Here is a 288,358-nt window from a genome sequence, read left to right on the forward strand (position 1 = left end):
CCATTTTACTTGCTAAGTCACATATTCATTTTACTTCAAAATAACCTTAAAGTTCTTCAAGAAATAAAAACAGCCCTGACGGATATTTGTAACTTAATTAGCGACGCTTGTTAGACTGACAGCTTAAGAGGTCACAAATCTACCAAAACCGCCTGAGCTCCAACAACAAATGGAAAATCAGCAGCTGTCAGACGAGAACCTTGGAAGCTAAAGTGTCGGGTTTATACTAGATGAGGATAATGCAGAATAAAAAAAAAAAAGAAGCTTCCAATGGCATCCATTATGGGCGGCACAGATGGATATCAGAACACCCGGGGAAAGTGTGCTGAGAACAACCTTGAATGGAGGATGTTGTGACAGATCGCTCCCTGTGTAAGCGGTCATCGCACTCTGTGAATGAGCATTAGAAGGATTAGGAGTGTGCCATTCCAGAAATGACTGCCGACACATTACCGACTCTCAGAGCTGGGATCAAAGCAGAGGCAGCAGGGTCGCATTGTTGACATTTAATATTTTTTGCAATGCGACACCGTTGAGAAAGAGAACACAACCTTGTGTTGCTTTACGCAGGACGGAGAAGTCAGAAGTGCCGCGTCACCTGGCCACGAGCAGCCGAGAAGAATAATCACATCCAGGCTTTCAAACTAGAAAGATGTTGATTCAGGCCGTCACACTGATGCTGCATAAACTGTCGCTGCACTAAGAAGAAAGTTCAAATAACCTCAGATCTCTTCTTATTCTCAGGCGTCACAGAACCTGACATCACTCCTTCTGGATATCCTGTTTCCTCCGTTAACTTTCCCTGTCTTGGCATTATTTGTAAACTTCCTTTTGTCCCTGTCAGGATTCCACAGAATGATGAAGGGGGCTTTCGAGGGATCTGATTGGTCGGTAGCTGGGCTCCAGGCAGGGTTCTATCTGTTATCTAGAACTGCTCAGGAACAGATTAGCTCATCAGGATCACTACTCTATGACAATCACACAAAACTTGTGTAACTATGACACATGGACTGTATCCCAAACTCATGCTAATGTGAGCTAAGCTGTTTTGTTACTTTCAGAACTCAACAAGACGGCAAAACACGGAAAAACTATAAAACTGAGGGCCAATTTACGGTGTTTCCTTAAATGGTGGCTGATGTCTTTATTTACCTCCACTGCAGAAGCTAATGGGCGTTTATCAGAGGCAGGCACACAGCTCTAATTCCCCCTGTTTGATAAGTGTACTGGTCATATATTACTCTGAAGGCTTGATCCCTTCCCACTGACCCTTTTCCTGTCGACCACACCCCCTGGATTTATTGGAGACTCTGGAGAACCGGCTTTTAATTAACAGCTGTTTTTATACAGTGTGTTAAATTTCTGACAAATAAATACCCCGTAATGTTTGAGTGTTCTTTTAATAATCCGGGCAAATGTAATTGGGCAATTGTCTTTAGACTGTGTAATTGGATGCATAGATCTGAAAGCAATAAACTGTAAGAGCGAGTGTCGCCAGGGAGAGCAACCAACAGCTGATCGTCTACATGGGAGTGATAATTATTTGCTGCAGTGTTTCCCCGTTGGGCTCTCCACTGCAGCGAGTGGCACGAGCAACAGATGGAAGAGGAACCAGACAACAGGGGGGTGATTAAACCTAATAATATTTCATGCAATAGACTCATAGGAGAGAAAAGGACCTTGATAATTATACATCACAGACGATGTCCACTGACATTCAGATTATGTCTCCTGCAGGTGAATCAACAGTTTGGCCGTCGTTTGTCTGTTTTTGAATCAAAAACAACGCAAACTTCCGATTTCTTTGCCGTATCGCACATCATCAGATTCGGTGGGTATTCACACAGCTCAGGTCGGGCTGCTGCTCTGTCACGTCAGCATTTGTATAATTTTCCATTTGACACTGATGTGATTTAACCCCCGGCAGCAGTTAGAATATAGTGAGCGAGGGCGAATGTTATTACTTTAAATCAAACCGTGTACCGGCAGAGTCATGTCGTAGCCTGACTGTCACACAGTCTCTGGATATTAGATATGAAGTCAAGCAGCGAGCGCCAGAGGGAACATGCTCCCTCACTCACACGAACACCTACGCAACACGCGCTGGCTCAAATAGAAACCTCCCACTCAGACGAGCAGAGCTTCACACAGAAGAAGAAGAGCTTCTATTAGAAATAAACTGAAGCTTCACATATATACAGTAAACACAAACGTTGCACTGGGAAGCCAGAGAATAATTTTATCATCCAAAACGATGAGGGAAAGCATTTGTTTTTAAGATGACACAACAGACTTAAACTGAATATGACATAACCTTTGCAAACTTGAACTATGACATTATATTATTCTTTAAAAAAATACAATAATAATAGTTGAAAGATTGACAAATGGACGTGTTTTAAGCCCAAAAGTCCCTTTAACTCATAAAGCTGCACACACTCATAGACACCAGTCCTCTAAATGTGCCAGATTTCCTTACGTCAAGATGAATTATTCCCTGATATATACTGTAAGTAAAAATCTTCTCACAATGTCAAAGAACATTTCCTGGATCCGCCTCTGGTCTGCATCTGCCCCAAAAAATAATAAAAACAATTGGGCTCCTTCCTGAACTACACAGCATCTTTCCACAAAACCTCCCTGATGAAGTTAAGTGAAGCCTCCTTGGCAGAAGTTTTTTTTAGAAAAGCAAAGTTTGAAGAAGTAAAATCATCTACAATCCTCTGAGAGTTGGACCAGCCAGACAGCTGAGAAGCTGTGAAAACCTGCGGACAGTGCACTGACATTTATGAAAAAATAATGTACCCATCAAGTTCTCTGGATTTGGAGGAAACACTATTTTTAGTTGGTCGTCTTAAAAGCAGCTGTCAGGAGGAGTGATTCAGTTCTGGGATGTGAGTTGGCAGATCATCTAAATTGTCTTCCAGAGGGCAAAACAAATTATTAAACGAATTAAACATAGAAAATTAAGAATATGTTATTGAACGAGTCGACTCTAGTGAACGGCACATGAGTCTGTGGTAATGCTGTCATCAGGAACAACTGTTCTGTTTGAGAATTTAAAAATACTAAGTGGATTTTGCGAGATAAGCCTGAAGAGCAGGGTCACATCGACACAAAGATAGTGAAGTCGGTTCTCTCTCAATCCGCCGATGATATAAAAGAATAAACGTGTTCAAATGAAATTGAGACAAAGAGAAACTAGCATAAAAACGACCAATGAAACGACTTAAATTATATTAAAACCAATAAAGACTAAAACCTAAAATAAAGCCCAGTTGCTAAAGTTAACACTGTATGAAAGAAACTAAGCCGTCCTACCTGAGGCATGAAATGAGGCTGTGAATTAATACAGAACGTAATGAGGAGGATGAAGCAGGACTCTGAGTGATGTCAAATGAAGTCAGGAGCCGAGCTAATATGCTTCAGACGTTCGGGAGCTCATTTCAGTTCTCGGCCTCGTGCAGACGTGTAGATACTTTGTCAGGGAGGGAGCTGTGGTCACACTAATATTGGGTTTCAGTGGATATTAAACCAAACCTCCTGTTCAGCTCCTCCCGTCTGTCCATGTTTACACTGGTCCGCAGACACAGAAAACCCTGTTTAAGCAGAGGACTAGTTTTTGCGGTTACATCATTGTCATGAGCTAACATTGCTAAGCAAGCAAAAGCCAATTAGGTGACGATGTGCTGCAGTCGACGTGTTTCTGTCCAGGCTGCAGTCGGTGGATTTTACCGAGTGAACACGACAGCGTCTCTGAAAAGAAACACAGCTGTAACGATTAAGCTTCATTTCTTTGAGTCCTCTGACAGACGTCGACATGTTTTAATTGTATTTAAGTAAAGGCACAGATATATAATGTGTTCTTTGTCTGTGATGGTGTCATTTTTAAGCAGTTAATTTGTATCAAGGTGATAGTCTATGGTTCAATAAACACAACAGATGATGAGAATAACTGATTCCAACTTATCAAATACGAGTGCTGAGGATCTCAGTGTCCATCAACACGTTCTCCATTTTGCTGTTCGCTATGAAAACTATTTTCCCTGGAATAAACGACTCCAGGGAAACAATGGAGCTGTTAATAGTCGAATGGCTGTTTGACAGGAAAAATATTCGTCCGTGGCCAACTTGTCTTGGCCTGAACTTTTTATGAGCAAACTTTCCCCTGCACAACTACAGGAAATGTATTATTACCAGGGTGCATTATTGGTGCTGTTGTTTGCAATGTGAATGCATTTCTTTATGGTTCATTCGTCAGGATACAGTTTTAACATTGACGAACTGGAACAGCTGTTCGATGTGATTATCGTTCGAGTGGCTGCAATTTCCCGACACCTGTTACGAGAAGGGCTTTTATAAAAGAATACAGATAAACCACAGGAATAAAAAGGTGACACATGCAAAAAGGCATTTCCTGTTACATCTGATGCTTTCAGCTAAAATGTCAGACTCAGCATGCGTGTGAGTCAACCCGAGTTAAGCACTTTGTTCGAAACAAAGTGCCTTCCCTTTACCACAGGATCCAACTGCACAATCGCACGCCGCAGCTCTCCAGCCCATGTTTTATGAAATGCGCTTTAAACCGACGCGTTCTGTGATCTGACGCGAGGACGAGGAGCCTCGCCGACATGCTGTGGACAATGCATGGATCCAACAACACCGTGAGCAGCCGTCCTGAATGCCAAAATGGCCTTGCATATTTATAGCGCCTTTCAAAGTCGCACTTATACAGAGCTTTGCTATTATCCACCACTCCAATGGCTTTGCACCACAACACTAAATATGCCAGAGCAATTTCCAAGAGCCGGTGTTTGTTGTGTTGATTTGCAGGATTTCATTTGCAGGCTTTTTTCTTCTTGAGGATCATCATTGTCCCGGCGAATCAGAAGCACTGGTTTCTCCCTCTGCTGTTTTAGTGATGTGAATTAATTATTAACGTGACTCCAGGTCGGTAACGTTGATTTAAGTCAAAGATCCCCCCCGTTATTGCGCATTCATTTTGCAATGCAACCTTGTGTTGAATGAAAAATTATGCATGAGTGTAAAGTGATTCATGCAGATAGCACAGAGGCTGTACTCTGATATAAGTGCTTACACGTTATAGGGCCGTACATCCCCCCCCCCCCCCCCCGTAATAAGAACGCAGTTGAACATTCTCTCTGACCTTCAGTAACACACTGACAATGACAAATGCCCGACTACACAACACTGCACTGTTACAAAAGGCCAACGCAATCAACCAACCAACTGATAACATCTATTTCATACGGTGGCAAACTCCACATTATAGGACACGTCCATCACATTACCTTTTATTTACCCTCCTCTTGGAGCTTTGAGTGAGTTGAAGAAGGAACCTTTAACAATTTGTGTAGATACAGGTCGACGCAGCCCTGGACGTGCATATGTCAGAGAGACAGAGGTGCCGTGTGAAATCAAAACGAACCGACACATGAAGCTTGGTTCGGACAGTGGAGACCATTAAACCAAGTGAAAAGAGAGGGAATATTCTTCATGTTCCGGGATTATTACCAAACACATGACTCTGTACCTCCTGGATCTTTCACTTTGAGTCGAAAGCAGGGGCTTGAATAAACTGGAAAGACATCAAGGGTTCAGGCCTTCCTTCAGGAGGACGACTCCCTTTTGATCAGACATGTAACAGTCGCCTGTGTCTGCACACGGTGTCAAAGTAATCCACTGTACACTTCCAATGTAAAGCGCCCGCTGATGAAAGCACAAGCTCAAACTTGAATTAGTGTGTGCACGGACATGACAGGTTCCTGGAAGACTCGGATGCAAATAGAAAAAAAAAAAAACGTACTCGCAGGTGTCAGAGCAGCGAAGGGATAAAAGTTGCAATTAGAAAGGTGTCGAAACACGGGACTCGTCTCACACTGACTCATGAGTGCAAAGGGCAGCGTTGTAATGCTAAACACTAACAACGGTTTTCAGATTGTAGAACAATTCACACCAAGTGTTTGCACAAAGTAAGTTTATGCACTGGAGAAATAGGAGATGAGGAAATCGGATCATGATGAAAGTTTTCAGACTGAGAACAGCAGGAGAACTGAAAACCTACTTTTTATCCAAAAGAGGAAAAACACTGCAGACAAGAGACTTTTCAGTAACACTGCATTCTAACCCTAGAACAATAACGTGAAAATTGGTTAGGGTTAGGGTTAAAATATATTAATGTACATCAATACATGGCAATTTGAAGTACTCTTCTTTTATTTTCCCAGATACAACATCTCATAAAACGATTATTTTTATTTAACCTATACAAAGGCTCTAAAATTTGTGAAAAAAGAAAAATTCCACCCCCAAAAATCATAGAGCTAGGAACCTTTACTCGGTCCAGCAGTTCCTTGGACATGTCCGGTGAAGGCCAAGTCTCCCTGCATCATTTACAATTATATATATTATATTAAAATGTTACCCTCTAACAATAACATCGGGTGAAAATTACCCGAACAGACTGTGAGCAGACTGAAGCTACCCAAGATCCCACACACCTCAGACAGCATCAACACAATGAAAATCCCATGACCAAACTCGCTCAGGTACAAAACACCCGACGTTAGTGTTCTAGGGTTTAAAGTCGACCAAGTTGTCTCCCTATGCTGGAACTTATTTATACCTTCACGTCAGGAGACATAATGTTTTTTGTCTGTTCGTCCATTACATCCGTGTCAGCACCGTTGCATCAGGCGTTCAGGAGAATCTTTTCCAACAGTTGCACCAACATTAACCAAGTTGGGTTTAAGGATGAAGTGATTTAGATGTTGACGGTTAAAGGGTCACGGTCACTCCGCTGTTGCGTGTAAGCTTCTCCATTACTGAATAATGACTCCATTAGCTGTGACAACTTTTCTTATTAACGTGTAATAGGGTCAAAATAATGAGGTGAAAACATTTAATATCCAGAAGGTCAGAAGGTCGAGCTAACTTCGAGCGAATACACTTTATCACCTTATCTCAGGCATAGACGGGGGCATTGAACCATAATTCCTGCAACCTGAACCAAACAACCATGAGGCTGTAAGTCTTCTTTGACCACGTTCGTAAAAGACAGATTTCTAAAAAGCAACTCCAACAGCCAAATTCTTTCTTTTATGTATTTGAGTCCAGAAACGTCTGAATGGTTGTAAAACCGTCAACAACTGGCAGATCCGTGTGCGCTGGTAATAGAAGAGGTCTGAGAAAAAAGGTGGAGGTGTTTTCAGTGTAAACTGAAAGAGGAGTGCAGCCTTGCAGTGTTGACAGAGTCTGAAATGTCACCCGAGAGCTGGAAGCCGTGAGAGGAGTCTCTGGCACGTTCGGTGATTACAGGTTCCCGCACGCAGGGATGTGACAAATGCTCGGCTGCAGTGAACCGCAGGTCACAACGGCACGGATAGAGGCGGCTCAGGGTTTTTTAGATTTCTATCCCTTTGTCCTGGTCGACTGGAATCCTGGAAAGTTTTGTCAATGAAGTCGGTCAGCCACGTCCACAACTGATACTTTGGGCAGTTTGCCAACACCAGCAAGGTGAATGGGTTTGTGTTTACGCTGCTTAAAGGTCCAGTGTGTGAGGTTCAGGTGAAAGGATCTTTTGGCAGAATGTTTCATCTAAATCGTATGAATTCATGTTTGTCTATACCCTAGACAAACATGAATAAAAGACTCCAATATAAATGAGTCTTTTATATTTAAATACTTTATATTTATATCTGGAGTGAGTCCTCACTACGGACAGGCTGTCATGTTTTTTAGAGTAGCCCCAACTGGACAATCTAAACACCTTTCTAGTTTTTATGACAAACTGAAGGCTGCCACTGGTTCTCTGTCATGTTGGGGAGGGTGACGTGAGGGCTATTCAGCTGCAACATGCAACTCCACCACTAGATGTCACTAGATTCTACACACTGACCCTTTAAAGCATCTGAAAATAAGCAACATGCCCTTCCTGAAGACATTGTGAAAAAGTTGTCCTTGTTTTTCACACTTTCACCAAGTTCCACCATTCTCACATGACCTTGTTATATTGTAGGAGATTTATTTCTATATTTAAAATATTTTAGACTTTCGTCTTGTTGAATACCACGATTGTAGTTTATTTGACCTCAGATGTGAAGAATGGGATAAAACTTTTTTTCTGTGTATGGTTGACGTTGATTCTCGATTCTGGATTATGTTTATAATATACAGTCTATAGCTTTTTAAACCTTTGAGAAATGGCTGATATTTTTGAAAAGACGTGTGGAGAATATCTGTGAAGGAGAAATCACATTTCCTCCAGCTGAGTTTGGAATGTGTTTGAGTTTCTTTCCATTTGGTGCTGTTGTCTGCGGAGCTCCTGCTGGCTCTGCCACGCTGCCTGCACGCCAACTTCACTATAACGTCTCAGGTTGTGACTGAGATGCAATTTTTGACATGGTGACGTTTCCATTTCCAGCTCAAACACAAGCTGCATGTGGGTCATATGCGTCTGATCAGTTTTTCACCTATAGATAGTGGATTGAATATACAACAGTGTAGTTTATGTGGTTGTTTGCCAGAGCCTCCAATATGAGGGTACTACTAAGTTAAGGGCAGCACATTTTGGGGGTTGACAATCAGCGGTGACATTGTTATTGCTGGCTCTTAAAGAAAAGGGAAAATGCTTGACTAATTCAAATGAATCAGGATTGGCTGACTGGTAAATGGACAACCTGACAAACTGTGAGGTTGTGCGTTTAACTGGACGATTGGGCAGCCTATCAGAATGTCACTTGCAGGTTTTTAGGATTGCCACACTGGCAGGGTCGTTATGGAGCTTATGCAAGTGTAAGATGGTTTCTGCACCACAGTTAAGCTGCTGGAAGTGTTTCTAGATTATTAAATATCGATACGGAACTGTTGCTGGCAGTTGTTGTTGTGTGAAAAAGACAATTTGTCACTTGAGCAGCTTCTTTCAGACATGCACTGATTTTTCAGAAATTTTCCTGAAGGGGCTTTGGATGCAAATGTCTCAGCCAGCCTCACATTTTCTAGAACTTTTCTCGCCAGCAGTGTAGTAAAATGTCCAAGTGACGCCATGTGAGAAGACGGCAGGAAAGTGTACAGAGATGCCAGAACTGAAAGAATAAAAATGTCACGAGAGGCAAAAGACAAACACGCAGAAGACACCGGCAACTTGGAAAAATAATCAAAAGCTCTTTGGCGACGCTGTCAATGTCCTGTAAACAAAAACACTCAACTTCATCCTGAATGCTGTGGACGTTTACTTTTTGGGTAATTTTCTGGAATTGACGTCTGACAATGAGATAGAGTTGGATAATGCGACCTGCGTTGGATTTATTATCTCTTGTCAGACTTGTGAAAATGTCTATTTGTAAAAGAGACACTTATTCTTTAGTGGGCGAAAAGTAACGGCATAAATGAGATGTTTTCTGATTTAGAGAAAACAAATATAAGTGAAGTCAAAGTGTCAGTTTTTGCTTAAGAAGAACCGAAGATATACAAATCTAACCATCTGCGCCTCATTGAACTGCATAGAATCGTAAAATGCAATGAATGTCATTGGACTGAATCAAATCATGCCAGAGCGCACTTCACTGCAACGGGGGGGGGGGGAATCGGGTTGTATCTCATCAACAGAAGCGTACATGTATTGGATTGTTGCCGATGGATCATGATGAGTATCACATCAGCCTCAGTGATGAAGCTGCACATCCCCCTGTGAGACCAGAGTCCCCCCCCCCCCCCCCCCCCACGCACTCTGTGCTTTATAATACTCAGAATTTATTGAACATGTCACTTTCTATTTCACGTAACTACCACAGGATACGTTAATATATATAGCACAGCCACTACATTCGGTCTAGAGATAGTCGGGATGTCCCTGAATGCACCCGCTGACTGAAGGTTGAATTGTAGAATGATTTGAATGCATCTCCCTGACATAAATCCTACACGTGTTAAACAACGCGAGAGGTCTCACTCCTCTCGTTACATGAACTCTCTCTCGCTCCGTGTTAATGCAGAAATATACTGCGAGTTATTCCTGTCCAAATGGCAGCGTTAGAAATGTTGAAGGCATGAGTTGTATTAGTTTGCAGGATCACACAAAAAGCTACTTATCATGGAACTTGGTGGAAAGATGTGACGGGTCTGGGAAGAACATGTTAAATTGCATTGTTCCTCATGAGGGGGTCGGGCCGTTCTCATTTTCAGAATATTTTTAGAAAGGGAATAATTCAAGAATCTTGATGAAAGAATCCGACACATTCATAACGCAATTATGCACACATTCATAATTGCGTTATGAATGTGTGCAATTTGCTGCTGAGCCCCAAAAAATCTGGTTCTAGTGCATTTAAATGGGATTTCAGGAGTGGGCTGTTGGGGCTTTGCAGAGATATGAGATCTGAGATTCAAATACTTAATTAGTTAGTATTTTCAATGTACCTCTGCTAAGGAGGATGTTTTTAGCTGTGATTGTTTGTGTTTGTTTTTGTTGGGTGGTTTTTTTGTTTCTTCGTCCGATTACACAAAACATCTGTGAAACTTTGTTGTGGATCTGGACAAACGGGAAGATCCAGGATTTTTTTAAATCTCTTAATCCAACATTATGAGACGGGGCTTTTGTTGACATTTTCTTATTGATTTCTCAGAGAGTAATTAAATAATGTTGTATAAATAACATCTGGCATATTAATCCTAGAACACTAACGTACAATTAGTAGCACCATCACTAACGTCGGGTACATTTTACCCGATATAATATACCTGATCAAAAATACTTCTCATCAAAATATATTAACAATAAATGCCAATTTAAAGTACTCTTCTTTTATATTCCCCGATACAACATATCTTAAAACGAAAAAAAGGTTTCATTGGGGCGACGCTATAAAAAGGCTCTAAAATTATTCCCCAAAAAATTATAATAAAGCTGGGAACTTGTTCTTCGGTCCAGCCGTTTCTGCATAATTTACAATTTATATTATATTCAACAAATATTTTACCCTCTAACACTTGTGTCGGGTGAAAATTACCCAGAACACGTGCCTATTGAAAAAACAGGGATGGGAGCAGGGAAACTCCCCGACCTTCTATGACGTCAGGGAGCAGACTGAAGCTTCCCAAGGACCCACACCACTTACACAGCAGCAACACAATGAAAATCCCATTGTGTTGCTGCACAACGTCAGTGTTCTAGGGTTAAGGGAACTGATATCTTCTGAGTCTTGTGGCTGTGTGGTTTCATAGCTGGACTGTCGTGCCTCGGCCGAGGGACACGCTCTATTGATGCCATTAGAGCTCCACGCTGGAAATTACCTTTCATGGGTCCATCAGATAAAAAAAGTTTTTACCTCTTAACTCTTTTTATTTGTATGATGATTTTTAGTAACTCTTTAAAGACTGTGACAGTCGCCTTAATGGGGCACATTATAAGAGCGTACTAACTCCACTTCACCGCCGGCGGAGTTATTACCCTGCTGACAGTTCAGGATATCAAAAAATAATTTTGGCGTCAGGGTCACATGGCCGCTCTCCGCTGGCACCTCCGTGGATAATCTTTGCATTTGGCAGCTCATAACTTCACTTTAACAGTTCACTGACCATTCCAGGGAACTTTTGGATTATGAGGTGAATAAAGCCACAGATTAATTTACTCCTGCTGCCCAGCTGTGAAGTCATCACTCCATTATTACAAATGGGACTTTATAGTGTCTATTATTAACATTCAACACAGTGAGCTGCAAGCACACCCACCCCCGCTCGGTGGAATACTGTGGTTTTGAATACCTCAAATTCTGCTGTCAAATATATTTTTGGACACGTCCTTTTTTTTAACGGTTAAGGCCTTGAATGTTTCCCGGCTTCCTGGATCCTTCACCCGGCTGTTCCTCGGCTGATGGAGGAGGGTGTGTTGCTGAGATCAGCCTCTTTATCGGTAACGGGTCAGGATAAAACTACATGTAACATTAGCAGCAACAAGGTCACAGCCACGGGTATAGAGGGCGACTCGCTCATCATCCATCATATACAGTACACACACACACACACACACACACACACACACACACACACACATCGCGGCTGTTGGATCATTTCCTGCCATGCTGTCACACTCACTCCTAACAGGCGTTGGAGGGGAGATGCTGTGAGGAGAGAAACACATAAAGGTCGTGACCTTGTCCTTCTTTTTTTTATTTATCACTCTCATGTTCTTATTCCAAGGTAGAGTGGGACGAAAAGGAAAAGTGAGTGAACCCGTCGGAAATTCCAGGTTTTCTCTGCATTTAATGCTCATAAACTCTGATCTGTTCTCCATCTTAGTCACAAGAGAAGAAAAACACAGTGTAAGGACTCGGAAGAAAATCACAATCTTTGATCTGATCTTTATTGAACGCACCTATGAAAACATTCACAGCGCTGGAGGGAAAAGAAAGTCGACCCCTCTGTCAAATCTCCTCTGGCAGAAAACAACCTGGATCAGTTCTGTGAGTTCAGGAGGAAGTTTGGAGTTCGACTCTTCCTGCAGAAAAACCTCAGCTCGCTCAAACTGCTCTCATGAGGTCATTGCTCTGCACCTCGAGTGTTTCAAGGTCTGACTGGGATCCTCCAGCAGGGGGCTTTACTTTGTTTGACCTTGTCCTGTGGAACATTCACTGTCCTGCAGCGACACAGACATTATCTCTCTAGATGCTGAGCTGTTCAGGCCCCAGTCATGAAGCTCTGTTAGTATATAGAGTCCTTTGTGCACCACAGGTCGTTGCTGCATATTCTTCACAAACAATTGGCTCCAGGCTTGTGTGCGATTTTTAACAATTCATTCGCAATGCACAAATTATTTGTGAGGCTGTTTGTTATTGATCAGGTTGGTTCTGTGCACCAGAGGTTGTTTGCCAGGTCCAGCTTCAGGACGCCTTGTGCTCTTCAAGCATGTTGACCTGCTGGAGCGCTGCAGCTCCAACAACGTGATGCTGGCGGAGGCGTTGCTGGAAAGTCCACGACCATCTTTGCTCCTTGTATTGTTTGTTAAAATAGATGGTTTGATCGTTCTTAGAGTGAGATCAATTTGTTCTATTTTCATTTGGCGTAGTCACTTCACATCCACATGGGTTTCCAGCCCAAAAACTGTAGCGGCATTTGTTAGAAGAAATGAAATCTATATTTCATATTTAGCCAAACTGGCCAGTTTTATACGTAAAACAGAAGAAGTCACAAAGAGCAAAGATATCACTGACAAGGGATCGAAGGTTCAAGTTCTGTTGCTCATCATTGCTCAAATAGAAAAACTACTTTACAATCTAGTCAATAAACTTTTTTATTAAGATTCAGCTGTGTGAGAAAGATCACAATCGCAAACCCAATTTTTTAAATAACACAAATCTAAATTCTATGGAATTTTGTGTTTTTAAATACGATGAATTTCATATAGGTCGTCCAGGGGGGGAAAAAACAACATGTGGTTTACTTATCTGTGCACGGTGAACCTCAGACGGATCCAATTTGCTCTTTCTTTTCAAATCTGCCCTCGTGTTTGTGTAAGAAAAGGCACAGAGACGTTTGCTACGGTATTCAGGCCGACACATGACATTAGAGCCTGTGATCTCACAGAAGTTTCTGCTAACCTGTGAAATGAGATATTTTGCTCTCGGCAGATTCCAGTTCCTCAAACACGTCTGGTGTGAACACGCAGCACGAGCGCGGCAAACTGACCTTTTTGTGTTTAGTCACTGAAGCAAAGCATCAGGCCGCCCCGGCTCCTCGAATGTCAGCCACCGCATCTGCATTCGAAGGTGCCAGGAAAAATACATATATTTTTTCTCAGACTCGCTGTAGTCAAAAGTTTACCTCGGTGCACCGTTGTGAAATACAACACCGCACATGGTTTTGTGTCAGTGGATATGCTCATGGAAGTAATTACACGGTAATCATCACTCACGGGGAGACCATAGGCAGGGACGCAGAAAACAATTCCTCTGGTTTTATGTTTCCCTGCCCGGTAGAGCCCTCTTTGTAGGTCACATGAACGGAGCCAATAGCCACATACACTGTCGCAGAGTAATTCATCCTGAAGTTATCAGTGATCTGCGTTATCTGCGGAGAGGAATATGAGAATCTATGAATAAACATCTCCACGGCAGACCCATTGGCTTGGGGAACGATTATTGATTAACAGCTCAAAAAAATACTCCTCATTATGAAAGAGAGAATAACATCATACGGGCTGTTTTTAATCTTTAATACAGCAAATGTAAAGCGATAAAATAAGAAACCAGTCGGTTACAATTTGAATCCCGGCTTGTTTTGGTTCTGAAGCACCAATGCTACTGGCTCAGGCTGCTGAGAAGCGGTGACACATGTACCGTGTGTTACTGATGGCGACAACATTTAATGCTGAGCCGTGGCTTCAGGGAGGCCTCGTGATATCAAGGGTAAACACTGTTTTTTCTGCTTTAATAATTCATGAGCCTAACTGTAAACACATTTCTGCAGGCAAAGTGGCGATGCATGTGTAAAAAAATCCCACACCGAGTCATTCCTTTACTTGCATCGTGCACAGCGGCTGAAAGCGAGGACCGCTGGCACAATACATGTTTTTTCATTACCAGGGAGATGGAATATTTATTGACTCATCTGCGAGGTTGAATTGTCTTTAAGGTGTAGAGGAGTGGAGGAGATATTGTTTCGTGTCCCCACTCCCTGTCTGACACTGCGTAAACGCTGCTGCAAAATTAAACGCCTCACCAGCCGAGTCCGACCGGGCCCGCTCTCCCGTTTTTTTCGTTTTTTTGCCCAAAAGAACCAGCTCCAGTAATGAGATTAGACACCTCGGCTTGGGGAGAAAGCTTGAGTTTCATTTTTATTTATCAATCATGCATGAGGTCGCACTGATAAGAGCAAGGTCAGCGCCGCTGCCTGGCAGAGGGACTCACCAGTAATACAACCACACTGATCTGCATTTCACGCCGGCGCTGCAACACTTCATTGTCAGTGTGTGGCTGAGAGTCGCCACACTGAGGCATGTGTGTAGCAGCTTCCATTAAGGCTGGGTGTGTTTAATTTATCAAGAGTTTTTCCAGCATCTTCTTTTTCTTTAAACACCCATTGAACACACAGGATCCACGACCCCCCCAATGCAAACAGGGCTTAAAGGTTTTAAACTAGAGATTGGGACCATAGTCTCCTGAGGAAAATGTTAACTGATATTAATAAAGTGAGAATGAGAGTAATCTTCATATAAACTTGAAAAGAGACATTCAACAGAATACAGATTTTAGACACTTGTGCATTGGCTTCACTTCAAGTCACACTTGTTTCAGTTGTTCAACCACTGAACTATTTGCCACCAATAAAAATATATCTCACTGTTTACCCATTTTTTCAAGGTGGCCCAGTAATCAAGGATAGTTGGTCAATATGAACTATGAACTCTGTGATTTTCTTAATATACGGGAGTGTGACAAAGCTTTTCACTTCCTAAAGCTAATGTTAATAGAGCAGACAAAAGAAGGACTCGCAGAGCCGATCAGTTTAGACTGATGGGGACAGTTGCTGTGGCCCTGAACCTTTGACAGGGTTTAACCTCCTAAGCTCCACTCTCCACCAGACACACACTGTCTGAGCCGACGTGTGCGTATACGTTTAAAATTACTTTGCGGATTAATCTCAAAGAAGAGTGGTGGCGAAACAATTTTAAAATGTAAAAATGAACTGTGGAGGTTTTTCCTCTCAGTGAGTTTGGCCTCGGAACAAAAGCAGTGAGATCACCTGCCTGTGGAGTTGAAACCCGCCACACGCACAGACGCTAAATGACTCTGACTATTCATGCAAAACAAGATACGCTCAGGGCAACGGCGTCTGCATGAAGAAGTGGGACAGCCTGGGCTCTGGAGCTCGGTATTAGTAAGAACATTGAAAAATTATCTGATAAATCTCAGTATACGTAGATCCATACAGTCATTTTAAACTTTAGGCAAAGTGTAAGGAATGATTTGTTGAAGTATTTCTATTATAATAGTGAGGTTTTGTCAGTGGAGGTTTCAGAGGTGAGGGATCTCGTTTGTTTCACCTCCCAGCTGAAGAAGCCTCCTCGTTTCTTCCTGACGGCTGGAGGATTTTATTCTATTTCCAGTCTTCTGACACTGTCACCATCTCTAAGAGTCCTCCTCCCCCTCTTTCTCCTCATCCTCCTCCTCCTCCCTCCCTCCCTCCCTTTTTGTGTTTGTGCATAAACCACTGCAAGCAGAGGATGGATTTTTGTTTCACATACGATTAATCTGTAAATGGACTCGGGCCTGGGAACATCTGACTCAGTAGCCAGTGGTTATACATCGCAGCAAACCGTCCCTCAGATGCACACAGTTACAATGGACTATAATAATATGCTAATGCTTCCCTGTTGTTGCTGCTTGAATAAAAACCCAACACAACAAGCAGGGAGAGAGGATGGTAAACACACACCAGTTTATAATGTAGTTTTACTCAAGTGGAAATGTAGTTTTTGATACGTGGGTCTGATTCATTCTGAGGACATCTGATCTCTGGCGTAACACTCTGGCTATGTGGCTACACCATATTACTACATTTCAATTTGAAGACACATAAACTCTCCTACAGATATGGGTGGTGTCCAAACTACTCAAGAGTTTCAAGGCCGCTGATGAAAAGCAGTTTGCAGTTTTCAAACTAAAACGGGGCGGTCAGCATTTTAGTCTGGATGGGGCAGAAACGAAGATGTTTGGAAACGTAGACGCTCACAACCGCTTGCTGATTGGGTGTTGTCTGTCATACTGTAGCCTTCGCTGATTCGTCAGGCTCCTATCACATGACCCCCCCCTGCTCTCTGGCTATAACGTAAAGGGCAACATGGATAATGGCTGACAAGCGTTTCTGACCCTGTAGTCTTAGCTTACGGCTGTTTTGCAGTTAAACTCTGAATTTTACAACTGTTCAGAGCAACTAAGCTATAATTCGAGCAATCTTAAAAAATCCCCTCTTCCAGCAGAATGCACGTTTACACTGGCACGAGCCTGTCCAGTGTCCAGTATACTACTATGTTTTAAAAACGTAGTAGTATGGATGTTGCCTTGTCCCTCGTGATCCAGATCTGACATTCAGTCACGTCCTTTAATGGGCAACCCGTTTTCCACCGGCCCCTTTATGGTTTGCCTGTTCGGCAAACAGTAGATCATCAAGACAAAGGTTAAAAAATCCATTTTCTTTTCCCATAATTACATTTTGACTCCACTATCGTGTATTTATTCCTCCTCTTGTGTGCTGTGGGTGTCTGTTTGGTCAGTTTAATAAACCATGGACTCCTCCTGACCTACAAGAACACCAAACACTGAATAAAGTCCCAATTATCTGTTTTGCATAAAAAATCATTTTAAAACCACGGCTCTCTACTCTTTTCTCTCCACATTTAATTTGCCTTTGAACTCTCTGAAGAGTTGTGTAATGCACTTGCCAAAAAGAGCACTTAATTCCGTGATTTTCACAGACAAGTGCGTTCTGTAGTAGTTTTTTGTCCTCTCCGCTGATCAGAGGAGAGTTAACAGGTTTGCCGCACTCGCTTTGAAACATCATGATGAAGATGAATTCCATAATGCTAATGCGGCCACTGACGGCCAAATAGACCACTGACACCTGATCAGATTGGAGAACATGCAAATGGATGATATGGAAAAAGGCAATTGTGCGTGATGCCTCCCAGATAGAAGTGAGTTTAATCAGACAAGTATTAACACCAGAGGCTTATTTGGTGATTTACATATAACGCCTCATTTTATACCTCGTTACAAACAATTCTAATTCCACCATCGCTCATGTTTCAGAACTTTGTGGTTGTTTAGCAGGATGACGCCAAAATTACTCAAGTGATTTCCATTTAATTTTGTGGAGAGGCTGGGCATGACCCAAGGAAGAACCCATTAAAGCTAAGGTTGGTAATCCTAGAAAAGTTAGCAAGAGCAGGCTACGCTAACATGCAAAAGAAACATCCCACCCCTCCCAAAAATCTGCCTTCTCGTCAAAGCTAAATAATTGGTTTTGTTTATTAGAGTTTAATAGACGGCCACAGATATTTGTTGGATTTTGGGATGTAAAGACGATTTCTATAAATAAGGTGAAGTGTTTACCAACCCTACTATTTGGTGTGGATCAGGATTAGGGGACGTACCCAGGAATCTTCCATCTGAAACACGGCAAGATAGATTTTAATAATAATTCATGGATCTATAGAATGAAGGATAATCTGCCATGTTTAGGGGACTGTGTAATTTGATGCAGAGCCCAAAAATACAAATCTGCATTCTAGTTCGACATTTTAATCGTAAAAAACTGTTGGAAACCTCTTGGCTTCTGATCTGATGAATTTGGATTCCATCTGAATGTGTCGTGGGAGGGTGGAAAGATAGTGATTAACGGGGGGGGGGGGGGGGGGGGTATTGTCCTTGATTGTATTTCATTTAAATTAAAAAAGTCCCCCCTGACCCAGTGTAGGTTCAACAAAACACTGTCGGGAGACTCCTGCACTCACAAACAAGTTCCTGACATGTTTTCTTGGAACCAGATGAAAGTAGTAGTAGTACTTTAAGAGGTGTGGGGAGGGGGGGGGGGGGGGGGGGGGTGATCTCACATTCAGTTTCCCCGTAAAAGAAATAAAACATTTAAATATCGTGCACCCTGTAAAAAAAATAAAAAATAAATCCCCCCGCTTGTGTGTGCTTTCTGACAGCTGCTTGCTTTTCTTGTCCTGAATAAATACAGGCATGAATACAGAACAGCGAAGTTAACATGAGATGTGATGGCACCCGCTGCTGAAAGGAAAACAGAGACGGCAACTCCCCCCCCCCCGCCCCTGCCCCACACACACACACACACACAAAAGCTAAAATTTCAGGACAAAATGTCAACATCAGTGACAATTTATCACCCAAAATGTGGCCAAAACTACAAAAGCAGTGTTTTACTTATTCCCTCTTCAGGTCACGATGCTTTTTTTCTCTTTGACTTTTATTATCGGTTCTGATATCGCGTGATTTAAGGAGCTAATACATTACCCAGGCGTCACTGGACGTGGTCTTGAGATTATTTGTGTTGCACAGAGGTACACTCAACCCATCTTAAATCAGGACATTTATTATTCCAGCTGTTGGGTGAAGCGGCAGGTTGGGACTGTCTGTCTCCAGTGAAATGTTTTCTCAGCTGCTCTCGCTGCGTTACACTCACCTCCCCCGGCAGCAGACATGAAGCAGGACCTTCATACCCCCCCCCCACCCCCCCAACTCCCCTCCCGCTCTCTCTCTCTCGCTGTGTATCAGGACGAGCCCCCAGCTTCCACACCCGCGGGAACTGCTTGAGTTTAGGCGGCTTATTAGGCCGGTTTAGAGGATGTTGTGTTTTCTGTCTGAGTCCAAAATAGTCCTGTACTCCACTTGTGTGTTACCAGCCCGACGACTGACACAGTTTGTCGGGCACAGCTTTGCCCTTATGAGTTTTTTTGGGGGGGGAAATGTATTTAGCACGGTGGTATTAGTGGTTTGTCCTTATTCTGGAATGTGAAGGTTTAAACATTTCCCATCTGTGTTAATACTGTGTTAGTGCAAGAAACACACTTTCAGTAGGTGTCCGATGGAAGAGATAGATTTGGATTACTGTAAATGAAAAAATCCATTTCTGGTAATAGTGCTGTTTTCTTCAGCTTTTAATTCACGGGCACGAGCTTGCATTATATATAGACATGATACCTAGCTACAGCTCTGCATCGGATTTTATGGAAATGTAATTTACACCCGTAAGAAACGTGTGACTTTCTTTCTAAGAGGCAGTTAGCATATTTTTCTATTTGTGATCCATAATTGCCTTTTTTATCATCAACGGTTCTGGAGTCTCATTGTCTTCACACGTTGTTCTGCATCTTCTACATGTACGTCACCTCTTGTTCATCCGGAGATATTTATATTCTTCCAGTTTCGAGTCGGTCGCACGTTGAGAAATGTCGTTACTCCCTCGGACATTCTCCAGACATTTTTACGAGGGGGGGGGGGACAGACAAAGTTCCTGAGAATGTCTGGAGCAACTGTGTTGGACATTTGTTTTTCTCACTCAGGAGAATCTCTGGAGTTCAGTGCACGACTGAAAAGCAGCAATATGCACTTCTGTTTCTTTACTTGCACAGTTTCACACTCTCTCGTCATCCTGCGAGCGTAAAAAAAAAGAATCTAAATTTGTATTTGTTTGAGCAGCAGAACTATTCACCCGTTAACTTCAACTCGGAGTTGCACGGCTCCCTTTCCCCGTGTCTATCCACGGCTGTGAACGCACTTTTGAAAGGGGGGGGGGGAAGTAATGCAGTAGAGGTGAGACTTTAACATTGAGATCTGCTCAAGCATCTCCTTAACACGTACACACAATCCTATCTGCTTTTAAATCTGAATTTTAATCAGCTGACAGTGGCTGCCGGGGCCTGAAGTGATGTCCTCCCCTGTAACAAGTGTCTCAGCTGGAAGTGAGTCGCCTTCACCTTCTCTATTAGACTTGTAATGCAGGTCCCTTCAATGTGAGCAGCCTCACATTCAGACGTCAGTGATAGGAGCTGAATACAACAGAGAATCAGATTACAATGCTACTATGCACACTACTGTACTTATCGTGTTGCAGTCACTATGTATTTGGTTCACATTTCAATACAAACTCTGCTGCTCCCCATCAGATCCCCATCAATATGAGCCATTTTTCATAATGAGAGCAGAGGTCAGAGGCATTTCTTTTTTTTATTAGAGCAAGAAGTGAGGGAGGTGGAGCGGAGGATGTAATTTCAGTGCAGTTCAGAGAGCAGCCTATAACCCAGTGCCCAGGTTTATTGCTGTGGTGGTCACAGGACCCTAAGAGATCATTATCCTGCGTGTGTTATTCTGGAAGCGCTGGAAAATTATTTTTGTCTCCGTTTATAGAAGCTTGAGTCGCTTAAGATAGTAGAACGATCGGGAAGCATTTTCATTATGCCGTTGTTTGGCCTCTGCGTTCATGTTTCCAGCGTCTAGACGGAAAACAAAATGTAATCAGGTCCTTTTTTTTTACAAGGTCCCTGTGGTTTTATGCACAGGCCGCTGGAGGAGATCTCACCGGGCAAATTAATATCTCTCTTAAAGTCATTTTGTGTGTGTAGACTCAATTATTCTTGGTTGTTATTGGAGGGCCTTTGTTCTTTATCTCGTCGGGAGGGTCAGTGGAACATTTCATGCGCCGATTAAAAGCTAAACCAGCATTATTTGCACGAGACGAGTGATAGCGGTGGATGTGAATTTGCATTTATTCATTTGGGCGGATGCGTTTGTCCAAATGAGGAACAATCACCTCCACGGTGGCAGATCAAGGAAAAGTCTTTTTAGACAAACGATCTAGATTGGCTTCCATGTTTCACTTGACACCACGCGTGCACCACGAGTCCTTGGAGTAACATCCTTGTATTTGAAGTGACTCTCAACTACATAAAACACTCACAATAGAAGGAACAAGTACAGTAGCAGCAGCAGTCAGGGCTTTGGAAGATAGCAGCCACACGGTTCAATCATTTAAACAACGAATGAGAACGAATTGGACGGAAATTCCATTATTAACTGAAAAAATCCAATCTTAGCTTCTACATTCATTCTAGTTAACATCATAATAACATGGGCATTAATACTGAGGATGAACTGTGGCAGCGATATTTGTGCGTTTTTGCCATAGTGTGAACACAATGGACGACATGTCTCCTCTTCCTCCCATCATTCAAAAGTGAAGCCAAAATGTGCTGAGCATGGGAGCTGCCATCTTGTGCTTTTGATGTAATGTTAGGTGCCAGTGTGACAAATCGAAACCAAACTTACCAGTAAATAAACAGCTAAACTTCCTTAAATTATTAAAGAAAATATTCTATGTGTACTTTGAGGTTTAGTTTGGTCAATATCCAGTCCGATAACATGGAGGAGGCGCGATTTGTGACCTATACTGCAGCCAGCCACCAGGAGGCGATCCAAATGGCTTGGCTTGGAGCTGTCATGTCATCTGTCTTTGTATACAGTCGATAGTGTGTGTGTTTTGTTCGTGTGTGTGTGTAAAGTTGTCTGCAGTTTAATTTCCATCTCACTTCATTAAAACGTTTTTATCATCCTAAATCCGTCCCCCATATTAATTCACATGCCCCCCCCCCCCCTCTGTTCTATTTCTATCAGCTCCAGGACGACGGGAGGTCCTTAAGGTTCCGAGCCGTGCTCCGTCCAGGTTGCGTTACCCAGCTGTGACAGGTTGTGTTGTGATTGATCAGATGTGTGGCTCCATCGCGGAGGCAGCCTCTGTAACAAGGTGGTGTGTCGTGTAAGCACCCGGCCATTATCCTCCCAGCCAGTGCAGAGGACCTCGCTGGAACCCAAGTGGCTCTTCTGACCCGAGGCACTTGGCTCGCCAGTGCCCGGCTCCCACTTGGAAATTAGTCACTCTCTGACAGGTGGGGATGGATGTGTGTGTGATCCCGGCCAGATTCATGCGCTCGCTCGCCCCCCCCCAATCTATCAGCGCCCACGGCTCCTTTTGTCTTCAGCTCCCTCTTGCACCATTCCACTCCCGTTATGGGCTGTTTACTCTCTGGACGTTTGATCAACACTGGGCTTGGCACATGAGGTGATGAACGGCCGATTGTTCAAGTCCGTTGATGCTGTTCAATCTCTTGTGTTTACCCCCCCGGTTTCTTTGTTGTTGTTTTTTGGATTACTAAATAACTGTTAATACACTATTTTTTGAATTGACACAAATCTGTGCATTTGGTTTCAAGGTCAAATTCACCTCATTGTTTCAGATAATATTTTCCCGAAAATTCACAGTTTGTGGAACGAAAACGTGAAATTGATTGGCTTCCTCTCTGCAAAAATAAAATTAGAAATGTTGTTTAAACATTTGATTTGCAATGAAAATATATTTTAGACTCATGTATGATTTTCTCTTTTATAGTGATATGTAACCTTATTCCTTTTATCTTGCAAGAAGTGGCCATTTTTGACATTTTCACAAATTCCCCTAGGAATAATTCATGAATCTTGATGAATATAAAACAGGCATATATAGGTTATTGATATCTAGGAAGTATTCTTTGTACTGTGTGCCATTCTACCTGTGTCCAGCCCCAGCCACATATAGTATTACTATTACAACACTCACAAGAAATTACAGTGTCTAACTTTTTGCAGCCTCCAAACTGTTAAAACTCCCTGTTTCACCGAGTGCCACTCAGTTCCATGTGAAGCTTGTGTGGGAGAGAGTCTGTCAGAATATCAGGGAGCTGCCACAGTGCTGAGAAGCCAAGTGTGTTCTCAACTCCCCGGTACGACAACGACAGTCTGTTTTACTTTTTGATCACTGTTAACACGCTTATTCCGTGTGTGTGTGTCTGTTTGCAACTGTGAATCTGTGTGGGCGTAAAATGAATCGTGAGTAATCTGTTGTTTTTGCCTTTTTTTTAATTAATGATATGTGTTTTTTAAGTAGCTAAGATGGATCTGTCATTTTCTGGCTGAGCACTCGGCACAGTGTTCAGGCTGCGTTCTCACTCCCACCTATGGCAACATTGCTCTTTTGAGTGTGTGGGCTGATTGTAAAGCATTGAGCGCTTCACACTCTCTCAAATGACTTTTTCATCTCAAACCTAGTTGTTATCAATCTGCATCAAGTAGTAGTACACAGTGGACAGAGGTCAGCTGACTTTTTAAAGGCTGGTTATAATCACCATCAGTTATGAGTAGGGAAAAAGCAGATTGTGGTCAGGATATCAAAAGAATGCAAGAGGAAATCTGACATCGGACATGAACAAAGCATTCATTTATCCAGAAACCAGGTAAGTAAACATCATTATCAAAGTAATAATTACAAAAATAGGATCCTAAAGGGATTTATTTAGTGTTGGTAAAACAAAAACAACAAAATTGACAAAAGTAAAAATGGTTAAAGTACATTTTTCTTACCCAAGACTTAAATACGTGGATAAGATAGGGTTGCATCTTATTTGAGAGACCTCTACTGGGCAGAATTAAAGTGAAAATGCTGCTGTACAATCAGCTGTCCCTACATTTACCCTGAGGTTTATGGGCTCAAATTGGATTCTAAAAAGTTTTGGAGCACAGGAGATAGAGCAGGTCGTCAATTATATGTCGTTGGTTTGAGCCCCTGCTCTTCTGTGTCCTTGGGCAATGGCTTGTGATGGCTGTGCAAGATTCTCCTACATCTTCTACAAGTAGTGAACGTGTGTTTGAAAAGAATATTGCAGCATGTATGAATTTGTATGTAAATATGAATGTAAAGTACTTTGAGTTGTCAATAACACAAGAAAATGATATTATTCAGTCATTTATTTTAATGGCTGAACTCATTGTTCGGCCGCACTGAGCCTCTGAAGATGCTGCATGTGTCGGCAACACTTCAGCCGGTGAGTGTTTTCATTCTCCAAAGACATGTTTTGGGTAGAGTATCACTTTAAGGCATAAATATTACACATCTGAGGCAGGGGAGCCATGCTGCAGAAAAGCACAGCTTAAAATCACAGGCTAATGAACTGTGGCACCATTAAACAGAGAACAGATCGCATCTTTCTCACCAAAGGGCAAATAGGGAAAAAAAGCTTTTTTCTGTTAATTCGCTCGCAAGAGAAATTACTCAAATTCTCCCTTCGCTGCACAAAAAGAAAACCACAGGAGACGACTGGTTTTATTTCCTCACCTGATCTGTGTCAGGCACATGTGTGGCAGAAGGAGAAGCCAAATATTCTTCCTCCTCCTCCAACTCCTCCTCCTCCTCTGCCCTCTGTCCTTTGGGTGCCAGGTTTCCATTCCGACTTCGACCGATATTAACTTGATCAAAAGACAGTGGCCGGCCTCGGAGCGAACCCGATGTGCTGATTAGCATTGACGAGGCTGCCTGGGAGCGGCTCATGTGCATTAATGAAGCCCAACAATCCCACTGTAGCTGTGGAATGCGCAGGGAGCCACACGCAGGGCTCCCTAATGACCCGAGGATCTGAACTTGTGCAGAATTCAATAGGCCATTGTAACGTGGCTTTGTTCGACAGCTCTGTGCTGCTATCGTGGATCTAGCTCATGGTGCTTTTGTAAACGCTGTGAAAACTGCTCTGAGTTTTTCTTTTATTATATATAAATGCAAACAAATGAAAATGGAACGACCCCCCCCCCTCCCCCTACCGCTCCCCTAACTACTTGTTGTTCCACTTGCTATGCTGGAAAACACTGAAGGAAAGGAAACAAACAATTTCCCCCCCTGCATATTTAGATACGTTACCCCAGGGAAGTGTTTAATTTCCACGGATGAATTACCCTTCACATTTTCCCCCGTCCTGAAACTGACTCACCGGAGCAAATGAGTTTTCACTATTTTTCTCGGGAACGAGGGGTCATTTCATTACATTTTCTATCAGCTGTATGGCTAGGCCGTGCTTTATATTCCTCAGCGCCGATTATTTGAATTGACTGACCACTGACATTTTGCAGTTGTTCTCTGTGATGCAAATTCCCCAAAACTGCAGGCGTTTGCAAAGGGCATTGTCTTCAAAGGATTCACACCTGCCTCTTCCGATCTGGGCTGCGGGCTGGCCGGGGGGGCCACAGGTTGCCACATGACCATTTGAAAGATGACATTTTATCAGGACCATCTTCAGTTGCGAGCACGGGTGAGTGCAGACTGAGTTCGGGTCAATTGTCTCCTGTGTCCATATGTGCTGGGAGGTGTCGGCGCCGCCATACAAATTACACTCTCCCTCCCCTTTTCACCTCATCACTTCCTGTGTGTCTCTCTCTCTCTCTCTCTCTCTCGCTCAGTGTGGCTCTCCTGTGCTCACACATGATCACAAGGAAATCACCACCACAAAGATGACAAAATATCTTTGTGCAAATCCGTTTTTCTTCTCAAATTCGAGGCCCCATGATACTTGAAGCCTTCGTGATAAGTGCTTAATCCCTGTGGATGAAGTGGTGATAAAACTCAATGGGTGCCCGCATGTGAAAAAGTAATTTACTTGAAGAAAAAGCCATAAATGCTCTGCATGCTTCCAGCATCTACTGCTCCCAACCACCCTGCGGGGCCTTGTTAGTTAGTGGCTGCACCTGAGTGCAAGCAGCATGCACCCTAATTTGCCAGAGACACAGTTGCACTAAATTAAATTCCTCTATTTGTTTATATTACTTCCACCGAGGAAGTTGCGTGTGAACTCGGGCCGATGGAGAAGATAGAGTCCGAACCAAATGATGGATTTTTGGCTGCACCGGGCTGACCTTTGGCCGGGGTTATCAAGCTGTTGCAAAAGGTGGTGAGGGTCCAGATTGAAACGGGAGAGCAGGATGGAGCCTCCCCGACCGGCGTGACCTTTGCTATTCACTCCATCAGCTGCTCATCACCACAGACTCATTTATCAGGCCCGACGCTCGGTGAGCAAACTCACAGGTGCTGCCCTGAATGGGGTCACATGACAGAACGGGTCGTCTAACACAATCTTTTCTGCTGGAGGCTGTAAGCAAGTGGGCGGAAACACAGTCTGTGCTGGTCAATACTGGACAGGGCAGAGCTCTTCTGCATCGGTGCTAATTTGGTGTAAACGTGATATGGTGGTAGATGATGTCCTGTGTGGAGGAGAAGAGCCGGTTCTGCCAATATCTGCCTGCTGGTCAATACGAGGAAATTTAATTTGTTCAAGGACGAATGAAGCTGATTGAAAAGTTAAAAGTCGAGTGACTTTGTGAACATCTCACAGCCTCACTGGAAGGAGGACATCCTTTTTTGGTTTTCAAGTCAAATGTGAAATAACAATAAAACCACAGAATATATCAATGTTCTTACAAACCTGGTGAACGGCAAATAGTTTGACTTGAACTCAAATATATAAAATATGTATGTTTTTGCTCAATGTAGGTTTTCCTTACATTTATACATGTGAAAGAAATGCATGTATGTCAATCATACATTTTTAACATACATGTGTTTATGCATCTGTATATATAATATATGCGTGTATTGTAAAGCATTGTAAAACATATATGTAACATACATGTGCAGTATATCCATCCAAATCCCACCAACATATTAAAAGTATATTCAAATATAGAATATAGACATGTTTGTTTAAATTGAAAATAATAAGAACTTGTAAAAGAATGTATGATTTTTAAGCATGTGTTTATAATAAACTAACAAATACAAAATAAATGGAATTAACATATTGATGAATGTATTGATTAATAACATAAATTCTTACTATTGGTGATTCATAAGCTATATATCCAGGGTATGTATATATGTTATAACACTTCTGTATGGATGCAGTAAACAGTAAAATAACTCTACCTCTGCTCACGGAGGATTTTCTTATATTCTACTGAATTGTATTACAGAATATTTGTTATTCAGGTTTGTAGTAATGAGCCGGGCTGAGCATTGGATATCTGTACATACTGTCCACAGTATTGATCACATATTATATCTGCCCACATGCTGGAACAAGCTTCAACAGGGGAAGTCAAGCAGTCCTGAATAATTAAAGGTTAAACCATAGTATTTATGGAGGTTTCTGTCAATGAGGTATTGAGCGTTTTTCCTTATGTTACAAATGTAATATTTGCGATTTCACATTGATGCACAAGGAAGCCTGAAAACCACTTTAGAACTATTGATATCAGTATCACAACAATACAACATCAGATCCTTGAATAGCTGCAGTACAATGCTTTCTATAAAATGTAATCGGATATATATAACAAAAATGATTAGTCATGGGTTCAAGTTTTAAATGCTCTTTATTTCAAAATGCTTCAAACCCTCTGATGTTCAAATAACGTTTCAAGCATTTCCCCGTCGTTGTATCATCTCTAACTGAGACATCAATAGATTTCTTACATCACCCGCTAATGTCAAACTCCTTATTAATTTCAGATAATAATGAACCAGCAGGGAAACACAGGACCGGGCTCCTTAATGGGTATTTTTGGCTGTAATTTAAGAAAATTACTGACAGGAATGGCAATTAGCCGCGACCCCTCACAGTTTGAAAGTGGCAAGATGTGAAATACAAGGAGAGCTTTTAATCATATGAAGAAAATGATATTCAGGAGCATTTATATCTGGGCGCTGGCTGCTCTACTAATTCCGAGAGCTCATGCTTGCAGAGTTGCGAGGTTCGGGTTTATATTGGTGACGCCGTATATCACCTGATCCGCACACATGCAGCACCAGCGTCAAACACTCGCTGAGGCAATTTGTCTTGAGTGGAGCAAAGAGTCTCTCAGCCGAACCATTTGTGAAATAGCCTAATTTCTCCACTGAATGCTAACGGGGAACACGATGAGGAGAAGCTGAGACTCGGCTAAACCCCATCCCTCATGTTGCCTAATACTCAAATCAATATTGATGCTAAAAAAACTGGGTTAGTGCTAAATTAATGATCCAAGATATGGAGAAGCTCGCTCATTAAAGCTCGGTGAAGATAATAGACAGCGCTTGGTTTGAGGGCATTATCAAAGGCGGTGGAATCACTGAGCAGGTGACTGTTTCTAAATAATGAAAGATGATTCAGAACGTTAACAGAGATTCTTCTCGCATCCAGACTCCTCAAGCAATTCCCTGGGATGACTGAGCTGTTTTCAGACGGGCACTGAAGTCCAGGCAGTTTGCCAGACCCCAAAATGTAAGGGGTGGCTGTGGATCAGGAGATAGAGCGGGTCGTCCACTAACCAGAAGGCCGTTGGTTTGATAACTGGCTCCTTCAGTCCTTGGACAAGATACTCAACTCCCAAATGACCCTGACGCCTGTGTGCGATAGGAAAAATGTCACGTGACCTCTACTGAAAAGAGGTTTGAGTTGGTCAATAAGGTTAGAACCACTATGGATAAATATAGTCTGTTTACTATTTTCTGAAATGTCTCCTGCCAGCCCTCTAGAGTAAACTGTCTATGTGAGGTAAAAGCAGGTGAGCGAGTGGTTCGAGTTCTTGATGATTCTAACACTTGACGGACTCAAAAGTGAAAAAACAAATTCTCCCCAAAAAGAGCGCAAGTGTGTCAGGAGGAATTGAGATGCTCTACATGTAGAGGGCGCCGAACAAAGATGTCAACTTGGAATGAATTGCGAGATTCGAGAGCTTTTGGCTTCGGTGTCAATATGCTGCTAACAAAAACACTGTGCTGTCAGTTGTTGTGAACATGTCTGTTGTGACCCAGGAAGTGTCTGGGTCTGACGTCTGGTTTTTAAACTGGAAACCACACGGTCCCTGTTGGGAAATATGACGAAACAGGAAGTAGGAACTAGTCTATGAAGAATGACCAGTTCCTCCAGCACCTCAGGTAGTTACTCATGTGTTCAGAGACTTTTATCACAATGAAAAGCTCATAAATGTTCACATCAAGCGCCGAAACTCAGCATCTGCCGATTGAACCGGCTGAAGCTGCCAAGCTCAGGATGTTTGTCTGAGCTGAGACCTCATGAGAATAACTGAGCCTGCAGGACTTAGGCCAACTCCGCTGGGCTATGTTCAAGATTTATGCAAGAATTAAATGTAAATGCATCCTTGTCTTGCAACCCTAAGCCAGCAAGGTAGTATTGGATTAGAGCTAAGCATCCCGTCTCCACTTCCCGAGACAGATCTAAGCTACTTTGGATGCAATGCAGTGCAAATAGACCAGTTTTGGTGAGTTGTGTGTAGTGTGAAGTTCTGTGAGTCTCTGTTAAATAATGTATGATCGGTAAATGCCTTTGTCCTGCAGTGTTGGTGCTTTAGAGATGAAAGAGGGAAAGATGGTTGATGAAATTAGCCACGAGGCCGTACGCGACCTCAGTCACAAACATGGTTTTATGAATCAGACGTTGGGCCGATCAATAACCGGAGTTTGGACGTCGGTGTCTGTGGAGAGTTGATGTGTAGGTGGTCACAGTCAACTCTGGATTAACTGATCCTCAGGGTCATGCAACTTTAATGTGGGAAAACACCATCTGCATATTTATAGCGGATCCTGACATTAAAAAAAAATCAAAGCTGTTTGAAGACGTTTGCTTGAAAATGGCCATTTAATGAAAGTACTTCAAGCATTGACTTTACATCAAGGACGATTTCTGATTTAAATGTTAACACTGACTCACAAAAGGGAGACGGTCTGTTTTCTGTCAATAACCTGCAAAGTGTCCTGATGCTCATTGTCGGGCCACAGTGAATAATTCATGCAATCATTGTAATTTAAGCCCTGAGCAAAGAACCATTTCACAAAAGGTTACTTTTACTTTTAGTTGTGGATGATGAGATCTGTCAAAACAGTATTATTAAATTATATATTATTACAATAATATTTATTGTGCTGCTCCTCTAGATTAAAGTCAAGAGTTCCCAACTTCCACTCGAACACACGCTTCTTCACCTCATGCAGTCCTGTAGTTTCTTGATACATCTGTTTTTATAATACCCTCTGTGTACACGGCTGTGACGCATGTGTAACTCACATGTTGGGCCTGTGGCTCGAATCAAACCCTGTAAAGAGCAATGATGGGCGGATCGCGACACGCATGACGTCCCGGCTTCGCGCTGCGCTCGTTTACAGGCGAGCAGCCCGGCTCCGCACGACGCCGGTCATAACTCAGCCATTTTGTGAGGGACAGTTCAGCGGATGAGGTCAGACCACAGATGCCGTGCGGGCGCTGGCAGATAATAGCTGACGAACTCCGAGTGTTCTTCAGAGAGAGGCGTCTGAAAATCCTGATTACATTCACATTCAGAGGGAAACGCTGGGAGAGCTGATCAAAGGCTATTGTCCCTTTAAGTTGTGTCCATCAATTGCAGATGACTCAATAAGGATTTAATCTTTCTTCCAAAAAACATTATTGTTGTGCTACTTACAGTTTATGATTGTGTTAAGCCCTGTGTGTGTCTGTGTGTGTGTCTGCACGTTCACTGCAAGCTTAGCCCACATTATAATTTGCCTCGTTTGTATAGTATCAAATATATGTGGATGCATCAGTGCGTGAGCCGTGCTACTGTTCAACTCTCTCGCCTCTAAGTGTGTCCCTGGTGACATCTTACAGCTATTTTTCTGCTTAGGGCCACATATTAATAAATGTCACGAGCGGTGAGCCGGCCTAGGCGGTGACTTAATGCACTGCTGAATCTGTGAGTTGACCCCCGACCCCGACACCACACTTCAGCTCATATTAAGACAACACACAGGGCCAAGGCACCGAGCTGCGGCTTGATTTTGACGGACACGCAGTCGTTATCTCTGTTGGTTCGCCCGCTAGTCACAGGCACGACCGACTCTCAAGGGCACAGCTCACCCCGGTGCGTGGTGTTCGAGACCGAAAAGCCAGCTGGTGCGCTTCGCCATTACACTGCGACCACAGTGACACATGGTGCAATATTCTGCAGCTTTTATAAAGCCAATAAAAAGAAGCATTAATAAAGTGCTTGGATCAAATAAATCTGTCCAGCGGTAATGAGTGGATGACGATTCAAGGTGCAAAGTTATGTTAGGCCCCCGAATCGTTGCGTGACACAGCTACACCCTCCTCTAGAAATAATAAGCAGCTCATTTCATACGACTAGGGGGTTCTATATTTAGCTGAATGACCACTAATTACAGGGCTCCTATAGCTGCAGTGTGACGGGGATACCATGTGCCAGAGCCGAGCTGACAGTTCACCATATGAACCCTGCATAAATGATCTAGTACGGCAAATAGCGCGAACAATTCTTATCCAAATATAATATCTTTTATGTTTTAATGGCCTGATGTGCTAGAATGCTAACGTGGTTGACGTTGAAGACGGATCCCTGCGACGCTGCCGGATCTAAATCAAATGTACGAATGCGTGAAGGACAAAGCTCAGTTAACAAAGACAGATGACAACTGAGTTTGTGTGAGACCATTTGTCTTCTCTTAAGAAGCTGTCATGTGCACCCCCCCCCCCCCCAAGGCGTTAAACATGGACATGATCACCCAACGGTAGAAATCCACACTTATTATCACATACTGTAGACTCGCAATCTTCTTTCCGCTATTCGCACCTTTATATATTTCATTCCCCCAATCACCTCCTTGACCATAACTGACACAAGCCCCCCCCCCCCCCCCCGCACCAAGGAAACCGACTTGTCGCCTCGTCTCCGGGATTTTTCCCACATCCGTTTCATATCATCGGCATTCACGGCGGTGACCCTCTCATCTGCATGGTGGCGGTCCTCCTCGCCCGGCACAAGGACAAGAAATTGGACCTCAGCGGGAGCTAAATGCGCCTTCAGTCTCAACAATCCTTTTAATCTTTCATCAATCATGTGGAAGTGGCTCGGAGCCGTGATCCTATTACAGTTTGAGGGCAACCGCTCCAAATTGACAGGCATGAGAGCGGCAAGGGAAAGTTTGCCGTGCACCAAACTTGTGATGGAAGCTCGGGGGTTTGACTAGGAAATTTGAGTGAGAGAGAAGAAAAAAAAAAAAAAATCCTAAAGCTGGTTTGCTTAAAATTGAAAGCAAACAAACAAACTAGAAATTGTTTTTCCCCTTGTGTCGGCGGCGCGAGGTTCTTGGGAGAACGACGACGAGGAGGGTTCTAAAAATTGTTTTCCTCAGCAGCACCGAAAGTGGCAATCACCGAGGCAGCCGGGCCAAATGAGAAGCAGACCTAGATTACGTTTGAATTTACAAAGTCTGCTTTAGCCAAGTTGCTTTTAAGTGGAACACTTTGCAATAAAGCCAACGGATAATGGACAGTTCATTACAGCTCAAAGTCTCTCTGATTGTAATTTAACCAACGTTTTCGGTCCAAGTTTGCTCCCGAATCAAGACCAGCGAGCTGGAAAGGTGCTTCACAGTAAATAAGTGTGTCCTTATTAAAGAGACGCTGTAGCTGTACCACACTGAGGCACTATATCACAGACTTGTTACCCTCGGTTTGCTGTGCAGGAGAATGTAATTGAGATAATGGTGGTTTTTAGTGTCAACTGTGGAATTTCCATGAGCCCACAACCCAGGACCAGCTCTGAAAACGGCCTAAATTTGACATTAAAAACCAAACAGTAACGTGTTCAACGATTTGAAAGAACATTTTTGACACTTGAAGGGGTCTTCAGGGCGTAGAGCCTACAGGTGCTCAGTAGACACACAGCTTAAATCCAGTTAAGCCAGTCAGTCTTCACAATCAGTCTCTAAAGATGCCTGATTTAAATGTATCCATGGGAAATCTGGAAGAACTTCCTAATATGCCTCATTTTGAAGATTTAAAGAATATTACTTGATCTGACATTTTTTCCCAGAATATGTTGTGTCTTCTCTTGGCCCATACCCCCCCCCCCCCCCTCCACTTCCTGTTGGGGAAGGCTGTTCAGTTTTCGCGAAAATATCAGAAAATATCTTCACAAACAAACAACAAACAAATCAAAGTCTCTCAGACTCTGAATTCTAAAAGAGTTAAATTATAATTGGACTAAAAAACACAAGTGTACAGAACTTTGTCTCTTTAAAGTTGGCACCCAGTGTAATCATGATATCTATATAAACATGATAATTTGTAAAATGACGAAACACGTCTGTTAGATCCATATTAGACAAAACACTTCATATTATTAAATGCCTTCCATGGCTTCACAACATTCTCCACTGTGTGTTATACAGTTGTGCACGGAACAGGATATAAACTGTTAGTGGGAGCTCACAACCACGAGACCTTAATTCTCCTGGAGAAATCAAACGCAGCATCTTAAGCGTATCGGCCTCATCACCTCATTAATGTCCAGAAGACTCCAAGAAGTGTTGAGTTTCTCTTTTGATCATTGTGCTCTTTTTTAAACGTAAACTAAACCTGTGAACTGGAAAATGTTGGTTTTCAGTTCTGGAGGCTGAAACAACATGGCAGGGAAGAGGCCTGTTCATTTATTTATTTGAAGCATCTTCTCTGCTATATGACTTCGTACAGGGAGCCTCTTTAATATTGGATTTTCTGTGCACTTGTATTTCCCTGTTACTTTTCGGTTGCATAATAACATGTGATCTCCTCTTCTCACCTTATAACCACTAAGCTCAGCTGCGTTTAAACATGACACATCATTTTAGGGAATCCGTATAAGCGTCATCTAAAATTTATAATAAGAAATATCGCTGCAGAGTAAATTAAAAGATGTTATTGCAGATCTGTAGCAGGATCTGTACTCTGGTAATTGCTCGTTTATCTTTCATGATGGCAAACAGTTAAAGCAACGGCCCGATGTTTTGAAAGAGTTGCGCTTGAGTTTGACTCATAAAGACAAAACTTCAGAAGTGCTTTTGGTTTTATTCATCAGGCTGGAGAAGCCTACGCTGGCTAGGTTGGAAAAACTAGCATTTCATGTTTAGGTTATTTCTGCAGCTGCCACACTTCGCTGCTTAATTGGTTTGAGAACCAGACGACTTAAATCAGCTTTGAACCGAGCTGCTGTTTTCAGTTTATAATTTTGCTGCAGGTTAGTTTAGTCACTTGCGGTGGTGTATAAAAATGTCTAAATATGGTTGATAGCTAAGTTTTCTTTACACGCCCACATTTTTATTTAACTTGAGATTTTGGGGATTTGTTTCTTTTCGTGCATAGGCATTTATATATAAGCCCTGTAGTGGTACAGTTTGTGTGGGTAACACTTTGAAACCACAGTCACAAGTCTGTATAAACCATATCTCAGCCTCTTGCAGGGACATATTGAGCCTGAACAGAAAGACTCAGTGGACTTTAAAACAAAACCCAGTCTGTAGGATGGTGTGTTGTAAAAAAAAAAGGTCCAGTAAAAAAGATATGTATTAAAAACACTAATCTCCTGAAAAATAAGTCACATTTGCTTCACTGCTTTACAAATATCAAGCGGAGAGAACTTTCGCGCCACATACAATATGCTTATGTTTTCTAATGTTTGCTTTTGTTCGTTACCAAAGAAGTAGGAGAATGAAAGGGACCGGGGAAAAAAAACAGAAGACAGCGAGTGGGAGTAGAGCATTGCCAAGCATTCCCTAATTAGGAGTTTTATGGGGCATATAATTTGAGGCACAGCACTAAGCTTTGATTCAAAAGCAAACAGGCTTCTTCTTTTTTCTTTTTTTCTTCCTTTGGATATTAAAAGCAAACAAGAAGAGTGAAATCTCACAAGTTCACAGCGACTGAAAAATTGATTCGCCGAGAAAGATATTCACAACGGGCTGAACTCGGTGTGTTGTGTGTGTGAAACAGACACACTAATCAAATACTTCACACGCTACTCTGAATGTCACGGAGCTGATGTTTGATGATGAAGGACAAAGTCGAGAGATGTGGATCTTTTACAGCCACGGTTACATTTCCTGCCTCCTTTTCTTCATCCACATGCAGCGTGTTCTATTTTTTCAGAGTGATTATGATAGCAGTCAACCGCACACACGTCCACGTTACATAACCGTCACTTCCCGTGAACACTCACTGTATCTGCATCTGGAGTTGTGATGAGGAGACCAGCTCAACATCTGTGATATAAATACAGGTGTTGATTTACACGCAGCTCCTTGTCGAAGCCTAATTTACAAAGCGCCAGTTTATATATTCTTTGCATGTAAGACATACTGTATTTAAATCATCTCAGGTCTTGAGATTCCACCGCCTGAGGTGTTTTCACCTTGATTTGCTGATGCTTGTTTTGATGAACTGCCACCACTTCCTCTCATGCAGAACTAAAGATACAGAAATCTGAATGTTATAACTGCAGGTATATGATATTTTTCGTTGTATGGAACGTTTGCAATTACTGATTTAGTTCAAGAGCTGCTTTTGAACATCCAGCAGCAGGAACCAGCTCCATCAGTCATTGTTCGACCTGGTGGCTTTTAGTCCACTCTTCACCTTTTCTTAGCTCAATTTTTTGGTATCTACCAACTCACAGCTACAATACCACAATATTTATCAGCGAGCTCTGTCTGTCGGCTGGTTGGCAGTGAGCAGGGAGCGTGTGGTGGCTTCTCACAGCTTTTAACGCAGAGAGCAGCTGCTTGTCTGCAGCCAAAACAAAAACTGTGAGAGTGAACCGAAAAAACAGGAGCCCTGTTGGTTGGTCAGCTAAACCGTGACCTGCAGTGGTGTGTGGTGACTTTTAAAGGTAGGAACAGCTCTGCGGAAAGAGAAGGGAGGTCAGCTGGTCACTTCACTGCAGCTTTATTAAATGTTATATTGTAATTTAGTGTCTCATGATTGTGAAGTGGACCATAGCATCTGAGAGCAGTGTTCCTGGACGGGGACATGTCTGAAGTGAGGCAGACCAGTAGGTGACTGTGCTGGGGAATTTCATTTATTTCATCCACTGGGTTAAACAAAGCAGTGGAGTAAGTGAGTGAATCCAATAGAAACTTAAGAGCCGGTTGTCAGAACTATATTTGAACCATGTATAAAGATACTGGAGGGTGCAGGTAAGATGGTCGTAGCATTAATTTACTGCTTAATAGTTTAAATTACACGTGCATTTCACTTCAACCTCAAAGAAGCTGCTCTACTTGGAGAAATATGTCTTAAATTTCTATTTCTCACTTTTCCTGCAGATCCTAATCAATATAAATAGTTTGATACATTATGAAGAAAAGCTTATTGAAGTAATCCTCCACGATGCACAAGGTTACACCGCATGTTAGATTACACCGTGTGCAAGTTACCTGATCTCAGAACAGTGGAATCTGAGTCAAGGGCAGCGTGTCGAACACACTTGTCTGCAAAGCTAGCTTGTCTGTTTAGCTAAGCTAGCTAAATCCAGTCTGCCACCAGAGACTCCAGGTTTTATCCACCATGCACATGTGCAAACAGCCACAACATGCCGCTCTGCCCTCTGCTTGACGAGCAGCCGCAGCCTTTGTCAGTGGGCCACCAGCACTTCTCCACTTTCTTCACCCTGACTGGAACGCTACTGGTTTGAAAACGGCACAAACTGAGTCAGGTGATGATTCACTGTGAGGTCTTACTATCGTATCTTTCCAGCAGTAGCGTCTTGTCGAAGTCGGTGTTGAAGAAATTCTCAGAGGACCCAGTACTTACAAGTATAATGTTTATTACACAAGAGTATTACAGGTCAGGACGAGTTTCTAGAAAACTAGGAGATAACACAAAAGCGAATAAGTGAAAATCTGACTTGACTCTGCAAGGCAAGAACTTATATAGGTGAGTTGCTTATCAAAAACCTAGAGACAAAATGATGTCACACAACCGGGCCTTCTGCCTAAACTTGGGAATGGTTGGTACCTTAAGATTTAAGGGACCTGCTGAAAACCATCTATCCCCTTATTATTCCATAGGCAGTTCAAGGATAGTTCAGACAAGGAGAAACACACTGAACACATCTAGAGATAATACTTAAAGGTTTGAACATAAGATTCAAGGCACCTTAAGATATTAACATGTCATAATGATCTATACCTATGCTAGAGAAATTCATTAGCTCGATATTAACATACCATTTATGGTTTGAAACTGTGCTATGGATATCCATTGGCTACGGGAATATACTACAATACCTTCCAGAAACACATTTTTTTTCGTGGATGGATGATTGAATTTGCACAATTTGCAAAATTTCCACAAACAACACAAGGTTTTGATGAAACAAGAGAATTTAACAGAAGTTTGAAACTGGGAAACTTGGTGTTTCATGTTCGTCACCTTAAATAACACTATGTTGTGTACCTAGTAAAATATAACATCAGTTCTTGTTGATAGTTGAGTGATCCAGGGCGTAACCTGCACCGTATATTCTTCCCTGCACACAGGGCCACATTAAATCAGGGTGTAACCAATGGATTACAGGGAACCACCTGCGAACATGAGCCTGAATGTGGCTCCGCAAACACAAAATGGCCCCTTCCCTCCTGTTGCCCGGGTCAACGGCAAATCTCACATTCCCTCGGCGACACCAGCACAATACCGGGGCCGGTCTTGAGTTTTACATTTGAAAGCATATTTAACTTTTCACTCATCCATTCACAGGCCGCGAGCAGTAAGACTCTGAGTCTGGCCAAGATTAGCTTCTGGCAGACAATGCAGTGAATTAAAGGCCACACATGGCCCCTCTCTTGTTCTCTGGGTGACCAAACACACTTCCAGGGCCAGGAACTCTTGACCGGTCTTTTTAACCCACAAGGAGAGAACTAGGAATTGGAGATAAGTGTATGGTAATGGTTTAGGATCTCGCCAGACAAAAGTGTAGTCAGACGGAACCGGACAGATGGTCCTTTGCCTCGCTAGCCCACCAAACTGTAGCATCGGAGGTTTGTGCATAGCTCGAAGAAGGAAACACTTTGGAGCATTGTCTGGTCCTGAAATATTTAGTTGTGCTCTACTCTCGTGCATTTTACTTATTTATCGGGAGATGGGGAAGACCTTTAATATCAAATGCATGTTTATTTAGACTGGTTAACTAAATAAAAACCTTAAAGTTCAAATTGAAAAATTATTTGGCTGTAACAATTAATGTTAAAATGCTCCTCCTCATGAAATATTCACAAAGAATTCACAAACAAGTCAAACATTTACAGCTGATTATATATTTACCTCTAATCTTCAGTTAAATTATTGAAGAAGGGAAATCCTACTGAACAAGAAATAAATACAAGCACATCCCTGTCAGGTGGGAACTGGTGAGAAATGGAGGAATGCTTCAAACAACATTTTGAGAAACTTACCCAATATGTTTTAAAAGTTCAAAACGGAAATATCATGATTTTTTACTTACTGAATAGAATATGAGTTTTGACTCACAAATACATGGAGCCAGTTTTGTTTCTCTCAGTGTGGTTGTACGGTCTTGACCTGACTCTGTAAAGTGCCTTCAGATGAATTCTAAACTGTATTAATCAAATGTAGGAGTATTGATTTCTGTTTTTGAAGCTATATCAGGACTTTGTACGACCTTTGAATGCTGTAATGAGGATATGACTCTGCCCTATATAAACATGATACAGTCAGACGGCCACATTTAGCCCAAATTCTGACTCATTATGACACAATAATTACTGATATTATGCAACACAAGGTCAATAACAAGTCTTCTCTCATGCGTTGTTACTCCCTCTAATCACTTGGCTCAATATGTGAACCCGTGAACACATCATTGACAAAAACATCACAAAACCAACTGGATTATCCCAAATTTACTAATACGACCATATATTGTTTTATTGACTGATGATTATTTAATAGTAGGACACAGGTACATACACCGAGCCCTAATCTTGACTGGTTAGGACTTTTAATTAAAAACAGTTATATCATGTTATAAACACAATGTAATCCACATAAAAATAATTAAAATAACATTACAAAAACAACAGCTGATTTACCATCATTCATGATGGTCCATTAAGCGTTACATAAAAACAAAATTATGAAACCATTACACAAAAAGCAGCTTGATGGTTTATTGTTATATTGAGTTATTGTGGCTTAATGTTAGGACACATTTACAGCATGTAGCACTCCTCATTTTTATTGATTTTGACTTATTTATAAGTAATATTATGCAAAACATGAAATATGAAGTCAACAACATATTATTTATTGATTTTATTGATTGTAGATTCATGAGAAGACACAATTACAGCATGTCACACTTATTTAAATCGATTTTGACTTATTTATTAGTAATATTGTGCAAAGCATAAACTGAACACAACATAAAATATGAAGTCAAAGACAGATTATAGATTTTATAGATTGTATTGATTGTTATTTAGTGATAGGACACATTAACAATATTCAACACGCCTAATTTGATTTGATTATGAGTTATTACCCAGTAACATTGAGATCTGAAGTCAACAACATATTATTTATCGATTATATATTGATTGTGGATTCATGATAGGACACATTAACAATATGCAACACTCCTAGTTTGATTTGATTATGAGTTATTACCCAGTACAATTGAAATATGAAGTCAACAACATATTATTTATTGATTATATTGATTGTGAATTCATGATAGGACACAATTACAGCATGTCACACTTATTTAAATCGATTTTGACTTATTTATTAGTAATATTGTGCAAAGCATAAACTGAACACAACATAAACATGAAGTCAAAGACAGATTATAGATGTTATAGATTATATTGACTGTAGTTTAGTGATAGGACACATTAACCATATGCAACACGCCTAATTTGATTTGATTATGAGTTATTACCCAGTTTCATTGAAATATGAAGTCAACAACATATTATTTATTGATTATATTGATTGTGAATTCATGATAGGACACAATTACAGCATGTCACACTTATTTAAATCGATTTTGACTTATTTATTAGTAATATTGTGCAAAGCATAAACTGAACACAACATAAAATATGAAGTCAAAGACAGATTATAAATGTTATAAATTGTATTGATTGTGGTTTAATGACAGGACACATTTACAATATGCAACCCTGCTATGATTTTGAGTTATTACCCAGAAACATTGAAATATGAAGCCAAGACAGATTATTTATGAATTACATAGAGTGTGGGTTCATGAGAGGACACAATGACAGTATGCATATATTGTCGCTGTTTATTAAAAGTGATAAACATGTGAAATATACCTGATGATAATATGTGTCAATGTGTTTGCACCCAACCCATGTGAAACCCTGTCGGCAGCGGTGTGTTCAGTGCGCATGGGACTATACCCTGGTACCGAAGGGGGCGACCACGCACAGCCGCACGTCCCCTGCTCCACAGGCTCCACTGTACATCGTGAGGGGACGCACCAGCAGCAGCAGGAGGAGCAGGAGGAGCAGGAGGAGCACCACCAGCAGCAGCAGCCCGTCATTCAGCTCGCATCGGCCGGCGTGTCACCTCGTCCCTCTCCTGTAACACTTCTTCCCGGAGGATTTCCACGACGCTCAATTAGGCGTGTGCGTGTTAATGCGCACCTTTGGACGGCTGCCTCTCCGCTCCATGTGAGCCTCTCCTGACAGACACAGCACCTCGGAAGAAGAAGAGGAGGAGGAGGAGGAGGAAGAGGAGGAGGAGGATTTTTTTTGCTTCTTCCTCCCCGATCGCACCGCGTCGTGCGCGCTACTCCGGGTACTATCAGACCCGGGCGGAGGGAGGAAGAGGGAGGACGGAGGCGCAGGAGAAGCATAAGGGATTTTTGTGTTTAGTGGAGGCGGAGGCCACGTGAACATTGGTGAATTGCCATCGGGACAGGCCCCTGCTACATTGGATGTTTCTGCAGAATGGTGAGCTTAATTTTTATTCATCTTTATTGCGATTATTCTGTTTTGGCATGAGGGAGGGAGAAAACCCATCTTGCACGCCAGCATCATCTCGCAGCTGCAGCACGAGGAGCATAAACTCGTTCCCTTCCTCTGGTTGTATTTCTTTTATGCCTTTATAAAAGCTGCAGCGTGTTGTTCCTCCGGTGGGGATGTGCGCGCCGCTCCGTGCACGGAGGGGGGGCTCAGCCTACCTGCACCTCGGCTTCCCTGCAGCTTTTCAGGGGGAAGATTTGTTTGTTGTCTCACGTCGCAACCGAGGCTGTGAATAAAGTCACATCGTTGACCGCTGGTCCCCCCCCCCCTGCTCCTCAGCACGAGCAGGGACCGTCTGCAGCTTGTCCTCGACGAGGTGGGATAGGTGCATGAATAACGGATGAAGACTCGCTTCCTGAATTTTATAGGTGGGTTAAAGTGCCTCTGCTGCGAATGCATGCAACAAACCTTGTGTTTTCTCAGTGTGCGCTGCGAGTTGCACGACGACCCCCCCGTTGTTTGAATTTAAAGGGCTCTGCGAGGAAGTGTAGATTTGTTATGTTTGAGATTAAGTTCACCCCCCCCCCTGTTTTCTTTCTATCGCTTTAAAAAACATGAAAAGGAGAGAATCCATATTCAACTTTGTCCTGCAGCCCCTGTGTATTGCTGTGTGGTTGCAGCACCACAGAGGTTTGTGGCTTTTCTGCTGGTCGTGTTCAAAATGGATTGAGGCTCAGGGTAAGGTGTGCAGCTCATGTATTTACCCCCCAAAAATTATAATGCGAGGCAAAAACAAAAAAGAATCCAAGGAATTTAATTAAATACTAATAAAGTCCACATTATAAAACACATAACTAATGATTAACTCACTAAAGTTCTATTTTAAGTCACATCAAATTATTTTTTTAAATCATCACAATGGGATTTGGATTTTTTTTCCTTCCTTTTCTGTCCTTTTCTGAGCCAAAGCCTTAAAATAAAAAATAAAAAAAATGCGTCATCACATGGCCCCACCATCGAGCCAATGGAATTAATGAAGTAAATTAAGAGGCACTTTGTTTGAATGTTCAGCAGCTCAAAACATTTGAGACCCGGCAAGTAAAAAAAAAACGTGAGTAGGACCCCTGGGAGTCATTGTTGGGGCCCCTGCACACGGCTTATAGACCAGCTCCACACTCATTGGGGAAAGTTGTAAGACTACACACACACACACACACACACACACACACACACACACACACACACACTCTCTTCTGAGGATTGACATAGTGGAAGTACATTTTTAGCTTAAGCTTAATCACGCTAATTCAAATTATTAGCAGAGAATTTATCCGGTAATTAACTAAAGGCTGCTATGAGTCACAGGGAGGTCGAGGAGAACATGATACCTGTTTAAAGCCAAATCTCATAAAAGTCAACTTCTCTCTTAATTAACTGGGAGTTAATTTAGCAAGAATTGTTCTGGTACTCGAGATTAGGGTTTTGACACAAAGTAAAAAACAGTGATTATGAATTAAAGACAAAGAAAATGTATTTTGGAGTTTGTTCTATAGTGAGACTTGTTCCCAGGATGTGCTGCAGACATTCAGACCATCAAGAAACAACTGTGTGTGGGTGTGGGTGTGCATGTGTTTGAGGGGGGGTGGCATGGTAGGATCCGTGACCCCAGATATTAGAGGTTAAATCCAGGGGAATCCAGGGCCCCTCTGTCCTCTCATGGCAAGTGTTTGGCTGAGGCATCAAATGAGAAGTCTGGAGTTGTTAGGTCCCGTTGAGGTTAACCTTTGTGGAACAAGGCTGTGTTCTCCCGGCTCGTCTTTGTCGTGCTGATGAGCTCAGAGAAGCAGCCACGGCACAAGTTCCCTGCATGATAAGGGGAGAGGAGGGGGGGGGGTAACTAACCCTCCCTCCCTGGCCACACAAAATGAAAAATCTGTTGCTCGTCTTCTCGCCCTTTGTTTGTCGCCGTGTTTCAGGTGTGAGAATGAAAAACAGCTATTCCCCACGAAGGGGAGAGGAAGAGAGGTGACATGTGAGTCTCAGTCGGACCTCGTTACGTCCCGTAAGCGATCGTTGGGTTTGAACTCACGATGGGGGGGGGGGGGCAGAACGATGACAGATAGGAGAGCAATGAAATGCCTCCGTCCCCCTGGAGTTGTCCACGGGGAGATCACGTACTTCAAGTAATAATTGTTGTGAGAAACTGCACGGTCATCTAGGGGGGGGGGGGGGGGGGGGGGGGGGCACTGCATATGAGGGAAATGGATACTGTGGATGCTGGAGTATTTTCTTCACAACTGTAGAAACAACGGCGTTGATCATTGAAAAGAAAAATGACTTGTGCAGCATTAAACCTTGAAATCCAGTTGTTGGCCGTGTCAGGTTAATATTGACTCATGAATAATGCATCTCAGTTGTTCCTGGTAATCTGTGATCCATACCTATACCTCGCTTTTTCTCTTTTTGGTCCCCGATGCAGCGATAAGGTGGATTTTCTAGCCTGGAGCATTATGTTTAGTTGAAGCTGCAGTCTGTCATCTTGTGATTTATCACACACACAACTAATGGGTAGCTGTCACAATTACACCACTTTATTGGACATGAAAGCTGGGCACCACATTCCTTTCTCCCTCGCCCTCCCTTTGTCTCACCCCCTCTCTTACTCACTCTCTCACTCACTCTCTCACTCACACTCGCAGCCCCCTCGTTTTTTTTCTTCTTCTTCTAATGTTGACAGGACAGCTCCAGACTTTGTGTGATGAGTCGAGGACACTGCAGAATTCAGAAGCATGCGTTGTGTTACCAAGTGACCAACGGACAGAGCAGCTCTTCTTCAGAGCTCAGTTCTATGCGTACGGCTGCCGTAGACAGAAACACGTACACAAACCTCAAATTCACAAAATATATAAAAATCTGGAGGTGTTTAAACTTCTAATAAGGTGAAAGACCCTGAAATGTTGTTTTTTTTAATAGAGAAACAGTTTCAACAATGAGCAGGAAGCAGTGGAGAGGAATGTCTTATAAATGAGAAATACCAAAGGCTCAAATATCTGTGCCTGTATGAAAAGAGACACATCCGTTTATTAGTTGACATTTGTCCCTCATTTCTTGTGGTCGTGTCTCTTAAGTTATTGGCTCCAGTCAGTGCAGCGACGTCTGCCTCGACCGGTTTGGGTCAAGAGATATAGGGGTTGGGGGGGGAAGGGGGGAATTAGTGCTTTACATGCTGGATCGCTCTAATTGGACAAGCAGTGAAAGTTGCAGCCGTTTTTCAGAAGTGAACTGCCCGGTGAAATCTGGAGAATTGGATGTGCACAGTTAACCCGCAGTTCACCTTTCACACAGCAGGAGGTTTGTGCACAGACGTGTTCACGTGTGTGTGTGTGTGTGTGTGTATGTGTGCGTATGTGTTACTGCTTTCAGAAAGCTTCTCGGTTTCTTGTGAGTCTAAATCAAAAAAAGTTAAAGTGACAAGCATCTTGAAAACCTTTTAAAATAAAATCTATGGACGCACCGCAGCGGAGTCCCCAGTCAATTTTTTGGCCTTGATGTTTTTCAGCTCCAAACAAAACACAAAGCAGGAACTTGACTTTGCTGAATTAACGCTATAGCAGCGCCCGGGCTGACTTCTATGCATTTGGGCCCCATATCAGAAAGTAAACAAAGCCAAATTCCCTGGGAGAAGGAAACGTTTCATGTGTTTTTTGTTGTAGATTCACTTTAAAGATATGACGGGAAACGAAAACAACATTTGATCTCCGGCTGCGGTTCTGAGATCTGAAACCAACCTGATTAAAAGCCCTAATCACAACGTTGTGTGTCCGCACATTCTCTGTATGTGTGTTTGTTTTTTAGCTGTTTTTCCTTAAAACTATCCAATCCACTCTCCAAAGAACTGGAATCTTACACCTGTTTGGTGCTCTGCACGTCAGAATCAGTCAAACAAAGTACTGGAGGAACGAGGTGGGGGTTGAAATTATTCACTTGAGCCCCCCCCCCCCCAGACGCAGGCTAGTGTTTCTCCTCCAGGGACCGGGGCAACAGACTCCCCTTTGTGTCCCACGTTCCAGAGTACACATGTAGCAATTTTTTTGGATGACTCTCATTTCTACGGAAGCCAACGACAATCTGCAGGTGTGGTGCAAATTATCTTTACATCGTGCACTTTGATAAACCCTCGTCCGCCCTGTGCTGCAGCCTTGGCTCGGTTTTTATTAAAGTTCTTAAATAAATTCCAGAAAGATTTAGATGGTTTCCCTGAGCAGGAAAACCACCATCCTCGGAATAGTCTAGGGCCAAGTTGAGTTGAGAGCCCATCTACGGTGAAGGCCTTTGTTCAGAATCCCCACTTCATGCATTAATCCTGCATCTCTTACATTAATAATGAAAAACGTCCAACGTGTATGTAACAGAGGACCCAGTTTTTATTTTTCAAAGTAAAAGTGATCCCGACCTGCAAGACCCTTTCTTTTATTTCACAAGAATAAAAAGAAAATTCTCCAATTTAGTAAAGAGAAAGAAAACAACAATCAGAGGTTGTTAAAGAAATATATCTTTGTCATTAGCTGCAGCTCTGCCTGTGGCCGTCTGTTCCTCGCTCCTGCAGGCGACACACTCAGATCAGAAATTCACGACACAACACTTACTCGGGGAATGCACGTAATTATGACAGTTGGGTGTGTAAAATAATAATAATAAAAAAAGATATTCCCTCAGGTGCATGAATTAAAAAAAATCCCATTTCCTACATTTTCCAATGGGGAGGAAGGGCTTTCAGGTGGATGTGTCAGCATGTGAGGTCTCGCTGGCAAACACCAGATAACTAGCCGAGCTCCAAAGAAAGCAAATTAGTCGGAACACATGGGGCCGACTTTCCGATGTGAGCGGAGAGAGGGGCAGTTGTTAAAATGAAAAGTGAGCAGTGGTTAAAGAAGCTGTAGATGCACTTTGTAAGGTAGATGCTCTACACCGACTTAGAATTCCCCTAGAATCCCCCCACGGCCTTATAACAGAAAAAAGAAAACTTAATTTAGGAAATTCCTAAAGCTGGCACTTTCAGGTTAGGGCTGCAAAATAAAAGCACAGTGAGTTGCCTGGTGTGCAGCACATTTTACATTTTACATTTTATTATCTAATACAAGATTGTGTCACTCATCTTTTTCTTATATTGAAGGAGGTAAACATGGGAGCATGGGTAGGAGGCCTTCGACCGGTGGCAGCTCCTTCCTACTTTTAAACATGGTTCTGGACTAGAAACAGGATAAGCAGCCATCTCGAGAGGGTCATTAGAACTGATGGTTGCCTCGCATGGTTGTAATAATATGAGGCCACTTTATAGGACCAGGTGCACTTAGTGGTGCAAATGCTGTCTCTTGGCACATCCACATATTCTCAGATGCTCTCAGACGAGCCTGTTCAGGAGTGAACAACAGGAACCGATGCATCAGATGCTTTCCACGGAGGAAGGAGGGAAGGTTGAGAAGTGCAAGCAGCTCCATGGTGCCTGTTGTGCTGAAGCCCACAAGTGAACTCAGATCAGTACATTGCTATTTAAATATAAAGGCTACAGGTGAAGGGCACTGAGGGTGGAGGGCTGTTTCCAATTTAATACATTGGAAGCAGGGAACCTGAGATGTGTGTGGGGACGTGAGACCCTCAGAAAGGGGAAACCTAATGGGGGGGAGGGGGGGGGGGGAACCTTGTCCAGGAAAGCCACCTGGTTAATGGAAGGTTCAAGGCCGACTTTACGACGAGTGTTTGAAACTTTGACAATCTGCTCCTAATAGCTACGATTTTTTCCTCAGATAGTTTTTGCCTCTTTCTGCCGAGACGTGGAATGTTGACATTGAAAGTGAGCAAACGTTAGCCTAACAGAAACCATGACCTGCACGCTGCCACTTAACTGCAGCTTAAATGAATGAAAACAACTTACGCCGAAAATTTGAAGTGCTGCAGTAAAATTGCCTCCAGGCCTCCGGTTTCTCTGGTCAGTCACAAAACCCCAGCGCTGGATTCTCCTGCAGGATCACCGGGTCCAGTGTAGACTCACCTCTCAGTTCATCAGGCTGGACAATGGAGGGGGGGGGGGGGGCTTCTGCGAGAGGCTTGAAGAAATGAAATGATGAGTGTTGTGGGACTCTCACAAAGATGACTGTAGCTATATTTGCTGGTGTGGTGCACAAACACAACACGGATACTTCTCTTCTTGTTCCTCTAGACCTCTTAAGGGAGAATTCTGTTTTCCAGTTGCTACTGACTCATCGTCAGAGTCTGGATCCTCTGGTTATGTCGGTGGATTTACTCTAGAAATCCTCCTGCGTAGCGATGCTAGCTTGTGGTTTTGATGTTTTGCTCTCTCTCCCTCCTACATTACACAGAGCACATAGTTTCGTCCCACTCATGTTTACGTAATGTTGTTCCTGTGCATCCCCTTCACAAGTGTCCCAGGAAATACTGGAAATGCCCATAAGGGAAACTAGATTTTAATCCTGCCAGTGTGGCCAATGAAAACACTTTTATGGTGTCTGCAGGTTTTTTGCTAAAATCTCTCACCTGGAGCCTGAAATCCCAAACAACAAGGAATAGCTTGGAGTAAAAAATAAACGTGTGCCATCAAACCGTTTTCCAGTAATAGAGCAGATTTGGCTTTGCTGACCCAACAGATCTGGGTGCTTGATCGCCCATCACACAGTAAGAAACTCTCCAGTGATGGAGCGAAATTGAGGCTGACCATTTCAAACTGCTGCAAACTACTGTTCACAGACTCCCTCCGTCCAGCTGTCGGGTCAATGTGTGTGACACCACCACCAGAGTTCAACGCACTGCAGAAAATTGCCACACTCAAGTTGTTGTGTGTGTGTGTTTGTGTGTATATACTGCGGCCTGCTTCACTTATGAACAGCCGATTTCTAAAAAAGCCTCTAAATCAACGATGGAACTTCGACTTGTGTTGAACAATCAGACGTCTGAAGGTCCCAATACGATGGTGACAGGAATCACAGTCCATGCAGAGATCACACTAACAATAACCTATCTTATATTTTCTGCTTCTTCGAACACCCCCCCCTTCCACCATCAGCACAGCCTCCCTAGTGGCATTTCATCATGGCCACGATAATCTTATGCAAGATTGTGAAACGGCAGTTAATTTGCAGGTAATTACACCCCAGTGGTTTACAGTTGGAAAAAGCAGGCGCCTACTGTGCGGCCGTGGTCAATATAGCAGCGTGATGTTCTGAATGATGACATTGCCTGGGCGCTACCGGACCTTATTTATGTGTCACGCAGCGAGGGGACTTTTACAGGGGGAGTGTTGGCAGCTTATGAAACTGCTGATTTGATACAGAGCGGTGCCTTTGTTTACTGCACATCCTGGTGGCTCACAACATGAATATTAGATCTTATCACAGGATCTTTGAGGGAGCTGTTGCTGACATAGAGAAATCAAAGACCGGTTGGAGGTTTGATGGCTTGCACTTAAAACAAGAATGAAGGTTTAAGAACATGCACTCATTTTACAATTAAATATTAAATGCATGTTTTTTATTCACAATACTTTGAAAGGTCTCGGAAATACCGTTATGTTTAAAGTTTGTAGAAGAAACGGTATATATATTTATACAGTATATATATAAGAAAAATGATTCTGGCAATGATTCCTAAGATGTTGAAATGTAAGTGAGTCTTGATATTTTACTGTTTAATTATAAACTTTGTTATAGATAACGATAAATAATAAGAAAACACAAATACAGACAAATATATAGATCTTCAGTTAAAAGATTGAGGATTTTTTTCAAGAACAAAGATGAATCCATATCTTCAATGCAGCTTTTATTCTGTGAAACAAATGTTAACCTAAATGTAAAGGCTCATCTCGGCCAGTTTTTTAAATAGACTCTTATAGATTTCTTGCTTTTCTCATTACATTGATGCAACAGAAAAAGCAAGTAAATGTTTGTGATAATCATCACGTTATATATATTGACTATTTAAAACTGGGCCAGACGTTTCAGTTGATTTGTGTTGATTGTTTTACACTTGACTTTCGAAAACCTGTTTGAACAGGACAACGAGTTTTTCAGCAGGACAAAGGAGGCATCATGTAATTCATCCTCTGCCATTCATTCAGGCCTGACGCGGGGGGGGTTCTAGAATCTGACCCTGCACTATTACAGGTTTAACTTCACAGCGCTGCGCTCCTGTCAGAACCCGAGATAATTTACTGCTGTGAGTCATTGGCGTGACAGAGGCAGTTTTTTTTTTTAAAGGAGACAAATTAGGACGATGCAGCACATTTAGAAGCTCATCACACTTTAGACTTTAAAACATTCAGAGCAGAGTTGTGTTTTATTAAAGTTGGAATCAGCTCCCTGTCGGTATCTGTTAGTACTTGGTCTCATCATGCTTTCACATGCTTCTGAATAAGCAGGGCTAGTTTTTTGGGGGGGTTGATTTCTCGTTTTTTCCTTCTCTCCAAGTCAGACAGCCACAGATATTGTTTCCAGTGAGATTTGAATGAGCATTTTAAAGCTAATTCAATGGACGTGTCTAAGAGGAAATAACAGCTACTCTCACAAAGTTTAAAATTTGACTCGAGAAAAACATTTACGAGTTTAAGAGCTTAGACAAAAAAAGTAGTTTTAAAGCCAACAAGGCAAACAAGTTGAATTGACAACCAGAGTATTCTTTGAGGACACGCTCCACCAGCCATGACGTTATTGGATGAGTATAGTCTGCCCGCAGCCATCAGGACGCTTCTGGAAGCATTTAGTTTGCCGAAAGAGTGAAATAATTTTGCGGTCGGTAGTCCCTGTCTCACTAATCCAAGCAATCAGATCCTGTCACAGGAAGGACATTTCCCCCTCTTTGATTACGTCCATGTGCATGTCACTTTGCGTCAGGGGCCAGATTTAGAACTGTTTATGTTCCAAAAGGGGGACGAGAAGTTTCTGTCTGTGCAGCAGAAGTCTCGGGTCGAACCTTTGACTGAAAACTAGTGCTTAACACAGCTTCCTTGACGTGACATCATCATTATGCCTGTGAATGACATCAGGTTCCGTGCAGGTCGTTAAATAGAATGGGGGTCAAAGTTTCTCCCTTGTTCAAGCAGAAAGAACCGGCACCTTGTTTAAAAAACCCACTGCTGCTGCACACCTGCACACGGAGGGTGTCTGGGGGGGGGGAGCGGTGCTGAAAAGCAGTTGTCAATATATTTTGCAAGTGTTTGGCAGCGAAGCGGAGTGATGGCTCTCAAGGGGGCTGGCCTTAAGCTGCTATTCTATAAATATTAATAAAGCCCCAGCAGCCTGCCTGGGAGGAAGCTAACAGTTTGCTCGTGTCACAAACTGGGCTTCGCCGTGACAAGTCGTGAAAAGAATGATGAGATGACAAAGAGGCGGTAAGGTGACATTTAGTGACAGGCCTCATTTTTCAAATATGAAATGCCGTCAGTGAGAATGGAAGCTGAGGCTGCTGACCTCTTCCTTACAAAACTCTGACACGATAAACAATAACCCTGCTGAGGTTTATTTATTTAGTTTAACATCGCCACATAATGAAATACTTTCATATTAACACTCGGGAGAAAGTTGATAAAACGCACGTTGATCAAATTCATATATATTATGACAGGTCTCTTAAGAAATAATACACTTGCAAAATGGTTGTGTGCTTAATATGTATTTGTTTTGCTTTGCTGGCAGCAGGGTTGAGGATAGGTTCAGATGTTATCTGGATATTGAACACAGTGATTCACGTGTTTGTCACCGAACGTCCAAAATAAGAGAAGTTAGTTCAATATTTTTATAAACTTACCCTAGATTGATCTTTATTAATATTTGAATATTTAAATGTCTACGTATCAAACATATTTCCTCTATGTAACCACCAGTGAATGTACTTTGTGAGTGGTCGGTCAGCCTCTAAAAGTATTTATATATTTGTTATCCGAGCGTTTGACCTTGTTTCACCATGTTGGGATTGAAACGTTGGATCGATATGAACCAGCAATGAGAATCAGAATCAATAAAATTCAACCCAAACGCTTTCAGGCAGCCACACAGAGCTCTGTTGGTATTTATTTACAAACTGTGTAACATGCAGATATTGTTTACTTAGAACCACAAATACACAGACACATGAAGACTATTTAATAATTGTAAAGTACAGCATATACAATTTGGATATCGTTCTATTGAAGAACTTCAGCCTGTTGAGATGCAGTGTTAACTTTTGGATTTGGAGGTTTTCATTATCTCCCTGTGTATTAGTACATGCATTTAACATTTTCTTCAAATTGTGTGACAGTATTACACCAAGGGTGGTTTGAAGCCTATGCATTTTTTAGAGAAGTCAACCATTAAAGTATTCAGAAGAACACAACCTCAGTTTGTTTACTGTGGTCTGACTATGAGGAGAGTGGGTTTAGAATCTGTGGGATTATCCTTGGCAGAGGATTAAATTAATTTGTCTTCTGTTATTGTTTTGTTGCTTCTGGGTAGAAGTACGTCAACACCCGCTTTGTTCTGGAATGTGCAGTAATCATGTGATTGAGCCAAAGAAAAAAGTAGTGAAAGTAAATCAACTGAATACATTACGGTTTGGAATTAACGTTTTAATAATTAAAAGGCATTTTTGTCGATTCTCCAATATACAATTATCAGCTCATTAGGCCTCAGAGAGACACATTCTCAACATTCTCCAATCTTAAATCCATCTGTACAAACCACAACAGTTAGTTCCCCCAGAAGAAGAGATTTACCATCGCTAATGAAAACCTAAAGCCGATGAAATGCAATAATCTCTCTCACTTCACACGTATCTATACGTTCTTTCTACATTTCTTTCCCATCTTATTTAAATATTTATGCACCAATGGTCTTTAATGGTGTATGACGGCCTGATTATCCCCCCCCCCCCAGTGGCACCACTATACATTTTATGTGGACGCATGATTTTTTCTCTTATCCAAAGAATAAACAGTTGCATGACTACAGCCGGGGCAGCCATTGTGCAGGAGCCTTTCTCTAGCTTTTCTGTTTCTGAAGTATTCTGTATTAACGGCTCTTCACACCATGGAGGAGATAAGTCCTGTGTGGTAAGGTGTAAAATTGAGCAGCTTTGATGTGAAACCTTTTTTTTTATTTGAGATTCAAGATGAGGTTGAGGGTGTTAATTAGTTGACAAAAATCTTTTTGGGTTCTTGGATTTTTCTCCTGTAGTCCCTGTGGCCTGAGATTAGATGACTGCATTTTTGAGTTGAAAGGCAAAAGGTAAGATAACAACATGTAAAGCAGTGCACCTCCATGCATTTGTACTAATATTTGAATCCCAGGCATCATGTTTAGGTTCCATTATTGCCCTCCATTAATTTCCAGAAGCTTGTGTGCTAATGTGGTTTGCATGTAGTGGAAACCTGCTTATGTTGCTCTCTGTAGGTGACTCATTTCTGCATCATCTGCCAGAGCTGTCCCAGTGAGTGATAAAACTTGACCACAGCATCTATTTGCGATCCGTCTGCCGATGGACGTGAAGAGCCTCGGTGGATCGTGACAGCTGAATACACGGCGGGTCGAGCGGAGATATTAAAGGGCTCGGGGAGTATTGATGTTGTCAAGTTGTCGGGAAAAGCAAACGTTCTATTGAGGATTACACACAGAGCGTAACCACACCAAAAATACTGGGATAATTCAAAGTGTTCAATGTAATCAAACTGGATTTTTATATTGAATACTAAGGCTTGTGTGTCAAGTTGAGGAACATGTAATATTATCTTTATAATAACTGTATTTATAGAGTAGAAATGATCACAAATATTAAAAGACAATATTAATTTAAAAGAACTCCCAAAGACAAAATAATTCAAATTCATGTCTAATTAGGAAAGGATCTCAAATTAAATATGTTATAATATGTTTTAACAAGGGATTTAAAAGAGATACGGCTCATAAAATACTCAAAGTCATTAGAAGTCAATTCTAAAACATAGAGGGAGCCAGTGTAAAGAGCAGGAGGGATGTGGTCATGTGATATGTCCCATCCTCTGATACATGGTGCTGTTGGAGATGGACATGTTTGTTATAGTTTTTAGAAAGAATGTGAAAGCGTTGGATATCAGGACCTAGTGAACTCTGTCTCACCTCTATAATTACAGTGGATTCCCTAATGGTGGATATTCATCATGCTGAGGCCCTGGAACTGTGTCAGGCAGCGGGCGACTGTGATTTCAGTGCAGAGACAACACTGCAGTTGTTTCCACATAAAAAGGAGGCAGGAGGATGTCGAGTGGTGAAGTGTAGAATATCGTGCCCGTGGAAAAGGAACATTACGGTCGTATATATGATGAGTCGGTTCCCAAACCTCTGCTGCCAGGTTCTGATGTGAGACGTACATATATGCAGAGGGAGCAATAAAGACGAAGCAAAAGCAGAGGCCGGGCGGTAAAGAGTGAGTGAGTCACTGGATCGGTTCCTCCACTGCTCTGCTGGAACCCCAGGAAACTACTGAGGTGCCTGGAAGAACGTACATCTGCGTCACATGTGATGCAGAGCTGGAGGATTGTGACGGGGAAATGTAATGGAGGTTTGAGGATTTCCAGTTTAACCAAATAAATAATAAAATGTATATATAAGAACTAGAAATAGAGAGAAAACACAATAACAACCCATTCATTTAGATTTTGAACACAGAAAATCTACTTTTTACATAAAATTCAAATATAATTGCACATTTATTCCTTTTTTTATTCTCTAAATATTAAGAAAATACGTTTTTTCAGATCTGAGACATTGGCTGGATTTCATTTCTTATTTAACATTTTTTGTTGTACCTGCAGGAGTTTAAAAAACAAGAGCTACTCTTTTTTATCTTGTCAATTACTAAAATACATTTGTTAGGAACTAACAATCGTCCTGTCACTGTTTCCTGTTACTTTGATTTTATCACTTCGTTATCTGAAAACAAAGTCATCTCATGAACCAAGCTTGTTCTGTTCAATATAACAGCGCAGATGCACATTTTGAAATACAGCCAGCTGTTCACAAAGAGTCACAGTGCGTTGCTTTTTGTCTGTGTGTGTGTATATTTGTGTAACTGAGTAAAATAAAAGCGATGAAGACTCAGACACACAGAGAAAAGGCAGCTTTAAAACTGCTTGTGTCTAACTTCTACGTCTGTGTCGGAGCAGGAGACTCTTCAAACAGGCCGTTGGGTCTTTACAGGCATTTTGTTGTGTGTGTGTGTGTGTGTGTGTGTGTGTGTGAGAGATTTATTAAAAACACTGATACTGACAATCACTGCCCCCCCCATCATTTTGTCAGTGAATGCATCTAAATGGGCATTATCCCACTGCGTATTATTGAGTTCAACTCTTTAATAGAGGACACATCACGTAACAATAACGTTCTCTATTCGTGCACACGGCATATTGTGACAACCTAGTTGAAGATATAAAGCAAAGTGCTTCAGACTCAATGTTTCGTAAATAGAATAAAAATGAAGAACGTGACATTTTACACGTTATTTCTAACTTGTTTCTCACGGAGAGTTGTGACAGTGCACGAGGAGACATATTGTTTTAGCTTCCAATGGATTAGAAGCTTGTTTCCAAACTGGTTTCTCAACTTAACTTTACTTTACTTTAAACTCTCCTTCTTTGGTGGTGTAACAGTTCTCAAACCAAGATGAATAGTGTTGATAGTGAAATCAAATATATCAAATGTAAAATCACCTATTTATGGATGTGTCATGCAACTTTTGGTCCAGTTGTGATTGAGTGATCGTGCAGGAATGGTGAAAGTTCAACTAATCTGATTATCTCAAGCTGGATCATCTTGATGCCTGCAGGAGATTCCATCACATCCGGCCCCCCCGCCCATTAGGACTCAATGATGACTTAATTAGAACTCGGTGGTCAGAGGTGAAAGGTCATGGTCACTCAGGCCTCACAAGAACACACATTTAGAATTCATACGCTAATTATGAGAAAGTCCCATTCCAATATGTAACAGGTAGTAAAGATGAAGTGCCGACATTTTATGTGTAAAGGGTCAAAATGTCAACTTCATTGTGAAGTCACGATGTTCTGCAGGAAGTCTTTTCTGGCCATAACTCAAACAGGAGGAGAGAGAGAGAGAGAGAGAGAGAGAGAGAGACAGAGACAGAGAGAGAGAGAGAGAGAACATCTTTCACATTTGGTTCAGAAACCGAGTTGGTGACAAAGTTGAAATTGAAAAGTTCCCAGTACATATTTATGTCCTTTCAATTATTTGGCACAAAGCTCTGCGTTTGTGTCCATAAGTGATAAGTCACATTGTGAACGCTTTGATTCACTGAATGACCTTTTGACATAAAATATGAATAAGCTGAACTTTGCCAGTGAAGGAGGTTACTGAGCGTAGTAACCATTTAGTGGTTCTATAGGCTGTTGGACCTGTTACACATTAAAGCAGTGTAACCTTGGATCAGAGAGCATATTCTTAATTCCCCGGCTAGCTTGAATTTTCGTGCAGTACTTTGTTGCCGTTTGATATGTAGTACATGTGCGCTGTCGAATAAGTAATGGCCTTGGCACAGCGTGCGGTTCATGCATTAACCGCTGCCGATCCACAGAGATGCTCAATGAAGTTGGCATCCACCGACTTCCCTGTGTGCCCTTACGCCTCTTTTCGGTTCGAGGCATCTGCTTTAATGCTTCACCTAGGATTTATTTTATGTAAATATATATACGTGCAACCGATCAGAGGCACGGCAAAACAGACGAGCCCCCGGCCCCTGGAGGGATGGCAGACCAGGAGACTGTTAATTATGAGAGAGCTGTGTGTGGTTTATTGATGCCACTTTATTGTTTCCTATGCATCGAGTTGTGTTTTTGACCTTGAACGCACACAACATCAATTAGCTCAGCTTCTCTCAGCTTCTCAGATGATTCGTTCACTCCCGATGTCCCGGATCCTGGAGTGTACCTGGCTGCACGCGGTGGCGAGGCAGCCTCCTGCTCTCTCACTTGACTCCCGTGTTGCATAATTCTCATACAGAATCTATAAAGTTCAAGTCACCTCATGTTCAGCTGCTGCCACAGGTTTTCCAACGAGCGGCAGAATCCGACTGCTCCCGAAACACGTCTGATGAAAATCTGATTTGAGACGTGTTTTGTCAAAATGTCACTTTGCAGCCTGAACGTCACCCGGCGTTGAATCCAGGTTCTTCACTACCTGCTCTTCAGGTTGAGCTTTAAGGACGAGGGAAACTAGATCAACTTGTTTTTGTGTTTTTTTTTTATTTTAACAGTTTTAATCAGGAGGGAAAAAAAAGCTCTGGCACATCTCCGTCTGTCCCTCTTGCCCACTGTGCCACCCACACACCGCCTCATGTCTCCATTGCTTCACTTCTCATTGTTCAAATGCTGAGTTGTGTTAAAATGAACAACTTGCTGGAAATGCTTTCTTGCCTTTTGGGCTAAATTTCAGAGCAGATACATGTTTGCCTTCCTCTAATGCTCCTCTGGGTTGTTTGCTCTCGGAGAAGCAGAACACGTGAATGTGTTCGTTAATGTTCACGGACCAACTGGGCCCCGGTGTGAATCTGCTGTCCTTGCAAAAAAAAACAAAAAGTTTCTTATCGCAGTAATGATGGTAATTAATAGTGACGGCTCTGATGCATGGACATAATCATCAATGCACAAAAAAAGAAAGTGTCTGACTAATCATTTATGTTTGCGTGTGATGAATTATTCCAATTACATGACCTGTCAGACCTGCTTTAGATGTCATCAAGTTGCTCAGGTCAAGGCCCAAGATGCTTTTAATGCACATCATTTCCATATAGTTTTATTTACTCTTCAGGCTGTGACCTGAACCTGGCAGGTGTGACATCTATCAATCAAGGACTCCAGATGAGGGCACACGTAGTCCTGCATCTTAATGTGTAATTATGCCTCCGTGCCGACGACAGCTGAGCCCGCAGGCCTTGTCGTTTTACCGGTTGTCAGTTCTTCCCGTTCTCACGAACTCAGTCACATGTGGAGAGAATTACTACAAATTATGCTAAAAGTTCCACTTAAGTTGAAGGATGACCTGATTAGATTTTAGTGCACAAAGGTCGTGGGTCAAGGTCACTGGGCCCTAATTTGACCATTTATGGAAACTATGAGACATTTTAACTAGAGTCTCATAGAATGAAATAATGCTTTATATCCAAAAAGATAAAATGTCAGCATCACTGTGACATTATATTTTTCCATATTTAGTTGGAAACCACGACTTTTTTTATTAACACAGTTATTCATTGATTTTTTGCATCACTTTCTTTATTCTAATAAACTGAAGTCGCTACAGTATAAGAAAAAACTCAGAACCACGGCTCCCAGTCCAGAAACCAGATGGTTACACAACGTTTTTTTATTTTTCCCTCTCAAGTGCGTAAAAGTGAAAATGAGGGTGAAACGGGAGAAGACATGAAAAGTGCGAGTCCGTGCTGGTTTGACTCAAAGCCATCAGTTACCTGTATTTGCTTTCCAAGCCTTTAGTATTCCAGGCCAGTTCCTTTCCGAGCTGTAAGTGGAGCTCCGTCTGTGCCTGAGATGTTTTTCCTTTTTTCCTTTCCCCCGTCTGCGCCCGAACCACGAGCAGAAACAATGAAGGAGAGCTTATGTGATTTGGCTCACGACTGGGAAGGCTGCCGTTGTGCTGAGTTCGGAGAATATCATGGCAGAGGGAAACCGCTGCGCCGTGGTACACGACTTGACCCGCAGCTGGGATTATTTATTGCTCTCTGCTCGTAACTCCATTTCTCTGTGATTTATTTTGATTTGCTAACATCAGTTCAAGGACTGCTGCTGCTCCGTGGGGGCTGCTGGGGACAATCTGTGTCTCCCAACGTTTCCAGTGCCTCAGTAACTAACCTGAAAACAATGTGCACTGCAAAACAGTCTCTTTTTTTAGATCGGATATAAGGTACAGCTGAGTTTGTTCCTTAAGAAAAACATAATCTGCTCCTTGTTTGAATATGTATGTTTGTATCGAGTAGCAGTGGCACAAAGAGAGGCAGCTTCTTCAAATCCAATGAATCATAAATCGTTTTTAGAGATGAACTCTGCTTAATGTGCATTTATTTGCCTTTTAAATTGACAACGCAGCAGAACATTGTTGATTATTGTGTACACATTTTGCTGATTGGCTCTTTTTGGTCATTACATAGTCTTCGCTGACTCGTCCGGCTCTGGTCACATGACGTCTCCCGGGAGAAAAACAAAAGGCATTATCCTCGGACACCAGAGTCGAGCACAACATGGATAATCAATTCAAAGTGGTTCTGACCGAGTTGTCTTTGCAAACAGCTGTTGTGCAGTTAAATTCTCCATTTTTACGATGCTACAACTGCTTACACGGAGCAGCCATCTTGCTGTTGTTGCAACTCAGCTCATCCTGTTTACACCAGCACACGCTCAGTACATGCTCGCGCTCACGTGATATTAGTATAAACTGGGATTAAAATGAATACAAATCCAAAACGCTCGCTTGGACAGAGATCTTTAAGTTTGAAAATACTGTTTTCAAATGAAAACGTAGTTGTATGGATGTCACCAAAGTGTTTGTTGTCATGTTTTACGTGTATTCCACCTTTCTACATATTTAATACGTCATGAACTTGCCTACTCACTCACTGTTAACACTCCAGACATTTTCCCTCTCATATTTTTAGGGACATTTTACCAGGGGCAGGAAAAGTTCCATCTGGAGCAAGACGTCTGTGAAGTTCAGTGTATGTCTGTGAGCAGCAAAACACTGAGACAAAGATAATGAGATAAAAGAGGACAACGAAGAACAAACTGAAGAACAAACTGAAGAACAAACTGAAGAACAAACTGAAGAACAAAAAGACGACAGTCCAGTGGAGACAGTGATCCGGCCTGTTTCTGCCAGGAGACCACGTAGCTCTAATAGGCAAGAGACTATAAAATCCCCTGCTTATAAAGTCCTCTCACAGAGGTGGCTCATCTGCTTGTGAATTGTAAAATATTATACGCTATAAATCAATCATTAAAATAGCTCTAAAAAAAAAAAAAAAACTAAAAAAGCACGTTAAGTGCGGTTTCTCTTTGTCCTGGAAATGCCACAGTAAAGAGAAATGTGGATCACCTGAATCTTGTGGGTCTTGCGAATGAGTGCAGTTATATTCAGAGTTGGCAAGAAGGCAGACGCATTCAGAAAACTGCCGCCTCTCCAGGGACCAGGATAACCTGCATATCTGAATGTGAATGGGAGACTGTGATTCATAGAGAACATATATTTTTTATATTTTATATGAATCGGGGGCCGGAAAACCTACCGAGCTCGCACTTTACTTTAGAAAAAAAAAAAAGAAAGAATGAAAGAAAGTTAAGGAATGCTGAGTTGCAGGACCCATTTGTCCTTTTTCTTTCTTTCTGGGGTAGATGCAGTGTGTGTCCTTTGTTCGAGCACGGTTCCATTTAAGCAGGCTATTGATCTATGAAACCACGTTTTTTTTTACGTAAGAGCGATGATCCACCCTGAGAAGTTTTCCACGCCGGCGAACGACGCATCCACCTGGACTCGATAAACAAGTTTCCTCCCGTGTTAAAGGTCAAAAAGCAATAAAAACCCAGTGAGATAAAAGACACGTTACAGTGTTCCACATAATTATGACGTGGGAGATTATGATACAACTGTCCTGGGTAATTATTCCGAGACGAGTGTGTCTTCAGAGGACGTCTCTGTGTGCAGCACTGAAAGCACTTATGCTCATTTACATCTCTATTGCACCAAGAACACGCGGAGGATTTTGTTTGATCTTCTCTCTTCTTTTTTTAATCCTTGACACCTTAACTCCAGTTGCTTAAAAAAAAAAGAGGCATTTAATTTATTATCCTTCAGTTTGAGTGCATTTAATAGAACAGAGGTTTCATGGCTGAGTCGCAATCAAGGGATTTGGGAGCACGATGGGCCACTGGTCTGATGTGAAGGTGACTGGGGAGGAACTTCATACATATAATATAAGGAAGTTTATTTATTTAGGTGTTGACTCCAAGTTGATGTAATTGTCTTTTTTATTGGTCTAATCTAATCTCCACTCTTTTACATTTCTAAAGCTATGACCACAGGGGTTCTGGAGCCTATGTCCAGCCTGATTTCATAGGAAGTAAGAGGAAAAGGTTCATATTTTAAATGTAAATCAGAGTCTAATTCAATTGGATAGCAAATTTATAAGAAGGGAAAAACAATACAGGCCGTCCAGTGGAGCGAGTCATCCAAGATATTCTCCGATACTTGGACGAGGCCCAAAAATAACGTTACTGGAATTCTCAGCGGTGGCCTTGGCTCTGAAACGTGCTTTTACTTTAACACAGCAAAGAGAAACGCTCCGCATGAGTGGGAGGGTTTTAAATAGTCAGATCTGTGTGTTTCTTTTTCTTTCTTGGAGAAATTAGCATAAACTCTCAAAATCTCCTTCTTTTCCAAGTTGTTATCCTTGCTTGTGTATTTTTATTTGGTATGCTACTCGCAGTGAATCCTGCAGATTCTCTCCTGCTGTATTCTTGTATTCTCGCATGAGTTTACTTGATCTAGACTTTTACTCCGTGGAGGGACTCGCAGGAAGAACTCTTGACCGGAGCCTCTTACTCGGACATTTGCATTCTGGTGTTCAGCCCCAGGACGGTCACCGGAGTTCAGTGCCTGTCTGGGAGCAGCTTGAGAAGGATTCCAGTCTGTTTACCAGTGTTGCAGCACTGGGGGAGAAAAACAAACGTTCACTCCGGGATTGCTGTTGAGGAGCGGCAAGAACCAGCCTCCGATGGGGGGGCTGGAGGAAACCCCGGCTTGTTTCCTAACTTGTTAAACACAGAGATGGTGTTAACATGCTTTGTTCTAGCACCGCTGCACCACCCCCACCTACACACACACACACACACACACACACACACCCCTCCTCCAATCCCATATCCAAACACCCGCCCCTCCCCTCTCTCAAAGTTGAGTAAACCTGCAGAGTCGCGGCGGCAGGAGCTTGGCCCTGATTTCGGTGCAGTGGAGGAGCCAGGGGGCCCAGGGGACACTCAGGTTACCAGCATCGAATCCTGCAGCATTAGCAGGGCACAGTGAAATAACAGCCTGCCATCTGGAACCCATGCTAAAGCCATCCCAGCCTTGCAGCGTTCAATCACGCTGACCTCAATTAAGTGTTATTTGTGCAGTATTTTTATTCACTCCTTCCTTCGCCTGCAGATCTTTGTGTGTGGAGCAGACGGAAGCCTTAACGCACCGTGTCAGACCCAGAGTTTAGGTTTCCTCATCAGCTCCCCTGCTCTGAATGAGTGTTCCTGTTTAAGCAGGTCCACCTCCATAAGAGGGCTTCAAGAGAGCGCACCTTGAGTGCGGGGGGGGGGATAAAGCCTCTCTTTGTGTCGGGAGAGACACTGCACGGTATGCCGGGTTCAGAGCGGGTGTTCTTCGGCGAGGCTCCGTGCTCGAGACTCTATGTGGTCTTTCTTGACCCCACTTCAACAGGAGACAATGGACGCACTTGAGCAGGTCGTCCCCTATTTTCACCCTCGATGCTTCTGACTCTGTAAAACTCACTTTTTTCTTTGCCTCTCATTGTCGCCGTGCTGTGAGAAAGTTAGGGCTCAAAACATCCAGGAAATCGCCACGTTTGTAGATGTGGGAAATTATTATTAAGTTAAGTTATGACTTGTTCTAAATTTGAGAGATTGAGGTCAGAATCACACCAGACAGATTTTAACTTCTCTTCTGTGAACTTTTTAAATATGACACTGCAGCACGGCTCTGATGAAAATTATGAAAATGCTCCCGTCCTGTGTAATTCAAGTTTTTTGAATCGGTCTCCCTGGCTACATTAAGCCTGCAGTTATTACACTTATATATAAAAAGTCAATTTTAATGCAAGTTCCTTGCAATTTAACTCCTCACAAATTGGATGTGGTCTGAGTGGAGGTCTTTTTATTTTTCCTCCCAAGCCAGGCTGAAGTTTGCAGCATTTTAAGAGACGTGTGGATTGATGTGTCTGGAACCATGACAAGTTTCTGTCAATTCGATTACGGAGATCAGTAAAGATAAAAAAATATGATTTTTAACTTAAGGGCGCCGTTGGAACCCTTTTTTTAAATTACTGATGAAAAGTAAAGGAACCCACTTCCTTTACTCACAGTTCTTTACAACTTTCTCCATCTTAGCAGCAGAGGAAAACCTTTCTGAAACAATAATAATCTTTTAACGATGAGATAAGAGTCTTTTTACTATCCGATAATTTATCAGCATTCACACTGCAGTTATTCAAATCTATTGGTTTTAATGTTGCCGTTTGTTTAATGACGGCAAAAGGAAATGTAATGTTAACTGTCTGTTTAATGGAGCTGTGTATGTGCTGGATGTCTCTGTTGTTATCCAGAAGGTCCCTGACGCTATGTGGAAGGTTTTCGATGTCTCGGGCCTTTATGCATCTTCTGTGAATTCAATCAGGAGCAATCGAGTGTTTGATTTAAGGCTAATGAGGTTGTGTTAACCCAGTGTACGGGATTCAAGGCGTCAATTTACAAGCTTGTTGTTTGCTTCCAGGTTCTGGTGATTTTTGTGTGTGGTTACAAAATGGACTTGTGTCTTCAAGTGTCTCAACCTGGCAGATGCATATGAACTATCTCATATCTGTGCAGGATCTCTGTGCAGTGTAGAGAGAGATGTTTGCAGAATGAACAATAATTCTGTGAATAATTCTGGTTTATTTAAAATGTCTTGTATTCAGGGAGAATCAACAGGAATCGAATTAGCAGATGACACTGAGTGTGACTGCAGCCTTGGTTGAGAGGTGATTGATCTCTTCCACTTTGTGCATTGAGGGATATCATGAAAAAAAACTTTTTTGTTATTACATCGCAGCATCTACAAATATTATGCATGACTTTTCAGGAAAAGTTTTTATCATTCAGATTTATGATTTTTCTGCTTTTCAGGTTTTCTTCTTTCTCGCTTATTAAAATTTCATCGGTTGCTTCAGAGGCCTGGCAAAACATGGAAAAAGGAAAAGATGAAGAGTAGTGGGAATAAATAATGCTGCCCTCCTCACGGCAGAGGGGATCCGTCCAAACCAGCAAAGAGGAAATAAGCTTTTTAACCTGATATATAATCACTACTGCTTTTTACTTTTTAACGAATCAGTTAATTGCTTCCACGGAGTTATGTTTTGATTAGACAAACACCTGAATGGATTATCAGGTTATAAATTGGTGGAAGGACGCTGCATCCAGATTAGATGGCGGATCAAGAATTATATATAGATATAGAAAGGTATAAATAGATATAGGGTGTTTTCCCCATTTTCTCAGAGAATAATCAAATCTGCATATTTAGAGAACTGCTATTTAACAGTTTGTGAAATCTGGTCCAGCTTGACTGATTTGAAAGGGACCGTTGGGCCTCGGCGAAGTTGTGCGCTCTATTGAACGCGCTCGATCACCTGCGACGCAGTCACACACCGGCACACAGTGGGGTCCTGGAGAAAAGAGATGCTCCCCTCATATCTGTGTTTACCTCTTGTGATGAGCCAGCGCCGGTCAGAAACTTCCCGCTGCGCCGCGTTGTCACAGCGCTGGCAGGCTGCCAGAGATGCCGAGGAGATACGGGCTGCTCGACTGGCATTTTTGAATTCCTCTACTAAACATCCCCTGCTATCAGTGACAGGCATCAACAGTGGAGTGTACTCTTAATGGCTGCAGAGGCGCGTCTCAGAGGAATCCCCAAACAGGTGACAACAGAAAGCACCATTTCATAGTGCTGTCTGCTGGCAAGGATTTCATGTTTGAATTCACATCTACTCAGGTGATGTGTTCAAAACAGTCAGTGGAGCCAAAACCTCCATAATCAAATATTCTTATGGATACTAGAGTTGGATTTTTCCAGTCATGTATCAAAACCTAATTTTACATTGGTTTAAATCCAGATGGACGAGCACATTTCTCTCCGCCTCTGTTGTTAGCAAGTTCCAAACAAGAATTCCAGCCCTGAAAGCCCCCCCCCCCGTATCCATTTGGTTAATAGATCCATTAAGCAGCGTGGTGTGAGTGGAGTGCGGCTGCCGCGTGGATGCCCAGGATGACGTGTTAATTCTCTGTAATTTATTACCCCGGGTGCCGCTGGGCGAGCGGCCCCTGAAGGATCCCGTCTCCCTGGGATCGGCCTCGGGTTCCCGGCGCTCACGACTCCGGCGTGTGCACGGTCACATGCGCTGATGCAAGTGTGATGTAAAAGCCTCAGTGCGGGCAAACAACAGTGAGGCTGCACATGTTTAATGCCGGGTGGCAGTCTTTGAAGGTAGGTGGCTAAAAGCACACCTGTAGAGGGGGAAAGAGGGTAATAAACCCCCCCCCCCCCCACCCCACCCCACACCCCAGTGTTATGAGCCCTAGCTGGCTCTCATATGGTTTTTATTTATGGGAGTATCCTTTTCTGTCTAGGGCCGGGCCCTGATTAGATCACGGATGCTGATTGTGGCCTAGAGCTGTGGTGATCAATCCTAATTTACTTGGAGAATTAAATTTATATCTGGGAGGAGGCCGTGCCCTGCCCCCTGGTAGATGAAAGGGCATTTCCCTCGTATGCATCAACAATCCAGATACGGGTGAAAGAAACAAGATGGTTCTTCCATTTTGATTTGTTTTTTTTTTGTCGTGCTTTTTATTTTAATAACGTATAACACCGAGGCTTTCACCGAGCTGCATTAAAGGCTGGTGGTAGATCAGCTGCAAGAAGAAAAGAAAAGGAAACTGCACGAGAGTTGTTGCATGAGTTTTTGCCAACATCAGCACTGTCTGATGTTCAGCCAGTGGGATCAGAGAGTACAAACCTCTGGTGCCTCGGAGGCAGAGGAAGGAGCTCGTTCAGGTCAACACGGCACTGCCAAGCTGCCCGGTGGCCATTTCATGTCATAATCAGTTAGGGGGGAAATCAGCATACACCAGCTCCCAGTGCCCCGGGAAAGATCCTCTCTGGATTCTTGTCTGTGTCGTATGAAAGGATGGCAAAATGCATTTCATTCTTCCTGCTCCGTGACAGAGCACGGGCTGTTATTTATGTTTGTACTGCTTTATTTTCAGTCCTGTGTGTGTGTGTGTGTGTGTGTGTGTGTGTGTGTGTGTGTGTGTGTGCACAGTCGGCCACTGCAGCAGCCACGCCCTCCAGACGTTGCATCTTAACAGCCAGAGTTATCATCCAGTCGCTGATGAAGCTACTGAGTGATCAGCCCCACCCAGAGGCTGCTGCGATGGGAGAGGTGGGAGCTGTGTGGTTGTCAGAGCCGAGCTTGCAGAGATGACTCAGTCAGGCACTTAGAGGGAGATCATTACCATGCAGGAACCCTGCGTCTGGCTTTGCTGCGTCTGCTGTTTTTGTTCTTTCTTTTTTTTTATTGTTTATATCGAACAGCCGCTGGTTTTATTGTCTCGAACAAAACAGTCGCTCTTGCAGCTTGTTGTGCACGAGGTTGTCGTATGGTTCTCATGTTCCTCTGAAGTCTGCCCTGTGAGCCGATTCATTCTGAAAAGCCCGGCTAAGGTCTTTTCCTTTTTGCCGTTGTGAGACAATGTCATTTTGTGTGTGTATTTACTGTGCACGAGTCACTCGGATGGACAACGGCCTGACCATAACTAGCTTTCAGAGCTCACCGGTTATTTCAGGGCGGCTCAACAGCCAGGATGCTTCACGTGATGCAATATTTTACACAGAATTACCAGAAAAGCAAAGACTATATAAGAAAGAGAGAATGTGAAGGAAGTGGCTCGGTTCCCTCTGTGGAGGTCGACCCCCCGCTGAGGTCAGTGATGGGAGGACCTAACTCGGTCTGTGATCTTTGCGGGGCACTCCCTCACTCTGGGTCTACACAAGATATCGTGAGGAAAATCTCAGGACCCCCATTGTGAGTGGACTGTAAGTGGTATCCTGCAGGACGACAGCACTATCTCAGTCTCTTTCCGGGGGGGGAAAGCTCGACGGAGGGATCTGTGGAACTGTGTTTTGGCTGATTTGATAAGAAGCGTTCTGCTCTAAATACAAAAGTTAGACTGTAAATAAAGACTTCACATCCCACTGTACGGAAACTAAGGCCAAAACTTCCCCGATATGGAGGCTGCCATCTTGTTTTTGTGTTGAAATTTAGATCCAGAGTCTGCAGTGTAGTGATTTTATTTGGAGCGTCGGTATCATGGTCCCACTCATTCACAATGATTGAGCAAACACGTCATGTCAGTCTGAGCTGTCAATCATTACGTCTCTCCCTGTTCTTACAGCATCAGACAACAGATTTAAACAGAAGTCATTGACCTAAAGTAACACAATCTTTGGTATTATTTTATTAGGCGTGTTCTTTGACCACTCACATGGAGAGGGGGGGTTTAGAGACGCTTTCGGCTTCACTTCTGGGAGCCGCGTGTCGTCCATCTTTACATTCTTTGGACTGAACCAACGAGGGGTTTGAGAACATTTTAATATCCAATATCCCGGCGGCCCTTTGGAGGGATGGATTCAGGGAGGACGGGGCCGTACATCGTGTTCTGTGAACACTCAACATGCAGCTCTCGTCAGTTATTGCTGGCCGACACAATTGGAAATGATTTACATGGTGTTTTGCAGAGTGGGCAGGGAAGTGAGATCCAAACACAAGTGGTCACTCGAGACACACTTCAGACAAAAGTCCGACGCCACGAGTCGACTAAAACCTACTGAGGTCGATTTATTGCACCTGATTGACTTGACGAGGCTTCTAGTTGTTTTTAATTTGTTCTTCTTCTCCCGTCTTCACTGTGTCTCTGTGGGATCCTGGACAGACAGTGAAGGACACCACATGTGTTTGGATCGGGACGTGATTTATTTCCGTCCCTCTCTTTGAACAGAATCCCCGTTTATGAGTAAATGGGTATATTCTACATAATGAATGTGATTTACACTCTCATCAGTGTGTTGCACTGCCACATATGATTCCTGCTCTCTGATCACTCGGGCAGCTGCAGGATCATTACTGGCATTAAGGTGTGATAACATCGGTGACTCATTTAGTAAACACTGGATTTTCTAAGGAACTGCAGACGTTCAATTTTCACTATTTAAACACAAAGTCAAGTGGAGGGAAGTGATCTCAGAGGCCGCCTCAATGTATGAATACTAATGTGACTTAGATTAGTATTAATATATAATACTAATAATTGTGAGGCTAATGCAAAGCAGGTTTTTACAATGAGACCAAGCCAAATAGTATTTGATAAAGCCATTGGTGTATCACGTAGTTAAGAAGTAAAGAAAGAAGCAAGAGCACATGGTTCATGATGTCGTCAATCTTTTTGTTTTGATTGACAGGCCCCTAGCAGCTGAAGTTAGATGTTAATAAGTCATCATTATTTGTTAAACTTAGTTTTTATATATTATTTGTAGCTATTTTGATATTTATTATTATAGAGTGCAGGGTCAGATCTACTTAAACAAACTGAGACACTGTTTAATTTCCAATCTTTTTTCTGTGTTGTTATGAATACAGTGTTAAATTCATGTTAATTTACGTTCAGCTGATGTGTCATCAGAGGACAACATTAAGCTTGTATAAATATGTTTTTCTTCTTTTACCTCTTGCACTGACTCACATCACAGGTGGTTTTGTTTTCATGCACTTTAGACCGAGATGAATGTGACGTGCGTTTTTCTAATCTCGTCTCTGTGCTAATTGTTTTTGGACCTTTCTTCGCGAACGCCCTTGATGTCCACAGCTTCCTTTTATAGTCAAAGTCCAATTGACAGCAAGGCTCATCAACTATTCAGATTAATTGAGACGTTGCCTCATTAAAAGTAATTTTTCCATCCTGTATGAGCAGCATAAATAAAAAATAAAAGTCCATTCACCTCCAATGCACCGGGGGCAGATCTCTCAAAACCTTGCATAGGACTCTGACGTAATTTACCTGCAGGAAAACAAATGTGTTTTATCCGGTGAAGCGACCCCTGAGGCTTTTGAACAGCTCTTCAAATATTGTTTTCACAGCATCAATTATTTTCCTGCATGTTGGTCCTGGACCTTCCTGAGGCCACAGCGGCAAACCTTCAAATACTCGGAACAGCAAGTCTGACAGTTACAGATTCTCAGTAAGTTGATTATTACTCAGTGGGTATTAGGTTTGGTTTCACTGCAGGCGGTCTATAGTTTTTTTTTTTATACTGCAGTATAATGCATATTAATTGTATCCTACTGAGAGACAGGTCATTTACCAGGGCGACCTCTGCACTCACAGGCCAGGGCTTGAAAACAGAAACACGTCAACCTACCGTTCAGAAGATTAGTTCTTTTCCATTAAATGCTTTTAGAATTTGTTTTACTCTGGATCTGCTCTGGATCTGCTCTGGATCTGCTCTGGATCTGCTCTGGATCTGCAGCGGCAATCCAGCAGAACGTATCATCGTTTAGCAGCAACATTGATATCGGAAAAGTGGAAATCTCGGCCCGACGTGAGCACTGCTTACGTATTTTGCTGTATTTAGTGAAGGTCAGGGGCAAAACATCAGTGCAGAACGTGAATAGAGGGACTCGCTTCTCCTCTCTGTTATTTACCAGGCTGATTTAAAAGCATTATTCCATTGCCTGCTTCCCTCTGTCAGGACTAAACCTTGAACTGCTTGGAGTGATTAGTAGCAGGGAGCGTGCTGCAGCCGCGCTCCCAGGCTACTTTTGTTTACGCTCAGGCCTTTTTACTCATTCTGCTCCATGCTCTGTGCGGAGCTCGCTTTTGATCCCGCAAGGAGGTGGCTGCTGAAATACCCCACCGCTGTTCTCCCCCCCTCGTCCCCCTCCCCCTGCTCAGCCTCCAGTAGCACTGCCCAATTCAGTTTTGTTTGGCAAGCAATTCAGCCCCCCTCCACCCCACCCCCCCACCCGCCCCTTCTACCTAAGTCTCCATTGAAAACACACCTTTCTGTTGACCAAGGAGGCTTTTCTAAAGAGCCTCGGCATGTGAAAGATCTGCACAGAAGAAGTAAGTGGGGCCTGTGTGGAGTTCATCTTCCCTGTCAATGGACCTTGTAGACAATGTTCTTGATATCTGCCCAAATTCCCTCCACGCTGCTCTAAAGGCTGCTCGGCTGTGTGTGTGTGTGTGTGTGTGTGTGTGCAGTGTGAGAGCTAACTGCCAGCGAACCTTTCACTACCTCTATAAATATGTACCCACATAAAGTTATTTTAATACGGCGTCACGTGCTGATTAGCACTTTACGATTTGACGAAAATGTTGCTTTGTTCTCCGTGAACTGCGGAGCTGCAATCACGCAAAAAAGGAAAAGTATAAAAGCTCAAACACATAATATCAGCCATCGTCTGTCTGAAACCTGTCATCACTAATCAGCCACGCATTACGTCTCCATGTTAGTGATCAATCGCAATTAAGTGATTTCACAGACAAGTAATCAATTTATATTATACTCCCAGGGATTCGCTGAACCCCCCCCCCCCCCCCCACGTCACCCTCTGTGTTACACTGCTTTTTGTTGTTAGTTCACATTTTAGTTCTGCATGTTTGAAAAATCTACTACATGTATATAAAAAAGCAGCCAACGGCTAATTATCATGGAGAACAGGGCTTCTGCTCCGAGAGGGAGGGTTAGATTTATATGCAGCAGCACTGAATAGCAATTCTCAGCACACTGCTAATTGTCTGATGTATAGCACGGAGCCATTTGCATTTATATTGTAGCCCCAAACTCCTCCCACCTATTTAGATCCCGTATTTAACTAACTCCTGACACTGGGGCAAACGGTCACAACAGGCTGGCCGGCAGAAACCCCGGCGAGTGGGGCCCTGCAGCCCGCCGCTCACACTGTGTGGGGGGGGTGGGGGGGGTGGTTGTTTTATGGGCTCGTTTGATAGATTTTGTAGAAGCTGCAGTTGTATCGTCTGCGGCTGTAAAGTCAGAAGTCTATTTGCATTGAGCGTTTGGTGTTCCCTCGATTTTCAGGAGTCAAGATGTGCAAAATAAATTAAAACCAATTCAGAAAAGAACTAAACTCAAATCTCAAAATAATCCTTAGTTTTGTCAGAGGTACATTATCATAATATCTACATCAAGTACAAATGATACATGTAAAAACTGAATTTAGGTATTTAAGTCAGTAAGTTAAGTAATCAAACATTAATACATCTTGATTGATACTGAAAATACTCCTTATGGCACCTTCTTGTTCTTGTAAATTCTTTGAGTGTCTGTTTAACATCAGTCCAACCACTAAATTGGAGGTTTGCAAATATCTACAGTGATACAGATGACTTAACTTATTGTTCTCCATAACTTATTGTTTCTACATTATATATTGTTGTTTTATGTTCGATTGTTGTTTTGTGTATAGTGCACCAAGGGTTAGGGTCACACCAAGGCAATTTCCTGTATGTGCAAATATACTTGTCAGATAAAATATTTCTGATTCTGGGAAATAAAAGCCTCGGTTGGAAATTGTTAGGGTTTCTTTCTTTTTTGCCACTGGCACTGGCACCACTTTAAAAAAATGTTTTTCCACAAGAGAGTTTAAACTCTGCTTTCTGTCGGGTGTACTCTGGTTTAAATTGGTCTTAATCTATGATCACAAGCAGAGGAATCCTACACAAAGGATGAAAAATGATCTGTCAAGACCGGTCAAAGGAAACGCAGAGGGTGATGATGAAAAGCTGTCTGTACCAACTCCACTCCTTCATGCTACAGCTTGTGTAATGTTTGTCAGCTTCCCTGAACCAACAATTAAATCATTTCTGATGAAGCTTTTCTCATGAACTTATTTATCATGTAATGCAGATTTGCTGATTATCATAATGTTATAGCTTTTAAATGGTTTGACATGTCATGAATCTACACGTCATGAATCCCATTTCCACCATAGATTGATAATTATTAAATTATATATTAGCAATGGTATTGATATGCCACCTGATTTTTAGAAGCGTGCATGTTGTGGTGATGTTATCTAACTAGTGTGAATTGGTAAGTTAGCTTAGTCGATGTAGGTAGTTTTCATTGCTCTTATTTAACTCATAATTATGTTATTTATCACATTCGCTTAATCGCACGTGCAGGATAATGCCGTTATCTTACATTTCTGCTTCATCGACAAACCGTGTGCAATCGAAAAACTCTCGGTTGCGACCCTAAGTCTCCTCTGCCGCTGTCAGCTGGTGTTAACTCGGCACAACACCTGTTTCCTGCTGTAGCTGTGCACGCTCCCATGACAGGCCTGCAGGTTCTTAACAGACGGGTGGACCGCAGCAACTTATTTCTTGAAAAATCAACCCCCCCAACGTTTTCCTGCGAGCCCACTAGTGGTGTTGGTCTGTCACTCAGTCAATCACGGGTATTCCTGTTGGCCGAGGCGGGGGGGGGGCTGATGCTGTACTCCGGCCAAAATCAGTTGGCAAGTCCGGTGCTCCTGCAGGGAGAACAGGAAGAGACACACACACACACCGACCCTGCTGCCCCACATCCATGCGATAGGAAACAACCGGCACACACCAAAACACTTCATTAGTCAAATTACTTGTTGTGCTGTTTAATTGCAGGTAATTATGATTTTTAGCTGGCATCGGTATTCTGTGCAAGGCGAGTTCGCTAAAGCTGCCGAACTCTTTTCTTTGATCACATTATTAGTAAAAATCAATACTCGAGTCTACAGCCGCAACCTTCACACACGCATTCCAACACACACACACACACACACACACAACGATCTTACACAACCTCACTGCGTGTGATGACATTCAATCGACACAACTCATTGTTCATCGCTGCCGGCGACACACTCGCTCTGCAGAAGCACATTATTGGTCGGCTCACAGCTGCCGTACATTTGCTGTACACGCACAGACAAACCTGACTCCACCCGGGCCAGTTGTAGACAATGCAATTCAGAAATGTAGAGTCTGCAGTTGTTTTAACGGGCGGGGGGGGAAACAGACCATCCATCATTTCTTTTGTCTATCCAGAGAGACTTCAATTGATTTTGGATCATTGCATAGATAGGGCGGTCGGCTCCTCCTCGGCAGCGCTGGAGCTTTTTGCAGCTCGGGCTGTGAAATAACCGCATTTGATCGTTATCTTCATTTCAGAGATTTCGGTTCACGGAAGTCATTTTTCACTGGTCTTTGTAAATAACTTTTTCTGACTGAGCCTTTGTGAACGTGCCCTCATTAACCTTTTTCTTTCCGAGTTTCAAGCGACTTTTTCCTGACCCCTTACGTGTTAGCATGAGATGAGAATAACACTTTGAAAATAACCTCTCTTATTATTACTTACGAAGGCACGTAGAGACACCTCGGTTAAATACAACCTTCTGTTTATTATCCTCACGTACCAGTACAGTTAATACAATGCTGGCGTTTGGTCTGTTTGGCTCTTTCTCTCAGGATTTAGACATAGACCGATGAACAAAAACAACAGCTTTGCTGTCTGGCCCTGAATTGCAATAATAATGCCAGATGTTGCCGATTTACGACGAACAACGCTGTTTGGTTTTAACACAGTATTTTCGTGTGAAGGCTCTTACAGCTGCACATGAGGTGGACACGTTTCCAGAATCCTGCATTTGCATCGCATATCATCCGTCTTTGTGCACGGCCTGTTGCTTCATTGAAACACTTCTCTCGGTTTCCCAGGGCCTCAAAGGTACGTCTGGTTGCATACCAGCCGATTCATTATGAGGAGGAGCGGCAGCCTCGGTGGAGCGGAGATGGCCGGAGCCCTGGGCCCGGCTCTTTGGAAACAAAAACAAAAACACTTTACAGAACGTTCTTCAAAACCTTAGAAAGCTTCTTGCTCTCCGCTCGCTCACATTTGCATAGCATCAAGGATCTTGAGCAAAAGGCAAAAAAAAAAAAAAATTAGCAAACCCCTACAAGCCGCATCTGAAATCTTGAGAGCAGCTGAAGTGCTCTCGCGGCTGCAGAGTGGGAACACCCCCCCCACCCCACCCTCCCCACCCCCCATGTGGCAGAGGTCCTGCTATTGAGGCCCATTGAGCCCCCAAGTCATTAATCATTGGGATCTTTTCAGCTGTCAATACGAACCAAAAGAAACCCACAAACCCAACAATGGCGTCTTCAATACAAAGTTTTTTTTTTTGGGGGGGGGGGAATCTGGGGCAAATATAGTTCACTGGGGATTATTGTTTCCTGGTTTGTCCGGCGCACAATTCATAAAGAGCTTATCTTGAGGAGAATGAACAACACGGCCATACTGTCAGTAAGAACCTATTTTTAAACGAGCTGTGTTCTCTTTGTGTGTTGCCTCCTCGAGGGGGGGGGGGGGGGGGGGGAGCGAGTGGTGGAGGAGCAGATGAATTATACTTTGTGTCATTGCTTTTGGAAATATACAGTATATTTCTTGGATATGTGGCTCATTAATCCCTGGTGGTCAGTGAATGAGCTTCGGAGTAAACAGCGACCGAGCCTTTAATCAAGTTTACATCCGTATTGACATCTGTTAATCCAACTCGATAGACTTTAAACCATGTGGTCGCTGGGAATGAGCTGCTTCCTCGGCCTCGGCGGTCTACTACAATAATACATACTTCTCGTTTATCACACGTTTGTTATGTTGCACAGAGATGATAGAGTCTCTTTGTGGGACGTTTGTGTTAAATGAGAATATTTGTTTGTGTGTGTGTGTGTGTGTGTATAGATAAATACAGAGAGACCAAAACCAAGAACAATTATACTTGATTGTATTTAATCAAGTGTGTTCTTTTTTTTTCTGATTATTCAATATTGTGTCCTTCAAAACAAGAAAATCCAAAGCAGCTCAGTGCTAAGTGCTGAAATCCCCCCCCCTCTATTGATCTCGTGCTATTTGACATTTGTAGTTTTTATGTTTTGGATTATAATCATCTCTGCTGGTTTCAGTTTAGCCCTGGATTTGTTCGGCTTCTCCTTTTTTTTTTTTTTTTCCTGCCGGTGATGATTTCTAACATATAAACAACACATTTCATGGAGGGACACCTGCCGCTTCTACCGATTGCTGCCGGCCCCGGTAGTTCTGTGTGTGTCACATAAAATGGAATATTTGTGGGGGGACCTGTACCGTAAACTTTTATAGGAGCAAGATTTGTTGTGCCATGTCGTATTAAATCTAATCCTGGTGGATCCTCACGTGTGTGTGTGCTGTGGCGTGCGTGCACCACATGCACATGCACTTGCATTTTATTTATCTCCCTGATTGCCTTGTGTGTGTGTGTGTGTGTGTGTGTGTCTGTGTTGTGTGTTACGTGAACTAGTATGATGGTTGCAAGTGATTAAATGTTTGCCTTGGACATGTTGTTCACATCGTGTAATGGAAAAAACAACAACAATGCATTCCGAGATTCCATTTAAAAAAAATCAACACTTTTGTCCAAGCCTCTTTTTCTAACAGCAAAATGTTCTCCTGTGTTTCTCCTCTGCAGAATCCCTCAGAGTAGAAACGCTGTGGTGAACCCCTCGTTGGATGTTGAAGACAGTGCGGAGGAAGCCATGGAAGTGAAGGAACGCAGACCCTACCGCTCGCTCACCGCCCGGCAGGACACGGAGCGCCGCTACACCAGCTCCTCCGCCGACAGCGAGGACGGGAAACCCAACCCCAAGTCCTACAGCTCCAGCGAGACGCTCAAGGCCTTCGACCACGACTCGAGGATGGCCTACGGGAGCCGCGTCAAAGAGATGGTCCATCACGAGGTGGACGAGTTCAGCCGGCAAGGTCTGTGTTCCACAGAGTTGATCCACTGCTCTGGGGTCTAAATGGAAGGGATTGTCATTGATACTGGTTCTGTCCATCGATACGTTTATTAGTGGTGCACGGTGGCTTGAAAAGGCCAATTGCTCAATGTATGCATCAGTGCATTTCATTAAGGCGTCTCTGGGTAATTCACATTCAGCCCCTGTAGAGGTCACTCTGCATAGTTAAACTATTAACACAACTTTCCATGCCAGTGTTAAAATCTGCATGGGACTCATGAAGATGTCCACCTGCTCATTTACATAAATCATTGATCCTTCAGAAGTATTTCTCTGCAATTGTATGAAAAATATACTTCTTGATTATGACGGCATGAGAAACAATGGGGGACTTAGGCTGAGATATATATATATATATAAAGTTCATATTAATATTCAATTATATGCATCAGTGACCTTTTATGGAGGATAAACTCAAAACGAGCAAAGCTCTTCTTATTTAAATTGGACTGAATCTTCTGAGATTCTTAAATCACGAGGTTTGTGTCTCCTGCCTCGTGGAGATTATTCTTATTACTTTGATAGAGAGAAAATTAAAGTGGCAGATATCTCAATTTTCAACTATAGCACACAATCACTGAACGTTCTCACACGTAGGGACTTAAGAAAAACAACCTGCACCTGCATCTTCACAGCGTTTTGCTTTGTGAGACCTTGAAGTGATTGCTCCACGTCTCAAGGCCGGGACACTGCTGTCGTTTCATTCTGCTATGAATACAGTTCATTATGTTAAGTGATGCAGTTAGCGGCAGGTTTAATTACCAGAGCTCTTCCTGTTTATTGGCTGTAGGGGCCGACTTCTCCCTCCGAGACCTGGGCTTCGGGGAGGCCCTGCCGTCCCACGTGGCCACGTACCGGAGCGACCTGGGGATGCCGCACCGCGACTACTCGGTCAGCGTGGGCTCGGACGCCGACACGGAGACGGACGGCGTCATGTCCCCGGAGCACGCCGTCAGGTTATGGGGACGCAGCAACACCAAGTCGGGCCGCAGCTCGTGCCTCTCCAGCAGGGCCAACTCCAACCTAACCCTCACCGACACCGAACACGAGAACACCGAGAACGGTAGGGCCCTGCTCCTTTCCTCTGCCAGCCCTCATCAGGCTGCCTGACTTCACGCTGCACTGCTCCCTCCACGTGGATTGGATTTGGGAGTTGAAATGAAACGGATACGTGTGTGTTTTTTCCGACATGTTTTTCCGTTCATCGAGGCAGACAGAAAAAAAACACACAACACAGACTAGACCGCTGTGCGTGTCACTGAGACTGGAGGATGATTGTGTTGATTTGGATTGGTTTCCTATTTGACGATCACCACGTGAGCTGCAGCTTCTTTCCGTCTGTGTAAATTTCTGGATGTGTTTTCATCCTCTGGAATTCCTTCTGTCCGACTAAATTGAAGTTGACAGATTGATTAAGCTGTTTGTAAACCGTCTCTGAATTTGGCTCCTCACCAACATATTTAGGATTTTTGAATTCTTTGTGAAAAGACAACGTCTATTGTTTCAGCACGAGCACGACACTCATCACTCTCGGATCACTTTGTTCCCTCTATATTTACTTTTATGGAGCACGTGGGTATGTACGTTAACTTTGATAGAAATTGGTCTGACAGGTTCCTCTTGGTGACATCAGTGGCAGGAGAGTGTGCAGCCACATGCAGGGAGTTTATCTCCCCGTAGCTCCATATCTCTAATTTGCCCTGAGGGCCTGACGCAGCCTGTGTGCCTACTCAGGTCACATGAGATAATATGTAAATATGAGCCGTGTCAAGTGGCAGAATGAGCCAGAAGATACGTTCGGTTCTGCTGAAGACACAGGATTCAGTTTGGAGATTAGCATACGATGAAGTAATGATATTACCGAATTCTGTTTGGATTCTCGGCTCCGTCCCCCAGGCGCTTATTTGTGTTGCTTATTTGGCTCTTGGAGTGTTTTCAGTACATTTCGGAGGCAGCACCTGGCAGACAGGTTTGCTCGACTCACGCCTCTGATTTTCTTTTTCCTCCCTCGTTTTCCTGCCATAGTGTTGCTCCGTGGTGAAATTTAAGTTCTGCCCGACATTATGCATACATTACACTTCAGAGATAGTCGAACTCATCAAGGGGCCCGGCAGCAGAAAAATTCTAATTGCCCCTGCACAGCCTGGCAGAGAAACCTCGTGAATAGCTTTGCATTTCAGAGTGTGTCACATTATGTATTAGCTTCTTATTATAACTGACAGAAATGACTCTTGGAAGTGGAATCCATTTGCCCTGATGACTCAGGGAGAGAACGTGGCAGCATCCCCCCTGCTTGATCATCTCAGCTGCCAGGGGGACTTGGACTTTTTGGCTGCATTGTACATAATTAAAGAGAATCTCCTCGGATGGCTGTTCGGGGGGGGGGTATATGGATTCACTGCACACCAGTAGCTACGGCATCTCCCTGGATCTGCGAGACCCAATCGAGATTCTAAGTAGCTTTTCATTCCACTCACCCGAGCAGCAAGAGCACTTGTATTCAGCGTTTAATTCCGTAATGCCTGATAACATACAATTTATATATGGCAAGTTAATTAAAATCCATTGAGCGGACCTGCTTGTGTGTGCTTTAATCTCCGCGAATCAACAAACCATTTACTCTGCTGTAATGTGTTCAAGCCGCTGCCCCCCCCCCCCCCTCCGTCTTCACGTGTGACTCACTTGACCCTGGTTTTGATGCATGCAAATAGGCAGCAGCGAATACTCTTGGAGGGCTCATGTGACTCGGACGCGTCCCTTACTGTACACGCTGTGAGGTAACCCCCCCACCTCCACCTCCCCCCCGCTGAACACGACTTTCTCTTAACTCCAGATGTTTTCCAGCTGTGACAAGATGATAACATTAGCGTCTACGTTGATCGACAGAAAACATAAGTGATCCTCCTCCAATCGCTGGTGTTCAGGGGGGGTTCGAGCAATTATGTTCCCCACCTACTGTTCGAGCAGGGCACATGTGTGTGTTCTGTCAACACGTATGCATGACTTGCTGTATGTGTGTGTACGCGGGTTGGTTGGTATTAATAATGCAATATGTGGAGGTATGTGTGTGTGTGTATCCTGTAGCCATACTGCCTCTGGTCCATAGGGAGCTCCCTTAAGAACCCATTCTGCCTGTGACTGCTGAGTCACCGCTCATCCTACCGGCCCCACGACCTGCTTTGTTTGGTAGAGGGCTGCTGTTTCTGAGTTCGGGCCCATTAACGCTTATCCAGATGTGGGCTCTAATCTCAGCCCCCCCCCCCCCCCCCCCCCCCCCCACGCACACGCACTGTTCTGGCGAGACTATTACATTTCTGTAACCATGAGAACCAGCAGAGGAGAGGCAGCCACAGAAGCCTGCTGAGGGACTCTTGTTATTCATGGCTTCCATAACCTGTGGAGAGAAATAATGCGGCTGAGGCCTACGCAGTTTCTCTCTGATGGGAGAAACGCTCGTGTGACTGACACTGGTGTTTTTCCACGGACAAAATGTCATTAGTTCCAGTGGCTGGTAGGTTTGTGTACTGACTTTGCTTTCCTTCGCTCTCTCCTCCTGGGAATACACTCACACACACACACACACACACACACACACACACACAGGTACATGTACCCTATATATATGCCTACAGCAAACAGAAATTGAGTAATGAAAAATAATTAAAAATTACTGTAAAATGTAGCTCCAAGGGCTTTAGACCCCTAATAGTTCACCAGCCTGTTCCCAAGATGAACGAGAGAAACATGAGGAAATCCATACTGGTTCAAACAGTAAGAGGAGGGAGCACGAGAAGGTTCAGATGTACCAGGGGCTGAAAGAAAACCTGGAACAGATGTGAGAAGGAGAAATCTAAAGTGGGGCTTCGAGCATGTGGGGCTGTGACCCCCCCCCCCCCCCCAAACTGAAAGAGTGGAATCACCCAACATCTCAAATCTCCGTCCAGAAGAGCAGAGTCTGACGAGAGACGTCCAGGAAGACATCCACCCCCCCCCCCCTTATCTGTACCGCTTAATCTCTGAGGGTTGGTGGGGGGAGCTGGAGCCAATCCCAGCTGGCAATGGGCTAGAGGCACCAGTCCAACACACCTATGGTTCATTCAGAGTCCCCAATTTACCTATACCTCCAGAATATGTGGAGAAAACACGAGGAGAACATGCAAACATGCAAACTCTGTATGTTTTTGTAGTTTTATTTTGCCAATGTGAGACTCCACTGTGTAACATATTTTTTTTTTTTAGAGCTAATTAATTTTGATCATTTCTCACACCTCGACTCCTGCCAGCTGCACGGGCATCGCTTCGGGGCACCGCCTCCAGGAGTGCCGCTGAAATGTTTTATTGTGAAAGTCCGTCCACAACCTTTCAGTTTGAATAACTGCAACACTCGAGATCTTCACACTTGTCTCAAGTCTTCAGAATCGACTCCGATATTTGTCAAACTCATTCAAATTCCATCAGAGCCGCAGCCTTGACTGTTTCAGCACCGACGGAATCACAACACTCCCTCCGAGCAGCCTTCTACCAGTAGCAGTAATTATATTGATGATAATAATAACACTGAATGTGCCACAGAAACATCCACTAACACATGATTAGCAGCCCCGATGGCAAATGTCAAATTCACAAACATTCCACAAAAAACCCAAGTGTATCCACAGGAAGCAGGTTGAATGATGGAGGCCGGCTCCTTCTGCACTTTTAACAAGCGCTCAATAAATTCTTCAGCCCGATTTCAGAGATTCTCACAGGTATCCAGAGGGATGATGCAAGGATTGGTGCGATGTCTCCGTGTGTGCAGTGGCAGCTGAGTCTCCGGCCGGCTGCACGGAGGAGAAGGTTTATGACAACACAAAGGGAATCGCATTAAAGCCGACTGGACATAACGAACACACAAATGGTGTATTTCATGTTTTATTTCCGAGGAGGGGACCAGTTTGATTTTGAAACGCTGGAAGAAGGATGTTTTTATAGAAAGCATGATCAGTATCATTCAAAATGTTAGAGTATATATGTAGGGGCTTTTTGTTCATAGTTTTTAGAGCATTTAACATTTTTATCAAGAGGCTACAACGGACTTGAAGACAAATGATCCTCGTGTTTCTTTCTTAATTCAATTCTGCTTTTTTTGTTCTTCGTGATTAAACACGAGTCATCAATCTGCATTTTTACCTTCAAAGTAAATCACGGCTAATTTGCTGATTTAATCGTGCTTTTAGTTTGGAGAGGGGGGGGGGGGGGGGGGGGTAGAGCAACACTTATTGATGTTGAGTTGTCAGATGAAAAGTGTCCGGTCCTTTTCATCAGGATTCACCGTGCACGCCATATTTGTTTCTGTGTTGTTGTTTTTTTACACAGATTTGTTTACAGCTGTGGAGATTAGGATGTTTTCTTTCCTTCTCCCTTGCTGCTGATAACCTTAACCATTTCCAAACAGAGATGTAAACGCCAACTCCTTTTATTCAGATTGCGTTATGTTAATGAAAAGTATCTGCATTGTACATTATCACACAAAATTACCAATAGTGGCTGCGAATTAATACTTGATTACCTTTGTCTCTTCGAATCCTACTTATAGCTTCTCGTAAAAAATACAAGAAATATAATATTATAGCAATAATTAGAAGTACTTTTCCTCTCCATGTGTATCCCACTGTGACTGTGATTTATTCCCTCGCTGCTGAAAACTTTGAACCGCTGGAGGGGTGGAGGTTAAAAGCTCCGTGGCGGCGCTCAGTCACTAAATCTTTGAACATAGCGTGACTCCTGTTTGAGGGACAGGTGTTGGACGTCGCCGCGTGTCGCAGCCCTGAGAGGATGAAGGGCTCTGAAAAGGCAAATCTCTGGTGGATTTGAAGTTGAGCAGGGGGGGGCACGACGACACACACACACACACACACACACACACAGCCTGTCCCCCTGGCTGTGTTTGAGAGGGACGTATTGAAGGAACCTGTCCTCAGCTCTACTCGCTCCTGTTATTCTTGGCCCAAGACACATTTCCGTTGTGTAGCAAAACACCTTCTGAGCTCGGGGGTGATTGCTCAACGTGATTATTATTATTATTATAGGAAATTGAACCTTTTTAATGACCTAGTTTCTTCTGTTAAAGGCTCTCGCTCTGTTTGTTTTACCCGAAGTTGACCCAGGACGTGCTGCAACGTCTGATCCTTCGTCATCCAGAGGAGCATCAGCACGTTGCTTTGATGTTTATTCCACATTTAAGATGTGATTTCTATCTTTGAACTTTTTTTCCCCTGGAGCTTCAACACAACACACGGAGCTCTTGAGGTGAAGTGGAATCAGACTTCCAATTAGACGTTTCCTGTATAAGGTCGAGGGGGGGGGGGGGGGCTCTAACGCTGTGTGGTGGGACCACAGAGATCCACTCTTTTGATTGGGCCTAAACACAGGACAAGGTACATGACCACATCAATTTATGAATTACACTATTTATACAGGAAATTAAGGAGGGGGCGTAAACTTCAGTGTATCATTGTTAGTGAGCCTCATATGTTTTAGTCCATAAAGCCTTTCCGTCTTTTATTCTTATTTCTTTATACACAAGGATTTAGTGGTTATCATAATGTTTCTTTAGCAAAGTAAAAATAAATATAAGTATTATAGCATTTACATATCAGCACGTTTAAGTGACAGGTAACTTTGTGCACATTCAATTGTAATTATTCTTATATTACATAAAGATACATACATATAAATAACATATTTTGAATAGGATGTTTCACCTTGAATCTTTTCACAGACTCAAACAAATGTTTTAACTGACTATAGAGAGTGATTGTCTTTTTATATTTACCAAGCTATTGATTTTATTTCTCGGAATGCTGTAGATTATTCAGTAAGCGCAGAACCAGTAACTCATATTCCTGTACGTTGCTTTTATGAATCTATTTTTCTGAAACTAGCTTTTCCTAAGTATCGCCATATTCTCTAAGAAGACGCTTCCATGTCCAGGATTACACAGCGATCGTTCAAACCAATTTGAATCTCATTGTTAGAATCCATATCAAGTAAAACAGTGAGATTTGTGTTGGCTGAGTTATGACAGAAGTGACTCAACTTGTCTCATGAAGAATCCCAGAAACAATTAAGTCCTGTACACAGTCGGGATCGCTAATGAGCAGCCGTCCTGCCGAGTTGAATATAATCTCTTTTGTTAAAAACCAGTGGAGTCCTGATGCATCGTCGCCTTTTGGCGTCTGTGACAGAGTCTGTGATCATCTGCTGTCGGGGACACAGTTTCCTGTGATACCGGCTCCTGTAAGTTCCGTGCATCCAGATTGAGCGCGAAATGGAAGAGAACAGAACCATGGCGCTTCAAAGAAATCACTAGTGGTTCCCAAGATCCCGGCCGCGGTTCTTCCCACCCCCAGTATTTCTTGTGAAGTTATTTATTTGTTGACTTTCTTGGCAGAGTCGCGGCTCAGATCATGGATTAGTGGAGATATTCTCCGGCTCATTTGCAGGCTAATTTGCTGGGTTTTAGAGGCCCGGGTGGACAGTTTGGGGCCGTTATCTGTGGAGTTGCATGCCCACTCCCTGCCAGGGCCTCTGACAGTCTAAACCAACAGCACATCAGGGCCCATCTTACAACCCGGGCTCGGGGGCCTCGCTGCAGCTCAGTGTGCGCGACACGGAGCCGGATGAGCCCTCGTCCGCCGAGGATCAGCCCGACGCAGCCTCCCAACGTCTGTCCCTCTGCACAGCAATATTCATTTTGAACATGCAGTCACTTATCTGTGCTCATGTTATATTTATGGTGGGTCCGGGGGGGGAATACTTTCCCTGCTTAGCCGTGCACCGACTTCTGATTCTGGATCTGCACATAATACTGACCTTAATAAACTGAGCAGGTATCCAGGTCATTTCTGAGTTGCTTTTTGGCATAAAATGAATTAGATACTTTTTTCAGACCTTCTACAACAATATAATTGATTTTGTCTTATTGCTGACTTATCTTATTAGTGAGCGGCTGTGACTCAGGGGGTAGAGTGGGTCGTCCACCGTCCAGAAGGTTGGTTCGATCCCCAGCTCATCCATTTCACCGGCCAAAGTCAAGATACTGAAACCAGAACTGGCCTCAGTTGTACAAGTTGTGTGTAATGCAGACACACAGATGCTGGGTGTAAGAGTAGTGTAATGCACTTGGACCAGTCATCAAGACGAGAGAAGCTCAATATAGACACAGACCAATTTCCCAGTTATTTCTTATTTTGTTGTGGGTAACACTATATTTACTTTTGGCATAAAGTTGCAGACAGTATAAATGTTATCTTTAGTGAAAAGCAATTAGCTGCAGTTTTTTTATTTTTGAACTTGAAAGCATTCGATTGGAGCCACCTGGGACTCAGGATCCTGTGTGAGTGATAACTTTGATGATCATATATCCGTGCGATTAATTATTCGCAACACTCCCACTTCTTCTCTCAGGGTTTTGCCTTTCTTGAACGTTTCAAAATAAGATCGGCCTCCTTAGATATTGGGGCACACGCAGGATTTTTTGGTTTCGATTCCCGGAAACCTTGTTGTGCCGGGCAGCTCAGGTTCTTCCTGGATCATTCGGCTCCTGGTGAAAGTGGCAGGGCACAGGGAGATGTCACATCATGTGCATGTTGAAGAAAATAGCTGCGGCCATGAGCTCTAGATTTGTACCCCCCCTCCCCCCCCTCTCGCCTTTAGAAGTTCCCCTAAAGTGCTGCTGTCACACTACAAACATTAGTCTTATCTCAGCCGTATAAATTGCAGCAGCATCCTCTCCGTCTCCGAACCTCGAGTCACGATTTTTGGGCCTAGAGAGACACGTGAGGCTATCGAGACAATTAGAGCCGACTCAGCACTAATAGTGGTTCAGGGATGTTTAACAGTTTGAGCATTTCATTTGATGCCGATGGGAAATGACAGAAATGTATCAGCGGCTTGATTAAGACTTAAATAAAACCCCTACAGAAAACAGCAGGAGCAGGAAAGTGAGGAGCAAAGACCTAACCTTGTTTATGTTGATAAATTACATTACAATAATTTGTTTTACATTCCGGGCGATGACCCCGATGCCCTGATTTCCCTGATGTCTGCGAGGTTTTTTTGAAGTGGAAGGATTGATCCCGGCTGATTTCACCTTGCAGCAGAGTCTCTAGGATATGGATTGTTGGCCAAACACTAAACGGACGCTTGGTGCTTTTCAATCCTGGGTCAGACTTTCACTTTGGTGTTTCTTATTTTTAAATAAATGTATTCATGTTCCACCCTTGTAATATGTTTCATCATCTTTTCAGTGTCAGTCTTGCTTCAAAGACAGTAAAGAGGCAGCGGCGAGTATTTGAAGAGGAGCGGACTCCTCACCTCACGCAACCTCGGAGTCACACTATGATCCTACATTTAGTTTAAATCGAGTATTTGTAAGAATCCTTTTCCCTTTTGTCAATATGCAAACAGATTGTAGCATAATTTAAGAAATGAAATCTTTCCCCAACTCTCTGGGATGCCAGTCAATCTGTGGTTCTATTTCTAATTGGTGACTCGTGGCCAAATTCTCTGGGAAAATCTTGCTCGTCAATCCAGATGAATTTAATTGGGGGGGGGCGGGGGACATTACATTACACACAGACCCTTTCATCTTGAAAACCGCAGAGCTGTAAAACGTGATTTGATCGGGGCGTCATAAACCCGCACAGAGGGAAGTTGTTTTTTTGTTTGTTTTTTAATTAATTCATCGGACCGTTATTCGTACAGCGCGGTCCAGCCACTGTTGTTTACTGTTGCACGGGGCTCTCTGTTTACACAGGACAATAAAGCAGACGTATTACATGCTGCATTTATGAGCGTGAAAAGAAACAGAAAAACAGGCATTAAATATATAAAAAAAAATATGTCATTAAAAACGAATGTGGAGAAAACAGGATTCATTACAAGATACCTGTTTTACTTTAATGCTCAGTTGCTGCTTCTAAGCATTTCGGAAATAACATATTTAACACGGATGCATTTCATTCTGGAAAATAACACAACAGTAAAAACAAGTGATAAAAGTTGCGGTGATTCAAGGAGTGTGGATCAGACTTCGATTTGTTTTAACTGATCAATAATTGATTGCTCCGTTCCTGTGGATCAACTGAGGACACGTTTGTGTATTTGTTGTTCATCACGGCTTGGACACGTACAGATGTGTTTTACTGTATCTTGTTCATAAGAAAGTTATAAGTCAGAGGTTTAGAGGCCTCATAAAGATGTTCAATTAAACAGGGTCTGCTGCAGGATACTGGTACTCCTCACTACCACTGCCTTTAATTAAAATAACCATGTGGCGGAGCAATATTCAGTGTTCGGCAATGAAAAAATATATTTGCATTCTGATTTACTGCAGGATTGACAGAATGTTAAAGGATTAATTGTCGTGTTCAAGTCGTTGCCCATCTCCAGTCGCTCGGACTCCCGTCTACCCGAGGCAGCTTCTATTCATCGCCTCAGTGGAAGTGATTCATTTAATTTGTCTCACCTCGTTTTTTGGTCGAAGCCTCAACAATTACATGAAGGTGTGCGTTGTCCTCACCAGTGTGTTCAATATGAACTTGTGTATTTTTTCAGGGAAAGGAGACGTGAAATCTGCACGTAGATGCTCAGGTAATCAGTTCAACGTCAGAGCCGTGCTTCTCTTAAGTTCTCCTAACTACTCCCGTTATAAACAATCCTTGTTTGCCGCGTTGGAGACTCTCACCGGCTCAAGCTTTACCATGGCATGAATTATATAAGTACTTGGAAAACACACTGGCTTCTTGACAGCATGTGTTTTAGATAGCCATTTGAACTGTCATGCACTCAGTGGGAGCTGGGAGGCATTCACAAATCAATTCTTTAACACTGACAAAGTGTCTGAAATGAAAAACAGTGGGCTTTTTAACGTAAGCTATCTGGAGAGCACGATGAGAGGAGGAAATAATGTTTTGACAGAGGTGTGCGTACACACCACTGCAGTGTTTATACACAACACGGCAAAACTGTACAAAAGCAAAACGTGGCCGCCTCAAGACTCCCAGAATTCCCTCACTCCGTCTCATAAAATTTAGATTCCCGAACTTTGGAAGCTGCGATGGTTTTGCAGCTGTTTCGAGGCAGTGCTTTAGCTCTTTACTATCTTTTATTGGGAGTGTAGCTTTTACTTAAGGGTATACTTTAGAATTTTATTAGGCCAGGCCTAAAATGTGCAGAGGAATGACAGGATGGGGATCTCGCCATCTTTGTTCCGCGAGGCCCCAGGCAAGCCACATGTAGCCCTAATGAGTCGCTTACAATTTCAGGCTCCGCTTGCTCTCAAACACCAAAAGTAAACTTTTGTCTCTCCCCCCCCCACCACTATTCAGGGACCTTAAGAGGATTGTGGGGTCATTATTTATTCATGCCATTGTGTTTATTCACCAGCCTCTGTGTGTGAGGGGAGGGGGAATAGAGCAGCCAGTGCAGACGGAGTAAAAGCTGATAATTATCCACTATTAGCATTGTTTTCTCAGCCACAGTTTAAGTCGGCTCAGTTGATGATCAGGCTATCTGAGATCGAGGCCTAGAAACATCCATCTAAAGCTGCTTAGCATGCACACGTCTTTGAAGTCGGGGTTCGGGTGCGGCTGCGTCCATAAGCCGGTGTTTGTGGCACTTTTCGCAGTTGGAGGAGAATTCTGTTTGGAGATGAGTCACAAACTGTCACCAGGAGATCCTGAGAATCGGCCATCACATGCCTGCAGGATGTTGTTAGCAGCCCAGAGGTGAGGAGATTGGAACCTTTGCTTTTCATCCTCGAACAAAGAGAAGCCCCAGGGATGCTTGAATGGGAGCTGCATGGAGGGATTGAGCCACGTCAGACCATGTTAGAACCAACATTGATTCAAAAGACTAGTGAAGTAAAGAGCTGAGAAAATTGAGCTTTGGAGCTTGAGAGTAAGGAGTCTTGGAAAAAAATTGTATTACTCAGTTCTTGCTAGAGGAGTTTGCTCATTCTGCTCTCCAGTTATGTGTCCACTTAAACATTTTGCAGGAGGTGAAATGGCTCCTCCCGGACTTTTCTGTGAAGCTCCGGCAAGGCTTCTCCTCTCCAGCTCAAGAAAGTTCCATTCGCTCCGTTTAGGGTTTCGATTTCACATTTCCAGCCGCGATTCATCCTGCTTGTCGCAGGGAAGTAGAAACAGATGGTGTCTCTGGGCTGGAGCGCCGGGGCACACGCCGTCTCTCCGGCACAGAGAAATAGAGTGGACTCGGTGGATGAGAGTGGCAGGAGCCAGGCAGAGATGACTGTGTGGGAAGTCTGTGCTTATTATCAGCCAGAGAAGAAGAAATGCCATTTCTAGACCCAGCCACTCGGGTCTTCTCTTCTTCTTCTTCCCCGGGGAAATATTATGTATATATTCCTAGGTATGCATTCTGCTGTGTGAGGTTTGTCTGCTACTGTTCTGGATATTCTCCTCCTCCTCCGTCATGCAGATGAATAGATTATCACTGAGTAATTACATTTTAATAATAGTGTCATTTGTAGAAGAGTGAGAGGCATATGTTTGACGTGTCTGGGATCCGTGGCTTGCGAACATATGGAAAATGTGACAACTGCTAATTTCGTCTAAATCAGGCCTTTCTTTCTAGCACTGTATTTCTTTGTTCTTCACATGATGGCATTTCATTAATTTAAAGTTTCTCCTCTCAATATGTGATTGTTTTTAATTAAGCTTTATTGGCAATTCAACACATCTTGAGAATGAAATGTACATATTGTCTCAAAATGGGGATGAAATGAGGTTTAGTCCAGGTGCTCCTGTGGTTTGGGAGGAATAACCTGCTCCATGATGAACATGTGATGAGATTTAATCTTTGGAGATAGTTATACTTAACGAGCTTTATCGCTAAGTCAGCTGGATCCGTGCAGTTATGAATATTTGGGATGAAAATGTTGTTTTTCAGTCTTTTTACATCTTTCCCCATATGAAGAAAGTTTCTCCAGAACGACTCGTGAACTCATCGGACTGAGGCCAAATCCTGGTCTGTGTAGATAACATATCCTCAAAAACTTTATGTTCCTGTTCACTCTCTTTAGAAACAGCAAACTGTGTCTATACAACAAGAAAAACACATCTTCCACCTGTTGTTGGATTCCGAATCTGCTGCAATGTTAACACAACCTTAACACAACCTTAACAAACTCCTGAACAAAACACCTTTGTTCCTCCAAATTAAAAAACTACCATGTCGGTGCCCATATCTCAAACATGATCTTCCAGAAGGTGGAGATCTAATAAATTCCGTTCGCTCCTGGAAGAGATAACATCTCCTGGACGCTCTTGGGATTTAAACCCACCACATGTCACGCATGTCAGAAAAGCCTTAAAGCCAATAAGAGGTAGGGGGGGGGCGCGGTCTGTCGTCACGGGGGGTGATTCAGCCGGAGGAGAACTGCAGCACCTGAGTCAGAGAACTGCAGCAGCTTTGCTCCTGGGAGGTTTGGACGTCACGTGATACGAGGACGTTACACGTGAGACTGAATCCTCCTTGTTTGTAATCTAATGCAATGATGGTATTGTAAAATGCTTGTTGTGGCAGAATGTGATGCAGATGACGTGTTAATTCGGATTCTATCGTCCAAACTGTCCTTCAGGCGACAAATCAGCTGTAGTTGGAGTCAGAGATATTTGCTCTGCTTGTTTTCTGCTTGCATATCAGAGAAACTTTATAATTTCTCTCTCAGCATCTCCTAAAGAGCGCGAGCGGCAGCTGTAAGTAATGGACGCTGGGTTTAAAGTGCTGATAGAAATGTTGTGGGTCAGCCTTAAATGGAGTTGTGCCTCTTGTGGTAATGCTTTTTTATTACGCTCACTTATAATTTCCATTTTCTCAGTAATGGGCAGGCATGTCCACAAAAAATAAACATTTACAGGTGCAGGGATTACAATTAGTTTTTCTTTGCTTATCATACATTATGTTCGCTGGGTAGGTATTGATCCCGAGCAGGTAAACGGCAGAGTCAGAGAAATTGTTATCGTTTCTCCGATGTCGACTCATAAAAGCTCATTTTCCACTTGTGTGTGTATTTGTGTTGATCATCGTACAGTTTGAGTTTGCATGACGAATCCATTACACTTGCACCACATCAACCGGGTAAATTATTGTGAAGAAACTTTCATTTTACAATATTGCATTAAATACACACGTCTACAATGTTTGCACAATGATTACAATGCAGCTTATCACTAACATGTGATGCTTGAGGCGTGTGTCTTTTATCTGAACTGTCTTCTTGACTTGGATTAGATCACCTATCAAGTATTTATTTCATAAAAGGCTAGTTGTGGCTTGCAGCTGTGCAATAGAAAACAATTATGTCAATTTGAGAATCCTAATAATGCAAAATGCAGAATTAAGCCGTCACGTGTGTGCAGCCTGGAGAGGTCCGGTAATTATTACCTGAGCACAAACACCAATAACATGTAAGGATTTCAAAACCTTTTATAGATTGAATTTATCTTTATTAATTTTTAACTTGTAGAACCAATTGCGCCCAAGTGTAATATTTCATATTGTCGTTTAGTTGACACAATGTACAAACTGTTCAAATTAAAAAACTTAAGTATGCTATACTAACGTTAAAGGAAGTAGCTCTGACAACAATCTTCATCGCAAATTTAAATCATCAAACTTCTTTTCAAGCTTATTTTCCAAAAAACATCTCATTTGCTGACAAAAATCAAACCGTTAATAAACAAAACATCTGTGACCTGTCAGTTAAACAGTTTATATGCACACAGACACACACACAAATACACACACCGACACGCACAAAATTATGTTTTTAGTTAATCTTTGTTAATTAAAGAAGTTATTTATAGGATAATTCAACTGGAAATAATTGCATACCTGAAAATCAAGAAACTAATTATCCTGTAAATCCAACTTTGACAAAGAGACACCAAACAGTCCACTCAGTCCTTATACAGAAAATAATACTAAACACTGTCATAGCTGACATTTGACAGATTTGTATGTGATATAATTCTCTCCACAGTCCTGTCACACAACCTCAGCAGCTGTGTGTGTGTCTGTTGTTGCCCCGTCTTTCATGTCACATTACAAAACACCTATGTGGAGCTTAATTTCCTCTCTGACGTCACTGACACCTTAAATTTCTAAGACTGCTGGCGGCCCGATGGCAGAGCTAACGCAGCCTCTCCACACTCTTTGAAGATCAGTCCAGACAAAGAGCAGTGATACTACAGGCGAGGGGGGGGGGGGGGGGCACATTTAATCAGTCGTGGCAGCGTCACACACTGCCAGTGAGTTCGGGTAAAATCAAAAGGGGCATCAGGCTTCCTTTCAAGGGTTTAGCGGCTCTAAGACCTTTGTGTTGCATGACATTTCCAGGACAACTTGATCCGGCCTTGTGAACATTCGTGTAGCACACTGTAAACACTGGGACACTGGAGCCGAGCTACAGGACCACAGAGAGGGGGGGCAAGTAAAAAGCGAAAAGGGAAATAGCTAAGGCGATTTAAAAGCTATTAAAAGCTATTAAATGTCCAATTAGGGTATGTAAGTCAATTAATAGACTATTATTTGCTCTAGGTTTGACATATTGAGCTTATTTATTAAACCAACTGCTTCCTTTCCCCCTTTGAACAGACTTACAGTAGATCCCTGGTGTTTTATTGCAAAGCTCACATGACCGTGCACATTCGTTACCATGACTTAGCGTTCTTGTCTCAACAACATGAAAACTCAAGGTTCATTTACAGCCCAGAACTCCAGAGCCCACCCGGCACATGATTCATGTTGATCACCCACTCTGTAATATTTAGTTTAGCCCCGGCAGTTACTTAAGGCCTGTGTGTGGGATTAATATCAACAGTAGACAGACATTTATAACAAGGTCCTCAGGACGCCGGCCCTCCCCAACGCTGCAGCTGATTTAAAACCGCGTCAGACATGTGAAGAATATCCAAACACAACTCTGACAGTTCACAAGAACCCCCGAAGTTTGTGCGGTGACTTTGCAAAGAGCCCCGTGCACGATTTAATCAAGGTTACCAGAGGGTGTGGTGTGCGTGATGGCACTTTCCCAATGTGTGCCACTCAAATTAGCAACTGCAGAAGGGACAAGTACCTGCCGCCTTGGTGCGCCTCCGAAAGGGAATTAATCAGCTGAAATTAATACTTATAAAGAAGGTGTGCTTCCTCAAATTAGCCACGGGAATACCACAGAACATGTTTGCAGCTGTGGTGCTCCATTGACTTGGTGAGAGCAGAAACTGTGGTGAGCTGTTCGCCCCTGAATCAACAATGCCCTGCTCTCCTGGTTGCCAGCGACAGGAAGGATTGTGTCAACACTGCGGCACGTTACCCACGTTCACGGCAAAACACCAATAAGGCTCAGGCAAGGAATAAAAAAAAAAAACACTGCCATACAGACTCCTGCCATACAGACTCCTGCCATGTGCCTGCACTGGAACAGAGCTGTGCATTTCAGTGTGAGCAGGAAGAGGAGGATGGTGATCAGAGTCAGACGGCTACCGATAAGAACAAGAGCTTTGAACAAACTACCACAGGTTGAGAATCATCCTATCTGGAAACACTTACAAATATCCAGATATGGGATGTACATGTTGAGTTCCTTTTCTAACAGATAACTGACGCATGAGAGCCTGACATGTTAACACAACATCTAAGGGGGTTTTCTGCACACAACAGCATAAACAGTTTGTCTCCTTCGGGGGGGGGGGAATCCAGTGGACCGTAAAAAACGTCGATACCTCCAGGTTCTTTTAGCGTCTTAGGGAGGCTGACATCAGCGAACCTCTCTGCAGTAGCCGCGCCCCATATTCCTGCAGCCGTGACGGCCGGGCAGTCGCCACGATGTGCAAGAGAGTAAACTGCAGACGTGGACAGAGGGCAATCACCAAAAATCCACCCTCATCAACAGGCCGGCTCAGAAACAGCCTCATGTCCTGGGGTCAGTCTGGTGCACATCTGTCCAAATTCGTGTTTGTTGGCTAATGTGTTAAACGGTTGATGGTTCACAGCCCCTAACTAAGATGTGAGTGCAGAATTAGAACTGAATAAAACACAATATTCATTATACAAGAGCAGCGGAGTGATGTGTTTCTTGAGCACACGGATGATTCCTGCCGCCACTGTGGAGTGGCACGTCCGCTTCACCTTGGTACCGAGAGCGTGCAGTGGGTTAACCAGGGCGGTTACGATGAATTGAAGAGCGATGGCTTTCATCTCCTCCGATCAATCTGAGTTTCAATGTATAGCCTCAGAATTCATGGCAGTCGGAGGCGAAATGAGAACGATTAGCTTGGTTTTCAAGAGAGACGATTAAAAATAAGGACTCTCCAGTGGAGAGATGGTTTCTCTTCTCACTCCATTTCCTTCTCTCGTGATAGCATCCTCGCTCTGAAGTTTATTTTTTCTCAAAAAAAAACAAAAAACATAAATGCAAATGAATTAAATGTATATTTTCATGCGGTGGTAATGACTGATTCTGCCTCTGTCTCATGCACATGGTTTCCAGCGCATGATTCTGCATCCCAGTCCCCACATTAATGTTCCAGTGACCGTGGGTGTGTGGGCTTGAGTTTTCATCACTCATCAACTATATATACACACCACACACACACACACACTTACACAAGAATGCACAGATTAAACTCATTAACATAATATACAGAGGTTTTAAAATGTCTTTGGAGCACAAAGTGTATCCACAAATCCTTATGAAGCTTTGTAATTGTTTATTGGTTTAAGTGCCGAAAGCAATTAGTCGATTAATTGATTGGCGGATTGACGTTAAATTAATTACAAAGCAATTTTGAAAGCTCACTTTATTGTCAGCATCGCTAATAATGTTAGTGCCGGCCTTTTAAATGTGAGAATTAGCTTTTCCCTGTTGTTCTATGATTGTAGATTCGATATGTTTTGGGGTTTAAGAGCATCAGACAAAATATTCAATGCTTTTACTGGAGCAAATTATCAAAATATTAATTAAACAACATAATAATTAGGAGTGGAAATAGCTGATAGTTGTTGCCCTTGTGTTACTGTGAAGGTGTTTGACAGATGGGAGATACTGTATCTTCAGCAGCTGTAAGTCATGCTGTTGATAAAATAACCTGCAGTAAGATTGTGTAAAAGGCAGAAACACATTTTTTATATTGACGCTTCTATTAGCTGATAGTTTGTCAATAATTCACATTTTCCAAAATGGCCTTTTTAATGATTTATGTGGCCTTTTCCCAGAAGCTGATTCTGGGTGGTTTGGGAAGGGACAGTGACACGGCATCAGCCTCGTGCCGGATGATATCACAGTTTATATAACCTCAGCTTTCAGAGATTTGTGAACCCATATGGATTTCTTAAGCTGCAGAGATAGCTTTCCCTTAAATATCTACACTTGTACTAGACACTTGCTGGGAAAGCTTTCAGTCAGATGTGGGGATTTTATCTTTCTCCTCCTGACGCAGATTCTGATCCCAGAACTTCCTGAGTATCGGCCCGATAGCGAGAATCGATCCCATGCCCGTGCATTTAAAAACAATGCTTACATCACCCTGTATGGGAGTGGTGGTTCCTTTCATTGTTTGGCCTTTGAAAAAACAAATGCAGAACTTTATGCGGTTGCTAATAATCTGTCGTGGGACTCTCCAGCGTGAAATTGCTGATATTTAACGTAGCTCTGACCAATGCTACATTGCGATGATCTCATCTCAGCTGCTCTGAGAACTGTTCTTGCCAGTGGCAGCTCAGCAGTCTTGGAGCAGCAAGTGATTTCCAGGAAAAAAATAAATTTTGCAGTTTAATCTACAGGAGAAACATCCCTGCAAACAGAACTCCTCCGTCTCTGCAGGACTGCCGACACACAGCGTCCTCTCACAGTCTCCGAGTACAACACAGTGACACGTTCCCTTCTTCTTTATTGTAAGTTATAGGAAATAAAAATATATTGACGCACAGCCGTCCGCCCACATTCCTGCTTCTGCTTCTCGTGCTGGCACCACATACTGTTGTTGTTTTCCCTTAGAAATAAAATGTCATTCTTTGAACCAGAGCTTGATATAAAGTTTACTTCTTTTGAATTATTGTTGCGTGAACCACTTTTGTTAAGTCGCACAACGTAGACAGTGGAAATGCAAAGCTATAATGATAATAACAAACAGCTTTTAATGAACCGTATCAAAGTGAATCTACTTTAATGTGATCAGAGTGTAAGATTTCATAATTAGTCACTGATAGAATTAAATAATTACACCTTCAGGAGACTCAATCCTTTATATTCCCTGACATGTATGTGGGATCGTCTCCTGTGGGAGTGGGTGTAGCACTAAATGCGCCAGTATCATTACCAGTAATCATCACCTGCAGATCACAGCCACCAATTTGTTCGTCTGGGATTTTAATTGGATTCCTAATGAGCTGATTAACACCTGTAATGCAGTGAGTGGTGGTCAATGTTTGCAGTCGGGGGCCAAAGCTGTCAGGAACTAGAGCTGGGCCTTTTCAAAGTAAAGGTTCCCTCTCTGCAGCCGTCACATCTCGAGTGAAGGACGAAGTCAATCAACTCCCGCGGCCACAGGAAGTTCTCTGGTCGTCTCAAGTGGCGGCTGCCCCCCCCCCCCCCCCCCCGATCGGTTGGTGCGTGTGCGGCTCATGCATGAACCGACCGTGTTAATTAAACGCAGCGAGACAGTAAAACCCTTTGTGCCACAGACTCCCTCCACCTCATTCAGGTTATGACTTTGACCATTCTTAGCAGACTCTAATCTCCTCTTGTCTCATTGATCAACTCTTGCTTTAAGGTGAAAGCTGTAATATTCTGCTGAGGACCTGGAGGAGCTCAGTTTTTGTCTTTTTTCTTTTCATGTCGACATTTTGGCTCTTGATCTTTCAAAGCGTCTCAGATACACACCAGCTCAACGAGCGCCACTTGGTTTTCGGCGGAGAGGGGTGTTGTTGTTTAGACGCACGTTAAATGCGAAGGTCTCAGATGTATATCTGAGGGATTCCGGGGAATGACTGTAATGATGCCGTGTTCACCAGCTCCTCTCCTGCTCGTGTGTGTCGCTGTATATTCAAGCACAGCAGTGTCACAGTCATTAACCCGCAGCATGGCGACTGTGCCTCTGCACCCATTACTGCATCGGCACCAGAGGGTTGGGGGAGAAGTGAAGTGTGTGTCGTGGAGTTTATATGGAAAGCACAAACTGTGACTCTCTGGGGCAGTGGACGGTTTTGCTGCTTGTGTGTAGGGGGCTCCGGCTGATATGTTAATATCGCTAATTGTTTCCTAATTAGATGCGAGTCAGTGAGTCGTATTTTAATGCTCTTCAGGGATCATTACAGAGCGAGGAGGAATGTATCTTCGCCGCTGATGGATGACAGTCCAGTCAGCAGGAATTTCAGCGGCGAGGCCAGTGGACTGATGGGGAGACTGGGAGAGCGACTGAACTGATGGCTTTGTTCGCCGCGGTCGCGTTTCTCTGAAGAACTCCCGTTTTCTCCCACAGCGCGGAATCAAAAGTTAATCATACGTTAATCGGAGCTCTGTGGAGATTTAACCTTCCATGACAGCGCGGGGGATTGGAGTCAATAAGCCTGGGCGGGCGGAAAATAGAGAAACTGCGTGATGGGTAAGAATTGGGGTCGCACATCGGTATATAACAAGAGGCTATAAATAATCACACCTGTAAATTATTCATAGCTGTTGAGGTGAGCGTCCGGTCTGATGACTGTGGCTCTTCACGCTCCTGACGAGCAGGAAAGCTGAGATGGACACAGAAGCAGGAGGAAGGATGGTTTCAGGCTGGATTCATTTCCTCGGGTGGCAGCGTGTTTTTTAATTTTTTGTATGTGATTCCACGGGAGATGATTTTAACGACTCCGCCTCGTTTCAGCAACATATTCACACGGCTGCTGTGAACACGTGTGAATCTGCCAGCGTCCTTTTGGAGAAGCGTAGTTTATCAGAAACATATTTAAAACTGACTTTGAAGTTTTTTTTATTTGGTTTTATGAATTATCATGCAGCTCTACTCTGATGTTTGCATGCACTAACCAATCAGCTTCTTTTCTTTATAAGATTTGAGCCGTAACTGTTGTTTATATTTGCATTTAACGTCCTCTAAAGGCTGTTGTGTTGTTTGTCTTTCTCCAAACCGGTGGCACACGTTTACCTTTTCTCATTCTACCTCCCAGTCTTTCCACTTGTGTGTGTTTGTTGTTCTTCCCAGCTGGGTGGAGGTGGTGGACACAAAGGCAGATGTGTCGCTGTTACTCTTTCTTTTTCCTTTTTTGAAGTGTCAGAATTAACTCTTGCATGTTTTTCTATGTGTGTGTGTGTGTGTCTGTGTGTTTGTGTGTTTTTGCTCTTATGTTGATGCTACCGTTGTGATTGGGTGTGTTTCATCCCCCCCCCCACCCACCCATGTGTTGTCTCTGTTTGTGGTCTACAGGTCCTCCGCTGCATTGTTCATCCGCCTCCTCCTCCTCCCCTGTTGAGCAGCTCCCATACCCTCCCCCTTCCATTGCAGCCAATGAGTGCCAGGGAGGGTTGCTAGGTAACTGTGCGGCTCAGCCAGCCCAGGACTCTGACTCTGAGGATGAGGATGAGTTTGGCCCCGATTCATTCTTAGTTCAAACTGGCTCAGGGAACCTGTATGCTCCTGCCACTGGGACCGCTGATGGTGAGTTGGTTTTTCAAAACTACTGCTGCTTTTCTAGAGGTTAGCCCCCCCCCCGTTCCTGGACATGTTGTGTTATAGGTCATGCAGATGGCTACGGGCAAGAATATGTCCCTTCTTTTTTTTGGTTGATTCTCCTCCAGAGTGCCACGAGAGAGAGAGAGAGAGAGAGAGAGAGTTGAAACTCCAAGTCAATATGTGGCCTCGGGAAAAAGCACAGAACTCTCTGAAGCGAGAAAGTTTAGAGCCACAGTCAAAGAGGTGGAGCTTTTTTTGGTTCAGATATTTGTCACAGATATTTCTCCTCAGTTTCTGCACACGCTGGTGGGAGTAACTGGTCTGAACGCCTCCCCACTGCAACTCAGAGAGGAGGCAAAGAAACCAGGAGAGCTGCTTAGCACTGAAAGGACCTGAAGTTAAACTGAAATCAGCGTCAGCCCCGGAAGAAGTTTGTCTGTTGATTGAACTCTTTTATGAGATTTGAACATTCCAAATGTAGTTTTCTCATTCATTCACAATATTAATTCCTCTTGTGTTTCCTCGGCTTCACATTCATTCAATCTGAAAACACAGCATTTAGCACTGAAACAGTTGATTCCCCGAGAAGCAGTGAACGTGCGTGACACTCGGCTCCAGCTGGTAAATGGTCTCCTGTATTTATTGGGAACATTTTATTTGATGTGTCACTCTGGACACTAATGAATCGTGTGTGTGTGTGTGTGTGTCAGACGATACAGCTCGGGTGGTCTGTGGGGCCTGAAACTGTGTAAGCGTGTTGTTGCTCTGATATAATATGACTTGTGTGTGTCGCTATAGGCTTGTGTGGATTTATTACCGAGTGGGCCTTCACGCTCACTAACTCAATGTGCTTTGTTAATTATGGCGTGGACGTTTGAACAATGCACGGACAATACAATGATTTCAAGTCTTTCCTCGAGGTGAAGTCTCGTTTAGAAGTGTGGCAGGTCAAATTCTCTAAACGTGAAGACATGAAGACGGCTCTTATGTCACATGACTCAACCATTTCCATGCTGAATTAGTTAATTTTTTTTATATTCGATCTCTTTCTACCCACTTCCCAAACAAAATAAAAACATGTAAATAATTGATTGGAGCTTAACTACCCAAAGGGTTGAATTATATCAAACTCCAAAGTCCCCCCCGCTGCACCCTCAGTTGCCCAAAGCTCAGAAAAACCCTCAGAGTGAGTTATTAATCCTGCCACAAATCTCCCCCCCCCTCCCCTCCCCTAATTCCACAGCAGCAACAAGCCGGTCACCCAGCGGTGACATGGGCGGGGGGGACCGGCCTTCAACCGCGGCAGATTTGTCTCCTAACAATGACTCTGATTTGCATAGGTGCAGCGTTTAGGTCGGCCCGGGGCTGCCAGCGAGGGGCCGAGCCGAGGACTGAGGAGGGATTTCCTCGGCTGTGGTTGCTTCCTCCCTCGGCCTCGGGGCTCTGGGAGACTCCTGCTCATTTGAAAAGCACGGCCTCGTTCCCGTGTGGCTCGTGAGAGTCGCTGCAAAAAGACTTTCTCTCACTTTCATATCTCCCAAAATGTCCAACCAGTGAGGTACTCAAAATAAATTGAGTCTCTTCTCCGTATCGAGGACGCTTCACCCATCTGGTGTTTCATACGAATTAAATGGTAAATTATCCAAAATGAGTTTTTCTTATGCATCAGTCATTTTTTTTGTTTCATGATATCTTTGACAGTAAGAAGCCAATTACAATAAGTGAAGGAAGAGAAAATAACTTCTAACGAGCGATGTGAACCTGCTCATGCATTTTCACATCACATTCAAATACTTACAATTTACGTCCTTTCAAAGCAGCCATTTGATTTTAGTGAAACCAGCCCAGTGGGAATGGGCTGTTAACTTTGCCTGTGGTGACGCTGGTTACAGGACTGCAGGACTCAGTCCACAGATCCCAGAGCTGCGGCTCAAAGAGCGCCTCAGCTGTTTGCTCAGAGTTCAGAGCTGCTTGTCTCCGGAGGCGGAACCCAGAACTGGGAGAGTCCCTCGTACCAGCTGTGGCCAAACTGGGCCAAATTCAACACTGTGCCTCCTCGGACCGTCAACGACAAACACGTCAAGGGTTAAGCCGATAAGATGGACGGCTCTGGAGATACGTGAGCCACAGAGAGACAGAGAGACATCTGGAATTCTTAGATAGATTGTGATATCTAACACAAATGACCCACATTGGATTTTTGATACAGAGCCGAGAGTGGATCATGGATTTTCTTTTTTTACTTATTGACCGTCTTCATGATCCTAATTTAAGTTGGATATTGTTTTGCATCCTCCTCAGACACGTGTGCAGACTGTCACTAAGGAGAGAGTGATATCTCATGGCTCTCTGTGAGAATTACCTCCAGACTCCGAAAGCTTTTAAGACAAATATTTGATAGAACTGAAGAAACTCCATCAACCCAGACTGGTTCCACCATTTCAGGGAATGATGTAACTCTTCTGAAGCTAGTTCCACTTGTGATGTGTCTTCGTTCCCCTTCAGCGACAAAACCACTGATCTTCTGAATGTGACAGAACCATCGTGAACAACATGGGGTTGTGGTGCAGACTGGGCACCGACCAGGGTTATGAAGATTAAACCAGTTCTTAACAAGGAATTTTCTGTTTGATGCAGATGTTGGAATTCCCGTTGTGGAAATGAAAACCCCTGCGTGGTGCCGAGTGTAATGTGATCTTGAATCAAGCATGCACGTCAGGTTTTCAGTTGGAATTACACGACCAGGAAAAAAAAAAAAAAAAGTAATTTAAAAGCCCCCATGCTAAAATAAAAGAAAGATGACTGGGAATATCAAATCAGATCTTTTTGACACTCGGGTCAGTTCCTTAAGAGATATTCAAATTCTGAGTTGACACGCCCAGAGAACTATTTACTTTGGTATGGTTGGTAAACAATCGCGGGGAGGATAAAATGTAAGCCTGGAAATAATTGGCTGGCGGCGTGTGGATGTGTTTCAGTGGGAAACAGGTGGCGTCCTATCACTGCAGATTCCATTAGCTCAAGGTCATCATCTCCGAGCCCACACACAGGACTTAGAATGTTCTGCTGGATTTGGAATAAGTAAACGCTTTCCGCAGCACGTTGTTATTCACATTGCGGTGTTTATTTTTTTTTCCGAGGTGGTTTTTGTGGTTGGGTGGGGGGGTTTTCGGGGGGGGTCCCGTTGTCCTTTGGAGGATCACTGAGCCGGGGGTTTCTGTAAAGCCCGACGAGGCTGCTCGCTGAGGCCTGCAGTCCCTTTGTGAAGCATGTGTTTCACCGTGGCCCTCGGCTTTCTCTCCGGGGCTTCTTCCCGGGGAGGCTGCCAGTGGGAGCCCGCTGCCACGCTGAGCCCAAAGATCTGAGCCCCGCTGCAACCTCCTAGCATTAGCATCTCTTAATGCAAAACAGCATGGGGCCCGGGCCAGTGTCGGCTTTCAGCGTGGCCGGGGCTCCCTGGTGAAAGAGCCAAACGCACCACGACCCCGCAGCTGACCAAGCAGGAATCCTGAGCTGTCCCGGGTGGAGGGGGGGGGGGGTGTGTGAGGCTCAGGGATGCGGGCCCCTGCGTGAATTTCAAATAAGTCTTCATTTGGAGCTGCTTAATCTTCCCCCTGTGTCGGCAAAGACGGGGGGAAATCTGGTTAAAAGAGGTCACACCAGAAAGTAATTTAGCCACAGACACCATGAGGGATGAAGCTATCTGAGGCTAAATAATAATTTAATGAGTAGCACATGGCACTGGCGACGGCGCGTCCCTGTTTCCCCTCAGTAGGCCCGGGTTCACTTTTGACTTGACATATCAAAAGGAATCTGTTTCCCCTTGATGTTGTGGAGTTATCAATAAAGTGAAGCCAACAGACGATTTGTCCGGTTGCATTGGGCTGGCTGTTCGTCAGCGCTACACAGACCCTGGATAATGCATTTTGCATACCTACATATCTTCTTTTCATTGACATAAATTGAGATGCATTACTTTCATTCCATGATAATTGACCATCTGTGCCCTCTAACAAAATCTTCAACCTCTTGATGGATCTGCGGCGGAGTGACACACACACAGCAGAGCAGACCTAACCACTTGTCTTGTTCTTGCTCAGAAAAATTGACAGAAAATCCATTTGATCTCACAAAGGTGGAGGGAGGCAGATGCCGGGACCCTAATGGATTAGGTTGCCGACTGCGGTGGACCTTGGCTGGAAAGAAGGCAAATTGATTCGGAGAGTTTTATTTCTTTGAATAGTTTCTTTTGTTTGTGTTTGAATTTAGTTTCTGCAAGGACTCGTATTCCTATTTTACCCAGCATGCACTTGGAATAAATAGCATGAAACTAATTCATTTTTTTTTTTGGTTTCATGCCTCATTTGTTGTCCTCTGTGAAAACCGGTGACAGGAAGCCATTTTTTTTTCTTCCATCCTCCAGGTGCTAATGAAGATGAACTTAAATTCAAATTACACAAAGTCCTTCTCCCCCTGTATTTTTATAGAGAGGAACCAGTGGCGAGCGGATTGTTAAGCCCACCTTGTGTTGTTTGTGTTACCTGTTGCCTCTCAAATGAGTCCAGGGGAGACATGCTGCTATTCCCTCCTGGCCCCCCCCCCCCCAGACTCCTCCTCGGTGCAGGGGAAAACGTCGAGGCAGCTCCACTGCCCTCATGACAAATGCTATTTGTACTTTTATAGACAAACGGTGCTCAACTGGAAATTGTGCTCCTATGATTAGCCATAGGCGCTGCAGCAGTAAGCAAGTTTTAATGATTTATCCGGCTGCTGGATGGCTTTTGATTAATTCTGCATCGAATGGCTCACACCTCATTGCTTTGATCGGGTGTCCAGGGCCATGTCATATCACCTCGTCTCATCAGGTGTGACCATCAGCGCTCTGAGATTCTTATCCTCAGAAATAGACCTTTCTGACTCGAAAGCAAGTGTTCCTGAATATGCGCGTGGCCGAAAAATTGCGGAACTTGATATTTGTCGTGGGTTCGAAGTTTCAACATTTAAATTCTGTTCAATATTGACCATTCTAGGTGGAGAACTATTCCAGCGGTGCAAAGGTTTATATATTTCCTGTTTATCTGAGCCGCACGCCGAGACCCCCTGCACGCAGCTAATCGTTGCTACCGCTAAAAAACACAGTGCTGCATAATTACAAGTGCCGCCATCTGGTTGCTCGGTACACGAGGAAACGTGTGTCTCCAGTAAAGAAGACAATCTCGTGCACTCACACATTTAACTGCTGCTGTTACGGTGATATTGAAAACTGTTTCCATGGCTGCTTGTCGCTGACTCGTGGCCACGCGGGACGCCCGTTGTCTGAGGCCGGAGATCTGCTCCTCGGCTGCAGAGCGCCCTCATTACTGACAAGTCCAATTCAGAGTGTGATTTTATGTAGTTCCCCCCCCCGCACTAACTCATCTCCTGAGAAAAAGCATAGTTTGGGGTTTTGTAACTCAGCGAATTCACTAAGTTATTCTCATAATAAAAAGCTTTAACATACTTTAGCTTTTCACTGCGCCACAGCGTTTCAGCTGCAGGCTACTGGCTATTGGCCAACTTGATGTACTAAGCACATTTTGCCAATAAGAGGAGTGTGGCCGTCCCGGAGGTGAATCGCTTTAATTAGAATATTTATGACATTTTGAATTATTTAGCACGTGGGATTTGTTTATTCGAATCACCTTTGGATGGGATTTAATGGGGAATTACCAACATTGCACTCTTCAATCTGGGTTTGATGTATTTTATGTATTTAAATAGATAAATTCAACTTGAAACTTTTAGATTCAGAAATAATTCAGAAAGCAGCATCTGCTGACATGGGCCGAGAAAGAGCTTCTTCACACTTTCCACGATTTCCCACAGAGTAATGCAGATCTTAAAGACGTGAATCAGACATATTTAGGGGACTGGTATTTATGAGTTTGTGGGATTTGGTGCAGTTTTCAATGAGAGGACGGTTCAGCCCTGCAGGGAATTAATGCTGATTCTAGTTGTGGGTCTGGATCAGCACAGAAACAAGTACTTCACAGTCTTGAGAATCATTTGCTTGTTTGTAGTGGTTCATGAGGAAATAGCTAAATTATCAGAAAACACAAAATCACAGAAAACAAATCCTCAGCACAAGTAAAAAATAAAAATCAATTACTTAGTTTGTATCCGTTAAATGTGGTTTAAAAATTCTCTGCTGTCTTCTGTTTGAGTCGTGTTGTTATTTGTGATGAACACCCTGGAAAGTTACCAGATTTAATTTCATAATGAAGCTACTTGATACCTCACCGGTTTGAAATAATAACATCTTACCATTAGTCAGACATTCCTGTGATCCCTCCCTCAGGGTGGGGGGGGGGGGGGGGGTGAGGTGGCGGCTAATGAAGTGGATTTGCCTTAATTACTTGTCTGGAACAGCATCGGGAGGTCTCCACCGGTGCAGGCATCTGTTGGGAAGAAAAATGAAAAAGCGCATTCCCAGACTGAATGGATATTCTTTAGGCCTCGGCTCTGAATGCCATGTGAAAGTTCGGCCATTGTGGCGAAGCCCCCTTCTCTGTCTCTCTGATAACAAATTAATCTCCCTTTTCCGCCGCTCCCTTGTGCGAAGCAGGTCAATAGAAAACCATTTATTTTCCCTTCTGTCCTTTGAATGCTGGTGAAAAATTGTTGCTGAGTCAGCACATCTGTTTGGGGGTCGTGCCGCCGCCGCGCTTTGTCTCATAAACAGTCGTGTTTCTCATCTTTCTGTTCATCTCAACACAAAACACACACACAGCACGAGTTCTGATGTGACTGGTGAAGGGTTACTGGTTGGACAAGGACAAGCGACGTACAGTCGGTTAATGTATTCAAAGGATTCAGAGCTTATCGGGCTCCTTCTCAGTAGAACATGTTCTGCCATGTATTATAATGGTAATGGTTTTTATATGCAAATGATTGAGTGAAGTCGACTGGTTTTGCAGAGTGTTAAAGCATATGGAAAAAACTACAAGTCAAAAAATAGTTTCACAAACTTTGTGCTTTTAACTTAATGCAAGTTTTGTCTTCACCAGGAAACTTTTGATTGTAATCAATTATTTATGGTTGTTGTGTTTCAGTTGAGTAAACCTTCATAGCACTTAACATACATGTTAAAATAACCATTTCAATATTTATACTTGTATATATATATATTTTAAAATCACGATTATTATTATTAAATTGTATATATATAAGTGAATTCATGTTTTTATTTTATATATATCTTTAAACTTTCACTGTTCAACCCTTTTTTTTTTTTTTTTACTTTATAGTCTTAATGCATCTGTTTCCACACAGAATATCAATAACTAATTAAGATCTCTTATCATTTCTTAAGAATAAATTGTATCTAGATATTATTTTAAACGAACAGAGGTTGTGAGATATTATCTGCAAAAGTTTTGCTCCTTGTCATGAAAAAACATTTTTAAGTCAAATTGCAGTTATAATATTGTTCAATGCAAGAAATACACAAAACAACAGCGTCACCAGACAGTGTGAAGTCTGTGGACCTGCATTAACGATTCCTTTGTGTTAGATTTATGGTACATATATATATATATATATATATTCATTAGTTTCTGTAGTAATTATTGAGTCCACAGTGCAACTTAAATCTGAATTACGTATTACCTCACATCGACTGGATCATCCCAGGAGGTAAAGTTTGTGTTTACTGGGCAGTGAATGAATTCCAGACCAGTGATGTATTTCTCTGCATATGACTTTACTGTCCCCGAATCATATTAGCATAACCTTATTAATGGCTTTAGGGATCAGGTTCATTACCGAGCAGGAGGGAGGTCATCAACAACTGTGTGGTTTCACCGTACAGCGGTCTATTGTTCAACAGGATGGAGGCATACCTCTCTCTCTCTCTCTCTCTCTCTCTCTCTCTCTCTCTCTCTCTCGCTCCCTCGTTCAGTGTCTCAGCTAATTGCGAGGGCAGCATTGTGCTCAGTATGGAACCATCTGTCAGTGCGACAGATGCCGAATATAGCGCTCGCTCCAAAATAAAACCATTCCCTTCACTGGTCCCTCCTGTGAAATGCTGTGAACCAGATTCAGAAATGCAGTCTGAACGTGAGAATTAGAATTCTCTCCTTTTTTATTATTATTCATTGATGACGAAGGAAATGCACAGAATGAGTTGAAACACTGGTTTGTTTGTGAAGCTCTTGTCTGTCGGGAGGTTTTGCAGGAAGAGGCTGAACGAGGATTAACTGCAACACGGCACATTTCTTCTGTCTTGTTTCTCTTTGCCGAGTCGCTCGTTACCTGTAAACACAACAGGCTCAATTTCAATTTCCCCCCCAAATGCCTCAAGCGCTCAAACTTAGTGCCACTTTGTCCCCCCCCCCCCTCGACAAAGCCGGCTCCCCCACCTCCAGCAGTTGTTTTCATTTGCCTTGATTGGCACGTGTAGATAAGGCAGCTTCATGCTCCTGACCCCTGAACTGACTCTCAGCTTCTTCACCGGCACGAGGAGGTGTTGCTCTAACGAAGGAGCAGATTATACAAAGTGAGCCTTCTCTCCGTGTGTGTGTCTGTATTCCACTCGTTCTGCTGTAAATTGGCAATTTAGTGTCGTGGATATCTGTGAAATAAAGGGAGGCTCGCTGCTCTAGAGACAAGCCGCTCTTTCAACTCTGTGTAAAGCCAATTCATTGATTGATGAATGGCTTAGCAGATGTGGAAATAAATGGATACAGAGTGCACAAGGACATTGGTCTTCTATCTTGTGAAGTGCAGGGAGTATCAGATAGTGCATATAGGACCTCTGGGCACAATCTGTTCTCCTACACTTCAGATCTAATAGTTTTAAATCCTCCGGTGGAAAGTGACAACAGAGCTTGTAAAAGACATAAAAAGAATAAGTTTGTGCTGATGAAATGACTCGAGATGGAATCGGTGCTTCTGAGGCTGAACACTGCAGATGTGACACGCAGGTGATTCTCAGCAAATAGCTGCGTGTTGTTACATATTTGTTTTAAAGCTTGGATTTTGCTTCAGTTTAAGAAAGACTTTCTCAGCACAGAATGAAGCAGAAGCTGTTTCCAGGCACAGATTCTAGAAAATGTCCAGAACGTTCAGGTGATGGGTGGAGCCTGGGTAGAATATGACTTAGCTCCTGTATGTGGTGGGAATTATGTGATTTCCATTTCCAGCACATTGATGCCATCTTCTACGTGTATGGCTCCTGTTCTTCATCCTGAGATATTGATATTCTTCTGTTTTCCATCATATCATCAACGTTACATTATCCTGCTGTATTCTACACAGACATTTTACTATAGGGGCCTTGCAGGAAAGGTTCCTGGGCATATCAAGAGCAACTGATTAGAACATTCTCACATACAGCCCCTCACAGAAATGTTTAGGAAGCTGTCCTGACTTCAGTGCAAGTCTGATAGAGGATAGAGGAAACCTGACTTGAGCCTGTTGTTTCCCAAAAAGCCGAATTTGGATTAAAAAGGAGCAGTAATTTTTTTAGGGGCTTGGGTTCGGCCACGGTGAGTCGGCTATCTACCGGATAGATGCCTGTAATCAGAGAAAACTTCAGGCTCAGGTCAGGTTGGAACACAATAAATTGAAAGTCTGCCGGCCCTAATGTCTGTTTGCAGTTCAAATGTTTCTATAAAAAGACTTCACAGACTCAAATTCCCTCCCCTGGCTGAATAAATGCCCCAAAAACAACCTGTAAAGAACTGGTCAGTTTCCAGAAGAAGCCGGCTCGTGTGTTTACACAGGGGCCACTATCTCGTCTGCGCAAACTTCCAAAGGTCTCTGTGGGAGGCAGAGGCCGCCCTCCGATAGAGACCGGTCTGGAGAAGTAATGAGCGGCGGACGGACTTGTTGTGTTTCAGAGGGATTTGTGGCTCTCAAGTCGAAAGAGTCTTTAGTGTGCTGCCGGTGAAACCACAACTAATCATTCATCAGTCCCAAAGTTGAAGCGCTGGGAGTTAAAGAAACACCAGGAGGCGCTTGTAAATAATCCTGCTCGCACACTCAGACACACGCATGCAGCATCCAGAGGCCTCCCCTCGGTGCCGGGGCCTCCGAAGCAAACCCAAGATTCAAAAGTGCCTGGCAAACATAGGTGAACCGAGTTGTGCTTACTTTCTGTAACGTGTGTTTTTTACTGTTTTCCTCTCTTCCTCTCAGACGGAGCCTTTCAAAACCACTCTCGGCTACGGACGCCTCCTCTCCCTCTCTCCCACTCCCACTCGCCCAACCATCAGCACCATGCGGCCTCCATTAACTCCTTGAACAGGGGCAACTACACGCCTCGGAGCAACCCGAGTCCCGCGCCCACAGACGGCTCCGCTCCTCCCGAGGGCCCGGCCACTGGTCAGGAGCCCGGCAGCGCGCAGGACAACTGGCTGCTCAACAGCAACATCCCCCTGGAGACAAGGTACCGGTGGCGGTGTAGTGGCGTCTGTGAGACTGTGAGCTTGACCCGGTGCCGTTGAACGCAAAGTTCTCATGCTGTCTGCACCGTGTTGAATTAGCACTGTGCTAACAAGGAGCAGAGCAATAGAATGGGAAATACCCTGCAAGGGGCAAAGGCCGACATTTGTGATGAACATGATTCTGTGGCGAACAAGAGAAAAGTGCTGCTTGTGGGTCTTTGGTCTCACGTTTTAAACATTAGAGTCATTTTCAATCACGTTCCAAATGAAACAGTTGTTGGAAAGTTACTTTCCGAGCTCCTGCAAGTCAACCGAGAGTTTAATTTATTTCATATTAATCAGTATTCAGTGCTCTAGCACAGTTCTCAATAGGAGGCCCTCGTGTGAAGTAGATCTGTCGAGTGTTATTGTAACAGAGGGAATATGTGTTGGTATTTCCTTGGCTGCGAGGTGCTATGAAATCAGGAATAGCAAAGCGGAACTATCCCAACCCTCCTGATGATCACGGAACAGGTTGCCCGCTGAGCAAATTTGAATAAAAAGACACTAAAACCCCGTCTTTGATGGAACTTACTATAAAAATATCATTATTTAGATTATTTATATGTGTTTACCAAACTTTTTTTAAAGCACAGCAGCCGTTCTAAGGAATTTTCTTTCCTTTCTACATCTCCCTTTGCAATCCAACACTCATTACAGCCCTCATACAGGCGGTTTCAACAGCTTTATATATTGTTTGCCTCTTGTATTTGCTCTAAAATGTAAGTATATTATATTTAAGATGAACAAAGGCAGATAAAGCAGGGACTGTGGAGCCTGCTGTTGCAGACACACTCTCTCAGAGCAGAGAGGCCGAAGCTCTGACCACCGACGAGCAGTTTCTGGACATATATGGTGTTGGGGATACCTCAGTCAATGCACTATCGCTGAATGATGGATATCCACAAGCGGCCCGAACATGGCTCTCAGCCAAGCACTCAGTCTGACGGCAGTGTTGCTGGTCAGCTCCCACTCGGGTGACTCAGACCGTGACACTGTCTGAGGCGCATTTCTTTAAACTCGATGTCGCCTGCTCTGATTTACACAGTTTACTCCGTCTGCTGAGCCCCAGAAAGAGACGGGAAAGAGTTTTACTACCATGAAAGCTACTCACTGGAATGTCATGTTAAATGACTTTTTGTATTTGTTAAGTTTTTCTGATGATATATTCTATTTATATTATTTATCCTTTATTTAACCACAACCGTGGAGATATAATATCTCTTCTGCCAGGAAGTCCTGGTCAAGCTGGGCAGCAGTGAAGTGAAACTGAACATAAATATATTATGGAAAACAAAAAGTATTGTCAAAATTACCAAAAATATTCTCACTAAGAGGGATTTAAGGCACAACAACAATATTCAAATTATATTTCACACAATAGACATCATCATATCGCCCAACCCTCAGTCCTCAGTGTATTCAACCTTATTGAAACGAGGTGTATTAAACTCTTTGTCGTTAATCAAACCTGTATTGGCAGCAGACGAGCCGATACTTAAGTCGACAGCGTAAACAAGCAGCCGCGAACAGACTCGCCGTCTCTTCCCACAGTTTTTGGTGGGACGGTTCAGTCAACAGGATAATGAGCATCAATTTCATCTGGTATAAAGGACAGTTAGAGCCATAATGAATGATTACGCGTCTTCCAGCTCCGAGTTGATCCTACACAGGTATTCCCTGTGGAGCAGGAAAACAGATGGTGAGGAGAGTGGATCTGCAACAGGAGAGAGCTCTGCTCTAAACCGCATGTAAAGTCTCTTATGATCTACTGCCTTGGAAAGAGGATCAACTACCAAAGTTCCAATAATGAAATTGAAACCATTAGTAATACCCACACGGACCCTGAAATATTAAATGTCACTTCTGCTAAGTTAATCGAATAGCAATGGCCCTCTCTCGTCACTTTTATGGAATGTAATGGCCCTGATAAATTCTGTGCTGGTGGGTCTTATCCCACTCTGCCCCTGGAGAGACGCCAGCAGTTGGCTGGCCTTTCCCAGTCTGAACCCTTTCTGCCAGACGTCTCTCTTTCTCTCTCCTCTTCATTAAAAAGTTGCATTCTTCCCGAGAACAGAAGCCCGAGTGACTGTGAGCAGACTTCACGAGCGGCCTCGATGGGCCGGAGATAAAACAAACAACAACGAAACAACAAGAAGGCTTTTTCTCTTGTAGCTCTGAACATGTTCAGCCTGCCCGTCGCATGTGGACGGTTCATTTCTCCATTGCATTGCCGCAGTGTTTCCTTATGGAACGGAGCTCTCAGAGGGGAGGAGTGCATTGTGGGAGAATTCATTTGCAACCTCTCAATAGGAAACCGTTGCACCTACAGATACCATCCAATGTGAAAGCCAGTTCATTTGTATTTTAGAATCAAAGGAAAATACATTAGAACTGTTTTGTCTGAAATAAGTGAGCGATACCGTAAAGTTCTTATTTAAGTTCTAATTAAGTGATGCATTGTTTTCTTCCAATCACGACCTTAAAGGAGCCAGAATACTCTAATGTTTATCAGAGAAGAGCAGGACGCTTGCAGAGAAGGGCAGGGCTCTTACAAAACCAGGTATGGCAGTGCCCAGACGAGGGGAACCAGACAGCTAGATGTTCTCTGTCTCACACCTTCGTAGAAGTAGTTCCATAAGGGCCTTGGTTTCCTTCCCCCCCCACCCCCCACACACACACACGCTGTCCGTCTTGATCTCCATCTGTGTGTTGTCATTGTTGATGTTGCTTGATGATCACATACTCTGGGGTGGGGCAGGGGTGGTGGTGTGGGGGGGGGGTGCAGTGCTTTGCCGCCGCGCACCACAAATGACGAAATTGTATATTTGCATTATGATGAAGTGATGATAAAAATCCATATCTATAAATTTAAAAGCACTTCAATGAGAACCAATCTAAACAGACGTGGAAGGTCAGTTGTCATGTTGACGTCCGAGGTGTATCGATTGATTCACAACGTCCACTCGAGCACTTACAAGAGAACGTTTCACCTTAATTACTGCCGCCAGCTGTCAGTAGACTTGGAGAGGAAGGGTGAATTCATAATGTGTTCCCACCTTGGTAGCTACAGTAAAGATGAAAACATAGAAGTACCATCTTTAGCTAGAAGCTAGTTTAGGCTACATCAACGTTTTTTATTATTTATTGCCAAGTAGATTACACCTAGCAGGAATTTGCTCTGGTAATTGGTGCATACAATGAACATAGAAGGGTTAGGGTTAGGGTTAGGGTTAGTGTGTTGTATTTATGTGTGTTGTAAAAACACAATAAATACAACACACATAAGAAAGGCATAAAAGGCAGTATATATTTGTTCACTATTTACTTCTTATTAACTCACTTTTTCTAGTATTTATACAAAGTAACATTTATTTAAACATAAACATATCTAATTAAAAACTGAAATGAGACCAGCAGCATCTCCAAACCTGATGTGTTTTCAAATGAAAATGTAGTAGTGTCGATGTAGCCTTTGCTGAAGCCTTGACCTGAACTTGACCTGACCTTGCCCTGACCTTGACCTGCTAAGCAACCTGTCAAATGGATGTTTCCAATGTCAATCATTCGTCTCGGGTGCGCTCCGGCAGAAACAGCACTTCACCCCCTGCACACACACACACACACACACACACACACACACACACACATGTATTTCTGTGTTTTCTTGCATGTTCATCTCAAACTAGCTTCATATTCCATCTTTCCACCTGTGTGTAGAAACATAGCAAAGCAGACATTCCTAGAGACATTACAGGACAACCTCATTGAGATGGACATTCTGGCATCGGCTCACCACGATGCCCCGTACAACGACGGGTATGTTGCATGTTTGCTATCTGACTCACACCCAATGTCGGATTCTGCTTTGCCATGAAAACAAATGTGCCCGTGCTTTTTGTTTTTTTATCTTCCATCACACATCCAGTGTTTTTGAAATGTTGTCGATGTCACATATCTTCTGCAGCAGTGCGATCTTTTCCCTTCCTCGTCCCATCCCTGTTAAATACGACTTTTAAAAAGAAGCAGTTGTCAGGCTCTTCAGCTTTTGATTAATGTGAATCACGACCGCTATGTGAAGCACAGCTGCCCGTGTTATCTGCGATTGCTAGAACACGGATATACGTCCTGATATTTAAAAAAATAAAATATGCTCGCAGTGCCTTTCCACATCATACATTGTAATGTGACATCCCATCACGTCCGTGTCACTGGCGCCCGAGCGCTTCTTGTAAACTTGTCAGGAGAACGGCTGACTCTCCGATGGGCTGATCACATGAGGCACTTGGACATGCAGCCCGACACATGTTTTCAGAGATAGCCGGGGCGGCCGTGGTTCTTCAAGGGCAAATAAATCTGCTCAACTTGGCGTGCTGCAACCTTACACACACCGTATCTCTCCTCTGGACGGTCTCGACACATAGTCACGGGGAATTACTCCTCACCAGGCTGGCATGAATACATAAACAAGAGCCAGCTGCGGTCACTAGTCCTATAAATTGGATTTAATATTGATTCACAGCTTCGACTGAGCAAAGCCCAATATGCTCTGGTATTCTTACTAATCTGGCAGAAGCGTGACTATGGCAACAGTAGTGGAAGCAGAGTTACTTACCAGTGGATGGGACTGGGCTGGGACAGACTGTAACCTGCCACATCATGATGATCAGAAATCCTGCAGGAGTAGAAAATGTGAGTTGTTTAGAAAATATCGTTTTTCTCCTCCCCCTCCTCCCCCTTCAGGCACTTCCTGTTCAAACCAGGTGGCACCTCACCAATGTATTGCACAACATCACCGGGATACCCTTTGACCTCCAGCACGGTGTACTCGCCTCCCCCGCGCCCTCTGCCTCGGAACACCTTCTCCCGGCCGGCCTTCAGCCTGAAGAAACCCTACAAGCACTGCAACTGGAAGTGCGCCGCTCTCAGTGCCATCCTCATCTCAGTAACACTGCTGTTCCTGTTGGCCTACTTTATCGGTGAGTCACCTTTTTCCCTTTGCTCCTACACACCGGGGATGGGCCACCTCTTCACCCCCCAAGCCCCACCCCCTTCACCTAGCTGCAGACACAGGTGGAATCCATTGTGTTTCCTCCATCAGCCGTCGAGGCTCCCCTCTTTGTACGGGCGTCTTTGCAATCGGGTCTCCGCCAGATTGACTCGTCGCCCTCCTCGTGCAAAATAACATTATCATTCATAGACTTGGTCGACTGAATCTGAGATGAGTATTCCAGTTTCTTGCTCGTGTGAATAGGTCAGATAGGGAATGAATTAAAAAGACATGGGCCATCACGCTGGAGGAGACGACACGTGCGGAATATTCATCTTGTTTGATTTGAGGAGGCCAGACCAGTGCACCCAGGTCTCAGCTGGGAACAGACGACCAGCGGGGATATGAGAATTACACTGTTACATCGGCTCCTTTGGACTGATGCTAGATAATCTTCATATCTGATAACACAGCCTCTTATTTATCTCTTATTTAAGAGTAAGAGACATGAAAAAGAAGCAGATTAACATCCCCCAAGAAAAATCGAAACTTAAAAAATGGAATTTTAAAGTACTTGTAAGTGGATTCTGCAAGTAATTGCTCTAATGTGGTTTCTCCATATGTCTCAAAGATCAGATACTTAAACGAGTCCAACTGTTCTCACTTGAACTATAGATTTTCTTTCTGGACTGTTCAACGATGCAGCCAATCACTGCTCATGCTAGCAATGCAGTGTTTTCCTTTTTCTTTTTTACTATTTCTTCACAAAAATTCCTACAAAATCCTGATGTTTAAAACAAGCGCTCCCATGATTTGAACTGGCTGCAGGGAGAATCAATCAGTGAGAGCAGGAACAATAGAAGGAAAGACAAGGGATTCATAGGTTTATAGTGTGGTTAGAGAGAGAAGAGAGAGAGTAGAGATGGAGGATTATGGAAAGGTCAGGGAGAATGTGAGTTTACTTTCTGCCAGTGCAAAGACCTAAGGGGATATTTAAGGTCACATAGCAACTACAGATGTTCAGATACCGAAACCAGCATCAGAAAAGATTCCTATACTGATTAAAATACCAGGTCGGGCTTTTCCATGTTCATGAATCCGATGTCGTGTCTTTAAAGTGTATTCAATTAACAAACAAAGGATTGTTCTGCTCCAAATCTGCAGTTGTTCTGAACTACCACAAACAACTACTACTGTTTTTAGAGCTGTGAAGAAGAAGTGATTTCCAGTAGCGTAGTGTCACCCAGAGTTAGTCACCGGAAAGTCCTGTGAGTAAAATGGTGACTTGTAGGCAAGACCTCAGTTTCAAGCTACTTAAGGAAGTAAATGTTGCCGGTTCCTAGATTTATTTATTTGTGTTAAACCAAATTATATAAGAAGTTCTATTTCACAGGATTTAACCTGAACCTGGCCTGACAACAATGACAGCAATCATCCGTTCCGTACAGGACAGAATACAGCTGTTAAAATACATTATGTAAGTTAATACACTGATAATGACTGATACTCAAAGTCCAAGTATCGGAATCGGGATTAGGAGGCAAAAATGTCTCTTTTTGGGGGATTGGGGATATGAGCAGTGCAATGAACAAGCCCAGGACAGGATGGATCACACATGGAGGTTTCTGGTGCACAGTGAGTGAAGAGAAATCAAGTAGAGATCTTTAAAAAAAAGGGGATGTCAAACAGGTCTGAGTGGTTTAATGTCTCTGAACGTCACAGAGAACATTCGTCTCTGTTGTTTCAAGTGGCCGACGGCTCCTAAGATGTGGGGGGGACCGACCTGATAAAGATAGCACCCCCCCCTGCTTAGTTCAAGAGATACAAATGCCAGCCCGGCCCATTGTTACAAATTCAAATAAGGAGGTGATACATGCGCCTGTTTAATATATTTTACGGTATAATATACGTCTGATTGGCGGTGGGTACCTGTTTAACATATAAATGGTTTCACTGTTGAATTCACTCTGGCACAGAAAAAGAAAGTTTCTCACACTGAGGGATGGTCGGAGCGTCGCAGTTCATTTGCATGAAGTCAATGAAAGAACAGCTCAGATCCTTCTGTGTGGCCTTCATCACGGAGATAAATGAATTCTTCATTGAGGACATTTGTTAGAGATATGTATTATGCCATAACAATCGCAGAAAAGCTATCGTTTCTGCTTGAGGCCAAACGAACTAAAACCAGATTATTATTTTTTTTTTTTTCTTGTCACCAGAGCCATTTAGATTCTTTCATTTGGAATTCTGGGGAAGGGGGGGGGGGGCGAGTGAGAGGAATGGTTGCTTCTCATGGTGATGAATCTACGGGTCCAGTAAGAGGGCGATGGGCGTGTCCGGCACTGGTTTGGTTTGTTTTCTGGCACCGGCGGCGGAAGAAGAGATACAGTGGGAATCTGCTGTTGACGGCGTACGACCTGGCCAAACGCCAACGAGCACCATCCGCCTGATAGCGCCTAATCAGCCGGTGTAATTATACCCTGCTAAACTCAGAGTGTCTCCCGATGCACCGCAAGTAAACATGTTGGAGAGCCAAACCTCACCCGAAGATCGGAATTTCCAATCAAGGACGAGGGCCGTGTTTAATTAAGGGCTGATGAGAAAATACATTTAATTTGAAGTGCAATTAATTATTGAGGCCTCTAATTGGGAACTCGGGGTGAGGCGGCTAATGAACCCAATTATGCCTCGTGACAGATGTTTTTGGATTTGTTTTTCTAGATGGATACGTTTTGAAATCCAGATAGGTATGGGGGGGGGTGGGGGGGGTTGTATATCTGCCGCTCCTCGTTCACTCATTAGCACATTTTGTTATATTTTAGTCATTTTAAGGTCATCGCTATCCCCCCGTGTTCACTTCCATCCACTCTGGGTTTCTAGCCAAGGACAAAGAGGTTGGGCCCCAGAAAAAAGAAAATTCATATCATGATCATCCAACCCAGAAATAAAAATGTCCTCTGCATCACAGACTCCACCTGTGTGTCGGCCTTTCATCGATTTTAATATTAGATCCTCGTTTGATTTGACTTTTCCTTTTCCCTGTGTGGTATTTGCAGAATCTAGATTTATCAATACTGACGCTAATTTTAATGAAAAATAAAACAGGTGAAGGATTATTAGGGAAAACTGAAGCATTAAGGGAATTTCCCACCGCTTTTATTATGAAGGTTACATCAATCTCACTGATATCTAAAGACCAAAAGTCACTTAAGTGCAAAAACTTGAACTGTCGGATCTGACTTTGTTTAATGGTCAAGAAAAGTCCTGCAGTAAAACTTCGAATTTATATTTTTTTAACTGGCTAATGTTTCTGCTGCAATGTTCAGTTCCTGGCAAACATCGGCTAAACCAATGAAATCCCTCGTTACTGTTGCTTTAACAAAGATTCTACAGGGAGCAGGGAGGCTCCATTAACAAAATACATAAAGTAAGGGAAGTAATAAAGAAGAGGCAATAGAGACAGGGAGTAGGAATATAGAGAAAAATAACTGCAATAACAGAGAAATAAAATACATTTGTTTTTACAAAAGAATAAACACAAGTGCACGATTAAAATAAGACAGCCACAGTGGAGTAGAGGAATTGATTGATTGATTGATGTGCCCAGCCCAAAACAAAAAAATAAAAGAAACCTGAAACCACAGTATCATCATCAATAACAATTATCTAAACCCAATAAAAACATAAAAACAAAGCTCTTCATGTTTAAGAAGTGGACAGTAGTGTGTGTTTTTGCTGCGTACAGCTGCCAAACATGCATCCCTCCAATGTAGGCTTGATATAATCGCCAGCATTAACATTAGTGTTGCATTTTCATATATTTATTAATCTCACGCTGACATTTCTTGTGTTCATGAGCTCAATCAAGTGTTTGTTTTGACAAGCGCGACTCATGGACCCGACCCCGGCTCTCACATTGAGCTGCGGCAGAGGGAGACTGAACATTTGAATCTGAATAAGCTCAAGTAGAAAAAAAGAGTTTCTGGTCTTGGTACAAAGAGACAGGGGTTCAAATACTTTGGTGTACTTAGACATTCTCTCACGACACCGAGCTTCAAGCTACGTTGAACTAATTCTCCGGCTGCGCAGGCAAACTGAAACCATGCCCGGGTTTCACATGCTCACCTAGTCATGTGTTCTCATCGCTCTCCGTCTGATATCATCCATTCCTGCAGTGCAGAGGGAGAAAGGCTCCACGATGCATCAGGTCAATGGTGAAGAATAAGAACAACATTAAGGATGAAGTAGGGAGAAACGTGCAGCAGCTGCTAGACTCAAGCCTCAATATTCTATCTTTACATAAAAATGTTTTCTTCCCAAAGTAGAATTTAAGACACAACCTAATTCTGAGGGGAGAAAACATTTGAGCCCAAACTCTTTGAGATATTCCAATCAGTCTGTACTATATTTCCTTTTTTTTGTAATTATATTTACATGAAGAAATTCAGCACGCCACTTATGAAATGATGTGGTGCTGAATATGTGAGGCTTTAATTTGTATTCGTCTCAACTTGTACCTGGAAATGAGAAATTGTGTCAACAGGATATTGCAGTACTTGGTAAATTGCACCATAGACCGGCAACAAAATACAGATAATCCCGTTTTTTGAAACTAGATCAAGTCCCCATATGTTTAAATAATTCCTCACACCGAGCCATATGAGACATATGAGACATACACCGACATATGGCTCGGTGCCGTCTTCCTTTTTGAAATACCTGAAGACGTATTTGATGATTTCTGACCAGTAAGATGTTTAAAAATAAAGATTTCTACTCATCATAGCTTTCCTTGAAGTGTGCACTAGCTAGAAAGTGCTCAGCAGATCAGAGGATAGAAGCACGGGAACGCTGGCAGATGACCCACAGCAATAAGCAGCGTCTTTCCTCAGATTGGCTGAGAAGTCTCCCTTACTACAGGACCTCTGTTCCCTAATTGGCACATAGCGTGACCCAACTTCCTGCCAAGAGATGAGCGAAAGGAGGCCACTACATGTGCTCAGGACAAAATGGGGGATGCTAGGAAGTGCACTAGTCCTGACAGGTCAGTGTTGTCTCTGCCAGTGGCCGTCTCATTAGAAGCACCTTGTTATTCCTGCAACCTGTCTTCATTTTCCGGCCAATTGCTGCAGCCCTCCGAGTGTCATTGCACAGCGTTTGCAAAAGTTTGAAAAGTAAGCAAAAGCTAAAAATCAGGAGGCTTCTCCCTGGCTCGGGTCCAGTGCTCTGCATATCACAGATACCAAGAAGGCGCTGAAGTAAATCTGTTCGGACGGGGGGGGGGGGGGGGGGGGGGGTTCTCTGCAACTGTTTTCCATTAGAGGCCTCGGGGACGGATGGGATGAAGAGCGAGGCTCACAAAGACATGATTACTGGGACACTTGGAACGACAGCCTGCATGGTGACTTGGAGACGGTTCTGCCGGCGACACTCACTCACTCTTTTTCCGTTTCACCGGGCAGCGCGGCTCTGCAAATCTAAAGGAATGGTTTTTTTTTTAAACTGGAGCTCTACGCAGTGACAAACAGATCCATCCGTCAGATCCACGTCCACGGGACCCGGACGGACGCAGGACAGATGCTCGTGCTGCTGTTTCACTCCAGAGTTGATATTCCATTTCCGCAGCTAACCAAAGCTGTGTATCTACCTACAGTTTGTTCAATAAACATTTGATTTATCGGGGATATCTTTAACCTCTTAAGAGGCGGGTGATATTCGCCTAAAACGCTTGTCTGAGGAATACCCAAAGTAAATTGAAAGCTGTTCTTGAACCATTTGGAGTACATGCATGGTCTTGGTTTCTTTTGAAAGTTAACATTCTGAACTTTCCCCCTCCCCTCCCAAAAGTCAGAATCACTCTAAGCCCACATACACACGGAATACTACTATTGCTTATAGACATCTAAATGAAGGAGCCAGCCACGGCGTGTTCTTCATCACACCCTGGCTTTTGTTTGATTTGCTGTTTTTTTTTTTACATTCACATGGTCAACTTGAAGTTAACAGCACTTTTTCTCCAGCGCTCACGAGGGCACAGACACGTCTGAGCATCAGTCTGTTGCTGTTATTTGAGTCTGCGAATCAATCAATGCACTCCAGCTCTTTTCTCTCTCTCTCTTGAGAGTTGCCGTCCTTGGTTTGAGAAGCACACCATTCGGCTTCACGCTGCCGTGAGATGCAGAAGGGAAAAGTTTTTCACACGAAGAAGCTGCTCGACTGTACTGAGCAACACGTGCTGAAAATACAAACAGAGAGAATACCATCGTCCTCGTGATGAGTGGATGGTTTTCATTCATAAGTTAAAAGTGCAGTTCATAGGAGAGGTTTAAAGGAGCCACTGGGCGCGTGTTCCTCCAGCAGAATATTAGAGGGTGGACTTGGGTCATCACTGGTTTGGAAAAAGATTTTATATTATATTTTGATTCACTCATGTTAGCTGATTGATTGATTGATTGATAGAGGAAAAGATCAGGTTTGGACGCAGAATGCCCGTCAAGTACGCCTCACTTAGTTTTTGTCTCAAGGTCAAACAGAGAATTGTGACTCGAGCCGCACTCTGCACCAAGTCTGAGGTTTGAATCCAATTTGTCTTTTCTACGACCTTGTTCTCCCTCTCTCTCTTGAAATGCACTTTAAAAAGCAGCAGGAACTGGAACAGGTCTTGAGTGAGCTGATGAAGAAAGTTGATTTTAAAAAGCATTTGTTCTTAAAGTTATGTGAAACCACCACATGAGTCAATTTGGCTCAGTTTACGAATAGATTCATATAAATATGCTCAAACTGTAGATGTGATCATCTCTGAATTCATGTAGGACTAATTATGAGGGAACGATATGATGAGCGGTGTGTTGATTATTTTAATGGAGATTTCTTGATTGGGATGTGCACATATAGACGTGTCTGTGTGTGTGTGTGTGTGTGGGGGGGGTGTTTATGTATGAAAATCAGGCCTATTTATACTTTGTGTTATATTTCCTTACTCTAGAAATAAAGTTATTCATCTCTCCATGTGTAAAACCTCAGTGAGTATATGTTGTTTTTTTCGAGGATTTGTATCAGTGGTATTACAATTTATCCACTAAAGCTTCAAGTCCCTCCAACAAATCAATGTGTGTGTATTTGTCGACGTGCCGACTGACGCAGTGATTCTGTCTGTCGTCTCGTCAGTGACTGGAGGGCTTACCGCTGACATGAGCGACTTTCCGCTCTTATGAGTGAAATAAATAAAAACGCATCCAAAGAAAAAACAACTTACTCCTTCCCTCAGTCTAGACCTGTCATATAATTTTCTGTCTTTATAGTTCAGTTGTGCGTTTATGTACCTGAGGAGCTCAAGAGAAGCAACAGACCAATAAAATCGCTGTATTGAGTTCCTGGGCCCGTTTTCTGCTGACTGTTGACTTCCAAGGTGGCTTCTGCCTCGCTAAGCTCGTCTTGTCCATTCTCTTATTGGTGATCTGTCATGGTCGGGCCCCTCCCACTCCGTCCCTGCTCCCCACCACCATTGTTCCAGAGGACATTTCTTTTGTCGACCTTGTGAAATATCCGCATGCTTCATCCACTGGGTTCACATTGAAGCGCCCCTCGTCTCCTTCCTGCTGATGGCTTTTTTTTTTTCTGTCCCCCCCCCGCCCCCCCCGCCCCTTTGTCCCTTAGTTTTGTGGAGGGAATTGAAAGGTAGAAGGGGTGAGGAAAAATGACAGGGCTCTGGGGAGGGTTCCTGCCGATGCTGGTGCGGGGAGACAGATGCTGTCCCCTCGGGGTCATCCGTCTTCTGATCCTAACTCCTCAGCACTTTTTGTCAAAAAGACGCCATTAACCATTAAACCGTGCATTGTTCTTTATTCTTTTGGAATAGCTGACACCTTCAGTTAATTATAGGCACCCTCCAAAAAATACTGCTAGTGTAACTCAAGAGTTTGGGGGCGTTGGTCACTTAAGATGCTCGATGAGGACCAGGTTTCAAGAGAACAAAGTCATATGTTGAGAAAATAGTCGTATAATAGGAAGAAAGTTGTGGTTTTACAGGAAGAAAGTCTGAAATTCAGGCTGCGTGTTCATTTATAAGGGAAGTATCTAGAGGCTGGTGAAGATGCAGACCTCTAGGAGTCATACAATTAATCATGGATGCAAATACAACTCTTTAATAATGGTTTTATAATGGAATCGTAGCCCTTTGAATCTGAATCTAATCGTGAGCTGCCGAGAGATTCTCACCCTTAGAAATATCAGAAAGTTATAAACATTTCCCAAATAACTTATTGTTGGTTACATGTGTGTGATTCAGGAGTGAAAGTCAAGCACAGGTTCTCCTTGCTGCTTATTTCATAGATATAAATATATATATTTATTCATGTGAAATTACACCTTTTTCCTCCTAATTTTACCACTTTATTCTTTTATAAGATTTTTCCTTCAACGTGGCCCAAATCCTTTCTCGTATTTTCTTTATAACTGAAGGGGAAATGTTTTTTTTTCACTCAGATAAAATGATGAAATATGTTTAAAGCCACTTAAAAGCAAATGGACTCTGACGTCGCCTCATGTTGAACATTTCAGCCATGCACCTTTTCGGATTAAACTGGCACCTGCAGCCGATGCAGAGACAGATGTACCAGCTGTCCGAGGACAACACCAGTGGCCTGCCCTTCCCCACTGACCTGAGCCTGCCTCCACTCGGCAACACTGGTGTAGACATACTGGACCGCAAAGGAAAAGATGAAAGTAAGTGCAACAGATCTTTTGTTTGTGGATTCATATAAATAAACCCGTCCTAAATGCAGCAGCTTTTGGTTTTCAGGACCATTTGCGTCTCAAGCTGTTTGGTACACTGCACTGGGGGGGAAATGAAAGTTTCTCAAATCTTCCAAGTTTACAGATGACATTTTGAAGCTCCAGCGAGTTTCTTCCGATGTTTCCTTGTCCGGCTCCACATTGTTTCTGCTCGTCTCCCCGGTATGCAGAGAGATCTGCTTTGTAATCCTATGAAAGTTGTTGTAAGTGGGGAAAGTCTTATTTGTTCCTGGAGGGAGAAAATGGGACAGCTTAAGGGACTGAGTATCCAGGGGCTGCAGGGGGATTAGCCACTCGGTCCCTTCCAGAACGGATGTGATCCTTTCATGTCCTTTGCCTGGGCTGCCTTCCCTGGCAGCCAGAGAAAGCATGTGCTCGCCCCACGGTACCAAGCGCTCGCCTCCAGGAAAAGTTTGCTCTGCTCCATTCTCCGGAGAAAAACGGGCCCCCAGATTTAACCCAGTGATTTGCCGCTGGCAGACGACAATAGGTAGAAGATGGGGGGGGGGGGGTCATTACCATATAGATGAATCCAGGAGTTGTCTCTCTCATTTAACAGACAGCAGAAAGTGTGTTGAGCAAACAGCAAGCATGACAACAGCTGAGCTTTGGACCCTGCACGGCAGCCGCTGCTGATGCCAAATCAATAGCTGTAGCTTTTTCTAAATAAGTCTCATTCTGCAGCAGAAACACCACGGAGCCATCGGATGTTTTATCAAGGTTCAGCAGAAGTGAACCGTTTTTTTGATATTCAGTGTAGCTCTCTTCATCTGAGTCCTTATTTTCCATCCAAGAACAATAATCATTTATTAAGCCATGAGTCTTATTATCCCAGGCATTGGCTTATGATTTATTTCAACAAACTGATGAGCAACCCATTAATGTGCTGCCTAGATACAAACACACACACACACACAGACACACATACACAACCCCGACGTGTGGAAAACGAGCCCGCGTGCTGCAGCCTAATGCAGAGTCCAGATCTGAGGGAACGGGGGGGTGTGTCGTGTCTGCTCGGATCAGACCCGCCCGCTGCTGATGGACTTTGGGGAAGGCCGCCATCTGCCGTGCCACGTGTCACCTAAAGCCGTGTCTGCCACCGAGTCCTGGAGGTGGTTTGTCAGGACGTCTGCTTCGGTCGACATCGCTGCTGAAATTAGCTCGACGACACAGCCCGACAGATGTTTCCATTTCCACAGAGTCCTATATAAGTTGCATTATGGAGCTAAGGAGCAGCGTAGCACACTAGTGAAAGTACCTGAGCGAGGCGCTAGCGTCGGAGATCCCTCTCTACTGTCATTACAGTTTTACATTTTTATTATTTTTACTTAAATTATAAATGTGTTTTATCCCAGTGGCGATGCGGCTGTGTTTGGTCTTTTAAATCATTATTCAGAACTTTCCCTGAATATTTACTGTAATGAACAAGATTTATGAATTGTTTTTAGATACAAAATTTAAAAAACAACAAATTTACCTTGTTTAAGAAACCAGCCTCAGCAAAACAAACACAGCCAGATCATCAGTTTTAGTTGTTGGATGTTTTCATATAATGAACTCGAGGACATAAGTAGATCTCAGATTATCTAACTTTTCTTTTTTCTGCGGACAACATTCTGTGGCAGCGGTCAGACGGGAGCATCCATTATGTTTCCCTCCTCTGCTTGTCAGGGATGTGATTGAATATGTGTGATATGGTCAGACTATCATGCTCCAGCAGACTGACTCTCTCTCTCTCTCTCTGCCCTCCACCCGCTGGATTAATGGCGTGATCTCTTTTGACCGATTTACTTTCTGTGCATTGCAGGCAAATTGGACAGCTTGTTCCCGGATGACAGCTATATAGATATGGGGGAGATTGACGTGGGACGCAAGGTCGCCCAGCAGATTCCCCCCGGTATCTTCTGGAGGTCCCAGGTCTTCATTGATCATCCCCTGTACCTGAAGTTTAACGTGTCCCTGAGCAAAGATGCCTTGGTGGGAGTCTACGGGAGGAGAGGTCTCCCTCCGACACACACACAGGTGGGAATGACTCTGCTGTATTCGGTATTGGTGTTTGACTCTGGCGTTTTTAAGAGTTTAGAGTTTTTAAGTGTCTAAAGCAGAGAAGTGTCAACATGCTGCTGTTTTAGATATTCATTTTCAGGTGTGTCAGTATGGAAAGGGAATCATTACGGAGCTAAAACACTTAGATGGAGAGTTTAAAACGGAAACACATCAGTGTGGATGTAGCCTCTGTTGTGTTTATTCCGAGTTTAAACTCTAAATGTGTCTGGGGCTCTATCTTGGCCCATTTCCATGTTTCTCAGTGAATAAATCGTTGTGTTTTGTTTGTGATAAACTGCAGCAAGTTGTAAAAAAAATATGATTCTTTGTGAAACAACTTAAAATCACTCTGCCTGTGTCGTGTAAGGATTCTTCCCTCATCTGCTGCAGAATAAGAATCTATCTCACCGCGTTGCTACGCATCGTGAATACAAACCAATTCATAAATCTCTCTATTGTGTTGTGAATCACTTTCTTTGTTGTAGAATGGATTTATGGCAAATTTCTTTTCAGGTTCAGTATCATCAATGAATCACACACAAGAAACACACAGAGCTCAGGGGCCAAGAACAGGAGATTTTTCTCTGCACTAATTCCCCCGTCTATGTGCTGCACAGAATCAGATGCATCGGGCTATTAATCAGGTCTGGCTGCTCGGCTCACAGAGTTTACATTTGTGCTGTAAACGCAACTGTAGTTCTACATATATCGTTTCTGGGCTTTGTTTTGTTTTGTGCGTCTGCACTAACGTCCAGTGTGATTCATTTTCTCCAGCAAAGCATCGTGTTTGTCTCTTCCCTCTATTTTTACTTCAAAGAATCTAATGTGCCGGAGTTTTGTCGCTCTGTGACTGATTGCACACGGAGTGGCGGATGAGTCAGGACTTCTTTCTCTATGCAGATGAAAATGAAATGCTGCCTCATTGCTATTCATTGAGTCACTGTTGATATGAGGCAAATCTTTGCAGACATTATTTGGTAAACAGTGAGTAAGTTACATTTCTGTTTCACCCCAGCTTCCCTTGTTTTTTTACTGTGATGGTTTCTAACGGGCCTTTCACATGAGATATGTGGAAGAGGAGATTATCACACAGCCTCTCCAGCCACGATGTTCCAGGACTTACTCAAGCTCCTCTGCAATGATGAGTTATTCATGCAGACCACATGATGCTCCGCTCTAAAGAGGGCTGAAAGCACTCAAGTCTCACATGTCACTCTAATGGCACGTCTGCGGTGCGCTCCGTCGTTCTGTCTCACTTTCCCGTGTGTGTCTGTCCACAGTTTGACTTTGTGGAGCTCTTGGACGGGCGGCGGCTTCTCGCCCAGGACTTCCACGGTCTGGAGGGGCCCGTGGCGATGCAGCGGAGCCTGGTGCCCATCACCACGCACGACACAGGATTTATCCAGTACATGGACTCGGGCATTTGGCATCTGGCCATCTACAACGACGGCAAGGAAACCGAAACCGTCTCCTTCCTCACCACTGCCATAGGTGAGCGCCCCGAGCATGACCCGCCACTGAAACCTGTAATAGCAAACCCACATAATCCCTTTAATACCAACCAGCAGCCATCCACCACAGCCCCGACTCGGGCATGAGTCAGAGACCGCTTTTCACAGATTTCAATAGTCAAGGAGAGTTCAGGTTAATCAAGGTGAAGTTGAATATTACAAAAATCAGGACATCCGTGCCATCCTGCCATGCCCCAGAGTGGAGCATTGAGAGATCATAATATCCTCATTAGCCCGAGTGTCTTGTGAGCGAATCAGGGGTCCGGCTTCTGGGAACCATTTGCATACAATTCAAAGTATGATTGTCCCCTCCTGCTAGGGCCATTTTTGATCATGATTTGCTCCAATTTCCATCTACTCTCCATATATCAAAGTCGGGGGGGAGATATTCCTTCTCCTCTGACTCCACATTCGGCACACAGCTGCGTTTCAGACATTTGCTCTTTTTATATATATATTTTTGAAGGTGATTCTGGGTTTGCATGCTCCTCTTTGTTCTCCCTAAAGCGCCTTTGATTAGCACGGCCGTATCAAGCAAGGTGTGAGGGGGGCCCGAGGTGTCGTCTTTCACGGGGACGGCAGCTGGGAGCTGTTCTCACATGCTCTTTAATTAAAAGCTCCTGGGCCAGAGTCCATCTGTGACAGGGGCTGTGCCAGGCAGCAGATCGATGAGAAGCTGTCCTCAACATCAATGTAACACCGAGAGGAGACAGGCAAGAGATGCACCGTGCCCCCCCCCCCCCACTCCTCGCTGTGCCAACAACGACCGTAATTCAATACGTAATATGTGATATGACACAAGCGGGGGGGGTCATGTTATATGTCTTCTCGGCTGAGCGTCGGCGGAGGCCTCCCGTGGTTTGCATCACGGTAAACACAAGTAGATGAGGTTCTCTGTGCGGCGGCCGGGGACAGGAAGGGGCGGGGCCGACTCACTCAGAGGCTGGAATCCTGCGTCTGTTCATTTGTATTGGAGCTGATCTGCCCACGGGAGCTCAGGGGCGGGGGGAGGGGGGGGCAGAGGGGCCCTTTTCTAAAATGGGTCACCGGTTAAGTGCCCTTCAGCAGAAATTGAATCTCACCAACTGCCTGGATTGTATTGAGCCGTGGAGGGATGGAGTTGACCTTCAAGTGGAAGGAACCCAGGTATAGAAAATGTATGTGAGCGATATCCAGAGCAGGCGCACACCGAGAGACACAAGCTGCATTGTTTATAAGACACCGGCAGTAAAGTGATTTTAGTGTGTCTGCTGCTGTGTGGGTGGGAGAGAAAATGTCTCATTTGACCGTCAGTGAGGCATCGTGTGCTCTACTACTGCACAGAATGTGTTTTTATTATGTGTTAACTCAATAACATGAATGCACTTTGATGAAAAACATTATTGTTTTCTTACCAGATGTATATAAATATGTATATCCTGTGTTGAACATGGCTCATAATGTCATTTCCTCTTGGAGCTTGTAGGCCGATGTTTAAAACGTCTCATGACATTTACAGGTTAATGGTTTCTAATCAGATGTGGGTGGATGTTATTCCAGCAGTGTTAGTTTTTCCACCTCCCAACAAACACACTCTTTTAAACCCAAGTTAGCGGGAACACGCAGGTTTTTCATTGACCTTGGAGTGAAGGCCGATTCTTTGTGTTATCATCACAGACAAAAGCCAAATGTTAGCAGCTGTCAGTGGTTTTTCAGACCAGTGGAACAGGGGCTATGGATTCCACTGGGGACGTCTCTCCACATCATTTAGAGATTCATAAGCTACAGGTTCATTATCAGACTCAGGATATTGTGTTAATTTACTAAATGTGGTTTGGTCTTGTTCCAGTAGTGTAGCCTTGGCTCGGGCGCCTCCCTCCAACACACACTCTCTCAGGGAGACATGTCACTGCAGTGCCAACACACACCTGGATAGAGGACATCACAGTGTCCCCTATGGACAGTGTCATGTCATCGCAATTACATAGCTTTGCAAATTACTCTAACGATCCCTTTGACGTTGACCTTCTGAGAAACGCTCTATTCACCCACTCTCTCATCCACCAGCTTTTTAAGCATTGTTCAAAACGATGCAGTGGGTGGAGTGAGTCTCTGAGCCGAGGCTGAAGTTGCACTTTTAAATGGAAGGTCTGCACGTAGCCGTGCCCACGAGGCATCTGGGGGATAGAGTGTCCCCGTCTTTAATTTGGGTTACTCCTCATTACTTGGCAGCGGCTCCGTGGCAATCTGAGATGTACTGAATGTTTTGTCTCGCAGCCCTCTGAAGCATGAAGCCATTTGTCCCTGCTGCCGGCTGCCAGACATGCTTTGGTCCAAACGTGGCTTCCTATACAGGGGGAGCAAAGCAAGAGGGAAGAAAGACTTACTGCTAACGTCTCACCGCATCCTGTCTCACTCTGCACGCGGCGGCCCATCATTCAGAGGTGCTGAGCATCCTCGGAGAGCGTGGCACGGCTCTGATTAAACCTGCCTGCTGAGCGCCGCTCTGTCCTCGCCGGCTGCAGAGACTCACACAATAGTTAGCTCCCCTGATATGAAGGGTAATGAATTTCAATGAAGCCCTGCTTGAATCCATGATTTATGCGTTGGCCTATGTGGAGTGTGTGGCTAAGAGATATTCATGCCCCCCCCCCCCCCCCGTCCTGCTCTCGGAGGAAACAGGCATTTCGACATAGGGAGTGTGAAGTCAGTTTTCAGAACGGGAGCAGATTACTCAATTAAACTCTGCTCGGCTTGTTGTTCACCAAAATAAAATACCCGTGATAGATAAAGATAAGATATTAATTAGAGGCACGTTAATGTGGAACAGAATAACTGCATTGATGCTTAACATGTCGGGGAAATGCAGGTTTTGTAAGTTACATATTTCCGTGCCTCGCTAGGTGAGCCATAAATTACAAACCCACTTAGGTTTAGTTTTTTTTTTTCTGGGCCCTGTGAGCTGGAAGATTCACGCCAAGATTCTCCCCCAGCGTAATTGTACTTCTGGGAGGAATTTCTAATGAAAAGTCTGCACACACACCACACCTCATTTTCCCAACTGCCACCCACCACCCTACCCACCCACACAAACACACACACACACACACACACACACACACAGATATACACACACGCCGCTGGTTTCCCGAGCTTTGAGCGAAACAGAAGAGCCCAGACCTCCTACTGGAGTTAGATGTTCCTGTTGCAAGCCATCACAACCAGTAAAATGCTGATTTGCCTGCACCATACTGGAGGATAGTCTCCCCCCCCTCCCTCCCCCCAGTAACCCAACAAGGCAAAGTCAAGCCGGCAGCACAGAAGACATCAGCAGCATTTCCCAGCTCTCTATCTTTCTTTCTTTTTTATTTTACTGTACCTCTAGTCTGCCTCCACCCCCCCCCCCGTGTCTCTCTGTTTGTCTTTTCTCTCTCTCTGTCTTGAGTTGCATCCTCCGTGATGATTGACTCTCCAGAGTAAAGGGAAGCTGAATCCACGGCTCACATTTCGAGCCCTTTGTGGAGCACAAGAGAACCTTTGTTCAGTAAGTTTTGCCTCAGAGCCTCCGCTGCCTGAAGGCAATGGACAAGACTGAATATTTTTCAGCACCATTTCAGGCTTAATTCGCCGAGCGTCGTGTCCCCCCCCCCCCCCCCCCCGAAAAACGCTGCCTCTGTCGAGTTCCTCCGAGGTTCACGGGGTCACTTTTGTTCCTAATAAAAACAAGTGCCAGAACACGGTGCTGGAAATAGTTATTTTGTCGTTTATTTGGTTTTGAGTTACATCAGCAGACAAGATGCTCTGTTTGCATCGGATAAAAAATGCCCTAGATTGTGAGGAAAAAAGAATAAAGCTACACAATCGACTGGAGAGTAGATGACTCACAACCAGTGGATGCACAAGACGTAAATACTGTAATGTCAAATACAGCCGAGCTCCCATTGAAAATGCTGGTTTCTATTTATAGGGAACGTGTATTTCTATGCAGCGTTTTTCTTAGAAGGAGAGAGACAATGATATTCTTAGAACTTGAATAGGAAAGACTGAATGCGATTTTCAATCATTAGGAATATTGATTGTAATCTCTTATAAACTGTTTTACTGAGCAGACACAGTAAAAACCAACATTTCTGATCAGAGGCTTTAATCACTGCTAGATTATTTCAGCCCGAAAACAAGGTTTTATTTGCATGTTCTGTGGAGAGGAACACAATAAAAGGTATTTATGTATTTCTCACACTTTTAATTTTAATTAATTTTCCAAAAATCAATCGCACCAGTGATTTTTCAATCAAGTTAAATCTCACACTATTTGATTTTTAGCCAAAATTGAGCTAGACAAATTCCACTATAACCTGATATAACACAATTGTTTGTGTGTATTTATGATGAATTTGCTTTTGCAAGTACATGAAGCACCCATACATTAGATTTTATTTATTCACACCATAGAGGAAACATGTTCATGAGCTTTCTGTAGCCATGCTGATTTTTGTCATCTTTTACTGTCCTAACGCGTCCTGTCCCTTAAAGCTTCTGTTGTTCTGTTGCACATTAAAGGAAAAACACAAACGTACAAGCCACAACAAAAAAGCAAAAGTGACAACAAAATCCGCAACACAATGGGAAAACACAACCGCAACAGAAGAGAGTGACAAATGGTGTTGACAGTGAAACAAGCAGAGTTACCGACTGCGATTGAGTCAGCTGCGCTTAAAAATGTGATGCTTGTCTATTTGAGGTGTTACGGTACAGCTGCTCCTTCACCTTCAACATCAGGTGTCGCTCAATTCCATCAGGGTTGTGTGTCCGTTGTGTGGCTCTTGTTGTCACTTTTTGCACCGTAAAGAACCTTACGTTGTATGCTGTGAAAAGTGCTAATAACTATTATTTACATGACTTATTTCAGTGGGCTTCTAGTGTTGCTGCAGTTTGAAATCACCTGCTAGAGTTAAAAGTGTGGAGTTGTGTTTGTGAGCCACTTATCATTTATCACTCTGTGCCACGTCTGGGCGTTTATCTGCTTCGTGACTCCGGCTCGACGCCCGAGACGATCACAACACTTGTTTACTCTCTTAGTCAATTCTCCCCCTGACATTAGTAACACTCAAAAGGGCTTTTTTTTTTTTTTTTTTAACGGGAGAAACTGAAATGTTGACAGCATCTGAGGCCGGTGTTTATCACTGTCATTAGGGAAAAGGGGAGGGGGGAGGGGGGGGGGGATAATAATCAAGCCAGGGAAAATGTGTGGGAGGAAAATTGTGTGTTCTTGTCTCAAGCCACATTACTCAGAGAAGCTGCTGATTGTCCCTCTTGCAGAATCTCTGGACGACTGTCCCAGTAACTGCTTCGGGAACGGGGACTGCGTCTCCGGAGCATGCCACTGCTTCCTGGGATTCAAAGGACCCGACTGCGGCCGAGGTGAGTTCCATCCCTCCGGCGTCAAAAAGGGTTTTTATTCATCATCCTTTATCACACACTGACCAAATTGTATTCACCGCATGACAGGAACGAAGGAGTTTTAATTTGGCGTTCACTTGTAATTGTTCTTCAGATCTGTTCTATGCCGCTGATTCACTTTTAGCTCTGTCACTTCTAAAGCGGTGTTGTGATCACAAATGACAGAGCTCTCGAGTAACTGTAAAGGACAGAGCTTTAAATTGCAGGATTGATAAAGACTCATTCTTTCCATCATTGAAATCAAGGCTGTATTTGTTGAAGTAGTTTGTTTCAGTCGCATCTTTACAAATCTCTTATCCATCAGATTTTTTATTTTAACAGCCACACAATCGTGAAAGTGATATTTCTAGAATCTGTTATTCCAAGTGCAATAATCCAATGCGGCATGTTGTACAGAGGAAAGTGAACCTCCGATCGTTTTGCTGCCGAAGCTCATTGTCAGATCGAGGCCTTTAGCACTAGCTCCCTATTCTTTGAAGCCATGCTTGGAGGAGTCCATTCAAACAGGATGTGTGCCGTCTGCTCTTTTCAAAGCCGCCTGTCCGGTGCTGTGCAGCGGGAATGGTCAATACCTTAAAGGTCGCTGCATGTGTCACAGCGGCTGGAAGGGCGCCGAGTGTGACGTTCCCACCAACCAGTGCATCGACATCACATGCAGCAGCCACGGGACCTGCATCGTGGGAACCTGCATCTGCAACCCGGGCTACAAAGGGGAGAACTGCGAAGAAGGTGATTGTTTTTAATAAGTCCTGGTGATGTATCCCTACATCTCAAAGAAACTCTACATGTAAGGACATTTATACATGTTTGCTACAGAGGAGAGGAGCACAAACCTCCACCAAGGCCGTCAACAGTCCCCTAATTCAATTCATTCCAAATTGAACACACTCATAAATAACATCCACAAAATATTCTCTGAGAAATCAACGAAAATATTCACAAATGTCGGAATGTTAAATAAAAAGAAAATAATTTCGTAGATCTGTCTGATCCAGATTTGCTCCACCGATTTCGTAGAAATCCATCACAGAGTTTTTGTATAATCCATCTAACAACAAACAATCACAAATAATAACACAACCTCCTTATGGAGGAGGTAATAATACTCTTAATAGAAACGCCACAGCCGTAACTCATCACAATATACATATTAGGTGATTTTTCCTGTATAGATCATGTATATAAGGAATTAATTTAATCCCAAATTTCCGTTGGTGTTTGAAATGCACACACACACACACACACACACACACACACACACACACACACACACACGCACACACACAGTCTGATGTTAATCCCTGAGGAACTCCACATTCATGACTCTGGATAAAGCTTGACCAGATAGGGCTGAAGGAACCATTGTGTCTGTCAGCTCTTGAAGGCTCTCAGTTCAGGATGAAAAATGGGCCCCGGGAGTTTGATAAATGGGGGTTGGTGACATCCATAGGCCCCCATTCTATTTCGGGTGAAGTGCTAGCCATGAGGAGTGGAGGGGACAGCGGACGAGGGCCCTTTAACATTTTTACCTTTTCTTCCGGGCGACCTTCAGCCGCGATGATTAATTGCCAGGAGAGAGCTTCTTGTCAGTTAGCCTCTGATCTTTGTGCCTTGCGCCCAAACCATCTGCTAAGAGGCGAGAGATCCTGTTTGTCTCACCATAACGGCCTTTATACCCATTTGTGTCGTGGTAAAGGGGAGCTGCCATGGCGCGGCCCCACTGCTCTCTGCACCGCGGCTCGGCGCCCATTTGCCATCTGTGTGTACCCTACAGATATTGTCTGGCAGGAGGAATGTTATTTAGATTGTGCGCTCCCACAACCCCTTGCACCTTCCGACGCGAGCGCTCAGTTAACGACAAGTCAAGGGAGGAGAAGCTATAGAAACGGACTCTTAATTTGATATTTGCATACGAATTAGAGTTGAACCGATACAGTGGAGGGAAGCCGGGGCAGAGCCTCTGTGAGCGAGCACCCTCTCCAAGAAGTCTCTCCTGTTGCCTCAGGCTTTCACTCACTTAACCCCATTTTCTTCTTTACAATCTGTTTACGGGCGTTTTGGTTACTTCCAGCCTCGGCTTTTTATTTTGGATAAACAAGCTCCTATTAAGGCAATTTCTCTTTTGGGAAGAGAGTGTTCTTCAGTGTGGCCATTTTCAGAGGATGTCCATGCAGTGGGGTCTGCACTTTGTCTTTGCACATGTGAAGAACGCAGCAGGAGATAATCCGGTTAAACACGACGTCCACGACAACAGGGAACTCTCTGGAGCGTTCATGCATCTCCACCAGGGGGATCACCACATTCTTGTTTAGAGCACATGACCACTGCGCCCTGGATCTCGTTATCTTTCACATCTGACAGATTTCTCTCTGACTACTTCTTGCTGTTATTAATTTAGTTTTATTTTCAGTTCTGCATCCATCTCCTAAAGCCCATTCAGACGTTATCTAGAGTTTTTTCACGTGTGCTGGTAAGGAAAAAACATTTCAGGAGTTTATCTTTCGAAAAACAAACTCCCATCAAGGCACCTTCTCTTTTTGGGGATGAGTTTTCACTCTGAGATGATGGGAGACTCCCAGCAGGAGAGTGGGCAGTACCTGCAGACGACCCCTAGAGTGAAAACATATGTTGGATTTTGCTTGTTTGTCGTGTCTTTAGAGAAAGTGTGCGTCCTCGCTCTCATCCTCTGTTCTGTGCGCTCCCGCCGCCTTTGTCACTTAACTCCAGCTCAAACCGAGGCGACAGGTTGCTGCTGAAAGGGAGTCCCAGCGGGGGTGACTGTTGTGTCTGACATTGTCTCTTTGGACCCCCTTCTAGTGGACTGCCTGGACCCGACATGCTCCGGGCGAGGGGTGTGCGTCCAGGGAGAGTGCCACTGCTTTGTGGGCTGGGGGGGGGCAGGATGTGAGAGCCCCAGGGCCTCCTGCATGGACCAGTGCTCTGGACACGGGGCGTTCCTGGCGGACACCGGAACCTGCAGCTGTGATCCCAACTGGACCGGCCACGACTGCTCCACAGGTGAGTGCGTGCCCCTCCGGCTGAGAGCAAACATTTTCCTTCCAAGGGCCCGGTGCTAACTCAGCTGTAAACAAGTTGTAAAAACATAAGTACATTCGTGGAGAACATGGCTTTTTTTTGTCTTTCCTGCAGAGTGGAAACTACATTTGCGCTACCATCTGAGGTGCCTCTATAAATTCAGCTGCTTTTTTAATGATGCGTGTTAAAGGAGCTAAAAAAGGGAAAATAAACTTTCACCATCAATTTAGTAAATAAAGAAATAAATAAGACCGAGATCTAACACAGTTTAGTCACAGCTGTGGAGATGTAAACATTAGCCTAGGTCTTATTTGTAGTTTTAGACGTTTCCTTAGTGGTGTCATCCTCTCTCGTATTGATCCTCAGCTCCAGACAAACTGTTTTCACAAGCAGTCGATATTTTACTGTATCCAGAACAACTTCTTACTCTTCAATGTTTGTAACATCATGTTCTGACCTGGACACCTTCTGTCATTTCATCTGCGATTACGTCCCCCCTTAGAATCCTTTGTTCACTCTTTGATTGATTATAACTTTGGCAATTGCTCCCCACAGAAGTAAATATTTCTGATTATATTAAAACAAAATTGTCACATAAAAGCCCCAATTCTTCACATCAGTGATCAGTCGGAGGTCCGCAGCTAGAGATCAATCTCTGCTGCGATTCTGTCCTGGATTAATTTCTCTTATGAACGGTTCTCAGCCACGATCGCCACATGCCTCGTTGGCAGAGACGAGGGGAAAGTTGTCAGAGGAATGATCTAATGCAAGTTAATGCTCCTCGTTGTGCTGCAGATTTCATCACGCTGGCACAAATCTCACAGCTGACGATATGTTGTTCTGCTTCGGAGGATTGTGGCCATTGTTTTTATTACTTTGTCCACGGGGACTGATGTCTCGTGGCAGTCGAGACTCGGCCGAGCGTGAGAAACAGTGTAATGCACAGAATATAACCATATAGGACTCTAAAGGATGAGGAGAAGTCACGAGTCAGCTCACATCAAACTTCAGAAGGAAGTTTCTCCTAATGAGGCTTCAGTGAACTTGTTTGTTGTTGAGGAGTAAATCTAAAGTTCTGATCTTTGTATTAACATCCATCCTGAGTGATGTTAGTTTCACTCTTCAGAGCCCATATGGTGATTTGCTTTCTGGTCACAGACCAACACATAATGATAATAAAACTTTTCCTGAATTGGTTAAAACTTTCTTCAGAGACGATCTGTACACTCATTCCTTCAGTCCCTCCTGACTCTACCCGCTGTCTTTAGCCCTTTGGTCAAAACACCCACTAACATCTGGATTTTATTGTTGTTATTATCTCAGACTGGGTAAAAACAGCATCACTGTTTTGCATGTAGAGCAGTGAAGTGAGATTTAATCACCAGACGTCACAGAAGACACAATCAGGGCGAATTTGAATCCCAGGTGAGAACAGACAAACTTAACGTTGTCCAATCGGGACCTATCAACTCTAAAATATATTAATGAGACTGTGCCTTGTATTTTTATTTTCTGTTGGATAAAATTAGCTTGAGACCTCACGTGTAAATATCACATCAAACCTGTCGTGTACAGGTCCCGCCTCCAGCTGCCTGTTATTAAGACGAGGACTCAAATTGGAGTCCGGCGGTAAACTCCACGAATCCCTTTATATGCCGAGCAGACACAATGACCTATTAGGTAATCCCGGGGATTTGGAGGGGGAAATGGGCAGTTAGTCTGAGTCTGCCTCGCCAGAGACAGAGCTCTGTAAATGATGATGAGTTGGCTCTTTATCCTCCTTCATCCTGTTCATTGTCGAGCGTTCTGCGCTTTAATACAACACTAATCTCGCTGCTGCCGTGGTGCAGCTACCAGCCTCTGACCTTGGAGACTGGGGCACGCAAAAGACGGAAATCCTTTAATATATCGTTCAAGATTCTTTAATCCCCCCCCACCCATCCCCTTCCCCAACATTGTTAAGTCACAAATTCATTTTCTGGTTTGGCTTCGGGAACAGTGCAACCTGGACGTGCGGCCGGTACTGCCCATAAAACCATGCCTCAGGTTTTATGTCCTTTAATATGTGTGTTTTTTATGCCATTTTTTTTTTTGCCGTTCTCCAACCCAGAGGAAAGTTTGTTTACACGCTCCTTCAGTGCAAATGGTAACGGCCACCGAGGGGACGGGGGGGATTTCTCACCGTGGACGACTCTTACCGCGGATAATGAGGGTTTGCCTGCAGCTTTATCACGTTAAAGGTCCCCCCCCCCCCTTTTGTCTTCACAGTGAGCTGTTGTCTCACAGTGAGTTTGAGTCTGTTTTCTCCTTGACCAGTATGTTTGGCTCTGATAATTCAGAGGACGGAAGCGGGAAGGGTCAGTTTCTACATTTTAAATTCGACATGCGTGCTAATGAAATCACTCAAGACGTTCATTGTGTTAATATTGCCTTAAGGCATCGTTCCTCAATTCAATCAGAAAATTATTAATGAGGGATATTTTTATGTTTGCATGTGTAATGATTTTTTTTAGTTTCTGCCTGTGTGGATGTTCAATATTCGCGGTTCCTCCAAATCAAAAGTCAGATGTAAAATTAGCATTTGTGCAGTTTAACAAAGTGCTCGGCTGTAATTAGCATGGGGGGGGGGGGGGGCATTAAAAAAAAAAAAGCTGGTAATGTCATGTTATGGTTTGTGGGTGAAAATATCCCCTTAAATTTAATTTGAATGACAAAATAGGCAGTAATTGACTTATTAAAAGATTTTACCTCCAGTCCCCTGTGGTCATATTTGAATTGGCTTTGGCTAATAAGCCAGAAATACACGGCTATTGTTCCTCGTCGCCCATACGGCTAAGCCTCTTCTGAAACAGAATGGTTAATAAAGAGGTTAACATTTCAATGCGATTAATAAGTAATCTGTCAGTGTTTAATTTCTTTGAGTCGTGGTCTTGTCATACTCTCCCTCGAGTTCATGAGACGGGGGGGGGGGGGGTGTAATGTCCCGGGCTCTATCTCGGCCTGTCAGGGAGGTCGTTCAGCCGCCGCACAAAGGCACCAGTCGAGCTTTACCAGGGCTTCAGTCGCTCCTTCACTCCCTGGACGTCCTCCCTCCTGTGGTACACCGCTCCTATAGGTAGAAGAAAGACAGCAGTTATAGAGGGGAACAGCTTCACCTCCATCTTTCAGTTGAGTCCATGGCAAAGCTGCGAGCACTGCACCACACAGGAAATCAAAGATGTACACTTTAATCAAGATGGTAGCGCCAATGTTGTTCCTGCGAGAGGCTCCAGCCATGTTTTTTCTTTCTTTCCACTCCTCACCTCCTTTGTGATAGAAAGAGGTGAATTTTAAAGGGGGGAGGGGGGGGGAGAATAAGTCTGCAAAGGTCGCCACAATCCATGTCTTTACTTTGTAATGGACTTATTAGATTTGGTATTGTCAGAACGGATTTCCCCTTATGAGGCGCAGGAATTTCTTTTCAGCCGCCATCAGACAAGGTGGTGAAGCGTGGCCGCCTTTCCCTGACAATAACTCCTGGATTTGTCTTTTCTTCACCCCTGTTGCCTCGTCCCTGTCACCGCCTTGTCTTCCCCTTCCATCCCTCCTCCTCTGTGTCTGTCTCCCCCCCCCCTCTCCCCACACTCACTTTTTTTTGGTCTCTTTCTATGTCCCTGTCTCTCCCACAGAGATTTGTGCAGCGGACTGTGGTGGCCATGGCATTTGTGTGTCGGGCACCTGCCGCTGCGACGACGGCTGGATGGGCACCGGGTGTGACCAGAGGGCGTGTCACCCTCGCTGCAACGAGCACGGCACCTGCAAGGACGGCAAATGTGAATGCAGCCCGGGCTGGAACGGAGAACACTGCACCATTGGTAGGAGGGGAAGAGGTTTTTGAGGGGTTTGGGGGGGTGGGGGGGGGGGGGGGGATGTATGTGTGTGTTTAGAAAGGGAGGGGCAACAAAGGCGTGGGGGCCGTCTGTCTGCCAGTGTGTGTGTGAAGCAGTGGGTGTGAGGGGAAGGGTCCATTCGGAGAAAAGGGGGGGGGGGGGGGGGGGAGCATGCTTAATTGAATCTGTGCAACTCGGTAAAGCATGAACAGGTTTACTCAAGGATCTGAGGCTTGCCTTCTTGCATTTTAATGTGGGAATGTGCTAAGGTGTCCTTTCATTTTAACTCATCCTTTTCCTCATGTCTTTCTTTCTTTCCTCCCCCCCCCCACCCACCCTTTTCTCCATTTGCTATTAATTTCCAATGCTTACGTGTGAGTCCTTGTGAGCACGCCCGAGCTGCAGCTTCCAAACCGACAGTTGTCTGTACAGACTTGTTCGAAGAGAAGTTTTTTCGAGACCTTGACGGAAAGTTAAGAGCTGTTCTTGAAAACACTGACCCGCTTAAACCCCAAAGTTCTGAGAGTTTTCACTGTGTTTGCAGAGAGAGAGAGAGAGAGAGAGAGAAGTTATTATCTAGCATTGTGTGTTTGTAGAGGATTTCATAACTGTGAAGGCAAAGCAAGCCAGCAGTGATTCAAGCGTTTAAAATGTTGGCTCTTTATAGATTTTGTTCAAATCTTCTACGCAGGGAATAGTGAAAAAGGTAGAAGAAGCCAACTTGCTTCCCAAAGTGTTTGAATTACCATATTGAAAATTTGACATTCCTGAAGAGAGGAAATTGCTGTTATGAGCTTTAGTTTGTCCAAGGAATCAGAGCTAATATGTAAATTCCAGCAACAACAGACGCAGCCAAGCTGTGTTCATAGATTAGCAATAGTTGACCTCTGACCTCTGTTGAAGTGTCCACTGCCAGCTCGGCCTGACGATACTTTGGGGTTCTGTTGATGGATGTTCTGAGATTTGACAGTTTAATGTGATTTATTTTCACGATATTCAAAGTCTGGACTTTCAAACCTCCTGTGAACATCAGCGGAGATCATCCAGAGGACATGCAGAGGCCTGCTTTGCAAGTTTGCAAGTTTACCATCCTGTGTTTCCCCCCTCTTCTCTCCTCTTCTGTTCCCTTCTCCTCTCTTCTCTTTCTCTTCTCTTCTCTTCTCTTCTCTCTCTTCTCTTCTCTTCTCTTCTCTTCTCTTCTCTTCTCTTCTCTTCTCTTCTCTTCTCTTCTCTTCTCTTCTCTTCTCTTCTATTATCTTCTCTTGTAGAAACTAAGTTGTTTCACTGAATAGATTAATTTAAAGTACGAGTTTAAATAGCAACCCCTGTCATTTAATTCACACAAATCAGACATTTAACATGTGATTTAACAAATAAACATATTCAAAATAATATGTACGGGTTTCCCTTATGAGAAACAGTGAAAAAACATATTAGTGTTTGGAAAAAAGTACTTAGTTTAAAACCTGTATAGTGCTGTTGAATGCATGTAAACATATGTGCAATTTAGAGATGAGTATGCATGAGTATTTCCAATATATCTATTTAGTTTTTCCATCCCACTATATTTCAAAGGGCAATAGAACGATGTCAACAATAAAGTAAACAAATACCTAAGAAAAAACTTGTATAGACAATTCAAAATGAATTCAAATATCAAGCAATCACAAATCAATAGAAGCTAAATCAAATAAATAAAGAAGAACGCTATATATAGTCAAAATAATCAAATAAAGTAGGCGTTGAATATGGTAACGCACATTTACTTACTGATTAATATCTTGCCTACAAAATTTGTATCACGCAAAGTATAATTTGTTCTTGTTGGATAAACTACCCAAAATAATGTATCATTGGAAAGAACGTTAATAGATCCACTGTCCCTCTGCTGACAGCTGTGGCCTTACAGGGGAGTATAGGCGTCACCGAGGGAAGAGGGGATCACAATGGCCGCCTCGTCCCTCTTCTGCCGCAGCATTTTAATGGACATGAAATTTGCAACTGTCACACATCTGAGTCAATACACAGACGGGACACAAGTTCCGAGCGCTCGTCTTAGAGGTGAGAGCTTTGTCACACGTTCAAAGAGAGGAAGCTATTTTCCTCTCGCGGTTATTCTCCTGCATATCTTGGAGCCGAGCCGCCCGAGCACTGAGCCTCGACTCAATCTGTGAATGTTTTATATGCCGGCCTTACATAATTGATGGGCCTTTTATAAGTGCCATATTGAGATCCCCACTCCCTCGACAAGAATATTCCTCGGTGTCATCCATTAAGAAGCCAAAGATCTCAATTTAAATCAATTTTCATTATTGAGAGCTCTGCGTTGGCCCCGGGCCCCGAGCCGCGGAGCGCAGGGGGGTCCGGTGACCTCATCGTCTGCAGAGGTGTTTTGAGATTAAAAGTGCTTTTTGTCGAACATCCTGACCCCCCCCCCCCCCCATGTCTTATATTGCTTGAGAGATTTAAAGGCGGTAATATGTGCATCAATCATGTTGCTTTTTGAAACACTCCCCTGAGATATTCAGCCGATCCTGGCAGTTGATAAATGGGGAAAGATTGAAATGTTCTTTCTGAACATATCATATTTTTTTACCCTCTCTCTCTCTCTCTATCTCCTTCCTTCTCTCTCTCTCTCTTCCTCTTTCTCTGTGTTGCACACCCTCAACCCCCCGTCGTCTTTTTCCTGTCTCCATCCCACCTCCCTCGGTGTCGGATTGTGTGTTTGTCGTGCTTGTAGCGCATGCTTTTGCCTCATGACTGCACATTTCTCTTTTCTTCTTTACATTCTGTAATGTAAACTAACACCGTGGCTTGCTGTCTTGTCATTGAAGTGGCACTGTTCAAAAACCTCCCTTATATGTCCTGTCTTTTATCTCCCAAGCTCACTATCTGGATAAGGTAGTGAAAGGTATGGCATACCTCCTTCCTTCAATTTTGCCTTCCTCCCATTGTAACAAATCATGCACACACACACACCATAACCTACCCCCCCCTCCCTCCTCCCTCTACATCGACATATGCAAACTTCACGCACCCCTGGTCGCCCCCCCCCCCCCAGAACGACTCATTCTAAAGATCCTCCACCCGCCATCAACGTTTTTGCCATGTCGTCACACGTTATCTTCACTTAGCACTTTCACACCTGGTGAGTCAAGTTGTGCCGCTTTTCTTTACGTGTTGAATATTTTGGGGGGGGGTTTGTGGGCAGCCACGCTTTCTCAATAGCGGGGAGTGTTGGGGGGTGGGGGGGGGGGGTTGGCGGGGGAAAGGGGGGGTCTAATAACCTGTGCCATGCATTATGGATGAGTGTGCAGCTGTGAGCGGGGCCTGATAGGTGCTGAGGCCGCATCCTATCTAATTAAAAGAGTTCATGGTCTGGTTGGTGCAGGGCAAGCAGGGGGTGGAGGCTGCGCTGCAACCCCGCCTCGCTCCGCCCGCAGCGCCCGCTCTCACTCTCACTGTGTCCTTGGTAATGGACCACCTGGCAGTAGAGCGGCTGCCAGAGGAGTCCTTCGAAACACTCGCACGCTCACGTTCAGAGCTGTTTTCGGCCGGGCGCAGCGGGGGGGCTCCTCTCTGAACGGGGCTGCCAATTAAGTCGAACCGTTGCCAGCGGAGAGCGGATCTTTATTTATCCCGGTAATAAACATTCAGAGCTCACTAATCATCTGTCTCCACTGGTCCAACCGGAGTTGTTTTGTCCATTTGCTCAATAAAAGGACAGCTAATGCGCGAGCGTGTCTCGGAGGCAAGGCGCTATCTAATGGCATTAGCCCTCGATGGTCTCCGTTCTATTCTTCGGGGAAAACAAGAGGACCATGGAGATGGAATTATTTATTTTTCCTTAAATAAATGTTAATGCTTCACAATTCATCCCCGTGGTTGAATAGCATGAAACCGGGGCATGCTGCTTTTTGTTATTCACCTGTATTGATTCATCCTCTGAGGAGCAATTCACAACGCCACAAAAAACAAATTTCTCCTCTGTAGTAAATATGAAAAGTGTAGATGAATGGCTGCGATCGTGAAAGCACAGGGACAAATCATTGTCGCTGTATTTTTACAATTTGTTTTCATGAGGCCATTCCACCTGACTAAAGGCGTCCTTATAATTAAATTAACTGATAATTTAAAGTTTTAATATCTAACATCTTTTGATTAAACTGTCAACGAGACTTATTTTGTATAACTTGTTGATTTGTGTACCCACATTATCCAACATTAGATGTTAAAATCCAGAGAAATCCCTGGTTCGATTCCAGGTAATGGGACGTTTCATCCTGATCGCCTTTTAATAGCGCCACATCCGCTTTACCCTTGAGTTTGAGTTTGCCCGTCTCTGCTGCAACGTCCGGGGCTAACGATGAGTGAGGAAGTAAAAACACAATGTTAGACAATTAGCCAGCTAGCGTCTTTTTCTCCTAGGTCACTCACAATGGATCCCGATAATTCGTAGCCGTTAGCGTTAACGTGAATTTGACTGAAATACTTCATCCCCGTCTGTTTGGCATCAGGTCGATTTCAATTGGTAATTGTGGTGAAGAAATAAACTCCCATGATTCCCTGCTGCGTCACGACATCATCAAACCAGCTCTTTAGTTGTTGTGTTGAAATGAAAGACGTCAATCGGATAAAGTTTAAAGTGTTTGTTTATGAATCAGGTTGAAAGGAATAATTTCTGAGGATTACATTAACAATAATATGTATAAATGAGTCATTGTAGTGCGACTCAACAATTACCAAAAAGCCGATGATGTCACTGAACCATGTGATCTACACACCCGTCTATTCTTGGTGCTGATTCTATACCTTTATCTTTCTAAACACTTTTTCTCTCATCACTGTTTCCTCCTCTCTGACTTCAATGAATGTCTCCCATTCACCACACCCATCTCTCCTCCTCCTCCTCCTCCTCCTCCTCCTCCTCTTGCTCCCCCGTTCTCCCCTTGTGATGTAAGAGCATCAAGACGGCCGCCCTGCTCTTCTCTAGTTGGTAAAAATGGGTCAGCTTAGCATTCTCTCTCTATCCAGACGTCTTGTTAACAACACAAACTGTGACAGAGTCTTGCGTTTTGATATCGGGGGGGGGGGGGAGACGTTGCCCTCGGCCTCCGCCCCCGGCTTGGGGGGGGGGGGGGGGGGGGGGGGGGCGACGGGTACCAGATAAATTCCAAATCTCTGCCCTTGTGAAGACCTACCGGAGAGAAACAGAGGAGTGTTCCACCTGTCGTTCTGCTCCAGCCTGCTTTTAGTTTCCCTGGAGTCACATGCCCAGGAACACAGCGAGTGCAAGCCAAGCCCCCCCCCCCCCCCACCACAACCACCACTCCCTCCCTCTCCTGCATAATGCGTCTGAGCTCATGCTCATCCATCTTTTTTTTATATTCTGCATTCTCCTTCTCTTAACGACAAAACACCCACTTTCCCTGTAGGATAATCTTATTGATTTCTAACAAGAGTCTGGAGACGATTTATCAAAACGGAGAGCGAGTACTGATACACATCTTTTTCTTCAATAACTAATGCACTTTGGTTGCAGCCTGTTCTGTTTTCTTTCTTTCTCTTTTTCTGCCGACGACAGCAGCAGAGGTAATTCTATGATCATAATGATGGTCGCATTGGAAAATCGCATAAAAATATCGGATCCAATTATGAACGAGAACGCTGTCGTATATACACCAGCACTCTCATTACCCAGCGTCTGTAGCATAAGGCCAATGTGCCGTTGTAATGAGTGAATATTGATTTAGAAGATCCCTCTTATCAGATTCTCTACTGCAAAGGGATATTAGCAGCTTCACAAAAGGTGCACGATATTAATCAACTTCAGCGGAGGGTCATGAAAGCCGCTCTCACGCATTTTAAAAATCTTAAAATGACTTTAGCCTTTCTCCAGGAAAAAATATTAGCAACAACCCATTGTCATCAACCAAGCTGCTTTGTTGTCATCGTTTTTTAACTGTTGGAATTCTATTAACAGTTTTTCATCTGTGTCCCATTAAACCTGCTGTAGTTGATATTCTGTGCCAACCGCTGTCTTTGTCCTTTTTTGTCACGCAGAGGGCTGCCCTGGTTTATGCAATGGAAATGGTAGGTGCACTCTGGGTAACAATGGCTGGTACTGTGTGTGCCAGCTGGGCTGGAGGGGCACTGGCTGTGACACCTCAATGGAAACGGCCTGCAGTGACGTCAAGGACAACGATGGAGGTAAAAATCACAATCGGTGCAGCGTTACCTTTCTCTGACACCGGCTGAGCATCGGCAGGGACTCGAACACAGCTAGACGATAGAGTCGACCGCACTGCACCGGCGTTATGCTTCCAGGGCTCGTTTGAACTCTTCTGTAGGCCAGGATGAGGAATGGCTCCCAGTCCGTCACCAGGACACCGGGTTTTTATTAAAAAACAGACCAGCAGGCGTAAAGAAGCACGGAGCATTCGCTGGCCCCGGGAGAAAGTCCCGGCTCTGCCCTCTAACTCGCCCCGAGCAGAGCCAGGCGTACACACACACACACACACACACACACACACAGACACACACAGACAGCCAGCCAGGGGGCCGCACCACTCTCGGGGCCAAGAGGGAGACGTGACTTCCTTTCTTCCAGACCTCATTCTGGGCTTAAGCTACGCGCTAGCATCCCTTATTCATGCAGAGGCTGTTTGTCTCCCCGTGACACTGGGCAGGGACCACACGGCTCTCAGTGGCGGAGATTGGGTGCTGCTGGGGATTTGACTGACTCCTGACAGCAGGGTTTATTTTTAACACCCATCTGGCTGGATAGACCCTGAAAGCAAAGAGTAAGGGAGTCCGGTGACCCACTTCGGCAAAGTAACGTGCTAAGCAGCTCCCTCTGCATTATTACATCTAAATGACAGATTAAAAAGCGCTGCTGGACTTTTGAACGTTCTCCAGGATTAGATCGTGAGGTCGTGTAGTAAACCAGCAGCCAAACTTAATAACGTCCCCGTGACTCAGATACACAAGTGCTTGATTTTCTCTTGCCAGGTGTGTGTGTCCAGGTATTTGTTAAACCAGAGAATGTGTGTGTTTGTCCTTGTCAGATGGCCTGGTGGACTGCATGGATCCGGACTGCTGTCTCCAGTCCACCTGTCACACCACCCCCCTGTGCGTGGGCTCCCCCGACCCGCTGGACATCATCCAGGAGACACAGATGTCCTCGGCACAGAACAACCTGCAGACCTTCTACGAGCGGGTGCGTTTCCTCGTGGGCCGGGACAGCACCCACATCGTCCCCGGGGCCAACCCCTTCGACGGCAGGTTAGTGACCCGTCCATCCCTCCCACCAGACACCCCCCACCCCACCCCAGCACAGTGGGAGATTCTTTCAGACGAAAGCTATTATTATTTTCATGGGGAGGTTTCTTTTTTTGACATCAATATTAAATTGAATTTTCTTTTTTCTCCACGTCCTCCTCGGGTCTTTCATGCATCGGTTTCCAGTGAGACCGCACTCATTCCCACCAGCTGCTGGATTCAATACGTTTCACATTTTAATTCCACCGCCCCGGTTTGCTTGACTTTGATTGTACCCACAGTTGTGCGGATCTGCTCATTTCCATTAGATTCCACAGCGATGCAGTTTGAATTTGCATCCGAGCTAACCTCACGCGGGTAATGACTTTTCAGGTGCGAGCAACATATCAATCGGCGGCTTTCGTTTATTTATGTCGGCCAGTTGAATTACAAAGCCACGGTTATTGCAGTGACATCGCGGTGGATGTAAAATGTTTGCTCTTTTCCACCCCGGGAACAACATGTCTGTGTGAGGGAGGCAGCCGTGGGCGATGGAGGCTGAGATGGGCACGGACTGGTTTCCACACGCCGCTCCAAGGATGATGGACAGATGATGATTGACAAACATAGAATGTGGCAACAAAAAAAAAGAAGCAAAAGAGCATTCCTTGGCAAGCGAGGCATCTCATATTCATGTATTGTGATTACTCTTACTGTAATCCATCTGAGGCCCACTCCCAGAGGCAGAGCTCACGACACCCCAGCCACGGAATCCGAGACGCTTTCATATCAGGCAGGATGGCTGTCAGAGTCCCGAACGATTCCCCTGCCTCCCTTTTCCCTTTGTCTGCGTCTCTTTTCATCTCTAATCGCTCACGAGGCTTGTGTCACCTTATTTGCATCTCACTTGGTTATGGATCTCTCTCATCTCGACACATTATTCTCACTGCAAAAACAAACAATCACAACAAAATTGTGGAAAGTCGGGAATAAGTAAAAATGTTATAGAACGATGACAAAAACAGCAGAGAAAACACACAAACTAAGCAGATGTTGTTCGAGGCTTACACACTTACATCTTTCTCACAATGGAGCTTTCACACGTCACTGTTGCTTTGTGCGTGAAGGACAGATCCGTTTTTAGAAGTGTTCCTGGTCCAGCAGGGTCATTTCCTTTGGTATAATCATCTTTTGATTATTGGGTGCTTGTTGAGAATAGCGTGATGATTGCCCATCCTGATGTGTTCGGTCTCACTTCATGGAAACAGTCTGTTTTCAGCCTGTTGGGCTTTAACACCGTAGTTTGCTTGTTTCCGACATGAACTCCTGGTTTGACGTTTAGTCTTTTACAAATGAAGAAGGCAGCTTCAGATTCTGTGGGTCAGACTCAGTCACAACAACCTCAGTTTCTTTTTCAAGTTGCCATTTTCAATCCGTGTCTTCTACGTGTATCTCTTCTCCTTTGATCCTGAGATACATCACTTGTGCGTCCATCACGCCCACTCACACTCAATGTGAAGTTTTCTGACATTTCCAGGGATTGTCCGTGTCAACTGATTGGGACATTTTGTGTTGTCGTATAAAGTGCATCTGGAAAATATCAGGGAAATACTGGTGTGTGTCTTCAAGCAGCTTAAGAAATACAGACTGATCGGGTTAGAGGTGACACGTGTGAGAAATCCTAATCAACACATCCACTCGCTCGCTGTGGATTTACATTTCCCTCCCGCCTCCTCACACGGGCTCACTCCGACGCCTCGGAGAACCACTCGTAACATACATTGTGACATTTTCCCTCATTGACATTTTTTTTATCCCCGGGATTTCTCGAGAACCACTCAACATTTTGCAGATCTCCACCGGACAGAGGGAAGAGGCGTACGGGATTGAGTAATACTCTTGTCTCTCTCACGAGAAGATGCAGTTCATAAATAAGTAAAAATCCGAGAATCCAGAGATGAGCTGCAAGATTGGAGGGCCTGGGCTCACCTAAAAATATCAGCGGTGATCTATTATTCATGCCTGGTATTCATTCCCCTCCCACTGACAGATATGAGCAGTTGTGACAGGGGGGGCTCTGGGCTCCAGATGAGCCTTCCAGGCCCCGGTCCTCGCCATCCTCCCGTTACGCCTGCCCCCCCCTCCCCCCGTCACCCGATCATCCCTCTATTGATCCACTAACCACTTCCTCATGCTAGCAGACATGTTGGAGTGCTATTCCTGATGTTTCGCACCACAGAAAGCTGCAAAGGTGCCACTAAATAAAGCATCTGCCACTGCATAGAATGTCTCGACTCTCCGCCGTGACACACAACACGAGACGCTGCCCGGGCGCCGGCGACTGGCGCTGACTAGAATAGTAAACAGGGACTTTGTCCGTGGAACAATTTGACCTGAGGATTGATAGCTGGCTTATAATAGCAAGGCAGACGCCAGCCCCTTAATTTACAGGCCTGCACTTTTATCATTTTATTTACAACTCTTTCATTAGCATTAGGGCCGTTAGTGGCTGGAAATCTCTTGTTTGTTTTTTTTCCTTATTGCCGTTTAGCAGCGTTATATATTTGGAGAGCTGAGATTTTACCTTGGTGTCTCCTCTGCTGCCTCCAACACTCTGCTGCAGTCACACGCTTGTATCTGCAGCAGGCTTTACCCTGTAATCAAGTCATTTGCATTGGTAATGATGTTTTTGTTGCCTCTGCGCTGCTGGTACCATTTATTAGCCTTGCTCATTGAAAGTACTCTATACTTAAGTCTAACACATATTTCTGGATCTCGTCTGAAATACTACAGAGCTGTGTCGTTTCCCTCGTGCTGGTGAAAGGGAAGTTCCAAATGTAAACCGTATTGCAGCCACACGTCTTTGATATTTATGTTTTGTTAACCAGTGGTTGTTCACGCTCATTAGCAGTCCCAAAAGACAGTTATCCGACAGCGACCTTGATTCACACGGGCACTTAGAAAGAGCAGATACTGAAATCTGTCCTGTTGAGACATCGACAGTTTCCTCAGAGCTGCGTCTTCGAATGGTGCAAGTTCTTAATGTCAGAGAGTTAGTGGAGCGGAGACAAAATCCATCTCAAGACTTTTATGGACTGAGTCTTGTCGTCCAAAATACTCCTCCTCAAAAGAAGCCAAAGCCGAGACGATGTCCTGCCGAGTCCAGGGGCCTCACCTGTTTATTTTTCACTGCATGTCCTCACCCTGCCCTCTGCGGATGATGTACGAGAAACTGGAGGTTGGAGATATTGTTCTTTTTTCGACTTTGTGAAGCCTCCTGGACGAGTGAAATCTCACACATGGGGGGGGGGGAGTTTCCGTAACGGAACGCTTCATGGTTCCTTTGCTGCTTTTTCCCCCTCTGCTGTGTTTGATGTCAATATTTAAATCATTTGTCTTGACGGCGAGGAACCATCTCCCCATGTGGTTCACAGAGGCAGCGAGGAGATAGTTCCACTTTCACAGCTCCGTCTGAAGAAAGTGGGGATGGTTGCCTCTTCAAACATGACTCTAAAATAAACTGCCGGCATGAATGATTAATCGTCGACAGCCAGGCTAACGCTGGGTTAGCTTTGGTAGTAATTCTATGTAAATGAATCTGGAAAGATCTTTGGGTATAAGCTCCAGGATTCAGAGCAGTGTCTCCTCGCTGGTTACCAGTGTGGTGGTGCTGGACGGCCAAGGTCCTCTGAAGGAGACCCGCCCTAATTAACATAAAGCTGGGTTCCTGGGGACCGGGGTAGTGTGGGGTGAATGATCTTGCCTCTGGTAAGGACATGTTGAGGGCAGCTACTAACACGCCAGTGTTAATTGTTTCCAGTTTGTGGCAGTGTTTAAAACCCAAATGTATTAAAAATAGCCCCGGTCTAATGAAGAAGTGGCAGCGAGGCATTTTGTTTGGGGACCGAGTTTTTTGCAAACGACTACAGAACCGCGGCTGACCGTAAGTCGGGTCACGCTAATGACGAGGGCAGAGCTCAGCGGGGGGGACGTGATACAGAGAGGTCTGGTCTCATCACTTCACTCAGATTAGCAGTTGAGTTTGGATGACGTCCCACCATTGATTGGCAGGGACCGATGATCAGATCTAATTTATGCGGCTTCTGGAGACTCCATGTCAGTCTGGAAATCGGTCGAGGTTCCTGATAACCAGCCAAGCAAGTCCTGCAATCTGCAGGCCTATTATTTCCCGCTCTTGCATTCTGTAATGGGAAAGATAAATCCTCCTTTTTCTTTTTTCTTTTTTAATTAGAGCAAAAGCAAAATAAAGCTTCCTTATCTCATTATCCTGCCGTTCTGGATAGAAACACCCTGAGAGAGAACCTGGGAGGTGTTATAATGTTCGGATTCTGTCGGAGCGCTCCGCTTTTATTGTGTGCAGAATTTCCTTTTGATAACAACCACCGTTTCCCACTGGTGGATTTCTGTTAGTGCAAGGAAGCAATCATATACTGTTATACGTGTCACTGTGCATTCGATCACTGGCGCCTCTGCAATGCCGTGACATCCAAGATCCTGCTCTTCAACAATTGACACTTTTGTCAAAACTGAGATCGTCATTTTGATTGTGGTGTTGATTCATCTCTGTGGTATTTATGGACTTTCTGGTTATGATATATCAAACTACCCACTACTGATATGTGTTTTTTATATTTTAACCATATGTCAGGTGGGTGGATAACTGTAGAAACACAGGGAAACAAAAGTGTAATGCAATAAGAAAACAAAAACTGTAAGTTATTTGTGTATTTGTATTTGCACTGGTTCAAGTGTTGCGTCATTGTAACTGTGTGGCTCCTTCTCACTCCCTAACAGCCATGCTTGTGTCATCCGTGGACAAGTGGTGACCTCGGACGGAACGCCGCTGGTCGGAGTCAACATCAGTTTCATCAACAACCCGTCCTATGGTTACACAATCACCCGGCAGGATGGAAGGTAAGAGCAACACACACAGACACACACACCCACACAAACATTAACTGCTAACCTAAACGTGCGCTGCGGAGATGATGCAGTGATGCTTACATTATTGTCAGATTGCTGTTGTTTAGCTGCGCTGAATTCTAATGGCGGCACGGAGAGAAGAGAAAACAAAAATCTCAGTTGCCACAGCAAACTGTGCAGCCATTGATCTGCTTTGCGCTTTCATTTGGTCCAATTTTGGAGTTCTCGGCTCAATTCCCAGAGAAATCAAACAAAGCCCTTCTGGTGCACTCATGAGTTATGCTTCAGTAGCAACAAGGGAGGGGAAAGCATAAAATATGCCGATTCAAAGCGGCTCACTGGGGCTATGAAGCATCGTGCAGATGGACATTGTTTATTTGACAATGTCAGATTTAGAGAGTTAAGTGAGACATTTAAGTTTAGACAGGCGATTAATTCCATGTGCATCCTCCTCCTTTTGTCGTCACTTATTTCATTTGCCACCAAGGTCGCGCATGAGACAATATTTGGTTCCCCTAACCCAAATGTACTGATCTGAACTGCATCCATAAAATACCACTTACTGACTGCGCTGATTGACGTGGATCATTAGCGCTATCTCCTTCAGACGAATCCATACATCTCCTGGCTCGGCGAGAAGCCTCTGACCTTGTCAATAAGCTCATTGTCTAGGTGCCGGTTGATTCATGGCGCTACCACGAGAAGCCGTTTGGAGAAAAAAGATGGATTGTTGTCGTGAAGAGTTTTCTAAAAATAACACGTGGGGGGAAAAAGTCGCCCGTATGCAGGCGCCACCTGCTCCGGCTCCTCGCGAGTTCCTCACACAACACGCAGACCAACACCTCAGATTGGTTTCCCTGTGAAAAGGAGAAACGTCGAGTAATATTGTGTCTATAGCTTCATGTATGTGCCCCCCCCCCTCCAAGTCCCCCCCAGTCCCCCTGTATCTCTCATAGTGGCTGGAGAAGCTTTGAACCAAGCCCCCCCCGATCACAGCACAGCAGGATGGTGTTTGCTCTCTTAGCCCCACTTCCTCCCGACACTTTTATCAGACACTCTCACCCTAAAGGCCCACATTTCTGCCAGCCGGTTTGATCTGGATCGTTACTGCTTCCGTCCTCTTGTCACTCTCCTCTTCTTTCTGATTTTACTCCCCCCCCCCAAAAAAAAAATCTCTCATGTTCACCTCATCAGCTTGACCTTCCTCGCTCTCCATCCCTTCACGCTCTTCCTCCTCTAATCACCCGGAGCCCTTAAGCCTTTCCTTTCCGGCCGCTCCTCCTTCACTTGCTTCCTGTGCTTTCCTTGAGCCCAGGTCTCATGTCCTTTCCACCACACTGGCTTTCCTCATCTCCATCCCCTTCCCATTTATGCATGTCCCATTTTTCGTATGCATCCGCCCGTTTTTCCCCTTTTTGCAAAGCTCAGTACTCTTTCTTCTCTTTCAGCGTATATGTGTAAACACTACTCCATCTCCCAGGTTCCCCCTGTAAACATGCCCAGTCTCCTGCAACTCCCCTGCAATCACTGTAAACACGCTCAGTGCAGCGTGAAATCAGAAATGCACCTGTTCAGCCACTTAGAAATAGGAAAGCTGTCTCGACTCATTTTTATGATGTGTTCTTTATTGTCTAAGGGCTTACTTTTTTAAATTACCTTTTCCACTATCTAGAAAACTTTTTCTGGCCTAAACAAAAGAGGTTAGTTTAGTTTCATTACAGCTGTGTAGCCATTTTCTGCCTGGCTGAGCTTCGAGACAGACCCGCTCCCTTTTATGCTTTTCTCCAATAATGAGTAAAAGTCTGACATGGAGTCCGGCTTATTGCATTATGAGGTGAGGCGAGGACCTCTATAGGAGCCGTGATGTATAGGAGCAAACCGGCCTACTCTCTATGACTTGATTTAAAAGGATCCGTCCTTTAAATAACAACGATTACCTCCAAGCGCCAGGGAGGTAATGTTTTCATCTGCGTTTGTTTATTCGCCTGTAAAATCACAGGTTTACGAAAAAAGCTACTGGACAGATCAACCATGAAACATGGTGGAAGGAAGTGGTGCAGATCAGGAATAGAACCCATTTCATTTTGGTGTGGATCCGGTTCAGGGGTCGGATCTAGGATTTCTTTTAACATTTTGAGATTGGGTGTTTTCCCACATTTTCTTTGATTTCTCTGAGAATAATTCATGGATTTTGTTCGAATAAATCAGACACGTTTAGGAGAGAGTGTGTGTTATTTGGTACAGATTCACATAAAATGAAAGTCTGGTTTTACAAGGGGATTCAATATTTTGAATTTGCTCTTCTTGTACTCGTGATGTTTCGCCCATTTCAATCACACACACTCTGAAGTGCCCACCAAGCTACATCCTGAGGGTCCAGGCTGCACAGCTCTTTTTCAGTCTGACAAACTCTGCCGTGTCCTCGATGCCGCCCAGTTCATTACAAACACACATTGGCCGAGGAATGATTGTGTATAATTTGTATGAGGCATGCCAAGTTCACTGGCAGAGGTTAACTCTTCAACTCTTGATGCATTTCCCCAAGGGCACAAGCAGGCAAGGTTGTTGTGGGTAGCTTAATAAGTTGTGTCACATGGCTTAAGGCTGTTGTCATGATCGATAACGACCAGTGAATCTCACCATCGACTGGTCCGGGCCGCCCATGGGTATCTGTCCAGAACTGTTTTGGCCGTTCATAGCCAGAGCCAGCCAGGTGTCACCCGGCCTGACCGGCTCCAGCTGCACGGCTCGCTGACGGATCGCGGCAGCACAAGGGCATCTCCATCCCAGCCCCCCCCCCCCCCCCCCCCCTCACCGCCGCAGCCCCCGCACTGCCGGTTCAACTCACTCATACCGAGCCAAGGGCGAAACACCAAGGGCGGAACAAACCGTTGTTTATCGCCACAGCCAATCAGATGTTCCCCCTCAAGGGAAGCCAGATTGAGCAGATTCTTTATATAGGAGCTAAAACCAGGGGGGATTTTTCCTGTTTAGAGGCCATTATTTGGACCTGCTTCTTTACCTGTAAAGGATGTTTCCCATGCGAGGATAAGGCCCCGTCCCCTGAGCCCCCCCCGGTGACCCGTGGCTAATTGGCTCTTAAAGAGAAGTGACAAGCGCTGCAGAAGTCCGGTGGAGGTGCCGGCGCGCCGTTGTCACCGCGCAGCAGTTAGAGGTGATGAAATCGGCCGAGCTCAGCCTGTTTTGCCCGAGACCCACTCAGGTCAGTGCAGAGGCAGGGGCCCCTTAATGCTACAGCAGATGGGATTGCATTGCAGGGCTTTTAGACTGATGTAAGAGTGGACAGCCTTCGTCTCCGAGATCGATAGAGAGGTGGCGGCTGCTTCCATCCTGCAGCACAAATCTCTTTCTCTCCCACATATAAATGTGAGCACAGGAGCAGTGCGTCACACTCACACACACACACACACACACACACTTACGCACACACACACACACACAAATCATATCTGAACTCATGCGTTTACTGTACTTCAAATAAAATATACAGATTCTAACGCTAATTAAGAGATGTGCGTATTAGATTATGATCAATCATCCAGTTGCATTTTCCCGCCTGTGTGTGCCTGAAAGATAATACTGAACAATGAAACTCTTTTTTTCAACCCCCCATTTATCAAAATGAGACTTTATGACTCTTTGATATGCTCTAACAACACTTAATTAGAAAATTACCCGTTATATTCCCTGCAAATTGTTGTTTTTTCCATTTTACCGTATTAAAAGCTTTGTTTGCTGCGTGTGTTTGAAATATATATTTACTTGTGAGCGAATTAACATTCACCCTCACTGACATTCTCCATGTCTGTGTTCCAGTTTTGACTTGGTGACCAACGGGGGCGTAGCCATCGCCCTGCACTTTGAGCGCGCTCCATTCATCACCCAGGAGCACACGCTGTGGCTGCCGTGGGGCCGCTTCTTCGTGATGGACACCATCGTGATGCGGCACGAGGAGAACGACATCCCGAGCTGTGACATCAGCAGCTTCACCCGGCCGAGCCCCGTGGTGTCGCCGGCCGCGCTCACCGCCTTCGCCGGCTCCTGTGCCGAGCGGGGGACCGTGGTGCCCGAGATCCAGGTGATTCCCCCCCCCCCCACACAGCCTGCTTTCCCTTCTACTCTTCTGCCGCTGCAGCTTGTGATCCTCACGGGTCTCTCCTCCAAAAAAATGATTCATGCCGCACATCTGGGAGAGACCACCGAGACTATTCATCAAGCACAAGTGAGAGAGTGACTCCGGCTCAGGGTGGTCCTGTGATTTTATCTCTCTGGTGTAATTGGCCTTGTGGAACTCGGACAATTCACCGTGTACATTTTTTACCGTCCGGCCGCAGTGGGATGATGATTACCTCCACAGCAGAAAACCGACTGGACGTTTTTTAATTTCTCCAGGGTTGTTAGCCTCCAGGTTAAAAGCGCTCGTGTGCCAAATTGAAAGATTTTTTATATTGACTGTATATTTATTTTGATATCTGTCCAAATTGACTTCATGTAATTTGTCTTGTTGCGGCCAGAACACACCTGCATGGGCCTGTGGCTGCACCGGGTCTAGCAGGCGTCTCTGTGCCCTTCCCTAATTACTTTGTCTCCCAGTTTGCTTCATAAGATTTATGGCATATCAGTGGATTCAGTTATGGAGTCCGCTCTATTTATAGCAGCCTCGTCTTTTCATTGAGCTGTTACTGCACTTTACAGGGACATCATCCAAATCGTCCACAGAAAAGGGGGGGGGGGGGTTCTGATTTCCAGGCGTAGCTACACTCTGATGAGAGGAGGCAGATTGTACGTGATGCCCAGTGAGTTGTGCGTAGTTGTTTTAATTGTCGTCTTCTTGTCGCTCTGTGGAGACGAGCGACCAGAGGTGACTTAATTAGAGCAGAGCCGAGTTGGTCAACCAGACCTGCTCTGTCGACCCTTGATCCTGACCTACGAGAGGTCGCAGGTCTGACCTCAGCTGAAATATCCAAATTAACTTTTAACAATATCGTGCTATAAAATCCCTGAGCCCGGGGGGGGGGGTGGAGCTCTTGTGATGCCTTTGTCATATGGATTGCGGGGAAAGGCTATTGACCTAATGAAGGACCTGGTGTTATTCAATCAATTATGAAAAATACTCACTGGAGTACATAATGAAGAAATCCGTCATCGCGCTTGAGTGTAATTGTCGTCCGATTGATATTTCTAATTCCCCTCGGGTCCAAATATTCAGCTGGAGATGAGGATGCGGAAAAAATATCTGACCAAGGTGAGAGTGGCCGCTGACCAGATAAATGACAAATTGATAATCTGCCTGAAGAAAAGATGATTATCACTTTTTAATGCAGACACAAACCCGGCAGACAATACGTTTCTAATCAGTTTAGCATTTACAGCGCGGCCGGCTAACGATTTGTGTTTTTCTTTCTGTCGTCGATAAGCATTTTGTTGTTTTGTTGTGTGTCCACAGTCGCTGCAGGAGGAAGTGCCTATTCCAGGATCAGATATGAAACTGGGCTATTTAAGCAGCAGGACCCCAGGTTACAAGTCAATCCTGAGAGTGACCCTCAGCCACTCCAGCATCCCTTTCAACCTGATGAAGGTTCACCTCATGGTGGCCGTGGAGGGCCGGCTGTTCAGGAAGTGGTTTCCCGCTGCCCCCAACCTCTCGTACTACTTTGTGTGGGACAAGGCGGACGTCTACAGCCAGAAGGTCTACGGCCTGTCTGAAGCCTTCGGTGAGTAGAGTATAAATCGAATACACACAATTATGTTTAGTTTACACACAGAGTCCACTAATGCTGGTTTTGTCTTTTCTCCTCGCTCCAGTATCGGTGGGTTTCGAGTACGAGTCATGTCCAGATCTTATCCTGTGGGAGAAGAGGACGGCTGTTCTGCAGGGATACGAACTCACAGCCTCCAAACTGGGAGGGTGGACCATAGACAAGCACCATGCTTTAAATATCCAGAGTGGTGAGTCAGCGCCTAATCCTCTGTTTTAAATTCCCCATGCTCGGCCTCTCATTCATCAAAACACAGTCCCCCGAGGATAATTATGAACTGCAAGAAATCTTAACAATCAGCACATTATATCCTCCATTGTTAAAAAATGTTTTAAACTATCACAGAGACGTAAATACACCTGTGTTCCGCTGCAGTTCTAGTTAATGTAGGAAGCTTCTAAGAATTTGTCTCAGCACAATGCAGATTTCTTTTTATAGTAACTGGAGCACGAGTCTGTGGTGATGCTGGTTTGCACTTTTCTTTATGAAACTGTGAAGGTCACCTTTAGTCATTTAACGAAAGTTACAGATATAAGGACAATTATTTAATTTTAGCTTCATTTCAAAGAAATACATTATTTAACTTTTACTTTTTTACTTAACTTAAGTTTAAGATGGCCCCATTTGCGCTGCACTCCTTAAGTTGACTGCTCCCTGTCACATTTTACACTTATGATCCAGAATGTGATCCAGAGTGCACCTAAGTGCCCCCATGTCCACGCTGAGCCTTTGTGTGATGCTTTTAGTGTAACATTGAATTGTCCCCCCCTGTCAAAAGCATTCTGGGTCTTTTTCCCCCTCAGCAGCGCCATGTGCCGTCAGATAGGTCTCACTTTTTTTTATTACCGCTGTCCATTTTTTAAGGAGGGGGTGGGATCTATTTTCTTATTGCCAGCGAATTACTCCTGAAAGGCAGGAAGGGGGGGGGGGGGGGGGCAGCTCCTGGGCCCCACAGTGTGTTTGTGTCTGCGACGGGGCTCATCAGAGGAGATGAGGCATGCTTACATGAAAAGTGCTCGGGAAGGTGGCACTTTGATCCATCGCACTAAAACCTGCTGAGTCTGAATGTGTGCTGTCCGGGAGGAAGGAGGGAGCTGCAACTTGCCCCCCCCCCATCACCTCCACCTCCGCCGCTGCTTCCTCCAGCACCTCCACCCTGTGGCACCTCAGTGTCGGGTACATGCCCAGCATTTTTAGAATCTTCCCTAATTTAATTGCCACCAGTCTGCTCCTCGCAGCAGCAGCAGCGGCCCCTAAGATTAAATCATGTCCCGGGAAGGGGACGCCTGGCTGATCCTTTCCGATGGACCAAATGTTTCGATGCTCAAAGAAACTCGGGTCGGCGAGAACCATCAGGAGCAGAAACACATGCAGATGCTCAATTTCAAATATGATTACATCGACTGGGCAGCAGGAACATCTTTACATTTGCATATCTGAAATCTCTCCAAGAGAAGATTGGCAACGCTAATGGAAGCAAAGTGTGCGTGTGTGTGTGTGTGTGTGTGTGTGTGTGTGTGCGTCTGTGGGTGTGAGCTTGACTCCTGCACGCGTTCTGCCTATTTTTTATGCTGCACAAATCCGGCGGAGGTAGAAAAGAGGGCGAGACGCAATTTTTGACTCGAGGAAAGTCAATTTCTCTGAGCCTGTGTGGTAATTCTCCATCTCCGAGAGATTCCACTCGTGCCGAGGGCTTTTTGGTGTGTGCCTGTGTTTCACCTCTATATGCAAACGTGAGTCACTCGGAGCAGCTTTCGTGGCCTGAGCTGGCAGAGCTGCACACACAGAGAAGTGTTTCTTTTTAAAAATTGACATCTCATGTGCATTTGAACAGAGGAAACTTTCAGCATCAGTGCATTGGAACGGCCTCTGCTTTTCAAACCCTCTCTCCTACTACACCCTGTCCAGCAGGAACAGGGCCACATGCAGTTAGCCTCCCACTTTAATCTTGTTGTCCGCCACTCGCTAATTGCACCTCACATTATTACACACACACAATAATAACACACACACACGAAGCAGCGCGAGTATCTTAGTTATTTAATTAAATCTTGTGACATGAAATTTCCAAACATATTTGCAAAGCCCTCTGTGCGTCTCTACACACCAGACTGGAAATCTGTTCCCAGCAGATTCCAATTTGATTTGCATATTTCTGGATCTGTAGCTGCCAGAATCCGGATGTAACTTTACTCTGCTTTCAATATTTCTTTTTTTTATTTGAGTGAAACTGCAGATGGTATTTCCTCCATATAATCGAATAAGAATTCATTTTATGTAAACAGGATAATAATGATAACAGCTAATGAAGTAATATAAATTTCATAAACAAGTTGTGGAGCTTGAGTTAATATATGCATGTAAGCATAAAAACTAATTGGGTGCAGCCTTTATTATCACTGTGGTGAAAAGAAGAGGTTATAAACATGTTAATGCATTTCCCAGTGTAACTGTTGACTCTAGTTTTTGCCACAGATATATAACTATGTTAATTAATTGTAAAATATATTTTTTGCACATTATTACATATGGACAGTAATTATAGCATTCAACTTCAACACCTATGCCTTTTGTGACATATATAAGATGCTCTAGTTTCTAATTGTTCTTCTTTAACAAGTTTGTTCCTCAGGAGAAGATGGCCTGGATTTTTTTTCCAGGGGCCAAGATGTCCCTGGAATGAGTAGCACACAAAAAGAAAAACACAGAAACAAGGCTGGACTTGTAGAGTGTCACTCGGCCCAAGGCTGTTTGACTTGATGACTTTCGGGGGGGGCAGCCCTCAAAACCACTTAAGACCCACTGCTCTTTGTTTGGTTTCATCTTGCGTCCAATCTTTAGCCCCCAGCCTTGAAACTGCTCAAGCCAAACAGGTTGCAGGTGTTACATGTTTCTCTCCTGTGTGTCTCATTAGGGATCCTTCACATGGGAAACGGGGAGAACGTCTTCATCTCCCAGCAGCCTCCTGTGATCGGCAGCGTGATGGGCAACGGGCGCAGGCGCAGCATCTCCTGCCCCAGCTGCAACGGCCTGGCGGACGGGAACAAGCTGCTGGCCCCCGTGGCTCTGGCCTGCGGCTCGGACGGGAGTCTCTACGTGGGGGACTTCAACTACGTGAGGAGGATCTTCACCACGGGGAATGTCACCAGCGTCCTGGAGCTCAGGTAACCCGAGGAGTCGCCTTACTAACGTTCACTCAGAGCCGAGGCCTCAGGTGGGCTCGCGCACAGGTCATAAACCACCGAGGGCGATTGAGATAGAGAGAAATGCCCTGAAGGCCCCAGGATGGATGGTCTCTCCTCCCTGGTCCACCTGTATCAGCTGGAGCTTGGCCCCCTGATAGAGGGTGAAGAGGATGTAACGGGCTCTTAAGGGAAAAAAATGTCCAAGTATAAGATGAATCTGTTTTTTGAGTGGAAATCTGAAGGCTTTGCATGATTCTCTCTTGTTTTAATTCTTTTTTACTAACAACTAACATTTCCTCTCCTTTTCTCTTTCTTCTCTCATTTCCTGCTGCTTTTGTCAAACTGAAAGAAATAAAGACTTCAGGCATAGGTAAGCCGCCCCAGCATTTGTCCAAATTACGATGAAAAAGTGTACAGGCCACATACTTGATGCAGAAGTTGACCTTTAAAGCCAATTTCACACAGGCAGCGGGAAGATCCTTTATTAAAACACTGACCGCATCAGCTCCATCTTCATAAAGCTGGAGATTTCCGGGGGGGGTTAGTAAGTACGTCCTCCGAGCTGATCTCTGGACTTAGTGGCTTGTTCACTTCTGTGTGTTTGCGTCTGTACGTGTGATTGCAGAGAGAGGATCCAGTTAATTGATGATTCAACAGAGGCCGTACTTTCACTCAGGGTTAATAACAAGGAGTCAGGTATTGTCCGATATAATATAATTTATGCAATTGTCACAAACGAGTGATGTGTTGAATAAACAACACCTGAGTACAGTAGGAAATAGAACATGCACCGTGCTTCCCAGAGCAATGCAACACAAGTCCACTGCAACAAATCCAACCTTCATGAAAGGCAGGATTATTTTTTTCATCCTGGCAGTGTTAGAGAAATGTTGCACGATGAACTAATTCCTATTGAAGGAACAATATTTGAAAAGTATTGAAAGCACCCTAAAAATAAAGATTTGTCTCTGAATTAAATCAACGGCTTCCTGACGGCGTCGATGTAAAAATCTGATTAAGACCTGATTTTAAGTTTTTATTTACAAAGCCTCCTAAGATGGCAGCTCGGTGAAGATTGTATCAATGGCTTAAGATGCACAAACCTAATTTTCCGTGGCAGGAGGCGGCGGGGGAAATCTCTGGTTGCTGTCTTTAGATATCATGTCTGCGGCAAAGGATTATTGATTGACTTTCAATTGGGGGGGGGGAGGGGGCACAACTTCAGCAGGGGAACATGTTGTCAAGCTGAAGATGAAAAACCTAGTGATGCTGGTCGCTGGCCTCTAAAATGACCAGATTAATAAAACAGTCAGACACAGTTTACTGGGGTTAATGTCTGTGCAGCAGCACAACAGACAGTGGCCTCATGTCTGTTCTGCTCTTGTGAACACGATATCTCAAGAACGCCACGAGGGAATTTCTTCAAATTTTGCAAAAACATTCAATTTGACTCAAAAACAAACTCTTTTAATTTTGGTTGTTGTAGGTCAAAGGTTTCTGTCACAGTGATCTTGTAAACTTGATAAATCGGGATGCACCTACAGGGAATTTCATTACATCTGGGTTTTTTGGAGGTCAAAGGTCACTTTGACCTCACCAACCCCCCTTCTGAACATGTGAGCTTAACAACAACTCGAGATAATTCTTTCAAAATTGGCACCAACATTCACTTAGACTCAGGGATTAATGGATTAGTTCTGGGAGGTCAAAGGTCAATGTCACAGTGACAATTCTGATCAGCTTTCTCTCAAACTCAAAGATTAGTTTATTAGATTTCAGTGGTCATAGGTCACAGTGATCTCATATGGGCCTGTAAATAAACAGTGGGGATGCAGGGTGAGTAATTCTACTTCCCACTGTGCAACCACCTCCTCTCTTTACTTCATACGTGTCTTTGTGCAGAACAAAAATGTTATCTTACGTACAGGAGCTTATAAACCTCTCACACACAGACATGATCTGTTTGCCAGTGCGAGACTAAAGAAATGTCAGAGCTCTGTTCCTTTGGCCTCGGCCCTCCGAGCACATTTGCAAATTATGAAGGAGCTACATCCTGGTAAACACAGCGTGTGTCTGTTTAAAATGGGTGGCTGCCTCCTGTCCGTGAGCGAGCTCGCGGTCGGACTGGATGCCGGCTGATCTCACCGCGGTGTGTTCATTGACCCCCTACTAAGGGTGTCCCCATCCACTCCACACACGCTCCCTCCATTGCCACACCAGCATGCGGCAAAATCCAATTATCTTCTACAAACTAGATGTTGTCAGTGAATATAGATGGAATATATGGCCGTAGCTCAAGGTCAGGCAACAGCGCTTCATAGTTTCAAACACAGCGGGGGGTCCAGGACTGTTCGACATGCAACTGGGAGCTGATAAGGTATCAGCTGAATGCACATGGCAGATAGAATGCAAAGCAGGATCCGGTTATTGAGGCTTGCTACTGACCTACTACACTGAGGCCCCTGTCAACACACACACAGGTATCTTTTAAACAAAGCTTTATTCTGGGAGTTTCGGCCTCTCGGGTGTAATCTGTGAATAAAAATCTGGCTTTTTGCAGAAGCTCAATCCAAAGTGCAGATTTTCTCAAACACGGTGGATAGAGTTTTATGCTTGTGTTGTTGTTAGTCCAACACAAAAGCTAATAACGTTGTTTTTATCGGTTTGCCTATAAAGATCCACTGATATGAGCCTTTCAAAGATGATATAGATGTAGATCTCTAGATTCAAGATTCAAGAGTTTTATTTTAAAATTTATTATAAACAAGTGTAAAATAGAATATCAACAATTTAAAATATGAAATAATATATATATATATCTAAATATATATATATACAGCTGAAGAAAGAAAAACAGAAGTGCAATTTTGTGCAATAGTGCAAATATGCCATGGTGCTTATTTAGAGTTATGTGGAGTTATTGCAGTTGGGAGGAGTTTAAAAGTCTTATGGCCTGGGGGATGAAACTGTCCCGAGCCTGCTGGTGCGGGCCCGGATATGTTGCTGGTATAAAAATCTTTTATTTTTACAGAATAAACAATACAGGAAAGATATGCATTGAGGTTTTAAGTACCTGTAAAAAAAACATTAAAATATCAATTCCACTTCTTTGTCATAAGGGGTCTTTACCAATTCCCTTTTGCTGTTATATATATATATATATATATATATTGGTTGTTAAAGGTCAAAAATATAAATATTATATGATTTGCAAAACATTTAAAGTATAAATACACAGCCGTTGTTTTTCTAAAGCAGCCACTTGCACCTGGACCTTCAAACCAACACATCAGTCAAACTGGTCAGTGGTCAGATCTTTTGACGTGTGTGCGCCTGAGGTTCGCTGTCATCACTGATTCAATGAAGGTCAATTGTCATTTAAAATCCTGCACCGACCGGAGTTGACAATCCCACAGAACCTCCAGTCCTGTGATCTCGTTGCGTTATACAAAATATATGAGCTCTGGCACAACGTCTGGCACGTCGACCACCAGCTCAAGGTTGTAGTTGAAATTCTGTCTTAATCCACTTTGAGTGATGCCTTGCTGACAGGTTTCTCCATAATGCTTATCGGATCTGGCAGAACAGTGTTGTATCCTGACCTGAGAACTCTGGGTATCTGCAGGGGGGGGGGGGGGGGGGGGGGGGGGTTGACCAGTAGTATAAAGACCTAACAAAACAAGGAGGCTCAATTTAAAGTGATTCAATTAAATGAACTCATTAAAACTGTACAGTTAAACTCTGCATGTATGCTTTTATCGAGGAGCCAAATAGTTGGTTATACATTTTCTGAGCCTGGCTTGAACTTAACATTTAATATCTTTCAGGTTTTGCCTTGCTGCTTGATCTATCCACTTCATTTTGTATGCTGCATATGCCTAGAATCGAGGAAATCATGCATACAGCCACAATCTTTCTGTTATCAGCAAGAAACTTAACTGTGTCAGTCGGACGCTTGTCACACGTCTGACTCCTGCAGACGAAAGACTTTCATTCGGACCATTTGGGCCTTGTGCTGTTTTAACGGGAGCACAGGCAAGCTTGTAAAATCTTTATCAAACCTCCACCAGTGCCAGTATCCTGTGGTTTAAAGTGGCACTGGGCCTTTAGCGACATTGTGTTATGCTTTAATATTTTCACATGGCCTTTTGTTTGCAAGAAATAGTGGGTGGAGGGGGGGTCAGGGATGAGATGGGTTTAGAGTGAGGGTTGGAAGTTTGGAGAATAAACCTTCTCCGTCACTTCATCTGTATTTCTATGGATGTGTCTGCACTCGTCTTTGTTTGCTGACACCGATCCTCACGAGGACTTTTGGCTTTATTTGGCTCTTGTGTCTGTTTGTCTGTCAGGTTGGGGGGGGGGATCTCCTGTGTGTGTGTGTCTGCAGGATTTACCTTGTTGACTTGGTTTGGGGGGTTTAAAGGGATGTTTTTTGTTGTTGTTGTTGTTGTTGTTGTTGTTCCCTGATGGATACGTAATGTGTTTGGATTGCAGCTTCAGCAGTAGATTTCTGTTTGTCTAATAAAAAAAAAAAAAAAACATTCCCAGGGGAAATACAAAAACATACATGTGTGTAGTCGTTCCAGCGATACGCAGCAGCCCCCTGCCGCTGTGTGTGCGACTGTGTGTGTGTGTGTGTTTCATGTTGTCGCTCTCAGATGGTATCACAGAGATTTCTCGGGGCCAGGGGAGGAATTTTAATTAGGATTTCTGTCACAAAGTCTTTAGAGTCCAACTAAACCCATCATTTCTCTTTTGTCGTCACGCATTCTCCCTTCAACATCATTACCTCGTCCATGATTTGAAATAAGGTGGAGACGTGTATTTGTACACGGAAAGTATGTTTCACACATCAGTGCATGTGGAGGAGTTGAGAACCCACTCACTTTTTGACAACAGGGATTTTTCCACTAAGCCGAACTCTTGAAGATGAGTTATAAGCTCCATCATCGTGTCACGTTTAATCTCATTCAGTTTTTTCCTTTTTCCGTGTCATTGGTTTAAACTCTAATTGTGCCCAATTGACTCTCTAAATGGCTTTTCAATCCATTTTAATTGTATTACAAAATGTTTCTTATTGAAAGCACTGTAGCCCTTCCAGCTTTATTGACCTCCTCCTCCTCCTCCTCCTCATCTTCCTCTCTTGTTCCCTCCTTCCCTCCAGCAACAGCCCCGCTCACAAGTACTATCTGGCCACCAGTCCGGTGAACGGCGCCGTGTACCTCTCGGACACCAGCAGCAGGAAGGTGTTCAAGGTCAAGTCCCTGAACGTGGTGAAAGACGTGGCCAAGAACCTGGAGCTGCTGGCCGGCACCGGGGACCAGTGTCTCCCGTACGACGACACCCGCTGCGGGGACGGGGGGAAAGCGGTCGAGGCCACGCTCACGAACCCCAGAGGTAACGAATGGATGTTATTATAACCAGTGTAGTGTGTCGGGGGCCGGTTCATCATGTGGACTCTTCAGATTCTCTTCTCTCGGTTATTATAATAACATAATTTGTTTTTTTTTGTTTTTTTAAAGCCTGCCTCTCCATGTGTTATCCCGGGGTCTTTTTTTTTTTTCGTTGCTTCCATATTTGGATGATGCATTAGTCATTAGATCACATGCTCTCTCTTTGTCCTCCACTGGGATGAAGTCGTGATTCATATGCACTGAAATAACACTCCGGTCCCTCGGAGATGGGCAACGTGTACAGTCCAGGTTTGAGTTGAACAGAGAATATTTGGCTTTACAGGCTGAGCATGTTCATCTGTGTTTAAATTCACGTTGTGATGGAAGAACAGAGCTAAAGTCACTGTTCTCCTCTTCCTTGTTGTTTGAGGCCGAGAGCAAAAGAGCAAAGAAACTGCATCGATGGAATTTTCGCTGTAATTGAATCAATGCCTACAGTACTATTCATCTATTTTGATGTTTCAATTGTTCCCCCTATATTGATTGAACAAATCAATCCTAGAATTACTTTCATTGCCGTGATTACTCTTTAATTTCAACCCCTAACAAATAGCCCCGAATTGCAATTAGCGGTGTTCAGTCCTCACATTAGCTCCCCGATAAACAAAAGAACCGATGAGTGTTTTACTCCTCTGTCCGCCCTGTGACTCTCTCCTGCAGGAATCACGGTGGATAAATACGGTGTCATCTTCTTCGTGGACGGGACCATGATTCGCCGGATTGATCAGAACGGCATCATCTCCACCCTGCTGGGCTTCAACGACCTGACCTCTGCCCGACCCCTCAGCTGCGACGCTGTGATGGACATCTCTCAGGTAGCTCTCTGACCCCCCCCGGCCAGCGTGTGCTTTCCTGTCTCTCAGCCAACACCGCTCTCCTTGACTGACCCTGGTCCCCGGCACACCGAGAGCTTTTGTTTGTGTAGATGGAAACTCTGTGCCGGGATCCAGTAGCCCTCGTTTTTTTTGTTGTTTTGTTTATCGGCCACATGATGCCAGTTTTTCAGATTCACATCACTTCCAGAGGATACAGAGGAAGAACGTGGGAGCTCACAGGCATTTAGCCGTCTGTTGGGATTCAGTTTTCAAACTGAATACCGTTTCCTGTGTTCACCTGAACCCGTGTCAGTGAATTATCTATAGCTGTGGTCTGTCAGGAATGATGACGAAGGATAAATGAAATAGTTCTCAGGTCATTTTTATTTTTCGAAAAAGGAAATTTCTTTTTTAACAAGGAGAACAAGAAAAACATCAAAATACAATATCACAGTAGAAGAACTATAAACTAAATACTATATACACAATGCAAAACTAGAAGTAGAATACATTTAAATTCACTCTGATCTGATATCAGTCACGTAAATATGCCTTATTTCCTTTTTCATATGTTAAATATAGTGAAAAACAAATCCTGGATCCTGATCTGCACCAGAGTTGATTGGTTTCTTCTTCTTTTAATCTTCCTTATAACAAACAACAAACAAAGAAATCATAACCTCCTCGGCGGCAATAAAAAACGAGGAGTGATTATAAAAAAATCTAAAATAAGAACAAAATAAAGTTCTTATCTGAGAGTAGAGGCTCACAGTGTGTGGTGTATTTGACTTATGCATGTTTATAGCTTTAGAATAAATTACATTTTTGATGTTTTTTAAAAGCAAACCCTGCCTCTCTGAACAGAAAGGAGAGGATGTTAAATTCACTGCATTACGGACGGTCTGGATTCACCACGATGGATTTAATTGGCCCACGAGATAATGAATTCAGGAAAGCGGGCCCCAAACACAGCTGTGCAGGCTTTGGCGCATTATAAAAAATTTAAATCATCTTACGGTTAACACACAAATACGTATAAATAATGAAAATGAGCAATTAATTGGCCTCGGTCCAGAGCGGGGAGGAAATCACAGGAAGTCCCAGGAGCCCCCACGCCTGCGTCAAGTGGCCAAACGTCCACAAACACAAAGGGCCACTGACCTATAGCTGTAGGGGGATGACAAGGGTGACCTTCGACCTCACGTGCTCTCAATTCACTCATGCACGCAAAAGCATATACAGGCACACACACATATGGGCATATGTACCATACTGCTACACCAGACAGACCCCCCACCCCCCCCCACCCCGAGGCAAGGACGCTGCACCGAGGTCACACCGGTCTCGGCTCAGCGACAAGACAGAGCTTTCACTGTTTTTCAGTCTTGCAGCTGTTCTTTTCCTCACACTCACAATTTTCACAATATGAGGGTTGTTTTTGTTCATATTTAAAAACGACACTGTGTGTGTGTTTTTATGTGTTGTCTTCAGTATCTGTAATTGTTTTCGCTTCACTCCCGTGAACGGAGCATTTCTTGGGTTTAATGATGGGATCTGATCGCCTCTGCTCGGCTCTGTGTGTGTTCCCCCGCACCAGTTTGTTTCCTGCCCTATCGTGTGTGTTATTGAGTACAGCGATCATAAAGGAAAACCTCCTGAGGGGCCGTGAGCACGTCTTTTGGAGGCTTTTTGTTTGAAATGAAGTATTCAGCGGAGGGAGCGAAGCCTCCAGTTGCCCATTTCCAGCCTGAGGGAACTCCATCCCCATCATGACCCCTGCTCGCTGCTCTCTTACACCCCCCCCCCCTTCCCTCCCTTCCCTCCCTTCCCTACCCCACTGCACTCACACACAAGCGCCTATAGATGCTCGCCATCCCAGTGCCAGAGCCGAGAGGACACAGCTACACAACGATGACAAATCGCACAAGCACTAGCAGAGACACTCAGACGGTAAAAAGCATCCATTAAAAATTCATCCAGGGCGCACGCTGTAGCTTCCTCCTTCAAACACTCCCCGACCCCTCACTTAGGCCCCGGGTTTCTCCAGAGGAGACTCATCATACTGGTCATTACTTCTCCGGTACTTCACCTGTTTAAGGCAACACAAAAAAAAATACAAATAATAATAAAGTCAGATTTCCCTGTCGCCCCTGATGAGGTCATTGTTATCTCGCCATCTGTGCAGGAAGCGACGTGCAGCTCGACTCACTCAGGATTCCAGGTCCGTTCGCTTTAACCTTCCCCTCGTCTCTCACGTCTGATTCTCACTTCAAGAGGACAAGAGTTTGACCTTGTTCTGGAATCTTTTTCCGGTTAGTTACACCGAGGCGTTCAGGTTCCTCCATGTTTCAGAAATCGGCTCCGTTTTTGGCGTCAATTCTTCGAAATCTTCTCCACATCAACCCCCCCCCCCCCCATCCCCAACCCTCCCGCTGCTGAGTTCAATCTCAAATAGAGGGAAAACCGCGTCTTAAAACAAGTTCTCTTGAACATATTTCAAGGGGTGTTAGCGGCTTCAGAAAGCTTTATCACGCCTCTGACTGTGACATTCAATTAAAACATGAGAGGGGGCTTCAAATAATGACATATTACTTTTCTTCAGACAGGCATCACGCTGGTGTGAGCAAAGAGAGGGGAGATCGCTAATGGAAAATGTCATTAAAGCTCTAATGCCGGTGCAAATACATTTAAAAATAGTCCCCGGGTGTTGTGTTGTTTGATTCCGTGGCCCCGGCGCTCTCTCGGCTGATGAGCACGTTGTGGGTTCCTCGGCGAGTGGCAGACTTCACTGACAGCTGCCCCACTGTATGAGAGGGGAGGGTGTGATCGGGTTACAGCATATGGGGCAGCAGCTCGGGAAATATCCCCCTCATCAGTCAGAGTGGCGTGAAAACCTCCTTACAGGCAGCTCCCCCCGGGCCGCTCCACACTCCGCCTCATGAAATATTTAACCCGCGAACTGTTGACAAGATATAGGTTTTAAGAAATTGAAAAGTCTCTCCCATCGCTTCCCCCGAGCAAACGCATTTTTCTGCTCGTATCCAGTTTGTTGTTTGTTGCTAAACACATGTGTTATTATTTAAAACCTCCTCCATTTTGTGTGTGAGGTTTTTTTAAGAGACCCGGAGCTGCGTCAAATCAGTTTTTCAATCAAGGCTGGACAGGTTTTAAAGAGGAGCACAGATTTAAATAATCATCTCCATATCTACAATCAGTTTGAAAATGATTTCCACTGCCTTAATGTCTGGAAAATTAGGAATATTTGCCAGATAGCAGGTATATGAAAAAGGCAATAAATGGCTTTTAGCAACTGTTTGCTCAATGTGACATTGTGATTGTGGTGCAGAGACGCAACGTTAAACTAAATGTTATTAGTCAACCTTGATTTCATTCCTCATTCATCAGCAGAAACTATTTCCCTGAAGCACCTTAACTGCAGTTTTCTTTATATTTATCGGGATCTTACTTCGAGCACACGAGCAGAAGAGCTGGGCAAGTTGACTTCTGACTTTCTCACGGTCAATAATAACAAACAAACAAAAGAGGAGTGAGAACCTTTGTGCTCCGGTTAGAAGTGTCCATTGTCAAAGGGCACATACAAGTATTATCTAAGTTTGTGTATTTAATCTTATAGTGTACAGGCATTTTCAGCTGCATTAGAAATCATACATTTTCTCTCTCATCATTTCTCAAATATAGCAATGTCTAGTTTCTGAAAGACACATTTAACTCATCATACTCACGATTTGTCTGTAGTTTGTTTTTGTTTTGAAAGTTACCACATCGTTTGAAAATACATATTTCCCAAAAGAGAATGAAACTGAAGCAAAGTACAAAACTTGATTCCTGTTTGAAATGTTAGTGGTTATGATGGGACAAAGACACAGTAAGAAACAGGTGAAAAGAAAAAAGATGGTTACTTGTATAGGTACACAACTGCATATTATACCGTGTATACTATCTACAATTCATGTACTTTGCCCCAAAATAAGGATAATTTATCTCTCTCTCAAAACAAAAGGTGTGTTGCTCCTTTCTCTTATCACAAATTTTAGGTTATTTAATTCACATTTCTGAAATACATGCATTCTTAACAGTAAGTAGGCAGCTGGACACTTTCTACTGGCTCCCACAATCACACAACGCACTTGCTTTGCTCTCTTTCGTGAAGCTGTCTCACTTGACTAATGTAAAAGGTTCTTTTTATTCCAAAAAGCATAATTAAGGAGTATGATACGGTGGCAGAGGCAGCAATTTATTTCATATTAAAGAGCACACGACCTGATGCTCAGGAGATTTCCTCATTTTTAGTGCTAAAGGTCGATGCAATTTTCCTTTTCCAGGTCATTATGACAAATTAGTCAACTCCAGTAGCAAGCCACATGAATTCATTCACCTTCCCTTTTCCCAGCGGTGGGACAAAGTATTAAAAACACTGCTAACGCTGCTCTTGTGTCTAAAATCTGAACCTGTTTTTGTATTTTGGTCCAGATTTTAATCAGCCTCCATTGTTGCTGCCCCAAGGCTTCTATTGAAATATTGCACTTCATATAATGCTCCTAAGAGATCCCTGCTGGATCATAAGTGAGAGGGAGACCGGTAAATTGGATGAATCTAATCATTCCAATTTGTTAAAAGCCTGATGCATTGTTAGCAGAACAATAAGTCATAATTTAGGACGCCAGAGGCAGGCTAGACTTTTCATTTGGTAAAGTGTGCTCCAGTTTCCTCTCAAGGACTCGTGCAATCTCTCGTCATTACAAAATTAATAACCCCGAGCGAGGGAAAACCGTGACTTTGTGGAGGTGAGCGAGGCGGACGCCAGGTCCTGAGGTGTGCACACTTCTCCTGATCAATTGAAAGTGCTGCTTTTTCCTTTTCAGTTAATCGGATCCTTTGAATGATCTCCCCTCGTCTGCCCTTCCTCACCACCTCCGTTATCAAATTTGATCTTAAATTTCATGTTTTTTGTGGTTCAACCCTTTTAAGGATAAAGCATGTCCACGTCTTATCAGATAGTAAATCGTTTAAAAAAATGTATCTGCTTCCAGTTTACACTTTGAGATCGCCCACCTCTTTTTGAAGCAGCAGCAGATCTTTCTTTCTAAACACTTTTCTGTGATTCTTCCCTTGAGGGACTGTTTCCCTCTGATAAAGTGAAAAGCATGTGGATCGATGAGGGCTCGGTCTGTTTCTGTGACCTGAAGCTGATGTTTTTGGTGTGTGTGTTTGTTTTTCCTCTCAGGTGCGTCTGGAGTGGCCCACAGACCTGGCCGTGAGTCCCATGGACAACTCCCTGTACGTCCTGGACAACAACGTGGTTCTCCAGATCTCGGCGAACCATCAAGTCCGTATTGTAGCCGGCCGCCCGATGCACTGCCAGGTCCCCGGGATCGATCATTTCCTAATGAGCAAAGTGGCCATCCACGCCACCCTGGAGTCCGCCAACGCCCTCGCCGTGTCCCACAATGGCATTCTGTACATCGCCGAGTCGGACGAGAAGAAGATAAACCGAGTCCGACAGGTGTCCACGAACGGGGAGATCTCCCTGGTTGCGGGGGCGCCGAGCGGCTGCGACTGCAAGACGGACGCCAACTGTGATTGTTACTCCGGAGACGAAGGCTATGCCAAGGACGCCAAGCTGAACGCGCCCTCCTCGCTGGCGGTTTGTCCAGACGGGGAGCTTTACATCGCAGACCTGGCTAACATTCGCATCCGCTACGTGCGCCGAAACAAGCCCTATCTGAATCCCCTCAGCATGTACGAGGTGTCCTCTCCCATCAATGACGAGCTCTACCTGTTCGACTCCAACGGCAGCCACATCTTCACACAGAGCTTGACGACAGGAGACCACCTCTACAACTTGACCTACACGGGAGGGGGGGATCTGAGCAGCATCACCGACAAGAACAAGAACACGGTGATCATCCGAAGGGACACGACAGGAATGCCCCTGTGGCTGATGGTCCCCGATGGACAGACATTCTGGTTCACCATCGGGACAAACACTGCCCTGAAAACTGTCGCCGCTCAGGGTCAGGAACTCGCGGTGATGACCTACCATGGCAGCTCGGGACTTCTGGCCACCAAGACGAACGAAAACGGATGGACCACCTTCTTCGAGTGAGTGATTTTTAAGAAAAACGTTTTGCAAAACACCTTTATAATCCACATAATCTGGAGTCTGGATCCCGGCTGAGCCCATTATAGATTAGCGCTTTGCCACCGAGAGTGAGTGAGCGACTAAATAGATCTGTTAAATCTCCTAAATCCAAAATACAATTTTTACAAAGTCATTTATAGAATAACTCTGCTGTATTTGTTGTGGCAGTGAATGCTATGATGCTTTAGTGAGTAAATGTTCAAGAGTTGAAGAGTTCTTGGGCACTCGAGGTGCCTTCCTATAGCCTGGATGTCTACGCCAATCAGAATACAGGACCTGTTCTAGTACGGGTGTAATCCTATTTGCCCGTTTATAGGATTACCACATGATATGTTGCTTATTTGCACCCTTGCTTGCAGTGACAGCATCCAGGCCGGGGCTCGTTCTGAGTTGTTGTGTACAGGAACATAATAGATTGGACCGAGGAAGTAATTGATCGAGGCAAACCCTGCACATCGTGAGGGAACAGTCGGGCGCTCCCACACGCCGCAGCCCGTAAGCCCGGGATTTCATGTTCTCCGTGGCTTCCACTGAGCAATCTGTCCCTTAGCTTAATATGCTGTACCGGGGGGACACTGTGCTAACCGGTTGTCACTCCAAAAAACTGTGATTAAGCAGATCGGCTGGTCAGACATCTGTTACACCTCGCCGGAGGAATAGAACACTCTGACACGTAATCAGGCGCTCTGTTTAGTCGGAGGAGACATTTATCACCTGTGTTTGATTTGGTTGTCATTCGAGACGGTTGAACTGGAAGAAAGAAAGAAAAAAAAAAATGAGCCACACAGCGGAAACGCCACTAACGCAGCCGTGCATTTCTCAAGGTGGAGTGCATCGCCTGCGGCTTAAACAAATCCAGTGGGTGGTTTGAATTCTGAATTCTGCCTCTGTAAATGGCTGCTGTCGTTAACAGCTTTGAGCTCAGTGTCAGCCATTATGTAAAGACAACAGTGAGTTGCTATAGCAGCGTTAAGGCAAAAGGGCTTTTTGTAAAGATGCAGCATAAACAACGATCGAGATGTTTCCATTTAACAAATTACAAAATCTCACCGTCAATTTAAGGAAATAGAAGAAAACAAGTGCAGCTTGTTTCAAGATGTTTGAAAGACGCATGTTTTATTCTAACACAGAGTTAACATGAAAGAAAGAAAGAAGGGTGGTGTGTGTGTGTGGGGGGGGTGGGGGGGGGTACTGGGATGTGTACACGTTTCATTCCAGATTTGCATCATTGTTCGGCTTTGGCTCAGGGGGCATGGCAGGTCATATTCTAATCACAGGGGTTGGTGGTTCAATCTGCAGTTCCTGTTCTTCGCATGCTCAAGGGCACTCAACGTGTCCTTGAGTGGAGCAGGACACTAGACCCCCGATTGCTCCTGATAGGCCGGGCATAATAGCTCCCTGCCTTCTGTGTGTGTGTGTGTGTGTGTGTGTGTGTGTGTGTGTGTGTGTGTGTGTGTGTGTGTGTAAATGGGGGGTAAAGATACAAAATGCAAAGGGCTTTGTTTGAAAGGTGTCAACTTAGTGTCGAGACCTCTGGTAGAAGCTTTATATTGTATTTATTGTGTAAGTAATGGTCAGAAAAAAATAAAGGTTTATTTAGGTTGTGGAGCTGTTACCCGTTCATTTCCTTTTTAAACTTGCATTTCAACCAAGGTTATGTTTTCACCGTGGAATGATTCGGTGTCTGTCAAGAGAGATTAAGCTATTTACAACATGTTGTGTTGATATCTCAGAGAATGATTTATAATTAGGAATTTGGTGCAGATTCAAAGGAAAATTAAAAATTAAAAATGTTGATTTAATCAATTTGAATGTGGTTAAACAGCCCTATTGGGCCTTGGTGCAGGTATTTGCTCTCCTGAGTGACATTGATATTATTATTATTCATATCACTGTTCGTAGTAGTAGTATTAGTAGTACTACTAATAGTTGTGGTGTTGTTATTATGTTGTTATAATTATATCAATTTCCTTTTTCTTCTCTTTCAAATTGAGAAATGATTCCATACTTTTCTACATATGATTCAGATAATCAATTGGGAATCACCTGAGGGTCAAAACAATAAGTTCCTATCATCCAGATTGATATCTGTGTTTGTATATCTGCTCAACAAAGTGCACGGCTGAATATTTTATGTAATTTAAAGGTATTAATTAGTGCACGGCTCTTGTCCTGCAGCCAGTAGATCAGGATTCATTTGTGTGTCTGCAGAAGTAAAGACATGGAGGATTGACTGGAGAACAAAGGACATCTGGTTCAGGGTCTTACTTTCAGTCTCCTCTGCTCTGACGGTTACTGTAAACGCAGATGCTCCGCTGACCTCCTAATGTTTCTGTTGTAATGATAAGTGCTCTCACTTAGGGGTTACTGTAAATCTATTAAATCATCTGAAGGATGCCTAATTGTTCTCTTAGCCTCCAATTAACAGGCCAGTGATGCTTCTGTTTAACAGCAAATAGGAATAAGATCCTCGATTTCTTCAGCTGATTAAACACATCAGGAGCAGCAACACCTCCATCACGTGAAACATCTTGTCTGTATGTTTCTGTCCTTACGGTCATTAGCCACACGTGTTCTGAAATGTACAGGCAGCGACTGGGAGTGAAAGCACGAGAGCAGCTCCGTGTAGAGCCCAGTTTAGGTATGCTACAGGGGACGCTGATGTGAAGTGTCCGGCCTATTGTTGGGCGCCAGCGTGAAAGGTCACAGAGTTAGCGTGTGACACAGGGGTGATGCAATCTGAATGGACTTGTGTGGCCATCCGTGGGGAAAGCAGTCCTCTCCCTTCTGCTGAGAACGCTGCCCCCGCATGCCCCTCATGTCCAGAGAAAGTAAGCTAATAGGCAGCTGAGCCGAGGCACGGCCATTACGGCTCAGCGGCGGAGCCCCGAGGAGCGGCTCTGGCTCGAGGCCCTAATTGAGACGGAGAGAGTTTGGGTCAGTGATCAAGCCGGGGTGTGCAGCTTCGCTCAAGACGGAGATTTCTGTCTTGTGGCCTCGGTCTCTCGTGCGGAGGTGACGGCAAAACAGGGATCCACCCTTTGTCTGCAGTGAATGGAGCAGTTAGTGCACGGGGGGCGATAGCGTGCAGGAAACCTTGATTGTTACAGAGGGAGACTGAGTCGCCGATACAATACAGGGCGGTATCAAAAGAAATCAAATGCTTTAGATATAAATGACTCTGCTATTTAGTGTTTCCTGAAGTGGAGGGCTGGGGCTTGAAACGCATCTCATGAATCCCAGTCCCTGCAGTGGAAATCAGATAACGTTTATCTCTGGGAGATGATTCCTCCCTCACTCTTCCTCTCCATATTGGATATTCGAGATGGCAGCGCTGAGGAAATATCCGTACACCAGCACCCACCGTCTCATTTATTAGAGGCTTTATTATGGCAGGCGGCAACATCGAAGAAGAGGGCTTTCCAATCTGTATTCAGCGCGCAGATAAAAGTCTTCATTCTGAGTAATGCACCGTTCACTCACTCCTATTCTGGAACACTGGCAATCTGAGAGATTTCAAATTGTTCCGTGCCGATGTGCTCTGTGAGTGAAATGAAACAATCTGGCCACTCATGTTCCCGTTTGTGATGAAGCGACTGATTCTCTCGAAGGAGTCGCTCCCGTTTCACCGACTGTATCACGAGATCAGGGCCGAGTCGCTAATCTCATAAACTAATAAGCAGATTTCCAAATGTGACGAGGTTTGTGGCTTCTTTCTGCTTTTCCCTGTCAATTGGTGCGTCCATCCTTTTAAAGGTTACTCTCGAGCTGAGCAGCATTAGTATTCCGGTCTCGTGCACGCCCCTGTTGGAAGAGCTGGAAAAGTTCAACTCATTCGCGACGTTGCACATTTTGCACGAGGCTGTGCTGATTGTGCTCCGGTGATTAAAGCCAATAGTTTTTGAGTTTTATCACCTCCGGCTGCCAGCGTCGATGGATTTGTTGCCGTGTTTACTGCCGGCGTTTGACGCATTTTCACGATTTGTGACACCAAGAGGGAAATCTCAGGCTCCTTTCCTTACGTAATTACTGCTTGATCAGTTTATCCTGCAGAACAACTCATAATCACAGTAAATCTAAGGTGACAGAGCAACTCATTAGTCACATTTATGCACCTTCATGGATTTAATGCAAACCTGACCAGCATTTATGATGATGGCGTCTTTATGTTTTAACAAACCTCACCCAACACCGGGTAAATCTTTCGTCCGGGCAAAGCGCTTCAGATGATTCTGCTTCCGTCACTGCTTCCCACAGCTTCAGATGCCCCCCCCGTTTCGGTTTGACTCACATCAGTGTATTTCTTTGCAGGTATGACACTTACGGGCGGCTGACTAACATCACTTACCCGACGGGCCGAGTGAGCAGCTACCGCTCGGCCGCCGACAGCTCGGTCCGCATCCAGGCGGAGGGCTCCACCAAGGAGGACATCACCGTCACCACCAACCTGTCGGCCTCTGGCACCTTCTACACACTCATGCAGGGTAAGTGTCTGGAGGTGGAGCTGCTGATGTTTAAGGTGCTCTGTCACTGTCAGTGATGAAAACTTTGTTATGTATGAAGTTTTTCTCACTTACTGTAAATATCATAAAGTTCCAGCACTGCATTTATCACACTTGTATATTAACTTTTTTGAATTTGTCATTTATACAAGAGACTTAAGTACTCTGGACATATATTCTGAAAGCGACACCTATTCTAAAAGCTTTTCAGACATGCAGTACATTCACAATAATTATGAAATATAATCAAAAACGTTGCGTAATCTCCTGAAATTACCTTTGGGGGGGGGGGGGGTTCTTTGTGTGGGAAGACAAATGTCAGAGGCTCTGAACAATCTGGAGTTTTTCTAAACAAGGCAATGAGAGAATACAGCCGGAGATTATCCTAAAGTTATGGATGAACTTTCCGACAAGCGAGGGAAAACTGAAAAATACAATAAGTTTAGGAACTGGGTGCCCTTACAAGCTAAGGACAGGGTCAAGGGTTCTCCTCCCCCTCGTCAGAACCCTCCGGACATTAGAAGAAGCCTGGACCACACTGTGCAGACACTTTCCAGAGTTCTTTCGTGTCAGGGTTTGTCCACAGTCGCCATTGCTGCAGGGTTTTATGTGCATCTCTGATCCTGTAAGGTTTGTTGTCGAGGCCGATAGCTCTTTGTACGACGTCCCAAGACAAGTGGTGTTAGACGAGCTCCCTCTGACTAAGACTGGTGTGGTGGATACTATAGTTTAAACTGGACCTGGTCAATTGTTCTTTGTCTCTGGACATTTTCATATAAAACATATCAGTACACAAACATATTTTGATTGTTTTACCATTTTGTGGGTCAGGCCGACCTCGGATCCAGAACCCTGGGTAAATTAGACATTTCCCTCCTGCATGGTTAAAACCAGGAGTTAGATTAGAAACCAGCAAGGCACTCAGAGAATCCATATCTCCACCAGGATCCTTTGAAATCACATTTAAATTCACCAGATCCAGATTTTTATTTGGACCTGCACCAAATTACACACACTCATCAATACCAGTTTCCTAAACAAACCGGATTTTTCTTTATCAAGATCCATTATTCTGCAGCCTTCCCCCAAGTTGCCTGGTGATGTGTACCACAGTTTGTGCGTAGTCCTGCTAAACGACAGACAAACACACACACTGATGGAAACACAACCTCCTTGGCGGAGGTAATTATTTTTGTGTGTTTCGAGTGAACAGACTTCAAATGAAGATGTAATGACTCATTGCTTATCAGTCACAGAGCTTTCCCACAGTTGAGTTTATTGCCGCTCTGTTTTTAATAAAAAGTAGAAAAAACAATATGTTGTGTAACCTCCATTTACCAAAATGGAAATTGAATTGATTTCCTGTCATAAAACCCGGCGCTGGTTTGTCTCACTGATGTTCTGTTTTGATGAGCTGGTGTCATCTTTGAATTTCCTGGACCTGCTCCACCCGCACCTTCCACCTGCTAATGTTTGATTTGGGGTTTGAACGCGTGTCCTCCACCCGCTCGTCCCCCTGACTCGCTGCAGCGGAAGATGAAACTCTCCAGTTTCTCGCTGCTGCACAAAGGAGCGGTCACCTCGGCGCTGTGACCTTGTCTTAGACATCTGCTGGCGAGGGGAGCAGGCGCCAGGATCTCTGCTGTTAATTAATTCACTGTTGTCGGCTTTGTACGCTTGTGACTGAGGCGATCACATGACACACAAATGCACGGCCTTAGAGATTCCTTCCTGGTCATCTGTTAATGGGATTGTACTCCTCCTCTTCTTCCTCCTCCTCCTCCTCCTCCTCCTCCTCCTCCTCCTCCTCCTCCTCCTCCTCCTCCTCCTCCTCTTCTTCCTCCTCTGTGCGAGCTGCAACACACCACAAGGTTAATTGTGTCGTTATAAGAAACAGAAAACCATAAAACTCAAAAGATTGCAGATTAATTTGTCTTTTTTTTTAAACTCCAATCAGGTGAAGACTCATCACGGAGATAATAAAACATATCGTGTATAAAAAACAAACATGACTTTTTTAAAATGTGAATATACTCCTGAATGTAATATTGAATGAAAGTAAAATCATGAATCAGACTGAGAGTCAAGTGGAGTAATGTCATCGGATTGCACTTGAGTAGCTGTTAGTTATAATAACTACAAGTGAACTGTAACTGTATTATTTAATTTTAATATCTAACGAGGCTCTGCAGGGTCTTAAAAAATATCTTAATATTTAATAAGAAATTAATACGTCATAATTACGTTAACGTTCTGTCTGCTGTTATTTTGACAGGGTGAATATTTCGTAATGTCCTGATTTGTATTGGATACGTGAAAATACCGAGCCCTACCATGAGGGGTCACCTGCGCAATGTTCTGTCATTTGTTTTCCTTTAAGCAGACCACAGCCCCGTTTTTTAAATCTGAGCTCAGGTCAGCTCCTTCCCCTGCTGCTCTGTGCGTATGCATTAGCACCAACATCCCAGTTCAGCAGTATTTTCCAGCTCCATCTGGTCCCAGAGGCCTCCTCTCGGGCCCGGTGTGTCCCAGCGGCCTCTCGGTCAACCGTCCGAGGTGTCTGCATGATGGAGCGAGGTGAGGGCCAGTGCAAGGTCAGCCCTGCCTCCTCCTCCTCCTCCTCTTCCTCCTCCTCCTCCTCCTCCTCCTCCGCCCGTTTCTCTTGTCTCAGCAACACAACGAGAACAAAACGCGAGACTCCGACTGATCACGTGACGTTTCTTGTTGTTCTCTGTGACTAATAGAGAAATCGTCGCGGCCACTTTGCCCCGACGTGTCAACACGAGAAAATTAAAGTGCAATGTTTTGATTTTTCCTTTTTTCCCTTTCTGTTAAATGAAGTCAACTAATTAATTTAATGTTTGACAAGCCATTAATTTCCCCCTTTGTTCTTAATGAGAATAATATTCCTCCTGGTCCCTGTCAGTGGACCGATAGGAGGCGAGGAGGAGACATCTCTGATGAATGTGCTTGAGATGCTCGGTGGAAACATTAGTCACTGGTCTGGAGCTGGAACACAGGCTGTCGTCACCTGGGGACAGCAACAGACAGGCTCAGATTTATCCCCTGAGAGAGAGTGTGTGAGTGTGCATGAGAGTGCATGTGTGTGTGTCTGTGTGCATGTGTGTGTGTGTTCTTGCACTTGCGATTCGCCCTCCTTTTTCTCTGTGGCCACAGGCAAGCTCGAATCTTTTGCTAGTTTTCATTCTTCCATATCCTCGAGGCTGTCGCAACAGCTGTAAAACTTTACTGGCGCTGGGAAACCTCTCACTATTGATCCTTGTTGTCACAGACCCAATATTATTGCAGGAGGTTCAGTTAAATACTGCTGGTAATGGCTTTCTCTTTTTGCTGAGCAGCCATTTTGGGTCATTATGTTTGTGTCTGACCGGGATGAATATTAGATTTAGTCCTCTAACTTCAGAGCCTGTGATTGTGTGTCTCCTTGTACTTCCTAATTATAATCATCCCCCCCCCCCACCCCATGCTCCCTCTGCAGATCAAGTACGCAACAGCTACTTCATTGGTCTGGACGGCGCGCTGCGGCTAGTGCTGGCCAATGGCATGGAGGTCTCCCTGCACACCGAGCCCCACCTGCTGGCTGGCACCGTCAACCCCACGGTCAGCAAGAGGAACGTGACCCTGGCCATCGACAACGGCCTCAACCTGGTGGAGTGGAGGCAGAGGAAGGAGCAGGCCCGCGGCCAGGTCACTGTTTACGGACGCAGATTAAGGGTAAGCGCGCCGGCTTGTGAAAAGTGACTGGCGCTCACACACACACACTTGAAAAGGATCACGAGGTGACTGTTTAAAAATGGATGAGGGCCAGGAGAATTTCTGTCGAGCTCAAAATGGAATTGAATTCCAGCCTCTTCCTGGATGTGACCGCGCTCGCTGCAATTTATCCTTGAATGAAAAACCTCTGCATTCCTCAGCGGCATGAGTCTGAGTTTTTTGGGGCCGAACACATTTACAACCTCGTCACTGGATTAGTTTGTCAGGAGGCAACTTCCAGACTCACTGTGATGTGCGTCGCCAAATTAATGCTTAAGTGATTAAAGCAGCTTTTATTTTAAAAGGTGACTCAGCATTTTGCATTTTACTGTGTCAAAATGGAAGATCGTTAGAGGACAGAAAACTGAATCTGGCTCAACCTCTCATGCACTTACATGCACACATTCCCTGGATAATTATAGCAAGAATAGTGTAATTCTATTGTTTGTAGCTTATATTGTCACTGTAATAAGTTTGCAAGAATCAATATATCTTATATATCATCTCTATAAACTGCTGTGTGGTGTTTAGGGATTCATGGATTTCTCAGATATTTTACAAAATAGACTTCCTGAATCATATCAAAGGTTTGCACAACACACAAATTGCATTTCTTTACTCAGACTTCTTTTCTTTCCTCTGAAAGTCTCCAATGACTCAAGCTTGGCCGATAAAAAAATCCGCCAATATGAGGCTTTCGCAGACAAATTGGAATCTGTGTTTGTGTTTTTGTCGATATGAAAATCTTTATTTTACAGATAAACAATTCAAAATGGGGTTTGATAACAACAACTAAGACTCATTGCCGATTCAATTTCAAATAAAAAAATTCTATGCATCCATCCTGTGAATCAACAGGTCCCTTCTCATGACAGGTTGAACAGCCGATGTTTAATCGTACAACATCTGGTTATCAACATGAACACGTGGAGAAGCAGCCGAAGATCCTGGCTGATTGTCCTGCTCTGCTTTTCTTAGGGTTTCCCAGGCAAATAACAACTCGGTTTAAGTTGTCTTCCACATTCCCTGGGAGGTGACACCGCTAATGGGGAGGTGCCACTTTGTCTGTCGTTGGCTGTTCATTTAATGGCCCTGTTGTCCCTTTGGAAGTGAAAGCTTCTAATGTATGTTACAGACAATGGCCCCGGGGGCGAGATAGGAAATGGGAGCAGCCTAATGGCGAGAGCAGAGGGGATGAACAGAGCTGGAATCATTGAGCGACCTTGAGTGGCATGTCAAGTGATATTATGTGGGTGGCTGGGTGAGTGTGTGGCAGGCAGTGTGGGAGCGGGGGGGCTGGTGGGGGGGGGGGGGTCGTGTGCAGAGCAGAGTGATGCATGAGAAAAGGAGAAAGACTTCACGGAGCATTTAGGTTGTTGCTGTTTGTTTATCAGAGTGTAAACTTTGTTACATCGCCGAGCTGCACGTGCGTGTGCTCGCCGTGTTCTGCTCGTCGTGTCCTCGGGGTAAGTGGGTTACTGACGGTGCTCGGTTTGTTTGTCCCCCCCCCCCCCTCCCCCTCGCCCCACCCTGCCTCACCACAATGATCATGATTAACGCCGCCGAGGCACAATAATGGTTTATCTCCTCGGAAAAAAGCCCTCCTCTTTAAGTGGTGTGCACATTAGGAGAGCGAGAATCCTCAATCGCTTTAAAGCGACAAAAGGCTGAGATTTGCTCTCTGCTACACAAGAGCTACACAAAAGCTACACATGGGCTACACAGGGGCTACACAACGGCTACACAAGGGCTAAACAGGGGCTACACAGGGGCTACACAAGGGCTACACAACGGCTACACAGGGGTTACCCATACAGATTCACTGGAGGTGCAGCCTGAGCGGGGTCTGAAGAAACCGGCCACCTCAGACGCCAAAGAACCAAATCCCCTGACAAGGTTTTGGGGATCTGACAGAGATTCTGTGCACATTCATTACACAAGCCAATGAATCAAATCTCATCGGATCGTTTAGCTTACTTGCTAAACCTCTATTGAAATGGATTTACCTGTTCCTGTCATCAAGCAAGGAGAACAAGGAAGTCACTGCAAACAAGCAGAAGTTATAATAACAACAAAGATGGCATCGTTTGCTCCTCTTCTTCATTTCCTCCAACCAACCTCTTCTTCAGTTGTTTTCTGGCTGCTCTGCCGTGATGTACGTGCTGAGAATGTCAAGCTACTCATCTCTTATAGCTGGTTACTAAAATATAAAAACACGTGGCTGTTATCTCTGTCTCATCCCAGCGTCTTATAATGTCGGGCTGTTTGTTCAAAAGAGAAACAAGTCAGCAACAAATGAAATGATTGAATTAGTTTTTGTTAGAATAAACAAAAGCGAGTAATTGTTGACATTATCATGAAACTGTAGAAAGACTGTCTCACTGGTAAAGTGACAGATGGAGATTGTCACTGGAGACGAGCGTCACTCGTTATTGATCGAGAGATGAGACGTCGTCTCTGATGTTTTATGTCGAGGAGACTTAATGTAATACTCTGGCTCTAATGTACTCTAATAGTCTTTTCTCCACGTCTCCTTTCCTTTAGAAGCTCCTTTTAGAGGCGATGTCCAATTTAAAATGATTCCTCTTGAGTGGGTTTGCGTTCTCCAGGGGATCGTGGGAACTCTGATAAGAGACAGTTTTTTTCTTGTTACCCTGTTGAGTCTCTGGCGAACCCGATCCTGGCATTCGGAACTTTCTCTCTCTTGCACCTTATTTTATTTTGTGAGCAAACCTCAACACAATCTTGTCGGACAGGTGGCGGCCCTGTGCTGCCTAAGTCACTTATCTGTAAGAGTGTAAGTAGTTAAAGAAATTTCCTAACAAGTGAAGCAATTTCTTTTTCTGTCAGTGAAATCTGTATGTGAAGGTAAAATAGAGGATAACAAATGTGGGCCCCCTTTCTATTCCCTGACCCCCCCCCCCCCACCCTGCACCCCCACTCTCAGGGATCGGATTGTTTGTTCCACTCACACACAATCACTGTCCTCATGAATCTGTTGCTTTTAGTGCAACGTAATCCTCTCAATTAGGTATCAGTGACCTTAATTGCCTCTGGGGTAATTGTCCCTTCACAGATGAGAGACCTAAGCATCCTCTTTCCCCCCCGACGTGAAATTGAAAAAGTGCGGTGTCTCAGCAGGCCCGCCGCGGCCTGCTCCACGGCATGAGTCTGGTCGGCAGCCAGGAGCAGCTTTCTGAGCCGCCTCAAGATGGTTTCAAGCCCTGCCAAGTATTTCAGCTCGCCAAATGGTAGTACACCTAAAGAGGAGCTATTAGAGGGGGGGAAAAGACAAGAGCACAGAATCAGAGGAGCAGTTTAAAGAGACGTCTTCGACTGTATTTTCAAAAGTCTACCACATGAAGTCAGTGATTATTTGAGGATTCGCTCTGAACTGCAACCAAAAGTCATTTGATTTATCTTTCCTCACTAGCTTCTGCCCACAGAGAAACATGAGCCAAGAACTAGAAGACAAGAACTCAATCAGATCTTCACTTTTAGCCTTTAAGGAATATTGTAAAAACAATTGACAACGTTAATAGAATCTGTTGAACGTCCGGAGCTCAGTGTCTGAAATCCTGGACGTTGGTTGATCTTGTTGACTTTGGCCCAGGAGCTGCCTCCTGACTACAGGAAGACATTGGATTTGTCACTGTGCCGACCAAGACATGATCATTCCACTGTGGAGATCCCCACTCGGCTCTGATCGAAGGGTCAAACGAGCCAAACAATGCAAAGTGTCATCTAAACAATCTTCTGAGTCACAGGGCAGGAGAATAGATTTTTTATTCTCCCAATTTACAGAAATGGCTAAATAAAATGAGAGTCATCTGCGCCGGGTAATTCCTCTCAGTGCGCAGTGAAAATGAATTTAATGATCAATGTGACTCTAATGTTTAGCGCATGAATACACAAACTCCCCCTTATACTGCTGGATTTCTACACAAACAAAGAAATATGGTAATTCTTATAATTTCATCACTTCAGTGGCTCCTGCAGTCCGGAGATACAACTCCTCCGCTGTAATTAAAAGCCCTGAAAAGAAAGAGGAACATAAAATAATCACTTTGTGATTAAAGCTCTCCTCGTGAGGTCCCACCTTGGAGGAGCCCAGGCGCCAATTCCTCTCAGTCAATTCAAGCACCCACACTTGTTTATTTCCTCGTGGTGGAGCTGATGAGGTGTAATTACATTTTTTCTAATTCTCCGCTTCCCTCTTCTCTTCAGGTTCATAACAGGAACTTGCTGTCGCTGGACTTTGATCGAATCACCAGAACAGAGAAGGTCTATGACGACCACAGGAAGTTCACCTTGCGGATCCACTACGACCAGGCGGGTCGACCCACTCTGTGGGCGCCGAGCAGTCGCCTCAACGGGGTCAACGTCACCTACTCCGCCGCGGGGCATGTGGCCGGCATCCAGAGAGGCACCATGTCGGTTCGCATGGAGTACGACCAGAACGGCAGAATCACCTCCCAGATATTCGCTGATGGTAAATCCTGGAGCTACACGTACCTTGAGAAGGTAAGAAATGTTTGCACTGCAAAAACATTAAATACAAGACGACGGGGACATGTTGTACCGTTAAATTGTGGAGGAGTGTCTGTGCAGGAGCCTTGACGGGAGTCTTTAGACTGGAGTTAAAAGTTAACTTGTAATACTTCAGCCGTGTTTGTGCCGCATTATCAGCCTCGAGAGCAGATATCAGCAGAAATGTAATTAAAACCTGTCTGGTACACCACGGATGTTAGACTGTTCCATCCTGACAGCAGAGTTCAACCTGTGAGAATGAAATGTCACTTTTCTACTTACTAATTGAAGCCGAGATCGTTGGGGAAAAGGTGAAGCGCTGCGATTCCCGGCTGTAGACGAGGGGATATGAAAATAGCTCCGAGTCACCTTGTCCACAGGCTTTTGTTGGTTTTTCCGTAACCTCTAAATGCCGAGAGGGCGGCCGCGTGTTGTGACAACGACAGAACAGATTTAAAGAGTTCGTTTAAGACTTCAAACCTTTGAGATGCCGACTTTATTCTGTTTGAATCAAAAGCTCCGAAAGAAACAAGTAGCGGCTTGTTTGTGAGATAATCTCTGAAGGAAAATCTTAACGTCGGAGGAATATCAACAACTCTTACTTTCAAGATGGAAATTAGATGTGGTCCGACTCAGACTTGCATTACGTGATATGTTGTTGCTTTTCACATTATGTTCGTCCTCTTGTGAGCAGGACGAGTGACTGGTACATTCACAGCCTGAACTCACATTTAAAATCTGGTGCGGATCCAGATCAGGGGGCGAATCCAGATAAAGTGTTTTTAGTTTTTTATTCATATATTTGTGCAATTTGGTGCAGATAGAAATCCAGATCGAGTGAATTTAAATGTGGTTACAAAAGGGGACAATTCTAGTTTGCACTCTACTGTGTTCTAGGTAAATGTAATTATAAATGAGTTTTTTTTTTCTTTCCTCTTTCCAGTCCATGGTTCTCCTGCTCTACAGCCAGAGGCAGTACATCTTTGAATTTGACAAAAACGACAGACTCTCCTCCGTGACCATGCCCAACGTGGCACGGCAGACCCTGGAAACCTCGCGCTCCATCGGCTACTACAGGAACACCTACCATCCCCCGGAGGGTAACGCCTCGGTGCTCCAGGACTACAGCGAGAACGGTCAGCTGCTGCAGACCACCTACCTGGGCACCGGCCGCAGGGTCATCTACAAGTACGGCAAGCTGGCCAAGCTGCTGGAGATCCTCTACGACACCACGCGCATCGGCTTCTCCTATGACGAGGTGACGGGCATGCTGAAGACGGTGAACCTGCAGAGCGAGGGCTTCACCTGCACCATCCGCTACCGTCAGATCGGCCCGCTGATCGACCGGCAGATCTTCCGATTCAGCGAGGAGGGCATGGTGAACGCCCGATTCGACTACGTCTATGACAACAGCTTCCGAGTCACGAGCATGCAGGCGGTCATCAACGAAACCCCGCTGCCGATCGACTTGTACCGCTACGACGACGTGTCCGGCAAAACCGAGCAGTTCGGCAAATTTGGCGTGATCTACTACGACATCAATCAGATAATCACCACAGCGGTGATGACCCACACCAAGCACTTTGACGCCTACGGCCGGGTGAAGGAGGTCCAGTACGAGATCTTCCGCTCGCTCATGTACTGGATGATGGTGCAGTACGACAACATGGGCCGAGTGGTGGCCAAGGAGCTGAAGGTCGGGCCGTACGCCAACACCACCCGCTACACCTACGAGTACGACGCCGACGGCCAGCTGCAGGTGGTCTCCATCAACGACAAGCCCCTGTGGAGATACAGCTACGACCTGAACGGCAACTTGCATCTGCTCAGCCCTGGGAACAGCGCCCGCCTCACGCCGCTACGCTACGACATCAGAGACCGGATCACTCGCCTGGGAGACGTCCAGTACCGGGTGGACGAGGACGGATTCCTCAAGCAGCGAGGAAACGAATACTTTGAGTACAACTCTGCCGGCCTGCTGATCAAAGTGTACAACAGGGTGAGCGGCTGGAGCATCAAGTACCGCTATGACGGCGTGGGCAGGCGGGTGTCGAGCAGGAGCAGCTCCGGCCATCACCTGCAGTTCTTCTACGCCGACCTGTCCAGCCCCACCCGGGTCACGCACATGTACAATCACTCCAGCTCGGAGATCACGTCTCTGTACTATGACCTGCAGGGACACCTGTTCGCCATGGAGCTGAGCAGCGGGGATGAGTTCTACGTGGCCTGTGATAACATAGGAACCCCTCTGGCTGTGTTCAGCGGCTCGGGCCTGATGATTAAACAGATTCTCCACACGGCGTTCGGGGAGGTCTACCTGGACTCTAACCCCAGCTTCCAGCTCATCATCGGCTACCAGGGAGGCCTGTACGAGCCTCTCAGTAAACTGGTCCACATGGGAAGACGGGACTACGACGTGCTGGCCGGCCGCTGGACCACGCCCAACCACGAGATCTGGAAACGTCTCAACAGCAACCACATCGTGCCGTTCAACTTGTACATGTTCAAGAACAACAATCCTCTGAGCAACAACGAGGAGATAAAGTGCTACATGACTGGTGAGTTCTCGTCTTGTTCAACACAGAGACAAATCCACCCGACCCCCTTTGCAGAGGATGGAAGATTGGCAACCCAGAGAATAGAGAAATAAATGTGTTAACAAGTTTCAAAATGGAAATTTCTCCAACCACAGCTGCCATCCTCTGCAAAGCGGCAAACTTGTCAAGGCCACATCTCAACTCTTCAGGCAGAGTCTACACAGAGGCAGGACTTTGTGTGAAGGATTCAGCTGTAACTGAAGATAGGTTTGAAGCAGCCCCAAGAATAACATAATTATTTAACTGGTAAATAACTGTGTAAATACAGTTAATGGCAGTCAACGCTATTAGATTCTTATCATTACTTCCACCAAAGAGGTTAGGTTTTCATATTTTTCTGTTATTTAGCAGGATTAATCAAAAGCTACTGGATGGATAACCACAGAACCTGGTGGAAGGTTGTGGTATCACTCAGGAAAGAGTCCATCTCTTTTTGGTGCAGATCCAGCTCAGGGGACGGCTTCTGGCACGTTCTTCTATAATATTGCAAGATTGGGCATTTTTGCATCATTAACATTGATTTCTCAGAGAATAATTCATGGATAAAGGATAACAAATCTGGATCTAGTGAATTTAAATGTGGTTTCACAGTAATAGGACTCCTGGGCCTTGGTTGGAGGGATATGTGCTTCATGTAGAAGAAATAAATAGTAATGCTGGGATCGCACCTGAAGCCTCAGACCTGCGTGCAACTTGCTTTTTTCTCCCAGTTCAGCAAACTATTCTCACTTCAGGTGTTGACGCTGACTTTTTTTATTTATTCTAAACAACAAGCCACAAATGGAAAAACAAATCCTGGCAAAATTTAATTTGAAAATAGAAAAGCAGTGTAGTGGGGAGAGAGAGAGAGAGAGAGAGAGAGAGATTTTTTTTTTTTTCCCAATAGCTCCCTCACAGGGACGCTGAGCTTGTTTTTCCTGCTCTGTTGTTTGTGTGCGTGCACGTGCGTGTTGCTGTGCATGCCTGTGCCCAGTGGCTGTCGTTTTGAAAGTGCTCAAAGGGGAACAATACTGTACGGCAAAGCCCCCCCCATCTGTTGCTGAACACTCAGGTCCCTTCCCAGAAATATCACATCGTCCTGTGTTGCTTTGTGGCAGGGAGGAGGTAAATGGCGGTGAAAGCAGCCCAGCGGAGAGGCAGAGCACAATAGATCCATAGAAGCGTCAGCCAGGGCCGGTGGTATCAACCCACTCTGGCTGGGAGTTAAACAGCATTGTTAAGGATACTCGACTGTGGGGTTTAGAGCTCTCTCTGTTTGATGCAGCGGGATATTTATTTTTCCAATAATGCTCACGCTGGCTGTGAATTATCATTTTTTTAACCTGTTATCCCTTCATTTATTAACCTGTGTAGACAATGATGAGAGGATCAAAAACTGCCACTCCTTTGTTCCGGCTGCTCTCCGATCAACAAAGCCATTGAGCCTGGTGCCAAACAGCAAAAGGGCGTTCGGCTTCGCGGTCCACCATTAGGGCCCGGCCGGCGGTAGAATGCTAAGCAGCCTGTTAGATATACTGTAGTGGCTCTGCGTCTCAATTGTGATTGATGGCACTGACATTTCCATTCCTTTCAACGAAATCACCCGGGTCCTTTCATTGTCCTCAGACAAATTCTTAATTAAAAAAGCTTTTTCAGGTGCGACAGTGTCTGTCACAGACTTAACCCCCGAAGTGTCACGGTGATGATTCTGCTGTCCCATTCTTTTTCTGTTTTTTATCTCCCAGTCATGTCTGTCGCCTTCTCCTGTGTTCTTCCACGTTAATGACGACTTATCACCGGGGAATCGGCAGCTGCACCTACAAACACAGCAGCTGCTAGATGACCCGCGTTTAATTCGATCACATGGATTTGAATCTCCGACATGTCACTCTCCTGCTCTTTAGCATCTCATTAGAGGATAAAACCTGCTGAGTCGTCAGAATGTGCTGCGTCTGCGTCTCGGCTGCTTTGAAGTGACTTCAACTTCCCGTGTGTGATTATCAGACACTCACAGATATTGGCTTTGGGCGTCGGTGGGCCCCAGCTGTGTGTGTCATTAGTGAGTCACCTGCAGGAGTGGACCATGAACGTGAAGCAGCCTCGAGTGTTTATTACAGCTCGTCCACTTCCACAAACAAATCAAGTGCTCCCAGCGACTGAGGAGTTTATTAAGGAGACAAGCACTTGACTGCACAATCTCCAGTGTCAAATGAATCCTTAGTGTTCAGCATGCACAGTGTGCAACATGTGTGCTGCACGTGCGTGTGCAGGAGTCAATTTGACACTTTTCTGATTGAAGTGGAAACCACTGAAAGAAGGAAACTGTTTACCAACTTTCAAAAAAGAGTATTCTGACCCAAGCCCAATGTTTTACCCAATTATAGAAACGTGAAAAGTCAAATCGATATCCAGCGAACGTGACTGAACCCGACTCAAAGCCAAATATAATAAGTAACTGGTTTTAATTGTACATCTCATGTGTGTGTACATCACTGTCTGATCTTCTGTTTGAATCCCTCTTCTGCAGATGTTAACAGCTGGCTGGTAACTTTCGGCTTCCAGCTGTACAACGTCATTCCCGGCTATCGGAAACCAAACACCGAGGCCATGGAGCCGTCCTACGAGCTGGTCAGGACCCAGATCAAGACCCAGGAGTGGGACAGCACCAAGGTAAACCAAGTCCCTCTCCCCTCGCCCTCTCGTCAACTCACCACAGATTCACCCTCTCCCACCTCTGCCCCTCTCCTGCGTTTCAGCGCGATTAGAGAATAGACATGCTCCATGTAGCCCAGAGTCCCAGAGGAGCTGCCAGCCATCGGGCCAACACACAGCCCAGTGAGCCCTGCCCCTCGTCCTCGTCCTGGGGAATGGGGTCAGGCTAAACAGCTCTTGTAATTGTCCTGCCATTAGGGAAATTCACTCTCGATTCCCTCCACCACCGCCCATTGATTTCATCTCAGTCTTACACCGTTAGCCAAGGTCTGAGGAGTAGTAGACATGCTCTGATTCCCGCGTTTATCAGCCCTTTTAAGTTGCCCCCAACTCCCCTGAATTATTGAAGAGGCCAATGTTGTTGTCGGGGGGGTTCGGTTACAGCTTGACTGGTGAATGCCACCCATCAGGAGGTCGGAGTCATGTCGAGCGACACTCTGGCTGCCACCTTAACACAGCAGGGATTTGCTGTTATATAAAAACGTGTTCTTGTCTATTTATAAGCCTAAAAGCTTATGATGGAATACAAGGTTATCTGTTTGTGTGACCTCTGATCTGACCAGCCATCCAAAACAAACAGGCCACCCAGCCAGGCATGTTGAACAGAGGAACGCAGTGGAGCCAAAGAATAAAAAGAAATAGATAGTTGTAGAAAATTCCAGTTATGTCCTCATCTGGTGTAGACGCTCCGGGGAGTGTGGGTAAGTGTGAAAGCCCCCCCCCACCCCCACCCCTGGGGACGGGCACGTGCACACTGCTCGTGCACCACAGTCCACAGAGAATCTCTGAGCTCACCCAAGGTACCGATCTACAAAGGAGCGGCCACAGAGGAAAATATCGAATTCAATCCAAAGACATCCCGGGCAATTTCCATTTCAAATATTGGAGGTAGATACTGTGCGATGGAATAGAATTGTAGATTAGAAAGAATGAATGCAGAAAATAAAGCATTCGCAATTCTCACTGAATCAATGGATGAGTCAGATCTGACAATTTAATCATTTGTCAATGATTCATAATCAAATTGAGCTTTGTTTTTACATTTCTTAATCACTAAAAACATCCTTCTTTGTTAAATATGTAATTTTCACTTCACCGCATCGAGCCAAGATGCATCAGGTTGTGTACATTTCATTTCTGTTTCCTAGAAGCACTCGGGGGTTAAAAGGACTTGTGTTCTGCGAAATCGAATTAGTCACATATGCATCTATATTCAGTTTGCTTCACTCAGACACACGAAGCACAAGTTGATATGATAATATTTCCTGAAAGCTAATTTTTTTCTCGCCCCGTGCCTTTCAAGCGCGTGTTCCAGAATATCCGTGATCGACTGTGATATCTCTGAAAAAAAAAAAAACTGTAATAGAATCTTTAAATAGCAGCGTCAGCCCAGATTTGAAGACGTTGCTTGTGTTTGTGCCGGAGCTCGTCCGTCAGCGCGCCTCTGAAGAACCAACAGTAAACGGGGTATTAGGAAAAGATGGAGATAATGAGGCTTTAACCCACGTGAGTGAGCCGAGGCCGGATTCCTCCGTGCTGGTTGATGTCCATGCTCCCTGCAGATGGACACACCAGCCTAATTAAATATAAGATTCTTCGAAACCACACATGGTATCTCCGGCGCGTCCCTGGCACTTTATTTCTATTTAGTACAGGAGACAAGTAGGCCCCGCCTCTCCATCTCTTTTCATCCAAGCCCCGGTTCCGCCGCGCTGCCGAATCCGCAGCCAGATTGAAAAATGCCACGAGGGGCCAGACAGATGAGGCCTGATCTCTCACTCCGCCTGGTGCTGGAGGCTGATAGCGCCCCATGCCATGTGAATGATGCCTCTCCATGGGGGGGAGGGGGGGTCCCAGGAGGCTGTTTGACCAAAGTGGAGGACGGTGCCCCCCCCCCCCCGTCCCTCCAGGTGCCTCCGGGACATCTGACCGGGGTCACACTGTTGGCACGGTAAACAAACATGGAGTGGCATGGTGTGAAGTGTCGTCCCCCCCCGGGCCACTCGCTCGTCAGGGGCCCAGGAGCACAGCTGCCCCCTCGATGTGTTTCCCCTTCATGCAGGATCTGATGTGGTGTCACGGGAAGGTGGGGGGGGGCAGATATGCTCGTCACTCAGCACCACCCTGTCCCCCCAGCCTGCAGTCTCCGTCTTAACAGTGGGACAGAAGAAGAAACTGTCAGGAGGACTTTGAACGTGACTCATCGGGACGCTCTCAGCCTCTCCGCTCTCAGCCAGCTTCCATTTCATATCACCAACATCTCTCTCTAGTCCCAAAGAGCGTCTCTTGTCCAGAAGTATTAAGACAGAGGATCCATTTGGGTTGAAGGAAACGTGGCTTGGGTCTTAGACTTCACGTCGTAAAATTCAATTCCAGCGTTAGATCCGAGTGTTTGTCTTTCATTTGCATCTTAATATAATATTATGTAAAATGTTGGTCAACACTAGTCGTCTGTGAGCATAGACGGTTTTCCCATTTACAAACAATCGTTTGTGTTTGTGTAAACACACGTGCCACCTTTTGATACACATCTGTCAACTGCGGCAGCTCCAGTGAGAAGCATCAGTGAGTTCCTGTGATGCCACACGAGACCATAACAACAAAGTGAACTCCACAGGAAGAGAGACGGGGCCTGTGTGTGTGTCCAAACACATCGGCCCAACTTAAAAGCTCCAGATTAGCATGTAAAGAAAAAAACGCCCTCATGCTGTTTACCTGCTGCACGAGTCGGGAGCTCTGCTGGGCTCGCTGCGGTTATTGTATTTGAAGCATTAGCATATATGAGAATCCTGCTCCCCCCCCCCCCCCCCCAGAATACACCTGGAAACTTCCAGCTGTGTTAAACCAAAGCAGAAGCTAATATTGGAAATGACTGCAGTGTAAACAGGCGGACTGGTTTCGATGGGGCTGCACAGGAAAGAGATTCTGAAAGGAGAAAAGCAGGTTTCCATCTTAGGATCGGTTTCCACTCCTCATTTTTGTTAGATTTACTTGCTGCCAAATCAACAGCTTCTCATGTCGATGATGTTTTTTGCCCGTGGACGCAGATGCTCATCTGTAGGGGGACGAGGTCTAAACTGTACACGAGCTGCCCACAGATCCCTGATCAGTGCTTAGTGCAGCGCGGCCGTCAGGAGACTGTAATTTCACCCTTTTTGAAAATATCATGCCTGTCACGAATGATCAGAGAGATTTGCATTTTCCGAGCAGCACCTCTGCCCCGAGTCTCCGCTGTGCGCGATTCATTAGCGGCTTCAGAGCTTCACAGATTTGATGTTTGCTTCTGATGATGAATGTGAAACAATTACAGAATTATTTATACGCAGCACATTGTGTTTTAAAGATATTTCATATCGACGTGTTTTTTGGTACCACCTGTAGATATCTTATTATACCTTATACCTCATTGGCTTAAACCAATTGGTTGCATCTGTCATCCAAATATTTGTGGATGATTATTAATAAATAGTTAATAAATTCAATCTCACATTGAAGAGATGGGATTTATGATCCATACGGCAGCCAGCCACCAGGGGGCGATCAATACCGTCTGTAATATAAAGTAATGAAAGAAACTACTGTAACTTTATCCGGAATGAAAGATTAAATTAAGGAACTCGGTGTGTTGTGACCTCCCTGGTCCAGGTCTGAGCAGTCAGGGTGAAAGTGTGTGTGTACGTGTGTGACATCACGTTAACACACAAAAGGTGTTGAATCATTTAATTTTAGTCGAAACATATTAACACACAAAGAAAGAATATTTTAGCACTGACTGAAAAATGTGTGAGGTGTTAATGAAGCGGTATGAATCTGATTTAGTCTTGAAACACACTCTCCTGCCCGGTCTGAGCTCAGAGCAGGGTCAAGACGAGGGTTTGAATCCCCGGTGTGAAGCAAACAAACAAGCAATGGATGGCTATGTGTAAATCTGACAGAGACGATATTTTAGTGTGTGTATTTAAACTGAGTTGTGTTTGTCTTGCAGTCCCTGCTCGGCGTCCAGTGTGAGGTTCAGAGGCAGCTGAAGGCTTTCGTGAAGCTGGAGCGTTTCGGCCAAATCTACAGATCCAAAAGCGCCGGCTGTGCCCAGACGGAGAGCAAGAAGGTGTTCGGCTCCGGCGGCTCCATCTTCGGGAAGGGGGTGAAATTCGCCATCCGAGAAGGTCGCGTCAGCACCGACATCATCAGCCTGGCCAACGAAGATGGCCGCCGCATGGCCGCGGTGCTGAACGACGCCTTCTACCTCGAGGACCTGCACTTCACCATCGCCGGCACGGACACGCACTACTTCGTCAAACTGGGCTCGGTGGAGGGAGACCTGGCCCTCATCGGCATGACGGTGGGCCGCCGCACGCTGGAGACCGGCGTCAACGTGACGGTGTCCCAGGTCAACACGGTGCTCAACGGCAGGACTCGGCGCATCACGGACATCCAGCTGCAGCACGGCGCCCTGTGCCTGAACACGCGCTACGGCAGCAGCGTGGACGAGGAGAAGGCTCGCGTGCTGGAGCTGGCCCGGCAGAGGGCGGTGGCCCAGGCGTGGGCCCGGGAGCGCCAGAGACTGAGGGACGGAGAGGAGGGCTCCCGGACCTGGACCGAGGGAGAGAAGCAGCAGCTCCTGGGCTCGGGGAAGGTGCAGGGCTACGACGGATACTACGTGGTGTCGGTGGACCAGTACCCGGAGCTGGCGGACAGTGTCAACAACATTCACTTCATGAGACAGAGCGAAATGGGCCGAAGGTGACATGAACATGAGGCTGTGGAGGGACGGACTCACATGTAGGACATGGGACTTCTTGCCAAAGACAGTTGTGTACATGACCACTTTTTTTTTTTCTTTGACTGTGCTCAACTTGGTTTTTAAAATACCGTCAAAAAACTTTAAAAAAGAAAAAAACATGGTTGCAATCAGTTGCACTGTATTAATAGAAGAGTGCCCTTCTCCGTTTGAAGATTCTTTAACAGTCCTTGCCCTTCAAGTGCGGCTGCTGGAGGAGGAAACATTTGCGACGTCTGTGTGACATATTTTCGTGACTCCCATTTCCTCATCGCTGTTGGTGGTTCTGTTCAAAGGGATCCGAGAGGAGTCCTGGTAATGCATTTTGTTCACCGGCTCACTCCGGTGCCAGACGTGCAGATTGTTATTCACAAGCTTCGCTCCATTCTGCCTTTTTGTCGCCCGCGCCTCAGCCAAGGAGATTCCTTCTCTTTTAATCACTTCTCTTTTTTATACTTGAAGCCCTCATCGCCCCGGTCATCCATAAATGATGAGAGCGATTTCTGCTGGAGCCCTTCATCACCACGAGCTGTACTTGTCCAGGCGCCTCCGCTCCTGTGATGTCTTGTCATCTGTTTTTCTTTTTTGGAAGAGGAGGTCGAGCGCCTTCTCCATGAACTAGGAAATTAACAGAACTGCTTAGTCATGCTAACGGTGTGTGGTGAAGCCAACAAAGGGATGTGAGGTCACTTTTTTTATTTCGATCGTGTGGGGTTCTTTTTTTTTTTCTGACTGGAATCATTTAGTTTTTTTAATTTTAAATCCAAGTAAGAGAAAATGAAAAACAGAATAAATTGTCCTTTTTTTTCATTTGACTGTCAAACGACTCAATTCTGAAAAATAGCGAGGAGCCGACGAAAAATACTGTGTGGCGCTCATGTGTGTATTAAACGACAAAAAGTATTTTAAAGGAATGGTTTTGAATTACATTTTAGTTTCGTTTTATAAATAGCTATATGAATTAACAGTATAACAAATGTGAATTTAAAGAAAATGTGAACTATTGTCCCTTTTATTGTTAATTGTTGTACTTGAACAATACTTAAGGGTGTTTCAACACATGGAATAAACTATGACAGGTGGTTTAGTTAAATCAATTACTGTGTTTTTTTGCTTTTTTATTAGACCAGCTTTGTTTTTTACTGATCTCATATGAAAGGCAGTGTTTGTTTTATCATCGAGCTTGAGTCAGTATTTTCTCGCAGCGATTACCAGTCGGATCCGGATTGAAAATACTTTTTTTTTTTTTTTTCAAGTTACCAGGAAGTCTGAAGGACCCGGTCTCGTTAGGGATGTTTTCCACATTAGCATATTGGCCGCGGAGATGGATCGGCTCCGCATTCTGTTGTGGTTCAGGTGAAAGATACAAATTGCCTTTGCCCTAAGGGCTGCCTGCAGGTCAGCATCCAAAGTGCATCAGACCTGCAGGTCCACTTCCTCCCGTTTACAGACTAAAGGTCGTCTATACACGCCCGACCTTGAAAACAACCCACGTGGACACAGTCCAGCTCTGAACCCCCCCCCCCCCCTCAGTGGAGACAGCAAAGGGCAATTTGTGAAAACATGTGAAAACGTAAAAGAAGAAGGAGAAACTGTGACATCGATTTGACTCCTGGTACTTTATTGTTTTTGTTTTTAAACTTATCAATCCAGTGCACACTTCTCATCGTTTGTTCCATCAGACATATAAACCTGTTTGTGTGTGTGGAGGTGGGGGGGGGGAGCATGATTGAGCGTCTCAATCTGTACAAACCTTAAAGCGAACAGTACACAGTTTATTATTATTATTTCTTTTCTTTTTTTTTTATTCTTTTCTGCTGTCGGGTGATTCAGTGACGTTTTTGTTTCCAAAAAAAAAAAATTTAAAATATGTATGCTCAACCTTATATGAATGAAGGATATTTGCATTGTGGAATATTGCACTGAGAACTGTTGCGTCATAAGACTGTATCTTTTTCTAACGTTTTGGACTCATTTTGAGTTTCGGTTTGTTCTCGACACTGTGTTTTTAGCGCTTCTCTTTGACTATGTAAATATGAAGACATCAAAGTAAGCTGTAAATAAAATGCAAATGTAGATACCTCTTAGAGCTACATCGGTGACCCTGTGTAGTCTTAAGGTAGAAAAAAAATAAAGGGAATATTTTGTGTTTATTTCGTGTATTTTCTTTCATGTACTGTGTATATATTCTACATGATACACATGTTATCAGTTTTCTCTTAGGGATCATTCAATCATATCTAGATTGGTCCAGAGCTTCTGACTTTTTTAGTTTAGTCCAAACCAAAGCATCAGGTGTAAAGTGCCTCGGACCAAGATGAGGAACCTGGTTCAGACCAAACGACCGAGTTATAGTTGAACCAAAGTTTGGTTCGTTCTCAGCGTGAAAACAATTTCCTGGCGGGCTTAAAACTTTCGGACCAATTGCAGGAAGTTAAGACTGAATAAAACTACAGAAGAATTAAAACAAGAGAAAGTAGAGCTCACAAGATGAGGCCACGGTCACAGATACTCCATATCTTGGGTCAATATTCACCAGAGTTAAACTCTTTGTGAAGCCACGCTGCAGATTTCCTTCGCCCCATGTGTTTGCTTCCTTATTCGAGCAGATTGAAGGGAGGATAGTTCGCTACAGCTGAGTTAGACGATAGATCTGAACGATGAGGACGTTCATTCGGTGCGTTCGAGCTAGCGTGGAGAGATGCTACTGAAGTTTTTGATGCTGGAAATAAAATAAAATGATATATCTATAGCAGCTGAATTAACTAAATGATCCAGTTCATTAATTTTCTCCATTCAAATGAAAAAACGAACTGAAAAACACACACATCTACAAACTGCTCAATGTCAAATCTACACAGACGCAGCACAGGTAGGTGATGATGACAGGAAGTAGGTCTGTTATACGAGAGTCTTTATCCACGTACTTTATATTTAATTGCTTGTTGAGATTGAATCGTGACTTCAATGATATGATAACGTGATATTGCACCACATGCCGTTATTTAGTTAAATATTCACCACCGCCTGTGAACATGAGGTCAATCACCAGCACGTAAAACACAGACTGTTAATATAGAAACAACGTCCCTGTGGTAAATGCATTTCAGTGTCATGATAATATGAGCAAAGCCTCGAGGAAAACGCTGAGAGAAACCTGAGTATTAATTTACTCGTCAGAGTCGAGGGTCGATCTTTAGAAGTTGCAAACGCCACCGAGAGACTGTGGTGCTCAAAGTTAAACTTGGTAACTTTGAGGATACATGTGAAGCTCAGGGGCTAATCCTGTTAGCAGGCGGGGGGGCTCGGGAGTCAGCTGCCGGTGTGAGGCGGCGGCGGGGAGGGAGCCTGGAGCGACTCCGCTCACTGCAGGCGGAGCTGAGCTCGATGCCCAGAAGGAGGCGTGAAGGCCTGTTTTACCTCAGCAGACACTCTCTCTCTCTCTCTCTCTCTCTCTCTCTCTCTCTCTCTGTCTCTCTCTCTCTCTCTTGTTCTTCTTCACATTACATTAAGGGGGAAAAACAGCAGATGTCCCTGCGTGATACGTGAGCGTCGATGGAAACGATCACACCCTCTAGTGTTTGCTTTGGCCAGTTTGACTACACACATGTGTTTTTTTTTTTTTTGCCAAGTAAATTTTAAATCTGCGGCTCTCATCTTCCCTGAGACAGCCTGAGCCTCGAGCCCCACGTGGCTCTGGTAAAGAGGATTTCTTCACAGGGGAACAGAAAGTCCTGCGAGCAGATCGAGGCTGTGCAGGATGAGTTCTGCAGCCGAGAGGCAATATCCTTCAGCCTTGAGGACTGAAGTCTTACAGGAAGAATCTTAATAACAAGAACTCCGCTGAAACCCCTGGTGCAGAGGAAACACACACAGTGCACTGTGATGACAGAAAAATGCATTTTTACTCGAAATGAAGTTGAATTAGGGACAATTTGGGGAAACTGAGCAGCCACACAAGAAAAGAAATGACACAAAATTCACACAAATTCAAACTGTGTTATTTGTGAGTAAATATTAAATGATAATGTGAAATGCTGCAGCGTTTCTCTTCTTCTAACTTGAGAACAAACTGTCCTGTGGTTGCAATTCAACACTGTGAGGAAAACAGTTTGTTCCAGAAAGGGTTGAAAGCAATGGCAGAGTCACTGGTGCTGATGAACGACCTTATTAAAACCTCACAAATTCGCTCCTGTCGTTTGGTGAAACGTCTCTAATTGTGCTTTTATCGAAGCAACAAATCACGATGCTACAACTAGCCGATGATCTTTTAATCAGATGAGACGCAGAGCAGACCTCTGTCTGTTACCGGGTCGCAGCAATCAGACAGAGATTAAGGGGAAATGATTTCTCGGCTCTTTATTTCCTGTTTTCAGACATCTTGTTCTGCAGAAATTGGGTTTCTCAGTTCCATCGGAGACGACTCTCTGACAGCTACGTGCAGCCCGACTCTCACTCGTCACCCATCACATTGAGATTTGACTTCCTGCTTCCAGATACATGTGTGTGTTAGAGGAAAAGGAGAAAACCCCGCTTTTTGTCAGGTTTCACACCGACGACCCGCAGGCGATGGGAGGATTTAAAGAACCATGCATGAGCTGTTTCCCATTACCTGAGCCGGGGCCCTGATGAGAAGCGATATCTCCACATTGCCTTCACACTCCATCTGTTTCCTCTCACTGATGATTTGAACATTCTGAGCCTGAGTGTTGGATAAACACGGGCGAAGGTTGTCGCAGTTAAAAACGCAGCTGAGGTCCAGAAACCGGTGTGTGATCCAAAAATAAACCACTAAAATGAAACACCTGTCTCCTGGTTTCCCTCTGGGCCTCACCTTCCTCGCACGACATGGAGCAAACTCGGATAAAAAAAATTACCCAGGACCCCGCGTTGACGAAGATGAGATTAAAACATAAACTGTAATTAATGTGTTTTTCTAGTTTCCCCTGCGCAGACATGTTCCTGCTGTTTCCACACCGGCGACACTCAAGTTTCCCCGGCAGCAGTAAAAGAAGCGGTCGGTGCGAAGGTTGCACATCTGCCGCGCCGCCGCCGCCGATTCCGTCTTTAATCATCCACGTCCACATTCGTCCCCTCTCCACCGGTTATGCAAATGGCGGACCAATCATAAAAGGCTAATGGCGCGAGGAATGGTAAACCAACTGGCCATAGAAGAGGCAGAGGGCGACATTCTTCCTCAAGGTTCGGCTCTCGCTTGGACGCCGCGATGACAGAACGCACCCCCGACAGCACCGGCATAAAACTGAGGTGATGGTTTTCATAGTGTCATATTTCTACAGGTCACACAAAGGCCAACGTCTCATGCGACTGGCCTGCATAGAGGGTGGCAGGGGGGGGGGGGGGGGGGGGGGGGGTGGAAAATGTGCAGTACCAGCACCTTGAGCAGCTCAGTGCTTTATGCTCGTAATGTGAGAGGCATTATGTCCCCCCCCCCCAAAAATGAGACTTGAGAGCCCTGGGAGAGCGTCCGGCTGCAGCAGGACCAGTTTGGTGCCAGGGTGAGAGCGACTCATTACACGGCTTTCAGTGTTGAAGTCATTTTCACCGGGACACACATCACAGGGATAATCAATAATCTGTGAAGTGAGAGCGGCCTCACACGTTCACAGCCTGTAGCTTCTCACTGGAGGTGAGAGGCTGTTGCTGTAACCGCGCTCACTCCCTGTTCCAGAAATATAAGAAGAAGAAAAGACAAATAGAAGAAATCAATTTGCGTGTCGAGGAAAAGCCTTTTCTTTCGTGACGATTTGTGAAATGTAAATTAATGTTACTCAGCTGTGTGTCTTTCATTATTGTCTCCTCGGCTAACCTGGGCCCCCGTGCAGCCGAGAACCGACGGTTCACGTTCGATTCCCGTTCTGATCTCTGTGGATTATGTTGGAATCGACGCGGTAAGAAATGAATCCTGTCAGCACAAGGTGAATTCTTTTTTTTTCTCTTTTCCACAGATGCTTACTGTGAGCGTGTGGGGGGGTGTGGGGGTGTGTGTGTGTGTGTGTGTGTGTGTGTTGGATGAGAGCCGGACTCCAGCAGGGGTCTCACTGGTCTTGGTGGACTCACTGGAGGCAGGAGCCACAGCTGCAGCTGCCATCTCCCGTCACATTTCCCCTGACAGGTGTGAACAAAGGACCCAGAGAAATGTCACTGCAGCAGTTTGAAGAGACTCGGACTCTGTTTGCATTCAGCGATGAAGCTGCCTCTGCACATTATGCAAATCATATTGACAGCGTGCCCGATGCTTTTATTAGGCTAATTATGCTTAAGGTCAAATCTGTTCATCCCATAAAAAAAAAAAAAAGGTGTGTGGGAGCAGTGTGGTCGACTGAAAGGTTCACGGACGCTTAATGTCTTAGGACAACTTCTCGTGTAGCACTTTACGACCACGACAGAAGAGGTGTTACTGATTTCTGGGGGCCATCTTTAAAAAAGGACGACAGTGATGATGAACGACAAAGATCTGGAACGTTAGTTTGAAATCGTGATCTGCAGAAGCAGCTCAGTCAATCGTGTGGAAGTGAGAGAGGACGCTGATAAGACGTGGGCAGAGTTGAGTCATGGAGGTCGGGGGTCGTCCTCGGTGGAGATTCTCTGTTGTCTGTGTTGAAACAAGGCGCATGTATATTTAATAGGCTTCAGCTGCTGCAGGTATTTAGCACCAGGATGTATTAATAACGTATAGAGCAGTGGAGAGAGTGTATTTCAAGCTGCCTGTGATTTTAGCCCTTAAAGGTTCAGTGTGTAAGATTTAGGTGAAAGGGATCTATTGGCTGAAATTTGGAAATATAAGAATCCGTCTTTTCACTGGTGTGTTTCATCTAAATTGAACGATATGTTGTGCTTGGAAGGGGAGGGTGAGGTGAGGGCTATTCAGCTGCAACATGCAACTCCACCACTAGATGTCACTAGATTCTACACCCTGAACCTTTAAGGCTGCAACTGATGATCAAGTCGTTTTCAGAGCTGAACTCTTTCCCAGAGTCTGGATTTTACATATGAATGAGTCACAAAAACAGGAAACTAAGGTGTTTCTGTTCACAAGCATTGTTTCTCATCCTTAAGCTTTTCAAATCTTCCAAGTTCACATCTTTGTCAGCATCTTGTACATGTATGTTTCATCTTTTTCATATTTGTATTGTTTATGTCACTAATACGCCCACTTGCTCGTGTGAATGTTCCTGTGACGTTTTCCTTCTGTATCCTCACATGGACTCGCTCTGTATTGCTGGCAAGACGACTTTTCACAAACTGCTCCTCCTGAAGATTTCGGCGAGTTCGGTGCACGTCTGACTGCAGCTTTAGTCACAAACTTTTGGTGAAGGGAATAAAGTTGAGAGTGGAGTTTGTGCTGCTGCTGCTCCGGTGGGAGCTTTTTTTTTTTTTGAATGTGTGACAGTCGGTGAAGTGCTCAGACAACAGAAAAGGATTCCAGCCCCAGACTGAGAGTGAGATCCCAAACTTCATAAATCTGTCACATTCCCTGTTTTTATCGCTAGAACTATTAAATCGTACAATTTACGACTTGTTCCCTTCAGACAGGCGATACGAGCAAAACATGGGGAGGAAAAAGAAGATAAATATTAGTGTTCCTGAGCTTCCTAAGCTCCACAAACCTGAGAGCGGTGGAGTCAGTGTTTGTATAAACCTGGTTCTGTTCTACTCTCAGATTCAGTGGGAATGATGTGTCTCCTAAGAAGACAACACAAGCTCAGCAGAGACTTTTTATTTCCTCCCCGTGCTCTTTTCAGTCTGAGACACAGAGCCTGAAGTCAGTCTGACGGAATTATTTTGGTTACACAACCTTTGGGCCCATTATGAATACTATTATGTAGATCAGCCTCGGGGAATTTATTTCCACGGCGTGCGTTTGGATTGTGACACGCCTGGCCTCTCATTCCATTTACCCACACTAATCAGCCTGCCAGTCACAGCGCTTTAAAGTTCTGCAGATTCTTTATTTCTTTATTCTTAGCACATTTCACCGAGAGACACATTTTCTTTAAATGTAGAATTGATAAAAATCACTGACCCACCTCCTCCAACACCTCTTCCTCACACAGACACACACACACACACACACACATACACGGCACCGCAGGCAAAACACGGAAACACAATTCTTATTGCTGTCAGGAAAAAAAAAGTGTTTTTAACCTCAGGTTTTCACAGTCACTTCCTATTTGAAAGACCATTTTAGAAAAGCTTGAATTCTGCTGTTGTGTGACACACTGAATACAATTTAGATATGAAGCAGGAAGACAAACACACACACACACACACACGCACACATATAAGAAAATGATTTTATCGGGTGACTCAGTTTTCCCTGATACCTCCTGGCTTATGAGGAGTTTTCATTCGGCAACAAACCCCAGACCAGAACATGTTCGTGCAGCAGAATTAAATTATAATTCTGCTGTTTACACTCCTCAGCTTTCACCGCTCACTGTGGCTACTGCTACTTTTGCAAATAAGAAAAACATATTTATCCGACATGTTCCTTTTGTACAATGTTTTTTTTTTTGTCTCAATTCAAGCCATGAAACAGAAAAATCAGGACCAGCTCTCACTTCCTGATTAAGTGATTTCCCAGTGGAGTAAAAGCAGTTTTTATTGGGATGGAGGGGGGGAGATTGTCAGAAATAATCAAATCTGCATAAAAAACAATACAAAGGAAGATGACAACTTTCACAACTAGTCTGATACCAAGAGGTCTGGTTTTTCAAATCCCCTTTAATGAGGATTATTAACAATCTGGTTTCAAAACAGGGGGAACTACACAGGGACATAAATAGATAAACTAAATATTTGGTGTTTGAAAAGTAGAATTTGAGCCGAAAACGCTGTTTGCTGACTCTGACCCTGTTTTTAAATGATGACATGTGTCTCAGAAGCAGCGACTGTGCCGACTCCCAGGTTACACTGCAGGTGTTTCTGTTGAATCCCACAAAAAAACATATCTTTATTATTTCAGAGTCTCTGTTGCTGGGAATTGGCTGCATAAATACATCTGATGCACAAATCACCTGCAGCTGGAGGAGAACATTTTACTGTAGAGAAGAAAGAAAAATGTTTTTCAGGGAAAATAAATATAATAAATGGAAAAGCAAGACATTACCATTCATTGTTTGTCTAATTAGAGGGCAGTCGGTGTGTCTTGATAAACTAAAGTAATTAGTCATAGATTTATTGCGGCGCTGCTGAGGCAGCAGGTTCCTGCGTCTACTGAGGGGGATTATTGTCTCAGTGAGGACGCCGGAGAAGACGAGACTTCTTTTCTAAACGTGTTCCAGTAAAAATATATATTTAATTTCCTGAAAAATCTTCAGGGCCGGACACAAGGACGCAACGAGGACGGACAGACGGACGCGTTCCACCACAGGAGAGGAACATTGTCCAACTTTTCAAACTGCCCTTGACAAACTGCCCCGGGGGGGGTTTTCCCCATTGAAATTACATTATATGTCATGATAGGACTGTAGGCTCGGTGCATAGAGGAGGAGTTACGGTGACTCACACTCAGGTCCAACACACAAGATAAAAAACTAATAAGAACTGACCTGAGAACCTTGACTTCCTCCACCAATCAGCAGCGTGCACAGTGGCAATGTGCTCTCCTGATTGGCTGAGAGCAGCTTGGACAGGGACGCAACTATTTGTTGTTTTTGTTCTTCCAAAAAAAATGGAAGTTGTGGAAGAACACATGGAGGACTACTCCCTGCACATACACACACATACACATACACACACACACACACACATACACACAAACACACACACACACACACACACACACACACAAACACACACACACACACAAATAGGCCAGGACCGCTCTCACTGCTCATTTGTACTTTGCTGTTGGTGAATTGTTCATCATTTTTACTGACATTCAGGAAGTAGGACATTTTGTCTTGCCTCTAAACAAGTGCTTGTTGAACAGGAAGAAACGGAGCAGAGAGCAGAACGCGACCAAGAGGCCGAAAGAATCCTTCATTCTCTCCTCTCGGACGGATCTGAAGTGTAGATTATGAAATAGTTGCGTAAGCTTTGATGTGAGAGGGTAAAAGAAAGGTCAGGAAATGGCTGCCGACAAAAGTCAGTGTCTTGTTCTTGGATGAATAAATCCAGCCGTCATCTGTACTGCTTACATGCTTTTTAAAGTGCTGAGGCCGAGCATGGCTGACAACGGGTGAGAGGCAAGGTTCAGCCCTGGACTGGTTACCAGATCAACACAGAGACAAACCACCAGTCACACATCTGAACCACCACCCCTCTTTTCACTTGAAAGTAAAAAAGCGAAAGAATTGGGAAGCGAACCAATAACAGTGGAATCATCTTTTTTGGGGGGGAGGGGGGGGCCTTTGCCTTCATTGAGAGGATGGTGCTCTCACGTGTGAAATGGGAAGAGAAGTGGGGGATGAAACAGGAACAGAGCTCCGGGTGAGACTCGACCTCCGTGTGAAGGTGCACGTACCAACAGGTGAGCCCATGAAACTTAGCATCAAGTTGTGGGGCCCATGTTATCGAAACAGGGTCTACCGATCATTTCTGCAGGGGTTTGTGTCCGCATGCTCTCATCTCTCTTTGAGGAAAGTTTGACGACCAATGACAGTGAGTGTTTTGGTCACATTTAGAGTCGAAATTCTGGCTCTGCAGATGTTAAAATGTTCATGTAGCAAAGCAAACTGTTCATGCTGAGAGATGTGTAAAACCTCTGGAACCTTCTAAAAGTGTTAGCAAACAAGATATTAAGTTTGTGTCATGTTTAAGATGGAACAAAAGATAATTAGTTGGTACAACTAGTGATTTTCTTCACTGGATTGAGTTGAGTTGGCCTCAAAATCCATATCAAAATGTCAGTTCACTATTTTACTTAGAGAGAAGCAGCCGTACTCGTATAAAAATGGATTTGCACAGATGCATAAGCTCTCTGGGGGAGATTAGAAAGACCTGCCTGAACTATTCCTCAGAATTAAGACTTTGGGTGCAGATGAGGTGAAGTCGCAGCAGGAAGCAGCAACATCAGGGACCTAAAAATGTCCAAAGGAGTTGTTCTACCTTCAGGTGGAGCTATAGATCATAAAAAACCCACAGCAGGCGTTTCCCTTTCAAAACCTCCCTGGAAGTATACCACATGTTTTCTCAAAGTCGTCTCATTCGTAGACCCACACTGACAAAATACTGTTTCCAGGGCTTTGAGGTGTTTTCAATACAGTGGGTTCTAATATTTCACACTATGACAACATGTAGTCACACAAATAACAAATTTAAAAAAGGCTGCATGTTTCTCACACACACATTCTTCATACTGTACGTTCCGCGAGGTGTGAAAATGGATTCCATGTGTGTCTGGGCTGACCTAGATAGAAACTAAAATCCCTGCATCACAGTTGAGATTAACATTTAGGATCCTTTGTGCAAATGATCCTGTAAATGAGGACGAGGCAGACACACGTCCTTGTTGGAAGTCAAATGAAAGAACCTGCGGGCGGAGAATCGGAGCCTCGCTGTTTCCCCGCTGCCCGTAAAGTGTTGATGAGAATGAATTGTTTAATTTGAGCGTGACCAATGTGTGTGGATGAGAATAAAACAGTGTGATGAGGTTGGGTGTTTGGATATTAGCGCTGCGCTCCTCTGCTCTCAGCCTCCTCAGGAGAGTCGTGTCTTTGACGACACGTTCGGCGAGAGAACAGAGAGGAAGAAGTTCACGTGTTAAACTGTTGTGACATTTTTTAAAGGTTGAAGTTGTAATGTTCTTATGACACATCTCACGATATGACCGGCGCACAGTACTGGGACCTAACAAAGTACATTTACCCTGTTGCTGCACTTAAGTACACTTTTTATGTTTCTGTATTTAGAGTAGTTTAAAATTATTATATTAAGCAAAATATAGAGTAGACACATTTGATATCGTGAATAGACTAGTAGTACTTTAACTTTAATACTTTAAATATATCCAAAAGCAAGAACTTGCTTTAACTCAGGCAGAAAGGTTAATGTGTTTTTTTTTACTTTAGTATGGATAGATAGATGATAGATAGATAGATAGATAGATAGATAGATAGATAGATAGATAGATAGATAGATAAATAGATAGATAGATAGATAGATAGATAGATAGATAGATAGATAGATAGATAGATAGATAGATAGATAGATAGATAGATAGATGAAGAGATTGATTGATTGATTGATTGATTGATTGATGGATGAATGGATGGATGGATGGATGTTGGATGCATAAATAGATTGATTGGTTGATTGTTCGATTGATTGTTCATTTGATTGATGGATGGATGGATGGATGGATGGATGGATGGATGGATGGATGGATGGAGGGATAGATAGATAGATAGATAGATAGATAGATAGATAGATAGATAGATAGATAGATAGATAGATAGATAGATAGATAGATAGATAGATAGATAGATAGATAGATAGATAGATGTACTTCTTTAGTAAAATAACTTCCTCCACCAAAAAACAGAAAGTACCCAGAAATCTTTTTGTATTTGTTTGGTTTGAATCTTAGATTATGATAGATTCATGTTTTACTCCAGCTCGACATGCAGTAATCACCAGCCTCACTAGTGCAGGATCGTTGCCTCCAAATTACACGTGCACGTCAGACACCGATTCGATGGTTCCACTGTGAACGAGAACAACAATGTCTCGTAAAGAGCATCACTGCAAGTCACAGAAAAAGAAACAGTAATTTGTCGCAGTGCAGTGGGAGAACAATGGAGTAATCAGGGATTACAGCTCATTGTTCCTCTTCACCTCGAGTGAACCATCTGAAGGTTCGAGTGCAGAGAGAAGATCTCATTCAGCTCCGCGGGAACTTGACAACTTCGACTGCGAATCAGCAACAGCTTTGAAAATAGCTTCATAGAACAGAAATCTCACTTTGGGGTAATATATTTATAACTGAAATTCCACCGGAGCGGTAGAAACAGAAGAAACTTCACAGTCCGTCACAAGTCGGTTCAGCAGCGAAATAAAAATGTGCTGAATAAAAGAAAAAGATAAATATGATAATTAAAGTATAGCTGCACCCGAGGGGAAAACCTCAAGGAGACTTTTCTTAAATATCTTTAATTTATTCTCGTCCGTTCAGGAGAAGAGAAGTCAAACCTGATGTCAAGCACTTTTTTTTTATTTCCCATTATAATTTCAGTTCTCTCTTCACCAGACGCTCTGCAAACCTCCCTGCATGAATTAGGAATGTGGCCAATCATTTCTTGTCATTATTAGTAAGTTAGTTTTAAAATAGATCTAAAATGATTTGAGAACGTGAAACATTAATGCTCTTTTCTTGACTCACCAGCAAAACCCAAATATAACCCAACACTCAGTTTAGTATGCGATTAAAGAAATAGCCAATTGGATGAACTCAATTAAATTGTGGGCAGGATTTACATCCAATAAATACATGTAGCCCCAACTCAAACTAAGTACATCTATATAATGTGATTTAATAGTGTTTGTCTAACTCAGCCTAAGTTCATTCATGCAATATAATCGTGTTTTAATGAGTTACATTGCAACTGAACTAAAACTATTTAATCTAACAAGTTAAATCCATGTTTCTACAACTCAAATTTTTATGGAATTGATTGGAAATTAAATTAGATACAAACGAGACAAACTCTGGTTAAGGTGTTTTTTTTATTGAAAAGCAATAAAAACTCCAGGAAACACAACAATTAACACAACAATAAAATGTTAGAACCTGGAAAACAAAGTGCAAATCATCAGGATTTTACTTTCTTCAACATTGAGAGACAACTGACCAGAGAATAATTCAGAGATCTTAATGAAATCAATAATGGAATTGACATTTACGAGTGTAATGAGGGGAATGATGGGGTGTTCTTCTTCAAGTTGACTCTTCAGTTGATTTTGATGGTTGAACATCATTTCCTGACAGTGAAAGTCCTGAGCTCTGTTGAAGAACATTATTTTCCTCAGTCTGCAGATTCGCTGAAGCTGGTCCATTAGATATAAATCGAACCCCAGCACATTGTTCTGGTTGGAACTGGAGATCTGTAGGTTGAAGCGGTGCACTCGCCCAACTCTCCCCCAGTGTTAGGATTGTTAGTTCCTTTTGATTTGTCTTTGGCCGCCTGTCACCCAAACCCATTCCCTGGAATCACACCACTATAATGGTCTAATCAGCACTTAACGAGCCATGTTACATAAAATCAATGCACCCTTCCATTCCAGAATGCAGAATATTTGGAGGAGCAGACGAAGGCTCGCGGTCGCCGGAGAGTCAGGCCTGCCGAGAGCAAACGATGCACTCGCCCTCTAAGTTCAGAGATCCTCCCCTGATCCAAGCTTTTACAGCAGAATCCTTTGTTTTGCTGACTAATCACGTATTGATTTGAACCGGTTGTTAAGCCCAAATAAGGTTGTCAGCCCACTGCCAAACACCTCCTGCACCTGTAGAGGCTGCGGGAACACGTCGGGAATAGCCTTTGACTTCCCTTCTGGATTTATTAGGCCGACATGTGCAGTGTAAACAGGATAACATTTCACTTCAGGGTGTGTTTTTCCTATAGTTTTACACAGACAGCAGAGTATGCTGCTGCAACCTGGTTCCGTGCCTCGCCTTGTGGTTTGTGTGGGCTGATTTGTAGGAATAGAAAAAGCCTCTGCTACATGCAACAGCACCAAGCATCTCTCCCACGTGCAGGTCGTCACAGGATGTGTCAGGCCTGCCAAAAAGGGAGGAAATTACTAAATTACAGTTATGGATACAAACACTGGGGGATATACCTCAACCTTGCTGTTTTCTGTTTTGTGGAAAACAGTTCTTGGATGAAACATGAATTCTGTGTTTGCTCTGGACTCTCTGCAGACGGTGGAAAGCAGCACGTCCTTAGAACTGCAGAGGGAACATAACAATCACAACTTGGATCCATTCCAGCAAAATAATAATGTACAGGAGGCAACTGAGGGGTAAATGAATGAATCTGCAGCTGGGGGAGATGAGGAAGGTGAATGGAAAGTCTCATGGAGCTAGAGCACTACCCTGTGGAGGAGCTGGATATTGCACATGGTGATAGTGAAGAGAGCAGGTTTTACATACAATCAGTGGATTTCAGAACTGAGGGTCCATATCTCTCCAATTCTTTCCTCCCTTCAAGATTCTTTAAATAACAGCATGGTTTTGCTACTGGCTTCTATTTCCCTGTGCTCCAGTTGATAATCTGCTGTTCTAGACTTGCACTCTTCATCCTCATTTGAATCTCTCTTAAATATAATTTTTGGTGGATATCTCACTCTGTCACACTCTTTTTTTACCATTTCACACAGTTTTCTTTAAAATCTTGTTTTCACTCTTTTCACAACGTTAACACTTTTGATTTCCCCCAGCTCCAAAGCTGCTTGGTCTTCAAATTGTTTTCAACTTGTTCCTATTTTTAACGTTCATCTTGTAAGGCAGCTTTAAACTGTGATTGAAAAGTGCTATCTAATATACGTTTTTTATTATTATTTATTATTGTTATTATTATTTTTTTTCCTTTCATTGATTAAAACACATTTTATTAGGGAAAACTGTATCTTTGATGTCATGCTCCCTGTTTTGATCTTGATTTGATTTGCATTATTTTATGTTACACTTATCTACAATTATCTAAACAATCCTTGGATAAGTTTTATAGAAATATAGTTTTATTACTATTATTACTTCCTGTTTTCTGTTTTTATTTATCATTACTTGTAAAATGATTGGTGGCTTCCACAGCTCTGCCTGTCACCATGTCTCAACTTTGCTCCAGAGACACAGAAACATACGTGACCTCTGCAAAATTCACCCCCCATCATTTCTGTTGCCCTCTTTCTCAATGATTCAGAAAATAGAATTGTTCTGCTCCCCATTAAGATGTGACCATGTGCATAATTGCTCCATCCATGCTGAAGATAATTAATATCATTGACCCCGCTGACTCTTCAAATGCATCATGTTGGGTTTAATGATGATGTGTCACGAGCAGCCGGAGGTGGAGACACCCGGCTCTGTGTTTTGCTGGCAGGCCCAGACCAGGGGCTCCAAAGCTGACAGGCGAGACCAGGTGAATAATTGTCTATGGAATCTTATTACATCGCTGGCATGATCTGATTTACTCCGGCAGCAAATGGTGGGAATAAACCAAGTGTCGTTGTGGGTATTGAATTAACAAGGTTTATGTGCACATGGACTCCACGCTGACGGCAGATACCTCATGCAAGATTAAAGAGGATTTCCATGTGGTTGTGATAGCTGCTCTGCTTGCTTCATTAAACTATTGAATCACTCCACATGTGTTGCCCTTTCCTTCGGCTATTTTACATTTCTGCCTGCTTGTAGGAAGCAGCCTGCTCTGTGGCCATTTGTATGAAATATTCTGCCCAGTGGACCCGAGGAGCGGATTTAGCATGCATTGGAAAATGTGTCACATTTTTCACCCTGTTTTCCTACACACCCACTGCAGATAAACGCAGTGACTGGAACATTCGATTTTCAAATTGTTTTACAAAGTGAGAGACTAATATTATAGTCTTTACCTTCTGCATTTAACCACCAGTTTCAGATTCAGTCAAAAGGTCAAATCAGAGGTGACTAAAGAAAAGTGATTTTATTAATATGAATACTGCTCGTCTGTCTCACATTTTATCAATATTTATCCAGCCAACATTTAATATGATACATTTGATATTTTATAGATTATTCATAAACGTAATAAAAATACTTAAACTGCTGACCTGCATCTAAAACGGTTTTCAAGCCAATTGTAATAAAACTAACTCTCCAGATACTGTGAGTCAAAGAAACAACAGCATCCTACTACTATTACTACTACAAATAACATTACTATAACGACTGCTACTACTGCTACTACTACTACTACTAATAATAATAATAACATTCCTGTTACGACTACTACTACTAATACTACTACTAATAATAATAATAACATTACAACAATGACGACTACTGCTACTACTACTTCTACTACTACTACTACTACTACTACTACTACTACTACTACTACTACTAATAATAATAATAATAATAATATAACATTACTATAACGATGACTAATACTACTACTACTACTACTAATAATAATAATAATAATAATAATAGGGTATTTCTTTCATTTGTAACTCATTTTAAATTAAAATCCATATTCTTAAATCAATGTGTAACTTGTTTTAAAAATTCCCCTCTGAAACTGCATTTTCAAAATTAATAAATTTATTTATGAATTAATTCATCAAAATTAGGTCTATTTATTTGTGGATCAACATTGTGTTATAGCAATTGAGTGATAATTATTGAATCATCTTTTGAATCATACATTAACATATCAATTCATGATATTCTTTGTATTTACTTATTTGTTTAGGAAACAATAAAAATGTTTTCAAATATATGATTTTATTGTAAATAGACATTTTATACAATTTCCTTGACACGTGTGAGCTTCCATAGTTCCTGCTGTGACAAACCGGAATCTGATTGGTTCATAGCAAACCATGTGACTGCATTGGCCCAATGGTGCGGGACCCAAACAGGAAGAGAAGTGACACAACGTGAAAGTCGAAGCGGAGCTGAACGCTGCAAATCTTTAAAATACACCATTAAACACGTGTTTATCTTCTTCACGCTGTCACAGCATGTGGAGGGTTTAGTGGTTTTTACATGTCGAGACTAGCAGCGGAGTCTCACGATGTTTCAGGCCGCAGCGAAGACACTTTCTTCGGCTTCGACCTCCTCAGTTTCTCGGGGAATCTCGTCAAGTCTTCGACATTATTGTGAGAAGAGGCTGAGAGTTTCTGAGGCTCTTTCAGGAGCTGATCTGGGAACGAATGTTAAAGTGCAGGTGACGTCTGCTTTTACTACGTTATGTTCTCTATCTGTGTGTCCATCTGTATAACTGTCTACCTCTCTATCTAACAGTCTGTCTGTGTCTGTCGGTTTATCTGTCTATCTAACTGTCTAACTGTCTATCTGTCTATCTGTTTGTTTGTATAACTGTCTAACTGTCTTTCTTAACTGTCTATATGTATATCTGTCTGTCTATCCATCTATTTGTCTATCTGTCTTACTCTCCACCTGTCTATCTGTCTATCTAACTGTCTGTCTGTCTATCTGTTTGTTTGTATAACTGTCTAACTGTCTTTCTTAACTGTCTATATGTATATCTGTCTGTCTATCCATCTATTTGTATATCTGTCTTACTCTCCACCTGTCTATCTAACTGTCTATCTTTCTATCTAACTGTCTGTCAATTACATCACCTTACTAATTCCTGTCATCTCTTAGTTCTGTTTTGTTGGCACTTTTCTTTTATTGGATTCTAGTGCTTCTGCTATTTTATGTACATATTAATATTTAAAATAGTTAAAAATCACCTTTATTTAAATAGCCTAATGTCCTATGAACCACTGAGCAATGCTGAATGTATTATTACCAGTTTCTAACTCTGGCTCAGATTCATAAGACTTTGAAGCTATTACAAGTGTTTGAAATAAAGAAATATTAATTGTGAACAGAGAGACTTTAAAAAAAGTGTTTTAAAAAAAAGTGTTGGAGTGAAGAATGGATTCCACTCAAAGTGACACTGTAAACAAGAGTCTGCTGAATCGGGACAATGATTCAAAACACAACTCAAATTCCAACAAGGAAAAGAAACTCACACTGGAGCTTTTGGGATCAGCTCCCTGATTTAATCTCAGATGAATAGGAAGACCAAAAAAGCATTTTCAAACGTTGATATAAATGTGAAAAGAGGCAAATTTACACATGTAACTCACATTCTGTTTGTTGAGAAAGAATGAAAAGTGAAATTTGTTTATTGCATGCAAACAAAAAGAAGATATTTCTGTAGGAAGTTATTTTAATATCTCTTTTTTTAGGGGTGGGTTCGTTCTGTCAGACCCCAGAAGACAAATCTCTTTCTCCATGTGAATGACGGGAGCTCGTTGCAGTCATTGCAGGTTGTCGCAGGCTCAGAGCTGAATGATCCGTAAGCTTTTATTTCTACAAACATGAAGGAAGCATATATCACATATGTCACATGTCTGACTGTCTGTAATTCCTTTTTTCCCCCTGATATACAGGTCGTTGACATTTGGCAGCGCTGTTGAAGTCACAGGGATTCTTAAGAAGAGTCCACGTCAAACACAGCCGGTGGAACTGGAGGCTGAGCAAATCCAAGTGGTTGGAAAATGTAATCCACTGGTACGGAAAATAATTTCCTCAAACATCCCACATGCAAACTCACATCAGCAGCATATTCACTCACTTAATACTGTTGTTTTTTCTTTCAGGATTTCCCCTTTAAAATCAAAGACAGACACAGCCTTGAGTATATCCGTCAGTTTCCTCATCTCAGGTGTAGAACAAACGCCTTCAGCTCCCTGTTGAGAATACGAAGTGAGGCCACGGCAGCAATTCACTCATATTTCAAGGTCAGTGGACGAGGCGAGGTCGATGGAAGTGTTATTAGCCAAATGCAGAGCATGAACGTTCTTCTATTTCTTTATTTTTTGTTTCAGGAGAATGGCTTTTTGCAAATTCACACTCCAATCATCACCTCGAATGACTGCGAGGGGGCCGGGGAGCTCTTTCAGGTTGAGGTGAGAATTAAAGTTAAAGTTTAAGTTTCTGCAAAACGCAACGGAAAAGGATTTAATTATATTGTTCTAATCTTCATAGCCATCGGGCCCAGAGCACGAGGAGGATGAGAACTACTTCTCCGTCCCGGCCTTCCTGACCGTGTCCGGTCAGCTTCACTTGGAAGTGATGTCAGGGTGAGATTAAGTATATTAAATTTATTTACTAGAGATAATCTGCATATGTTTTACTCTATGTTCTGCCCATTACCTGTTTATAAAGATGGAATAAATAAACTAAAGTGAAGCTGAGTTATTTGGATGGTCTCCTAGTGGCTGCCTGCAGTATAGAGCCCCTTTTCCACTGGTCAAAACCCACCAGCTAATATCTTGCTTTGGTCCGTAATGGGAATGGATACAATCAACATTCACCCCCGATCAAATTACTCTACAGTAGACACAAGCTTTTTAGGACTCATTCTTCTACCGGCTTGGGAAAGAAGTTATTTTTTAGTAAGTTTTTCCCCGAGTATATAAAAATCTGTATATACCTGCTGTCTGTGTAAAAGAGGTTTGTTAACGCTGGCACCAAACGATATTTAAAGAACAAGATGGCAGCGCTCCGGTATCCAGGAAGTGTTTTACTTCATCCATCTTTATGTGCAGACATTGGTTCTTCCTCAGAGACTCGTGCACACACACTGGAGTGCCTTCGTAATTATGCCTTGTCACTCATACTCCTGCAGAGCTTTTTCTAGAGTGTACACATTTGGGCCAACGTTTCGTGCAGAGAACTCCCAGAGCAGGCGCCATCTGGCCGAGTTCTACATGGTGGAGGCGGAGGTCTCCTTCACACAGTCCTTGGAGGATCTCACCAAGGTACAGCATGTCATTGACCTCAAATACAGTTTTGCTCTGATATGGATTACAGTAGCACACACAGTTTTTGTGACTTTTGAAGCTGCCCTTGTGCACAGTTGCCCAGGAGAGCTTTAATTATTAAACTGGGTCCACTCCTTAGGTCATGGAGGGCATGTTCAGGTCGGCCACAGAGCATGTGTTGGCTCGCTGTGCAGAGGATGTGGATTTGTTTCACAAGCATGTGACTCCTGGACACAGGGTGAGTGCCGGCGCTGAAGGACGCTTATTTAACTCGGGCACATAACCCGGCTCCTCATACCGACCAGCTCCAACATCACCTGACTTCATTATCGTCTCCGCTTACATTGTTTTTCCTGTCGCATCCATGCAATCAAAGGGCACAGTAGAGGCCATGATGAAGAGGAGGTTCCCTGTGTGAGTCAAGAGTTTTCTGATCATGCCACAGAAAAGAAATCAGAATAAAGAGAAATCCTTAAAGGGACTTGAATTAATGACGCCATCTCAATTTCAGGATTACCTACAGTGAGGCTATAGACATCCTGAACAGCAGCTCTGAGACATTTGTCTTCCCCACAAACGTGAGTGCTGATCCTTATATCTTCTACCTGTGTGTTTGCTAGCAACACTCTCCCTCCACACTGACCTGAGTGCTTCTCTCCTGCAGTGGGGATGTGACCTTCAGACGGAACACGAGAAGTACCTGGTGAAACATTGCGGCAACACTCCGGTCTTTGTCACTGATTATCCGTACGATCTTAAGCCGTTTTATGCAAGAGACAACCTGGACGGCCCCAAGCACACAGTGAGACACCGTTAAAAAATTCCCGAGCGGGTCAATAATGTACCTGCTCAGTTATTTCCTTGTAATGTCGCTGCTGTTTTGCATATCTGAGGTTACAGGGAGTGTTGTGTGTGTGTGTTTGTGTGCAGGCGGCCGCAGTGGACCTCCTTGTGCCAGGGGTGGGTGAGCTGTGTGGGGGCTCGCTGAGAGAGGAGAGGCTGGATCTGCTGAGCGCTCGGCTGGAAGCGTAAGAACACATATATCAACCCGTGCTAATATACATCTGGAGTACGGTTGTCAGTTTGTGCTTAGGTGTCATAAAATCAATTGTCCAAACCTTCTTCTTTTTCTTTTTCCAGGGTTGGTTTAGAAGAAACCTACAGCTGGTAAAAAAAATTGTAGTAATATTGACATGAACAGCATTTTAAAAGCATCATCCCAACAGACCAGCAGAGTTGTAATGATATTTTATTTATCTGCAGGTATCTGGATTTGAGGCGTTTCGGCTCGGTCCCTCACGGCGGCTTCGGGCTTGGGTTCGATCGATTTTTACAATGTGTCCTCGGTGTCGACAACATAAAAGACGTGATTCCTTTCCCTCGGTTTTCCCATTCCTGTCCCCTATAAAACTATAAAACTACTGTTCCAGCCTAATAAATACTTTTTAAAGTGTGTAAAGTCTGTTTTTGTGGTAAACGTTGAATAAATATGATATTTTTTGTGTGTGAATATGAAAATACACCTGCGTATGTTTCAATTGGGCTGAAACAATGTTAGAAGAAAGTAATGAGTTTCTTTTCAAATTGAAGTGTTGAATTGTGTTAATATACCTTATTATAAAGCTGTTTTTAAAAGTTGGTCCAACATGTTTCTCTTTTCAAAAGGCCTTATCAAATCTAAGGTCATTTTTTAGATCTGTTGCTAATGACTTCAACCAAATAATCTCTGATACCAAATTAATTTAATCTATTTATGTTTTCATGTCTTTTGCGAGAGTTTTGTCACATCGAGATGGTTTCAAGATGAAAATGTGCAGATCAGTCGATCTATTCATTATTATGATGAAAGTCAAATCTTTGTTTAAAAACTGATTTTTGCTCCTTCGTGAAGGTTCTGGTTTTAAACTCATGAGCAGAAAATAGAAAAACATTTTACAAATTTGAGGAATAACATTAAACTTGATTATTACGCCTCAACATCATGCTCGTACATTGCATAAGAAAGCTATTGATTCATTTACATTTACATTTTATCATATTGCTTTTGATGAAAGTCATGTTGTTATCGTTCTATCACAAAACCCTAAACTCTTTTACCTTTACAACTTCCATACTTTATAATTTAAGGAGAATGTTGGTTTTCAGAGTAACTATCAGGTCCTTTCCACCAGGTGGTGCTTTCCCCTCCTTGAGCCTACAGTTGCAAACACATGACCCCTTTACCCAGTCCAGCTGTTGACTATTGATTTAATACTAATTTACAAACAACAGGAGGAGGAGGGGGAAAAAAATGTATAAATACCCTCTGTTAATTATGGTTGATGTAATTGATTGTAGGATTTGGCACGAGCCCACAGCACGTGTTTGGATTAAGTCATTTGAAATCAGATCGGTGTCAGGGTTTGGAAAAAAAAACAGAATCACGTCAACAGCAGTTCTGTGTCGAATCCCCCCCCCCCCCTTCCCCACCAGCCCCGTTAGTCAAACTCTCGGAGCTACTTTGTGACGCGCACTTCTCCATCCTGTTCATCCAAGCGCGGCCCATCCCTCTTTCTTTGCACCGTGGGCGTGGTGTGAGTTGGGAAAACAAACTGCAGACACCCTGTGATACTTCCTCACCCCGCATCAGTTGAGTTGGCCCGCGGCTCCTCGTCAGCTGGCCGTGCGTAATTCATCCAAGCGTCCTCCTGGCGGGGGGTTCTTTACGCGCGGTACCACCAGGAGCGTCCCCCCGGTCTCTGCGTCTCCCAGCCAGCACCACGCGATTGTTTCCTTTCTCTTTTTTTTTTATCCTCTTGTGAGTGTGACATCAAATGGGGGGAGCGGACTGCACCAGAGGGAGCTGGACGCCGACAGCAGCAGCACTTTGAACGGGCTCGAACCTCCGGGAGGAGCCCGACATGTACTGAGCGACGCACGGCGGTTGCAGCGCACGAGGAAACGGCAGATTGTGAGAAAACATGAGCGGCGGGGAGATCATCTTCCAGGGCTGGCTGAGGAAGTCGCCGCCGGAGAAGAAGCTGCGGAGATATGTGAGTGAAAACGCACTTTCGCTTTGTTTGTTTGTTACGAGTGTGTGTGTGTTTGTGTGTGTGTGTGCGAGAGGGGCTGGAGGTGTGACCCGGTTCGTCTGAGGGTGTCATGATGTTCGAAGTCCAGATGTGGCAGGTGCATCCCACTCACATCTGGACCTCCGCTCTCTCTTTCAGAGGAGGAAACTTCACATTGTGCTCCATCAACCAACAGCAGCCTGGATCCTGATATTAGAGATTGTTTGTTAAATTAAAAAAAAATGCAGTTTGCCACATTTCACCCACTTCTAAGGGGGGGGGGGGGGGGGGGGGGGGGTCCTGTGTTCCCCAGGTCCTCCTCCTCCTGGTGGTAAGCCTGTGTAATACCCAGCAGCTGCCCATCATTTTGCTCTCAGACACACACAAACTGCCATTTTTTTGCTTTATCCGATGGACATGAGGTAACGTCTGTAATCAAAGCATTGCTCAGTGGGACCAGTTTGCCAATGTCCCAACAACAGTGGGAACCGCAGCAGCACTTGAGTGCCTTGGATAAAGCTCCACACACGCTTAAGCCAAAGCTGCTCCTCTCCCCGGGTGCCGGGCAGCCTGCAAATCAGATAATAGGATTTATGGAGGCAGATACAACCATGAGACAATCTCCTGTAAATACAGCTGTCCACTGTTTATGCGTGGTGTTGCATTACCAGGGCTCTCCATGTTCCTACTAGCTGACTTTGCCATGATGTCACCTCTTGTGTGTTCCATCTGGAAATCCATCCTTGAATGTCTTCAACACACACACACACACACACACACACACACGCACACCTCCCCCCCCCCCCCCCCCCCCTGCTTTTGTCCTGTCATTTCCTCATTGTCTTCCACTTAAAGCTGGTTAATGTTTACATAGAGAGACCACCGTGGTCAGTATGGAACAGCAGCTGCAGCGGTGCAGGGGGAAAAACTTGCTTTTGTTCATAGCACTACTGTATAAACAACAGGAGAGAGAGAGAGAGAGAGAGAGAGAGAGCATCTGACCGGGCATAATGGAGCTATAACATAATGGCCTTCCTCAGGCAAGAGAGCAGGGAGCAGCATCCCAGCTCTTCTCAACCTGCATCTCACCCTGAGCATAACCTATAAACAACCACACACACACACACACACACACACACACAAACACAGTGTCATGAGATGGAGTGTCCAGAACAGGCCGACTTGTGAATGCGATAATCGGCCCATCTGAAATTCCTTCCACTTAAAGTCAGGCCGCGGACAATCGGGGCCATTTACTCGGCAGATTCGCTGTCATCTGACATAGTTGACGTCCTGATGCAGACGGATATTTTCAGATACTACTCTCACATACCCGTTGACATTCCAGCCCGAAGGTGTACCGTGCTCCTCAATAAACACGTCTGCGAGTTTTGATCGGTCATAACGTTGGAATGAGCGGACGAGGTGGAAGGTGCACATTGGTGTGGAGCTGCAACACAACAGTCCCTGGCTGTTCCAGGAGATTACTATATGCAACACAGTGAAAAGCTGTTTTTTGTAATCCTTAACAAAACATTCTCTGTCAATATTCCACCGCCTCCTAACATGAAGTCTTTCCCTGAGTATAGTTCCCAGTTAATCAGTAGTGGTATCGTTATACTCCTTCCACGGAGGGTTGTCTGAACTTGTGGCACGTTGCTGCTCGGGTTGAGCGTTGTAGTAGAAGCCGGGGTTAGGAGAGAGAGTGAAAACTGGTACTACCAGCGCAGCCCTGCCATGCAAATCATATGCAAAGTCAGGGAAGACAAACACTTGTGACAGTTGAAGCCGGGACGCGGCAGCTGGTGACGACAGGAGACGACATGTCCACGCTCTATAGTAACAGACTCGTCCCGGTTAAATGTTCTCTGTTTACAAACGCGATTAACTGGGGTGACTCACTTTTTTTGCTTGCAGCAGCTCAAACACAAGATGAACATAAACTTTCTGTGCCCCCCCCCCCACCGTTCTCCCCTTCCCAGCCTCCCTCCCCTCCCCTCCCCTTCCTCCCACCCACCCACTCAGCCAACCCACTGAACATGTGATAGCACCACTATGTGTGTAGTCTCTCTGCAGCTCCCAGAGGAAAACAGTCTTGCAGCGTTTGTGTCCGAGCAGCTAAAGTGAATCACTCGGCAGGAGTTTGGTTCTTCTCCTGGCGGGGGCCGGTCGCGGCTCCAGAGGTGGGCATGTGTTGTAAGAGCAGGTGGGAGGGGTCTATAGCGTGGCTGCTGTTATTTTTGAACAATGTCCAGAATAAGCAGAGGGAACATGAAAACAACTGAGTAATCCAGCACTCACCCAGAGCCTCTTGCGCAGATCTGTTAAAGTTGTTTTACTCATCACTCGTCATCCGTCAGGGGTCAGAACACATGCCTCCTCCTGTCTGCTGCATCAACCAGAGCCGGATCAGTCGGCCTATATTCTTTTTATCACGCATCGTGAAGGTTGTTAGTCCATTTAATGTGGAGATGAGAAGTTTTAATGGGTTTTATTACCCAGCGACAAGGATGTTGTGTTTCTGTCTGTATGTGAATCTTGGTGGAAGGATGCACGGGGGTCGGGATTCAGGGAGCAAAGGGCTCCCTGAAACGTTTTTGTTGATTTCCCTGAGAATAATTTGTGGATCTTGTTGAAAGACAAATCAGGCATGTTGAGAGGACTGATATCTATGAGTGTTTGCACTTTGGTCCAGATCCAAATAGAAAACACAGATTTAAATGTGGTGTCAGGGGGTTGTTGGGTCCTTGGCGGAGCTGTGAGCCATCTGAGTTGTTTCTGTTCACCTGTTCCAGAGCAGGAGACGACACATGGAAATAAGAAACTTGCTAAATTTGGTGCAAAGTGTTTTAAAGGTTCAGTGTGTAGAATTTAGTGACATCTATTGGTGAAGTTGCATGTTGCAGCTGAATACCCCTCACCTCACCCTCCCCTTCCAAACATGACAGAGAAACTGTGGCAGCCTTCAGTTTATCATAAAAACTCAAAAGGCTTTAGTTTGTCCAGTTTGAGCTACTGTAAAAAAAACATGGCGGCCTCCGTAGAGAGGACCTGCTACAGATATAAATATAAAGTATTTAAATATAAAACACTCATTCCAGGGTAAAGAAAACAACAATACATACATTAAGATGAAACACACTAGTGAAAATATCACTAGGATTATGCCATATTAAATTTGTCCCAGTAGAATACAATAACACACTGAGGAACTATAATTTGAAGTTAAGTTTTAACCTATAATGAACCTGAGTGAGGACACTGTACCAGTTACACCTCTGTGTGGCTTCCAATGTTGATTAATGCTTAATTATAAGTCTTCTACGTGAGTCATGCACGTATGAACGCACGTTATGAATCATACATGCGACCGTGTCACACTGTAAACAATTTAATGGCTCTACTTCAGATCGGGATCAGGCTACTGTCGGCTTTTTAACCCTCCCACTCGTCCGCCGTGGTATCTGGCATCACAAACGTGTCTGTTCACATACAGTAGAGCTTTGCCACATTCCAGACAGATCGCATCGGCAAGGTGATAGCTGCTCCGCCATCTCGCCCACTCCGAGTGGAGGAGAGGAGTTTTTCAAGCAGGCATAGCAGCAGCCGCCTGTGTCCCACTGTCAGCTGCCGGGTCCTGTGTTGTTTTGCAGAGGGGCTTTGGGAAGTCCTTGCCCTCAGAGGTCAACTGAGAACGCCTCCCAGTTCCTGCTTTGACAGACACCCGGCGCTCAGACACTCATTTTCCTTGTTCCACTTTATCTGTGGAGCCTCGTAGCAAGCGGCCTTTTCCCCAGTAGCTACAGAACGGGGGGGGGGGGGGGGGGGGGGGTTTATGTGACGGCAGCATCATCGTCAGATTAGTTTACTATCGTTAGACGTGACCACTCAAAGGGAATCTTGTGATCGACTGGAGGCTGCAGCCTGCGTGGATCGTCACTGTTGATTAACTCTTAGCTTCACTCTGATTTAATGGATTCTTCTTCTTTACTGTAAATGTCTCACAAAACAATGTATTTCAAAGATATGCTGCTTCTACCTCAAAGCTTCATTTCTACAAATTCAAATTCTGAAGAGACCAACTTCTCAGTTTTCTTGTCAGAGGAGCATCAACAGTCTTTTGGACGTTGATAACACACTAACGCGTAGAAGTCACAGTTGTTTGTCACACAATGAGTCTCTCGTCGGTCCTCTCACGTTCACTGGGAACGTCCCTTGGTGGCCTCGTCTGAACCTTTGTCACAATATCCTGTCCTTTGCCATGAACTCTGCCTTTGCCGGTGTGTGTTTTCTGTCCACAACTTAATTATTGCACCAATAGCAGATGCCAGACTTCCTCTGGATGGTACCTACAGGAAGTGTGGTGGCTGAGCTCCCCTGACAGGGAAGGGAATTAAATTGGTCTGTGAGTACATAAATGTATTTCCATCTATCAAGACTCTATCAGCTGAGCTTAAAATAGTGTTGTTCACAAGGAAATTAGATCCCATTGATTTCTCTTTTTGGTTTATGCCTCCGCGCCGGGCAGGGACAGCCGCTGCCGGAGGCACCATGTTTTTCGGGTTGTCTGTCTGGGCGTCTGTGTGCCGTCCCTCCCGTTCTCCATGTCTCCAGAACACCTTGATGGAATATCATATGTTGTTGGTCAAACGTTAAGGACCTGACGTCCGTCCCATTCCGGAGAACATGAACACATCAAGAACACCGTGAGGGAGTTTCATCACAACAGGCAACGACAACCAGTGTTAAAGGAGTGAAGAGTGAAAACCTATCTGTGGTCAAAGGTCAAGGTCACTCTGACTCAACAACACAATCAATACACTAATTATGACGTTTCATACAATAGGATCAAATGAAGTGATGACGTGTTTTAGTCTAAAAGGTCAAAGTCAACGTCACTGTGACGTCACACTGTGGTTTTCTGACTAATGACAACAGAACTGAAGAATGAGTATTCTTCATATTTGGTCAGATTCTGAAAAAGGTTAAACTTATCATCGGTTTCCATCTTGAAAATGTTCCATCAGGAAGAACATGTGAGTTTAGCTGCTGTGTCTCAGTCTGTAGCGTCTTTGTTGAAACATCCATGTTTGAAGAATTGTTTGTTATCATATCTACAACTGTGTTTTATCACAATCAACAATATTGACCAAGTTGCTGAACACATACTGAAACAGATCCGGGGGCCGATATAGATATTAGAATCAAACATTTCCAATACAGCTATATCGGTTTATATATTGGGGCTTGGTATTTAAACTTTATTGTATATATCTATAAATAATAAGAAAACACAATTACAACCAAATATATAGAAATTGAATTAAGACAATAAACATGAATCTTTTTACCTAAAAAATACAAACATAAATATTTATCTTTTCTACATTGATTATTCCGTAGAATAAAGGTCGTCTGGTTTTAAAAGGCTCATAGCAGCTCATACTACTTCAAATATATTTATCTGATTTATATGATTATAAAATACATAAATAAATCGAAATTATACTACGTAAAATTTTATTTTTCTGCAGATCCAAGTAGATGTCAGTTAAGGAAAAACGATATTGTGCTCAGAGATAAACAAAGAGAATCTACAGGCTGTGGATTGTTGTTGGTTTGTCTATAATAAAATGGCCACGGATCACAGATGCAGTATTGTCTTGGAGTGTTTTCTGCTTTGTCCATGAAGGACATGTACTTTCTGAAGTGCAGATTATATCCAAACATGGAATCACGTACAGGAATCATCCAACTTGTCATATGACTGTCGCCAGGTCGCCCCTCTGACGCAAGTGGACTCTGTCATGGTGACGTGTTTCAGTGGAAAAGCCTTTCGGCTTCCTGCTTGGCAGCAATTATAAAGACATGCAACAAGTAAAGGCTAAAAAAAAACTTAAATGCCAGTTTTGACATCTGAGGATTTAAGGGATGTACTTGCTTTTGATCCTGTGTTTGGAAACCGGGAAGGTTCACCGACGACTAGCACCTTTTCCTTTATGGCATTTATTTGCCCAGGGATGTTTGACTGAGCTCAGTCGCTGCTTTTGACCGACACCCTTCGTTACGCTGAAAACACCTGAGCACTGCTGGTGGACCACGATCAGCCCTCTCTCTCTCTCTCTCTCTCTCTCTCTCTCTCATCATTTAAGGATTTGAATTTTCCACTTTTGTTTATTGTTTTCTAATTAAAGTTCAGATAAACATACTTTAATCAAGTGATTGAAACACTGCAGATGACATCACCAGTCATAAATGTAGGTTGGATTAACCGTAACACGACAGGAAGAATTTTTTTATTACCTCTCTACAGTTTATTTGTAGCTCATGATTTTTATACATGTCCTCAGAGGGAGTAGCTTCACTCGAGTTTAATTTGTCATATTGAAAAGTGTTGGTCGGGAAGAACAAATCTAACAACGATAAAAAAATTGAATCTAATATTGTAAACATGAATGTGAGGATTTAGAAGAGTAGAACCAGAGTGAAATCCAGAGGTATTACACATAGGATGTAACATTGATATTCATGCAAGTAAACAGACAGTACAAGCAGATTTGCAGTGAATATTTAAATTGAATTAGGAAGTAATAATTAATCATTTCCTCCCCCTCACCCTTCCTTCCTGGAACCTGTTTGGTTTTTCTTTGACTTGCACGAACATAAAAATACATTTCTGTGTCGTGTTGTACATTTTCGTGGAAGTTGACTTTCACTGTAACTCTGATAACTGTTAATAAGCTGATATTAGCCTGTTTCCACTTCTTGTAAAACACCGACACTACTTACTGATAGTTTGTCAGAGTTGGAAATGTGAAGCGTTGAGTCAGATACAAGTTGTTAAAAACTAGTGACAGTCACGCACAGGTTATTGCAGTAATTCATAAATTGGGGGCGGAGAGACAGTGGAAACATTTTTTTTTTTATTCATCATATCTTCAAACCACCTCACAAGTGGGCATGAAGCTGATGAAAGGGAATCACATCTCAGAAACACCACAAACAATCCTACACATCTCCCCAGTGCTTATAATAGAAACACAGAAGGAAACAGGAAGTAGATAATCTGCACCGTGTTGTACAAATAAATACATCTGATGTTTTAGAGAAATATATATCGATTTCTTCTCCCAGAAATGAAAGAAAATATATTAAAAAAAATATTGCAATGTTAAGCAAAGTGTTAAAAACCTTTACCTGTACTTCGTATCAACACTGCTTTGTTTGGGTATTTGTCTTCTTCTGAAGATCCAGACAGGAGATGAGTCATTTCTCATCAGATGATGGAACTGAAATTTTCCTACAACTGAAACTCAGATAAGAAAAAACTCTGAGTAATGTATAAATACAGACGGAACACAGTGAGACGATGTGAACCCAGATCAGCAGAGACACTGGTGCCTGTGACTGAAGTGTCTGAAGTCTCCACGTGACTCTTCAGATGCAGCGGTGGAGGCACAATAACAGACATTTGGTAATCTGGATCTTAGAATCAGATTTTCTGAATTTCTCCAATAATCCTTATGATGCAACTGGGAATTCTGGTTTTACCAGAGGAATTCCATTTGCACCACAGGGTTGGTAAAGGAGAACTTGAATTGAACTGATTCTATTTCACGACTGAAACAGTTATGGAAATAGACGGCCAGTCGATTTGCATATTCAGAGATTTGCAAAGTCTCTTTGAGGCAAAGGTGGAGATTTACTTTCAGGCCAGTTTAAGACCTTGAATGGATTTTCCGTCATGGGAATTTTATGTTTTGTGAACGTGTCATCATCGAGGAACAGATGAGTTCTTAGTCTCCTGGCGCTAAACGATGCGTTGGACAATAATAAACAATAAAGAAACGATAAACCAAGACTATATTAAGGTAAAACAGAATCATATCAGTCAATATCGATACTATCTCAATAAACGTCACATTATTCCCGCTTTAAGGTTTAAAATATGAAATGTTAGTTAGTTAAACTTCATAAATCCTAGCATTTATACCGGACAAAACCTGCTGTAGCATGATGTGTTTTAAATGCATTAGCTGTAGATGAGATTCCAGATGCAGCATCAGACTGTGATGGTGCACACAGCTGAGTGAGGAGAGATACCTCCACTCTTCCATAGCCGCTGTGACAGTAGAGCTGGAGTGAAGGTGCAACAAATTACGGGGCTCAGGTCAGCTTCATCCCTTGAATGTGAATGCCCCCCCCCCCCCCGCCCCTTGTTTTATCTGCCCTTGTGCATCTGAATCCACCTTGGGGCGGAATCGGAGAGACCAGGAGGAGCTGCACGCTCCGCTCCCCAGATGTGTACGAGCAGCAGCAGATGGCAGCGGCAGGGGAAGTGACACAAAGACTTCTGATTGAATATAATGCTCCCCATTAGTCCCAGTGTCAGGGCGGGCTCACTCTAAAGACGCTCAGCCCTCTGCTGATACCGGGGACGTGGCAAGAGATTACTCACGTGCCTCGTGATGGAAGCGTTCGATTGCAAATTGAGGCTGCTTCTATTCACTGGGAGCTTTCGAGGGGGCCTGTGTTTTGCAGGATATGCGGCGGATTCTGCCGAGCGTTGCCCCCGTGAAGAGAGCGAGCCGAGGAACCGGAGGCTCCACATGCAGCTTTTCATCAGCACCTGTCGGATGGAGCCGCTCCATCACGCTCACGTTGTGGCTTTGTGCACGGAATCATATTCGCTGTAAAGTCGTTGAGGCTGAATCCCATCAGGTTGCAAATGGGTTTCAGAGCTGACGTCTTTGTGAACGTGGTGGTTGGAGAGGACCCTGTGTGTGTCTCGGTGCTCTGTGGCTAATCTCCCACCTTCTTCTGTTAACACACCAGGATGCACAGGCCTGTTCTGGTCTTACCTGCATGCGTTCTGTCTTGCAGCCGCCCGGCCCTCCGAGGTCAGTGTTTGGACTCTCCGGGAGGAAACACGAGCGGTTTGATTTAAATTGCCGCGATGCTCTATAACGCCTGTAGCCTCAGACACTCTGTTCAACATCTCTTCGTGTGTTTACTTCTCTGGGCACACGGACGGGACTGAGCCACGTCCCGACCCCGGGGGAGCATCTGGATCTCTTCATGCGCTCCAGACAGATAAACGACTAACCGGGTTTTGCTGAGGACACAAAATGGCCACACGTTGTTGGCACGGCCGCTCTCCTGTTTTGTTTGTGACCTGAAGTTGTTGGAAGGGCTTCAGAGATGTGCATTATAAACTCTGTCCGGGGCAGCTGTCTGCTCATCGTCTTACTCAGAGCGGACATGTGGAGCGTTGTGTAAACTGTTGGACTTCCAAGAATCGTCTCCGTGCGCTCTCATGTGCATTTGTGTGGTTTGTTTCAGCTCACTGCTGCACGAACCGCCGTGTCTACCACAGAATGTACTTCTATTTTCCAAAAAGTACTTTACATGAGGTGCTGCGCTGCAAATATTTGAATTGCTTGGAACTTTGAGGCAAATTAAAACTATAAAAACTGCACAAACTGCTGCTCACACCTGCCATGTCCCCTTAGATTCAATTCATTTCACACACTTTTAGAAATCAGTCCCTTAAATAAAAAAATGTTCATCAAAATGCATGAATTGTGTCAACATTTTGATCATAAACACACCCCATTTTGGAAAGTTAAAGAAAAGTGATTTAGCCAGTTCTTTATTTGGCTCATGTCCCACGCTTCCACTGAGTTTCATGAAAATCCATTCAGGATTTCTTTGCGTAATCCTGCTGACAATCAAACAAACAAATAAACACACAAACAGATGGAGGTAACAATATACAGTAGCCTGCACATCTCCATGTCCTCATGCTCCACACGTAACAACCCTCAGGTTCACACGCTCTCATGGAAAGACAAGTTCTGAACGTCTGAAATTAAAAGGTGCTTTTGTGCTTTGTAACTTTCCAGCCAATTATTCCTCACATGTAACCGGACTGCATTCCATCTCCGGCTGAATCTCCCCGTCTGTTCCCGTAATGCGGGCTGACGTGTGACCCGCTATTGATTAGAACCAGATAATCAGGCCTCTGTCATCATTGTCCGTCCGGCTTTGTCCCCCCTCACCAGCACGTTAACCAGAATCAGTGTCCGGGCAAGTCGGCTCGTACAATCGTGGCCATTATGGCGGGTCCCACCTTTTTTGAATTCATGCATCGCAAAGCAGATCCTCTGCCGCTCCTGCTGTCGGGAGGAGTTTTCTGGGAAGATGAAATTCAAGCCTGTTTCCTCCAGCAGACGGGACGAGAGGCGAAGACACTGATGGGCTAAATATTCCTCTTCTGTTCCTCACTGACTCTGAGAAGCCTGAGAACTACAACCACAGAGAAGAGATGTGGGAGGGATGCTTCATCGGAGTCTTTACTTAGAGACGCTTTTTACTCTTCTGCAGTCATTCATAATACAGTTGAATATATCATCTTTTACATGAGAAATTCAAGAAAACAATAATCCTTTTTGTGCAAATGCTGCCTTTTATTGTATCATTTATAATGAAATAATGATTGATATCTAAAACTTATCTGATCAAGGCCCATTTTCAGTTTATTTGGAGCTCACGTCCTCTCTCAAGTCTCTTCATGCCCAGTCCAATGCCCTTAGAATACACTGGTTCCTTTCCAATTCACCTTTTATCCCGATTAAGCGTCACCGGTCGAGCACCAGTGGGTTTCATCACAGAACACTAGCATGTGCCGCCGCTCAGATCAAACAGGCGACACCGAGCCCGAGGCCCTTGTTCCAACGTGGCCGAGCGTTTCAAGTCACGAGAGGTGAATCGCCGCGCCGCACCACGTGACCTTTACCGGAGCAGGTAACACACGAGGACGCTGTGTTTGTGCAGCTGTGAGTTGTGTGTCCTGCAGCAGCAGGTAAGGCTGGAGAGTCGGAGACAACAACCTGCTGTCTCCTCCTCCTCCAGCCGCTCTAACAGGAGCGAGAGGTAAACAAAACTACTCCAGCCTTTTTCTACGTGGATAACAAACGTGTTTAGTTTGGATGTTTGCTCACGCACATTCAAAAACATGTTGACTGATGATTATCGGCAGGCCTGTTGACACAGCCTATTACTACACACACACACACACACACAAACACAAAGACACACACCAAACCACAAATTGTTCTGTGGCCGTAAAAGACACACCTTGGATAATTGTTTCTGCAGCAACCACCTGTAAAGTGCGTTAGAACAGTGATAAGTGCAAATACAGTTAATGGCTGCTGTGTCTTACGAGCTGCGGTGGACGACACACACCAGACTCCCCGTGTCCCTTTTATGATTCCTGTGAACCGAGCGCTTTTGTATGAAATTTTGTTTGTTTTGCCACCGGATCATTGTTTTGCCGACTGCCAGGAATAGAGCCAGAGCTTGTCCACCTATCAACAGGCGGAGAGACAAAGGGAATCGACCAGACAAACTAGTTTTGATCCTATTTTTAGACGCACAAAAAGATTGTTTTGTAATGTGTTCACTGCCGGCCGCCGCAAATAGATGCCGGACTTGTGTTCTCCTTTGTAGCCCGACAATTGTGTGTATGTGTGTGTGTGTGTGTGTGGTTGTGTGGTCAGGACAAATGAGACAATGTTAGAACAAGCAATGATCAAGCTTATATTGGATGATTGAATACAGCTGAAGGGTCTAGCAGCCGGGTTTTCACAGATGTGGATGGCTGCACTTCATAACATGTTATTTACAGTCAAGTTTTCCTAATCGTTCACTCTGCGTTTGTTTTTGCTTTTCGCTCTCACACACGTCTGCTTGGATTTGACCTTTATTTGACTTTTGTCTCCTCTGCTCTGTCCCGTGTCTTCTGCGGTGTCTGTCTTTGATGTCACGTTAGCTGGGGATGTGATTAGCGATCTCTCTGTGTTTCCAGCGCACTGTCCAGTCCACTTGATAACAAGGGCAGTGTGTCTATGCTTTCTTTTTTTTGTTTTGGGGGGGGGGGGGGGGACACATCAGTGATGTAGTTTCATACCAGAGCCATGAGTGGGGGGAGGGGACAGTTGGAGAGCTGGGAGAGTTCAGCCTAGTTTTACAGCTTCCCAGTGCTTAGACAATGATCGATGGGCTTAGACATGCTCTGTAGGACATGGCGGTGGGTGGGTTCGCTCGTTTCGCTGTGTCCTCCTCCCCCATGATTTACTTCACTGGGGAAGTTTCTTTTTTTTTTTTGTGCACATTTGAAAACAGTGCATGAGAAAGAGATAAGAGAAGCCCAGTCGCCAGTGGAGATGTTTTCCTACGTCAGAAAGTGTGACGGAGGAAAAACATAAATTAATTTGTTCTCGAATTCAGCAGCAACTGACTTTACGGTGGAAATACTCATTCTATATTTAGTCAGATAAGGTCCTTTTTTAAAATGAGATGTCTTCCTCTGTGCTGTGGAGCTGTGCTGATGTGTCGTGGGTTAACATGCTGGCTGCAGCTGAAGGATGCCAGGAATAACCCAGATGGGTCACACTGACCTCGTGAAACTGGGCACCGCTCCAGGTCTCAATTAACCGACGCTCGCTCTTTCCAGAAAAGGCAATAATATTGAAATGGGGTTTTGTAAGAGTTATAATCTTTCTGACTCGTGTAGTCTCGCTGAACTCAGAGGCCATGGGCACTTGGGAGAGAAGAGAAATGTGAATGTTTCTGTGGAGTGGTGGGATTGAACCTTTTCTTTCACACTCACTTGTTCATCTAATGACCGATGCATGTTTCTGCATTAAAGCTGCACCATCGATAAAAAGAAAAGAACGACCTGGTCCGGCTGTTGGAAATGTGACGCCTCCAGGTGGACCAATCGCAGAGCCGTTCCCCGACGCAATGTTTGAATTGAGTTGAAGCAACGAATCACGAAGCATGAATCCGCCTCAGGATGTTCACAGCAGCAAGAATCTACCATCAACACCATCAAGACCATAGTGCCTCTTATCAGTGGATCAGTCTGACAGAAAACAAAATGAAGAACTCTCACACCCCCCACCCCCAATACCTCTGAAGTTCAGCTTTGTGTAGAAGATAAGATCGAGAGTGGCACTTCCTGGACAAAGAGGAAGTGGGCTGCTGCCTCCATTCTGCTGCGTTGACTTCTCAGAGGACAAGCAAACAAAACCTGCAGCATAATGACATGATAAACATTATTGCATCAGAAACAATGGATACAACCTCAAAATATAGTGATGAGTCATTGTGTTACTTCCACTTGATTTACCAGCACTTTTTAAAGACTTTATAAATATGTAGTTCCATAAATATGGCAGGTAACACTCTGAAAGACACAATTTGCTTAATTATAATAAAAGCTGCTAATCAAATATTTGTTGCATATTAAAAATATATTTTTCAAGTTAATGGAACAGGGTAAATATTTGATTATATCACAAAAAGTAAAAATCACTATTTGAAACAATATCCTCAAGGTTATATATTCTTTATTTCAGACGTCAGTGAGAGAACAATTGTTGATAAGTTTAATATTTTATTAGGTTTATTTTCTAAATCTGAAGGACGCCCCCCCCCCCCCGACTCAAGAAGTAACAGCCACTTTTTCCTAAAGAAGCATGGCTGTTCTGTTAAACCCAACATCGGCTGAAGCTCTTGTTATTAAGCAACAACCTCCATCACCCACTCGTGGCTAGAAACCATTCGGTGGCAGGAAAAACATCGAAAAAGCCCCGTTTATGTTTATACTAAATATATAATATGTCTTTTATGTAGATACAAGAAAACCGCTCGTGTATCTTCCACGTTGTGAGCGTAAGCACTGAAAACCTGTCTCACTGAAACCAAAAGGCAAAGTGCCGCCCTGCAGCTACTTAAACTGCTCGATTGATTTATTCGACTCAGACGCACCACAGCATTGATCAACGAGCAGAATGCATATTAAAAATTAATGTGGAGTCAGAGAGCCACTGAAGAGGCCTTTTCCACTGGAGACATCCCAAACCTCCCAGTCCCAGCGTCCCAGTGTGGAGCGGCAGATAACCAATATGCACAACACCATAGAGTGCTGAAGCTGAAAATTGCTAACATCATTAATTTAACAGCGTATAAGAACATGTAGCAGATATTTCCAGGGGAACATCGTGGACGTTTGTGCATCTGTATGGTGCAAACCTGTTTTTTGGGGGGGAGTGTCGGGGGGGGGGGTTAGCCTTGCAGCAGGGTCTGTGTTGATGGAGAGCGAGGGGGTGGGGGGGCCCCCGCAGGATCCTGTGTGTCAGCAGCCTGCTTGTGAGAGACATTGCCTGGCGGAAGTGCATCACTGGCAGATGTCCAAAAAGTCCCCCCCCCCCCCCCCTGCTCCACCTCCCCCCCCCCCGTTTCTCCCCCTTTCCCTTCCTGGTCTATCTTCCTCTTTTGTCTCCGGGCACAGAGGACACACAGTCCCTTCAAGACGGCCACTGGGAAAACGTATGGATGTGTTGTAATCAAGGCCACTGTTCTTCCTTTGTGCTTCCCCCAGTTCAGAAATGCAACACAATGGCGTTTGTTGGTGACCACATGTTGCCTGTGGACGCTTCCCCTTCTCGAGTCCTCTCCCCGCTGGCGTCGGTGGAGCATGAACTTCTACTTTGTGATGAGTAGAGTTTGTTGACGTCCCCTCCAGCTGCAGCAACACAGTCGTATGCAGATGTAATGTGATGACGTGGTGTCACTCATCAGCTGTGGAGGCGGGAGGAAGGCTGAAGTCTCGTGAAACAAAGCTGTCGCAGAGGAGCTGTGCGTCTGGGGGGGGGGGGGGGTGGCGGGCATCAACACAGGAAATACGTTGGCAGGGAACAAACACCTGCTGCCTGATTCCCGCCGCCTCTGAACGTGCACATGCCAACCACACACGACCACGTGCGCGCCACAGTCAACCTGCTCAAAGTTAGCAAGACACAACCAACAGTTTGCACCACAACCCGAGTCCAGCTGTGGACGTGTGTGTCGCTGCAGCGTTCTGCACCGTGTGTAGTATTCTGCATCACTGGGTTATTTCACAAGTCGGTGGCCTCGATGAGCTTCTGTCAAAATCCAGTTTGAATGACATATTTCCATTTGGCTGCACTGGCTTTTTTTTTTTTGTTTCTTCTGTATTATTGTCACGTTCTCACCTTTTCCAATTCTTCCTGCTTCTCCCCAGGCGTGGAAGAAACGCTGGTTCATCCTGCGCAGCGGCCGCATGAGCGGTGACCCCGACGTTCTGGAGTACTACAAGAATGACCACTCCAAGAAGCCCATCCGGGTCATCGACCTGCACTGCTGCGAGCAGGTGGACTGCGGCCTGACCTTCAAGCGGAAGGAGTTCCAGGACAGCTTCGTGTTTGACATCAAGACCTCGGACCGGACCTTCTACCTGGTGGCGGAGACGGAGGAGGACATGAACAAGTGGGTCCGCTCCATCTGCCAGCTGTGCGGGTTCAACCAGTCGGCCGACAACCACGGTAGGGAGCCGTGACCTCCGCTTGATGCTCCATCACTCTGCTTCTGTGTGTCTCTGCTGTTTCCCACATCGGTAGTTCTCTGACATTGTTAACCCACACCGATTTAATATCCAATTAGCTGATAACCACTCATAATAACATCTCAAAATGACCACACTAATTAGGCCCTTTAATAAAAAACATTATCAATTTTATTTGTTCTTTCAACTTTGCTTAATTGTTTAATTTTGGCCTCAAAGAGAATTACAGAAGAGGATCAAGCGTCCACTATTAGTTAGTCCTGAAATTATTTGTCAGTTAATAAATTTATCAATAAAACATTATCCAATAATTATTCTCATATTTTCATTATTTAAAAGTTCTGCTTTTCCTTGTTTTATATCGTTTTAAGTTTAAATACCTTTAAGTTCTCTCAGAGAAAATAAGCAATTCGAAGACGTCCCATTGTACTTTGAAGACATTAATGGACATATTTCTAAAACATGTTTTGCTTAGAATAAACAGTAGAATATATGCAGTATATACAGTATAATACTGCATCTCTCAGGCAGATAAGAAGAACCAAACAATGCACCAGCATCTCCATCTGTCTCCCACTTTGCTCTCTCGAGTTATTTGGAGCAGCCTGCGTCTCAGTTTTCACACAAAAAAAAATCAGCAGCAGAGCTCGGACCACATGATATCATCGGAGATCATGTTTTTTTCCATCTTTGTTATTCGAGAGAGAGGAATCGGAGCGACGCTGCCAAATAAACGGACACAGTGTCTGAGAGGCCAATCGATTCTTCTCTTAAGTTGTTTTTATAGAAGGGTCTTTTGAAAAGGCTGCAGCAGATACAGACACTCTTGTTGTTGTCTTTTTGATATGTTGTGTGTGAGAGGGGCTCATTTTCCACTGTTGCCACCTATGATAAGAAAACAATCAGACAAGACACGACCACTTCCTTCTCATGCAGTGATGTTCATGTGTTTAAATCTCCCTTTATCGCCTGAGCGTCACTCTGCGGTGACCTGTTGTCATTCAAAACTAAAGTACTGCTATGACCTCAAATCAGAGACAGATAGCTACGTGATCGCAGGAGCTCTATAGCTGCGTAAATGTGGTTTCCATAGCTGCTGATGGGCTGATAGCATCTCTCTGCTCCATGAGAAAAAAAATCAACAACTTATATATCAAGCAGAGATGTTCCGATAACGATAGCAGCAACATAAGTGCTTCTGATACGGCAGAAGATCCAGGAATCTCACATTGGAAAGTACTTGAATGTCTTTGAAGTAAGTTTCACCAAGATAAAAATGCAATTTTCTTTTTACACAAATCGCTCCGAATCAGCAGTCGCACTGTCCTGCCACTGGCAAGTACTGCTGCTAGAGCTGCTGAGAAGAAGTGGGCTTTAGCTAGAACCAGCTAAAAAGTTAAGATACCAGCAATTTGGCAATATTTTTATTGACAATTGCAACACTAGAAATCTCCTAAAAGCATTTAAAGAACCACATGTGGAGTATACGGCTGTGAAAATACACCAAAAGGTTTGTTTGTTAGCAAGATTAAACAAAAACTACTGAGATGATTACCAATGGAACATGTTGGAAGGATGCAGTGTGGTTTAGGGAAGAACCTGGGGAATAACTCATGGGTCTTGATGCACAAAGGGAACTGATACCGATGCACTTGTGAAATTTGGTGCACTAAGTCCAGGTTTCAGAACCAGGACTGAGAAGAGAAAATGGTACCGAAACATCTCTAATATTCAGTAAAGGGCCTGTTTCGTAAGAGTCTAAATTTTCTTATTTCTGATGCTTTTGTTTTTCCAACCATCTGGCGGCTGCTGGACGTTAGTTCTTCGTGCACATGGCTGATCATCTGTAACGTGCATTATGTCCAGGTGTAGGATCACAAAAACAAACAGCTGTGCAGAGGGTAATATATGTAATGTTCACATCATAAAGGGGCACCCCCCCCCCCTCCTCCGGGGTTGCCGAGTTCAATAATGAGCAGGGTCCTCTCAGGAGCTGCAGCCAGCAGGGTGTGGCGGGGAGTGAGAGGCTTTCTGTCATGGCCGCTGCATTAGTGATGCTGCTTTCTGAGAGTGCAAACAGCACATCGGGGCCTAATCTGTCATCTCACTCTGCTTCTGAGAAACTTCATCAGAAACTGGGAACTCTCCGTCCAAATGGCAATTGTCACACTCTATTTCAGTCCAGAGCAAAGTAAAAAACTTGTTTGTGAAACCGTCTCATTCTCCGAAAAATCCTCATTCTCACTCCCCTCTGTGTGCCAGGGGGCTGTAATTTCCAGGGTTTCTGTGAATATCACATCCCCCCCCCCCCCCCCCCCCCCCCCCCCCGCTCCGCCACACATTAACCAAATCTGACTAGCATTTGACCAGCATCACTAAACCGAAACCAACTGGTTCTTTAGGTGAGTTTAATGGTCTCGACAGCCATGGAGATGTTTTGGGGGAAATGTTACGGTGCCGCTGACCTCACTGCCCTCGTATCATACTCAATATTCTCAAGTAGCTTAAAAACCTTCCCTGCATTCATGTTTAACAAATGAACCAAACCCGATTGTAGATGTTATTGTTTCATATTTATGTTCCTCACAGGTTTATTCACCTGCTGGTTCCTCCATTAGGTCGTTATCTTCAGTAAGTGGAAAAGCAAAGAAATGCATCGAGAGAGGCAGCCGTGGACCCTGAGGTGATAGACCCTACGGCTGAGTGAATTTAAAAAACAAATCCTCACCAGACACACGCACACTCCTCTTAAGAACTGTAGAAATAACACGCACCTCATACTTTGGAAATCCGTGTTTGCGTGTCAGGCTTTTCACGGGAAAGAAGCTGTTGACTCAGAGTGTATGCAGATCCATCCCCCTCTTACTGGGAACAGCTCCGGCCTCCTGCCTCCTGCCTCCTCCCTCGTGTGGTATCAAGTTGTTGTTGTTGGAAATAAATACTAACCTCCTGTTTTCATCAGCAACGCCCTGGAATAGAACTAAGCTGCTTGTTTAAATTAAGTTTTTACACATTTGGAAAAAACTGTTGAGACGGCTGATCTGAGGGAAACATACACTTTGATGATTACAATACAATCGCTGCCGCATATGACTGCCTCAGGCGACAGATGCTATAATAATAATAGTAATGATAACAGCTTATTAGGTACCAACCAAAGTAAATGGACCAGTTCCAGCATACGTCCTCTTAAGTGTCCAGGATTAAAAACAAACTACAGAGCAGGATGACGCAGCATCGAGTGAACAGGAATTGGACTTTGGCGACTTTATCAATGACAGTGCTCCATAAAAAGTTTTCACAGCTTGCACGATGTTTTACCTTCATTCAAGATAAGATAAGATAAAACTTTATTGATCCACACACTGGGGGAAATGCAGTTGTTACAGAAGCAGGCAGGTCAGAATGAGGAGGACAAGAGAATAAACATATTTATAAAAGACAATAGAATTAAAACTAATTTTTAATAATAAATGCTGAGTGTGTGCTTTATCTACATCTATCATTGTGGTTTATATAGAAATGTTATAAAGTCAAAATCAAGCTAGGAAAAACAGTACATAAACACAAATGTGCCAAAAGTTGTTTTCTGTTAAAAATACTTTATTTTCTGTTATAAATAGTATTTAATGTATTTATTTATGTGAACTCTTAAAGTTGTACAGACTTGTCTTCACATGCAAGATCTAAAAAGAACCGTAATTCAACTTGTACATAAAACAACAACATCATTTCAGAGTGATATATGCCGTGTGGCTGCGTGTGGCCTCAGGGCACATGGCGTGTTGTGTGTACTATTTGTGTACGGGCAGGGGTCTGTGGTTTGTTTGTTACCAGGTCCCGTGGTCCTGATAATCCCTCCGTGGAGAGTTCAGATGGTCAAAACCATCAACAAACCCTCCATCCTTCAACATCTTTCTGCCGCATTTCGCAAATAGTAGCTTTAAAAAAAAAAAAGATGAATCAAAGCAGTGTACACGCTCAGGAAAAACAAAGTGTCCTGGTTAGCGTGGTGGAGAACACACACTCGCTGTGTGGAAACTTCTCCCTGCATCTGACTAAACGGGGCTGGAACCAACTACCTGTCAACAATAAGGTGCATTGATGCAACAGCTGATGTCACCGAGCGTGTGTTGGCAAAAATGGAGCGTGTCGGATGAGAGGAAGGCTCTCGACCCGACCTGAGGACCTCCTGCCTGCATCAGTGTTCCTCCCACAGCATCTACCAACTCTATCTTGTATCTGCAGGCTTTTATTTTGTAATCATACTTTGATTAGGTGACTCAGACGTACAGGGCGGTAATTGGGAACCAGCAGAGGACAACTGTTCACACACCTCCCTGAGCAGGAGAGGCTGTGGGTTTTCCCTCCAGGCCGACAGCTGCAGACCTGAGCCAGTGTGTCACCGGACAGACTGGGAGTTACCTCGCTGACGAAGAGCAGACTCGCTCGGATTACACAACCCGACAAACAGAGGAAGCACAAACACCAAGTTGTGTAGATAGCACAGTGGCAGCAGGGAGAGGCTCCACCGGCCTGGAGGTGGTGTTCTGCAGCCACAGCGTTTACACACTGTACACAATGTCATGTTTGTTGTTTTAACGTGGCCGCAGTGCCGGTGTAAAGCACCTAAACGATTGTGAAAGGAATTAAACCGGGCTTTGCCAAACACTGGTGGGAACTAAGTTGTGTTGACACGCCTGTTTCTCAGAGTGTTTTCCTCAGATAATGGAAACCATCAGTTGTATCAACGTCTCCATCCGAGCTGAACCTCTGGTTAGTCAGAGCTGCCGCCTCTGGGAGCTGTGAAGTGGAGTTGGCCGAGGGCAGCACATGACGAGTCAGTGTTACGCAACCATCGACAGCAACTCTCTCCCAGTCTGTCTTCCCACTACGTCTCGATTTGGGTCTGTGCATTTTTGCGTTAAGAGTCTGAGGCCGATGTGATATGTGTTGCTCATCGTTCTGTCCTGATATCTCAAGAATGTCTTCAGGGAATTTTTTCAAATTTGGTACAAACGTTTAGTTGGACTCAAGAATTAACTGATTCGATTTTGGTGTTTACAGTTCAAGGTTGCATCACATTTCTTTCCCTTGCTAATATAATATCTCAAAAAGGGTGTGAAGTTATCAAATTTGGTGCAAATTCTCATGTGGGTTTTCGGATTAAAGGTCAAAGTTCAAGGTCACAGTGAACGTGATATTTGAGGAGCACCCAGAGGTCATTTCATTACACCTGAAGAGAATCCTTTCAACTTTGGTGCAAATGTTCACTAAGAGTCTCAGATAATGGGAATAGATTGACATGGTGAAAGGTCAAAGGTCACATCAGCCTCACAAACCATGTTTTTGCGCCTATAAGGAGTTTCTTCATATGTTTATCAGTTTTCTGTTGGATTTAAAGACTGAACACCACAACAGCAGTGTGGTGTTTAGAATTTCACTTTCATTCACATTTATTTTACAGTTGTTTTATGTCTGAAAACATTTAAAGAAACTAATGTATGGTATGAAGACAGCAATAGGTGCATATAAACACACAGTGCATAAATGTGTATACAGTATTTTTAAATAAATGCAAACACTCCCATCCTTTGATGTCTCAGAACACCTGCATGTCTGCCTCCTCTCCTCCCAAACTGCCCTTTGTGCGCATCGATTTCTGTAGAAGTAATGAGGCTCCATGGCACTGGAAGGTCAGGTTTCTGCTGCCACAGAGCTGTCTGAGGACGGCTCGCTGCTGCTGCCACGGCTGAGCATCCCATTAAACCACTGGCAGCATCTGAGGGATTGCTGGAAACCAGAGACTCGAGAATGCACTGTGCACACGCCCATTGGTCCAAATCACCAGAGAGAGAGAGGATGGCAGAGATTTCTGTCGGTGTAAATAGATGATGGATAAATGCAGATTTTCTTTTTTTAAATTGGGCGTCTCTGCGGATTCTGATAACTCCTCTGATCTCCTGACACATGCGTGCACTGAGAGTTATCGTGTGTTTCCAGGTCTCACAATCTGTTTGTGGGTGTTGGCGCTGTTGTTATCAGATACTGATGGCCGGGGTGTGTGGCGTGTGTCTGCACCCGGGGAGACCCACCCCCGAGCGCAATCTAATGAATGGAACATCATCTCGTCAATCACGGGCTTTGTTCTGTTCTGCTCTCTCTCTCTCTCTCTCTCTCTCTCTCTCTCTCTCTCTCTCTCTCTCTCCCTCTCTCCCTCTCTCTCCCTCTCTCTCTCTCTCCTGGCTGTTTGAACTCAGAGACGAAGCTCAGCTAAGGGACGAGGTTTCTCACTCGTCAGCACTCCTCCTCTCTTCTTTTTTTCTTTGTGTGTGTGTATGATGGCTACCACTCTGTTTTTTTCCCCTCCTCTGTATTTTCCAAGCTTTTTTCCCAGGGATTGAAATTCCATATTGTTTTTCAGGCGTTACTACTAAAAAAAAAAATCTGGCATTTCCAGCATCGGCATCAGCAGTTTTGAAAAGTGCTTACGTTTATTCACATAGATCTTTTTTTCCGAGGGGGGGGGGGGGCGTTCACACTGTAAAGCCAGATTGATAACTTGTTGTGTGGCTTGAAAATGCCGTCATGGTGACAGTGATCAACATCATCATGATCAAGGATTTTCCATCTCACTCGCGTCTCCGGTTTCCAAAATAATACAAATGTTTTCATTGGAGAGAAATCAACTCTCTCCCTTGCTTAGGAAGAAGAGGGGGAACATTCAGTCTCCACTTAGAATCAATGACTAAGGAGGGTCGTAGTGGAGAGATAGTAAAGCTGTGGTCACCCTCAGTTAAAATATGACATAAACCTTCCCTGACTAGACAGGAATTTAATCTAAATAATCAAAATCATTCAAGCAGTTTTGTAACATAATCAAATTCAGCTTCTCAGTTTTTCCTGGAATTTTATTTCATTATCTTTTCAGGAAAACTACAGTTACTCGTTTGTTTTCAGTTATTTTGTTGGTTATGACAGTTTTTCTACATTTTTCAATTCGCTTGGTGAATTTAGGTCAACAAATAATTCTTTGTTTTTTAATTCTGCATCAGCCGGATTCTTTAAATAATGAGTGGAGAAGCAAATCTCTCTGGAGGGTCACATCATTGAACCTGCAGCAACGAGGACACGTGTCCTTCTGCCAGCTGTTTATATTCAGTTGAGCTGATGTCTGCAGATGTTTATACTTGTTTTGTAATCAGCCTCCTGGATGACACACAGGCCTCCCACTTCTGTCCCCGTGTATTACATTGACTGTAATCAGTCGGCTGGTGGTGTCAGCAGAGATATGAAGGGTACTGGCAGCGCCGCCTCCTCCTGTGCACAGAGGAATCCTTCTATCTGTTCAAGTGTTAACGTGTGTAAGATAAAGGTGAAAAGGGATCTATCGGCAAAAATTGAATATGAAAAATAATCCTGGTGAAGTGTGTTTCATCTAAATTGTATGAATTGTTGTTTTCTTTAACCCTAGAATGAGTCCTTATATTTAAATTCTGTATATTTACATCAGGATTCTTTACAGAGGCAGACATTTTTTTTAACAGTAGCACAACCTACAGTAGTCTTTTGTCGTTTTCAGCATTCATCCAGACGTATCTATCTCAAATGCAGAATGATTACAACAGAGATTGTTTTTTAAATATTAAAAGTATTAAAGCTTATGATCACAGTACCTATATTTAAACCGAGTAAGCTGTGGCTTGTCCTGCACTAGCTGATCAGGCTGCACGTTGATGCAATCCCAGAAACCCATTCAACCCAGGATCCACCCTGGAGCTGGTCCTGACAGAATTACGACAGTGTGTGTGTCGTTGCTAAGAGCATCAACAAGGATCACATTCTGCCTCCATCAGGACTCCTGTGTGTGTTCCCGCTCTGTAATGAACCACACTGTCAGAACCGTTTATCCTGGTGGTTCTGGCCCGGTGTGGCTGCATGCTGCGGCTCGGCCCTCTCCAGGTGGACGTAGGTTCTGCAGTTTTTTTTCCGATGACAGCATGAAAAGTAACACTCATCCTCCACCACAAATTCTCTCAACTTTTCATCACCCCCCCCCCCCCCCCCCCCCATTGCTTCACAGCTACAGTATTTATCCACCCACCCACCACCACCACCAGCACCTTGCAGGAATGAGGTCATGGCGTTTTGAAAATGAGCCATTGTTTCTACATGCTGTGTAATCCACCGGCCCCTCACGAGCCCGGGCCTTTCAGGTGACCGATCAATCCGGCGTTTCGAGGTGCAGGTTGATGTTGAGACGTGGTTCAGGGGGCGGTGCTCACGTGACGCCGCCGAGCGAGCGAGCGAGCGAGCAGGCACAGGGAAATAATGTGATCAGGGAAACCGCTCCTGTGTGTCTGCTCTGCTCAATGCACAACCGAGCGGTGTGTTCGAGGCAGGAGGGAACAGCCATGTCACTTTGTTCACTTCAGCAGAGCGAGGAGGCCATTTTCTCTCTCTCTCTCTTCCTGCCGGGCGTCACGCTCCCTCGGCGCTAACAGCTCTGCTCGCTCTTCCTACCTATCCCATCTCGGCTCCCTCTCTCAGTTATGTCCATCTCATTGAGAGCTCCCAACCCCCCCCCCAACAATCCCTGCTAACCACACATGCAAATGGATTCCACTATGTTGCCTCCTGGGACGCTGTGTTGCTTTAAAGAGCCACTGGTCCAGCATCCCCATGAAGGAAAACAAGTAATGTAGGATTATACTATAAGACGAGAGATTAACCCCTTTCCTCCAGGTTCCATGCCTTTTCTTCAAGGGCACCTTGACGGGGGATCGAACCTATTCCTTCACCTTTGTGTGGGCCGACCCCTGCAGAGCCTTGACATGTCTGAGGTTAATTTGCAGAACCCGTCGTAGCCTAGTGAGCTCAGAGGCTATAATTCTTAAACACAATCTCTCATGAAGCCATTAAGGAAATTGCGTTTTTTCTAGTACTCGTTTTGAAAGGCAGGTGGACGAGCGTGTTCCCACAGATGATTCTTTTTTATGGAATATTTTAGGGGGGGGGGTTAAAAGCGCACAACGAGAACAAATTCAAACACTTCCCTCTTCCTTCATGTCTCCACCGGGCACGCTTTCATTTCAATAGGTCAGTGATATGTTCTATTTCTGTATCTGGTTTCAGATTAGATTATCGTATGTCCTCTGCTAATTCTGGCCGGGCCGAGAGGAAATGAGCCCCCCACAAAGACCTTCTTGTTCTTGGTGATGCAGCAGGGTTCTAATTTTGGCCCCCGGAGACCAGCAGCCAGCTTCTATTAGATTATGGTGAGAGAGCAGAAGAGACAGTAGGTGATGTATTAGAGAGAGTAATTGGAAGATGGCGCATGAACTTAGGGGCTCTTTGACCCGGAATAGCCATATGTCGCTCACCAACCAAAAAAAAAAAAAGGTCCTTTAATGCATCGCCGCTCTGATGTTTGTCTCAGGCCGAGGAAAGTCCCGGGAAGGACGTGTTGTCTCTTCTGGGTGCTTCGTTTTGATGTGGACGTCTTCAGCGTTAGAAAACTGGATGTATGACTCTCATGTGTTTCACGTAGTTTAATATATCACTTGAATTAAGCACCTTGCATCAGATGACACAGCATATTGGGGGAGGTCCAGTGTTTTTGTTTTCTGCTTCTATTTCTGTGTTGTGGTTCCAGTGACATGATGGAATTGCCTCCCAGTGGTTACATACATCATCAGAGCCATTAGTGTCAGTGATGAGCCGTGTTTGGCTCTTCCATCAGCCGACCGGCCCCGTCCTCTTTCATCTCACACGCCACATTCATCAAAACTCATTTAGGGCGCAGACACACACTCCTTGATAAGTATATTTTCACATTTTAAAAATGTCTGTCCGTCCTCTGCATTGAAGGGATCAATCCAGCTTGGTTTGTTTTTCCACGTCGCTCTTCTCTGATGAATCAATATCTCTGCCCGTGTTAGTGGGGCCCAGTCCTCACCGCACTGGATGAAAGCTTTTACAAAGCTTTTTGTGGAGAAGGGAGATGATGCCTAAACAGCCCGAGGAGAGTGGAGTCACTCAGAACAATGGTGTAATTGAGGATCATTGGGAGGGGGGGGAGTCCCTGCCTGTGTGGCTTCGGGCCCGGGCATCTCACTGATGTCCACTGGCCTGAAGACCCAACAGCAGAGGCCCTTTTCCCCCCCAGGCATTGATGTGACCTCATTTAGCTAACTAGGATCCAGAATACCCCCCCGCCCTCCTACCACTCCACATGCATACACAAACGCTCACACACATCAGGGGTGTGTGTGTGTTGTCTTTTATTCACCAGGGTTGTGGTGTGTGTGTATGGTCACCACTCATCGTGACTCACAGAGCTCTGCCCTCTTGTTAAAAGGCCGTTTGACCCGTAACAGGCTCTGTGAAGGTCTGAGAGAGGAGAGGGACAGTGACGTCAATGACTTCAGGAGCATCGTCAAGAGCTTTTATGTGTCAGCTGAAGTGGGTTTGATAATATTTAATATTCTCTGCGAGGAACCCTAACCCGAATCATATACATTTTCTCAAGGCACTTTATACAAACCTCTGGAAACCAGACTCAACATCTGCCTCCACTGGTTTGGGGGAGCAGGTAAAAATGGGGAAGAGGGGAGAGAAGAGAGAGAGATGGGGAGGAGAGAGAGAGAGAGAGAGAGAGAGAGACCAGGAACAGTTGTGTAACCATCACGTTTCAGCGCTGACTGACTGGTTGTTATAATCCAAACAATAAGAGAAAAGTCCCCCCCCCCTTGTTTAAAACGTGGCTCACACGTCTCCAGGAACATTCATCTCAGCGGCTTCACACTTCTCACCCTGGTGTTGAATTTGCTGCGAGTTGGACGCACAGAAGGTGAAACTTTGGATTTTTAAAAACCCGTTGACTGTGAGAACAGCTCGTTCACAGCCAGGGGAACTTGGTTCTGAGTCGAGCTTTAAATAAACAGGTGAACAGCTCTTTGTGCAGGTTTTGTGGGTTTTGTGGACTGAATCCTGCAGCAGGCTCAAGTCCTTGCCGTCACTTTTTACAGTTACAGAAAGAAAACTGCAAACCGGCGTCGCCACAGGATGAGCAAAGAACCCGTTCCTGTAACCGACTGGTTCAGAACAAACACTGCACTTGTTTTTTAAACCAGTAGATTTACAGTTTCTCTCTGGTTTTCATCCTTGTACATATCTTTGTTTAAATCTCTAAACCTTTCTTAAATCATGCAATTTTCTGGCTGTCTCCCGAGCCTCTTAGAAATTGCACAGTGCATTTATTTCACTTGTTGTTTTTGACATATTAAATTGAACAATTAACCAAAGACACAATTGATATAAAAGCGGTTATATGGGTCTGTAGTGGATCTCATTAATTAGCCCACACGTGATCATGCAAATCCCTCGCGTTTACAGTGAAAAGACCGGAGATTAGATTCTGCAAAAGACCTGTTTTCTTCTTTCTTGTTTCTTCCTCCTTGTGTTGCACACAGCTCCACGGGTCGATGGATCAGTGGGCCGCCCACTCTCTACTCCTACAGCTCAGTGTGCGCCCCCTCTCTTTGGCCCCCTGCCCAGCCTGCGTGCAGTATCCCCATCTTAGATCTGCACTTCCTTTAAAGCCTTTAAACACAGGGATCTTGCACAGAAACAAATGAGTGCACATTTATTTCCTGCACATTTAAATTGTATATTTATTACGATGATTTATTTACTTTAGCCTTCCTGACTGTATGCTGTCAGTTTCTAACAAAGCACAGATCAATTTTTTTTCTTCCAGATTTTGCAGGAGTATTTTGTTCTCACAGTCCTGCTGTGCTAAAACAGGGCTCGGCTCAATAAAATCCAACAAAGCACATTGACCCTGGTCATAAAGGATAACTTGGATCATGTGCTTTTGGACCACTCACACCCTGCAGCCCAAAAAAAGCAGAAGGACTCTGTTTTCTCTCCTCCCCTGAGACAGATCCGTCCTCGCTATTGATTAGAGAGCAGACTGAAAGCTCCTGAATACAAGACTCCATGCAAAGCAAGGTCACGTCACGGCTTGAACCCCTCAAATGAATTACACACTCTGACTTCAGGGGTTTTTTGACAACAAAAGGAAAATGTTGAAGGGATGATTACATGACTGGTCTTTACTTTGTGGTGCATTTGAAAGTGCAAGACGCCTCATCTGTACAACACTGATTTAACATGTTTAAAGAAAAACACTCTTGTGGGGTAAAACAATCAATAACTCCAGTTTCCCCCCCCCCGTCTGCAGATGGCAGGTCGCAACATATGCCACGTTCTGTCGGAGCAGATGACACCGGCTCCGCGGCCCCTCTGACCGGAGAGCGCAAGTCCTCCGCCCCCGTCCACTCCAGGCAGCCGGTCCTCTTCACCTTCGACGTGCCCGTGCGCCACTCACACTCCGGCTCCTTGTCCAACAGCGCGCCCCAGGACTACCTCCTCCTCCACCAGTGCATGAGCAGGAAGACGGAGAGCGCAAGGTAAAGGTCACGACCCCCGGGCGTCCTGTGTCAGTTTCCTGTTATCCGTTAATGCAGGTCAACATACAGGTTTACGGCGCTTCCTCAGTTTAGAAGCCCCCGAGGGTTCGAACTACTGTTACTGGGGGGGGGGGGGGGGGGGTTAAGCTAACTGTGTGTGTGTGTGTGTGTGTGTGTGTGTGTGTGTGTGTGTGTGTGTGTGTGTGTGTGTCTGTGTGTGTGTGTTTCAGATTATTAATGTATTTTAAAAGCAATCTGGTTGAAGAATATTAAAGTGAATATTCTAAACAAACTTATTTAATGTATTATTATTGTGTAACTTTCTAACTTGAAGGTCACGCTCCCAATGGAATCACATTTAAATTCACATAATATCCCTTTTTAAGTATTCTTTGAGAAATCAATAAAAAAAATTGCAAGATCACGCATAACGTAAATGACGGTGGGAGAAAGTTTTGGCTCCGCCCCCTGTTCATGATTCACAATCTAAAATGCACTGGTTGATTAACAGACACAAACCACATCCTGCCCCTGATGTTCCATGGAAGTCCGCCCAGCAGTTGTTGTGTAATGCTGCCAGCTAACTGACAGTGAAACAAACAGATGAAAGCATAACTTCCAAGGCAGCTACTAATAATAATATGATAATGATATATACACAGGACAAGGGGATATGGATTAACACAGAATCTGTCATTTTAATAAGCCATATTGATAATTATTTAAAGATCACATGTAAATGTCTCAGTTTGGTCCATCCAGTGTATTTTATGCCAGAAAAATTAAAATATATTTCGACTTAAAGCAGAGTTTAATCAGACTGTCACGAATATTCATAAATCAGAAACTGTGGATACTTGGTCAGCTGCTGTTTCTACACGGTTGTGCTGAGCATTTAATAAACAAAGGCTTTTGTTTATTAAATGCACTCCTGAGTTTTCCCCCCATTAACATTCCCCTCACCTCCAGTGGCCACTTCCAAGAATCAAAAGGCAGCTGTGATAAGGATGCCGCTCTGCAGATAGGCCGTACAGTGAGATGATCAATGAGGTCGAGGCTGCCGTTCATCACGGCTCCAGGTCCGGACTCGCCCGGGAGGGAATCGCCCGCCCAGCCGCACGACTTGCACATAAATCTGCTGCTGTGCTGGACCTCGGTGGGACGCAGGGAATCAAACCGCACCATCCATCTCATCGGCTTCATGCAGATATTTCTGTGTGTCTGATAATTAGGACTGGCATCTGGTGATTTACGTCGGATCCAAACTGGTCTGATGACCGAGTGGCGTTCAGTTCCCAGTGACGGACGGAAAAATGATGAACAAAAATTATTGATTGATGATCGAAAAAATCCTGAGGAGGCAGCAAAGCGTGAGGTCGATATTAATTACGTCACTTTGATGCATTATTCATTCAAATTGTGTTCCATTTATAACCTGGAACATTAGCCGCTAATGCATATGCGTGAAATCCCAAAGTGAGATCAGCACGGACGTAAAGAAACGACACCTCGAGGATTTCCTGTCTTTACATCGGACAACTTAGTCGGGCCCATTGCTCGGCTAACTGGGTAGACACTTCTGAACTGGGAGCTGGTTGTAGTTGCTGCTCAAGGTCAGGGCCCCGCCGAGGAGCCAGAATAAATGAGGCTTGTCCCTGGGGTGTCTAAACCGAGGCCGACACACTGTGAGAAAGTCGCGTCGCTCGCCCTCTGAACGTGGACGCCCTCTCTCCCTGTCCACGCGCTGGGAAACGTGTAAACAAATCAGCTCCTCAAAGAAATGAAATAAACAACAACCCTGGAAATCCGATTCCTGTGTAGCTGCACCGAGGGGCTCGAGCCCGGCTGCAGAGATGTGCTGTTTTTGAAATGTGCTGCAGCCTTCAGAGGGGCCGTGTCCTCTGAAGAGCTACAGTGCCATCTCCTGGCTCTGTGGATAGTTACATCTAATGCAACTGTACTACATGATATTATCAAAGGGCTGATTATGTGTGTGTGTGTGTCTTTGTCCATGTTGCAGGAGTGCCAGCTTCTCCCAGGCCACACGGAGCAACCTGTTCGTGGGGAGCGACTCTGCTGTGCAGAAACTCTCTCACGGCTTCTCCCACTGTCTGAACGGCATGGGCGGCCAGTTGCACGGCTTCTACAGTTTGCCCAAACCAGGAAAACACCAGTTACCCTCGCAGGACGACTCGTCCGAGGAGGCCTGCTACGTGCTGCCGCGGGGCTTCAGCTCCGAGGCGCCGGCCCACAGCGGGCTGGGCGACTCGGAGCTGGAGAACGAGGAGGTGTACACCTTCAAGACGCCCTGCAACGCCCTGGCCACCATGCACGACAGCGAGCGGCCCACGGACAACTACGACATCCCCACCACGCCCGGCTCCTTCTACCAGATCCCCCGGACGTTCGATAAGAATCACAACGCCCTGACGCCCTCCAGCTCCGAGTCGTCCTGTGCGCCCCCGCCCAGGCCCCCGAAGCCCAGCCAGGGGTCGGAGGGCCAGTGGGGGAGTCCCCAGTCGGTGGGAAGCCAGAACGGGGAGGTGACGCCTGCGGTGTCGGTTATCCCACGCAGGAACACTCTCCCTGCTGTTGAGAACATCAGGCTGCACAGAGGTACACAGGTTTTCTCTTTCTTCCACTGTTTTCCTAACGTCTTCCTCCTGAACGCCGCCTCGGCTCCACTCGCTCAGATCTTTTGAAATCGCACTTTTCACCTGTTTCCTGTTTTCAAAATGCAGCACGGCCTCATCGGGTCCATCCTCCCGTGGCGTTGTGGCGACTTTGCACTTCCTTTTCCTCCCCCTTTCCCCCCCTCGCTCCCTCCCTCTTCCGCTATCTCTCGTTTTACTGACTCAACAGCCGCAGCTGAGCAGAAACAAAGGCGCCGGCCCGGCAGACACACGGTTCTGTTGAGACACTAATGAAACTCAAGCCGTGCAGCGACTCCAGAATTTGCAAAGTCCTCGCTCGGGGGCCTCGTACAGCCCGAGGCCAGAGTTGACCTCTGACCCTTGTTAGTGAGGCTACAGGCTGTTCACACACCTGTGCTTCGATAAAGACTAATTCGGACCCAGTCAGGCGTTTAATGCAGTGCCACTCATGTTGTGTTGGTTCCATTAGAAACACAACTTCTCCTCCTTGATGTGTCTTTTCTCTTACTCCACCTCCTTTGCTGCGATTATTGCAGAACGTCTGACTCTGCTTCACGTGAGGGGGATGTTTTTCTTTTCCCTTTCCCAGTTTACAGCAGTGGTAAATATTGATTTCTCCCCTCGCCCCCCTCTCTCTCTCTCTCTCTCTCTCTCTCTCTCTCTCTCTCTCTCTCTCTCTCTCTCTCTCCCCACAGGCTCCTCCTTCGAAACGAACAGCCACCACCGTCCCATCCATTTCAACAGCTCAGGCCAGTCTGTGGAGTCGGTCAATGACGGCTTCAGCTCCTACCTGGTGAGTCACCGGCTCCTTTTCGCCGCTCAGATCAATCCTGTGCAGTGGCGCCATCATGAAGCACACAGATAGAGAAAAAAAAAAATGCATTTCCTCCATATTTTGCTCGAGTCGAGCGCTGCAGTTTTTTCTGCAGAGTAGAGCCCAGAGAGATTGAGATGTCATGTGACCGCTGTGTCCCTTTGACACCAGAGAACCAAAGCCCCCCTGACTCGCTCCGACAGCGGCAACTCGGATGACAACTACGTGCCCATGAATCCGGGCTCGTCGCCACTCAGCGCCGCCCTGGCTGACAGTCCTAAGAATATCTACATCCCCATGAGCCCTGGGCCACATCACTTTGATTTCCCAGGATTCTCTGCAACGCTACCTGCCCGCAAGGGGAGCAGCGCCTCCCTGTGTCACCGGCCCAGCCGCCTCAGCGATGTGACGCCACCGCCCATCAACCGCAACCTCAAACCCAACAGGAAGTGTAAGTTTCTGGCAGCGTAATAATAATATTATAATAATAAACTTTATTTCTATAAGGGCCTTTCAGAAGCAGAGTAATAGGGTGTTTCACAAAGTTAAAGTGTGACGTTAGCAAATCTTATATGTATCTTAAGCCAGATCATATTTTTTGCATATGCACAGAAACAACAAGACAATGAATGAACATCTAAAACAATAAGTTAGAAATATATAGAAAAAACTATAACATGCTTATAAAAACTATACATATATACATTTATGCTATATGTTAATTATCCTTTATGTTTGCAGATGTAAAAAAAGGTATATTTGTATATTTTACAGAATAAAAAGTGCAGAAAAGATGTTGAAATATATTCATTTTATTGAATTAAGTTCTAAATATTTGGTCGTATTTGGAATTTATTTTAATTTATAACTATTTATCATAAAGACACTCTTATAAAGCTGTTAAATATCAAGCCTCATTACTTTTCTCGGTCATAAGAATCTGAAAACAACATTTTAGGAATCAGAATTGTGAATTTTCTTCTCTCTATTGTCATTACATCACCCCCCCAATAATTCATACATGTCAGGCTCTAGTTGTAACTATTGAAATCTCCATCTTTCTATCAGCTCTCCAGGTTTTGCTTTGTTTACTGTTCCAACAAAGACAACAGTTATTTTGTTGACAGCGTTCGCTCTTGTTTTCCACAGCGAAGCCAACACCTCTGGATCTGAAGAACAATGGGATTATTGATGAGCTGCCATTCAAGAGTCCGGTCACCATGTCCTGGATTCGGCCCATGTGAGTCTCACATCAGTCATTCAAGATAGATTACCCCCGGCCACGCACACACACACACACACCCACACACACACACACACACACACACACACACACACAAACCCAGCTTGATGGCACAGACTGCCTCTGTTACTTTCTTCCTGCCTGAGGTCAGAAGGTAGACGCACTCACTGTCCTGTTTGCTTTGCTCCAGGCCGCCTATGAACTCCATATCCTCCCAGCATTGTCGACCCATCTCCACACAGAGCATCACCAGCACCGACTCTGCAGACAGTGAGGAGAACTATGTGGCTATGGTGAGTCCCGATGGCCGGAGGGGGGGAGATCAGGGGGGAGCACATGGTGTTCTTTGTTTTAAAACGAATCACTCGTTTGCATGCTAGTAGCTGTGTGAGTAACACCTCCCCCTCCTGCCCCCCATTAGCAGAACCCAGCGTCTACCTCGCCAGCCATGAGCGGCACCAGCAGCCCGGCCCCCAGGAAGTGCGGCAACGTGGACTACCTGGCGCTGGACTTCCAGCCCGGCTCACCCAGCCCGCACAGAAAAGTAAACAGATGTTTTTTTCTGTGTCGACTTAATCCATTACAGTCGATTGTTCTTATTTCTCCGCCCTCAGGCCAGTGTCTCACTCCTGCCTTACTCATCCTTCCACAGCCCTCCACGTCCTCCGTGACCTCCGACGAGAAGGTGGACTACGTGCAGGTGGACAAGGAGAAGACCCAGGCCCTGCAGAACACCATGCAGGAGTGGACCGATGTGCGGCAGTCTACTGAGCCCGCCAAGGGGGTCAAGTCCTGACACTGACTTGTACGAAAAACAACACACGGAATATTCCAATCTGAAGACAAGCATCGCCAGTGTCACGTTCCTACCACTGCTATGAATGCTGGGCGGGCTGGTTTAAAGCCTGAGACGTTTGGACACATAAGCCATAACCGACCCTGACGCCTGTTCTCTGTGATGATGACTACTGCAGGATATCAGGCCATAGAGGTGAAGCTTCCTGCCAGAGCTCTCCACGCAGACTGTTAGAACAGAGTATGGACAGATGATAATGTGTATTAATGTATATCATCCTTACTTATCAATCATCCCCCCCCCCCCCCCCATGGAAGCTGTGCCCCCCCCCCCCCCCCCCCCCCCGCCCTCTGCATAGTTTTTAATTTGAATTTTGCATCAACCGAAAGAGTTGAGCTGCTGCCAGTTAACACTGTGGTTTAAACCGGTCGATAACCATTTTAAATATAACGTAAGAGTGTGCTCGCTGGTCTCAGGAATGCCAAGATGCACTCCCCCCCATTTCCTTGGCATGCGGGCAAGACTCTCTCTTCTCACTTCAATCCATCATTTGTGCTGAGTCTTGCAGAAGCGGCTGAGGAGATTATTTTCACTGCGGGCAATCATTTCAGCTTAGCAGTGCATGTCTGCGAAGAGGAGGGAGGCAGGGAGGGAGGGAGGGGGGGGAACACATCGATGCAAAGGCCTGTGTCAGAAGCCCTAATGATAACTGTGCATGACTCTTTGCCTCAGTTTCAATTAAGCACGGCCCCAAAGCGGTTTCTTATTTCAAAAAGCCGTCAGGGTGTGATGGCAGACGTCACTTCACCGCAGGTACAAAGTCTGTAACGTCCAAATGTGCAGAATGAAGAAGGGAGGGGTTTGACTTCAGGTAATGTTCTAAATGCATTTCATTTTTCTAAATGTGCACTGACCAAGGAAGGAGACGATGGAGACGGAGGAGTCAACGTAAAGCAGGAGTTCAGAGACGACCCATAAATTCAAGCTAAGAGGGAGGAGAGAAAGCATGTTTATGTTTTCAGCCCCTCGCTGATTTATGTCTCCGGGCTTTGATATGTCCACGTACACAACAGCAGTTGTTTCCTGTGTGTAAATTATTAATAGAACGTGTTGTCGACTGTTTGATGCACTCGTCGTCTGAGACACACACACACACACAAAAGAAAACCATGCACCGCGGTGATATTGAGCCGCTCCTGCAAAAAAAAACTAACAAAAAAACAAGGATGAAGATTTGCCAGTGATCAGAGTCACTTACAAAAAAGAAAGAAAAAGCAGTTGAGGAAAGTATGTGCTCTTAATTTCCTTAACTCTTCTTATTGTTTAATTTGCCTTAATGTTTTCATTTCACTTAAGACTATAAAGTTTGCCTTCTGAAGAATTTTTTTAAATAATTTTGTTGCCATATTATTCGAGGAAGAGCCATATTGTGTTTAGGACAGCTGAATGATTCTAGTTCAACCTAAGTCCAGTATTTCATTGTGGGCTGGAACCACTGAAGGGAGAACCCCCCCCCCCCCCCCCCCCCGCGTTCTGAATAGTACGGACCGCGCAGTGCTCGATGGTGTTATCGATTATTTCATTAAGATTTACTTCTTAATGTTTTTTCTACCATTTTTACTGCGTTTGTATTCTTTCTATCATTATTTTGTACTGATAGGTGTGAGCACGGGGTCCGGCTGAGTTAAGCTAAGTTTGTTTTCAACCTGTATTTTATTTCCTTTTTTATTGTTAAATCCCCCTTTTTTATACCTGAGAATGGGGGGGGGGGGGCTGGCGGTTTGAGTTGCACTGAACAGGAGAGCTGTGATGGGGGGGGAGGATTTAAAAGAGGATGAAGCAAAGACTGAAGAAGAGCCTGTCCCCCCCCCCCCCCCCCCCCACACCCCTGTTAGTCTCCGAAGTGAAATAGATGTGTAATTTATTATCTAGAGAGAGACGCAGAGGAGCCGTGTGTGTGTGTGTTGTGGTAGATTGTGAATTGTAGTAAGTTAAATGACAGCCTGACTGGGTGACACTGAGAAAACACAGATCTGCTGCCGGGGACTGTCACTGGGTTGACGCACTGTACCAGTAGAGGCCATGTTTGTTTTTGTTGTTTTTGTTTGTTTTTTTTAAAAACCACTTTTTAATGCTACTACTGTAAAAGCATTCGCAGATTGCTCGTGTTTTAATTTATTAATTTATTGTGTGTTTTTTTTTGGGAAATTGTGAGAAAAAAAAAAAAACAGAGGAAGAAAAAACAAAAGAGAACCCGACGAGGAAACATTCTCACCACTAACACTGATGTACGCAAAAGAACTGTCTGGATTTTTGTGAAGCAATATGACAAATGATGCCAGTGTGATGGTAACCATGTGGTACAGTACAGTTGACTTTGGGATTCACGCAAGAATACAAGGTTTTTTCTTATTCCTGTATTATTGTAGACTTTAAACTGTGGACAATAGAATAAATCAAGAAGTGAAAAGTTTCATGTTGGAGTTCGTCTGTGAATGTGAACACAACCGCTGACACTGTGGGAACCAGAGTTTTAATTGGTGCTGTAACACAAAATAATGGGACGTCTGCTGCCCCCTGCTGTTTAGGGACAACAGCTGCATTGGTAGACGGATCAGATGACGAGCTGCCAGTGACGGATTCAGCCCATATGTGGTTTTAAAAAGCTGATACACTCACCAGTGGGTTTTTTATCCTATTTATACCAAAACCTCAAACATGTTAATCCTCATGACTGAAGCAGCATTTTATCTGGTGTTTGCACATTGTATGTTATTTGTTATGCTTTTTTTTAATGAAACAATTTTAATATTCTCCAGAATCTCTCAATCAACCAGACCGCTCTTCTATTGAAATCCAACACACATGTGTCACATGTTCCAGTGATGACCAGTAATAACATGAAGTAATTTCCCATAAATGAAAATGACTGACTGGCCACATGTGTCTCAGTCACCAAACACCAAAAGGACAAATCATCTGACTCACTGACCGAGAGGAGCAGGCGGCGGAAAAAATAAAATGACTGAATGTTTCTTTACTTTTCTTCTGTGCTCTATTTCTTCACCCCCTGCAGAATATGCCCCCCCCCCCCCCTCCTTTCATGGATAATAGTGATACTGATATGAGCGGGTGTCTGGCCAGACAATGGACAGTATCGACCGTGCTCGTATTGATCTGCGCCTGGTATGAGGAGCAGCTGCAGAGAAAGGAAAAAAACTGTTACACAAGACTCTCTGGACTTTTGTCTGACCATATATATATATATATATTTATAAATATATATATGTGATCTGGGGATTTGGGAATTCTACACACAGAGGTCTAAGGTTTCTCTTCCCGAGCTGAAGCAATAATATCTCGTACCATCATGCCTTCGTACAAACTCCCCTGGACTATAGTGTCATGAAACATGAATTGTATATTATACAGTTAGTTTACCAACATATTTATTTACATGTATTTACTTCGGGGGTCCTGTTAGAAATCATGAATTCTCCACTGAGGTGGTATCATCAATATGCTTTTAAAAGTTTTAATTATGTAGCAGAGTGAATTTAGTCATTTTGTTTTTATTTTGAATCTTATTACATCTGTTTCAGCCACTTGACCCCAGCCCCCTGTTTCATTTAGGATTGATTTTAAGATATTATACATCAGCTTCATGATCTGGACCCCCCCCCCCCCCCCCCCATGTGTTCATAGTGAAGATATTCATGTATCTTAAAGACTCATAGTAATAAACTAATAGTAGCTAGGAAGGATAGAGTGAGGTGTGAGATAACTACAGTGTCAACCGGTTTGTAGCAGCCATCTTTCTTTCTTTCCCCACGACAAGCTGTTATTATTGTTGTGATTATTATTGTTATTTCTTTATTATTATTATTTCAAAACGACGGTAATTCAGGGTCCCAGGCGGTCTTATTTCTTCGTGGGCTCTCTTTTGCGTTGACATGTCCTCCCGCAGTGTTTTTGTGGTTTTCCTCCGAGAGCTGCAGTTACAAGAACATGCATCCTGTCTCGGTGACCGTCTGTGGTTTTACTGGTATCCAGTACAACGTCTTCATGGTGGGCTGAGTGTGCAGCCCCCTGCAGTACGAGCCTCTGCTGAAGTCATTAGGTCTGTTACATTGAATTAACTGGAGTGTGTTTGTGTGTGTGTGTGTGTGTGTGTGTGTGTGTGTGTGTGTGTCTGTGTGTGTGTGTGGGGGGGGGGGGGGGTAGGGTTATAACAAGGGCTAAACCAATTCACTTTACCTCTCCCTTTTAGACACATATTAAAGACATGGATTGTGGAGGTTTGCAGGTTTCATGTGCAGCCGACCTGAAAAAGAACTAAGTTGGGTCTCGAGTGGCCCCCAGCAGCCATCAGCTCCTTTGATTGGTTAATGGATAAAGTGGCACCTTAATATAGACATATCTGCGATGAAGATTATTTTGTCTGGTCTTACAGGAGGTCAAGTACAACAATAAATATGTAGGTGTCTTTTATTTGTTCCTTTACAAATATAGAATGAGTGAGAGCTCAAGTAGTACTCGAAGTAGTTAAACTTGTTTTAACTACTTCGATCATCACCTGAAGATTTGATATCGGCCTAAATGTGAAGTATCAAAGTACTGCAAACAGAAGTTGTCTCTTTTGTGATTACATAGTTATATAACCTAGATGTCATTGTGTAGATTATAATTAGCCATTAGCCATTATTATATGACCATGTGGCCAAATTAAGTAACAGGACTTTAGATGTGACTAATTTAATTCAATATATGTTTTATTCTCATTAATTGTGTTGCGATATTTGTGTTATTCTATAAAACACATAAACCCTAAATGTACCTGTTTGGTTTTGTACCAGGAATATCTGAATACTCTTCTACTTCATGAACTTATTCACAACAACCATCAGTATTAGTTACATACTAAAGAGAGGAGGAAAAAACACATTACTTTTCTTTCTATGAGTAGTTTTCACTTTAATACCTTAACTTCTACCTCGGATTGTACTATGAGCATAGTATTACTTTAATTTAAAATAATTTTTCCTGCCTTTGGTGTCCTAGTTTCAAATCTATGAGATAGTTTTTATTATTTTCATACCGTAAAGCAGGGGTCTTCAACGTTTTTCAGGCCAAGGACCCCCAAACTGCTGGAAAGATGGAGCAGGGACCCACTACTATATATATTCTATAAAAGTGTGTTTTATATTAAACTGGGCCTAGTGCCATGTATAAACATAGCTATCCTGCTATTGTGCATTCAATACTAAACTATTCAAATATTACACAGGTTCATATGTTCATGTTTTTAAATAAAACATGTGCAAGGTACAGGGTGGCCATGCCACTGCCATTTATAAACATACATCTTGCATACAACACTGAGCTATTAAAGTAATTCACAGATTCATGTTTTTATTTTAGACATACATGTAGAAGAGACAGTGAATCCTCAAGCCATCTGTGGACGGCACACATACTCCCACATTAGTGAGATGTCGGACCCTGATGGGTAGCACACAACTTATCTAACCTTGGACAGATAGAGGTTGTCAGGCATAGGGTCATATCAGCCTCATAATATGTTGGATGCAATTTAAGTAATTTAAATTTGTGGGGAAAAAATTGGTTGGAAAAATTCTAAAAAATATAATAATTATCTCAACCAAATATGTCATATTGTGGTCATCACCTACGTGGGCGGAGTCTACCTGTACTTGACTCTGATTGGTTTGTAGACGGTATACGATCATCTGCTTCTTCTTCTTCTTCTCTTGTTTAATTCTGTATCTACTTCCTGTGATTGGTCTAAATTACAAACTCTCCAACAAAGTGTTTTCACTGCAAACCGACAGAACCCTGGTTCAGTTTGATCCAGACCCAGAACTCCTCTTCTGCTGTGAGGAACCGTTCACACCTGATGTTCAGGTTCACACTGAACTGAAGAGTCTGAAGCTCTGAACCAAACCAGGTGTGAAACTAAACCAATGAGAAACTCTCTGTGAGCAAAAGACTGTTTAGTTATTGGATGAAAAACGTTTCACTTTGTAGTTTTTTTATTTCCTGCTTCTATCTCAGTTTGACAAATGACTTGTGACAGATGCCCTCTGTTTGAATAACTACCAAGAGAGAGAGAGAGAGAGAGAGAGAAAGAGAGAGAAGGTCAGAGAGAGACAGAGATCAATGCAGAGAGACAGAGATCAATGCAGACTCCTATGATCTTTGGAATCCTTTATTTGGAGTGCACTCTCCTATGATCAGGAAGTCAACATGTGTACTGCATGTGATGGTATGCACTTCATTCACTTGCTAACCATTACAAACAAGAAGAAGAGCTTCTATTCTCAAGCAAGATGGCAACATGGAACAGGCAACCAAGAACCACGCAGGATTATACGTTCCAAGGCAGACGTGAGGTGTCCACCATTAAGGGGGGGAGCTCCCTTGGTGTAGATATGCCCACTCTTATTAAAAAGCTTCAGCAGGACCTTCACCGTATGGAGGCAAAATACGAAGAAGAAAAAGCAGAGAAGGATTTGCTGAAGATATCACTTCAACCGTTGGTCAACTGCTCCAAATATATTCCCAGCATGTTGGAGGGAACCCAATTTAAAGAGAAGGTAGAGGTTTTACGGAGGCTAGTGTCTCAACAGAAGACCATTATTGAGGGGAAGGACCAAACAATTCTGTGTCTCAACACAAAGATCACAGAGTTAGAGGATTCCAACAACCAGCTGAAGCAATCAGCCTCCTTTCCTTCTCTGCCCGCCAAGACCCACGCACTGGACTTTGACCAGGAAAAGGTCTCAGATCATGAGGACTCAGAGAGCCCTGAGTTGTCGGTTGATGACTCAGAGGTCTCGGATGAGGAATCAGAGGTCTCAGGAGAGGAATCAGAGTGCTCAGGAGAGGAATCGGAGTGCTCGGATGAGGAATCGGAGGTCTCTAATGAGGAATCAGAGGTCTCACTTGAGGAATCAGATTGCTCAGATGAGGAATCAGAGTGCTCAGAACAGGAATCAGAGTGCTCAGGAGAGGAAACGGAGTGCTCGGATGAGGAATCGGAGGTCTCTAATGAGGAATCAGAGGTCTCACTTGAGGAATCAGATTGCTCAGATGAGGAATCAGAGTGCTCAGAACAGGAATCAGAGGTCTCAGGAGAGGAATCGGAGGTCTTGGATGAGGAATCGGAGGTCTCTAATGAGGAATCAGAGGTCTTGGATGAGGATTCAGAGGACTCAGGAGAGGATTCAAAGGTCTCGGATGAGGAATCGGAGTGCTCAGAACAGGAATCAGAGGTCTCGGATGAGGAATTGGAGGTCTCTAATGAGGAATCAGAGTGCTCAGATGAGGAATCAGAGTGCTCAGAACAGGAATCAGAGGACTCGGATGAGGAATCGGAGGACTCAGGAGAGGATTCAGAGGACTCGGATGAGGAATCTGAGGTCTCACTTGAGGAACTAGAGGTCTCAGTTGAGGTAAAACCTGATAAAAAAAAGAAGATAACATGGTGGAAAAGATTTATCAATTTCCTCAAATTTTGGAAGTGGGCGAAGAAAAGAATTTGAGCATAAGTCAGAAGAAGCCTTTGAGGGGGATGAGACGAGTTTCACCTTCAAGCATCTCCAGATGCTTCCACCGCCTCTTGGAGGACCATGACCTGTCTGACATGATGCTTGCCAGCGGAGGCAAGAGCTGAGGAGCTGTTTGCTTTATTTTTACGAGAAGAGCATACGATTTGAATCACAAACAGAGACACTGAAGATTTGCCTCGTTTCTCAGAACTGAACAACTGTTTGCTTGTTTACACTCGGACTCTGACATGAGACAGATGTTTTACTAGGAGGCTGCAGGAGAAGATCCATATTCAGCTCCTCTGGAACATTTCAGGGAAACGTCCGGGCTCCAGCTCAGGTCTGGAAAGAGCTCTCAAGAAGGAGAGTGAAGATTAAAAACTGGAACATTTTCCTCAGACTGGAAACAGTAAAGACATGAATCTTGTCCCACAGCTTCTGATGTCTAAACGATGATCATCTAAAGCAGGGGTCTTCAACGTTTTTCAGGCCAAGGACCCCCAAACTGCTGGAAAGATGGAGCAGGGACCCACTACTATATAAATTCTATAAAAGTGTGTTTTATATTAAACTGGGCCTAGTGCCATGTATAAACATAGCTATCCTGCTATTGTGCATTCAATACTAAACTATTCAAATATTACACAGGTTCATATGTTCATGTTTTTAAATAAAACATGTGCAAGGTACAGGGTGGCCATGCCACTGCCATTTATAAACATACATCTTGCATACAACACTGAGCTATTAAAGTAATTCACAGATTCATGTTTTTATTTTAAACATACCTGTAGAAGAGACAGTGAATCCTCAAGCCATCTGTGGACGGCACACATACTCCCACATTAGTGAGATGTCGGACCCTGATGGGTAGCACACAACTTATCTAACCTTGGACAGATAGAGGTTGTCAGGCATAGGGTCATATCAGCCTCATAATATGTTGGATGCAATTTAAGTCATTTAAATTTGTGGGAAAAAATTGGTTGGAAAAATTCTAAAAAATATAATAATTATCTAAACCAAATATGTCGCGACCCCCCTGCAGTACCTCTGCGGACCCCCTAGGGGTCGCGGACCCCCTGTTGAAGACCTCTGCCGTAAAGCATTTGTGTCACATTGATAATGTTACAAGTCAATTCATTTATCTATATAGCACCAAATCCCAACATGCATTGTGTCGCTGCACTTCACATGTATAATTCACAAACCTATAGAGAAACCCAGCAGCTCCCTATATTAACAAGTGCCTCTTCCGGTAGGGGGGTGAGCGGAAACAAAAGGGGGGGGGGCAACTATTATCAATTAACTACCAATGTAAATTCCATATTTTCCATGGTGCAGTCCCGCTTCTCTCCAGCAGAGTGCGAGCTTGCACCCAAGCTCTGCTCATGTGAGTGTATCATGTCAAAGGAGGAATGTTCATACAATGAGGCTCTGTGTGTGTGTGTGAGAGAGAGAGAGAGAGAGTGTGTGTCTGTCTGTGTGTGAGAGTGAGTGTGTATAGTGGCTCCCTCTATTGCCTCGGTGCACCACACGGACAAACGCTTGTCAATGGACTATTTCAGACGGATCTCTATCGGTTCGTGCTCCGTCTCCTCGCGGCTCGCTCGGTGACTTGTGCGGGTTTTTTTCGTTTTGTGTGTCCGCGACCGGATCCTCCTCATGCGGATGGAAACAGAGAGGACGCAGCGAGAAATAGAAGGAGTCGTTTCCCCCTTTTTTACGCACAAGAAAACGCCGTGAGTCTCGAACTTCAAGTGGGGTTTCCGTGCGTTTCACTTTGAATCCATCATCGGACGCCTTTTGGGGGGGGTTTGGGGTTCGTCCTCCTCGCGGGGATCTGTTCTAATAAAGTGTGTTGGAGATAAAAGTGCAATGTGGCCGGGATGTGACCACCGGGGCTCATTTTGAATCTAATCTATCTGTGCGCAGGGGTCGAGCGGATTCAGTCCAGCTGTGAATACGTGTTTTGTTAATCATTAGAGTTTTTAATTATAAGCTGACACAGTGACCCCCCCCCCCCCCACACACACACACAGGAGGAAATCACTAATGAAATCCTCCAACACTGGCACTTTTTTATTATTTTATTTTTTTAAGGTGGAGCATGTTGTGAGTTCATTCTAACCTCATCTCACTTTATAGGTTTTTAATAATTATATATATAATTATTATCAGCTCCGGGGAGTTCGTGCGCACTGTCCATTTCCCTTCCCACATGGCACCGTAGCCGAGTCCGTGCGCATCGTTTTCTTCCATGTCCGCACCGTGGTCCGTTTTACGCTCAGTGGACCTCAGCTAAACTTGCCGTGGACCCGTGGGTATGGGAGAGGCGACCCCCGCTCAGTCCGCTTCGGGCCCGTTCGGACCCATGCTGGGTGTCGGTTTAGGGAGCATGCCCGGCGGGATCGCCTCCGGGCCGGGGGTGGCCACCTCCAGAGGGTCGGCGGTGCCACAGCTGCACAACGCCATCGTGGAGCGTCTGCGCGCCCGCATCGAGCTGTGCAGGCGGCACCACTCCACCTGCGAGAACCGCTACCAGAGGGGTCAGGCCGAGAGCTCCGACCGGGAGCACGAGAGCACGCTCCACCTGCTCAACATAGTCCACCAGGGGCCCGGGAACCGCAAGACGAAGGGCGGCCGGGGGTCGAACCATCAACCTCCGGAGTACAGCAGGTCCAACGGGGAGCAGAAGGGAACCGAGGGCGAGCAGAAGATCTCTACGCGCATAGCGGTGAGTTTTTTTTTTTGGGGGGGGGGGGTAATGGTAATGATGATGGTGATGTCATGGCTCCTGTTACATGTGGTGATGTGCAAACTTCTGCCCAAACTTGGATAAGAACTCAACTCTGGTCAGGACAGGTCATTAAGTGCTCTTTGTGCATTGTATTCGATCAGTGTGTGAGAGAGCTGGACGTCACTGTACTTCACTGTACTTCACTGTAGTACTTGTGTTGTGTGTTTCTACACAAACCCCTGTGCAGTGAAGACCAAAGAGTTGAGGCCCTGGTCTGGAGAAGGAGAATCAAACCCAGTGGCCCAGCAGGCAGAATTAAAAAACCAGAATATGTAAAAATCTGGGTTCCCTGGTTTCACTGATTTGAAGTGGGCCCTTGAAGTAGATGGGACGATACAGCATCACAGAGCCTTGTTTGCAAAGCAATCCATTCAGAGGAAATGGTTTTGGGGTCATTGGGCCACGGGGATGTTTTTTTATTTCTGCATTTGCTGCAAAAAAACAGAAACCGTGTCAACATCTCTTCAGTGCAGGCGACGGAACCATGGTGCATTCTGTGGCTGGGTTGATGTGCACACTCATCTCCTTTGTGCAGTGCAGATAATTCAGTTTAGTTCATGTGTCGCATTAGTCATCAAAAGTGTTTTTCTTGTTTCCCAGAGATCTTGTATATTAAGTTAAAAAGCTGTGTGATTTTTTATTTCCAGTCGTTTCAATGCTCATTTTGTGAAGTGGGAGAATCCTCCCAGAGGAAAGTGTCAGAATAAACTGGTGTCGGTGTGGTTTTGTTGAATGTTCTGCTGGTGCTGATGGTGCCGACTTCCTGCATGCCATCCATTCAGGGCACCGTCAGTGCGGAGATGGGGGAGATTTATTTTGTTGTTTTCCCTCATCGGGCACCGGGGAGTTCAGCATATGAATTATTTCCCAAGCCAGCGTTTCACTCTGATGTCAGGAGGGTGAAAGATTGCAGATGTTCCTGCTCTGGATTTGCTTGAGATGGCGAATGGAAAAATAAACAATGTCATGTACTTTTTTTTTTTTGTTCCAGCGTGTCCATAAAAGGACAGCGATGATTGTTCCGTCAGTTTGTTTGTTGTCATCACTGGAACTGGGCACGGGACACACACTCCCGCTGCATGTCAAGCCACTTGCATTAGCTTGTGTAACGATCGAGACTCTTAACGCACATTTGCAATAAACCTACAGGGTGGATGTGAAGTGCAGTTTAGCTTTATGGCTTCTGACGTGTTTCAGGGTTTTCAGGCTGTGATGTACAGTGCAGCTGTGGAGCCGAGACGAGAGGCAGGAGGCAACAACATCATGTATTACACTTACTGTCTGAAGGAGGTCAGGGAACATCATCATCATGTACTGCTTCATTGTGTTTTTTTTTTACTAATGTTGACTCTGGAGTAGCGTGTTCTACACAAAACTGATGAGTGCAGCAACATGGTGAGGAGGAAATGAAGTCCTGGCGTACATGTTTATTTCAACCCTGAGGTTAATATGTTTTTCTTTTTTTTTTTTTCCTTTTCATGATGATTGGCTGAAGCAGAACAGCAGCAACTGCAGAAATCCCCCCCCCCCCCTCCACCGTCTATCCAGTTCTTTCATGAATTTACTCCAAATGTGTAATAATTAGACCAACTCCTCCAAACGCAAAATTCTTGTTGTATTTTTATATAATTTCTGGATTTTTTTTTCCCCAACACAGTGAATCGCTTGTGTCCACATATTTTTCCCGGGGTGCAGCTGTAATTCACCATAGTGCATTCTTCTGAATTAAAAAAAAAAAAAAAGAGAAAAAAGAAGTGAGGCTTCCACAATGGCCACATCTGTGCGTGTTATTGACTGTTCACATTGGAATTTGCGATGGAAATGTACACCGAGCGCGGGGCAAACAACACAATGGATTATGACTGGCTGGGAGTGCGGAGTGAGCAGCACTTAACAACAGCGCTCATTGAGAGCAGATCAACAAAAGGATATTCTCTTAGATGAAATTGGAGAAATGGGGAAAAAGGAGGAGAGAGACGGGCGCTCCAGCTTATCCGGGCGATTTTCCTTAATGCTCTCGTGGATCTTCCGTTTTAGATTTAGATTTAGATTTACCCTTCTCCCCCCCCCCCCCCCCCCCCACTCCAATCTTTCCCCTTCATACCTGTATCAGAGGAAGCGTTCACCACAGAAATATAGGTCACAGAGTGGAAAACACTGGGCCTGTGTTACAACGCACAGACGTTGGGTTTCATCACATCAGGATCCGGCAGCCATATTACATGGTCTGTCAACGTCGCCGATAGTGAGCGCAGAAGAAACTGAAGGCTCAACAAACACGAGCCTGACACAGCCTCGCTGCATGTAGCCTGCCATGCATTGTCATGGCCTATTATCAGGCGTTTTTACAAATGGCTCGCTAAGCACCTTCCTGAGAGATGAGCTGGCCCTGAAACAGTTTGAAAGCACAAGGCCTCCGTATAAATGTTTGGAGTCGCTGAATACATTTCCTGCACGTGTTTACTTAAAGTCAAACAGGCCTTGAAAAAAAAAGCAGCGGGCACGGGGACGCCTGGCGATTAACAGGCCTGTGTGCACTCGGAGGATTTTTTGTTATTTCCCAGTCTTGTACTATACTGACAGATCCTGGAACTGTTTGGCCTGAAGCAGCGAGAGCTCAATGTGCTCTGTATGCTGATGATGTGTTTGCCTGTTGTCGTCCCCCCCCCCCCCTACTACTGAATCTGTTTGTCATCCACATGGCAGCAGCTCCTTCTCCTCGGTCATCCAGAGGTCCAACACTTTAAACTGCTGCAGCGTTCCTCTGTTTATCCTCCTTCATCCTCCTTCTTCCTCCTTCTTCCTCCTCCGCCTCCGATTTTCCTGAAAACTGCCCAAAATACTCTTTGTGTGTTAGTTTGGCACGATTGCCGCACCTTGGCCAAACGATTACAAATTGGCAGCTCCGGTCAGTTGCACTTTTGATGGCAGATCCCCCCCCCCCCCCGCTGCAGAAAGGTCACAAGATGAATCAACAGAGGTCACAAGACGATTAAACAGGAAAGGAAAATAAAAATAACTTTCTGCTACAAACATTGGAGTTACTTTTCAGACGCTGCCCTAATTGAGGCTCCCTCTCTTTTTTTGTTTTTCTCTTTGGGATTTATTGGGGTCAGGAGCCAGGAATCTGGGAACCACTCCACTGCAGGTTTAACTGGAATAGCAGTGAAAACAGTGTGTATGTCCACTACGGCCACTAAGAGACTCCAGGAAGCTACACAACTCTGCTGCAGGAGCCACAGTCATCTTTCAGTTGAGGGAGTTTTCACGGTCATTTTCAAATTTGAGGTGAATTTATCAGATTACGAGTTGTAGATCCATATCAGACACATCTGAAAACTAAATGTAAAATGCAAGAAAACACTTTTTCTAGTTTCGCAGACCACATCTTATCTTAACAATGAACTCCAAATGCGGTCAGAGAGCTCCCACAGTTCCCATATGAAACCACATTTTCATTTCTCTAGATCTGAATTTCTTTTTGCATCTGCGTCAAATTGCAGACACTCATAAATATCAGTCCCCCTAAATTTTCCATCTATATCCATGAATTATTCTCTCCCAATGTGAAAGAAAGTGAACGACTTCTTCCCACGACCGACACCACACACTCCCACCAAACTGTGTGGTGTTCCGTTGTGTCGCTTTTGTGTAATTCTGCTGACAAACAAAGAAGTGCAGATAAAAAGAACAGTTAGACAGTTTGTGCGACATTTTGCTCAACCGTTGTGACTCGAGCACTGACCCTTTACCTCATTGTCTTCGGGTGTGCAACAACAGTTTCCAGCTGTCTAGTGGATCGACAGTGTGGAGAGGAAACATTTCCTTGTACTCTCCTGTGGTCATGTATGATGGGTGAAGTGCGTGTTCGTGTGTGTGTGTGTGTGTGTGTGTGTGTGAGAGAGTGCACAGGGCTTTGGGGGTGTGTGCGCTGTAAGTGTTTCCTGGCATCCCCTGTTTGGCTGTTGAACCGCCTGAATCAGAGCTGCCGGTGGTCTGAGCTCAGCCCGGCTCGGCTGTGATGTGAAACAATTAGCCCGGGTCCGTGGGGGCCACCCACCGTGAGGCCCTCAGCTTCTTACCCAACCCTGAGGAAGGAGTGTGGATCCATGTTCAGCCCACAGATCCTCCATGTTGTCATCATGGGAAGGCTGAAGTTTTTCTTTTTTTCGGGGATCGCTGGCTGTCAGTCGTTCCCCCCCCCCAAACCCTCAGTGGGGAAGGGGATCGCTGTGGGTGCTGTTTATTGACAGCGCGGCTCCACTGTAAGCCTGATGTGATTACGCTTGTCTCATTGTGTGTGGACGGGAGCTGTGAGATGAGTCGAGCGTCTCCTCATGCTCTGATTAGAGGACATTAACATGGGAATCCATATACTGTGTAAAGCCAACTGTTAATCTCCTCCTCCCTCTATTCGGGATTAGTCTCCGTTTCAAAGATATGGTTTACACGCGGTCACGATCCAGTTCTGGTTATGTATATTTTGGTTTTTAGAACATACATCCAGAGCGTTGTCATTTATTTAAATGTTTCAGGAACACTCAAATCTATTACATTTCACATTATTCTGATTTCATTATGTTTTCCAATATGGTTGATTCATTGTGATAGTTTGAAAAGACTGTTTGTCAAACTGTGCTCACTGCCGGATGCTAAGTGATCGGGAATATAGACTTCTTAGATTCAAAGATTCGAGTATTTAAAGATCGTTGAATATGATTAAAGTAATCAGTCATTTTGACGATGCTCTCTCAGTAAATAATCCATTTTTTATTTATTTACTCAAGTTCTTCCTGACTGTTTTCCGGCTTTGACTGTTCATAAAGTGAAGCCAAATCATCTTGATCGCCCCCTGGTGGCTGGCCGCGTTATAAACTCTGCCTCCACCATGTTAGTAGTTGGGTTAACAACTAACAAGTCATAGAATTCCCTGTGTTCTATCCTCTGATATGAATGGAAAGGAATCCTTGTTATGTTTTGCCTTGAGAAACGTGAGAACACCTATTTGTACTACCGACTGATGTCAGATCAGGTTCTGGACACGTCATAAAAAGGTTAGTGATGGATAAACAGTACGTAGGTAGGGTCTGAATATAAGGAAGAGGTAAATGGTAGTTTAATAACACACACACGCACACACAGACACACACACACAAACGTCTAATGCCGCGGCCTGTCAGGTTCCAGGAAATTGCTGCCTCTGTCGGACACTTGTTTGGACAGTGTGTTGATTCTGACTTTGTCGGTAGCTTCTGTATCATCCTCCGGCTAAACCGTGCGTGAAATGAACGTCTCTATTCCCCAGTAAACACGGTTTTGTGATAACATCAGAGAACATGCGCTATAAACAACTTAGTGACACACATTTTGTGATCACGATTGCTCCGTACTCCGGGGACTGCAGGGCACAGGCTCCAATAAGCTTTTGCTTTCTGATTTTGTTTTTTAAGTGGCACAAAACAAAGTTCATCGGCGACTGTCATTTCTCAGAGGGGCTTTATTTTGTTCAATCCCTTTCAGTTAATGAATACGCTTAGTAAAGATATTATGGAGACTTTGTTTTCATACATGTAAACAGCAGTTTTAATATTATTCAGTGTCATGATGGCAACAAATACTCTCTAAATGGGTTTTCCTAGCAATTCTGGTTTGTTGATTTTGAGGACATCCTTAGTCCCGAGCAGCTGCTGCGTCTCGCCACCTCCACAAGATTAAACTGTGGATTTTTCCATGTCCTGGTGGCTGTTGTTGACTACCAGGCTCCAAACAACGCTGTCGATGCCAGAAATTATGTATCACTTCCTGTGCACCAGTGGATTTTCCCCCAGAAAAGACCTATGAGACACTGGCTGCTCAGGACGACTGATTTACAGTCCGGGCTTACTGGAAGTTGTTTCAGTCGATAAAGGAAATCTGTAAAAATGTCAACTTAAAAGCCTTGTTTAGCAGAAAAACCTCCCAGTCGGTCCCATCCAGTCCAGGAACACTATCCATCTCCCATTGATTTGATCTGCTTCGTCATCTATTCATGCAATGTACCTGCTTCTTTATGTTTTCTAATTTTCCGTCCGTTACTCAATTCGTCCCATTTTGTGAACATGATATCTCAACAACTCCTTTAGGGAATTTCTTCAAATGTGGCCCCATTATTCATAAGGACTCAAGGAGGAAAGGATTAGATTTTGGTGACCATAGGTCAAAGGTCAAAGGTTGGTGTGACCTCACAAAAGACTGTTGTTGCCTTATGAACACAATATCTCCAGGAACACCTTCAAGGAATTCTTTCAGATTAGGTACAAATGTTGGTAGTGGGTTGTGGGGTCAGAGGTCAAGGTGACTGGGACCATCACAAATCACATTTTTATGAGTGCCTTGAGAGATACCTTTCAAATTAAGACTCATTTGGAGTAATTTATCAGGGACTCTCCAGTTATCACTTGGTGAGATGAACTGATTTGGTTTTAGGGGTCAAAGGTCACAGTGACCTCATATTAGTCTGGAAAAGAAAGTATGGAGACTGATACGGCACTGGTTGGTGGAGGCTTAAAGCCACCAGTTGGTAAATCTAGCTTTATATTCACCACAGCATTAAAATTGCTCATAGAAAATCTAGGAGTCTGCTAATGAAACTAATAACACCTCAAACTGCATTTTTATTAATTTGATGTCCACGTTGATAAAATAAATCAGTATAAGTTTATTGCCTTAGGAAAAATCTCATATTTTGATCGGATGATTCATTTATTTTAATGTTGGTGGAAGGAGAAAAAAATCCTGTGTATTTTTTTCTCCTGGAACATGAGACTCAGCAAATGTGGTGTCATGCGGTGATGTGTTGGAAATCATCCTCCGTGAATCTGGGACATCTCTGTACCTGGCACCATTTGTATCTGCTGCTTTTAATTCTGACACCAGCTCGCTCTCGTTCTTTTCTGGAATGATTTCGAATAATCCAGAAAAGAAAAAAGAAAAGACCGCACACGCAATAATCAGTCGGAAAAGAAGAAGAACACGAGGGCGACGGCAGCTTCCAGACGCTCAGCGGGGCACAGAGGATCTGTGTCAAATCAAAAGCCCTCATGGATCGTCTGCTCTGTATATACAGTATCTCTAGTAGTGTTTTTAAGAAGCAGCCCATCCCTCCCTGTTCCCACTTTCCCACACATCCAACCCTCCACCTGTCTCTCTCTCTCTCTCCCTCCCTCCCTCCCTCCCTCACACACACACACACACGCAATCCACCCCGTTGCGCTTGCCTCATGTTTTATTCAGCAGCCTATGGGACGCTGAGGCTGTATCTGTCTTTGAAGAGTGCTGCCGAAATCGTGTAGCAGACCCATCTCATCCTCGGTCTTCAAGGGGATGATACAATATAAGTGGGAACATGCTCAGAGGAACGCAGGCCCCTGACGGTCCAGGTGGGCCCCGGGGGGGTCTGCTCTGCTGCTGCTGCCTCATCTGTATAGTCAATTTAACTGGTAGCTGTAGTGGAAACCACTGGCCGTAGATCGTATCTGCCTTCTGTCCTTGGCCGTGGTCCGTGGTGACCAGATGAGCCGGCGAAGTAACAAACAGCTTTACCTTCCATTACGAGCGGTGTGGAAAATGAATGATCAACATCGGCCTTGCAGCGTCTCCTCCCTGGAGGTGCGGGCTTTGTTGTGTGTCTGTGCTCAATGGGCTCATTTATAGTCCGGGTGGTAATGAATAATTGGTCGTGTATGTCTGTTTGGCATTGTTTATCCTCAAAAGAATTAAAAAACTAAACAATAATGGGACGTGTCTGGGGTTAAAAGGGGTTGATTCATTTGGAAGTCAAATAGGAAACATGACATTGGACAATGGAAGTTTAGCTAATAATCCTTGATCTGAAAATAAGCTACTGCTCATCTCTGTCTTTTTGTGTGTTTGTTAGTTAGTGAGCAAGATTGCACAAAAACTTAAGGAGATATATATCATTAAACCTTGGTGCAGATCCAGATGAGGGGCTGATCCAAGATAGTTTTTCAACATTTTCCTTTAATTCTCTGAGAATCATTTCATGTTTAGTGGACTGATGTTTATGAGAGTGTGCAATTTGGATCAGATCCAAATAAAAATCTGATTCTAGTTGTTAATTGAATAAACTAAGCAAGATATGAAAACTAGTAAAGTATTTTCTTGCCTTGGATTTGCCAACGATAAGGATCTAAACCATCTAATGCGATAAATTCCCCTAAAATCGGAAAATGACCTGGAAAAATGGTGCACAACTCTGTTTAAATTTCCTCCCACCGCAAATGAGATTCTGCAGCAGACTCCAGTGACTGTGTGCAGATACTTGTTTCATGTTTGAATGAATATGAATTACCCCGGCAATCAGCGTTTCATCCAACCGAACATTTCTCTGGGTTGAAATACCTCCGTTCCCGAGGGGCTTGGATTAGAGAGTCCCCACTGTATCCCTTTGTTGTTGATTTGTGCTTTCAGCATGCTTCCCGTTCGTTGCCAGCACTTTGTTTGAATTTTCAAGCATTATGTGGACCTCAAGACACACAAATAAAACATCATCTGTGCTATACTGCAGTCAGTGGGGAATTTTTAGCCGGACTAATATATTAGCACTCATTGCAGTTAAGAAATTCATCCAGGAAATAGGGTTCTTCGTGGCTTTTCATCATCTGCAGGGTGGACACAAAAAGTGTATATGTGAGGGGAAGAAGAAGGAGGAGGAGGAAAAAGGGCCGTGCTCGTGAACATCTATATCTTCAGAGGGGCCTTGTCGAGGTATCCGTTCATGCCTGATGCGATTTCTTCTGCTGAGAGAGCTCTTTGAGGTTTGTCAGGTTTTTCCTGCTTGACTTAATTGAAGAGAGGGCAGGATTGTGTGTGAGGAAAAAGAAGGGAGAAGGAGGAGGGGGGAGGGGGGGAGGAGGGTTAGAGCCTCGGAGTGTCTTTCCACAAGTGCTTTGCTACCCGGCGCTGAAACTGGAACCCTGTGGGAAGAAGCGTGTTCAGGTGTATGTAATGTGCCGTGCATGGAAGCTGGATCCAGGGGACAAAATAAAACATGAGCAATAACTTAGCTCACTTGTTTGTCAAAGGACAAGACCCAGAAAGTGCAGGCTGCTGTAACCCCGTGTGAAGGTGTGTGTTTTATGCCCCTTACACACTAATGTGGAAATTTAGCAAAAAATAAACATTTCCCCCAAAGCGTTTTAACTCAATCTTACAAATAGTTTTTGGTGTTCATCCATGTGAAGCTACATGTAAAATGGAGCATTTGGGAAATTGGTGACATCGCAATTTACTCTTCAAATGCCCACTTTTGCTTTGTGTGAGAGCAACAGGCAGAAACAACGGCAACAATGGCCTCTATATACCAGTTTGTCTACATGCGGTTAGTACCGCTAAGTCTTAATTAAAATAATACGAATATCAGTGTTTTTGTGTTCATATTGTGTTTTTCCTATCCAGGTTTTGTGTGGAACCGGAGCGGGTGTGTGCTCGGACACACGGGAGCTTATCTATAACTGTTCTCACACGTATCTGACAATCCAATCAGCCACCTGATATGTCAGAGTTTCCTGGACTTGTGCGGCTGATGTCGTAAACAGATCTGATTATCACAGTTGCCTCTGGAGAACTGGGTGTGGAGGTCCACTCGCTGTGTGTGTGTGTGTGTGTGTGTGTGTGTCACCTCGTGCACAAACACACCTCCCTCCTTCCACACCTCGCTGACGAGGCTTCCCTCCAGCCCTCAGCCGCGGGTTTATAGGTTCATTACGAGGTCTATTTATCACACAGAAACTATTCAAACCGCGAATTAAATCGGCCGACCTCGCTCCTCTGCCGGGGAACAATTGGGTTTCGGAGCAAAGCAGCTTTATTTGCAGGACTTCAAACGGCCTCTTCTCCCCAGGGTCATTACCCCGCTCAGGAAATGAGAAAGTGGGCTCCTGATGTCACTGGCAAACCCCCCGAACACAGAGCGCTGGGTTAAACTGGGAGGAGGGGAGGGGAAAGGGTAGTGGAGGGGAGGGCCACGCCAGATCAGAGTTCAGACATGTTTACATTACAGCTCAGGATATTTCTCAGAGCCCGGCCAAGCTGCCGAAGTTCCCAGGCTCCAGAGTTGCGGAGTGCTGAAAAGAGGCACAAGCATTCACTTTTTCTTCTCCTCTCTTTCGCTCCCTCTCTCTTCTCTCTCTCTCCCTCCCTCCCTCCCTCTTTCCCGCTCTTGCGCTCGGGGGTCGGAGTCATAGTTCAACTCCATTTGCATCGTGGTAACGTTCTGCTCTTCTCCTTCGGGGAATATAACAGACGTGAAATGTACGAAAGGTGAAAGTCACAAACCAAATTGATACGGGCAGCGTTTGCATGTCTGAAAAGTTGTTTATGATATGGACGTCAGGAACTCATAGCAAATTCTGCTCAAGTATAGGTTACAGTTTTTATTTTTTTTTGGGTCTCCAGTCCTTGAGTTCTCCTTTGCTTCATCTGTTTTCTCTTTAATATGCAAACTGCCCTCTGACAAAAACAATACCTGACAAAACACACAAGGTTCATTCTGTCCCACTGTTAACACTGATGTGTGAACCACAGTTAAACTACTGAGCTGGTACTTTATCAAAGATTGAGATCCTGTCAGTGTGGTCAACTCGACCAGAAACAAATGTGGGTGAAATGTTTTTAGTTTCCCAACTCAGATCCCTGAGTAGTAAAATCCCTCCACTGCTGTGGGGCAGGATTTTATCTACAAGCGTCAGGGGTCGTGTTAGTAACTCAATGTGAAGCAACAGCTGATTTTCGGTCTCTGGTTGTGTTTTAAAACAAATGCAAGTATGAAACTCAGAAGACTGCATCTCTGTGCCAAGGCCCAACAGTCCCATCATGAAACCGCATCTAAATCCAATTGATCCGGTTGTTTTAACCAAATTGCACAAACTTATAAATGTCAGTCCACCTAAAAAAACATCCTTTCGCACAATGTTAAAGGAAGTGAAAACACAATATTGTATGAATCCTTCTATGATCAATACCACATCCTTCCACCAGGTTTCGTGGTAAAGTGTCCAGTAGCTTTTGTGTTAAATATGTTTACAAACAACCAAACAAACAAACAGACAGACAGGGGTGAACACATAACCTCCTTGGTGGAAGTACATGGAGAACCCAGCTGATACAAAACTATATGAAGTATTGTTTGAAAATCATTTAAAGTCCCCTCTTGTGAAAATCAAGTTTATAAACATGATGGCCCGATTAGCATTGATCCCAGTCACCATAAGAGGAAGGAAGGTGTAGTTACATTTGAGCTATTTTAAGACCATGAGGGGACTTTCTTCCTGACAAAACTTTTGAATATGTGATTTTGAGTCAGAAAGACGAGTTTAAGCTGATTTAATATTCTTCTGGAGAGGGATTGAACATTTGCTTTTTAACATTTTAATTTTCCACAAGTTTGGCCATTATTTCCCTGCAGGTTAATTCTGTGGTTTAGTCTGTTTACTGTCTTCATTATATTAAAGAAGAGACATTGCATCTCAATGGGACCTTTAAATAACATTTTAAAGAAGTATCGTACAGATATGTGTGTGTTTTTCTTTTGGTTTTATCTGGAGGTGCTGCGTTATTTGGAGGAGAAAACAAAGGCAAACTGATCGTTGTGAACATCCATCATAGTTTAAGTTTGACCTACCTTACTTGCCTCTGAGTCGCACACACAGTTTTTTCCCTGTGGGTGCTTTCACTTTCTCACTTTCTGTTTTAGCTCCGGGCAAAGTAGTGGATAATCCGGCTGAACTGTTAGCTTGCTAGCTCCCTGTTCATTTGAACAAATTGCCCGAGCATACGTCTGGCAGTTAGCACTTTATTTTCTTATCAGGGTTTTTGTTTCAGACAAGTTCACGGTGGATCTCCGGAGAATTTGTTTCCTGACGTGATCACAACAGCAACAAATTTAAAGATCCAGTGTTTAAGATTTAAGTGAATGGGAACTATTGGCAGAAATTGAATATAAAATAATAATAATATAAAATAATCCCAGTAATGTTTGTGTCTCGTGAGGATCTCCGGAGTTCATTCAACATTTGTGAATGGCTGTAGGGTCAGTTAGAGGTGATAGGTGACCATCACACCATCGTTGTTGCAGAGAAAGTTTGTAAAGAGTAAATTAGAATTAGCTATTTAACTGTGAAAGTTGAAATAAAACTGTAATATCTCTTAACTCAAAGAACTTTGCAATCCTCCAATCCACTGAATCATTCCACAATATAAATCCACCACAATATTTTGGCTGTCAGCAAATGTTTCACTACGGTATATAGATGTACCGGTTCTATATCAGCCTCCGAATTCCACCACTGTCAAAATCCTAATTCATGTGTTTCCGACGTCTAGACCAGCCTGTGCCGGGCATCAGATGCGGGTCCAGAGGAGGAACATAGATGGTCTTGTTTCCTCGCCGCGGCTCTGCCAGTAAGGTTGAGGAGTGGCAGCTGGAATGTTTGTGTTAGTGCTCGGCTGCGGTGAGGTGTCACGGTGCTGAGCCGCGCTCTGGCGCCTGCTCGCTCTCTCTCCACCTTGCCTGGAGGTACACAGACGCCGCTGTTGCATCGACAGGGAGGTGAAACCAGGGGAAGATCTTTGGTCTCTGTCTGCCCCGTCCAATCATCTGCAGTCTGCTCGTAACAGGAAGCAGGCCGGCAGTGACGGGGGTGCTAGCACACAGGGCCTTTAGATATACTGTACTTTGTCTCGTTCACGGAGACGTATGATTAGTTTTGCGTTTTCTCTTCTCTCTGGTGTCTCATATGGTTGTTTTGTGAATGTGAAAAGTTCTGCAAAGTTAAAAAGCCCCTCATGTGACGTCCCAACACCCCCACAATTAACATATTGCACTCAGGGCAGCTTGTCTTAAACAAACCCAGGAAAAGTGAGAGCGGAGGGCGACATTTCCATCTCACACTGGACGCGGTTGACCAATCAGAACAGAGTGTGGCACCTGACCAATGACAGCAGGCTGGGCTTTATTGGGAGGGGGGGCCTTAAAGAGACAGGAGCAAAGTATTTCAGACAGAGGCTGAAAAGAGGAGCTGCAGCAATGGACAGTGTGAGGAAAGTGATGAGTCGACGGAAGCAGAGTCTTTCCTGTGTGATGGATGATGTGTGTCGGGTTTTGCATTGTCAGCCCAATTGTTTACATTTGTACTGTTGTGTGATTTGCATAAGAGTCATGTCAGCTGCATGAGAGCGATCCAGATTTTTAACTATTAAATAAGTGCTCTAGAGAGATTGAAACCACTCTTTTATGATATTTTAAAGTACTTTAGTTTTGTTTTTATGTTTGTGAGATTGCAGTTTGTGGTGTTGTACTGGATTTGTATAACAGTGTATGAGAGGTTTCCGTGCTTTTGTTCTGTTAACGCAAATTGAAAACCATACTAAAAAGGGGGAAGTTAAGGGAGGGAATTCCTAGCATCCGAATGAGGACCTTTATTTTCACTGTCTTCCTCTCCCCCTCAGAGTTCTTGGCACACTCAGGTTGTTATAATAATGTTTCCCAACTCTTACAAATAGTTGTTTTTGCCCCTTTAAGTTGAACAAGTAGAAATTGTGTTCGGCAGGTGTCGCTTCCAGAAGACATCTTACAGCTATAAAAGAAACTTGCTTGTTTATAGGGTAACTCCATAGAATATACATTATCATTATAAACCAGGTCAAATGTGAGAAATCTGCACCAGATTAAAGTTATTCTACATTGACAATGATCCTTAAAACAAACTTTTGACTTGTGATACAACTGTGTTACTTTCAAAAGCTGAGACTGTTGCTACGTTTACACCAGTTTGGAAATGTCACTGGCTCCACTTCAACACACATCAGTCAGAGTTCCAATTCCTTTGTCCAAGGCAATGAAATCCATGATCTCTTCACTGCCGCTGTTCCTCATTTCTAGTAGTTTTCTGCAACTAAGCAAAGTGTGGCTGCAGAGAGGATAACCTGCTTCCTGTTGACACCAACGTGCACGTGCCCGTCGGACGTGAAAGGTCGTGTTCTATGCATTTTCAGTACAGGACCGAGATTAAAACACCAATTTATCTCTAAAACATTAGTATGGGTGTAGCCTAAGCTTTCTGGCATCACACGGGGAAGCATGCACGTTAGGTCAAGTGCTGCCAATGATCATTAATCAATGAATGATTCTGCTCTTCTCCATCAGTTTCCTCCGGTGTCAGTCGCTCCGTGCGCTGACACATGCAGAACACGAGACCGAACAAAAACTAATTTCACTATTAAACAGTAATAATATCATTATTCGGACGGAGCTGAGACGGCGAAGGAGAAAAAAACTGTGATGCAGCATTCTCTTCATAGCTGTTAGTGGGAAAGTGGGGTTATTATGTGTGCGTATGCATGATAACAAGACGAAGAAAGAGAGAGTGAAGAGAACATTCCTTTCTCACTCCCACTCTGCACCACCACCACACCCCCATTGCTACTCGCTGCCACCCCACCCCCAGTTTCCTTCCTGTGCCTTTTTTTAGAGTCTATTGGATGTTTTTCCAACATCCGGCAACAAAGCCAGCCTTTTTTATGCCATAACCTCACAGCATGGTGTTCTGCGGCTCAGCTGCGCACAGGCATGGTCAAATGTGATAGATTAATAGAGGCCCGTGCTTTCCCCCAACTTCACTTCACCCTCCGTCGGCTCGAGTGGCTCCCTGAAGAGCAGACATAGGTTGTTCTGGTACATATAACTTATACTACTGAAATATATATTAGCACTAAATATGAATTTACTCTAAGCACGTCAGTTTGGTGTGAATTTATGTGATTTAGATGGTTTGCTACTAAAATGTAACAAATCAAAGCTTTACAATGTTATAATTTCTTTCTGGATTTGAACATTAAAATGTGTGTGTGTGAACGCTGATAACCAGATGGTGGAAAATGGTGATACTGCTCGATGTCAGGATGTAATATACTAAAGAAGGAACTCCGGATAATCTCCTGAAACTTTCCAGAGACATCGTAAAAAAAAAAAAGCAAGTCAGTCACCGCAGACATCCCCCCCCCCCCCCCAGTGAAAGCCCTGGAGAATGTCAGAGCGACCCCATGTGAGCGGCAGGATTATGTCTGGTGGGAGATTTCCCCGTAATCGAGTGGGCGCGTTAATGATGTTTGATAAAATAAAGAGAATGGAAATATTTCAGAGGAGACATTAACATAGAAGATGCCGATGAAGATGTCAACATGGAGAGACGAGGAGATTCAGGAGCTTTTGGGGATGAGAGCTGACGCTGGATCTCTTCAGGACAGAAACTGTACGTTGAGTCCCGGCTCCTGCTGCTCCACCGCCTCCTTTTGAACACCCGGGAGATTCTCCTGTAGTCACGTCTGACTCTGATGGGCTCCTGCTGCGCTCCTCATACGCTAAAGGCAAAGTGCGGAGGATATCCACTCCCAGTTTTCCAGTCATTTTCTGGAGTTCATGTCTTGAAGCGTCATTAGTTCTACATGTGGGAGCTTCACATGTAAGAAAAAAATAGCAGCTCAAACCTGAAGAACATGCTGATGTTGCTTCTCACAGACAAAGGCTGCTGTTGCTCTATTAAAGCCTCTCGCCATCTACAGGCACCGAGCGCTGGAGCTGCAGAGGTTTTCAGTCTGTGAGCCGCTGGTTTGACTCAGACTTCAGGGCCACATGTGCAGGCGCTGGAACATCTGTTGCCATTGGCTGTTCTGCTGGGTTTTGTGGGCTTTTCCATCAATGACACTGTTTGTCCTTGTTACCGTAAAAAGTTATACGTTCACCTCAGATATTTGTTTTACTATAATTGAACATGCGGTCGTTACACAGTCTCATAAGTGGGTCACTGACCTGCAGAGTGCACATAGTTCTCGTCTAATAGCCCTTTTTTTCCCGACAGTGAGTGCATCGCATCAGATCGACTGAGTGAGATTAACACACTCGACAACCATGTTCATCAGTGTTTGTCCTCATCCTCATTCCTGGTGAATTAGTGCCCTCGGTCAGAAGGAATTTTCCCCCTCTGTAATGCTGCCTTGGCTGAGTTTGAGTCACCAGGCTCATGTGTTTTGCCTGAAGTAGTCAAAGCGAGGGGATGGGGGGGGGGTGGAGGGGAGAGGGGGTGGAACAGCTGTCTAGCAAGTGAAGGGACGTCTTGCCAGTTGAGCTGTGAAATTCACATAAGCAGGCAGGATAATCTCTTCTACCCAGACTAAATATCATATCCTGGGATGGAAGGTGCAGATAGTTCCATGTGTGCAGCCCCCCCCCCCCTCTCCTCCCCTTCACCCAACACAGTGTAATTTGAAATGGAAGCAGCAGAATGTACGAGGTGATATCCTGGATCTTGTCTTCTTGGTACTAAAGGTATAGATGTTGCTTTTGCTTGAATCACGTTTCTACCAAACTGCATTTTGAACTCTAAATGCCACAGGTTCTGTTATCGTGTCGTTCACACTCCTCCTACATGCTCACTTTGATCGGCACAACTCGAGATGAGATTGATTATCTTGTGTTTTCATTCTCGCTCCAATCTCTTCATCTCCTGCGATCATGTGCGATCTGCTGGTTCATCTGCCGTATGACAGCCTCTGTCTGGTTTGTTGTTCCGAGGCCCAGTTCTACAGAACGGGCAGAGGGAGCTGGGCCAGATTCTGCTCTGTGCTCGCTCCTCTTAAACAGATGCTGCCACTTGGCTCCGAGTTCCTCGTCTGAGCAGCTTTCTTTCGCTGAATTTTGAGGATTCGCCGTCCATTCAGTTTATGTGTCATATACATGTGCTATGTTTCATATCATATCTCTCTGTCATTTAGCAGGATTATGCAAACATTTGGAAATAACACGTTAAATGTGGCGAGGATCTGGATCAGGAGGTAGATCATAGAGAATAATTCCTGGATCACAATGATAAAAATCTGGCATGTTTGCTCGACCGATATTTACAAGCGTGTGCATTTTAGTGCAGATCCAAATCCTCATCTGGTGAATTTCAATGTGGTTTTATGAGGGCACAGTTGGGCCTTGGCGCTCCCCGGTTGCTCTTCTAGTTCTTCTAGTTCTACTAATTTGTTGACAGACTAAGCAGAAATTGCATATTTCATCGTGGACGCGTTTGCCAAACTGAATTTAGTATATTTAATGAGGTAAAAGGAATTTGGTGATGTAGGAATGATTATATGTCTTGGCAGGAGAAGAACTGAGACGTGCACGTTAAACCATAGAAGAAATGCTCACCATTAAGAACATTTTGTCATTTTCCCAGCAACGGATGAGACGTTTTCTCTTGACCAGATGCCGCTGTACTGCAGCATAAACTGTCTTAATGAGAAGAGGGGGAAAACAAATCCTCCCGACTTTCAGTTATCACAACGGTTGCTTTGTGTTTTCCCCTCGACTTTGCATGAGTGTCAATGATCACGTTATGGGAAAGGAGTTTTTTTCCACTTGGACAGATTACCTGAGAGCACACCGAGTCTCTGCCTCTCACCAGCTGCGACATGCAAAAAGACCTAAAGCCTGGGTTCACACACACACACAGACACACACATACACACAGACACACACACACACACCGGGAGCTGCCTACAAGCACGAACTTGCTTAGAGACACAAGCTCTGCTGCAACCTTGAACTCTCTCTGCCACTGTGAGAGCCACCGCTCGCCCAGACAGTTGTGAGCTCAGTCCCCGCAGGGCTCTATGGGAAGGCAATTTAGGCAAACCCCCCCCCCCCCCTTGAACTAAAAATGTTTTTTTAAATTTCACGTGTGCAAGAGAATTCACAGGAGTTGAGTTTTAAACAAGCGCTGTAGAGAATAGTACGTTCTGCTGCCAAAATGCAGATGTTGAGCTTTCAGGAAGCGACAAATGAAAAGTTGAAGCGTAATCAGTTTTTAACCTCTAAAGTGCAGAACTGACACCCTCCTGACATGTGACATGAAGATGAAGTAGCCAATGTGTTCATTTCAAGGTCAGCTTCCTGTCGCCTGACAGATTTAAGTTTACGTCTCTTAAATCTACGTTTTGGTCTCCACCTCCAAAAGAGACTTTAAATGTGCTGCAACCGAAACAACGACATATTATTCTCCGAGGCTTCCAAAAGGAGACAAGGAGGTTATGTTTTCATCTGCGTGTGTTTGTCTCATAGAAGGCAGAATTACACACAAAGCAGTGGATGGATTACCTTAGTGGAAGGGTGTGGTGCGGGGAGGATGCCAGGAAAGTTTTGGTCAGGATTGGGATCGAGGGCGGATTCAGGAATTTATGTTTTTGACGTTTCCACCATTTTCTCAGGCAATAATTCATGGATCTTGATATTTAAGGGACTGGTTTCTTTGATTTAAGTACAGGGGACTGTTGAGCCCTGACAGAGTGATTCCCAGGTATATGTTTGGCTCGACACGAGGAGCAGATCTGGATAAACGGGTGGATCCTGGATTTTCTATTTTAAGACTTCCTGTCACATGACGAGATAGAGCATCAGCCTTGTGGAGCAGTCAGCTCCGTGCTCCCATCCAATAATAATCTGATTCAATGTTATTATTACAAAATAATTGATTAATTGAATCTAAAGAGAAGAATTCAAACTCACACAGGAAGAAGCATGCACTTGATTATGATCAGTGTTTTCCCTTCATGTGTGTTTTGTTAGTGAATTTAATATCTGCTGTTAACCAGGAACATGTTTTCATGATTTCTTGGTGTAGTTACCTCCTAGAGTCGTTCGGAGCCGGCTGAGTGCAAGCTGCATTGTGTAGCTATTAATTTAGAGCTCCACCAGATGATTCCCATGAGTTTCCTGTTTTCAACGGAGAGAAAGCCGATTGTTTCTCAGACCACAGCTATTCTGAATCGAGGCGAAAGGTTTAGAATTGACCCGAGTTGCTTGTTTTTCATGAATGGCGATATCCAACTTATATCTAAGATGTATCAGTATCATGTGGTGTTTTGTTTTTGTCCTTCTGGGAAATGTCAGGCTGATGATACATTTTTAGAGGTCACATATTTTCTGCTCCACGATCCCCCCAATGCAACCCCTCCACCCCCACCTCCGTCCCTCCCTTCCTCCCTCCCTTCCTCCCTCCCTCCCTCCCTCCATGCACACTTTCCCTTGGTTGGCGTCGGTGAGAGCTCTGCAGTGTTTTCTGTGTCGGTCTCTTGCGAGCGCTGGTCTACACAGACCTTATTTGGAATGTCAGGACTGATAGGAGTGGGAGTCGAATAAAGCTTCCCACTCACTTGTGTTTGTCTTCTGACTTTCTCGCTGCAGCAGTCCCTCTCCAAACACAACCAGTGGAGGATTGTTTCAGAGCGTGAGGGCAGATTAGTGCGACTGCTCGCCCGTCCTGATGCGTGAGGGTCTGATTCAAGAGAACTGAGAGAGATGACAAAACTCAACAAGTGCGCCGTTTTCCAACCAGTGGAATTTTTCCGAGCTTTCTCCACTGAAGCGGTTTAAAACACTAACTGTGTTCCCTCTCTGAGAGCGTGAGGCTTATCAAGACCTGGCTGAGTGAAGCAGCATTAGCACAGCATTAACCACTCAGCCCAGGTTTCCCATGGGATGTAAAATGGATCCTCGTTTCAGTGGGAAATCGCCACAGCGATGCTGCTAAAGAGCACTTTGCTGCAGTCAGATCTGTTATTGACGAATAGTGTTTCCTGATTTGGAACTGCAGTCGCGTAAACAGGATTTAAATATGTTACAGTTAGAGCGTAAATACTGTACTGCAACAGATACTACACAAGTGTAAGTACTGTTGCTTAAATTGTACTCAAGTAAATGTAAAACTGATAAAAATCAGGGGGGGGGGGGGGGTAAAAATCGCTTGTAACATAGACTGTAAATAAAGATGTATGATGCATCTCAACTTCCTCCAAATATCCAGAAATTAGGCCAAAATATTCCAGATATGAAGGCGGGGTTTACGAAACAGTACTGCAGCCAGCCACTAGGGGGTGATTGAGACACTTTGGCTTCACTTTTTTGTTGTCTGTTTATCAAACCTTCTAGATACAAAATATTGATTTATAAAACAGTGGCCCAAATCAATCCCTTGTCTGAATCTCACTATTGCGAGTCCTGATCATTCTGCTCAAAGTCCAACATCACTGGTCTTTCATTCCCTCTGTAAGATATAACCAGTCCTCCCAGCTTCTCCAAGATTGGACACTGGGCTAAAGGTGCTCTGCATTTTCACAGACAGCAGAAAGTTGAACATAAAAGTCCCAGTTGAAGATTTCGCCATCAACATTTGAGCTGCAGACCCAGCATGCACCTGTTGGTCACACGACACGCGTGTTCGATTTTGTCCACGTGGGGATGTTTTTGGCGGGTGGTGCAGCTTCTGCTCTGCTACCGCTGCTGATCTGGCTCAAAAAGTGAATCACAGCTTCACAATGTCACTTTTGTGTTTACCCTTGAGTTAGAAGAGTGAAGTTACTGTTTTTTAAAAGTAGTACAAACAACAAAGCGAGTTGATGCAGTATCAAGAGTGAAAGTAATGTAATGACTTCCAGCCCTGAGCACAATTACAGGTTATTTCCTCTAAAGTTACTGCAGATCCTGAACAGCTCACACTATAAGGAAGCCTCTGATAACATAGTGAAGTTGGACGTTGGTTTTCTCTTTGTAGTGTCCAGAGACATGACTGGAACGACTGTGTTTCTCCACTCAGCAGTGGCACTGTTGGCTCTCACCGTGCTGCAGCTGCACGCTGAAGAGCAGCCAGATGTTTGAGATGGTGAAATGAGCCTAGCGAGCAGGAAACGGCTCTGCATGCCATAGGAATCGTCTTTGAAAACAGGAAGGGAACTTGTTCCCTGCTTATGGGCCTTTTCCTGTGGCATTACCGGAGGCCGGCCCTGTGTTTGACAGTTGCTGGGAAAAAGGTGCTTGCAGTTGTGTGGCAATGGCCTTTTAAGGCTACAAACATGCCTGTCGTGCTTTAGACGGCTTTAACAAGGGACTTGTTTTTTAATGGAGCAAAATCATCGGCCAGTTTATGTCCAGGCCTCATTTGTATGTCTTGGTTTCACCTTAGCACTTATTGTTGTTTTTCTGTAATGTGATAGTCAAACAAAAAAGACAAGCCATGGAAGCCAGAGTTGCTGATATGTGAACACATGTCATGTAGCTCCAGGCTTCCTAAAGACTCAGGTTACACTCCTGTTGTTATCCAGGTTTACCTTCTCTAATGTTGTGAATCCTCAAAGTGCATCCAGCTTTGTTAACTTGAACATTTACCATCTGATCTTCTCATGCTCACAGTGACCTCTGGTGTCTGCGAGGATTGTTAGTTTCTTAGTCTTAAGACTCTGCTGGTGAGAGCCCTTTAAGGTTTTGATTTATGTGAACCCTCCCACACCCTCCAGCAGTTTCCCAGGCTGAAAATTGTTTTCTACCTCCTGCCTCTCACACTTAAGTACATGCACCAATTGAAAGAAACATGTCATCACGGGCAATAGATCACGTCCTGTCATTTTGTCTGGTGCTCACAGTGAAACACTTCTAATGTGGACCAGGAGAGCAGTGCTCATCGAGGGTGTTTCCACAACTGGAGTGTTGTTGGACCAGTGAGAATTCAAGCAACCGAATGAAACCCCTTTGAACTACAGTAACATCTTAGTATGCGTGTTAGTGACGAGGAGATTCTGTACGGTTGTGTATTTTCCTGGCTCTGGTCTTCCTCTCTATCGGCCTGTCTCTGTTTTATGAGTGAGCACAAACTCTGTCGAGCTTTCACATGCACTTCTGTAACACAACAGAGTTCAACAGTGTGGTTAAAAAATCCCATTAATTTAGCCAGCCATGGTAGAATCACCACAGGCCAAGAGACTGTGAAACAGTTTTATATGCTCATGTGGAAGCCACAAGTCCGTATTGATGTCAGCTGTGTTCGAAAGAGAAAACATGTTTTATGCACGATGTCAAAGAGAAATACTAGACTACCCACAATCCCCAGGTGTGGTCGCGACGCCCCTGATTGGTGGAACTTCATGTCAACCGTGAAAATCATGTCGGCTCTGATCAGATAATTCAGCGTAACATTATGTTCACAACAGTGCAACCACGATTTCTAACATGCTACTACACTATGTTACTGCATTATACTGTGTATGAAAAACTATATACATGAAACACAAACTTATATTGCAATACTATACTAAAAAGAACGTTAAATTCAAGAAGAAGAATGCTGGAAGTCGCGATGTTGGACCTTTTCCTCATGTATTCCTTTTTGCAAATATTTTTATAAAGTCAAATGCTTCATGGTCTCGATTCATCTTGTAGCTGCTCGGCCTGTTTCCAGGAGACGTCCATCATTGGAGAAATGAACGGGAGATTTACCTCTGGAACCAGAGGCGTTCTCAAAGTGGGCTGTCACTGTTCCACTCTAGAGAGGAGAGAAAACCTGAGACAAGCAAAACACGTCTCCTTTAAAAAAACCTGCAAACGATTCCGTGGCCGATGTCGTTTGCGGCTTTTGAATCATTTATTGAAGGGATCCCTCTTCCTCTGAAAGCCACAGCGGTGCGTGCTGCTCGGGAATCGCTCCGGAGTCCCGGGAGCCCTCGGTCCTCCTCAGCCACCGTCTCGGCGCTGGAGAATGACATGCAGATGAGAGGCGACAGCAGTGTCAGGAGCTCCGTGAGCCACATGGCAATGGGTGTATGTGATGTGACAGCTTGTCACTGCGATGTTGGTGACCTGTGGTACGTCTGCAGTGGCGTGGCCTGGCTGCTACTGCGGCGAGGCCTTGACAAGAGTCCGCCCACCCCCCTCGAACACACACACCCACACACACCCACACACACATGCTGGTTCACAGGATCCCTTCACTGCTGTCCTGTTATCTTTTGAATCAGAAGGCCAGGGACTACACGGCTCTCGGACGCTTTGTACCTCACAGGAGAATCGACAACAGGTCGACCCCGGACTACCTACGATTTGTGTTTTAGGGAATCAAACAAAAAACGCAGCAGCTGTATTAAACATCCGTTTGACCGGTGACTCAAACTGTCCGAGCGCAGCCTCACATACCTTGTCACCCTCAATTAAGCTCTCTCATCATTGTAATGGGTGTGCAGTGACCGGTGATTGCAGAGACACCAGCATTGCTTGTTTCTTCTTCTTCTTTTTTTTTTTGTAGGGGCCCTCTACATATTTCCCTCTGAAGGCCGAGCTGCTTTAGCCTTCGGGGATATCCTATTAAACTCCTCTAAAGGGCACGTCAGAGCAGGGGCTGATTGGAACACTGGCTGTAATCTGTGCATTTGGATAATGGAGAGCTGATCTTTGAACGGCGATGTCTCCGAGAGGATTTATTTTGTGCTCAAGCTGCGTTTTTTTTTTTGGGTTAAAAAAGCAAAGTAGCCGAGCCACAGTAACTGTAGAAAAAATCTGCCTTCAGTAAACATAATGGCTGATTTCTCTTCAAAGGAGCTCTTATCATCTCTTCCCATTTCCCACAGGCGGCCACAAAGCTGCCTCTCTCTCTCTCTCTCTCTCTCTCTCGCTCTCTCCCTCTCTCTCTTTTTTCCCTGCTGCTGCTGCTTCTGCTGCTCATCCTTCTCTCCTGCCGGCTCTCTGGAGGGCAGCCTCAATCTAATACAACTGTGTCAGGAAGTGTGGGGATGCAAAGTGCTGATGAGCCAAAAGTAGCCCACCTCTGCAGTGTGCTGCTTTGTCCCAACACGCGCCAGCCTGATTAGGAAAGAACACCATGATCCTGTGTGCTCACATCCCTGTGCAGCCTCACGGCACACAAAGACATGTTAAGTGTGTTTCCCTCTGTTGTTCCATTATGAGAAAAAGATTCCAACATGTATGTGTGTAATTCACTGTGTGTAAAGAAGGATCACACCCACCGATGGTATCAGTTTGTCGGGGACTAATCTATCCACTGAAAGGTTTTAATTTAATGCTGCAAGTAGCTGCCAAGATTCACAAGAGCTGAGCTGCTGGATTCTTATAAAAACACCATTTGTGTTGGCATTGGCATATGTTTTAGATATAGATTTCATAAATAACTATTTCTTGTTGTGCATCCCTCGACAAGCATCACTTCCCTTTGCCTTGCTGATCTCTTTAAATTACATGTGTGTGAGGCTTAGAGCTGAACAGCTTCAAGATAAACACACGTTAGAACAACTAATATGGATCCTGATGAAGTCAAACTCAAAATGCTCAATTTGTGAGTATTGTCAGTATTTACTCTGTAATGGTTTTTGTTAATGGTTTTGTATTTATCTAGAGCTTTTCTAGTCTTGATGAATACTAAAAGCACTCAACAGTACAGTTTTACATTCACACACACATTCATACAGTGCATCTATTTGCAGCACTTAGTTATTCTATGGGGGGGGGGGGGGGGCATTCGGGGTTCAGCATCTTGCCCAAGGACACTTTGGCATGCAGATGGGTCAGACTGGGGATCGAACTGCCGACCTTCAGGTTGGAGGACAACCACTCTACCCCTCAACCACAGCCGCCTATATGAGATGCATGTTTGTGTCATAGTATAAAAACATATTGTAAAGATTGTAATTCTCAATAAAAACTAGCCGAGACCTAAGCAAAAATGTAAAAAATGTAGAACTAGAGTCATAATGATTACAAAATTGCATCACCCATAAATATCAGTCCCCTAAATATGCCCGATAGTTTTTTATCAAGACCCATTAATTATTCTTTGAGAAATCAGTGAAAACACCAGAATCTTCTCCGGTTGATGACCTGTCGAACACATGATTCACGCAAAACTGACACGTAAACAATTCGTAGAAATCCGTTCTGTCCGATTTGTTTGCGTAATCCTGCTGAGAGAAAAACAAACCAACAGAAAAACACACAGATGAGGGCAAAGACACAAACTTGCCTCTCTGACCCGATCTGACTGAAACTAAACTCAAATAAATGATTGTGAAAACTCTGTTGGAGCAGCCCCCCCCCCCCCCCCCCGCCTCCATTATAAACTATGTCAAGTTCTGCAGGATGTTTGATTCCGTTTCCCCTGGATTTACAGTGTTGTCACGGCTTCCAGCTTCAGACAGAAACCCTGTAATTAAACAAAGCCCCTCCGCATTGTTTTCAGGCAGATAGCTGCATTTTGCATGACAGCTGATCATTGGCACCGGACTGAGAGGGCTCTGGTTTCTTATCTGGCAATAAGCGAGCTGAAATCCCCTCCTGTAACCGTGCACAACCTGCAGAACCGCATAAATATTATGTCTCCCTAGAAACACAATAGCAGTATTTATTCCTTTATTTTGGGGCTGTGTTTTTTCCATGTCGGACGCCGAGAGGAAGGTTTCTAACTCTTGCGGGAGCGGATTGCAACATGTCTCAGGACTCTGGTGAATAGATTAAAGGCTGGTGAGCTTGGGCTTTTTTTGTTTGTTGAGCCACACTTTTGTACGCAAACACACATGTACGGGCAACAAAACCTTCAAACACTGTTCAAACCCATACCCTGGAAGGATGGCGTGGCTCTGAGGGGCTGTGCCACCGGTGCGACAGATGGTACCGGGAGGGCCTGGTGCCACGGCTCACCCGGAGCTCCATCCACAGTGCTCAGCATCACCACACTGCTCAGCGTGACACACGAGCGACCAGCCACCCAGCTCCCAGGAATAGATAGCCTCTGTTCACATGGCCAAGGTTAGGTTCCTCCCTGCCACTGTCGAAGGGGACCAGTGAGCAGGAAGAGGACGTATTTAAAATGATGAAAGTCTATTCTGGATTCATTAATATCGTTTTAAATGGGATTGTGTTTCCACTAGTAGGTCAATTAAAGGAGTTGAACCTTGTTACAACCAAAATGAGCCAGTATATAAGTGATGCTGGGGTTAGTGGGTTGTTTGAAAAGGGAATTTTGTTAAAATCCTTAAAAATTGGATGAAATGTTCCAACTTCCAGTAAGAAATCATTTCGTCAGCCGTTTTGTTCGCTGCCAATTCAGAAAATAGATAAATTAACATTTGTACCAACCCAAGAAAACACTCTGATCTCCAGGATGACGGGTATTTGATACGCACTATGTACGTTTGAGCCTCTCATGCAGCAGGAGTCACTTTCAAAGTGATTCCGAGCTTCTAAGCTCATTAAATGTTAATCAAAAAATCTATTTTCAGTTCACTTGGAGATCCATCAAGAGGATTTCAGGTCAGCCAGGAGGCGACTACATCTGAGCGCTCAGTGAACAGGACCTTCCTTTATATGTTGGAGATTATTTTGAACAAGTGTCTGAGCTTGTGTCTTTATTTATTTTAAACTTAAACGTCTGTAACATCCTGATGAACACGTGATCCGACCTTCACCCAAACTGCAGAGCGTCTTTAGAAGCCTCGGCTTTGAATTCTGAATGAAGAGCTGCCCTTGACCGCAGTCCATTTTATAAATGGCACAGCGGCACTAGTGAGACTCCCCGGTCTCACAATGGCTTTTTGCAACACATCCACTGTCCGTTCCATTATTCATGATGTGTTTGCTCAGACGGTGCCTTGAACCATGAGGAGTTCTCCTGTCTGTCTTCTGCAGAAGGAGAGGGAGAGAGAGAAAGTGCACGAGCTACACACACACACACACACACACACACTGGAAGGGCCTTTTTTCATCTTGTTCTGCAGAAAAACACATGTCCAGTAATGTCTGGAGGAGCACAACGCTTAATAGTCTGGAGCTCGGTGAGGATGGTGCAAGGGAGCTGGTGAATGAAACACAGTGTAGATGAACTCATGGAACATTTCCAAGTTTGAACTGTGTGTGTCTCTGTAGTTTTCTGAGCTGGCATCACCCGACCCGGCTGCCATTACATCACCGGACAAGATCTCCTGCTCTCTCTCGTCTCGGTCAAGGCTTTTTCAAGTCAGCCTTACTTTTTGTGTCAAAGTGTATTCCACTTCAAATCAGATATTGCTTTTTTTATATCTATTTACTTCACTATACAAAGGGTAAAAGGTAGGATAGTCCATTATTGATCCCTATGGGGGATGTTATATAGAATAGAATAAACATAGAGTTGATTAAATTCAGACGAAAACAGTTAGACACAGAAAACAAAAGTCAGTTAGTGCAGTTTATCAACATCCAACATCTCAAAGTAGCATGTATTTATGTAATGCATATATAATATGAGCAAAGTAGAGTATCTGAAATACATAGTACTACTATTATCATTGTCAATAATAATAATAATAATTTATGTAAAACAGTTACTAGTACAATATTTTCCAAAACTGCATTTATATATTAATTTCATTAAAGTAAATTATTGCTATAATTAATCAGGTGAAATGTTGTGATATGTATTATTATACACATACATAATAAATAGTACAGCTATATGGCTCAGCTTAAGATGAATAATACATAGTACAACCAAATACGTCATACTAACAGGAAGCTACTACAACCGCTATACTACTATAAGTACTACTACTTCTACTACTTATAATAATTATAATGATAAGGACATGAAACTAAGATTTTCTGTCCCAATTTATACATTCATTTCATTAAATTATTGCCACGCTATAATACAGTCGCTGTTCACTGCA

At 44.3% G+C, this 288,358-nt stretch overlaps 4 protein-coding genes across 5 annotated transcripts in view; all 4 read left to right on the forward strand.

The window, feature by feature from the left end:
• The first annotated feature begins 74,750 nt into the window (after positions 1–74,750).
• Positions 74,751–195,578, forward strand: tenm4 (teneurin transmembrane protein 4). Its single transcript, XM_062386504.1, has 30 exons — positions 74,751–75,026; positions 75,855–76,127; positions 106,981–107,230; positions 109,756–109,830; positions 110,988–111,086; positions 112,011–112,246; positions 120,817–120,981; positions 122,861–123,075; positions 124,380–124,590; positions 129,909–130,010; positions 130,584–130,778; positions 132,867–133,067; positions 136,754–136,939; positions 143,018–143,164; positions 144,022–144,238; positions 149,030–149,149; positions 152,996–153,257; positions 154,626–154,893; positions 154,985–155,128; positions 157,853–158,102; positions 158,473–158,493; positions 163,288–163,520; positions 164,237–164,391; positions 169,637–170,514; positions 174,866–175,038; positions 178,556–178,791; positions 183,058–183,354; positions 184,304–185,918; positions 188,464–188,606; positions 192,634–195,578. The coding sequence occupies exons 1-30, from the start codon at positions 74,804–74,806 to the stop codon at positions 193,390–193,392; spliced, it is 8,349 nt and encodes a 2,782-aa protein (XP_062242488.1). The 5' UTR covers positions 74,751–74,803; the 3' UTR covers positions 193,393–195,578.
• Positions 195,579–211,007: 15,429 nt separating this feature from the next.
• On the forward strand, positions 211,008–215,398 carry nars2 (asparaginyl-tRNA synthetase 2, mitochondrial). The gene is made up of 14 exons (XM_062386268.1): positions 211,008–211,328; positions 212,365–212,474; positions 212,569–212,689; positions 212,779–212,919; positions 213,007–213,087; positions 213,167–213,261; positions 213,810–213,942; positions 214,085–214,183; positions 214,322–214,359; positions 214,457–214,523; positions 214,610–214,747; positions 214,876–214,973; positions 215,086–215,112; positions 215,209–215,398. The coding sequence occupies exons 1-14, from the start codon at positions 211,176–211,178 to the stop codon at positions 215,351–215,353; spliced, it is 1,446 nt and encodes a 481-aa protein (XP_062242252.1). The 5' UTR covers positions 211,008–211,175; the 3' UTR covers positions 215,354–215,398.
• A 1,166-nt stretch (positions 215,399–216,564) lies between these two features.
• On the forward strand, positions 216,565–250,707 carry gab2 (GRB2-associated binding protein 2). Of its 2 annotated transcripts, none has more exons than XM_062386266.1 (10): positions 216,565–216,977; positions 232,111–232,411; positions 244,679–244,907; positions 246,928–247,523; positions 248,257–248,354; positions 248,547–248,826; positions 249,525–249,615; positions 249,809–249,911; positions 250,040–250,162; positions 250,271–250,707. In XM_062386266.1, the coding sequence occupies exons 1-10, from the start codon at positions 216,906–216,908 to the stop codon at positions 250,412–250,414; spliced, it is 2,037 nt and encodes a 678-aa protein (XP_062242250.1). In that variant the 5' UTR covers positions 216,565–216,905; the 3' UTR covers positions 250,415–250,707. The 2 variants fall into 2 exon arrangements, with proteins under 2 accessions (XP_062242250.1, XP_062242251.1); XM_062386267.1 differs by having other exon boundaries at positions 250,043–250,162.
• Positions 250,708–259,458: 8,751 nt separating this feature from the next.
• Positions 259,459–288,358, forward strand: part of zmp:0000001236 (mastermind-like protein 2) — a 39,407-nt gene continuing 10,507 nt past the window's right edge. Inside the window, exon 1 of the mRNA XM_062385998.1 lies at positions 259,459–260,722. Within this exon, the coding sequence (XP_062241982.1) occupies positions 260,312–260,722 (411 nt within the window). The 5' untranslated portion in view covers positions 259,459–260,311. The remainder of the gene's footprint in view (positions 260,723–288,358) is intronic.

Source organism: Platichthys flesus, chromosome 4 (genome assembly GCF_949316205.1).
Source record: "Platichthys flesus chromosome 4, fPlaFle2.1, whole genome shotgun sequence".
Classification (NCBI taxonomy): domain Eukaryota; kingdom Metazoa; phylum Chordata; class Actinopteri; order Pleuronectiformes; family Pleuronectidae; genus Platichthys; species Platichthys flesus.

What these genes read in the sequence shown, in the direction of transcription:
- tenm4 (XM_062386504.1), top strand. Translation starts at nt 74,804, where the DNA reads ATGGAAGTGAAGGAACGCAGACCCTACCGCTCGCTCACCGCCCGGCAG. An exon ending in AGGACCCGACTGCGGCCGAG is followed by an intron (nt 130,011 to 130,583) that starts GTGAGTTCCATC and finishes CTCTTTTCAAAG; the next exon opens with CCGCCTGTCCGGTGCTGTGC. An exon ending in TGCTTTAAATATCCAGAGTG is followed by an intron (nt 155,129 to 157,852) that starts GTGAGTCAGCGC and finishes GTGTCTCATTAG; the next exon opens with GGATCCTTCACATGGGAAAC.
- nars2 (XM_062386268.1), top strand. Translation starts at nt 211,176, where the DNA reads ATGTTTCAGGCCGCAGCGAAGACACTTTCTTCGGCTTCGACCTCCTCA. An exon ending in TTGGAAAATGTAATCCACTG is followed by an intron (nt 212,690 to 212,778) that starts GTACGGAAAATA and finishes TTTTTCTTTCAG; the next exon opens with GATTTCCCCTTTAAAATCAA. An exon ending in ATGAAGAGGAGGTTCCCTGT is followed by an intron (nt 214,360 to 214,456) that starts GTGAGTCAAGAG and finishes TCTCAATTTCAG; the next exon opens with GATTACCTACAGTGAGGCTA.
- gab2 (XM_062386266.1), top strand. Translation starts at nt 216,906, where the DNA reads ATGAGCGGCGGGGAGATCATCTTCCAGGGCTGGCTGAGGAAGTCGCCG. An exon ending in AGAAGAAGCTGCGGAGATAT is followed by an intron (nt 216,978 to 232,110) that starts GTGAGTGAAAAC and finishes GCTTCTCCCCAG; the next exon opens with GCGTGGAAGAAACGCTGGTT. An exon ending in AGGAGAACTATGTGGCTATG is followed by an intron (nt 249,912 to 250,039) that starts GTGAGTCCCGAT and finishes GCCCCCCATTAG; the next exon opens with CAGAACCCAGCGTCTACCTC.